The 288358-nt window shown below is 37.5% G+C and overlaps 2 protein-coding genes across 2 annotated transcripts; one reads left to right on the forward strand and one right to left on the reverse strand.

Moving 5' to 3' along the window:
- Positions 1-61952: 61952 nt before the first annotated feature.
- TBC1D22A (TBC1 domain family member 22A) lies at positions 61953-202945 on the reverse strand. Its single transcript, XM_058804668.1, has 13 exons — positions 202768-202945; positions 199967-200023; positions 197942-198282; positions 197082-197261; positions 182266-182336; positions 178022-178150; positions 176817-176879; positions 171109-171223; positions 151937-152046; positions 141838-141913; positions 129388-129515; positions 94717-94812; positions 61953-65224 (listed from the first exon to the last, which is right to left on the reverse strand). The coding sequence occupies exons 1-13, from the start codon at positions 202827-202829 to the stop codon at positions 65096-65098; spliced, it is 1557 nt and encodes a 518-aa protein (XP_058660651.1). The 5' UTR covers positions 202830-202945; the 3' UTR covers positions 61953-65095.
- Positions 202946-230744: 27799 nt separating this feature from the next.
- Positions 230745-272207, forward strand: CERK (ceramide kinase). Its single transcript, XM_058805006.1, has 13 exons — positions 230745-230980; positions 239824-239937; positions 241142-241264; positions 243185-243310; positions 243824-243887; positions 248037-248182; positions 256957-257031; positions 258512-258664; positions 259480-259585; positions 261367-261437; positions 266066-266271; positions 268335-268543; positions 269471-272207. The coding sequence occupies exons 1-13, from the start codon at positions 230842-230844 to the stop codon at positions 269568-269570; spliced, it is 1632 nt and encodes a 543-aa protein (XP_058660989.1). The 5' UTR covers positions 230745-230841; the 3' UTR covers positions 269571-272207.
- Positions 272208-288358: the final 16151 nt, after the last annotated feature.

Here is a 288358-nt window from a genome sequence, read left to right on the forward strand (position 1 = left end):
ATGGAGTGGAACAGAAAAGAAGAGAGCTGCTCCTGGCTGTAATATTGTTTCACTGCCACAGAGACACTGCCAAGAGGGTCTCCCTCCATTGCATTAATGTATGCATCCAATTACAGAGAGGCTTTTTGTTTGTTTGTTCCAGCTGTAGAATGCAATGCTATACTTGTGCTCACACTGTCATGTTCATGCCTACTGCAGAGGATAAAGTGCTTTTGGAAAGAGATCTCAAATCCAGCTAGAAGAAAATACTGCTCTCATATCTCAAGTAAGCATCTACATCGGGCAGTTAGAGTAATCTAATTTTTTTCTGTTGAATTTCAAATGAGAATCTCTACAATCTTATTTTGGACTGTTTTTCATGTTTTCTATTTTCTCTACTAGGAAAATAGATATTTATTTCTTGAAGTCCTTCGCAAACACCAGTGTGCAAAGGTTTAACATTGATTTTGATCAGAATTCATTCAGTAGTAGACCTTGGTAGATCAGTGCAAAAACTTTCTTGTTCTTGTAGCAAAGACAAAAACCTCTTTCAGAGGAAGATTAGCTAAATCTTCTTCTCCTTTATTTTGGAGAACTGGCTCTTTTGCACTGGGAAACAAAAGTGAATAAATGCATTTCCAGGATGTTGGCTTCTCTGCAATTTTTCATGGAAGGGAGCAGCATCCCAAGTTTATTTGATTTTCCTTGGCCTGTAATGAGATGTTTTCTAGACAAAATGTTTCACTTCACAAAAGGTATGCTTAGTTGAGAGATTTAGTGTTAAGAACCCTTTCTGCTCCTATGTTGGAGATGCAAGGTGCAGAAATTCCCAAAAATCGAACAATTAAGGGCAAGAGAGGCAAGGAAACCTTTTCACTTTCTTATCTAGAACTTGATCCAATGGCAAAAAGCTAAAAGTGAATTGAAAGGAAACAAAGAGAAAGTCCATGCTGTGGAATGCTGGAAGTCCTTCTCTCCATTCAGTTCCCAGAAGAAAAGGAAGCTCAGCAGCTTATACTTTTTTGATTTTCCAGCAGTTCATGTGTGGAAAATTTTAAAAAAGAGGATACCTTTTGCATACTGGTTGTATCAGCCCAGAACCTTTCCTGAGAATGAGATTCCCTCTGGAAAAACAATCACAACACCCACTGTTCAGTATCTCCTAGACACAGTGGGGTGGACTGAGAAGAGCATGTCAGCTTTATTTTTAAATGCGTCACATTTTATTTTCTTATATATATTTTCTTAGATATTTTTATAGGATTCTTTTGACTTTTCTTGGTTCATGCTCTAATTTTAATTTCTTTTATGCTCATTAGGCTACATGAGAAGTGATACAGTCACATCATGATGTCAAGCATTTGTAAATAAATATTTATGGACTTCAAAAAAGTGAATTATGTAAGTGAAGTTCAATAAATTGTGAAAATGTATCATATTCTCCACACTGTGTCATGTACACCTTCTTCAAAAAAATTCTTTACAAGTGATGTTATGAGCCGGACAGAGCACAACACTTCCACTGGAACCATCATGGTTTAATTACATGGCAGCATATGTACTCCAAATATTTCTAAAATGGGTAGAATTTGCAATGTGCATGCGAATCAAAATAGCTGCATAACCTGTGCAGTAGCCCGTTTTCAGAGCTGTATGGCAAACCCATTCAGAAAACATCCAAATATTCTAAAGGGGGAAAAAACCAAAAATCAAAACCAACAAAACAAAAAAACAAACTAAAAAAAACCAATAATTTTTAATCATTATGCTGAAAGACCAGGACGCAGCACAATCAGGGCCAAACATCACCAGCCCATACTTCTCATTTCCTCATTACTCTGAAGGGACTGGGCTCCCTGCAGTCTGCATTGCATCATGTCCCATAAGATCATCTGCTATTTTACAAGTCAAGAGGAATTTCAGCCATCAGGAACATGGATTTTAAAAATACAGGACATTTTAGAAAGAAGCGTGTACTGATTTCAACAGCAATGTTGAGATGTAATGATTTTGGGAAATATTCTGAGTAGAGCATATTTTTTAAATTAGAAAAAACAGTAAAGACTACAAAAGGTGAGGATTTTGCTATAAATATATGCATATTTCTCATACCCTCCAAAAGATAGAACAACCAGCATTTTTTAAACCAAGGCATGTGCCTGACTTCATCCTTAAAGTGTGTCTGTTTTTAGAAGGGATCTGAACACTCAGTTTTACCAACTTCAGCAAAGAAGCTGAGAATAAGCAAACTAACCTATTACGCTGCAAAATACAGGCCATTATACATCTTCTCTAAAATTTTAATTATATATAAAAGATCTTAGCTAATCAAACTCATACAGGAAGCATGTGCAGGGTGAGTCATGACTTCCTCTGCATTGTGCTGGCAGAAAATGGAGCTGGTGCCTGTGTCAGTGCACTGCACTCATCTGGCAGCTGTGGTGGACTCCAGCCACCCCAGATTCTGGCAGGGCAGCAGGCAGGGTGTGCCAGGACCGCGCTTCGTACAAGCCAGAGGAAGCACTGCAGCAAGAAGAGGTTGTCATTTTCCACAGGGCACAGATCCTGTTACCACCTCTCTAATCTTGGTACCCTTCTAGTTTGTTTTTCCTGGCACAAGTCAAATGCCTCATATAGCCGCGCTCATTTTGACACAGGTTCTAAAAGGCATACATTAGACTTGTATCTGTAATAGACCACAAAAGGACCTTCATAATCAGATTATGTTTGCTGTGATAATCATGGTCCTCAATTATACAACTGTATATAAAATACCTAATGTTTCAAGAAGTAACATTTTTCAACATTAAATTAAACTTGCTAAAAATACATTTTACTTCCTGCAACTTCTCTCTATATGTCAGAAGAGTAATGCTGTATTTATAGCAAAGATGATACTTCCATTTAATCTTTCAATCAGCTAGGGACTGAGATAATTGGCAAAATTCTCTTCACTGCTATTTAGTCAGCTGGCTTTAAACCACAGTTAAGCTTTACAACAGTGTTTCTCACCCGCTCTAGTTTTATTTGATGTTATTATATCTGTCAATCTTGAACAGGAAGATGCAGAGAGAATTGAAAAAGTTTTTGTTTGCCTGATCATTCTGAACCTCGTCAAGGTGGCAAGCATAAGGAATGGGGTAGGGTATCTAAGAAAGAAAATATTAGTTGTGACTGACAGAAAAATCTTCAGTTACTGTCACTGCACTATTTCCCATCTACCAAATAAAATACACCTAATAAAATACATCCCTGTGGCACAGGCACTCACAGTAAGGTCAGCTGCCTGTGGAGAAGAGTGCACCTGGAGATGCAGGACTACGAAAGGACATTGCCCAAAGAAGAAGCACTCTCAGTCCCAATCAGCTGTGCTTAGGACCAATGGCTGCCAAAGGGGTGATGCAGAAATTTTAGACTTGTGGTATGAGGTTTACCAGGATTTTCTCATGCCATATTTGCAGTGCAATCCATAGCAGTGTCAGCACCTGTTTATTGGTAAATACCTTGCAGGACAAAGGGTTTGGGTAGATTTTACACCTGTAAATCATAAAAGGTACAAAAACTGGTGCATAATTTTCCAGTGCTTATTTTTATGGGCTAAGGGACCTCCTGAAATGCAGCTGCTTGATCAGACATTTTTAGTCTAAACATTTCTGGAAATTATGTGGGAAAGCACTCCACATTTTCACATAGCTGTGATTGTAGGAAAAAAATATTAACTTTTTCCCTCCAATATGATATGCAGGATGGGAACCATCTTACCTGGTTTTAGCCATTTCAAATCTAGGCATTTAGTTAAGGTATAGATTCACCCTATAAACTACAGAAAGACTGAGGAACCTCCAGACAGAGATTCTCCATCCTAAGTAATTGGCAAAGATGACTAGTGCAGAGTGAGCTGATTTTCCCTATTAGGAGCACAAGTAGGAGGTAGTAGGATTTATATGCTGTTTAAGTATTTTCATAAGGTACAAATCTTCACCACAAAAACTATTAAAAGAGGCCAGCTGGAAACATTCCCATTTAATATTTTAATATGGATTTCCCCAAGAGGAAATGTTTCACCATCACTTAAGTAATTTGAAAACTGCTTGTTTGAAAAGAAACATGAGGAGGGAAAAAAGTGATTTTGCCATGCATTCCAATAATACAATTGTTAAGTAATGGGATAAAAAGCTTGACTGCACACTGCACACACAGAGAGGAGCACAGAGGCACAAAGGTAGGAGGGGGAGTTCAAATTACGCCCTGCCCCTTCTCATGCCAGCCCCATCCATGCAGGCCCATGTTTGCATCCATGAGGGAGCACAGGGGCTCAAGGCAGGAGGAGAAACCCCAAAATCCCATTCAGAGAAGCAGCCCCCACCCAGGACTGCCACAGGAGTGCCTCAGCAGCATGGACTGGGACATCCATCCCCATGAAGGTGTGGGAGCTGCTCCAGCTCACCCAGCACAGAGGGGTCACTGCCTAGGGCAGGGGAGGCACTGTGGGATGCAGAGGAAGAGCAGTCCAGGATTGCATAGGACTGATGATGGGATGTTCAGGGTGGGAACCAGAGGTGGAGGAAGAGAAGGATCAAGGTGATTTGGGAAGGAACACACACAGAAAGATAGAAGAGTAAGGGGATTAAAGGATGGGTTATGTATGAACAGGGGCTGGTCAGCACACTGTGCCCTGCACGCCATTAGTGAAATGTGTCTTGTCCTCTTGCTAAACCCCTCTCTAGCTCTTTTCCTGGGTGAGAGGTGGGTGGGCATTGGTGTGTGTGTGTCTCTGGGAGGGAGGTGGGAGGAAGGGCAGCCTCTGCATGTGCTGTGTGGCCAAGCCCAGCTCCAGCAGGGAGGCCCAGTGGCTCTGCTGTGTGTGTGTGCCAGTGCAGGGGTGTAAGAGCATCTGTCCCAGCAGCTGGAATGAAGCTACAGCTTTGGGGGCTGATATGTCCAAGTGCCAGAAACAGGGAGACTGGGACCCAGGGACAGCTGTTGGTGTAAGAGCCCAGCTGCAGGAGAGACCCCACTGTACATATGGGGACATCCATCTCCACCAGCACCCTGCTCAGACAGACAGGGAAGTAGGATGAGGGAACAGAATTAACATTTTCAATTTTATTCAAGGAGGATATTTCAACTGACTCAAACAAACTGTGGATTTTTGCTTTAAAGAATATCTTCACACTGTTTTAAATGGGTTTTTCCTCCTGTTTTGAAGCACAGTATTCCCTAGGATACTAAAGATATGCTGCTATTTATTGCCTTTAGAAAAACTTACTGGTACAGATTCTAAAAGTGTTCTCATCAAGAGCAGAAAATGTCTGAATGCCTTTCTGGAATTACAAGTTTCAGAAGTAATTCAAACATCACACAGAGGAAATTTTATGGCCTCAGTAACACAGTCGGACAGGTTAAACGATCATGATGTTCCCTTCTGGCCTTAAAATTTATTAAGTACCTCCCATTTTTCCTGTTGATAGGCTCAGTAATACTTTTCAACTGCACATCTCTCTGCAGATATTATATGGTAGCTGCATATAATTACTTCTACCTTAGAACACGAAAACTCTGATTCAGAGGAGTTAAGTGACACAATCATCATGCAAGAGTGCACTAGAACCTACATTAGACCTTAGATTTATTGAGTGGCCATTCTATGTGCAGTCCATCAGCCTCCCAGTTTCTCCCTAGCTAGTTAATTCCAGTGTTCCTTTTTCCTTCCCTTCAGAAAAATAAGAGCAGTATCACCTTCTTATTCCTATTGATGTATAAGCTGCTGTCAGCGGTGATTTCAGCTCAAGGAATTTCTTCAGCTATTTCTAAGCAAACTACCATGGGCAAAATTAGCTGTGTAGCAGCAGTAACAGGGAGTTAATTGCAAAATAATTACCTCAGCATTTAAAAGACAGATTTTGCATCCTCTGCTGCCATACCTGGTACAGAGGCACAAGACCTGTAGCAGGTACTGCACCAAAGCCAGCAGAGGCTCTCAGATGGCAATCAAGCTGCAAGCGCACACATTATTACAGTGTACAGGTACCCCAAGTACAGCTGTGAAGATCCACTGCAGGTTTTCATATTTCATGTGCACCTGACATATACAATGGGCAGTTTATGGATTCTCTTGGAGATAGAATCATAACTTGCAAGTGCACCAATCTTATCTTTGATTGTTATTCTGGGTAAAACTATTATATTTTATATTTATATTTTAAATGATGCATACCCATTCAACATAACAAAATAATTATGACAATACTCTTTGTAATAAATTGTAGTGAGCAAAAACTTAGATTTTGAAGTTTGAGATATAAAGTAAATTGGATATTAATACTTAATTAGGCTAATAAAAAATTGAAGAACAATTTTTACAGCACATTTAATAAATATATTTCATGTGTAAACTGTCTGGAGCAGCTTAAAAACACATTGAATGGAACTGCCCTGAGGTGGCTCAGGTTTCTCCTCTCTGGCTAAATTCAAGGGCTGATTACAATGACCTGTTTTTCATATCAGGTCTGCCCCTTTCTCCATTTTACTCCATACCTGCAGAAGTTTAAGGGAGAGATGATAGGATAATGTTTGAATTGATAGCACCACACAGGTGAGAGTGAGAACCATGTGCAGCTCCTTCAGTGAGCTCTCCCAGCAGCAGCCTGCTAGCAGTGCCTGAGTAAAGATGCAGAAATAAAAGAACTGAGAAAATACCCTAAAGAAGTTACCTCCTTGACAGCAATACCATATGTGAAGGGCATCCATCCCCAGGAAATGTCTTCATCACACACAGAACCATGGACTGTGTGACACACAACAGCTGTAAAAATGCCTTTCCATCCTGCACATAGGAGATTGTACATCACTGTTTTGTGCCGGCATAAACCTGGCGTGCTCTGCAGCCTGCCTCAGTCCTACCAGGCATCTCTGTCCTGCTAAGAGCCAGACAGCAAACCTAATTACCAACCTTCCTTCCTACCCAGGCCTTCACTCTTGTTAGATCCTTCTCTAGTTCCTATCAGTTGTGCATGCTCAAAAGTGCCTTTTTAGCAAAAACGAGTGTGTTATCTAATTAGGAACTTGTGTGTAGATGAACAGGCACTTGGCTTCTGTCTCAATCCTCCAGAGAAACAAAATGCTTAGAGATGGTCAGAGATGTGACTAACTTTACACAACTTTGCAATGACCACTGCTAGCCTAATAATCTATACAAAACGTCATTTACTAGATCCCTTCTCAGGTGTTTCTTTTCCAAGGTCAAAAGTGCTAGGTTACTTTTCTCTTCTTACATAGAAATCATTCCCTGCCTCTGTTTTGGTTTTTTTCCGAGGAGTTTTAGGAAATTCTTTTTTCTATGTGCTTCCTATTATATACCATCCTAACGTTATTCTGAGATCTTTTTAGTATGTCTATACATTTTTTCATGGACAGATAAAGGAACACATACTGATTTCAATATTCACAGCAAGTCCTTTATACTTTGCTTTTAGCTTTGCTCTTTTATTTTGATTTCTCTTATGTATTTGCTTTCCCTTTTTGTGCTATTGTTTTTCTTTTTAGTCCAGGATCATTAGCTTCCACTGAAGACTACTAATCTGTAAGGTGAACCTGTTTTGCCATTCTCAGGTATAAAACTCATTCCAGAAGAGACAAGGAGCTGTTTTCTTTCACCCAGAAGAGACAAAGTACAAAATACAACTGCTTAACTTCAGTTTTTCTATAAAAAATACCTTCACACACATCCTACATTGATTGGTCCTAGTTACTGGTTTTAAAAATTGAAGAAAGGAAAAGGATGACTTTTGCTATTATTTCCATTTTTAACTACATGATTGCTTAATTTATGGAGGTGTGGCACTCAGATATATGAGAGAAGAAGTAGATAAAATCCAGGTTAGAAGATAAGAGGATTCTCGGGTTTTATTGTAGTATTTAAATATTTTTATATATATTGCAAGTTTTTCCTTTTATTGAAGTAAGCTTTGGTTTTATAAATTAATGATTCTGTGAAGGATTAATGTGGAAGAATTTTGCATTTAAACTCAATTCTCATACCTGTACCAATATATGAGTTGATGGCAAATTAGACCAAAGAATTGCATTAAAGTGATTTAGTGGAAGCAGGGAGAGGAATGGCATAAAAAGGTTTTGGGCAAGCCCTAAATGTTTGGGAAGACAGATAGCATACCTGACAGAACCAGCATGTGTATCTTAGCATAGAAACTTTGGTTGCCTTTCGTGGCCAGGATTTTTTTACCCACAGGGAGGAAAAAAATCTTCAGTATTAACATATTTGTTGAATTAGGCACATAATTCTGTCTTTCACTGTACTCCATTTCTCATAAGGCACCTAATCTATTCTCAGATTTCCCAGCTGAATGCAGCTCTGAGCTTGTGGAAAGGATTACAGAATTTTATTTGAATACAAGCTAGCAGTTGTGTTTTGTGCCCAGTACAATTACTGAAATCACAATGTGTTCCTCTTTATGTATGGAGCAGGTTTATACCAGTGTATGCAGAACAGGCTTTCCCTGCCATTGGCAGTGAAGAATATCATCTGGAGCATCTCCTAAGGCCCTCAGTTGGGGTACACCTGCTATTACATGCTATAGTCTTTCTCCACTGCTATAAAACACAAGGTCTATATTTTCATGTGTGCTTAAACTAATGATAGATGAGTCACATTCCAAATTACTGTTCTGGAAAGCCAACCCTCAGGCACCAATCCATTGTCATGCGAGCATGCCAAAATGAGATTATATCTTTGAGCCAAACTGCGATTAAAAAGGCCCTTAAAAACACTAATAATTTTGACTTAATCAATGATTATTGCTCTTTTAAAATGGAGTTTAGAATTTGTGCACTGGCTTTGATTTTCACTTTTTGTTAAATCAAGCACTGTTTTTGCCAGAATGGAAAATCTGTCACATTGCAATAACACTTCAAGTGCATAACTACAGTCTAAAAATTGAGCAAGTGTAGCTTTAACACAAGGATGGGAATTAATTGTTCTTTTGCTGTAATATCTGGGGAAGCTGAAGGCAATTCACATTTCCGTGTGCCACCACAATAGTTTCACCCAAACTAATCATCCTTCCAGCCTCATTTCCAAGGCTGTATAAAACCCCTGAGCATGACACAAGTCATGCAGCAGAATTCAAGTGAAGTTAGTACTGAAAGATCAGATTCATGGAAGAATAATTTATTTCAGTAATTATAGTTTGGTAGGGCAGATTTAACTTAACAAGATATTCCACAAGAAGATATTTCTACAGAAATCTCTCTCTTTCTTTTTTCATGCCTTTTAATTAAGTTGAAATCTTGCATGACTCAAATTAATGTACACAAAATAAGTAAGCAGGCAGCTGCAAATACAATAGAGTGAAACAAAGGATGTTATATATTGCTAAACAAAGATGTGATATTTGCTGGATGGAGAAGAAAATAGAAAGAGCAGAAATATTACAGCCCAACAGGAATCTTGATTTTACATTCTTCTTCTCTTCTGCTTTCATTCTGGTAGCACATGGGATGGATGCCAGAGATGCATCAAACTGTCCAAGTATAATTTAAGTAGTCAGGGAACAGATGTTCACAACAGTTTCTGGTCAGTGCAGGGATTTTACTACCTGCCCACAAGCTTCTCCCCACTGTGAAAACTGTATTTCTGGAAGATGTACTGTATCAATTTATATCAAAATACATGTATCCTGTAAGGTTGAATGACCCTAATGGACTCCCAGTGTAATACAATATCTCCTCCTTTCCTCTCATCCTCCCCTTCTCCAAGACTGGATAGAAGTCACTTACACTGGCCAATATTATAATGCAGACTTCAAATGCTCAGATACTTTAGGAATTTGACTTTGAATGTTGGTGACTTCCTACAGCGTGAACAGGTGGGAGAATGCTGGAAACCATGAAGGGGAGCAACAGCTCTCCTTCCCTTCTCCCTTGTACCTGCAGCAGAGGTCACTACTTTAATCCACACTTTCAAAGAAGGAAGACTGTGCTAGCTCCAGAAATCTAACAAAACTTTTTCCTTTTTTCATTTTTCCACAAAAAGTAAGAAAAATGGTAATTTCTCTAAGCTGATCATAAAGCTGTATTGATTATTTTCATTTAAGAGGGAAAGGTAACCAAATACACTGATGGGATTGAACATATCAGGATTTATATACAGAAAGATATATATTGGCATGACTGGAACTAGAAACAGATAGCAAAAACAACTCAAACCTAGAAAAGGGTGACTGGAAAATGCCAGTTAATGAATCAAATCTATGATTTCAGCAACATAAAAGATTTAATGTTCATTTGGGTTCATCTCAAACAGCAACATCTGTAGCCCACATATACCTATTTTTGCTAATTTTTATGTAGGTCAGCACCAGTGGAATAGCTGTGTTAGTGGTTCTTTGTATCTGAAGTTTTTCCCAGCTTCCCTGGAGCCCACTACAAGAATGTGCTATGGTGGCAGCACTACCAACAGTATCCAAGAAAGGCAATTTTGCACTAGCTGTGGTTTTTCTAAGCATGCCACAGTATTGTTGTGGCCTTGGCCTTCACTACAGAAGGCAAAATTGAAATCTCCATCATCATAATATCCGTGGTGTGTTTGGGGGTATATTTGACTTGTTTTAAACATTTTCTTTAAGAAGAAAAATGGCTTTGTACTAATTGTGACAGAACTTCTAGAAGAAGACAAGATTTCACACTTTCTTCAGTAAGAAAAGGGTCAGGATGCATGCTACGATGCATGTAAGAATCACACCACAGACAGACCTCAGAGGCAATGAAAAGGAATACCCTGAGACCAAAGGGGACACAGCAGTTTTTTCTAAGCTACCATTACAATGTTAACTCCAGTAAAGCTCAGAAGCAAGAACTCATTGGCTGGGACACAGTGAGAAATGTAAGTGCTGCATATAAAATTATTATTTTTCTTTTATTTTAACTTCCAGTCTGTGATCCCTACTTGCTTAGAGCTTTATTTTCTTTAAGTAACATTCCATTCAAATAAAACATTACTGATTTTGAAGACTTCCTGGTCTCTTTGAAGAGCTGACTTGGACCCAGTCTGAGTATATTGACCTCACATTTGTGACCTGCTTTGTGGCACCATCTCAGCCAAGAAAATACAAACAAGCTAAGATTAAGAACCTACTTAGTTTAGGAACAGTATGCTTATCGAATTGCATACAAGTGAAAGATCTCTTTTATAAGTCCTCTGTTTTAAACAGAAACACAACCTAATGTTGCCTTATGTCATTAGATCTATGTGGTACATATGTTCCTTCATGTCTAGGAGATCCCTTAAAATCTTAAAATAGTCCTGAAACAAGTGGTCTGGTTGGATCTCCAAGCACTATCTTATCATACTCTGTGAGGAAACAAAATAATCATAGTAAATAAAGCTTTCACTATTTTTTCACTGTCATAAAAGCAACAATGAGAAACTTCTTTCTCTGTTTAAACCAAAGTTCCTGAAGTGACTTGGAAATGCAAAATAAAGTAACACTATGTAGGCTTAATTTTCTCCAGCACAAATATGCTGGCTAGGTAGTAAAGAATTAAAAAAAAAAAAAAAAAAAAAAAAAAAAAAAGAAAGAAAAGCAAAGCACTGAGCAGGATCCTTCATTCCCTGGTTAAAATGCACTAACACTCAGATGTTGTGTAAATGGTTCCACACCATCTGGCAGCTATTAAGGGAAAAACAAACCATCATTTGCAGGTTATGGTACTTCTCACATTTTTAATAATGTATCACAATGCACTCATTGTCATAACACCCAGCACAATGTACAAAATATTTAAAGTGCAGTATGCTCCCTCTCATTCATATTTATGCAACATAGCTCAGGAATGCACTTACATGGTGTGCCATTGCTATTCCTGTGTTGCCTGGCTGTGTAGATTACTGAGAGACAGTGCTTTGTACAGAAGGGATGTACTTTTCACAACACAGCCTTGCACTGCACCATGGATGATAATCACAGCAGCTCCTTCTCCCACCACACTGACACAGAGACCCTGCCACCACCTCACAGCCTGCTCCAGCACTCCCACAGACTGAAACCTACCCTGCAACTGTTCCCACAGAACAAAACTGCACAGACATCAACAGCCAGCTCCCTCAGCACTTGGCCAAACCCTGGTGCTAATAAGAATTAACAGATTAATTTAAGATGTGCCATTCTCTCTCTGAGAGAACCCTGCATCCATTCACCTGCTTCAGTGATGCTAAACATAGCCCCAGCATACCTGCACCTATATTTTTCTCCACTCCAGGCATGGTGAGACATGTTTCTCCATTTGTCTTGCTTGATTTTGGCTGTCACTGAAAGCACCAGTATCTAAGGGAAGGAGCCAGGAAGGATGCAATCACAGACTTTGCAGGTCTCATTTTTGCTACTCCCTATGTTATTTTTGAAGCCAGCCAGAATGGCAATGCAGTCCTCTATTTCTTTGCAAATACATGTCTGTCCCTACAGAGTTCCACTGACAGAAAGTTAGAGAGGGCAAAGAGAGGGGCATTGCTCATGGCCTAGAAACAGTGACAGGATCTTTCCAGGACTTGGTGCATACATAGTCTTAGAAATGAGATGGTAGGAAATAATTCCTCACAACCTCTTTCAGCAGCTCTCACATTTTTATAGATCACAGACTCTATCAGATGTAGCTAAACTGGGGGAAAACTCATGAAGATTTCTGTCTTCCTGGTTGACACCCAGTAGACCTGTTTTTTCCTAAGGAAGGCATCATTAAACTTACACAGCCAGACAACTTAGCATGTGTCATACAGTCTGGGATAGCTTTCCATACATATCTCCTCAGCCCACACCAAGGCAATTAGCTATTTTAACCTTCTTTCTCTGAAAGTTTACATTATGGAAATGTCTTGCTCTACCAATTGGAGAAATACACTTAGTATCATCTTCCCCAGCAGACTCTTATGCCTTCTGTTATTACAGTTTTATTCTCATCTTTCACTCCTGTACCAAATGCAAACTTCATGCCTACTCCTGCTCTTTCCTCATCCGCTATCCATCCTACGCCCCCTCCTTCAGTACAGGAGGGTTTTTCTTCATTATATGTGCATGCTACCCAGCAGGCTCAGCCACAGAGTTAAGCTGGCATCTCACAAGGTCCTGCCTCTGCCTTCTGTACATCTTCATTACATTGAGAAGTAAATTATCTTGTTAGTTACATTATTATATTAAAAGTTGACAAGTAAATCTTATTATAAAAGTGCAATGATACAATGAGATATTTTATTCAGGCGTTTAGCCCTCACTCTCTGACACTTAATTATAGCTACTGCTGCATGGTGATCTGAAACATTAATTCAAAAAATCAACTAAAATCCTCCATAATAGGCTGATTTCCTGCCCTGCTCTTAGGGTTCTCTTTTAACACATACTGAAATTACTTAAAACATGTCCAGGGAACCTTAGAAGAGCTTGATAGTAATGGGAGAAAAAAAAAAAAAAAAGACTATACCAGGGGCATTTTGTTAAGAACTGCAGAGAGGATCAAATCTGAACTTGTGTATAGGATGAAGTTTTGCAAGGACTGAAATGAGATCTTCCCTAATGAGAGCAACATAACACCCATGCATCTGCTCCACCACGGAACAGTGAGCACATAATCAAAGAGTGTTATGTTATTGCGCAGTGCAGCTGAGGCTGCTTCCCAGCTTTTCATGGTGCTTTTCATGGTGCTTTGGCCCAGGGACCTTGGTTACCATGAAGACATGCACAAATGTCCATACTGGCCAAGGAGGCTGTAGTGTGAGCTGGACACTGCACACCACGGGCACTCCTGGGATACAGCAGATCATCTATTTTTTTCCTTTAAGGCAACCAGCATTCAGCCTGTGTTTAGATTTCCTACAACTCCTCACCACCACAGGATGGATATCCCCAGAGCTGCCTGAGGTCTTGAAAGGAAAAGTAATAGGTTATTCCCCCTGCTCTGCAAGAGTACACTCCGAATCTCATAGTAAGAGCTTATGGGACAGCCAGTGACTGCAAAGAGAGTCAGGGCCAGACATCCTGCAGATAAATCAGCTCTGGAGTCCACTTGGGAAGTAGAAGACCCATTTGATCCCCAAGAACTCTAGCAGGCTGACTCCACCACAGCCCTGAAGATACTCCAGCTCAGAGAGTTTGATATATTCATTGGAGCACTATTTTAGGGATATTTTTTAGAAGCACCAAATTATTATTTGTTGATATTGTTTAGATGCACCAAAGCCCTGTTGCACAGCTGTCATCCAATGTGCCTCTTGCACCACTGAACCATCCCAGTCTGCATCCTAAAAGAGCACCAGAAGTGCTTGCAGGTGTAATGGCTACAGAGACACACCTGCATGGAGTTAGAGCTTGAAGAGGGAGGCAAGTCAGTTGGATCTGCAAATCTTAACATAAAAATATTCTGAAATCAAGAAAAAGAAATTATAGTTCCAAAACTACCTATAAGTTGTGTTCCTGACACAGGGATGATCTCCAAGCAAATAATCTTCTCTCATGATGAAAACTAGTCTGCCCCTGCACACTTTCAGTAAGGAGCCCACAGACAATAGAACAGGGACATTTTCATTTTCTTCATGTGAATGAAAAAAAGCATCTCATAAATGTGAACAACACCCACCCTTTTTAACTAAGCATACTGGCAAATTTTCACATCTAGTGTAAAGGAAATTGGAAGAAAAAAGGCTGAACCTCTCCTTGTGGTGGTAAAAAAATCTAAGAAAATTCCAGTAGAGTTGCAGCACAAAATGTAAAGGAGAGCTTAAGAAACTTTGGCACTCAGTTTTTGCTGAATATCAGCTGGAGGTAAATTACTAACTTTTCTGCACTCCTTCAAAAATCCTTCTGAAAACTATATTCACTTCATGACCTCAGTAAAACTTTGTCTTCTGCTTGCATATCACATATCCCATCAAACTTGGGACTTGCCACTTTAAACAGAAGACTTACTATCAGTAAACATGTCTTTTCCAGCCTTACTCTAGCATGATTCTATTCATCAGTAATAAACTCTGAGTATAAATCTTTTTTACTGCTGTGCTTCCCTCTGTGTCAAAAATTCACATATAGATTTGTTACAAGCAAGTCCAACTTCCTCTGAAAGTTTAGGAGGCAAACTCTGCAACGACAGAACATTGCAAGTTATGGGCAACTATAAAAACATTCGAGTGACAAAATAAGCCTGTTTGCAATTCAGGGGGAGTATCAAGACAGCAATTCATGCTACCATTTTCAGAATAACTAAACCTCAATAGCTGGGACAAAAGATTAAAAAAATTCAGATCTCACTAAGACACCAAAGGAAGTGACCAGGTTTTAATATAAAGTGAGTCCACAAGTTGTCTATTAGGGGCTCAGCATTTTCTCAAACTAACTCCAGCTCTAATTGTGATCAGCTCTACTGAAAATTTAGAAATTAGCACATGAATTATTTTCAAGGTCTGTTCCCTAAGGACATTTCAAGAAAATTCTGGAAAAGATGATATGAAGAGTAAAGCAGTTCAAAGTCATGACTTGACCCTCATGTCCATACTGCTTAACCATCAGCTTGGGTGCAAATTTACCATATGGTAGTTAATTCATCTGCAGAAGACACACTCTAAGTCACAAGTGTCTCTTTCAGCTAGTAATATTTAGGCAGTAAGCATAAAAATGTGCTGCAATGTTTTGAATCATTTGGGGTTCCTACATTGGTTTACCTCAGACTCTTTCTCAAAGTCAGCTATCTTCTGGCTGGGAATAGGTGTAAATTAATCTTTTCATCTAGGAATAAATAATTCCTTCTTAGTACAGTCTTCCTCTGATTTTCCAGTGATTCTTTCTTCTTTAATGATGTTTTAAGATGTATCTTCAATTAAGGAGTAAACAACCCATTCTGAACTTGTTATTTCAGCTCAAGAAAAATGATTAGATCAGTTCCTTGTAGTCAAAGTATTAACTTGGACAATTATTAAGGACCAATTAGTTACAATGCAGTTCTGAAAAAAGTTCTTAAATATATATATATGAATATAACCTAAATTCCACCAATTATATGCAAAAAGAATATTATACAGTAATCATGATTCTATTTTTGGAGAATTATATAAAACACATTTCGTTTTTAAATTGACAGGTCTGACAAGCATATGTATGAAAAACTTTTTTGTTTAGTAACCAAGAAACAAGTTTCAAGAATAATGTGACAACTCAAAAATATATGATATTATCCTCAGTAATTGGCAAAATCAATACCTTACTGCATGACCTACAGTAACTGTTCCTAGGGGAACAGTAAATTGAATCTACTTCAGCACGGGGAACAGTGGTAAACAGAACCCTAATATTTTCTAGAACTTCATTTGTCATGTATGATTTATCAGTATTTTTTCATTTCACAATGCAAGTGTCACTTGTTGGTTTCGTCTTCTGTAGAAAGCAAATTGTTTTGATGAAGGTCAACTGTATGAGTTGGGTAAAAAAGGCAGACCGGTCATGATAGTTCACTTAAATGGAAAACCATCCTACATGAGTGCCATTAACAGTATCCTTCCTGATGGCAGAGTATCTTAATGCAGTGACCCAAGAAGGGAAATGCTCAATCTCTGAGTTTTACCTCAGGCATATTAAAATGCAAGTCTGAGTGTAGAAGACTAAATACAAGGTATTTTTCAGCCTTCCTTGCACAGAAAAAAAATATAGACCCTAAAGAAGACATTTTAATTTGCATTGCCAATTTTATTATAACACCTAGAATTTTCCCTTCCCCTTAACCATGTCTTACCCTATTAAGCACTCATTTTGTTAAATACTGTTGATAGAGAGAGGGCCCCATGGACTGCAGCTCAATTGGAACAAAATTAGTGAGAAGGAATGGAGTAAGAAGGCTGAAAAAAATCCCATAGTTATTATGGTAGACTATTAACATTAAAGAATTTGTTATATGTACACAAGGAATGAGTAAAGGACCATGAATAAATAACGTTTCTTTGGGAACTTCTTTATGGGATTAATGATATGTAGCAAAGAGCACATTGTCTGTAGAAGTGATTGGACTAGTGGAAATCAGTGCTTTTGTCAAAAATGGGGTGCATGTTCAAGAAAAATTATGAAGGAGAAGCTATAAAACCCCTACAGGAAGAAGCTGTGTTGTACCTTGACTGCAGATTAAGGTTCAGTCTGATACTAACATGACCATTGTCTGTAGAGAACAAAACCACAAAATTTCTAGTTTTTGTATGAAAAAAGTAAATATTCCGTAAGAAGTTAGTGTCATGGAACCTCCTTGCTTTTGCAGAGTGCTCAGGGTGATTCACATTCCACCACAACTATCATAATTCCATAAAATCCCATTGAGTAGCATCAGTTTTTACATAGACTGTGTTCTGAGTGGAGCTAGCACAGATCTTCATTATTCAAATATGTCTGATATGTAGAGCAGCCACATTTGATGCAAATCATATTTAATAAAAACCTAAAGAACTCTGCTCCCTCTCAGCCCCAAAATTCTCTTGAATGGAAAAATTAGGTGATGTCTAAAATGTCAGTCTCTTGTTTTCACACAGTATTAAATCAATCTCCCTCTAATGCCTTGTGCTACTCAATTTGTTTTCAGTAATGTAGTTTTCCCCCCTCTTTTCCTACGTAAGTAAAAGTTATATCATTTAATCACTAGAAATCTTTGTCTGATATTAAACTGCTAGCAATTCAACCACACATCTTTAGACCTTTCACGTCTCCTTTAAAAGTGACCTGTCTCCTCTGAACAACAGAAATTGCAAGATGAATTTAAGAGTCCACATCAAAAAGAGGTAGCAGTAAAATGGAAGACTGATGCATATAAAAAATACTGAAGCAGCTACTGTTTTATATTTCATTTTAATACTTAAATATCTTCTGCACTAAAAGTTACTAAATCTTTTCCCTTGATCATGATTTGTGCACAATTCACTTATCAGTTGCACAGATATTTTTTCATAATTCCAGAGGAAACTGAACTGTCCATACACTATGGTTATGCTGCAGTCTTCTGAACTGCAATTAATTTTATATATATATTTTTAAGATATCGTTCTGGGTAACTGTAGGAGTAGCATGGGCCAGGTGCTCAGTCCTGAGGTGAGCTGAGACCCTGGAGCCCTGGGTAGGGCATTCCAGGACGGTCTGAGGTGAGGGGGGTCAGGGGTTCCTTGAGGATCTTTGATAGTCAAGGCTTCAAAGGCTCAATTTCAAAGGCTTTTCTCAAATCAGGACTAGCATATTATCTACCACAAATGTACACGTGAAACTTGCTCTGTATTGAGTCATCTTTCACCCTAAAAGGGTCATTCTCTGGGAAAACTGAAATTCATGAAGCTATCTAAGGCATTCTGTGAACAGTTTGGTCCTTCTCTTTTCCTTTCTCATGTCCTTCCCCTTGTTTTCCTCCCAACACACAACACCCAAACATGGAGTACTCTGCCAAGTGTGGAAGAAGCTGAAATATTAAATTCACTGTGAATTATTCAAAGAAACAGGAAAGATTAAATCCACTTCCACCTCCAGACCAATTGCTCAGCTGCTTAACCTGCATTTGCAAAAGGCAAGAGGAGACAGTGCTGAGACATAAAATGGTGCATGGAACCACGGTGACCCATTTCATCTTTCAGGAAACCTTTCGGGCCCTGGTTTCAGGGCTGGCAGAAGGGGGGACAAGAGCAAAGCATAAAATTGCTGAAGTGGTGTGACAAGCCTCTTTGGTAACAGTTAGAGACTGTCTGGCAGAATTAACAAGAATCAATCATGCAGTAAGTTCATCGGAAAAAGAAAATGAGAATAACAAGGGACAAGCTAAACAGTAGCTCAATAAGGTGGAAAGGCAGATTCTCAGCAGGCTGGTGAGAAGCAGTTGATGGAGGATATTACAGCCACTGAGGCAGAATTATGGCAAGTAATTAAGCATAGGGGCATTGTCAGGAGGTGGGAAAACACTGCTGTTCCAACGTGGGAATGGCTCTGGCCAATGCTTATTCCAGCAGAGCTCAGCAAGAGGATGATCAAAGCTGTCATTTGCAAGAAAGGGTCTGATTAACCCCTGGGTGGATAGATATATTTTTAACTACTGCGCCATGTATGGACTTGGTGCCTTGCAATAGAACATTACTCAATAGGGCTTATAACCTTTAACAGCAGAAGGACTTTCATATCCCTGTGTCTTGACATGAAAACTTATTTCATATTTCTGTGTCTTGACATGAAAACTTATTTTTACCTGCCCTATACATCATAATTACATGATCTTATGTCAATGTCTAATCTCATTTCATCCACAATAGTCTCACCTCTTTCAAGAAGGTAGTCATAAAACCCTTAAAGGCATATATCCAAAGGGTAACTTGGATATATACAGAAAAAAGGAAGATAGTATATAACCTAATAGCAAAATAAGGATCCAACTTCTGTTTACTTGCATTTAAAATGTTTGATTGTTTTAATAACAGCCTCACTGGCAAACTTCTAATTTGGATCTATTATCTTCCTCATTAGAATTCCTGTGGCAGGGTGAGCACATAGGCTGCTTATTATACAGGAGTTCATTATCAAAATCTACCAGAGATTGATTATCAATAAAGTGTTTTTCATTTCCTTAGAACTCTCATCACAGCACTCTTTTTATTTATTATCCTTCCACTCTCTTTTCTTTATCTAATCAGCTTGTGTTGAATCAGCTGCTAAGTATTCAAGAGCAAATGGTTTCTTCAGCCTCATAACCATTACAAGTCAGTAGGAGCTATCCTTCAGAGCAATCGTTCTGCTTAAGATCCAGCTCTCCTTTCATTTTTAAGTCCTTATCCATCAAGAGCATAATGATACCAAATGACGACCAAATGTTTTTCAGTTAGAGATAGAAAACACACTTCAAACAAAGAATTTACCTTTCCAATCTAAAAAGTCAGAGTGTGGACATGCACAATGGAACCCTCTTCCTTACCAGCTGGGGAGAACAAGTATTGCCCTCCCTGAATTTCTGCTGGGAGAGAGAGAGGGGCTCAAGAAGGAACCAGGCAAGCTGGAACCCAGCAGCTAAATCTCAGTTAAATGTCTGAGGTTGAGTTGCACACAGCTGGTCTCTGGGTGCCTCTCTGATTAACAAGGGTGGGTTAGGAAACAACACATGGCAGCTGAAATTCCTGCTCATCTGCAATCAGTGAAATGGAAATAAGCCTCCTCCAGGGCAGTGATTGGTAGGAAACAAGAGGAAATCAGGGCAATGTTTTGACAACATCTTTTGTACTTAGAAGTTATCAAAGGTCATATCAATAAGTTATAGAAAGAGGAAGTGCTGGGCACTCTTTTCAGTGGAAAAGAGGGAAGATAATTCAGGAGGCTTAAAGATCAGATCAGATCACCCTGTGATACTAAACCAGGGAAATACTACATTCATCACCTATTTGGGCTGAAAATAACAGAGGGAACTGAGATGGCTGGAAAATTTTACTAGCTCTAGTAAAGCTCATTTATATGGTAGTTACATTCTTTGAGTCTTAGTACTAGTAGGTGGAGATAAAATAAGAGATAACTACCTCCACCTACATGCTAGAGAGGGAAAAACCTAATTTCTGCTCTATGATTTCAATCCCAACTGTTCTTATTTACATGAAGTGTGGTGCAGAATGCAGTACATTACTCTGAACTAGTTACAACTCATGAGACTCAAAACTAATAATGACTCAGCTAACTTAACTGATAACGTTCCATGAACTGCTCCAAGCACACTCTCACAAACAGTCACTATGAACTGACTGTGGTCCCTCAGGCATTTGGGAAAGAGCATTTCAAGGGGCTTTGAGATGAACTCCCCAAAGTTTCCCAGCTGGCCCATGACAGGCTGTGATGCTGGTTTTGTGGGACCCTGCAGTGCTGGCCGGGCTATCCCTGGCTGGGGAAGGTGATGGCTCTGCTGGCTGCAGGCTGTGGCACTGGAGAGCCTTCTTTCTGCAGCTGAGGCGGATAATGCTCAGTTTCAACTCGGAGTGGAGTTTCTAAGTGGAATGGAGGACAACATCAGAGCACTGGCTCCAAACATGTCAACCACATCTAACTGGAGCAGCACTGCAGCACACGGCTGATTTCCTGCTGGAGTTTCACTCATCTGTTTGAAAAGAATACTTCATATGTTTTACCCACAAAAGGCACCTACATATCCCATTCTCAAGGATTTTTTCATTACTTAAGGGAAAGAAAAATCTGTAAAGACTGTAAAGCACCCAAAAACCAGTAAGTGACACTGTATCCATGGTATCCATGTAAGAGAAGTGGCAAGTTTTCCTCAGCAAGTGGCATCTTGGTGATTCTCTCATCCCAAAGGCAGAGGTTTTAAGGAAACAAAACTACTGTCTAGCTGAAGGCTACCCAAAACTTTCTATCTAAACCTGTCTTCTCAAGTCTATCTTTCTAAAGTTATTGTCTCAGTTCCCTGCCTCACCATTGAGCTTTACTAGAAATAACCCTGCAACCCTGTCCTGTGTGTTCTTCCTTTACATTTGGAAAGCTGTCTTTTTTCTTTTTGTGTCTTGGACCACAAGTCCAGACAGTGTGGGTGAAAGACTCAATTGAATGTTCTTAAGAAAACTTTAGGAGTCATATATAAACATAAAAGCTGAGAGAGGAAGGATCCTGCTCCAGAAAAGGTGCATAAAGCGAAACACCTTTTTGTTCAGTTGTTTTGTTTATGTGTAGGTAGATGAGGAAAGTTTTTTGTAAGCAGATGTTTTCTTAGCATTGAAAAAGGCTTCTCATTTAATATGCAAATAACCAACACAGTATTTACCCAAAATGTAAAAATGATAAAATTTTACCAGCATAAAGTACAGCTGCACAGAAAAAGGCCAAAGGTAGTTCATACTAGCTGAAATAAGAACAGTGAACTATTTAAACTTAAGCCTGAGGGCTCAAACTGATCAATGCTGGAAGCCAAAGAGGATTTATATCCTCTTACATAATATTTTATTCCTGTCTAGATATCCTGTGAGCTTTTTCTGCCCTCTTTGACAAGCTAGTAGGCTTGATGAATCATTGTTTGTTTTCTGATTTGGTAATTCCCATGTTCTTATAAAGAAAATAACGTATGACAAGGTCAAGAATATGAACACAATTGTAAAGGAAGCTTGACAGATCAGATAAAACTTCTGGGGTATAAAGTGAAAAAAGTAAATAAGGAGTTTGAGAACAGATATTAGGGAGCATAGTAGGAATACAAGCAAAAAAAGAGAGCTTAAGTCCTGGAAAAGCACAGCAGGAAGTTTTCTGTCAGTAACAGGAAAAAAGAGGGGAGATGTAAACATTGTTACCTATTTGCAAACCAAGCTAGGAATGGTAAGGTATACAATCATTGTTGAGATTTTTTTTAACTAGACCAAATTTAAATGAAAGAGAGAAAAAAAGAAAAAAAAAGGAGGAATGAAATTCTGAGCAAGCATAATTGCAAATAAATCAAAACTGATGTCAGCCCACTTACATGGCATGCTCCCTGTGAGGATCTGGTCTGTATACACTGCAATTGGTGTTCAAAAGTGTGTGCAAGCCAAGGGCACAGAGTTTGTCAGGAAATGAAAGACTGAGATGAGTAGATTCAGAATGAAGAAAAATAATCAGAAACTGCATATCAGGTTTCAGGTAAGCAAAGAAAATAAAGTCTTCTTGAATGAAAAGCAATTTACAAGTGAGCAGAAGAAAAAAACGATGATCTGAGGAACATCAAGTCTTTGGAACAAGAGGGGAAAGTTCAATAAAAATTAAATTCTTTTGATATATATTACAGGAAATATGAAAGGATTTGGGGTGACAGTGAGAGATGGGTATACAGGAAGAAGGTGTAGAGGAGAGAGAAGAGCTGAGGTAGAAAGAGGATGGTGTAGCAGTCCAGATGCTGAGGGTGGGACTGTCATGAATAGCATCTGTTTAATTTTCTGGTTTGCAGTTAGTGTTTTTTATGTTCCTTTTTAAAATCAGTGGCTGGTAGCAGGCAAGAAGACTGTTTGTCTGCCTTGCCTTGGCTACTTTGCCACTGGGCTTTGGCAATAGAGGAACCTTTACAGACAGGGCAGTTGCTTCTCTTCTGACAGCACTGAACTTGCTCAGTGGGGAAAAGGTGAAGGAGACCAGAGCTTAGCATCTGGGAAGGGACAGACTTGGCAGGCAGGGAAATGCTAAAGTGGGGAAACAGGTGGAGGAGAGCAGAAAACACTCATGTAGTCCAGAGCTAAAGAAAAGGGAATTTTCTGAGGTACTTGGTGGGATGGTAGAAGCTGATCCAAAGCAGCAGCTATTTAAATGTTTTAGACTGAAAACAGGGCTGGAAGGAAAGTCCTGTCCAGCCCAGTAGAGGAGATGAAGGTTTGTAGTCTCTTGTTTTCAGCCCCTTATGAGTTTGAAAAAAATATTTACTGTTCTGTTCTAATAAAAAAATAGTGTTAGATGTTCAATGTATTCTGATACATTTTGCAGTAGCCACTTTAAGAAACAGAGGCAGTCTATGGCTTTACTTCAGGGTGAGGATATATTCAGCTCAATTTCTAGTCCCAGCACAGACATTTTAGGGGATCTTGTATAATACCCTTTTTGTTTCTACTTCAGTCTAAGGTATCTGATATGTAGACAATATATAGTCAGTGAATGACAATAAACCCTTGCTTAATTCTGGAAATTGCACATACCCATATAAGTATAAAGAAACTTTATTTGTGTGTCCTTTGAGAATTTGTCCAGTTTCTCTCATTTGATACTTCTGCAAAAGCTTGTCCATTAACAAAAATACCCTAGGTTTTAGGTGTGGTATAATAGAATATTAGTGCTAGTGAAGGTATGTTCAAAACAGGACTATATGGAAAATGAAGTGCCTCAGAGAACAGGTTAAAGTTTAAGAAGGGAGAGGGAGCACTGAAGATGGAGTGATTGTAGATTTGTTGCTTCTGCCAGTTGGAAGTGATGATTCCTGCAGGCACACACTGTCAGCAGTGAAAACAGGGAGAAAACAGGATCTGTCATGAGCTTACCCAGACTTTGTGTCCTTCCATTCTGAAAATCCAAAGGAAGACCTGCTGCCTTCCCTAAGCTCCTGCCTAAGACCACTGAGCTTGGCTCTGAACTGTAGGTTGTCTGAGGACTCCATTATTTTCAGCAGAAAGAGATAAAAAAGGGTTAATTCCTTATCCTAATGAGAGCTACTGGCAGCATGCACATCCTGGCTAATGGACCTGCAGCAATGGAAGACGCCTTGTCAGTGAGAATGCCTCTGTGGTCAAATGCAAAGGGTACATGAACCATGATTTGCTTGCCTTATTATAGACTGCACTGTGAAATCTGAACTGCATTTGTGAGACTACAACAAAGTAATGCACTTTCTCAAAACCCAAGATATATATTCATGAGCTCACCATCACAACAGTGATGCCTACAGTTAAGCTGATAACTGCTACTGAGGCGAGCAAAAACACAGGATGCTGAAATAGTGTGCTGTGATTTAAATTTAAATTTATCTTTAACCATATAGGTGAAACACTAGAGGTACTTTGGTGTACTGAAACACAATGCAGGCACTTAACCTGTATCCTTGTAGTAGAGTTCAACCTGTTCAGTAGCAAAACTATTTAAGGAAGGAAAGCTGATATCTATTTCATGAGATCTTAGTGCAATCCCACTGCTTCAGTGCCTTTGGCTCTGTTTTGGTGTGGATGTTGTTTAGGAAAGAATTCTGATAAGTAGGCTGAAGAAATGCAGCATATTAATATGTTAAGAAAAGTGACATAATAAATTATGTGTACATTGCATTAGCTGACACTAGCTCCATATCACCAGGCAGTGTGTCAACACCTGCTTTGAGATTTTTTTAGTTGATCAGTTATAAACAAAGGGAGTAAAATTTTTAAAAGGTGAACCTGTATTGCACCTATAAAACAGGCAATTTTGTGCCTAACAGGCCATACAAATGCACTCTCATGTTCTTGAGGCTTTTCTGAGCACAAACATTATTATGGACCTAACTGAGATTGAAGTGAAAAATGGTACAGCCTGAAGCTATGTTATCTATTGATAATAATAATCTTTCCCTCTTGAAAGCTGTATCCAACACATTATAAGATTTCAAGGTAAAATTAAAGAAATGTGTTTCCTGAAATGGAGTTTGGGTCGATACAGCCAGAGTTGGCTGCATGAAAGATAGTTTCAATCCTTTATTGCAGTCTGAATTTGCAGGGACACACCAACCTTTGAACCCAAGACCTGTGCAACTGGAGAATGGAATAAAGAAGTGCTAATAAATTGTGTTACTCTATTAAGGGCTAAGAATCTTTCAAGAAGCTGCAGCTAGTGCCTTGCTTTTTAATTATGTAAGATAGCATCTTTAAACATAGAGAAAAGCTTTGTTCATTACTTGTCTTTCTGCCGCAAAAATGTGTATTATTGCTGAATTCAAAAGCATTATTTTTCATGACCCATTTCAGGCCAGAAGTTCACAAGTGCTTTAAGCTGGCATTTGCCAGCATCTACCCTAAGAAAATTGCCTTGCTGACTTCCTCCACTTCTCCTGCCTGCTGTGCATTTCTCCACCCTGGCACAAAGATATGTGAAGCTGAGTGGCAGACTGGGGCAAGGAGCTGAAGCCAGCTCAATTTAAAGTGGGAGAGGGGACAGAATGTTCATTACATTATTGCATGAGAAGTTTAAGCACAAGGATGAAGGCAATGAGCTAACAAGACCAGGCAGAAGCTGCTGGGGAAGGGTGTTCAGCAAGGTTGGCGCCTTAGCAGCAGTGCCAGCTCCTGGAATTACAGTGTGTGATCATCCTGCTCTTGCCAGTGACACTCAGCACCCTTATCCTTCCCTCCACTGAGAAATCTTCAAATGCTGAGAGGAGCAGGCTAGACATAGCCCTAATCATTTAAATGTGTGCCTCAAACATTTCTTAAATCAGATACTTCTAAAACTACAGGAAATCTGTAATTTACATCCTACAGAGTTTTCATCTGCACACTGAAAACAAATCTATTTGCTTTAGAGTTGTCAAAGCAAACTGTCAATTATTTGGTGTTAGATTCATGTTATCTCTGTCCTAGGACTTTCTTTTTTGCTCTTCTGCAAGAGTAATTGTGACATTATAATACAACTTTGGTTCAATCTAAGAGATGTGTGCAGTGTAAGCATGAGGTATGTTGTATCCCATGCTTCAAAACGGAAAGTAATTAAACATCCTGAATCACAATTTGTTCAGAAAAAGCATCACTTGAATTCTCTGTGGGCAATATTCCACATTCTGTCTCCCTTTCCAGCACACCAGAGGAACAGTTCTGCTAGAGAATTGCATGTCTAAGGAGGTAAAGCAGAATTGCTAATAACTATTTTAGTGAGTGTTCTATTTTACATGATTTTCTTTTTTTAATGGTTATGAGTTCAGAAAAGAACATCTCATATTTCCATGAGATAAATAGGAGTGGGAGCAAATACTCATCAAAAGCTGATAGGTCATGACGTGCCTGGTTTGGAGTAGATATTACCTAAGGAGAAAAGCTTTTGTTTCTGTAAGAGGGAAAGGGAAAAATATTCAGTGAAATAGAAAACCTGCATGATGATTTCATAATGTCAGGTCAGTGATCCTGTTTGATGGACTAGGACACTTAGTACCAGCAAATCTTCTGGCTAAACCTGCAAAGGAGGAGGTTATTCACCCTTCCAGGCTTATTTAAAAAGACTGCAGGCATCATGGAGCCTTTTAAGGACAGTTAAAGACGGTAGTTGTCTTTGCTGGTCACATATAGTTAGGTAACTTGTTGCCTGGAAACACAATCCCAGTGGCTGATACACTAAAAGAGTCAATTTAAAAGTTGTCTTTGTTCCAAATTTTAGGTATTCTCTTATTTTCAGCTCTTGCCTCCTATAAGGCAACTGCTCTATATTTTATAAATTAGCCATAGAAGACATTACACTGCTTAAAGCCTTTCATGAAAGTAACCCTCAGTAAAAATAACTCATGGCAGGAATGAGTACTTGAAAAAGCACAATTAACTTAGAAGTGGTGTAAAGGACTGAACATCCTTTTGTCCATCCTTTCTTGATTGACTGAGTAACAGAAAGGTGTGGGATAAAGTAAAAATCACTTTAAAGTGCCCAAGAGGTAAAAGTGAGGAAAATAAAATAGCAGTGGAAAGCTATTAAGGGAGCTGGCTGCAGGCAGCACACTTGTGTTTGCATAAGGGCTGTCCTTCAGACAGGCTCATCAGAGTGCTTGGCCCTTTATAGAACATCAGAGACTCTGAGGCTCAATTTAAAATAAAACCTGATCAAACACTGGATGTAATCTATGCCTACCCTGAAGTGAAGGGAAATACTCCTGAGGAATGAGCTATGTGCTGTTTCTGAATTACAAACACCTCAGCCCAGATTACAAAGAGACAAGGTGCTCAGTCTCATGGCCCCATTTTAGGAACTTGGCTCCCTATCTGAAGAGATGCCTCAAGAAAGGATCACAAAATAAACCTGCTGAAGGGGAAGCTGCTTATCTAGCCCAGAGGAGACAGAACAGGTTTTTCCTTTTTCTTTTTTTTCTGATCTCCTTCCTTTCCATCTCCTTCCATCTGGAGGAATCTGTCTGAGATACTAAGTGCCCAAGGGTAAATCTTTCCTCCCTGAAACTAGCAGGCTTTCATGCATGATATTTAACCCATGTAAGATGCAGGCTGTTTCATTCCCTTCATCTCTGCATATTTTGAAACTGGAATTTCAGAACTACCTCTCTGGAGGAGACTGAACTGCTGGCCAGGCTGTAAGGACTTAAAGAGCAAAGTAGCCCATCTCAAAACCCTGATCCACAGAAGGACCTTACCATAAGAACAGCCACCACAGCAGGTACTTGTAATAAGCACAGAGGGGAGGAATTTGCAATAGGAATGTGCTAATTCCCAGTCTGGCAAGGTGAGATCTGGTTTGCACATCCTGGTTAATGCATCCAGACAAAAATTCCCACTGTGGCAAACTGAGGAAGGAGGCAACTGCTCATACATATATCACCCTAGTTATAAGGACAGCATCTGCAACTACCCTGTGGATACCCAGGAGCTGGGCTGTGTAAAGGTGGAACCTGCAGAAGAACGACTCCAGGGCCCCCAGCACCCCTCTCTATTTCTTTCCATCTCTCTATCTCACTACTGAATGAACTCCATATTACTGACTTTGGCATATGGTCTCATTTGCACCTTACTTTGGACAGAAGCACCTCTCACTTACCAAATCACAGCACCAGCTCTCGCCTTTGTCAAAGTTACAGCACAGTCCTGGCTGAAAAACCAGCCAAGGCACAAAGAAATCTCCCAGCAATGAAACTGGATTGCTGCTACACCACGAGGGAACATGCTGGGGAGGGGATCTCTGGCATTTCACATGCCAGTGTAAGCATTTTACAACCTAGCTAGCATTTTACTCAGATACTGCACAATATATCAACAGTCCTCAGAAAAGGACTGCAACTCAGGATTTTCCTTTCCCTTCTTTCAAGTGAGGATCCAAATTTCTGATCCAAGAGCTAGGCTGAGAGCATGTTTAATACACCAAATATCCATGCTGAGACAGATGGCACAACATCCACTTTGTGAAACGTGAAAGCACTCAGGTGTAACACAGATGCCAAAATGCTCGATATTGTCAAATAGAAGGCATCTGTGAGCATGCACAGAGGCGAAGCTCGATGTTTCTATAGCACATAGGGTTATCCAGCAGCTGAGCAAAATGCTTTGGGATTTAGTCATCAAACAGTATTTACGTCTTTCAGAGCAATATAGGATTTGATCTTCAAACCCGTGAGTAGGATTATTGTTTGATACTTTGTCACTGGCCCATCTGGAGCCTGCCATTACAGCTTCCTCTGGGATGAGCCATTTGCAACATGTGGAATCTGCCACCGGAAAAGAATTAAGCTCATTTAATTTGCAGGATTAGAACTCATTCTACAGGACTGCGTTTTGTGAGGAATGGGTAGGTGTGGTACAGCTTCCAAAGGAGCAGACAAGTCTGAAGAATAATTGCAATACAGGGACATGAATTAGTAGCTATTATCTTATTATCTGGTTTATTATGCACTCCAGACCAAAGACACAAATGCATTTGCATATTCTCTCATACAGAACTGCCACATTTTATGTCCCTGACATGGATTCCCTTTTCTGCACACAGGAGGAAATGGGTACATTGGTCTGCCTGGAACTGCTGCAGCAGCATTGTGAGTGTGGAGAGAGGTCAACAAAAAAGAAATGCTGAACTGAAGCCTAAATCTGAAGTATTTTGTGCAAAGGGGATCTGAAAATATTTCCTAGGGTGAGGTACTCATATCAGTTTTGATATACAGACTTTTCATCTATTGGGGGGTGTGGGGGAGCAGTTTGTGTGCATGTTTGTATTTAATACAATAAATTCAGGTGGGAAGGGGCCTCAGGATGTCTCTAGGCAAACCTCCTCCTCAGAGCAGTGTCAGGTCTTAGATAAGGCCAGGTTACTGAGGGCTTTATCTAGCTGAGTCTTGAAAAACAAAAAATGATAAAGACCACACATATTCGGTGGGCAGCCCAGCACAAAGTTGCCCTGTTCCCACAGAGAAAAAGGTCTTCCTTTTTTTCCTTTCTTCCTTTCCTTTCCCATCTGAACATCCCTGTTTCAGCTCATGCCTGCATTCTCTAATCCTCCTTCCATTTTCCGCTGTGCAGGGCCTGGCTCCACCAGCTCAGTCGCTTCCTGCAGGCCCCTGGATGTCTCTGAAGCCCACCAGAAGCTATCCCTGCTCCAGGCCAGACAGCCCCAGCTCCCTCTGCCTCTCCTCACAGGGCAAGTGCTCCAGTTCCCCATCACCATGGTGGCCCTCAGCCGAACTCATTCATGGCTATGAGTTATGAGTCTCTGCTTGGGGCTGCTGACTAAAACTTTTTCCTCTCTTTTCTACACTTTCACTGGTTGATACGAATTCTCAGGAAATAGAAATCTCCTCTTCAGTGCCTTCTTCCCTTTGTGGAGTCAGCTTCCAAGCCACTTCTCTGTCCTCCTTAAGGCTTCTAGATGCCTGCTGCTCTAGGATAGGAAGGCACATGCTCTGCAGGTACACCAGGCCCTACAGCTCAGGATGGAAGGTGGATTGAGCCACTGTTCCAAATTTTTATCTCCAAGTTGTTTGGGAAAGGGGGAAGAAAGGTGAGCTTTTTTCCTTTTGCACATCTTTGTTTTAGCTTAACAGCTGCTTCATTCAGCTGAACTTTATAGTTTCTCAGCCAAAGTGATTTTGAAAGTCCCAGCTTCTCCAGCTGTTTTGCATGGCTGTAAGCCTTAAGTTTCCTTGTTAAGATGAACTTCATTTTCCAGCTATTGATCTTACCTTCTAAATTTTTCATTCTCTTTTTGAAGCTGCAGCCAAATATAAATGTTCCTGCCACTGACTGTGATTTTCTCACATGAAAATTAAGCTCAGTGTACAGTGATATGTGAAGGTAATGAAATCATCTGAGAAAAATCAAAGCCTTTACCAAGCAGCTTTTATGAAGTTTTTCTCTTTTTTGCCTGTACAATGGAGGGCCATAGTCTCTCTTGGCCTAAGTGGAGCACTGTTCAGAAGATAAAGGTATTCTGATTCCATATAAGATTCATAATGATTCTGTTTACTCTCATAGATTCACTTTCAGCAGATTAATGATTGTTTTCTTTCTAGAGAAGATGATTCAGTAATAATACTTTCAGGTAAGAAAGAAAAACTTACCAGATAGAATTGCTAATGTTTAGGTGAAATATTGTACAGGACGGAATTGTAAATTAATGCCACAAACACATACATGAAATGCCTAAAATTCAGCTGAATTTTTATATATTTACTCTTCTATGAATGTGAGGAAATTAGTTAGAGTAAGGTGGTGATCATTAGTCAATTTATGAGATTAAGAGGTAGGAAATGTTGAGTTCCTGGACCTGCAAGACTATACAATTAAATTTTCTCCTATTTTTAATCTGTGTAACCCTAATTATAAATTCATAAACCACCCTACTGACCAAACTACTCCATGTAAATTCTTTCTGTGCACAGCCCCTGATTTGCAGGAAGGGTATTTGTCAAAGAAATAGAGGGAGAAGTAAGAATTAGAAAAAAAAATCCCAGAGTTGCTCTGAGTTCTATTTTACCATATCTGGGAGAGCTCTTACTTATTGTAGGGAAGCCATGGTCAGACAGACTTTTTAGGCATCTAATCTAAGCTCTGAAGCCTGATCTGGTACCTCCTGGAGGCAGATGTTTCAGTGTCCCCAAGTCACCAAGTAGCCCCTGAGGTGTGAGTGCAGCTCAAACCAGCGGAGTCTGAGTGGTGACAAACAGCTCGGGCACAGCAATGGGATGCTCCTGAAGCCTGCCAGTGTCAGAGCATGGACACTGGGATGTCTGGAGAGTGTGGGGCCGCAGGACACACTCAGCACTGTGAAGCCTGGTCAACAGCTGTGGGTGGATGCAGTGGCACCTCAGGGCTTCCAGAGCCTGGCAAGGGGAGCAGCAGCTGCCAGCCCTGACAGGTGCCAGAGGGTGACACTGCTGGGTGTCCCCACCAGGGCCAGCTGTGCGGTGTGGGAGGGCCAGGCACTGCCCTGCAACTGCAGAGGGACAGTGTGGAACTGGGGCTGAGCAGCCCAGGGACTGGGGGACATGGTGGGCTGTAAATCAGGCTCTGTCCTCAAAGTCAGATGGGCGCAAGAGCCACAGGGATGGCACCAGATACAAAATTTCCCTGTGTACTCTCAAACTAGCAGGACTTCTGGCTACCCTGTGCTGCCCTCTGGATTTCAGTTTCAGCTCTCAGTTTTACATGGAAGTCACTCAGATATCCCAGGGATGGAAAACTGTTTAAAGCAAACAAGCAATTACACTTTCTTCACTCCTAAGCATGGTAATCACTGCAAATGTTAATACAGCTGTTAATTACCCATTTCATAATGAAAATGCCTGTCTCAAAACTGTCTGACTTTTATCTGTAAGCAATGATACTAGAATGCTTTGGCCATCCTTTGATCTTAGATACAATGAGACACTGAAAAGCAGCAGACTGTCCATTCCAGCCCCAGAAGTCTCTTCTCTGATCACAGTGTTTCTGTCAGAACAGCCCTACTTTAATGCTGCACTTGCAAACAAAGATCCTGCCTTCTTTCCTCACCTCTTCACATCTCTTGTGACCTATTTCCCAACAAAACTTTGTTCTTTTCAGAAAGTAGCTAAGAAAAATTTGCATTTCTCCTTCATTTCTGATTTTTTCTTTTCCTTTTGTTGCCATTGGTTACATGCTGGACTCAGGACTCCACTCTCAGCACTCCCTTCCTCCCTCTGGCTCTGTTTGTGCCACCCCTCCCCACCTTCCTGTGCTCCTTCCTCTTTATGCTATTTGGTTTATAAACTCAATGAATATACCTGTTCTGTTTAGTAAAAAAAAAGATCACATTTTCTTTTGATCCACTTCCAGTGCTCATTCTACTACCTCTTATTCCATTTCTTCTACAAAAGTCATTGTTAAGCCCTTTTTTTTGGAAGTATATGCCTTTTTTTGATTCAAAAATCACTACTTCAGTGCCTTTTGAAAACTCTTTTATCAGTGCCAATATCTTTTGTCAACTCCCACCACATTTTCGATCTCCATTTCCCTCAGTGTGATCCCTGAAGAATTGCTGTATTTTTCTTACCTCTCTCCTCCTCAGTGCTCATTTCACACAGGTTCCCATGATACAAACAGCACAGTTACTGTAATCCTTCATATTTTTTGACAAACTGTACATTTTACCTTCTGAACATTAGTACACTGAAATTAGTTTCATACCTGCCATTCCAATTCATTAAAGTCATACTTTTTTGCTCTGCAGAAACAAGTGATCCTGCAAGTAGTTACATTCACCCTCCACTAATCTTTGAACAGTTTACAGTTTTCCCTGTCTCAAAAATGCCCATGTTGTGATTTTCCTATATTTGTGGCTTATTTACTTTCTAAACTGAAGAATCAGCATCTTTCTGACCCATATCTTATTTTTGTCCCATTGTCCCAAGCCACTTAGAGGTCAGCTTTTGAGTGTACTAAGCCCAACAGTGCATTGCACCACTTAGACATTGACTGACTGTTCAGCACACATAATATGTGCCCCAGCTGGAAGCACCTGCTCACATATTTACATTTAAGTATGAAATGAAGTCCTCAGGTGGATCAGAGTTCATGGGTCAGTTGCAGAGCTGAGCCTCATGTTTTCCTCTGGCATCCTGGGATGCTGCTCAGTGCAGAACCACATCCATGCAGCACTGAGCTCTCCAGAGTCAGACCTAAACCACTACATTATTTTGTAATACTAATGTGGAGGAACTCTGTGCCTTCTGCATCCTCCAGTGCTGACATTTGATTCCAGTAAAACCAAATATAATGCTGGCAGGCACACCCACCTGCCAATCCCCACATTACCAAGCAGCTGTCTGTGGATGTACTAAGTCATTTTACCAGTTCTCTGTTGAGCAATTCCCCCATGCTCTTCAGCCACCACCCCAGACACTCCCCAAATTAAACTAGATTTCCTACACTACTGCTGCAATAACTTTAACATACATCCTAGATTGCTTTTCAACACAATGATCTGTTACTTGTAGCACAGGAGGAAATAGAGCCTGAAATATAAATTTGGAAATGAATAGAGTCCAAGTAATTATAAAACCTGATACTGGAATATATTACAGTTATGAAAAGCATACCAGAGAAAGTGGAATAAATTGAAAACTTATAGGAGAGAGGATATTAAAAGAACAGTACAGTGCAGGGATCAAATTTACTCGTGAATATCTGAACAAAATCAAAAGTGGTAGTGCTGCATATGCTAAATGGTTAAAAAAAATTAAACACAAACTAATTGTGTCTTTCCTACAAAGCTATCTCATTTTCTGCTTACAAAAGCAGATGATTAGTGTCCCTTGAATCAGTGTCCCTTGAATATCAACTTTTTCCCATGCAAACTTGACAAGGAGTGATTGAGTTTCAGTAAGAAAGCTGTAACCCAGGCTTTTTTGCACATTTGCCTTATGTAGCTGCTTTTCCTATCTAGATCATTTCTGCAAATTTCATGAGGAATTAATATTTTCACTCAGGGTCAAGATATTAATTTACATTCTAAAGTATTTTCTACTACTGAAAATGCAAAATATAAAAGCAAACCATACCAAAAAACCCACTAATCCTCTCTCTGTTTTTAAAAAGCCACTGTCTTGTAGAGAATAAGTACCAAATACTGAACCTAATCTTCAGAAGTATGTGTTCAGTTTTATAGCACCTTCAAAACAACTGGAAATTCAATAAGACATTTAGATTAAAAAATATTCTGGAAAAGGATTGCTTCAGAGCAAGTTTGGCTGGCATTATTTTTAATCCTTTATAGACTTCTAAAAGGAATGGAAGGTGAGACATGTTTTGCAGATTTAAATAATTTAAATAATAATAAAACACAGATTAGTTAAGGGGGCTGGATTATTACTGTCATTAGTGCCTGAAACTCCCAAGTGATCTGACCACTACAGCCACTCACAGTTGCTCTGTGTTACCCTGAAGTTACTCAGGTTTCCATCAGGGAAATATCCCAACATTTGGGGATATCAGGAAGTTAGAAGCTTGACTTGATCATCTGACTCCAGAAAAAATAAGGAGCAACTTCAGTATTGCAAGAGCCTGCATTGGCTCCCTCCAGGGCTGAGTCCCAAGCAGCAACAACAGTGACTGTGAGCTGCTTTAAAAGTTTCCTAAAATTCAACTGAGAGCTTGGGCACAGAGCTCACAACTGAGTTAGGAGAGATAAGGACCTGAAAAATCTCTTTTGTGGACTTTCTGGACATGCTCCAAACACATGTGGTGTGAGCAGGCTCACAGGTTTAAAGCTAAACAGATGCTGAGACATCCATGGGCCCGAGGACAGCAACAATCCCTTGGAAAGAGCTGTGATGTTCAATGAAACAGCCCTGGTGGCCCAGCACCTGCCTGGCTGCAGAGATTGCAAGGCAAGCTGAAGAAGCTTGTTAAGAAATGCTTCCAGCAAAGCAGAAAATATCATTGTAAGGGGAAAAAATGGGAACACTTCAAACAGAGCCAAAAATGATTATTCTGCAAGTAAGTGCTGCCTTCAATCTCAGTAAAAATACCTGTTAGCACGAAGCCAGCTGTGGAGGAAAACAGTGCACACTTTAATTTGTAAAGCAAGACAGGAGACACACACTTTGGGGTCACACAGCAGAGCAGCACAGCACAGCATGTGAGAAATCTGCTCCCCTGTCCCCTTTCCCCATGACATCCCCACAAATCCTTCCTCTGTGCCTCAGGGGACAGCTCAGCCTCACCAGGAGCAGCTATGGAGAGAAGGGCACTCAGTCTCTCCAGGCATTCCCTTGCCCTCATGCCCAGCTTTTCCTGGGCTGGCAACACCCACAGCACAGCAAGGCACAGTGTGGGGGCACCTGCCTGGCAGCACCTGCCTGGCACATCTCCCAGGTACTGCCCCAGGTAGCTTCCTCAGCACCCAACCTCAGAAACACAAAGGAGAACTCAGTTGTCCGTGGTAGAGACCCATTTGGGAATGCTTTGCCAACCTACTTTGAAAACAAAATTATGTAAATACAGACCAGCCAGCCTGTACAAGGAATTCCTTCTTCCCTTACAGCCTCAGTTCAGGGATCAGCAGGACTTAGAAACAGATGGGGTCCTCTGGAGAGAGCCAGGCTTTGGAGTTTGCAGTGTGTTTGAAACACTATGCTAGCTCCAGCACCTTCTTGCTGGCCCCTCTGAAAGCTCAGGAGAGGAGGATGCCATGGGCCTTCCCCTGTGTGCAGGCGATGCTGCTGCAGGGCTGGGACACCCCAGGCTGGCTCTGTCAGCCCTTCTCATGTCCAGAGGAACATGGACAGGCTTGGCAGCCTTCCCCAGTGGCTGTGTGGCGCTTCTCTCCTGCCATCACAAAGCAGCTCTGTCTTCTCCTGAATACTGCCCACCACAGGAGGAGTTTTAGTGCTGCTCAGCTTTCTAACGGGTTGGGATTGCACTGATGTTGTGCTTCCTCTCCTCAGATGGTTTCCTTTGTGAAACTGCCAGGAATGAAGATTGAACTTTGCTAAGTGTTGACAAATCCAGTAGCCTGGCAGAGGAAAGGCTGCCACTGCTCCTTGTTCGAGGCCACTCCAAAGGGACCTTGTCCTGGTTCAGGGCAAATTTGGGAGAGAACCCCTAAAGGGGCTCTGGTAGAAAAGCAGATTCAATCGGCCCCTCTCCCCAACCAGTCCAGGAGGAAATACCTCCTTGGAGAAAAGTAGATGAAACCTGTTTATTAAACAATAAAACCTAAACAATATTAAATGATAAAACCCCTTGCTGCTCCAAAAGAGATGACAAATTCAGAAAGTCCCCTCCCCGGGTTCAAGCAGCAGCTCACTCAGTCTCTGATCAGTCCCTCAGTGCTGGAAATGCCGCGGCCCAGGCCCGGCCTGGTGGGCCACAGCTGCAGCTGTTGGTGCTCCCCTGGGTGTTCAGTCCAGAGCAGGTTTAAACTGGTCCAAAGAAAAGGGAAAAAACCACAGTCCAGGGAACTTCTTTGCCTCAGCTAGCTAAAACTAACTAAAAGCAAAGGCGAGCTCTGTCCCGCTGTCTGTGCATCCGCAGACAACACAGTCCAGGAGCAGGAATGTGGAGGAGTGAGTGCAGTGTCTGAAAAAAACTTGCAGCTTCTTCTCTCCCTGCTTCACTCTCTGGAACAAGTCCTAAAGGTGCAACATTTATTATTCATAATAAATAGAACAAGATGATTGGGGCTAAAAGCATCATATATGCAACCTAGGACAGACCTGAAGGTCCATCTGCCTACTGGGAATCCATGGGGCTCCAGAGACCATTTACACCAGGCTTCCAGTCCCTCCAGTAGCCAACTCAGTCTCTGGACTCTCCAGTGCCCGTCCCAGAGTGGGAGCTCTCTGCCTGACTGGGATACTGGAGCTGACCCTCTTGCCTTCCCTTGTGCCCCTGTGTTCTTTACATGTGTGTGGAGATGATCTTTTAATCCCATCATTTAAACATTTATGTTAGTATCTCCACGTTGTGCTGAAATGAGAAGTTTTACTATAGAGACTATAATTTGGTGGCTATTAAAATATTACTGGAATTCATGTGATCAGTAAAAATATGTACCTTTTAAGAATATCTTCATATTTCCACACCATAATCATAACTTGCTTCAGATGGGCTGAGATTTGTCACACAGGACTAAGGAAAAGATCATGCTGTTTCTACAGCTGCTGCCTTATGTCTCTGTTTTCCTCTAATGCCTGGCCATGTACCCCCCCCAAACTAGAAAAACCTTCTTTTGTTGAGTGACTGAAAATCTTAAGAGTGAGATATAGAAAGACACTTGCACCTAGTTTTATAGTTGAGACATTTCCAGATGATTCTCATATTTCCATTTAGTAGGTCACTTACAAAGAAAAGAATATAAATTATTAATGGAAGAATGGATCTCTTATATTTTTCTTTTTTATCACTCCCACTGGGCCCTGATCAGTGGAGTCACACCAGAGATGAACTGTACCACAAGCAGTTTTTTTTTTTACAGTCTATTTTGTACTAATCAAAATGCATAAGCAACTTGTTAATCAAATTACTTCAGAATTGCATCCTAGTGTTCAGTGATTGTTCTAACTCATTACTGCCAGGGCAGAATCAGCTTTCAGATTCTTTCTTTTTTTGCTCTTCTGAAAGTGTATGCACTTCTACAACATAGAGGAAAAGAAGAATGTTTATGGATTCACAGTAGAGATTTTGTGTCATCAAATGTTACCTTTTCATGCTGGCATATATTATTGCTCTTAAATAATCAGACCTTCTATTTGTGCCAGCAAAAGTATTACCATGATTATTGGGGAAACATATTTTGGAGATAAAAACCCATTCTGAAAGACCAAACTGTAGCTCTCAACTTACTGAACTCAGTAGGGCTTAACTTAGGTTCAGTAACAAAATTTCTGGAAAATTCAGGTGAAAAAAGGGTCTGTCTTTTTGATATTACACATCTGCTTTTCCTTTCCATCTCTATAGTTAAAAATACTGAGTTTGTTTCCAATTATCTTCTATTAAGCTTGTATAATAAATTGGGCTTTTTAATTACAGAAATAAAAATATTAAAAGCAATTTGAAACACAGAATGATTCTTTCTGCCACCAGAGGTGGAAGATAATTACCACCAGAGTAAAGTATTATTTGTAAAAGACATCAGGGGAGGAACAGCTTTTCACAGTCACAAGTGGCAATTATACACTAACCTCTCCAGGAATCTCCATGGCCACTGAATGCTATCAATGCTTCTGTGAAAAATCCCCTTGTTAATGTATTTCAGCATCCCTTGCTAGCACTAAGATGGGTTATAACCTGTTTACAAAATAAAACACTAGAAAAACACTGGCAAATCTACATATGCCACAGCTGACATCCAGAGGTTTGTGAAAGTCTAATGACTGAAAAGCTCACTACTGCCCTTGCCAGGTGAGCAGTGAAGGAAGCATATTTGTACATAGGCAAATTTTATTTGACAGTTATGCAGTTCCTTCTGTGGAGTTTTTTATGACTAAAAATTTAGTTTTGCCTAAAATATTAGTTCATGTTTTTACACTACAACTTTCAGTGGAAGAAGATGATACTGGCAAAAGACAGTGTCAGTAAAAACCACTCTGGAGTAAATACAAATTTTAGATGCTACTCAGTGGGAAGACATGTGGTTCAGAAAGTGCAGGGAAATATATTACAAGAGTTAGTGCAGGCTAAGTAATGAAAAACATGCAGAAGCACGTTCTGCAGTTATGAATCATTTTTCTATCACAACTATCATTTTTATTAGCTGCAATACTAATTGAGTTTCTTTGTAGCTACTTCAGTTCATCTCATATAAGCAGAAGAGATATTGAATTGCAAATCAGAGCCTGTGGTGATCTCATGGAGGTAGGTTCATAATGAAGGAATAAAAGTACCCATTTCTGCAGCTATGCTTCATGAAGCTGCAGAGAGAATTTACTGAGATCTCACTCAATTTTCAGCTTCTGAAGCTGACAGGTAAATGTTTACATGCCACAGGAAAATCAGGGAGAGTGGGAGAAATATGATATAGAACAAGTTATGGTTCTCATCGTGCCCTGAGCTTCTTAGAGCCTCCTCAGAAGTGTTCTAGTGGAGCCCCAGCAGGAGCAGTGCCCGAGCCCCTGAGCTGCCTTTTTTCACTCAAAGCTCTGCTGGCTGCTGCAGCCTCTGCCCACAGGGCTTACAACCAGAGCTCCCTGCAAACCTGACATCACCCCACAGGGATGTCAAATCCTGCCCCTAGTCAGAATAACAGGGCAGCATCCAGTTTTCTTTTCCACATAGCACAAAGGGGATAGCTGCACATGAATTCTGAGCAAAACTGTGCCCTAACTGTGTTTTTTCCACACAAAAACCAGCCCAGCAGATATCCCTTGTGCCATGTAACAGATATCAGTTATTAGTTGGCAAGTTGATCAATTTTCAAATAACAAGTCAGCTGCATCAAAGTTCTGCAATAATGATCTGGTTTCTCTTTTTCTCTTTACTGTAAAATATTTTGTATGCATTTGTGTTTTCCTGATTGCTAAATTTCTGAAATGAAAAGGTTATGCTGTTGATAATTGACTTTGGGGCTAGAAAGTGGGAGTAGATATGAAATGTAAATACTGGAATGTCCCCTCTATCTGGAAGGGTTTTGCATGCAGTGAGCTGTAAGGTTTGGCATGTCTGATATCCAAGATCAAAGTTAGTTGCCGGCAGGTCTGTCCATTGTGGACACAGCCAAGTTAGTCACAAAGCTGGTTTATGGAGGTGAGGAAGAAAGGGGATTATAAGTTCCAGTAGCACAACGTTGTGAAGGAACCAAAGGTGACTTCAAGCTCTAAAATGCCATTGGTGCCACCAGGGGGACTGAACCAAATGGCTGCCAGAGAGAGGCTGGGCATGAACAATTCTGTAAGCAAAAGAGGAGCAAGAGACTTACAATGACTTTGTTCAGAACAGGAGAGTCTCTGTAAGTGAAGCAAAACAGCCAGAATCAATGAACCAAACTTATTCAGAAAGTGAGGAGAAAATTCATGTGCTTGCTTGTCCATCTTTGAGGTTTTAGCAGTTTTATTTTCTGCAGACTATATGTTCTGTGTTCTGCTGTAGGATATGTTCTTACACGTCAAAGTCACGACAGACCTTACCTCTTTCAGTCTGTGAAAGTTCACCTAACACACATTTGCATGGAGCAGTAACTGTTTTTGGCTAAAACTGTGTTCTAGATAAGCACTAGGAGCTGAAGCATTCAGCACTCACAGTTTGCTGTAACAGTTAATCCTTATGTGGAGGACCTGAGCTCTGTTTCCTCTCTGAAACAGGACAAGAGCTTTGCTCATGGCAGTGGTTGCTCAGAATGTTCCTGTTCTGTTTGAGAGATCTCTCTCACAACCATCCCATGCAGTGCTACAGGACAGAGTGGCTGCTTGGCAGAACAGGATCCGGGGGTGCTGGACTTGGGGGTGCTGAGCCTGTGTGTGCTCTGGTGGGCAAGAAGGAATCCTGGCTTGCATCAGAACCCGTGTGAGCAGCAGGAAGTGATTGTCCCTTGGTACTTGGCATTGGTGAGACCACACCTCAAACCCTGTACTCAGTTTTGAGTCCCTCACTATGAAAGAAAGATATCCAGGTGCTGGAGTGAGACTGGAGGTGTTCATGAAATGACTGGACATGGCACGTAGTGCCATGGTCTAGCTGACGAGGTGGTGATGTTTCAAACGTTGGACTCAATGATCTCAGAGGTCTTTTCCAACCTTAATGATTCTATGACTCCTAGATATCAAATATATTTTTCCTGGGAAGTACTTATATATTAGAGTAAATCATCTCTCTTTCCTTTTTGATAAACCAAACCATAGCAAGGTCTTTAAACTTGGTATTATTAAGTTTATTTTCCAGCCTCTAATCATATTTGAATTTTTTTTTTGACAGCTAGTTAAATTTTTTTCAGTGTTCGTTGTTTGTTCAGTGTTTGCTGACTGTTCACATGTATTTGATGAAGTTAGAGAGACAAAGCCCCTTCTCAGCTTCCCTTCTCTTAGATTGAAGCTGAACTTCTGCTTCTAAAGCAAACTTGCCACTCCTCCACCCTACCTTTTCCTGCAGCTAGTGAACACAGAAATCCCCTTTCTTGACCAGGACTGACCAGAAATACACACACACATTTTATTCATCATCTTACCCCCATGTCAGTGGTTTTCCTTACAGAAGTCTCTGTAGTTCTTTATGGGTTTTTTTTGTTTGTTTTGTTTTCTCAGGAGCTGCTAAATACCACTAACATTTGTGCCTCTGTGTCACACAATTATTTCCCAATCTTAATTTTACAGTGCTCCCTCTGTCTTTGGCAGTAAATAAGTTCTGGAATATTCAAGGAGTGTCTTTTCAGTCATTCCCTTGCTGTCCATATCTGCTACCTGGTGCTCAGTGATAACCAGCAATCCGAGTGTGCTGCCTGTGCCAGCGAGCCCTGCTGGCGCTTCAGATGGATGTGCTTGAGAGTGACTGGGACAGAACAGGTTCTGCAGGGACCTGAGAAACCCCTCCTCAGCTGTCATTTGTGGCTAAATAGAGACACATCCATACCTCCAAAAGAATACCTCATATTTATTCTCTCTCTCTCTCAGAAACCATAAACTAATTTTTGCTGTTTAACTCTGGTTATTCACTGAAAGAGAGATCATTTACTCAAGGACTGAAAACACCAAATCACCTTAGAAGTCTAAAGATCTGAGCCCAGTGCTCCTCTCAGACAAAAAAAAGAAACCTCTTTCTTAGACATCAGCACCTAAGAGCCCAAACCATGGAAAAATATATAGGAAATTTATTCCTTGCAATACTTTCTCCCATGCCTCTGCATTTGAAGGCAGTCAACTTGTTACTCAGGGAACCAGTGCCATGGGATGTGGCTGCTGGATAGCCAAGGTCATTTTGAAATGTGTGTTTCCTATTGAGGCACACTAAGGCACCCGTGGTGCATAGTTGAGAGCATTTAGAGTGTCTTCACAGAGTGCACACATAAAGGAATCAGTTTAGCTTTTGGGCTCCCTGTAACTCACTGGTAGTTACTTCCCCAAACAATAAAAGCATCAGCCATCAAATGATTGCTGCATTCAGCTGTATTTCATTGAAGTGAAATTGAAAGTCCTGACAAAGAAAGGGGAGAGACAAGATCTTGTTTTATCATTTTGTTGACTTTTGTCTTCTAAAGAAAATGAATAAATTGTAATTAATAAAATAAAACAGTTCTTCAAGTGAATATCTCTCTAGGTATTAACAGTAGACAAAATGTTATAAAGGCTGTCAGAATAATAGAAATCTTATTAAAGAAAGAGAAAAATGGCATCTTGTATGACTCAGAGTCTCAGACTTCTGTTGCAAATTGATGCCTAAAGTCATGCTCAGCAAGCAAAGGGCACAGTTCTGCACCTGTGTTTTCAAATATCCTGCAGTACAACTTCCAAAGAAGCCCTGCTGTGTAACATCTAGGCTCAGTGCAAGACCAGCCACTGAGATCAATACAGACACTCAGAACCCTACAATACTTATAGGCCATTACAGCAATTCTAAAATCAATGCAGTATTTAACAAGGTGCTAATGTAACTCCATTGAGACCAAGATAGTGAGCCAGCCATAACATGCTTGTGACAGATTTTTGCAGAAGCATTTTCAATTACTGTGTATTTTTGAAGACAGGATAAATAACAGTGCTCTTTGTGCCTGGCATCCTAAACAACACCTCCTCCCCAGCACGCCCCACTGTGCAGCTGACACGGGGCGGTGGTGAGGCTGCTGTGCTCAAACCAGCCCGGCTGCTGGGCCTGTCCTGGCCAGCAGCGTTCCTCCAGGAAGCTCACAGCCCACCCCCAGCATCCAGGGTCATCACTCTTCCAGTGCACTGCCAGGACATGCACCAGAGAGAAAAGAACAACCCTCAGAGCAGCCTCTTCAGCTGCAGCCAATTAAACTCCTCTAGGGTTTAAAGACCTGCACAGAGTATACCTCAAAGGTCACTTCTAACCTAATGCCCCTTCTTAATATCTAGTGCCCATAGCAGGGGCCATGGCAGCAACATTGATGGAAAATTCTCTCTTTGCATGGAAATGTGTATATAGACCTGGCATCTTAATTTGCAACTTTTTGATCCCAAAGTAGAAAAGGAAGAAACCTGAAATGATATTGCTGTGATCAGTCACCTGGTTCATCCAGTCTTAGGCAGTACCTAGACACCAGTTCTCTACAACAAAGGCAATATAAGAAGTTCCCATTCTGTCCATCGTCCCTCACTGCAATTTTTTGCACCCAGTTGTGCAAGCATCTGTTGGAAATATGTTCTAAACCAGACCAGTCAAATGACTGTGTTTTTATAAACAAAAGTAATTTTAAAAATGACAACAACTACCACTCATTTACCTTGATCCTACTGCACAAATGGTTTGGATCATGAGCAACAGGCAATTGCATTTGTGAGATCAGCTTCAGGCGGTGTGTGGAAAGATTTGCATCACAAGAGAAAATCAGCATGAAATCATGCAACCTGAAAAGCCACTTTTGTTGTCTTGGTCCCAGAGACCTTGCTTCTGGAGAGCTCGTAAATCTGTCCTCTTTCCCACTCTGTTCAGATGCTACAACAAGCTGCTGGAGGATGCCCCAATGGTACAAATTAGGATGCCAGCACTATACTGATGGACTTGGGAAACCTTTGGTTCACGTGCAAGAACCTTTATTGTTTCCTAACTTATAGAAACTGTTGCTCCAAAGTTTTTTCTATGATGTAGCATTTGCACACAGGAATTTGAGACTGCAGAGAGAAAAGAAAGGTTAATTAAAAAAAATTAAATTAGGGAGTCAGTCAAAAACGTAGATGAAACTTGCAGTTGTTACTTCACGCTTTTTATCTCAAGAGTCAGAGAATCATAAAATGGTTTGGGTTGAAAGGAACATAAAAACCTTCCAGTTCCACCCCCCGCCACTAAACCAAATTACTCAGAGCTCCATCCAATCTTGAACACCAACAGGGATGGGGCATCCTCAACCTCTCTGGGCAACCTGTTCCGAGGCCTCACCACCCTCACAGTAAATTTCCTCCTAATATCCAATCTAAACCTGCCCTCTTTCAGTTTAAGGCCATTCCCCCTTGTCCTATCACTACCTACCCTTGTGAAAGGCTGTTAAATGCACTTGGGTCCATGTCCCCCTTCCAGTCAATATCTGAAGCTGTGGGGTTGAACACAGCTTTCCTAAAGAGAGATTTTCACTCACCTGTCTTGCTTCCCTCCATTCTCCCTCATCCTTGTCACTTTTTATCTGCTCCCTGAATTCTGCTTTTATTTGACATCTTTTAAATTCACTAATCTAGTAATTTTTACAGTTCAGTCTTCTCCCAGAAACATTTAACTGGGTCAGAGCTTTGTCTCTGAATGCTAGATCCTGCAAAAAGCAAACTGTGCATTGCTAGGAACCACAGAAGAGTTGGTGGATACCATCACATTTAAACCATGAAGCTGCATGAAGCCATTCACTGGGTACCTAAACTCAGGGAGTTTTCAGGTGATGTTCTCAAGTTATTTTCATTGGGATATGATGCTGCAGTCAGTAATCATTCTGAATTACTGAATTCTGGTCAAATTCTTTGAGTCTTGATTTCAAGAATCTGTAATTATCTACTGCCTGGCGATAATTAGACACACTTTTGAAAAACAAGCTGTTTTTGCTTGGTTGCTAGTACTAAGTATTAGGATAGTCTTAGTTCCTGGTATAACATATTTTTCTAAGACTGTTTTTATAACATGTATCAAGCTACAATTATAAATCAAATAGCTTTAAAATTAAAAGACTTACTTAGCTTTTTTTATCTTGTGAACATTTGCGTGAAATTGGAGCCTTGCTGTGGGATGATTTTCTTACATAATTGAACCTTTTCACAAATCCCTCAAAATGTATAAGAGCTTTTTATTAAAAAAAGAGCACAAATTTATCAAAACAAATAACAGCCCAAATTGTCACTGAATTGTTGCATCTGTGCTTCCTTGTCACGTAGTTATAGATCTGCAAAGTAATGCAGAGGTGCAGATGACATTTCATTTTTCTTCACTGATGTCACTACAGACTCCCAGCACTCCTCCACCTATTCTCCTTCAGGACAGCAAAATCAGTAGTTCCTTTGGAGCATGACTGCTATTTGCAGCTCCTTGATAATATCTTTCTACTAAACTATTGTTTTACCTGGTCTTTACCATTAAAAGTGTTTATGTCTGCAATAATACAGCCCTTCTCTTATATATCATCTGTTAAAGGGATTTCTACTCAAATGGAAGAATACATAATCCACTTTCTAGGAGAAGAAGTTATGTTTTTCCTTCCTATCATAGTACTACCTAATTTCAGAGAAAATTCATTTTCATTCTGTCATAGGCCCCAGCCTTCTCATATTTGTCTCCACCATAGCATGGTGCAGTAAGCCTATGACAAAACATGAACTCATTTTTTGTGGCTGCAGGAAAAACCGTGTGTGCTGTAGGCTGCAGTAATTGGGTGATCCTACTGGGACACTCTGATTGTCACTGCAGGATTTGAAGTGGCAGGTGTTTAGTTGTGATGCAGATTCATCCTCTCATGCCTGCGCTGCCTAACAGCATGAAGGCAAATCCAAAGCTTCCAAAAGCCTGTAAAACTCTGATAATCCTGCTAAGATTTATTGCAACAGTTCAAGAAAGAGATACAAGCAAGTCCTATAGTCAGATAAGAAAAAAAAGAAACTTTTTTTTTCTAAAGATAAGCAAGTCCATTCTAAAGGAAGAAAGCCTGTAATTCACCTTAAGTACTATCCAAGGAGAAACTAATTCCTTTCAGATGCAGGGTCAAGGTTTATGTGGAGTCATCTTGACCTGTAATCAGTTTGGCTATGAATAAACATATGTACTCTAAGGACCCATAGAGAGAAGATAAAATATGATCACTAACACATCCAGTCCAACTCTCTTGGAGCTCTGTGGAAAGGCTGCCACTGATTTTGATGGGATTTGGATGTAATTCTGTCATTCAACACAGGTGCTTTCATTCAGGACATTTTGGTTCTCTCAGTGTCAGAAAAAAATGCAGCCCACATTATCATCAGGAGAAACCAGAAAAGCATGGCACTTGTCAAAATTAAGCTAGAAAATCTTTTAGAAAGAGTTGTGTTACCGCCAAATGAGTCCTTCTCCGCTGGTGGTGAACACTAGTTCAAGTGCTAGTTTAAATTGGAAAAGGTTTTTCAGCACAGCTGGAAAAAGTAGGGGGAGATTTTGTGAAGCTGGAGGTTTCTACTTTTGTCCTTCCATGAGTGGCACTTTGTTTAACATATGAATTCTGGGGCACTCATTGGTGACAATCATCACTAACCAGTGGTTCCACTTCCTAAAGTGTAGGGAATAAAAATACATAATTGCATTTTGCAATGGTCAGTGCATTAACAAAAGAGGTCCCTATTTCAGTGATTTCTATAACTACCAACAAAATGACCCAAATTGCTCTTTCTCAGACACGCCAGCTATAAAACTGAATTCACTTCACAATGCTGAGATCCATGGGCTAAGTTCATCTTGATGCATGACAAACAGGGCCATAAAATTTTTAAATCACATTTCTGATTGTTAGAGCCTTGGAAAAGACATAAAGAAAAATATCACTTTCCATGACTCAAAGTATTTGAATTTCAACTTCTGACTGGAACAGAAGCTGGGGAGGGAGGTTGTAGAACCTTTGAGGCAAGGCTAGAAGCAGCTGTTTAAATCAGATAGTCATACCAATCCACTCTGACCATAATGACATTAGACAGTAGATCAATGGCTGAGCATAACTTTGGCACTCTATGTAGCCTGTTGATAATATTTTGATTCACAAAGTTTGTGTCACAAAACAGTCTGAAAATGAAAGCAAAATTCTTTGTGGAGAAAAGTCAATATAATGATTCTTTCCACTAAGCAGAAGGAAGGACCCCACAGACTCTTGTCGGACAGGATTCAGCTGGAATATCTGTGCTTTTCAAGGGCTTGTCCTCAGCCCCCAGCAGGACAGATCCTTGTACCCCAGCCATCAGTCCCCACAGTCCATTGGGGCCTTACAGCCTGGGGAGTAAAGGGGGAATAAAGGGGATCCCTGGAGGAGCAGCTCTGGTGTCAGGGCTCACCTGGGCCACCCAGGACAGTCTGTCAGCCCAGTGCAATGCCAGCTCCTGTGGCACTGACACTGCCCGTTCCCTCATCCTCCCCCTTTCCAGCTGCATGCCAGACACTCCCTGACTCCGGCTGGCCACTGAGCCATTCTTTCTCTAGGAGTTCAGGTTGGCTGAGTGAAACCCAATCTCCTGTCCTCAGGATAAACACTGAAAAATTATGGAGCCTTGCAATTTTGCCAGTTACTCTGAAACTGCCCCTAGGAAAGGGTAGCAAAAGCCAAAAGCAAATCTGTATACCCAGTTCAAGGAGAGCAGCTCTGCTGTCTGTGGAAACAGTTGGACAGAAATGAAGGGAAGCGAAGCGTGCCTCACACGTGACCGCTCCGTTGGCATGGGCCAGCTGAGGAGGGGCCAGCCACTGCCAGCCCTTCTGTTGAGGACACTTCCATCCAACCTGGTGTCCTCCATTTGTACTCCTAGAAGAGGATGGGGTTGGAGGGCATCCTAGTTTCTTTCACAACCCAGCTCCACACCTGGGCATAGTCAAATTCTGAACTCTCCCTGCTTTTTTGTTTATTAACTCGAGCAGAAACATCTCTACCTCCCTCACATAAAGTCTTTGCCTGTTACACCTACTTTGCACAGGCAATTCCACTCTCAACTGGTCACTGCTGACCAGAAGCAACCATGCCCAGAATAAACCTTAGCAGAGTATTCATAATTACAGAGCTTATCATAATTACTTTTGCAGGGATGTTATGCAAGGGTAGGAATAAACTTTTTCACATGTAAAATTTTAGTTCTGCATTTACATCCACCTTGTTACTCATGTTTAATAGGATGCCACAACTGGACAGATACATGCAGTGTATTACCATCTGTCAGTTTAGATAGAATGGTAACCAGGTCTGAGAAGGGAATGAATTTGGGATCCTCACATCATCCTTTCTCCTACAAGCTTGACTTTAAAGGTTCACTTGGAAGATAATCAGCTGGATAGCAGGATGGCAGTTAAATTTTCTGGACTCTGAAAGCAGACACTCACAGGCTGGGTTTCCCTGGAAGCACCTGTCAGACTGCAAGAGATGCAGCTGACTCAAGGCACACAAGGCAGCAAATCTGCAGCCAAGCTGTCTGAAGCAGTTGAGGGAAGAAAAACTTTCAGTCATCCAGGCTGGAAAATTACAGTGTTTGGTTTTCACAAGGTACAGTAACACCTACATTGTTTGCCACTGAAAAATTATATTTACGGTCTGTTGAGATGAAATAATGTACTTTAATCCATGAAATTCAGAAAAGCTGAAATGTTACTTTTTAAATAGCATTCTCTGTTGCCTGAAAGTTTTTACTGCAGACTGTAAGATACAGCAGTAAATGTAGTCCCTCTTTGGAGCCGGAAAGCTGAAGTGGCAGTGCTGACATATGAAATAGTGAATAATACAATTAAAGAAGTCTGCTTTCCTTCTAATATGAGCTTGGAGATGCCAGTGCTAGTACTCTTCAGAGTAATAACATTGTGCATTATTAAAGACAAGATCTCAACAGCTGTTTAATGTTAATTTAAGAAACCTAAACACATTCTGAGAGGCTCCATGTCAGTCCAATATAGGCACTGCAATTTTAACTTACTAACTTCTCTTGCATTCTAAAAGTTTATTTCCTGTTTTGTCAGAAATCATTAATCTTTAAAAAAAAATCTGAATGTTCAGAAAAGAACTCCTAAAATCTACCCACAGTTCTCCATATCCCTATTTGAAGAAAGTTACTCCAGAGTCAGCCAAACCTCTGCCCCCTCCTAGGGCCTTGGTATTCATGCCTCGTCTCCATTTTGCCTTGAGTAGAATTCCACTGCTCCTCTTTTCCAAGACCGAGCAATACTGGCAGCAGCTGTGGTTCCTAAAGAGCCTCATGCAGGATCTGAGTTTAAATTCTAGCTGTTCACACACTGTGTGCTAGCATATGCTATAAGCAACTATAAATTGTGTACAGATGTGTTCCAGAGTTCCAGTGAAGCCAAGCTAACAACACTGAATAACAGCTCGTGTGCTTTGTAATTATACATAATGCATTTGCTGTCATATAACAGAGTCCATCTCTGTGTCAGGATTTATCCACTAGCTTAGGAAGCAAGGATTAAGAATTATAGTGTAAATTTTTAAGCAAGATTTTTAATGCAAGATATGCAAACCAAAGAGAGATGACCAATTTCTGGGGAACATTTCATGTAAGAGATTCTGATTAAATGAGCACACAAGCCAGGGCTTAAAAAAAATGTTTAGAACACTCTTGAAGGTCTAAAGACAAAAAACATTTACATATAAGTGAAAACAAAAAGGACGCAAACATTGGCCCAGCTGGAAAAGCAAAGTGACAAAAAGCAGGAAACAGAGGGAAGCACAGTAAAGGAATGGTGTGGGGCAGGGGAAGGAGGAGGGCAGGCTGCTGTCAGAAGATGACTAATGACCAGGAAGAGCAGGGCTGAAGGGAGATGAGCATCCTTAAAGCACCCTGTACATATTCTCTGCTGTACTCTCATGCAAAACTGATTCTTTTCTTAGAGAGAAGATTTTTCTCTGTAAATTAGAGTTTGAGCAATAAATGTTGGGAATATTGACCATCTTTGTTGCATGGAAAGGGAAGCCCATCATTGCTCACATACCAGATGCGCTCTTTCCATAAGTCCAACAGCAGCACTGCTTTTCTTCTCTTCTGACCAGTGGCAAACACCAAAATAATACACAAACCTGACTAGAATAATTCTTTTCATTAAGCTGTGTATTCAAATCAGTAGAGGGAAAAGAAAGGTCTGAACACAGTATCAAAATGTGAGCATAGGTTAGCTAGCAGCTGGCAGAAGATCAAACTTTTGTGGCCTGCCCCAGTTAGAGCCCTCAGGAAAAGCATCTCAGTATGTGTTTTAAGCTAATCTAGATCAAGCCCTGGTCCCACTGTCCTGCCCATTTCCAGCTTTTTATGCCCTTCCCTGTGACTTTAGCACAAGCACTTATTGGAGTACATAGTGAGGTGGTTCACAGGGCTGGAAAAACTGAAAGCTTATGAAATGTAATAATTAGCTTTCAGCAGGGTAAGTTCCCTGGATGGGATCCACATGAAATCAGAGATGCCAAGGCTAATGCAAGAGTGGGGATAGAGGCGTGCAGCTTTGGTCCACAGGGAATATGCAGGTTACAGTTACCCAGTCCTAGATTGCCTTGAGCTGCTGAGGGAGCACACCCTGATGCCTCTCAGAAAATATCACAAGCTTCTTTGCAACCCCATAGATAAAATTCTGCCTCTTTGGCTGATAGAGAGACACAACTTCTCTTACAAACTAAGATGTTTTGTGGTTCCTCTACCCCAGGTTGCTTTCCTGATTGAAAGAGGGCTTGTAGGTTTAATGAGAGTACTCTCCAATAGACAGTAGCAGGAATAATTAGTGAACAGCATCAGGTCTGACAGAGGCACAGCTTTCAAGATTCATCCTGTGTTTGAAGGTGATTTGCTACATCAAAGCTGAGAAAATATATTAATAAGGCAAAGGGAAAAACCTCTGGAACTTTGATTATATCTTGCTTTTTTGTTATTGAGCTTACCTTTTGGTATAGCTCTTTCTTCTTGTATTACACATTCCAGTGTATTTCTCCATATGCAGAGTATTTGCATCATTTGGCAAAGAACATGAAAAGCTAAATGATGATCAGACTGTGCTGGAAAGGGTCTGTTAACAGAAAACACAGGCAGTTAAATCACATCATATTAAATCAGCAACATTCTTATCCCTGAAGCATGGCATCTTATTATTTATGGACTATTTATTCTTGATTCCTTGGTCTCCTTATATCTCATGAGCCTGATTAGCTGCGTATTTGATGGTTTCATTTCCTCCTTTCTGAAATTCCTTGGATTAATCCATGGCAAGTCATTTTGCTAACCTACTTTGTCCACACTTGTGATACTGCTTGGTACCCTCAGAGTCTACCTTACAACGTTGATATAGCTTAACACTGGCTGGTCTCCAGCCCTTCTCTGCCACAAACAAAAGGATGAATACTCCTGTCCCTTATCTGGGAGGGACAGATGCAGCTCTACTTCCTAACTCAATTTTAACTGCATATTTCTGAAAGATTAAGTGCTATATACAAATTCAAAGTGAATCTTTTGAAAACATATCTATGGAAAACATGTAAAAGCACAGAACTGACACTAGAAAGGGCTGTGGCTCAAACAATCTCAGGTAACATTAGATTGTCTGCCTACAGACAGTCAATCACCAACATAGATTTCTGCTGTTTTATTGTCTTACTGTCTTTTATTGTGCTAGATGCTATATTATTTCTTTGAGTCTTCTCTTAAGGCAGACTATATTTGACCACTTCATAGAGCAATGGTTGCTGATTTTCTGGAAGAGCTGGTCTGAATTACATACATTATGTCACACATTGATGATGGTAGGAGGCAGCAAACCCTGATACCACTTTCTAGCCAGGATAAACTGCAATAGAAAACTTGGTGACAAGTTACACTGGAGGAATTTTTGCAAGGGATGACATTTCATCTGAGTCCTGAACTTACCTTAAAGCATGTCCCATGTTGGGCAGTGGAGCTCAGTGGAAATGGTGCAGGACTTCACAAAGGGCCTGCCACCAGCTGTCAGACCAGAGTCATTGTGGCAGACCTGGTGTCAAGTACACAGCACCCAGGGTGACTTGGTAAGAAAGAAAAATATAATAAGAAATAAAATATGAAGGTAGTGTTTTGTGCATGTAGATTAACCCTGGTCTCAACAACAACTAAACAGGTCTTGTTACTGACTCTAGGTGCTTTAATACTTTTTGTAGAATAGCAGCACAAGAGTTGTTCTATCCCAAAGGGTGTTTGTTGCTACATCAAAGAGCAGCTAACTACATTGTTAGGACTTCAGCTGTTTAGACTTAGCATGCTCCACTGCATTCCCAGCCCAGCATTCCCTACTTAACAGATAAGGAATTAGTTTGATGATTAAATTATTTCCATCAAATGCTCCCCCTTTCAGCTATGTTAGTTGTCCTTTGTTGCTTTATTGACCCCGTTTTCCAGGCCATTGAATTTCCAAACAGCAGTCCTCAGAATTATCCCATTGGGGAAACAGTTTTCAGATTTTAATTTATCTGGGGCCTTACTGGTATCTGGTTGCATTTCTTCACCTGTTAGCTTGCTTCAGGAGGTTTTACATGCCTTTGCTGCAGTTTTAATTGATTGCTTTTGTTTATTAGGAGAAGCCCAGATGCAAAGACCAGTGCCCAAGTACTCACCCACCATTGTGCTGCCTCACAATGTAGCAGCTCCAGAGCTCCCAGACTTCAGAGGCAGGGAGAGAACTGCTTGGAAATTTTGCTATAGGGGATAATTTTGTTGCCTAATGACAAGTGAGTTCAAACTGGAGAAGGTGAAATAAGTGCCATAGCTGAACTTTCAGAGGTCAGTCTTGTCTCAAGACATGGTCTCCCCATTGGAGCAGGAAAACAGAGTTGTCTTGTGCAAAAAAGGAGGCAGGAGCATAACTCTGTTTTTCTCCTTCACGATATCACAGGCCAATATCTGTCCTTGTAACAAAGAAACTATAGACACTTTAACTGAGATTCATCCCTACACGATGCATCTGCTCATTTTGTCTCCTTCCATTTCAATATTGAACCAAGTTGCAGAGACGAATTCTGGCCCCATGGTATTACTCAAGGTGAACAGCTGAAGCATTCAGATAGTCATCTTCTGAATTAGCTTGCAGAGGCTAAGTAGCTAGATTAAAAGAACACAGGTGGGAGAGCGATAAATCCCGTGATCAGAGGCATTCACAACGAGCTGTGAGACTCTGCTTTGTGCTGTTTGTTGCTTTAGGCAGGGGTTTTTAAATCCCAGTCTTTGTTGTTTTCCCAGCTTTGTTTGCTCAAGGCAAAGTGATTGTGGAATACCTCACACAGAGGCCCCTGGTTCTGACTGGGACAGCCTGTAATATAAAACTTTAATGACACAGTACCAGGATGGAGAGATATGTCATTCCAGCCTCACTGCTGCTGGTATTTCACCAATTTTACCATATGGTCCATGTCTGCAGTATGCTATTTTCCTATAGACTCAGCCTATATACCAAAGTATACCAAGACTTACACTAAAGATCACATTTTGCTAGATTTATTCCCCTGAAGATGTGTCCTGTCGGATCTGACCAGCCCCCCAAAAAGACACAGAAACCACACACATGATTTTCCTGGCTCCAAAGGCAGCATCATGGCCGGTTAAGCAAATTCCTTTTGACTGGCCTGACTGAAGGGAAACGAGTAATTTGCTTGTAATGTAGCTATCCCTGTCTGGCACAAGCTCCTGGACCACGGCTGTTTTTACAATTCCCGTGTTCTAGCTGGAGATGCGATTGCTAAAGCCGGCTGCTGTGTCTCAGAGAGAAAGGGTAACTGCTGCGGAGCCGAGCGCGGCTCAGGCGCTGCAATTGTAGGATTGATGCGCCCTCCCGTGTACCAGCGCTGAAGTGTTTGCTCAGCCACAGCCTTCGGACATCAAGGAAACCCTCTGGAGATTTGGGTTTGTTTGTTTTTTGGGTTTGTTTGTTTTTTTTTTTGTTTTTTGTTTTTTGTTTTTTTTTTTTTTTATTTCATCAAATAACAGCTCTGCAATACCTGTCATTCAATCTGCCAGATCTTATTGATAAAAAATTAGATTCGAAAAAACAGAGAAGGTTTGACTTGCTAAACAGCAATAATAATAATAGGGCTAAGTCCTTCCCACATAGCTTTTTTTTTGTTTATGCAGAGAACCGAAGTCAGAAAAATCAAGAATACATCCACCAAGAAATTTTGCTACTCCCAAAGAGGATCTAATAAGACTTCACATATCCACCTTTCATAAAATCAGTAAGATTTCTGTCAAATAGAGAAGGGTAAAGAAAGAAGTATTTCAAGGTGACAGTCCCTTTGCATGAACTTATTTGAAGGAGTGTAGCACCAGCTGTACATTTTAATTTCAGGGAACCACAGCAGAGCTTAGGTAGAACCACTGAGAAATCTTTAAGGTTTTACTTACTTTGATTTTGACACCATCATTGCTCCACTGATTCACCACAAAATATCAGATGAAAATAGCAGCCATCAATATCCATGGACAACAATGGAAATTATTGTGTTTTTCAAGAGTCTGTGTTTCTTCCTAAAGTATGAGAGCATATTATTAAATTGTAAGGTATCCACATTACAAAACTGTAATACAAGAATCCCCAACCTGCCCAAGAAATGTTCTTCATTAGCAAGGAAAAGGTCCTGCAGATAAATCTGTTTCAAGTAGCAGAAGAGTTATGTCAGATATTCTTTGTCACAGCATCTGCCACAGCATATATTGCAGTTGAGATGGCCACAATACACAGAGTACCACCATACCATTTCAGAAAGCTTCAACCCATGCAGAGTAACACCATATCACTTCAGAAGGCTGCAAGCATCTGCCCTTCTTGCTCTTTAGCCCAACATTTATTCCCCTCATGTTGATGCACTGCCCTGTGTGCCCTCTGTTCCCTTTGGTGTTGGTCAGTGCCCTGGGCACTCCCTGGCTCATTGCTGTCAGTGCTGCTCACCTGCTGCTCACAGCTGTGCCCGCTGGGGATGGGCTCAGCCCAGCCCCATCCCAATCACCACCAACTGTGTGCCTACAATTCTTTGTATTTTCCCTCAGCAATGGCATGGGGCAGGAAAGGGAGGCATTGCTATTGCCCATTTTCATGTAGCTGACTGATGCATCTCAGTTCTTGGCACATGCCCTCAGTGACTGGGGGCAGGACAGAGGTTGGAGGCTGTCTCCCTGTCTTTGTCTCTTTGTGGTCCCTGGAAGCAACTTAAAGGGATCCTCTGAGCAATGTAGGGCATTAAATTGGCATTTAAAGGTGGCACTGTGAATAATACCTGTTGGGTGACAACATAGCTGCTTCAAAAATATGCTTTGCCTTCCTTCTTTCTTTATCCTGCTATCCAAGACAATCAAATGGTCAGTATCTTTATTTGGTTAGAGATGTATTGGACTGCTTTCCTTTCAACAGATTATCCAGTCCGATTAAATCTCGTCTATTTTTTTTCCTTTTTTCTTCTACAGAAAATAGTGGTATTTCTGTCCTTGGATCTTTTTCAGGCCATTTCTTTTCATCTCCTATTGTAGTTAGGGAAATTCCAGATGCATTTTTCTTCTATTGATCTATTTTGCCCAGTCACCATAAATTTCAATGTTCTTCCTCTGCTGCATTTGTTCCATCAGTTGTCTTAACTGGCAGTTTCTTTAATAGTCCTTGTTCACATATGAGATTTTCATAGCTTTGAGCTACTTCATTTCTCTAGAGAGAAAATTAATTTGCACTTTAAACATAAGCAACACTTAGTCCCCATTCAGGCTGCTCTTACACTGTGGGCTGCCTCAGATCTATCAGGTTTGTTGTTGGTTTTTTGCCTGAATTTGTTTCTTTCCTTTAATAAAAAAGAATGTTGTAACTGGAACCTGGTTTCAGGTCCTGAAATGACACTCAGGCCAACCAAGAAAAGAAACCTACCAATTATTTCTGATGCTTAAATCACTTCCTTTTCAATAATCCAGAAGTTGATGCTGTATCATTTTCTCCTTCTGTAACTCCTGTTAGTGAGCCTTAAAAGACAGTTGGGGAAAAAAAAAGCTTGTAATGATTATAAAAAAGTGGAGATTGATGTTTGTGCCATTACTAAATTCTAAAATACATTTGATGCATACAATATAAAGTTACCACATAATATGACAGATTAGGAAGACTTTTTACAGTTCTAACACCTAAGGCCCAAAACTGGATTTGACAAAAAATTCAACAGTACACACAAATGTTTTGCAGAGTTGTTTGTTGAACTGAGTTTAAAACCCAGCTGGTAGCGTTTACTAGTCTCCAAGAGGTTGTCCAAAATACATGTTGGCCCTCAGGACCCCAAAACTGTCCTATATTGGTTTGAAACCAATTTCTATGTGTTGGGGCTGCATCAATCCATAGATATAATTTACAGGTAGCTTGCATGAGTTCCATGACATGGTACTAATTATGGCATCCGTGCCCTCTAACCACCATTTTCCTCCAACCATTTCTGATATCTCTGAAGTTAGAGGAAAGTTGGTTTGTCCTGCCAGTTAGAAAGAAGTCTAACAAAATCTACATCAAGAGCCCAGGGCAGTTTAAGGAACTGAAGCAATAATTCAGAATGAAAAGAGGCATCTTCACAATGTTCCTGCTCAATAAAACTTGATGTATTTTTCCCTAGCTCTGCTTGATAATTTGAAATTAGGAGAGTACCTGTGCTGTCTTACAGAAAATTTCAACATCAATACTTTACAAGAGCATCATATAAAATACAATCAGTGTATGCAAGTACCAAGACAGAAGATTGATGCTATTAATTTAAGTTGTTGTGGAACAACAACTTAAAGTGGACTGGTTGGGCTCTGATACAGAGATGGGTTTCTAAACTAAGGAGGGGACTACATGGAAACCTGACATTTCTGAAGCCCTCTGTATCAAAGCTTGCCTTTTCTCCTGGCATGGTTAAAAAACCCAACCCCACTCATAAAAATGAATGCAAGGTTTAAAAGAGCTCTGAGAACTAGCCTAATCTCTAATATGCAGACACTGTATGTCACCTCCCATCACATGCAGGTACTTCTCAGATTGCTGTTTGATTTATTCTAAACTTCAGCAATAGCCTCCAATTTTCCACTGCTAATACTGTTGCTTGATATCAGTGCACTTCAGCAATGGTTTCACAACACTGAAGTTACTTTATTTATCCCATGGGTTGATAATATGCTACAGGTGGGGAGGTTGTTTATTTTTGTTTTAATAAAGAACACAGGACACAATCAGGCCATTTTATTGCTAACATACTGTGTTCCCAAGAAACATGCAGGTATGTGAAGTGAATGCATTGCACACTAATTTGTGGATTGGAAATCTGGTCAGCTAAGCAGGGCCTCTGGACATTTGTCAAGTCCTTGGTCCCTGTCAGATATCACCATCCCAGCCAACACTCCCTGTAGTGCTCCACACATTCCATTCTCTGAGGTAGGATCTTTATCTTCCTTACTGTCTGGAAAACAGACTATACAGTTTGGATGCTACTTAAATGGGAAGAGTAAACCCGACCATTACTATTACTTTTGGTTAGACAGAATGGGAATTTGTGTCCTATACATTTTAGTTAGCAGCCTATAACATTTATTTACATAACAGGCGGTAGGAGGAAGATCACAGTGCAAAGATTCCATTTTAAAATGAAGTAATTTGTCAACATTTGTTTTTCCACTCATTTCAATTTGCATGCAAGGATACTAAGTTTTATCTCTGGTGGTGCTACAGGGCTATAGTTTATTCACAGCAGGAGAGAGAGCAAATATAAACAGCAAACTAATGGGCTGAGCCACCATCTAGCTGGAGCTGAAGCTTACCTTCAGCTGATGTCACAGTACAGTAGCTGCAGCAAACAAGTCAATGTGAGCTGCAGATTATAACTTATTTGGGCCATGAGAATGAATATAAGATTTGAAAATCAAGTGTGCATTTTAAGAATGTATCTGAGGCAGCTGGTGATTCTTTCTAATTTATGTACAGCAATGCTATTTCAAACTGCAATTGTAGCAGCCACTTCAAAATACCAAAGTGGCAATGTTGACATCTATCTATAGATGTCCACTATTTGTCCTCTGAGCTCCTTTAGAGCCAGTGGAGACAGAAATCTTTTTGGGTGACACTCATTTAGAATCACAGAATCACAGAATGGTTTGAGATGGAAGGGACCTTCAAGATCATCTAGTTCCAAGCTCTCTGCCATGGGCAGGGACACCTTCCACTAGACCGGCTTGTTCAGTGCCCCATTCCACCCAGCCTTGAGCACTTCCAAGGAGGAAACCTCCAGAGCTTCTGTGACCAAACTGTTCCAGTGCCTCACCAGCCTCACAGTAAAGAACTTCTTCCATATATCTAACCCAAATTTCCCCTCTTTCAGTTTGAACCCATTACTCCTTGTCCTGTCACACAGTTCCTGATGGAGAGTCCCTCTCCATTTTCCCCCTTCAGATACTGGAAGGTTGCTGTGAGGTCTCCACACAACCTTCTCCATGCTGAACAGCCCCAGCTCTCTTAGTCTGTCTTCACAGTGGAGGTGCTCTAGTCCCCCTATAAATTTCATGTTCCTGCTCTGGATTTGCTCCAAAAGTTCCATGTTCTTCATCTGCTGATGTTCTTCATCTTCATCAGTTCTCCCCAGGCTCTGGCACTTGGCCCAGGCAGGGCTGCACTCACAGGCAGGGGTGGGGGCACCTTGAAGGGCCTGAGCTCAGCTCAGCTGGGGCCTGGTGCAAATAACACCAAGGCTGGGGGGTCAGTCCTGAACAGGTAATTCATGTTAAGAGCAGGACTTCAAGAGCCTTGTGGGTCCCTTCCAAGTCAGAAGATTCTGTGGTTTGGAAATAAAGACCTGATTCTCTCTCCTGGCTATGAAAGGAATGTGACTGAAACTCAAATGTAGATGTCTCTCCATTTCTGACATACTGGGGAGAGAGTAACTTCCATAAATAAGCAAAGTTACTACTTATCCAACACTAAATCTTTTGTCCATTGACATACCCCTGTCAAGACAAATATTTTGTGATTACTTCATTTTGTGGGGAATGCTTGTTGGATTTGAGAATCCTTTGCTGGCTACAAGTATCAATTTAACTTAAATTGCTATGAAAATTGAATAATATTATATATGCATATGTATATAAAACATATTGTTTTCAGAGCATTTACATAATGAATACAACTTTCCAAAACTGAAGAGGTGTCCTTGGATGAAGAAAGATGGACTTTTCCTTATTCCTTTCACAGATAACAGAGACATTATTATCCAGTGTGATTTGCATTATCTGGATTAGCTATTATAGCCCAGAGGATGACTGCACATGCAACAGACTGGCCCTTACTATCAAAACATTCACATAAAGATTCTTTACTGAGAATGTGATGGCTGCTTCACCTGAATGTGAAGAAGTCTGATGCCCTTTATTTGATGACAGTGATGGAGAGAAAAGTACTCCTTTTTAAAATTTATAAAGAATTTTTCACTGATGCAATATAATAGTAAAATATCTGGGGAAAAATATAACTGAAAATTTTCTTTACTGATATGCCAACTTTATTCATTTCTGCATGCAAAGGCTGAATTATTTATTTGCATGAGGCAATTCATTCTATACAGTTGCAGCAAATACTTGCTGATGTCTTAGGAAAAGTTTTTACTTGATCACATAAGTATAGGACTAAATTTCTTTTTCCAGATATATAGTTTATTGTTAGCTACAGTCTGAAAGTGCTTCTACAAACACAGCTTTGAGCGGGAGCTACAGACTTCTTTTTTGATGACATGAGATGAAAAATTACCAAGTCTCTTTGCTGTTTGAATGGGATTTTATGAGTGAGATAGACATCTAACTATTGATAAGCCTGGGTATCTCATTGCCTCCTGTGAGCTGTCATGACAGATACATATTTTGTATTTCTGCTGCTGCTAAAAGAGTGAACAGAATTGATGAAATGGGCTGGTAGCAGGAACTGTTCACTGGAAATCTCAGATCTTTCTGGAGGAAGATGGAAATATATATGAAAATACATAAGCTGAATTTCAAAAAAAACTCTGTGTGAGAGATTGCATCCTTAATTTAAGGATGAAGTGGCCTAAATACCCCAAGAGGCACATTTTCTCCTTTCTGGAAATCAGAAATTATTGGGAATAAAACTCCTCTATTCTCCCTGAAGGTTTTGTTGTTTTTTTCTTCTACTGCTGTAAATTTCAGAATGTTCTTCCCATGAGGAGGATTTCTGAGAAGGCACAAATAAGGGATGGTTGGATAAGAAATTTCTGAAAAAAGTTCTGGAGTAAAGTACCCCCAAATCCAGATCTCACAGAAATGAAATCTTAGTTCTGAAGGATACATAACAGGAAAATTAGAGAAGTATACTAAATCTTGATTTATTTGATAACAAAGACTGAGCACTTCTGTCCATATTGGTTGCAATTTCAGACTTTAATTTTCTCTGATGTGGAAGCTTGATTACAAGAACAAACATGGAGCCCAGTTCAACCATTTACTGTGCACATTAATTCTCCTTTGGAGAAGCTTTGGAAGCTTGTAGGAAATTGTAGGAAATTCTTGTGGCCAGAAAAAGCCCAATTTTCAGAGCACCTGTCTCTGAGAGACTTTCTCTAGCATCACATCTCTTAGCCTCTCATTTCTGGCACAGGCATTGACTGTCCTGTGGGCTCCACACAGAAGAATTTGAAGCATTAAAAGAGTCTCTGATACAGTGCCACAGCAATTTAATTATTTTCTCTCATGCTGTCTCAGCTACACACTAAGCTTAAGGAATTAGATGGGATGCAAGATTTTAGCTTTAACTTATAAAAATGCAAATGATCTGGAATTAAATTGCTCAGGAACTTGACTCCCTATCACACAGTGATAAGAAGCACTCGAGCTGCAGTTCTTTCCCATGGCACAGAATTCTGCCTGAGTGATTGCTGGACTGGGAGCCTTTCCACCTCACATCCTCCTCCAATCTCCAAAGAATTTAATGTGTTACAAAGTACTTATCTCCACTCTGTTTTCAAGGAGGAACTGACCTGAAGTACAGATCAGATTTACAGAAAGTCCCTTCTGTTGTACTTCACATTTATATCCATGGAAAGTCCTCCATCTGCCCAGACACTTTTCCATGACTCCTTTTGCACAAGAAAAATCAACAAACAAATACCAGCACATACTTGTGACCCTCTGGGCCTTTACTCTACCTTCTTGATCTCTTCTGCTTTTGAAAAAGCAATTTGAAAGACCTCCCATTGCTGATTTTATGCAGGATCTTTAGAGGATTATAGCAGATAAAGAAACACAAGCTTTACTGAAGGTGAGAAACCAGCATAATTACAATCCATTGTCATTCAGGCCCATAACAGACAGACTGCCTCTGCATCCCTGTCTCCACACCCCTGAATGTGGTGGGGAGTTTGAAAGACAGAAGTTACTGTCCTTGCCTTCTCTGTATATTTTCTCACCAGATACACAGGATTATTGGAAGTCTCCCAGTAACTTTCTTGACATAAGGGACTTGAGCTACATATATGATATCTCTCTTTGATAGTTAATCTGCCTAAATCATCTTAATTTTCAGATCTTATTGACCCTATCAGGTGTTTATTGTTTCCTCACTATGAGCTGAAGTTTCCCCTTCTCCTTTACTCCCAGAGCCATACAGAATTCTGTGCTTCCTCTGTGTGCCTTGCCCTGATTTGCTTCACCTTCAGTTTAATTCTGCTGTGGTGTCAAATCCATCTTCCAGAAAATGCTCCATACCCTCTATGTACATGACCTATGCACAGACACACCCTTGGAACTTGCCTGTATGACCAACTTGCAGAACCTTCAAGGTACCTGGGCATAGAGTGGCAGAAATGTAACTGGGAACTGAGGTTCTGTTAACCCATCTCCTCTTGTGATAAAGGCTTTTGAGGCTGTAAAACAGAAACACACCAAACCCATGCTCTGGCGTAGGGTGCAATGTGTTCAAAAAAAAAAAAATAAACACAAGCTTTCCACTCTATGTAGCACTTCATAAATATGTGTTTATTTCCTCATCTTTCACCAGTTTTACAGTTTTAACCAGTGCCTCAGGGGTAATGTTCGTCAGAAGCATACAATGGAACTTCAGATAGTTCTATTCTGTAGTTAAGAAATGAAAAAAAATTAACTGGCCTTTCCATACGGAACTGCGCCAAATAATAATGAAACTAAATGTTTATAGCATATTACAGAGTTACCTAAGATTTCAACTTACATTTCTATCTTACTCATGTACTGTATTTACACAGTTAACTAATTTATTATTTACATTTTTCAAATTCTGTAGTCATAAATCTTTTTTATATTGTACATTCTAGTTTAAACTTTTATTACAGAAATTATTTAACACACATTTCAGACACTGCAATTTAAATATTTCACATGAGTTCTAGGAAATGACTGCCTGGTTTCACTAGTGACATGTCAAGATGCCTCCTTCATAAGAAAATACATACTACAAAGGAATTTTATCATATTCAGAATCTTGAATTTTGAGAAAACTAAGTACATGGGATGTAACCATGATAATGCTATTTCCTTTTCTATGCAATATTTTTTTTTGGAATGACATTTTACCTGAGATGTAAAATTGTTAAATGTGTGGGCTTTTGATAAAAATTTGAAATTTTACATAAATGTTGGCCTTCTATTTACTGAGAACTACTCCTATCTGCATAGATATATAAATGTTATTTATATATCTATATCATATTTTCCAAAAAATTCTATATCTACATAAATAAACATTGGTATTATATTAGGAAACTTCCCACTATCCTTAAAAAGCAATGTGCTCAAGTACAATATTCAACTTCTGACACAGACACAATAGTAAATGTGACCTCTAATGGTAATACTTCCTTCCAAGGGAAGTGAGAGGTACCTGTTGAATTTGGAAGACATGACAGACAACTAATGTGGACCCAATGAAGGGAATTTTATATATCCAGTCCCAAAAATGTTGTGCAGGAGCATCTGACGCAGCAGACAACTTTGGGTCACTTTTCCATGTTACATGTAACTACCTAAATAATGTCTTAATAGAAAAAAGTTAATTATAGAAAATCTTACACCAGTTAATGCTGTGTTGTCTTCTCTCGTTACAATAATATGCATTTCTATTACCAAATGATTGCAGATACCAAGTTTAAAGCAAATGGTCATGGATTTCATGTTTCTTTTATTCTGTTATTGGTAGACACTGTTAGGCACAATATGACATTCCTTGTAAACATAAATTCTGATACATTAGACCACAAACTGAGGTTACAGAAAGCAGTACACAGACATGTGAGAAGCGCAGATCCACTACACATTCCAGGCACAAATGCAGCCACCTGGGAGGCCTGACCCTGTATCCATCACACCTGAAACACCCAGCTGACACCAGTGGAAAACAAATGCATCCCAGTTGCCAAACCAGGTTTTTGAAATAATTCTCTTTTTATCTTCTACCAAAGATTTCATATACTTTTAAAATATAGATGGTCTCATAATAATGTGGTGGTAAAAATGTATTTTACTTTATTTACCCTGAAACACCTAATTATTATGAAGTCTGTGTAAAGAACTAAGGCCCCTAAAGCAAGTAATGTAACTAATACATTTAGAAAGCTCTCTTCAAAATATGTATCTACATATTTTTAAGAAGTTGAAAATAATCTTTCAATAACAAGTCATAAGAGAAAATCTCTCGAAGGTTTTTTATTTCCCAAACTTAAAAGTGCACTACACTTTCTGTGCAACGCTGTGCCACTCAAGAACCAAACTGAGGAATAGGAAGTCTGAACTTTTAAGTGTATTGCTTATTGCAACTCCCACCCTTCATAACCTGCATGCGTATGGTAGGCACAAATTAATATGAGTTATGAGTTATTTACATCCAACAGAGCAAACTTATATTTCTTACCAGAAAATATTTCTTGAAAGAAAACAGTGCACTTGAATTACGTAAGTTTTAAGAAATTATTCAGTATTCCATGGTTATATGAAGAAACATTAATTTTAGTCTATAAACTCATAGAGCATTTTTGTTCTGCTAATGACCCATGAGCAATCTGAGTATACAGTTACTGCTATTGTTGTTGGGAGCTAGCTCTCTTCCTCTGAATAATCAGGAAAAGGGTATTAAATTATTTAACAAAAAAGCTTTGGAAAGATATATTAATTTTCCTTTTCTAATCGCTAGAAATGGAGAATAAGGCAACAACTGAGATAAAAATATATCTTGCTTAGTAAACCAAGCTTCTTAATACATTTCTTAAAAGTGAAATTTCATGCTGAAAAATTGCAAGGCCTTAAAAGAGAAACTTTAATTACTTTGACAAGACCATGCCTTCTGTTTATTTCACTATTTTAAAGCACTCCAGAATATATTGAGAGGGACTTATTTCAGTGTAATAGATGAGTTTTCAGCTTTAAAACTGAAATAAATAAAACTGAAATAGATGAGTTACTTAAAGCTGAAAACTCCTTTTTATGGCTAAAAAGCTTCTATAGCATCCTTCAAGACTGAATAATGTTTAGAAAAATGCCACCAATTTCCATTACAACCTTCTATATTCTTATATTATAGAAGTAATCTAACCTAATTCCATGGGAAAACAACAGATGGTGTGCTAATATCAGTGTCTTTTGAGCTATAACCAGACCCCAAAACACAGGCCTTGCTGTCTCATGTGGTCTGTATGACCAAGGAGAAGTTCTTTTTCGCCACTCAAAGTAGATTTCACCAACCAAATCTGGCTGATAAATTCATGGCAGGTGACACCGAAGTAATGACAAAATAATTCCGTAAGTAGTTTTAAGTCTAAAGTACAATTGAAAAATTGCTCCATATAAATAAGAGAGACAACTATTCTATTTAGACAAGGGGAAAAAAGAAGAAAATAACAAGACTTCTGAACTCATTTTTCATCCTGAGCAAAAAAATTCACTTTTAAGTTCATTCGGTGCTCGATATCCTCCTTTGTCCACTTCTTTGGTATTCTGTTCTCATTCTGCAAATTCCAACAGAATTTTAATGGTCATCTTACTTCAAATGAAAGAGCAAGGAGCTGAAAGCATAACCAGAACAACAGATGCCATAATACTGCAGAACACGTTGCTTCTAATGATTTCTGTCTCTTTATATTCACTTCTTGTAATGATTGGGGGCGTCCGCAAATGCAAACTTCAGTCTGTAGGCCTCTGCTAGGAGCACACTGATGTCTTCATTTCCCCAATGTACTGTGGGCAAATTCTGTAAAAATATCAGTAACTCCTAATTGAAAAGGGAAAAAAAAAAAAAGAAGTAAATATATTTTTTCAAATAGCAGTGTAATAACTATATATTACTTATACAATGACCATTTATAAGCAACCACTCATGTACCACCTCTGCATCCTAAACAAATCTGAGATCCAATTAGGTTTAGGGATTTTTACATAGATATTTGCTATTCAACCTTTCAGTTCAGAAACCTGCTATTAATTGTAGCTGAAATATGGTCATTTGATAGATAATTTTTTTTGAGAAAAACAATCTGTGTTGCTGCCTACCAAATTATTTTTTGTGCTCCAGGGCATGAAGTTATACAACTGGATAAATTTTCAAAATTATGGATAATTGCTAAGCCTGGGATTCTCTCACATCAATGCAAAGATAAACTACTTCACTACTTATACATGAAGAATTACGAAATAAATTATTAATTCAGTCAGTTGCAGTCAATTCCCACCTCAATTCTTAGCCCAGGTTTCCCACTCCCTGCTGGTTTCTGATCCCAAAACATTTTCCTGTGGGTAGCTTTTCCTCTCTCTCATTTTAGGTTTAGGTGAAATTCACTTCCAAGAAGCCTAAGCCCAGGAACAGAGGTAACAAGAAGCTCACTGGCACACAGTGCCCCCCTGTTCAGTTCTGATGAAAATGCATCAGAATCCACCATGATCCTCAGCAGCACAAAGCCTCAAATCCTCATCTGTAGGCTGAGACCTGCCAGCTCTGAGAGGACTCTTTGGAGGATCAGCTACCACAAATTGTCTCCTGACAATTCACGCGAATGACAATTTTTATAAGGCTCCTAATTTGACTAAACTCTGGAAGTTAGTTTGCTCTTTAAAGAAAAAATTCTGGTGACCCCTAAGGTCAGAAACCCTCAAATGTGATGCAAAAGCCACCCTAGGCCAAATTTTAAGTTCATGTTTGAAAATTTTCATAGAGCAGATCACCTGTCTGCTTTAATTGTGTTGATAAACTGTGGCAAAACAGCAAAAGAGAAGTTTTGTATGAGTCACAACAAAATAAACACGGACTTTTACGATGGGAGGTATAAGGTAATCTTAGGAATAAGTGAAGTTGTTAAGCCTGCTTGTATCTTCTAGGTGCTCTAGTTTTGCAGAAAAAATGCAGACAATTTGTGCACATCTGTATACATGCATATGTATTTGTGAGGATGTGTATAAGTATATTTTTATGTGAGTACATCTGTTCAGGTTTATTCTGAAGATCAGGAATAAGTGAACTGGAATGCAATTAAAACCACAGCCATTATCTTGTTATAAATCAGAATCCTGCAGTAGCATGTATAAGTACCCAGGGAAATTATTCTTCTTCATAAGAATCATATTTTCCTTGCTCCCCCTGCTCCCTTTTAAGCACCTTCTTTCATAGAAGATGGCTGTAGAAGCCCTTAACAAGGATTCACTGATTTTAAGAAAAGTCAGGAGCAGAATTAACATTAAATTATTTCTTTGTGTTTGTGAGAAAATTATTTTGACTTCATCTATTTCACAGTCTTGCTATACTGGTTCTTGTAATATGAAAAGAGAAAGGATAGAAGTTGAGCAGTACTGTATATTTAATTATGAATACTAAGTAGTAATACAACAGAGTTAGCATGAGAATGTCTCTATTACACTTGAGAGAACACATTTTTAATAAAGTATTGTACAATTGTCAAAATCCCACTCTTCTAAAAAATTTCAATGTACTTATTTGACAGTTATGTTGATAATTGTAATTAATTAATTAGCAGTAGAGTGTAGGAAGGTTGTGTGGAGGGATCATAAATGCCTTCTTCCATGAAAGTTCTTTTCTCCTTTTAGAAAACTTTCAAGCAGCCCTAAGACACAGCAATTAATTCAGTGAGTTTTGTGAAATTACCTCTTTTACTCTTTGCAATCTCAAGACTTTTCTGGGTCAGACTACTGGTGCAAATGATTCACATTGCTGGAGCAGAGTTTTGGTTTTCTTTGGGCTTTGGAACATCCAAAGACTATATCAATATATATATACCACAACATCCATGCTATATGAAATCTAACCTATAGCTCAAATCTGAAATAGGACTGTTAGTGATGAACTAGTTTAATACTTCAACCATTAATTTCAAATTTGATAATAGTTTTCATCTGAATTAAATGACAGATTAATGCATTAACTGTCTCCAAGTCCACTTCTGTTTGAGTGGGGATTTTGCCACTGTTACCAGGGGAGAAACCAAAGTCTAAGACTGATACTGACTAGTGAATATTTGTTACAAATCCATGTAAAATAACTGGCCAAAGACATACTACTTGCATGATCATCTAAAGATAAAGCTTATCTTCCTGTGATCTATGACAGAGCTTCAAAACTTGCTCAGATAGAAATAAAGCTTACATATTTTTAAAAATAAAGTTGGCAAAAGCCTCACTAAAGAAAATGTTATTTTCTTTAAATTGGAAAATTTTATTTTTCTTTGACTGCTAAAGAAAATCATGCTGCCTTTATTGCTGCATATGGAGGATTCTTTGGAAATAAGGAAACTGCTATAAAGAAACTATCAAAAACCCCCAAACAAAGTCTTTGGATGTGAAGAAATGTACAAATACACTGCTTAATATTTAAAAGACCACAATGACAAGTTGGTCTAAAACTGCTCAATTCAGCATTTTACAGTTAAAAAAACCAAAAAAAGAGCAAGAATTACTACAAGTGACTCAAGCTTAATAATTTATTTTTAATTATCATTATTTTTTTGCCAACAGATAAACAGCTAAGCAGCATGTACAAATAAGGCATGCATACTAACTTCTTAGATTCATTTTCTTATCCACAACAGTATAAAACTACAAGGCACTCTTTGAAATATGATGACTCATAATGTGAATTAACATTTACCATTAAAAACTTGTAGATGATAAATTGCCTGGTCTATTTCGGATGAAAACTGAGTCTAAAAATCAATCTTTGTAAAATATTCCTGGAAGAGTTTTGTTTTCTGCTTAATTTAAATGGTATTGTGATGACACCTGGCTGAAGAATCAGGGCAGCCTGATCATCATCATCAGAGCTGGGGTTTCTAAAATCCCAGGCCAATGTTTGTTTATATTTTGGCTTTACCAACAAAAAATATGCTCAAAATTATGTCCTTTGAATTTGGCAAACAGAGTGCCCTGTTTTCCTGGACTCTTACTGAGAGGAGGAGCTGTATTAATGCCTTGAACTGGGGCCCATCTGCAAGGCCCAGCCTGCCAGCACAGCTTCAGCTCCGTCTGTGGTGTCTGCCCTCTCCTGCCACGCCAGGGAAAGGCATCTCCATCCTCCCTCCCTCCCTCCTTGCCAGCCAAGCAGAGGAGGATATCAAGGTACCACTTGCATTTGCTCCTGCCCCTCATCAAGCACAAAAAGGGAAGAGATTTTAGGCACAGTGTTACTCTTATATTTAGGGGCTGCAGCTGATGCTACCCAGGACAGTGTGAGGAAAATGGCATTTGTTAGCAGGGAGAAGAGAAGGCTAAGGCAGCAACTAAGAGCAGCTCCACACAGAGGGGGCTGGAAAGAAAAGAGGTGCCAAGAGGCAATAGGAACAAGCTGAAGCTAACTTGTCACAGGGAGCTGACTTGTCACACCAAAACAATCCTCTGCAATGAGGGTGCTTGAGCAGCTTGCCAGGGAAACTGCAAATCTGTCCACTGGGATTTTCACAGCTCTCCTGGCACACCCTGAGCAGGCTGCTCAAGCTCCAATGCTAGCCTGGCTTGCAGCAACAACATGCACTAAGGAGCTCCCTTCCACAGTGAAATTTGCCAGTGTTTTATTTTGTAAAGGACTTGGGCTTAAATAGAAAAGAAATTCCAAAGTGAAAAAAAAAAAAAAAAAAGCTAAACATTTACCCCTTTGGACCATTTCAAGAAACAAAGGTATGTTTCCTGACAAGTAGAAGCTTGTATTTTTCATTTGTAATTAAAGGATATAGGGGGCTGGTGCAGCAGAGTTGCTGGGTCAGACTATGAATAAATTAAAGACCTATAAATCAAACTGACTTTTAAGTATGGCAAAAGATCTGAATGAAAACTATATACTAGCCTTTGTAAGGGATTTCTGGTTTACAGTGACTTATTTAACCCACAATTCTGAAATAATTCTTCAGTACATTTGAAATTCAATATTTTTGTTACCAAACAAAAACCTTATTTTTTATAGAATTTCACTCATCATATTTCCACAACTTTAACTACATTTGGATTTACATGATACATTACAGATGTGCATTTGTAAAATATGCTACAACACTTTATACATAGCATGCTACTATATATAAGGTATTTTTAAACACTTAGAAGTTGATATATAGAGTGCAGTTTTAAGGTAAATGCACTTTTAAAATCTAATTTTTCTAAGATAATTACATTTTTCTAAGATAATTACATGTATTCTAGAACTACTGTCTTCACCTTTTAGTCAAGACAAGACAGTGATAAACGTGCTGGAAGTGCTGTGGTATAAAAGTCCCTCTGGATGTATGAAGAGTAAAAGTATGAGGTCTGTGTTTTACACACCACAACAGCAAGAGCAATACTCTTACCGTTAAGCAATGGCTGTTGTCAGACACAAAATTATTCTTGAGGGAAAAAAATGTTATCCCAGAAGATCCAATACACATATCTAAAATAAAATACCAGACTACCAGACAGACAGCTCAAAAAAGGTGATTTCCAAAGCTTCTATTCCTCAGTTTCCTCTAAAATCAAAAAGGTCAAGGTCTCCTCCTTGTAGACTAGATCAAAACTGAATATTAATAAAACTTCACAAAATACATTTACAATAATTATTACAAAGTTATCAGCCTCTTTCTCCTCATTGAGATTTTAACCCAATGAAAACTCAGCATATTAAAACAATTTTTAAAAATCCCAAACCCAGAGCAAAGAAAGCAAATTTTATCGTGTTTTGGAATCTGGTTCATTACCAAATCTCCTTACAGTATGATGTCCTCTATAATCCTGTTAGAAATAAAATTTTTAGCATAAGATTGGCCAATAATACTGGTTTTTTGGCAATGGCTATCTGTAGTTGTTACCCTATTTACTATCACCCCTACTCTGACTCCATATGAGGATCTTGAAGGAAGGAACATAAAAAGCAGTTCCAGGAAACATGTTGATAGTTTATAAAACATAAAAATGTTATTCTAATGAGTAGAACACTAAGGTATCTTCTGTGCTAATCAAAGCAGTATATTTAATTTGAAAATACAGAGGTTTTGTCTGTGTGAATTATTGACAAAGTTCAATTGCAAGGTTGTTTTGTTTGCTTGTTTGTTTGTTTTAAGAAACTTAACGGGACATAAAAACCAGCAATAGTGTTTTCATTTTAGATAATATAAAATGGCAGTAACTAAGGTTAAAATCAAACTTGAACATACTGAGGACATTACAGAGTTAGCTTTTAGTGTCAAAACTGAGAACCCATCTATTAATTTAACAAATAAAGGCACACCTAAAATGCAGTACTTTTCTATGAGAGTTGTTAATCCTTCCTGCTGTTAACTGCAATGCAATTACAGCCTGAGCACTCCTGGTCTGCCACACCTCTATTTTATACTCATAGGCAGAACCTACAGTCTTGCTATACTTTGTGATCATAAACTTTACAATATTCTGCTTTAGGTTTGTATATAAGTAACATAGAGATAAATTAAATTTATATATAATCTTCAATGATTTGATAAGAAAATGCTAACAATTATAATTTTAATAAGAGCTGTATGTTTTACACATTATGAACACATATAAAACACTGAAAAATTTATGATGGCAATTTGATTAAATGGCCCCTTCATTTGTACATTCCAAAGCTGTACTTGAAATCCCAGAATATGGCACCTACTTTTAAAGAACTAATGAAGTAAAATTCTACTAAAAATTTATTTAGAGTAATTATTGACACAACCTAAGGAGGAAACCAGTTATTGCCAGGGAAAAAAAAAGGCTCATTTATCTTTTTAGATAATTGTCACAGACATGTTTTATGAAGAATCCTTTCCTTAGGATTTTTTCTCCTGAGAAGCTGAGAGGCCTCAGGAACAAAATGTAAACAATGGTTATCTGCTGCTGTGGAATGCAACAGGTGCATCTGTGATTGGCCCATCTTGGTTGTTTCTGATTAATGGCCACTCACAGTGAGTGGGCTCAGACAGAGAGTCCAAGACACAAGCCTTTGTTATCATTCCTTTTTTTTCTATTCTTAGCTAGCCTTTTTTCTTCTATTCTTTCAGTATAGTTTTAATGTAATATATATAATAAAATAATAAATCAAGCCTTCTGAAACATGGAGTCAGATCGTCGTCTCTTCCCTCATCCTAAGACCCATGTGAACACAGTCACAGCTAATAGAAAAGAGAAATAAACCTTATGCATGTATTAAAATAAATCTAAATTTTTTTATGGTTTTATAGGAAATTGCATAATGTTGGACTAGAGATAGAGCTGATGATTCATACATGTGTTTGCAACCAGATGTAACCACTAAACAGGCAAAAAAAATCCTTAATATAGGGATTATTTAACTCCTGTTTTCTTTACAACATTCTTTTCCACTTGATTGCATTTGGGATTGCCAGTTGTGAAAGGAGAGGATGGCTAGTGCCAAGTGGGCATCCCCTGTGTGGGATCCCCTCAGCCCCCTTCCCTGCACTGGGAGCAGACAGACAGATGTGCCTCACACCCTGGAAGAGCTGCAGGAGCCAGGCTGGCACCGTGCTGTGCCATGTTAACCTCTAATCCTCTTCCCAGATCTTTAGGATGAGGGATACCTGCTGCTTTGGGACTCAGCCAGGCTCAGTACAAATCCTCCCCTGCCAGCCTGCTATCAAAGCAGTGACTGCAGTGCCCAGTGACACGCAAGCACAGGTCCAGCACACTCTGCAGAGCCTGGGTGACCTTGTTCAGCTGCCTCGGTGCCACTTTCCCTTCTCTCTGCCCCTTGCTGTTGATATGATAGTGCACCAAATTAATTCAGCTCTAGCTCTGAGACAAGTTCTCTTTTCTTTCTTGAGTGCTGTTTCTTGCAATATGCTCAGCAATATTCCCTATGCTGCTGCCACTTCTTCCTTCTCCAGATGTCCTAACCTGCTACACAGAGTTGCAAATAATGAGCTCTATTTCTGGAGTGCTGTGCTTCTTATTAATTACCTGTGTCTTGGACTCAGAGAAAACATTTCTTTCCTTTTGGGCCCAGCTGGAATTGAGAATGCTAAGATTTCAAAATCTAATATTAAAGAGATAGCAGGAATAGGTCACCTACTGCAGCTTTAGAAATATTTGCTGCAGATATGGGTTAAGAGGCATAAGCGGACCCGGATTGTCACAGACATCTTTTCATGAAAATCCTTTCTTTAGGATTTTTTCCTGCTGAGAAGCTGAGGCTTCAGGAACAAAATGTAAACAATGGTTATCTGCTGCTGTGGAATGCAACAGGTGCATCGGTGATTGGCCCATCTTGGATGTTTGTAATTAATGGTCTGAGGCAGCTGCCTTTGTTATCATTCTTTCTTTTCTATTCTTAGCCAGCCTTCTGAGGAGAACTTTTCCTTCTATTCTTTTAGTGCAGTTTTAATGTAATATATATATCATAAAATAATAAATCAAGCCTTCTGAACATGGAGTCAACATTCTCGTCTCTCCTTTCACCTGAAACCCCTGTGAACACCATCACACCAGATCCTTCAGTGGTACAGCTGAGTGCCTGTGCTGCTCCCTAAGCATGGAAAGCACACAGCAGCAATGGCTCAGGTAGCACAGAACAGTCCCTTTTGGATCCTGGATGCAAAAATGCCTTCCTGGTTCCTTCAAAGACTATGGATGAACCAAAACTTTGATAAGAACAAGATGGGGCAACACTGGTTTATCTATGCTAAGTGGTAGGAGCATTGAAGTCTGCACTTGACACAGTCTGAAATATTTAGGAGACATATTCTTGGCCAGTAATAAACCAGTCTCACTCAAAAACTTTCACCTGAAATATGAAAATTTAGATGAAAGAAACAAAAGTTAAAAAACCCCAACTCAAATATTTGCTGAAATACTGTAACATTGACCTTCCTAAATTCAATGCTAAATTTGATCTTTTCTTGTACATTCCTTTATTGTGCATTACTTACATTATGCTCCAAGAATTCCTTGAAATTAATATTAATTGTTTCAATCAGTCTTATACATCTTAATTGTGACCTTTTTTCACACACCATGACATGTCAATCAACAGACTGTGGCACACAGAACTCAAAACAGTAGGAATAATTTTTTTCTCTACAAAAATTATATTCAGAATTCCAACCAGACTTGTTGCATCTTAAAATGAATATTTTTTAAAAATATAAAAATGTTAAAGGTTAATTTCTTCTGCTATCAGCTTACATTCAGGATCTCAAGGACAGTGGCTCTCAACAAGGATATATTTTTTTAATCCTTTGATTCAAATACAGTATAAATATATATAGATAAATATATATATTCTTTGGTTCAAATATACATTTTAATTCTTCATTTCAACTGATCAGTCTGCCATTATCTTATTAAAACATAAAGAAGTATGCTATTCTCATAATTAATTTCATATTCCTAATAAGAATTTCACAGAAACACACCTTAACATCCTGAAAATGAAAGCTTATGAAAAGTTGATGGTTTTATCATTTCCTTTTCATCTTTTCCTTTTCATGACTACTGAAAAAGATTCCAGGACTCAGCACACTAAACTAGCAATTAAAATCCTGTTTCATCTGGTATGGATCTCTTACACAAGTCATTAGCAACCTTAATCACTAATCATGAAATACGTGGTTCTAAAGGACTCTGTCAGAGAAGCTGTGCTTAGCTTCAGCTCACTTAGCTGAAGAGATTTACATCTTCATTTCCAAGAGTATTGGTTTAAAAATACATTAAAGGACCACATCTCAGCTGGTATTACAGGTAGTCTTATAAAATAAAAACCAAACCCACAAGTAATCTCCATCCCTAAGACAAGAATAAAATTTGAATGCTAGACCTTTTTCTCAATTAAACTTACTATCCACACATTATCATCTCAAGTTTGTAAGACAAGGTTAAGGAGTTAGAATCAAAGCAGGCATTGGCACAGAACCTAAAGGATTTAAGGTCCCTTCCATCCCAAAACCTTCTATGATTCTATGATACTCGAAGACTGATTTAAATTCAAACTTAAATTGGACAGTCAAACAAAACCAGTCCTGGTTTCTTTCTCACATTTAAACTAGAGAAAACAGAACTTGTATTTTACATATCTCAAATGGAAACTGAGTATCTCAGGAAGCTTCACACTTGCCTCCAGGAAATAGAGCTGACAGTTCCAATTGCTAGAGCTCAGAACAGAACAGTCCTAAACCACTCTGATTATATTTTTTGCCATATTGTTTTAGAAAATACTGTTATATTGATGGTATTTGGAGATATGTGTACTTCTTATGTACCAAAATACAAATCATAACAAATAAATAATAACAAGCCCAAGTATGTCATTTACCACTAGTTCCATCCAAAACACAACAAATAAAGGAGAACAGATGCAAATATCCAGAATATAAAAAGTCATGAAGACCAGTGGTCATTCTATAAAAAGAACATCCAAAGAAAATCCCTCCAAACACAGAATGTACTGTACCAATTAAGGCTGCAGCAATTATGGCAGAATTTAATTTCTGAAATGACTTACCAATAAGTTACTACTCTCTATCTATTTTTTTCTGTAGTCAAGCAGGATCAAAATATTTCTATAGCAGATCCCAAGAGAAAATTTACAATTCTATCTTTCCGTAAAGTCCATATGCTAACCACTCTTCTTGGTTTGGTTTTCCTGACCATAATTTGGCAATGAATTTTAAGTAGAACAATTCTACAGCTACAAATTCACACATATTTCATTTCCTTCTCTACAATGACTTAGATTTTAACACTGTAGTATGTATAGCTAAAAGCTCAGCCAAAAATAAAGGAAAGAAAATCATAAAATACCAACTGAAGCACAGGAGAAAAGTGCATTAAAATTGTATGTATTTCTAACCAAAAGTAATGTTTATGTTTTGACAAAGTGCTGTAAATGGTTCTGAGTAAAATCTCATCTAGTCTTAGAGAAAACATATATTAAGGATGACTGATGCAAAATTACCTGTTTTATATAACTTCAGTAGTATTGCCTGAGATATGTAACTTTTACACCCAATAAATATGTCACAGTGCAGAGCCTACTTAAACCAGTGTAATTTTAGAAGTAAAACAAGTAGTCCTAAACACAGCTCAAATGGAATATTGTCAGTATCCATGGGGATATAGGGCTGAAAGGCCAGTCCAATTTCATTGCTCAATCACCACCAAATGAAGCCACATTTTGGTGTATTGTTCTGAATAACAATCATTCCCCACGTGCCATGACAAAGCCCATAAAGCATTTGTGCACCTCTAAGACAGCAGTACAGAGAACCAATGACTTGCCAGTGGAAGAGACCTTCATGAAGATATCACTGTTCAAGGAAACAACCTGCCCCATCTGATAACTGAAAATTTCCCAGTTAACTTGAGAAGCCTCACAAAAATCAATAAGAAGTAATCTGAAAATCCCTTCATCTCTGAGGAAAATGCCACTGTTCAAATTAAGAAATCAATTAAGCTTCCTTGGTGAGCATAGCACGCAGGCACAAGAACACAACACGGGATCACTCAAGCTGCACAGGTTTTCCCAATGTACAAAAAACAACAACATCTTCTCAAATTTCTATACATTCCTTGATGCCTTAAGAAAAAAAACATGAATGCTTCAATCAGAGAGAAATTCCAAAAGTGCATCCATAGACAACAGACTGAAGCATCAATTCAAATTCACACAATGGAATACAATTTTACACTATAAGCTAAAGAATTAAAATATACTAAACCAATAAATACCACATGAGAAACACAATTAATAACTGAGATTGTGTTCAAGACACCTTCAGTTTTTTTGGGGACAAGAAAAATCCCAAACCAGGATGAATCTTCCTGTACCACACAAGAACATAAATTTATCAAGCTTCGTTAGAAAATATATGCTGCTGTTTATGCCCTGATATTTCACAGAGCAGATGCTTCACTTTATCTAATAGTTTGTAAATCAAAGTGAAATAATTTATATACTTTTGATCTTTCAGCAAAGTTACATTATGACTTAAATCTTCATCCCTTATATAAAGCAATCTAAAGGCATTCTAGAAGATGATCATATTCTCTATCAAGGTTTGCTTCACAAGGTTAAACAAGCAACATTCTTCTAATACTCTCTGCTAAGGTCAGTTCTTCATTTCCCAGTCTACTGTTGTTTAACATAACTCTAAAGAAATTACATGAAACCCAAATAAATAATTCTCATGCAAGTGCCAGAGAAATGAAATTTTTAAAAACAATATATTACTGGAACCACGGAAAAATAATAACTCTAAATGGAGTACTTGGAAGCCCTAAGGTACATACAAATATCCTAAGGCCCTGGACTTCTAATACAATTAAAATACCATCACACTTTCTTTATATAATATTTAATTGCCTTTCTTACACATCACTATACTGATAAAAACAGATATCTACAACTCAACTTCAGCCAGCCAGAATTTGAGATTAAATTTCTATATAAGATTACAAATGCCTCAAGTTTCATGAAAAATATGTGTTTGTAAATCTAAAGCTGAATGAAGGGCTCCAATGCAAAACCAGCACATTTCTTTATTTATCTACAAAAGAACAGCCTCCAGACAAACATGAGAGAACTGAATGTCTTTTCAGTACAGTAGGTGACAATGGGCTGGGTTAATCTTTTCAGACTGCTCATTTTTAAGATTTCCAAGACGAAAGTCATAAAAACTCTGAGGCCATGACTTCCTCTTGGTAATCCTGGACCACACACATAAGGAAATAAACAAGTTTACACTCAAACTTTAAAAGAATCTGCACACTGAAAGCAGTGGCCTCTGTCATTGTCTCTTTGGGTATTGATACCCAAAGAGCAATTTGGCCAAGGAACTCTGAAAACCACCAATTGCACAGCAGCTCTAGAATGGTCATCAAAGATCAAATAGGTCAAAGCCCTTAATTTCCCATTATGTAAGGAGAAATATTACTAAAGCCAGAGAGAATCAAAATGGAGAGAAAAACACTGTTTTCACAGTAATTATTTCAGCATGTGACAACTACTATGGCATAAACTGAATATGAGTAATATTTTGCTGTATTTCTCCCAGGTGTTGGATTCTTACATCCATTTGGTTTTATAAAAATTCCAATTACATTAAGAAGAAAGTTATGGCCTTCAGAGATTAAAAGAAAAGCCTCCAAAAAACCTATCTGAAATGGTTATCCAAAGAATCAAAACCACACATAAACCAAATAGGTTTTAAGGCCAACATTATACCTAAATTCATTTTCTTTGGATAACTGGATTTGTGACAACATTATTTCTTTTACAAAACCATACCTTGTGAATAAAATGTCATTTTGTTTAAATAAATAAACATGACCAAGAAGTGTTTCAGGGTCTGGCAAATAACCATTCTAACAGCTCTAATGGATAAACATTTCAGTGATGCATTGTGTAGTATAACATGTTTGATGGGCTGGTCACCAACAGTAACGCATCTCTCATCTGTCTCTGCTTCTTTAGCAGGCAGATGAGAGGAGCAATTCCTCTATTTATCACAATAATCTCCTAGAAAGGACACTATAGCACAGCTTGGAAGATGTGACCTTTTCTCACACAAGAGAATAAAGGCATCAACTACACGAAATACAACTTTCAGGGGTGTATTGCAATTTCGGGCTGCTTTAATGGGCTTGCCCGCGAGCTGGCACTGCCACAGCAGTTCTGTGCCGTGCTCTGTCCTCTTTTTTCAGGGGTGGCAATATTTAAGAAAGGATGTGGTAGAGAACAACAGCTGTTAAGGATTTCAGATGCCCCTTTTTAACCTGCTGACCTATGGGGATCAGTGCCTGAAACTAAGCAAGATGTGTGAGAATTGCAAGGAAAAAAAATTAACACAAAGCCTTAGTGAACCAGCTCCCAAGGACTGGATGGAGCCACTGCTATTCATTCAGCTAACAGCAAGCAAATGCTACTGTGAAGAAAACAAATTAAGATGGGATAAATGAGAGCTCTTCATATATTTGAAAAGGGATGTCTAATGCAAAAAACACTACAGAGAGCAAAGAAGTTGTGCAAAGATTTTACTCTTTAAGGCAGCTGAAAGATCTAACCAGGAGGCTACAACAGTAAAAGTAAATCTGCCATAATGACATTTCTGGAAAAAATCTAATTCTGATTTGTTTACGAGGATGAAAAAACAATACGCATTTCAATTCTTGATATTTTTACTGTCTTGCAGTTGCAAAGAGACAATTTTCTTGTAAGACAGCAAAATCTACATGCACTAGCATTAAGGAAACCATAGGAGAGAACAGAAAATTGAAAGAAAGAAAATTAATCCTCTTCCATCTTCTTGTCTCAAAGAAAAGCATATGTGACTTCATCCTATTACTAAGCTCATACTCCAAAAGCTTCTGGTTTCTCTTTGTTCTCTTATCAGTAGTTTTGATTGAGTTTGGTTGTCAAGTGTACAGGCTCCTGTGATTTTAGTCTTCTCCAGGGTTACACACTGATAAGGCCAATAATTGACATTGTTATGCAGCAGGTTCTGCTGAACAAATAAACATGGAAAGAAAACAGTTTTCTTTGTAGAGAGATGTCTCCAGTGACAGCTGTGAATTACTAACTAAATGGAAGTCCTGCCAGTGCATTTAGTTTAGCAGGTCACTTAAATTGCTCAGGATGAACAGTTCTTCCTTTGTTCAAGAAAAATCCTTTTTATATTGAAATGGGGAAAATGCAGACATCCCTTTGTGGTATTTACTGAAAATAAATTTTAAAAAATAGGTTGGTGAGAGAAATATAGGATACAGGCATCAGAAATTGCTTTTTCTTGAAACTTACAGGACAGTAAAATCAGATTTTCATTCTGTGGAAGATTTGATTTAAAACTTGGACAGTAACAGCAGCACTCTGAAGTAGAAGCCATAAAGCAGGTTTACTGGAAATCCCTTCAGATTACACACAGCCAGCATCACATCTTTCCTTTCCTGCAGCAGGAATCAGACCAAACACAACTCTTGCCAACATGTACAGATGAAGGGGACCCCAGTTCTGCATCCCAGCCTCCAAACCACACTGCTCAATCCCTAAGGAGTTTAGTCCCAGCATCCTTAGAGGCACAGAGGTCTGAACAGAAAATATGCATCTATTTCTTTTTTCTTCATGTTGCCTTCCAGGACAAGGAAGGACACAACTTAGAGGCAGAACAAAATCAACTTACTTCTAGAGTTAAATAACGTTATTGGATACGATAACAAAAAATAAAAACAATAAGGAAAAAACAGTGATTACTCAACAATTGAACCTTTTTAAACCAAAATAGTGCTTTTCCTCTGCAACTAGGTTTTATGGAGAATCACAGTTTTAGACATATTCACCCCTGCAATGTGGTTCTAACACTGTGTGTTCTCAGTTGGTAATGATAACTAAAAATTACTAGAGTCCAAAATGTTTAAAGGTATTTGTAGACAAAAACATTATATATGTTTTAGACTGACAATTCAAAATTATATTCTAAGGCCAGTTCATTATCTAACTGTTTCAACAACTGTGAGAGCTTCAGAAGCTTTTTGTACCTACACATGCTAGCAACCATGTATGTCAGAGGGAGTATTACTTGACAGGTATAGAGCATAAATTTGGGGCTGGTTTCTAGAGTCATAGATGAGATCATTACTTATCCTGGTCTGACCTCCTGTGTGGATAACAGGAACTAAACCTAAACATATGGTTAGTGGTTGTTTTTTTTTTTTAATTTCAGGAAAAGAGTTATAGAAATTCATTATTAGTTCATGTCTTGGGGTTTTTTTCTATATCAAATTTCTCATATATGAATCAATTCACCTCTTGGTTTTCTTTTTGACAAATTAAGTATGTCAAATACTTCAGTTATGCTCTCTGAGCCCTCTCTATGAGAACTGGATGCAATATTGACAAAGAAAGAAAACCACCAAAAGGCAAAACAAGCTCTTAGGTTCATTAATTCAAGGATCCAGTCACTCCCATGTGCCACAGCATCATTCTGGGAGCTCATTAGGAGAGATGGTGGCATCGCCCACCCTTCTGAAGCCACATGTCACAGAGTACAGTCTCACACTCAGGAGGTATGACCTATTCTAATTTACTTTATTTGCAGATTTTTTTCATTTGACTGTATCAAAATACAGCTCACCTGAAGAGTTCAACTGAACAAGTGATTCAGGATTCGTTTATGTAACTGCTCTGTGCTCCCCACTTTGTCAGAATGGCGAACCTGTGTCATCTGCAGATTTCTATTATCAGCTATTTTGTTAGTGGAAATGCTGAATAGCCTCATACTGACTCCCACTAAAGAAGCCTCCACTTGAAGATGATTAACAAAAAAAATTATTTAGGACATTGTATTATATTTTTGTTGATTCTGTTAAATGCTATTTAAGTGTACAGAATAAAGCAGACCACAGAATAAAGTAGACCAAATTATTATGTTGCACTTTTGCATCATCAATGTAGATTCACTTTTCAGAATTAAAGACAGAAATGAAGCTGTTAAGAATTACATGGGGGAAAAAAATGTTTAATTTGTTCTTCTTAACTGATAGTAAGAAAACTGGCTAAGTAAATATGGACAAATAATAATTATTAGAGATAATAAGTAAAGATGACAGTATTTAATACTTGTAATCAAAACTATATCTTTATTATTTTCCTGATCACAGTATTTTCTTCCCACTGTGCCTTCTGAGATAGATAAAAATTGCCGCACATAAAGGAAGCACTTACATGTTACAAGATTTCCATTAAAATCCATAAAGAAAAATGAACTTCTAGCTCTTTTTGCAGACAATATTAGTAACTCATTACTATTGTTAGCTGGACACACTGTGGTCACTAGAAAACCACTCATTACAACATTATCCTCTGATATGTTGGAGTTTCACTATTTACAGTCTTCCTGAAAATTAGGAAAAGCTTTGGTTAGCCTTCTGTAAAATGAACAAGCCCATCAACTGGAAGAGCTCTGACACCTGTGTAGATATATTAACAAAAACTGCTGAGTATTCAAAATCTACATGAAGGCAAAAATAAATATCCAAAACTATCCAAACAGCTAAAAATATCCAAAATAATTGTAATTTCTTTCTAAAAAGTAAATGTAAATAAAGGTAATAAAATGGCAAATTATTTCATTGCAGTTCCACATTCATGACCTAGAGTGTATTGCTTATTGGTGAGTGATCATGTTGCCACAAGGGAAATGATAACACACTCGGCAAGACTGAAATAGGACTGAAGTATGAAATAGCATCCTTGCAGCCCCAGCAAAGCACAAAGTCAGACTACTTATGGTGACTGGAACCATTCCAAGCCTAAAGCTACCCCATTTATTTTCTAACACTGTGTTGAGAGAGCAAAATTGCAGTACGGATTTGGAAAGCCCCAACAGTCCACTGCTGACTCATGCAGTTAAATCATGCTGTTCCTACATTACACTCGTGCTGTTATCACACCACTTCATGATGGGAGACTTCACTATGGCCAGAGCCAGAGCAGATGATGAACTACATGTCAAGAGGAAACATCAGCTCCTTACCTGTATTAAAATACACAATCTGAATATCAGGTGGAATTAATTCCAGTGATTAAGAACCATTCCCAGTTAAAGATACAGTCACACAGAACCCTACTCCAATGATTATACAAACAGCCGTGTCTTGCCAAACGAAAGATTTAGCTGTTTAATTACATGAGAACAGCTTATTTACACTGAGGCTTTAACAAGAGTTTTTGTTTTTCTTTGATTCAAAGAGTCCTTCTTTAGCTGTGTGTGTTCTTTATATCTTCAGGAATAGTGTGGTTTGGATTTTTCTAAGGTTTCTTATAGGGCATCTTCACCAACTATAACAAATAACCTGAACAAAATTCCTGAGAACCCAAACAGCAAGAAAATGCCCTGGCTTACTGACAAGATTTTATCTGAAAAGTCAGATTTGGAAAGTGCTATAGAAATACTGTCTATTGATCACCTCCAACCTCCAATCAAAAATTCACCTTTTAATTTCTAATTTCTTTGATCAAATCTTCAAATAAGCTCAATCATTCCTCTGGAGTATAATTTTGGGTACTGAGTTTCTTTTGCTGAATACCTGAACTTTGGCTGCTCTGAATTTTCAAATTTTTTTTTCAATTTTATGATATTCAATTAATTACTTAAAATACTTTTAGATATTTTCATCTTTCTGTAAGTAAAATCTAAATTTATTCTGTTTCTAATTCTCTCCCCACTAAGATTGTAGAAATGGGCATTATATAAAATAAATGTTAATCCACCTTCCAATTTTATGTTTCCAGCATAAATCATTTTGTTTTGGTCAACTTTTTTAATTCTGTTGATCTTCACCACAGCAAATTTTAGCTGAATTAGCTTCAGTATAATTTGTTGACACACTTGACAGTCTGGCATTGCTTTTCTACAGCAAATATCCACTGTTATGTAACTATTTTTATCCTAAGGCTCAAATTGTTAAGACAGGCAACTTTACTGAAGTTAAAATATGATAATTCTGCAATTAAGACTAACCTAATGTTTCGTATGAGAAAGAATAAGTAATTATGATTAAACCATTCAAGATACAGCATGACTAATGTAGCAAAAATGAAATCTGGACTGACAAGAACAACCAATATAATTTAGAAGAAATTTAGAAAAAAAGATCCCCTCCAATGCCCAGAAGTGTACTATTCTATCAGGTGAAAATTCAAACATCATGGAAAGTTACACATTATGTGCTGTTCCAATGCACAAATCATAGCTGGAGTGTATATAAATGAGCCCATGAAAAAGCTCAAACAGTTGGTTTTTTACCAGGTAGCACAGACAGATTCTTCTGGTTTGGATGGCTTTGGCTGGGCCTGTGGGGGCTTCTTTCCTCATTTGCTTGTTTTTTTAACATAAAGGGACATCCAATACCTTTGATGCTTTGCCAGACTGAGAATTTCTGGTGATAATTTTATTTTCTATTGGTAGAATGCCTTCTCTGGTTTTGGTACCAAGACTGGCTAAGAAGAGCATGTCCAGAACAAAACAGCACTTTTTAAAAACACCAGAATATGGATGCAAAAGCCTCAGCTCAGCTTTTCCATATGATTTTCTGTCAGGATTTTATGCAGTATTAACAATGATACATGTAAGTCTTAAATATAAAACAGAAAGACTAAAACCTTTGCATCTTGGTAAAATGCTCTGCAAATTATATTTGAATTGCTCTGCATATTTGCAAAACACTTTTTGTTTTGAAGCCTATTTGTTGAACTTATATTCTATTGATTCTCAGTGTGCCCCAGTGAATATGCTTTGAAAAGAGGTATGATTGTATTTATGTAGCAGCAACGTGCCTCTGGATCCCTGAGAGCCCACTCAAAATATTCAAAATCCTATGCTTTTTTTTTAGCTCTGTGATCAATTTAACTCTTCAACAGCAGCATTTACTAAAAATGGTGAATTCAATTTGTCAAATAACTCAACTGAAGCCAAAATCAAATTATTATTCTGGTTCACTTAAAGCCATCCAAAGACCTAGAGGGTTATCAAGAAAGTACTTTATGGATAAGAGAACAAAAATCAATCTGTATTCTTGCATCCTTCCCAAAGGGTTATTAGCCCAGCAATATTCATTGTCCATTCATTCTGTGTGAATACTTGTAACCATATTCTTTTTTTCTTGAATAAGTAAAATAGAGTCCTATTTCAATTATGGCATGCACAATGTGATTTTTGGATGTAATCACAATCACTTGACCTAAAGGTTATTAGAAAATTGTGCCGAAGCCATAAAGATTTAGAAAAAGTTATTTATATAAACTTACTGAAAAAAGGCCAGATCTGTTAGAAACTGTCAAGAGTCCTCGGACCCTAAATAGGTATTTTCCCTCTTCATATGTAATTGTCTTTTAAAGAGTTGGAGGAGAAAAAAGTTTCCTTCCAACTTCATTTTAACCTACAGATTTATGAATTCTAGGTTAACATTACATTTTCATAAATTTGAATTCATTGTGCTCTTTGCACATTAGAAGATTAATGCTAAGTGTCCTTCTGAACACTATAGGTTTGCTACAGACCTCTATAGGTATAGGTTTGATAGACCTCTATCTTCTGCAGTTAAATATAACAAAACTGTGGTTCCCCTGTATCACAGGAAAAAAAATTGTACTAAGGTTAAGGTTTTTTTTGGACAGTTTATTTGTTTGGGGGTTTTTTTTCCTAAAAAACCTATCCTCACCCTGTGCAATACTCTGTTAATGTGAAGAAACATAAAAACCATATGGGTGCCATCAGTTGTAAGACTACATTACAGGTCTGTTTAAAGAAAAAAAAAAAAAACGACCAAAAATAAAATATATAATCCACATTATACACAGCATTATAAAATCATTTTCTGATCTTGCAATGTCCAAGTACTGTTTAAGTACTTGCACAGTAAATCCACAGTAGAAAATCCAAACCACAGTATTCCTGAAGATACAAAGAACACACAAAGCTAAAGAACTCTTTGGATCAAAGAAAAATAGAAACTCTTATTAAAGTCTCAATGTAAATAAGCTGTTCTCATGTAATTAACAGCTAAATCTTTCATTTGGAAAAACATGGCTGTATAATTCTATAATCACTGAAATATGGTTCTGCGTGACTATATCTGAAACTTGTAATGGTTCTTAATCACTGGAATTAATTTCATCTGATATTTATTTTCTTCATGTATTTTAATGCAGGCAAGCAAGTGTGAAACTCCAAGTGCTGCTCTTCAGCTCAGGAAAAAGTTGTTATCCATCCTTACATATCTTATGCATGAATGCTTTATGACCTCATCAGAATATCTGAATCCAAACACTGGCTTCTGTAACACTGTTTATAAAAAAACCTCCCTTAAAATAGCAATGATATAGCAATGATTGCACTACATTCTGTCCAGACCAGTCTCATTCACTCTAAAAGCTGCATTTGCTGTTCATTCTTGTTGCTACATCTGGGCCTTTTTATTAGGTGGCAGTTAATTCTGCAAGGACAACCTTCAAGAAAAACAATCTCATAAGAGACATAAAGCCATATTAACATTATCCTACAATCAAAAACATCATTAACAAAACAATAAAGAAAAAACATTTAATCTAGCACAAATTTCACTAAGCAATTTTCATTAAAAATTGAGAATTAATTCCTGGGAAAACAGGAAAAGCTGACCAATTACATTATAAGGTTAATGGGATCAGTCTAATCACATTCAAAATATGCAATTTTCAGGGAGCAAAATGAAATAAAGATTTTGGTAAACTGCAGAGCTTTGAAGACACTATGTATTCAGCTTCACAAGATTAAAGAACTGAGATCCTAGAGCTTTTATGGTACCCAGAGTTCAAGACAGAAATTATTACTATGCCATTGTTACTGCAATGATCTCTGAAGTTCTACATCCAGGAAAATCTCCATGTCTCCTATTTGTTTTAATCCTTTACATTTCCTTCTTCAAGAAACTCTGATTCTGAAGAGACTGGCAGATAGGGACCAAGTGATATGTTGGTAATACTCTTTTTTAGGTTGCTCTGCTAATCAGTCACTATGCAAAATGGGTAGTAATGGAAAGGTTTAAACCCAATCAATAAAACACATTAAAACAATTATTGGCAAGAATATACAGAAAATACAGTGTGATTTTACAGAATAACTATAAAATAAAGTAAAAATTCATTCTAGAGCTCACTCAGTGACAGTAAAAAGTAGGATCCATTACTAAACAAGAAGTAAAGTTATTTTCCTATTATAATCACAAGAATGCATTTCCCACAAAAAAAGCCCAAATCATATTCAAATCCGTAACACTAAAATCCTTAAATTCAAATAATAAGAATAGAGGTGCACACAAAGGCAAGGGCTCAGGCGTCTCTAAGAGTCAGGTAATTCTGTCTGAAGAAGGAATGCCTGCTAAAGAAACAGATACTTCTTCCATGAAAATATACAGAATGTAAAGGGATCTTCCGAGCAATATGAATTGTATAAACACTATGTCCTAAGTTTTTCTCCACACAACAGCAAGTTTTAGAGCAATTATGTTCAATAGTCTTTTCCTCTATTGAGCAGTCTCCACTGGAGCTTCCGTCCCTCTTCTTTACTGGCAACACCTCTGGTAAAAATCAGTACAGAAAATAACATTTGGGCTTGCAAAGAGACATTCACATCCTCAAGCAAATCTTCACAGAGTATTTAATATTCAGACCATTAAATGTAGGATTTGACAGATGAATTCTAATTTCTGTCAATGCCATATTCCTTCATAAATAATACAGTGACATAAATATTTGCACAGGATAGGGTGAGATCAGAAGTGACTAACACATACATGTCTTTCCACAGACTACAAATGTAATTTAAAAGTGACTTTATTTCTAATTTAGATCTGAGTTAGAGGATTCACTTTATTTCACTAAACCTTAAGCCAAAGTACATTTTGTAACACATTTTCAATCTAACTGGTCTCTGAAACATGAATCATATCTTCATATAATATTTGTACTGAACTATGCAGCTGGTTAGCATCTTTGTTACTTAACAAATTAATATTTGAAAAATAAGGAAGACATTACCTAATATCACACATATTGATTTATAAAATAGAAATAACTGCTGACTTTGTCATATAGTTGCTTAGAGTTTTTTTGAAGAACACAGACAAACACTAGAGTAAGAACTCATACTAATATATGATATATTGAACTGAGCTCTCAAATACACTACATCTGTTGTTAAAGATTTTGCTCTGTATGAAAGAAGGGTTAGAAGTTAATGAATTGCAGTATGTCACACACGAAATCCAAGCACAAATCTGCACTTTCAGTGCTTACATCTGAACTTTTTAATTTGATGCATTATCTAAAATTGCATCCCCTGACTATCAGAAAAGCAAACTATTCAAATAACAACTTAATTTGAAACTAACTGTAGAACAAAACCTGATGAAATGCAATTTTTCAAATGGCGTGAACCTTTACATAGAAGAAAATACAGACTATTCAGGACTATAAATTATTATATCCCTTTTGGTTTGTATTTTTTTTTAAATAGTCGGCAAATGTGAAAGCATTACAAACTGACACTTGTGTGCAATGAGTCAAAATATATCTCCAAACTGCTCTGGCAAGAAACATACGTTCTTAAGACCTTGGCTCTTTAAGCATGCTCCCCATCTACTTTCAAGAAAAAGTAGCTGGCCATCACTTCAAAACAATTCTCTGTACTCTTCTTACATCTTACACATTTCCTCTAGAAAGAGCCACTGCAGCTTTCACAGTGAGGTACCTCATTCCCTTTTAGATGCTCTCAACTGGTGGGCTGGAGAAGGAAGCAGTTGCTATCTCCCAGTACCTTGATTTTCAGATTTTTTTAAACTCCTGAGAAATAAGTGACTTCATAAAAGCCATGTGCCTTGGAATTACACTTAAAACAGGTGAGGCTAAAAATTAAGTTACTAAATCTCAACACTTGTTGAGTAATCTCAAAATAAAGATTTAGTAATTTTTGTTACTCTAACTGTAACAAAGATTACAGTTAGAAATATTTATAAAGTATTAATACCTTTAAAAATTTTTTAAATATTATTCTACTTAATATCAAATGCTGAAGATCCTTGTCCTGTTCCTTATAAGCATGGTTTCAGTTTTCCACTATTCATGCTGCATCCCAAATAAAATTTCTACCAATAGAGTCTGCTGGCCCTGTGGAACTGGTCTCCTTCAGCAGGGATTTTGAAAATTTCTTCCTGTTTTGACCAACCTATTTCAGTGGAAAAAAAGAAAAAAAAACACCAAAAAAACAACTGGACAGATTTCCCAAGATAAGTCATGGCTGCAGTGATTAGGTATTCAAGGACTCCTGTTTTTCCTAAGAGCTTTGGAGAGCCGGGCTTAGTCTCACTGACTGCTGTGATTTATTAGAATACATCATATCACAGAATAACTTCTGAGTTTCAGTAGCAAACACATATATTTAAGCTACTTGTAATTCAAAATCATTGTACTATAGCTAGTAATTTTACTATGTGCCACTGTTCCAAATATCTTGAGGAGGAAGGAGGACTTCTGGGAGAAAGCTAGATGGAAAAAGGGCAACAGAAACAGGGGCAGATTTCAAATTCAGATATTACAAAATTTACCTGTATTACTGGTAGTATATTAAATATTACTTTTAACATGCCAGGCATGATAATATATTATTCCTATAGGCTCTTGGCCCAGAAACTCAAGCAAAACAAAGAAAAAGAGGTAAATTTAGGAGTGAAAATACACACATTCCTAGCTATATAAGATATAAATCAACACTGGGGTTGGTTTGTTTGTTTGTTTTTTAAACTGCTTTGCACATTTGAAGCCAAACTTAGAGGAAAAACAATGTATAACTTAGGAAAAATAGGCCTACATTATAATCAAAAGAAAATGGAAAGCCATATAGCAAAAGATAAGTAAGGTTAAAGTTACTTTTTTTCTTTTTCATGCTTCTTAAGCCATTTTTAGTGTACCATTTAAACTGGTCAGAATTTTCCAATAGCTTTCCAGACAGAGGGCAAGTTCTCCTCCTAGTACTAGATATAAGTACCAGTATTAAAAGAAGGATGACCTACAGTCTATCTGTTACAGATCAGTATTAAAATTTTGCAATAATAATTTCTGTGGGACAAAACCTGTCCTTCTGACTGAATGTTAAAACATCTTTGCACCATTCTGTTTAATTTGCAATACCCTCACATGTGGAGGCCAAGTCAAGATATCCATGACAATCAAAATATGCAGAAGCTTTTGACAAAGTTGAGTAGGGTTGATAACAGAGCAGTTAAACTATTACCACTCACATCATTCTCTGTTCATTAAGCCCTGCGTGCAAAAATGAAGCCAGCAATGTTATTATTGCAAATTGGCTCTTCTGAACATGAATGATCCAAGAGTGTTGAATCCCAGCTGTCTGCCATCAGTACGCAGAGATTCGGAAGTGATCTCACGTTCGGTTGCCAGCTATGACTTTCGAAGTCTAAAGCAGCAGAGCGTCCAGATTCTTGCAACACAGTACAATATACTGAACATCTTCCAAAAGTGCTCTCAGCAGGGAATTAAATCACAGCAGTGGTAGTAGTCAGGCTCTTTACAGTTAGGAAGATTTTCATGTTCACAGTTTTTAGTGCTTTACAAGTTTTGGAACATCCACCGAAAAGACCCTATTAGCTTCCATACCCAAAAGAATGAGGGCACAAAATCATCTAATCATAGAGCTTAGAGAGAAGGAGGGCAAACATTCCTCTGTTCAAAAAACTAATCCTTTCAGAAACATAATTTTTTTTTCTTTAATTGAAAAATATTTCTTTTTACTGCAGGAGCAATGGAAAATAATTTTTTAGCACAATAAATACCAGGAAGCTAAATCAAAATAGATTTATTAGCTACACCTCATATGATATGAAGTAAGCACTCCTATACTTCCAGGCAGAAAAAGTAAAATCTAAAAATTTGCATCATAAACTATGTAAAGACTAATGAAGTCTATATTACTGTGGTTAAGTGTAAAAAGATAGTACAAAATTACATTTCTGATATCTGACATGTTTCTAAAGTAGATAATTTCTAGGAAAGATATTAATATAAAACTTTTTAAAATAAAGCCCATTACTTATATAGGCAGCAGACATTAATTTGTCTTCTATGTATCTTGTTATTCAGCATTTATCGAATTTCTAATAAGACATACAATTGTGTGTGCATTCATTTTGAAAAGCAAGTCAATAAAACTTACTTCCTATATCCAAAATAATAATTGAATAATCATTACTTAAAATATGATATAAACAAGAATAAAGCACAGTCACTATTCTGAAGATTTTAAGGCTCAAGCGCAAAGCAAGAAACAGTAAATTCACAGAAAAATAAAAAGAAACAACACAAAACTCATCAATATGACTCTAAGTGCTACTAACAGACTCAACCCAACCTGTCAAATCTATTCTGGGCATAGCAAAAAACCAGAACTTAGCATGGCTTAGAGCAAAGTAGCTGAATATCTGCATTACGTGCTCCATTTAAGTAAGGTGGCAAAGTGGGAGACAGCACTGCTCTTTCTGTGAGTGCAGGTGGGTGATGGAGCTGTCATCACGGGCTGACAGACTGCAGCCAGCATCTCACTGCTGAATCTCAGGTGCCATGTAAGGTGTCAGTATTAGTCCATTAAAGGCCTCAAAAGAGAAAGTGCCTAAATTTTCCTTGGTGCTCTAAAAAAGAGGGAGCTAAGGGAGATGCAGAGCAAGGAAGCAAGAAAAAATGATGGACTGAAAAATTATCTTTACAGCTTCTTTGCAGTCTGGGTGAATATAATTGGAGCAAAAATGCATTTGTCAATGACAAAGAAAAGGACAATGCAGTAATAAAGACTGAGTTGGTGACACCATGGGTGAAAATGTCTTTTAGACAGACAGAAAGGCCTATACCTTAAAATCATGAATAAGAAAAGATCTGCAAGAGAGATTCCTTACTACAACATACTGAATATATTTTTGTAGCTCAGCTATGTCAACAAAGTGATAACTACCTTAAAGTACAAATCTAACAGATAAGCCAGTATGAATTCAACTATTACTAACTTAATTATAATTACCATTAGCTTATATTTAGTTCAACAGTTGAATCTAGTCCCTGAAGTCTAGTTTCTGTAAAAATCTTTCAGATCTCTTGTACATTCCAACTCAGTAGCCATATTTTCTACTAATATTTTAATTCCAAATATGTTCAAAATCATTAATATTTTATCACTTAACAGCATCAGCTATCCACACCTCTCAAGAATTCTGGAGAATTTTGGATTTATGGCTGTAGTTAGGAAAATTAATAACAGCAAGCCAAAGTCTGAGACATGTTGATGAGTAGAAAGGTTTTCATTACTTGCACACTTAGATACTTAAGCTAAATGTATTGCACATTTTGTATTCAAAAGGTACAGTGTATCACATTTTTAAAAAGTATTTCTATTTATATTAAGCTTACTGCTTTTTTCTTTTTTTTTTTTGTCTGACACTAGTATGGAACCAGGAAATTAACACAGAATATTCCTATCATGAACAGAAATGTCAGAAACCAAGAATGACCTGTTTGAGTCCATAAAACATCACACTGGTTACAAGGGAAAAGTTAAAGCAGGATTAAAATTTCTGCCATTTACTGCCTAGCCATTGTGCTCCCCCACATGTGAAGTATAAACTGCTGATCTGAACTATGAACAGAGTAACAGAGCCATCCAAACTTCCTCTCTGTACCTGGGTTTGTGGGGCACCTATCTACTCTAGAAGTGAGAACCAAGAGAGATAACAAGCTGTAATGAAAACTAAAAGACCTCTTTTCCATAATGTTAAACTTTGTATTATACATGGGCATAAAATATTTAAAACATCTCCCTGAAAACATGTCAGTTTAATTTCACTGGTATCAAAAAGTGACTCTGGGGAATTTAAAAATTGCTGAATGGACTAATTTTTGTCCTCATTACACAGCATTGCATCACACAGCTCGTTGCATTAAATAGCAAATTTCAAAATGGGATTGTAGCTTACTAGAAAGATTACTGAATAAGTAGGACAAAATCTAAGCAGCTTTAAACTCCTAGGAAAATAAAACCATCTGATATTTTGTACTTAACCAAATAAATGGCAGTGAGAGCAATGACTTATTCAAATGATTCAAAAGAGGACAACTATCATCACTTGACTATCATCTTACAATGAAAAAAACCAGTTTTATCTGCCTGTGTTCCAAGTCTATACATACACCTGTTTAGGTATATACATGTACATCTACAATCCATACATATAATACATACACAAGAACATTTGAACATATGGAGACCTGAATTGAAACATTTATTTCTTCCAACCTTCTCTTATCAAAACTTACTTCCCTTAATATCTTAATATTTAATTCTACAGATATAAACCAAATACAAAGCAATTTTCAGATTGTATCACTCTATAGTGAGTCTAGCCTAACTTCTTTCATTTCAAAATTATTTCTCTGCTACCTGACAATATACAAAAGAAGTCCCCAAAACTACAGTCATACACATTGTGTGTCTATAATGAGGAAATATTAAATCAAAGTCAATTAATCTGTTCATATTAGAAAGAATAAAAATCATACTTTTACTGATTGCTTGGTTTCAGACATACTTAAAAGAATGAAAACAAGTATCTCAAGAGCAAAGAGTATTTTCTATCATCATCATGTCTGTGATGTTACTGATAATATACTTCATCAAATAATAAGAATAAAAGTATTGCATAACCAATTCCTTTAAAATTGGTCTTTCATTCAAAATCTGTTCAGTGTCTCCTCTGATGCACAGTGCCACATCTGATGTTCTTGGAAAATTATTCCAACTCAAAATTCCTGTGAGGTCTGTATTTCTCTACTGAAAGAGGTCAAGCAGACACGTAACAGAAGAGCAGGAGTTTTCACAGCCAGTAGCAAAGAACCAGGCCCTCTGGCTGACAGCTAGGAGAAACTTCCCTTATTCCTGTCACATGCAGGAAAACAGACACAGACCACGCTATGTGCAAGAGAAATGACTGAATGCATGTGGTTCTTGATACAGTTTACAGAACAAAAATCTTCTGCACAGAATGTGCTATAGCTGCGACTTCTCAATAATGTGAATTCAATGCACTCAGAGTGCTCCAGACAGCACATACTGAACTCCCCAATTTTCCAATGTAGTTTAAGTGCTTATTACTTTGAAGACTAGGCACTGATCTACAGCTATTATTAACAAAGCAGAAGAATAATGGATATTCTTGCCGGTGGGACAGAAGTATCATTTAGAGAATTGATAACACTTTAGTTTAGCCATTTTAAAAGGTCATGTTGTACAATAAAGAAGGCCAAGGCTTTTAGTGATAACATATGATGGTGATAAAACTAGCATGGATCTACAGACTCTCAAAATTACCAATTGCATTTCCATGTTGTAAGCAATCCAAAGCAGTGTGATAAATGCATTCCAGTGTATTCCTGATTTCTGTACTTTATATTCTAGTTCACATGGCCTATAAAGAAATTAAACCATACAGAAATGCCTTAGCTATTAAATAAGTAAACAAATCTGAATGTGTGTAAGGAGAACAAAACAAGTCTTCATGGTACTATACCATGGCATTATTCACTTGAAGCATAGTTGTAATAGATTTGGTAGAGAGAGGAAAATTATGGCCTTTGGTGTGGGAAATCAACATTAACAATTTAATAGGGAGGATTAACAGTGAACAATTGTAATCGAGAGGTATGGATACCAACATTAGAGATGATTTTGACAAAGTACCATAAATTGAGAAAATCTGACAGCGTTAGCAGGTAGTAGAAATTAAAGCTGTTATGTTGTGCCCTTAGGGATTTATTCATTTCAAAGACAGGCCACGACAGCTCTGAATAAATCCTTTCATGAAGATAAAATAGATTGAAGTGATACACAAATTTGCACAATGGTTCATTTGTAGAGGGCCACAGAGTTCAGTCAGCTGGAGAGAAAATAAGCTGGTAATGGGCCATTTCCCCTGGGTAGGCAATGGTGGGGGCTTTGCAGCACAGGCTATTCACATTCAGCCTTCAAACAAGACTTTAAAGCCTTTTAGGCATTCAGTGTGTATCATAGGGTAAAATTCAATATAAATATTTCTATGAAAGTGAACTGTCACCAGTTCACAAAAATAATTGGACTTCTATGGATGTATGCAAATGATCTGCCTATCTACCATATTCACATCTTCTCACAAACAATGTCCTGATATGCTTTTTGCTGAAAAGGTTTTGAAACATAGAGGCCTGAAGTCCTTTTAATTCCTAATGAAAGATAGGCTCCTTATTTTAAAAGACTGTTTGTCCAGCTTTTTTGAAAAAATGAACATGACCTTGTTAGAGAATGTTATATTACACCGATGAGAAATTACAAATAAATTCTTCAGTGACGTATTTAAGATTAACAAACTTTACCTTTTCAACAATCTCTGTGAAATACCAAGGTTACAACATCCCCAGAAATCATCTTTTCAAAGTCTGCCTCAGTTAAAACAGCATTATTTTTCCAGAGTGGACAAAGAAAAGACATCTCCTACTGCTTGTAGTCCATCACTTCAGGTCAAACAGTTTTGATACAACTCTAACAGTAAGATATCGTCAGTCTTGGTGCTCCTGTTTTGTCCTAAATTCATCCCCAGAGTAATGTTAGGAAGGTAAATCTAAGAAATGGCACCCTGTGCTTGAAAAATATCCTTTTCACTTACTTGAAAATCTTTCTCCTCCAGGATCTCTTTCCTCCACCTGACAAGGAAGGCAGCGCAGACGTACAAGTGGAAGTGAGAAAAACCCTCTGGTTCAGACTAGAAAAAATAAAAATAGATCATCCTTTCAATACACAAATAATAATACTTTTGATCACCATACACCCCAAGTGTATTTTATGACATTTACTTCTAACTGCAAATGTCAGCCACATCTGTCTCTCTTTGTATCACAAACATGCTTGCATTTAATCCATGCCAAACCTATTCATTGCTATTATCTGTAACAGGGACAGAGATGAGGCAGCTTCCATTTCTCATATTTAAATCCATTCTTTACTGATGTGTTTTCCATTTCTGGTGTTATCCATTAGCTTATATCTGGTATGAAATACTGTACTGTCCAGCTCAACACTGTGGTGTGAACATATGTTTCATCTCCATTATTAAGTCAACTCCTCTACTAGCAGTAGCTTTTGAAGTATAAATTTTGATATAGGAAATTATTAAGCATTGTAAAAATAAAAATACCTTGTATTATACTGAACTGAATTAGATGTTTTCACTATAGGAAGAAAACATACTCATAAGATGAACCATGTACAGCCCAGTTTTGTATTCAGATCTGCAGCTTTCTGTTCTGGTGTGAGTTAGCAGATTCCATCCCTTTATAAAACTCCCCTTGGAAATTAGTATTTTATAATTTCACACAAGAGTTGAGAAAATTTTGTGATGAGGGCATTAAAAGACATCACTAAGTTTGCTCATATTATCAAGTTAATCTCAGATTTTATTTTCTATACCACTAAGACTGAAAAAATAATTATGATATTAAATTATCAATGTTATGACTGTGAAATAATGCTATGTAAAATCTCATTAAAATAAAATCTGAAAATAATAATTATGAAATTCAACTACATAATCTGACAAATGGAGGTGAATTTAATTGCTGATACCTATATAATTTACAAGATCTAATTATAGTGCTTTAAAAATGTAGCAATTTTTTTCATATTCTTTGCTGGTCATTTCAAAGTTTACTCTTTAGAAAAATACAGTGTTCTGCTCAAGTATAGTAAACTGAAACAATTTCTTACATAAAGAATAACATGATAAAATACCTATTTTATTGCTATTTAACCTAAAACAACATGGTATTTAATATTTGTGCAATAAATAAACCTCTAAGCTATAACAAATGACAAAGGAAAAATATTCTCCTACTACTACTTTTGTTTCTCCTCTATCCTTGACTGATAAAAGAGCAGAGTGCTACAAGAGGTTTGTAGAACACCTTGTAAACAGCTACAGAAACCACAGACCATCTGGTCCACCAAACCAGTAAGGTTCCAGAAAAGAGACAATGCCAACTACTTAGAGGGAAGCTTTTAAGTTTAAAAGTGCACTTGGAACTGAAAATAAGAATTAGCAACTTTTGAAAATACTTTTAAGGAATTGTAGAAGAATTATCTGGATGTATATAAAAATCTGTACTTTGTCTTGTGATTTTTCTGGTTTTTTTCACCAATAAAAGTTTCTTCAAAATGAAGCTCTTTTAAATGAAACAAAATAGGCTTAAAAATGCAATTCATTAGAGAAAAAATGCATATCCCCTACAGATTGAAAAATTCATCATGCTTCAGAGATAAGTCTAGGTACAAAGTATTTCCAATGGATAGTTTTAGACAGTTTTAGAAATTGAGTAAAACAGCTAATGCATAATTGCCTTTTCTAACACCTGATACCTATTACACTTTTCCATTTGCAGCTTTTGAAGTTACAAACAGTTTGATCTCTAAATGTACAGAAATGCAGACTACCAGCTAAAAGCTATTTAAAATCAAGTATAAACAATGACCTTGATTTAAATATTTCAGGAAAAAAAATCTCAAGGCAGATGTACAACCTTCCAGAGGACTTATTCTGAACATATTACAGATGACTCTGAGCACATTATCTAAGAACCATCTGTCATTATCAATAAAAATCATTTAGATTGTTAACATCACAAGTATCTCATTGCCCTGCAAATGCTGGATCTCTTCTGCAGCTGAAAAAAAGGCATTCTTTGGACTGTACTCCCTAAACTTCTTGAATTTGACAACCACCAAAAGAATGCAAATTTTGTTGTTTGACTAGACTGATTATTGACTTGACAGTGATTAGTCTAAGCAGCCTTCCACCCTGGATACTTCAACATTTAGGAAGTGTAATACCTCATGCTATTATATTTATATTTATATACAAATTTCATTGCATATTTGTATTTATATACAACACAAGATTATTGTTTAAGTACTCAGAATAATTAAAGCTATGAAATTTTGTCAGGATTAGGTATTAAAACCACATTTCATTACTCAAGTAATAGCTCAGACACAAGGACTTCCAAACACTCAATAATTACACATGAATAAAGCAACCTTAAGCAACTCCATTTCTACCACATTACAAAGAGCAGATAGTTTAGGTGAAAAAAGATTTAAATAATTTTTGCCAAAATATCCAAGCAATCTATGGCAGGAAAACAGAAAGAAGCCAACACACGAACATCATGAAAAGTGGAATATGTTGGCTGCTCCTCCAACTTTTACATTTTTGATCAACCAGGAGCCTTGACTTCCTAGGCTCAGACTCAACTCACTGTCAAAAGAGACTCAGGAGTTCCTGTCTGAGAAGAAACAAGCAGGAGCACACCAGAGAGGCCCATGACAGTAGTGAGCCTCTCACCAGCACTGACCAACAGCAGATGACTGAGTACAGGAGTGCAGGATATAGCAGTACCTCCCCAGAATACTCCAGGTTTCAAAGGTTTCATGTTCAGAGATCTCCTAGGAGAAGATGCAGAATATGTCCATTTTATAGGAGTTAATGGATTTGTCTTAACTTCCATAAGCTGGACCATTATCCGTTTTAATACTCTTTGGAACTCCCATAACAGCGAAACAACTTAACAGGTGTCTGATAACATGTATAGCTTTTTCTCCTGCCTGAGCCATAGCCCATATGTAATGACTATATGTATCTATGGTGACGTGCACATGCTTGACTTTACCAATTGTAAATAATCTTTTTGCCACTGTAAGCTTTTGGTAAATCACCAAGTCCTGGAACAAAGAATTCCAAAACACGAGTGCATGCCATAAAGCATGTCTGGTTTAAACCTGGTAGTTTCAGTCAAAGTAGTTTAGATATTTGAAGTGAAAGAGTATGAATCACTTCCTGTTCACTTTCCACAATTCGTTCATATTTCTTTCTCTTCTGCAGAGTAGAACTGTTTTGCTTATCCCACTGTTCCTCATGTACCAGTTCCACCTCCTTTGCTCAGCCTTCTTAACCATCCTTTCCTGGAGTTTTCTCATTTTGAAATAGGGTCTGACCTGTGTGCAGCATGTAAATTGCAGAAAGAATATAACTACCATAGTGTTCAAAATGATATTTTGTTCTTCTTACCTTTTCCAGTAATTCTGAACCTTTGGGGGTTTTTTTTATTATTTTTCTATTCTTGACTGCTACTGAGCTTTATTTTTCTCTGATGTTTGACTGTAGGAAGCTACCTTGAAGCCCATAGTTATACCACTAAAGCTAGGATTGGTCCAAACACACAATATCACTTTATTTCACTTTATTCAGTCCACACCAAATTCCATGTTATTTATGCCAGGCTAACACATTTAACAGAAACATGAAGTCCTGTGACTCTTTGCTGTCCACCTCTCACCTTTACTACCCTTAGTAGCATGGTGTTGTCAGCAAACTTTGCTGTCTCAGTTGCTCTTCTATCTTTTTTTTATCTCTTCAGCAGAAAGAGCTTAAGCCTCATGACAAATTTCAAAAGAATGACATGTTATTTCCTTTAATTTTGAAACTTGCCTACTTGTTCTTAACATTTGTTTTCTATCTTTCAGGCAGTTATTAATATTCATACAAGGGCATTCCCTTGAATTTCACAGCTGTGTCTCTTCTTTAATAACCTTTAGGGAAGAACCCTCTTCACTGTTTTCAATACTCTACATCAGCCTGGTACATGTGTTCACTGGCTCTCAAGCTTTGTGAGGTCTGATTTTCCTCTACAAAACTCATGTCAACACTTTCTTAAAATGACATAATTAGTCATGGTGAAAGAATATTACAATCAAGTTTAGAGAACACTGAATTGAAGTTGCCTTAATCTTGGCATTCTAAAAGACATTGAAATACTCTGCAGACTGCAACTATTTTTATTGTACACAGCAGCCTAGCAGCTCATGTCGGATCACAACCTCTGCACTTGAGAGTTTTCCAGTCAGTCATAAAATGAAATTTCAATTATTCCAAAAGTGCTAAAAAATTTAATTTTATTCATTATACAGGTTAAAAAGTTTTTTCACAGTTATACGCAAAAATACCTATTAACAACACTTTGCTGAGTTTGCACTTTTTGGATTCTCTTGTATCATTGGTTTTGCTTCACTGTGTCTATTCCCAAGAGGATGATTCTAAAAGCAGTAAGTGACCAAGAGCACTTGTCTAAGCTGAATCCATTCTTACCATAAATGCAGCAACAAAGTTGGATCTTTTATGCTTAAAAAAACCAAAAGAAACAAACCAAACATAACCTACAGGTAAGGTCTACAAGCAGCTGTTTCTAATGTGAACATCCATCAATTAACATGAAAATTTATGGGCAGGTTTGATCTTTGCATAAAAGAAAATCTGATCCAAACATATTTCATACCATTTCAAAATCTTTAATGGAAAGTAACATTTCCAGGTCATAACATCAAGCTAGAAATATCTGTCACAGCCAAAAAAATATGCAAATACCTCAACCCTTAGAGTTCACTAAATCCCTTATAGAAGAGCTATTTTTAAATAAAATGTTACAAGAACTGTGTACACATTCCCTATTTCTGCTAGGCATATTCAAAAAAATTACTTATCATAAAATCTTCCATTAGATTTGGCAAATTTATGCTGAAAACAAGATGAAGATCAGTTTTCACAACAATTTAGTCATTGGCCTCTCTGATCTAGTCACCAACAACATGGCAACAATTCTTAAAATACGACTTCTGATATAAACCTCTGCTGTGAAATCCCAGCCACAAAGAACACAGACCACTGCTGGAACTTTTTTGGATCAATACCTTGCCCTGTTGGAATGCTCCATGTGGCATGCAAAATTCATGCTAAGACTATGAATCAATGTCAAATATAAATGCATGCTAGTGATAATTACTATTTACCCGATTTATGCACTCTTCAACTAATAATTTAGTTTTATGAAGCGTCTTTCATATAAATTTCCACATGACCTTGCATGTTCAGAATGGAGTTTAAATTACTGCCCTCTTCACTTGCTAACATGCTCAATTCAAATAGATTAAAAAAATAACTAAGTGTGTATTTGACTTTTCTGTCCTAGCTTTTCCAGAATACACTGTGGTGGAAAGCAAAAATCAATGTTTCTCATTTGGTTCTTTTAAAGAATTCACCAAGAAGTCTTTAAAGAGTTCAGTCATGACTAGGATGTCAAGGGGATTCTCACTCAATCAAACACTTTCATATCCAACACTGAACTGCCATCTTTTACAGCTATTTTTCCTCCTCTTGGGTGGAGGTTTATTACCTTTGCACACAGGAAAGAAATGGAGCTTCTTATGCAGCTCCCTTAAAGCCTTTTGTTGCTGAATTGCATATTGACAGAAGAAAGTGGAGGAAAGCAGTTTTCTTGAAAAATGCCTTGGATACAAATGCAAGAGGATGCTGAACTCTACACAAGGGAAACACTTTGCAACACTCATTCTATCATTATTTTGAAAAGAACCTAGATAGACACAGAAGCATTAGGGATGGTGAGACTATCAGAAAATACAATTTCTTTTCTCTAATTTCCCATGTTAATAAGCCTCTTGTTATCTGTAGTGAAGAGTGACCATGAGCTGTTCTTTGTACTCGCTGCAAACACTATTACTAATCTGCTGCTTTGAATTTCTACAATTTGAAAAGGCAGACAACTTTCATTTTACCTAGCAGTTATAACTACATAGAACATAGCAAAACAGGGATGTGGCAATGTGAGCATGAATTCTGCCAGCAATAGTCCAACCACTGTGATTTTACATAACAATAGTGAGGGCTGTATATAAAACCCCAATCTAATATATGTTCCTCTAGTAGGAACAAAAAATTACTTTCTGCAAGTAATTTGTTTGTCAATGAGAATGGAAGAACCAGCAGCAAGAACTAATGAAGCTCTCTCAGGTTGATTTCAGTGCATTAACAAATAGGAGCCACACAGTATTATAAGCGCACATTAATAACAATAGATAATTTACACTGTTTAGGTTTTAGAGAGCAGTTGATTACTTACAGCTGTATTTTCTTTGTTCATATAGCTGATGTGTTAAAAAACAAACTATTTAGGTTAGAGCCATTAATATGGCTCCTAATTATCTTCCCAAACCATGACATAGTGTAATGACTCAAAATAGCGAATCTCTGCCTCATTAACACCGAACACCATTATGCCATTTACTTCTTCTAACAGCATGAAATACAAGCATACACTAATTCTGTTTCTCATGTATATAAAGGTGAAGCATTTCCCCTACACACCTTAGTCCTGAGTCTTTTCCTCAGAAAAGGCTTGGGCAGACAGATCACAGAAGCTGTAAGAGCATATGAGAAGGCAACACTACCAACAGCCTTTTCAAAAACTTCCACTGCTTGAAAAGTTTAATTCTCTAGCTATTTCCCAGAAAATTCACTTTGCATCTTAAATTTGCAGAGATTGCCCCGCCCAAATTTAAAATCCCTCCTGCAGGTGTGAAGTTATGGAAGCACTGAGTTATGGAAAGTCTGAGGAGCAATAAAATAGGGATAAACCCAGAAGTGACCAACTATCTGCCTCCCCAGCATAGGTGAAGTCACATAAAAAACTTTCTAAAACCTGTGGGATATTTCTTTTTTAATGGGTTACCTGGCAGATTTGACTGAAAATATCCAGACAAAATATTTTCAAAGGCATGCACATCTGGGATACCAAAACTTAGATTTCATCTTTGTTTCACCATTCAATGATAGAAAGAATATGTATCGCAAAAACTTCTTATATTTTAAGCTAGGCCGAAAGCTGGGCTTCATTTATTCAGACATGACTGTCCGGCTGGAAAGAAATTTGTTTTGAAGTTTCCTTCTAATTAAAACCCCATTCGTTCTCTCTGAAATCACTAATTTAATTTGTTCTTAAACATTCAAATTCTGTCTCAAGACTTGACAGCAATTAGTCGACCAAAAATGTGGTGGGAAAAAAAGCAAAGCTATGTCACACTAAAATCAACACTGCTTTTAGTCACAGAATTCCATTTAAAAGTATGATTTAACTTAAAAAGCACAAACTTAATCCAGATCATTAATAAATATGATCAGCTGCAACTGATTTAATTCTGAAGTACTTTGCGGCAAGGCAAAATATCTTTACACAAATGCAAATCTGCTTTAAGCAAACTACTGATTGGATATAGGGACAAGCACAATTGCACAAGCACAATCAAAAAAGAACATGATAACTTTTCCACCTGTGAGAACTTCAGCAGATCACAGGAACCAAAACCACACCACACTTCCTCACCAACCTGCTTTTAAAAGGCAAATGAGCACAAATAAGCAGTATGACTAATATTTACTAAACTAATTCCCTATTTCACCTTTTGAATTTCAGAATTATTTACCTCATGTATCATTTTAATTATTTTTACAGTTCGTTCCCAGAGAACAGCGATACTGGGAAATTAATTAATGGGCACAATAGAAGAACTGTCAGCATTGTTTAAATATAATTTCTGCACTAGCCTCATTTACATGTAGCCCTTTATTCTAAACAGAGGTACTGCTGAATATTTGGTATGAAATTGTTAGTTCATTAAAAAGAGTACAATGACATCCTTTTCTGCAGATATTCATGGGTTATCAAATATACTGAAATACAAAGCTTGAGACAATCATTAGAGCTTTTAGTCCACGGACTTCAAATATCTGAAAAAGCTGTATAATAGTTGTGTCATTGTTTAATTAATTTGCTTTAGCTTTATCATATTATTAGCTTTCATGAAAGTTATCAAATTAATTCTTCAAGGCAGACCTACAGAAAGCAGTAAGTGCTAGTCTACCATTTCACAACTGAAAAAAGTAGTGAGAATACCTCTACACATATATATCAGATATTTATACTGAAGGATTAAAGCAAAATCTAAGTATGAACAATATTAAAAAATAATGGTTGCTTATTCCAACTTCTCAAATAACAAGAAAGTGCTTACTGACACACTGCCAATACATAATTCAAAGAAATGCTCTCATGAAGTATGTTTTAGGCTACATATGTCACTTCCAGATAGAGAGAGGTTCTCACGTGCCTTTTGGGACAAAGCTGGTGGTCAGATTACAATGAACTCTAAAATTAAATACAATAGGTGATTTGAGAAAAGCATATTAAACCATCCAATAAAGATATTGCTGAACTTTTTTTTCAGTACATAAAAACTCTACAATCCCCAAATTCCTACTTCTGTAAATTAGGGGATGATTACAGCAATATAATATAAAAGTTTTGTGAAGATTTCTGATTAGATTGAATTTATACCAGAGCCTTGTCTGTTCTAAGAAAAACCTACTTTCTTCTTAATAATAACAACAAATAAATTTTCAAGCAAACTATTTCCAAAACCTTTTCTTTCCCTCAAGGAACACACCATAAGAGCTGAGAATGAACAAATATGTCACATGTTCAGTCACATGTTTTCTAATAGGTGGTCTTGTTGACTAAGATGATAAGTAGAAATACCAAAAATACATTTAGTAATAAGCATGAGATATTACCTTCCTTGTTCTCCAAGCTAACAGGTTTAGGCATGACAGAGTTAAATCATAACACAGAGTCAAGAACATCATCCAACTTTCTAGCACAACCATTATCAAGATACTCAAGACACATCACTGTCTGCTTCCCCTTCTCCCATCATTAAACCACATTAAATCACATTCTACAAAACAAGAAACAAGCAACAAAATGCTTAATTTTTGATCACAATTATTCCTATTAGAGGCTAGGAAATAGCTGGGACTGTTATTTTCCTTCATTTGTTGTCCTGCAAAAATCTTATTCATGAAAACACTTTCATTGCACAGCAACACTATCTGAATCAGTCACTACTCAGGGATGGCAATTTGCCTGAATGTTCAATCTTGCTTTGTGATGATGACTTAATTATACCAAGTTTTTTGTGACCATGTGACTGCTTACAGCATTTTGGTCTGCATGCTTCACATTTCACTCAACTTCCATTAAAACAAACTAATAATGCCACTGAAACTAAAGTAGGCAGTTGCTGAATGCAGCAACATCTTGTCTGAGTAAAGCACAACATCTGAAAACAATACTCAACAGCTCTTCAGCTCCATCCAGCACAGAGGCTCTATAGTCATGATGGTGCTAAACTGCAGGTTTATAAAGGGGTTTGTATCAAAAGCAACTGAAAAGCCAACACCATTAATCATTCCAAGTATCTGAAAATTGCTAGTCACTCAATATCACAGCTGGAAATGTTAATAATGCAAGAATTTTAATTAAATACATTAAATACTTGATAGCTATCACCAGGAGTTTGATCTTGTTGGGATGAATAAAACTAGCTGCTTCTTTTGTTAATACAAAAGACTCACCAAGCTAATCCAAAAACACTCTTCAGACCACTTCTATTCACATCCACCAACTGCTTAGCACACAAAGAATTAATAGTGATGATCAGGTGCAGCTTTGGTGAACTCTGATCAGAATGAGAGACTACATCTACTACATCTACATCTACTAAACATGACTGCCTTCATTACATTTAGCAAAAATATTTCCTGTGAGTAACACTACGGTTCTGAGAATGCTAAATGACTCCATAGATGCCACAGCCTGCTCAGAACTTAAGTATCTTTCAGGACACTGAATCAAGGCAAGATCTTTGACATAAATCTTCTTAAGATGCCGACAATCAACTGCAGATCAAGACAAAGTCTGCTTTAATAATAAGTCTTCACACCAGACCACTGACTGAAGACAGCAGCATAAAGCAAAAGACTCACTGGGAATGGCAACACCTGTAGAGTTGTTGCAATCTGCTTTATCAAGGTTCTCTGGAGGTTACCTCTGATGCTGCTATTCTTACCTCTGAAAAACAAAATATTTATGTTGACCCTAAAGAGCCTTGAGCAATCATGAGATATTACAACAGTAACATTTTTATACTTTTCTCCATCTCAGGCGTATCAGACACTAACCATCAAGGATTTCCTAGCAGCCACTTCCTTAGAAAAGCTCCTACAAGAATATCCAGTAGCAATGCAAATGAAGCAAAAAATGGCAGAAAGTAAGGCAAATTTTAAGGTATTACCACCTACATGCAACTTTATTAATTCTAATATTCCCAATAATGCATTGGGGGTTTTTCTAGAAAACCCTACTCTATCACAAATACAGCACAAGGGCTTAAAAAGCTCTTGCTCTTCAGCAGCTTTGCCCATCCCGAAAGCCTGATGCAACCTGCACAGCTTCGTGTTTTTCCTGTGTGACATGACATCACCAGACTGAAGTTTGAGCTGCTCAAATCTCTTACTGCTGTCAATAAACATGACTTGCTGTTTTCCTTCCAGCTTTTGTGAGCAACGCTGCACTAATCCATGCTGACACTGGAAGGACTGAGTCTGCAGTACCAGGAGCTTGAGACATTTCCAACAGAAGACAAAGCAAACAAGAGTGCCCTCATCACTACCCCTACCCTTAAGCAGATCAAAATAGGACAGCTTTGATCCAAAGAAAAGCCTGCCGCCTGGTTTTTTTGACTGAACCCAAAATCTTCAGTTGAAATTCACAGTATAACATCTAATATAGTACTCTGCAAATTCCTTTATCAAAAATATTGACCAAATACATTGAAAGGACAGTGGGACTAGTCCCACTGCAACAGCCTGGACACTGCATTAGATTCCCAAGCATCTCTCCAAATTTTCAGAAGCATTTTACTCATTTATTTTATTCAAGACTTTAAAAGAGTACATAGTGACGTTATAAATGGCACTTTCTGGATTCATTTTTTACTATTATAAAAGAAAAAATATTACATACAATTTTCTTTAAATCTCTCTTATTAAGTTGTAACAGGCAACAAAAAAGCAATCATAAAAAAATTATGCCGCCAAGCTTCAAGACGAATTTTATCAACAAAATGAATGTGAAAAAAACAAATATGCTCCACAGTAACAACTCAGCCTCTAGAAAATTAAAACAGAAAGCAAACAAAGTATTATCTACACAAGGTGTGAACTTAAATATTTACTTATTAAAGGATGTAGCATCAAAATGTAATTGCTAACGGTACCTGTCCTTCAGCTTTGTAATATTTTTCTCCCATGATTTTGCTTATAGCAATGAAGGCTTTGAATTTTTAGACTTTAAAATCTGACCAACATATCCCAAAATGCTGGAAAGAAGGATGTAAAGCTGTATGTTCATCAAGCATAAGTTTAAGTTAATGTCAATGTTTAATCTCACAAATAATTTAAACTGCAAATATAACTTATTTTGCTACATAGATACAAGATTTTTAATACTGTTTACTCTGTTACTTTGTGTACATAGTGATTTCTTGATTCCAAAACACTCTAAATCAATATCAAAATAGCAAAGGATATTAAAAAAATTAAATAAAAAATAAACTACATTTAATGCAATTACATACGTTGCAAAAAAAAAAAAAAAAAAAAAACAGAAATTTTATGATAATCAATACCAATTATCAAATACCATTCTGGAAAACTGTTTAACTTACTGGTATAAAAAATCTCTGCCATCACAGAATGGCTCTATGGAAGGATGAAGCTCACCACACACTGACAACATCTGTAGCTCATTCCAGCCAAAACAAAAGCAGCACAGTGTGCATAGCTGGAAGAAACATGTTTGAAACAAGCGACGTGCAAAATGAGCTGCAAAACAAAGCATCAGCTCACACAAAGTTATACTGAGAATTTATACACTGAAGAGACTCCCAGAGCCAGGCACAGTGGCAGAAACAGAGGTGGCAAACTACTGACTGATTCCAGAAGTTTTACAATTTATAGGACTAGTGATGAGCCACTGAAGATGGGTCCTGGCCACCTTTCAAGAATCTGCATTTGACACATGACTTTCAGACAGCGAGGACTGTGTCAGGAACATTCCAAGGGCTGTTAATTTTCCATGTTATCCCATTAAAGCTTGGCCAGCCTTTGAAGGCTGTGAAAATTCACTGCATCCCTGGGCACCTAAACAATAAACCAAATTAATAATCACTTCTCTAAAACAACAAGGTGCTGCAACTATGGAAACAGGTGGGAAGCAAAGGTTGTGAGCCCTGCTCAGTGGGAGCCTACAGGGAACCAAGCAGCAGAGTTCTGTTTCTGTAACGGGTACCGAACCCGAGAGAAAGAGAATTTAAAACAAAAAGAAAAATGAGAAAAAAAGAAATCATAGCCCAGACAGAATAAAAGCCATGAAGAGTGCATGTGTACTGAAATGGGACTCAATACCAATGAGGAAGAGAAACTACAAGTCAGAAAACCAAAAGTATCTTTACCATAGACCTAATTTACATAGCAGATATTCAGAGATTATATTAATAATCACACTTGAAAAAAAATACACTGCAATCATACAAACATTTAGTCTGAATTTAAATATTTAACTGCAAAAGTCATACAGTATCATGAAGCAAAATGCTTCACATTGCATCTTACAGAAAACTGAACACAATTGGTATTTTTAACTATGAAAATGCTTTACTAAAAAGCAGGTGTTGGCTTGTTTCAAGACAAACCAAAAGCACATAATCGCCAGAAAAAGATTTTTTTCTGAAATATTAAAATAAAGTTATAAAATACTTAAGAGACAACTTTTCTCTGTCTGCAACCTAAGGTTTAAAAAAGTATCACCAATGAAAGTTGTTTACACTTCTCAGAAAGGACAGATTGATGTGCTCTCCCATTAAGACACTGATTTTCCACAGTCTTGATAAATTACTACTAACAAGGAAAGAATCCCATTAGAAAGAAAACCTGTTTATTAACAAACAGGAAGATCATTAGAATTTAAAGGCTCAATCATGACAATGCTACTATTAGTTTTGTGGACTGTTATGAGCACAAATGTGTAAGACTTTTTTCAGCAACAAGAGAATCTATTAAAGGATAATCAGAAGATGCAGTTTTTGTTGAGCTGATTGGTATTTAATAATTTATATAAAACTTCCACAAAGTCTGTTCTTTTACAGAAAGGAGACAGTAGGTGATGTTATCTGGAAATTTTCATCCATAACTTATTGCAAGAAAGAAAGAAAAACTGACTGTATTTAAATGAAAAAGCAAGAAAGCATAGATGTTTCAACTGTAATCTCTATTGTCCTATCTACTAGACCATGTTTCCTGTCCAAAATGTTAATTTCTGCCTAGAATGCAAAACACATGCTGTATGCCTATTTGTATCTATTTAGCTTATTCAAGGTATTATTTTATTTCCTAAGTCACCACATAAAACTTGCATTTTCAATACTATTTACTGTGTTTCATAAGTTTCATTAGAAACAAATTCAGAGCAAATAGAAGTTGGAGGCATAATTTCCATTTATTACTTTTCATAATTTGTTTCATTAGAAACAAATTCAGAGCAAATAGAAGTTGGAGGCATAATTTCCATTTATTACTTTTCATAATATCTTTTCTATTCAGACATATCAACACAATCTAAGGAATTTCTGCCATTGTTCTCAAAGATGACAAAAAATAATCTCAACATGCAATTGTTCTAATCTACCAAAACCAATGGAAAATGTGTTAAAGGTTATGTGATCCAAAGTACAGCAATCCCATGGATATTTACCATGACTCAACTGAAGAGATTAAAAAAGATTATTATTTGCTTTCAGTTTGTGGGAGCTGTATTCATTTTCAGAAACAGACACAGGAGGTCAGGATGATGTCCCCAGAGGAAAAGTGAGATTCCTTAGGAGCTTCCCTTCAGACAAACTGAAAATTCCAGGGATCACAGTGAACACCTGGAGAAAAATTACAGCAAAGAACACCAGCCAGAGCCAGAAAGACTGATGGGAGGATCAGGAGGTAAACAGAGTTTGATGAAAAGAATCTTGTAGAGGCCAGAGAAGGCTCTGAGGAGTTTTCTAGGATTCAGAAAGTAATTTCTGAATGGCACAGCTACTGTGGTTTGGTTTGGATTGCAGACATCCTTTTGAAACACATTCTCACATATAGTCATGTACTGAACCACGGCCAAGGCCAACCTGAGGTTTCATGGAGCATCCAGGGTCTTCACAGAGCTAGTATATGTAGTTATGTAGTTATTACATGAACTATTCTCTGGCACATGAAAGTCTTCTTGCAAAGTTTTATTTATCTCCTATTCCTTCATTACTTAAAAACATAACAGAAAAAATAAGTCAGGCTGGGAATTTCATGTAATGTTTTCCAATACACTCCCTCTCTGCAGGAAAAAACAATCAGATACAAACTATATTAGTTTCAAAAACACTCAGCCAAACTAAACCACAGAAGAGCCTTTGATTTTATCTCAGTCACCTGTTTCATTTATAAGCAAAGACTGCTCCATATACTGCAATAAATTCAAAGTCTTCAATCCGTCTCTTGTCATAAGAAAAATGAGAACGTTGCAGTGTGAAAGATGGGGAAAACTATGCATTTCCATTAATACCTGAAGTGGCCAAACACCTTTGGACTCCAGACTAAAGCAGAATATCATGCCCAATTTCCTTAATTCTGGTGTTCAAAAATAGAGAACTAACAGCCACAGCTCCAATTACCACTTAAAAATGAAGATTTCTCAGAGCTTGGTAAACATTTATGACACAGTTCTTAGTACTCTTAAGTCAAATGGACACCCCTATCTCCCCTCAAGGCAAGGACAGCACAGATAATTCAGAATTATTATCACATGCTCTCTTTCATTATTTGATCTCTTTAAGAAAGCATGGACATGCACAATTGCCAGTCCAACCTCCAGCAGTAATGGTATTCATCAGTAATCTTCTTGTGAGCCTTTACAATGGCTCTACTACTTGACTTCAATCAGCTGTAAAGCTCTTTTATTCTGTTATCACATCAGTGCCAGGGAATGAATGCCAAGGATTGAGTGCCCTCCTAAAGGAGCACAGTTATGCTCCTGGAATAGCAATGAGCTCCATCTGACACTGCTCAACACCTCCTTTCACACTCCCTCACTCTCGCAGAGAAACACAGGCATGACAAAAATAAATGTCTGGTGAGTGGGAATGCTAGGAAACAAATCTACAGAATCATATACTAAATAGAGCATATCACAGTTTAATAGAAAGAGTTGGAAGTTGATAAAAAGGATGCAATTAATAGACAACTGGCAGCAGTTGGGTTCCATTTGTCAGACAAAAAGGATGAGTGGAATAATTATGCTAGTAGTGGAATAATTATGCTACTAGTGAGAAAAACTCAGAATTTTCTACAGAGAATGTCTCATCTATTAATACTCAGCTCTTCTTAAGCACATTTTATTTTTGCTGATGTAAGGACTTAAGCAAAAAATTGTTCTTAATAATTTTAATAAAGTGACAAAAACTAGAGGTCAGATCAAAAAATGTATGACAGTTGATATTCTAAGTAGAATCTTTTGGTAGCTCAGCCTGTCTCCTCCGTGCACTGTCTGGTGCTGTGTACATGGCTTTAGCCAAAAGGAGCAGATAAGCCTGATATGAAACCTCTGCAAATATGCCCCCAGAATCTAGACTGCCATATTGACAAAGCTATCAGACAACGCAGGAAAGCAAATAAATTGCCATTTATAACTTAATATTGCTTTTTGAACAAAACCAGTGGTTTTTTATTTTTATTTTTATAATTTGAAATACATCATCAAAATTCCATCATGAAAGTAAGCTATGCTTTTTTGGTCAGGAAAAATAAAAAGTGCAGTAAAAATAAAAAGTGCATTTTTCTAGCTCACGTACATCAGTGATATTCAGTAATAAATACATTATAAAGTGCTTTTCAAAAATTTATATCTCAATAGTTAATTATGATAAAATCCACTTTCTGACCAGCTATAAAGCAGTGTCTTTCCTCAAGAAAGCTTATTTCTACTAAATATTTTTTAAATATATAAATCAAAATTTGTTTTCACAATGATAGGGAAAAATCTAGGCAGTCTGTAAGATGGAATGGCTGAAAGGAGGAAAGACATCAGAAAGCTGGCGAGAAAACGAATCAACTAAGCTAAGAAAACTTAATTCTTTTTGTAGGACATTCTCTTTTAAATCAACACTAAGTTGCAAGTCCATTAATTCTCTAAAACTTACACTTCATAATCACAAACCCAATGGGTTTATGCTCCTACTTCCTGACATCCATTAAGATATTCTGACTTTCTCCCTTCATTTAAAATGTTTATACCAAAAAGAAATAATCTTCCTTGCATGAGAGCTTATTTAAATTCCAGTGCTGCTCCATAAAGGATGAAGGATGGTGCTGTAGACTGTGAAATGCCTTTGTGTTTGACCAGAAGCAGATTATTTCAATAGCGCACCACGCTCTGCAGTCCATTTTAGAGTGAACAGGAACACAGTGAAATCTCTCTGCTGTGAAGTGTGCCAGCATCAACTCCAGCTTGGAGAACCAGAGAATGACTTTTGTGCCTCTTCTCAGGAATAAGGCATTGATGTGGCAAGAGAATGAGGCTTCTGAACACTGTTTTCAGAACACAAACTGACATCTCAGCACACCAGAGATGCAATAAAACTTAATGAGTGACTCAACTGATCACATTTCCTTGAGAAACTACACTGCTCCAGTGACATAAACAGCAACTTTTCCAGTAGGAATGTGTTAAATAGTTTCCTGCACCTCTCAATCAAGCTTGTAAAAAGATCAAAACTCAGGATGAAGCTCTACAAAACACCTGCCCCAGTGAAAGTATATAGCCAAAATTGTATCTGCAATGGTGCTAGACTTTAGTATATAGTATTTTGGTGGCAACCTTTCCTAGCAATGTAAGGAAGAGAAGTCATCAACAGAAATCAGTAAAGGATAGATATTTTTCTCTGGTTTTTTTAGTGTAGGTGAGCAACAAAAATTTATAATAACATAGTCAGGCAGTTGGACTAGATGATCACTGCAGGTCCCTTTCAAATGAACTATTCTATCCAATTCTACTAATTACATCACTAATTACATCATATCAAACAGTTATTAGCACATGCAGTCAGTAAAACTGACTCACATCTCATGTAGAAATGGGCCAGAAATGACTGCTTCTAACATGGTCAGCCATCCCCTGCCTCCTCTCACAAAAGCATGATACAGAACTGCTCAGATTGTTATAGCACAAGTATGCTTGATTCCTCATGTGCTCATCTTCACACTTCCAAGAACTCCTTCTAAATATGAAGAGTTTTCTGATTCAGGATTTATTTGCACTTCTAAAAGCAATGAAGCAGAATAAGGGCAAGAAGAAAACAAAACAAACTGCCCTGGTGAGTAAACACATTTAATGAAGATGTAACTCTACAAAGTCTACTTTTCTATTGATACTAGCAGAATTTTTGGAAATGACACTAGGGAAAAATATTTATAGCAACAAGCTGATTAATCTGAAAAAAAGCTAAGGGGATAAAATGCACAGAGTAACAAATCATAAATTCAAATGCACCTAAAAGAAAACAGACAGTCATTACATTTAAATACCAAAATGAATAATTGTTAAATTCTCCATTTAAAAGTACTTTACAAGACTTATTTACTACAATAAAACTACCTGCAACATTACTCTCACTTTGCATAATTTTCTGTTAATTACTTATGCTTAGCAATATGATGGAAAACCTAATAATGTTTATTACTTATATAAAGGGACAACCTGGAAGAGAACCAAATTCCAAATGATTTTAAATTACTGAAAGGATGAAAGAAAGTTTTATCTTCCCTTCAGTTTCCAAGGGAAGATAAAAACTTGGAAACTTATTTGAGGGATCAAAGCAGGTTAACACAACTGCTTTATTTAGAAATATTAAAAACAAGATGACTCATCTCTCCCACACTTTGTTCTCCCCACTTCATCCCCGATCCCCTGCTAAAAGAAAAACATTAGGTTTTGTTAGTGCTGTTAAAAAATATGTGTTATCTGTAGAGGAAAACTATCATGATTAAAATTAAGAAATATTTATTTCCAAATGTATTTGCTTCTGACATTTAAACACATATAAAAGCAAAATGCTTCTGATATGAATAATGTGGTACTAAGTAAGATACAAATTATTTAAAAAGGGATTACTGGAAACAGTGAAGGTCAAAATGGAAGTTTGCTTGAGAACAGGAAAAGGAAGCAGTAAAGAGAGGACACAAACAAAAACCAGGTCTTAACTCTATGAGCAATATTAACGCCTAAAGGAAACCTTGAGTAAGTTTATTAACACAAAAAGGTCAACCTATCATAATCCTATTAAAAGTAAGAACTTTGATGAATAATTATTTAAAGGCTTTCTTAATTAGAAGCAAAGACACAATTTTCCTATACTATAAATAATATTTTATGTAAAATATTTGTATCCATGTTTTTCTTGACACTTTCTTCTGCTTATTTATTTGTCAGCAAATCAAGCAACCTGCTGACCTGGACTGAGTGAAGAAGCCAGCTCTCCTCACAGCTCTCTTCATATATTTGAAAACCAAACAAGGAAGTTAAATTTTACTACTGTGTTATATTGCCAAGTGCTCAAATAAAATATGTGTGGAAGGAAGAGCAGAAAATATATTTGAAAAGTAAAAGAGGACACATTTAAGAATATATTGCTTTTAAACAAAACAAATTTATATAGAAAATATAGATTTCAATATTTTGCAAAGCAAAATGTTGCATTTTTCTATTTAAATATTTAAATTAGTAGAAAAATTCAATATCAATATTATAAGCTAAAAAATACTGTAGACAAAGAAATGCTGCCTAATTTTGCATATCAACTTTGCATTCCTCAGACCCTAGAGATAACACAAAACATTCCAACCATTATGTGGTTATGAAAAACACAGTGCCTTGTGGAAGAAAAAAGAGTCTTGAATCACACGGAGTTTGTAAAAAAATTGTAAAAAATAGCATCTTCTTCAACCTTTCTAACCTGAAGATGTTTTTTTATGTGGAATATAGGCACAGAGTTTCAAATATCAACAGGGTTTCAGAATATATCAACAGAGTTTCAGAGTCCAGTATGGCTACTCTAAAAGAATCTAGGTTGAGCACCTTGTCTTTGAGTAAGGGAAAATCCAAATAAGTGCAAGTTTTACGTAACTCCTTCCCGTCCACCAGCATCACAGCACAGAGGTATCTTGATCCAGATATTGGAATCTACTTCAATTCCTAATGATAGATTTTTCTCTCACAAGTTTTCTCAGTCCCTTTTTGAATCCACATAACATTCAGGACCCACAGAGTGTTGTGGTAAAGAGTTCAACAATTGAACTGTTAAGAACTATCTTTGGCTTGGACCTGGCAGTTTTTAAATGTGACTAAACTTTCCCCTATACCACATGTACTTTGTAACCCGTTCTACATTCTCCTCTCAATCATTTCTTCCCCTCCAGGCTCAAGAATCTTGAAGGTGCAATTCTTCACTTTGACTTATTCTTGACTTGCTCCAACCTGTTCCATAGGAACACTGTAGACTTATATAATGGCAAAATTTGGGTCTCTTTCATTTTTAGTTCTATCATTTTCCTAAAAGTATTCTGACCTCCAGTTCTTGTTCCTGATTGGCAACACACAGTTCGTGGCCAAAACTATGTACAAGAATATAATTTCCTTTTTCAACTCACATTTTTCCATGTCCCTTTACACTTACCTGAATGGGAATTTTAAGGGCCATTGTATTTTTGTCACTCTGTCTCAGACAGTCTTTCTGCTTTTTTTGGTTTGTAAGTTCAGTTCTATGCTTATTCAGAATGAGTTTTTACCAGCTGCAGGCTTTCCTATTCTGTTACTCACTTTTCTTTTCTGATGACTTGTGATGATACTGCCTAACACATGTACAACCAGCACACATATGAAAAATACAGACATCTGCAGTACTTTCTGTTCATCAACTTAAAAATGTATTTTCATCTGAAAACTTTCAACTTGTTACGCTACCAGATACTATTCTTTTGTTCAGATATGAAATAACTGAATATCTGTTTTGTTTCAACTTCATCTACTGAGCATTTCAAAGTAATTGAAATTGGCCTTTTTTTTAATTTCTAATCAACTAAGTTCTCTCACAGTGAATAAAGGAGAAATAGTGATACATCAAAATACCTTTCCAGTAGTACTTCCCAGAGGCTCACAGTGTCTTCTCTGAATTTATAACTACTCAGCAACTTTATTATGTTTAAACTGATGACAAGAAAAGGCTCACCAATGATACTTTAATTTCAAATTGTCCTGAAATGTGTTTAGTGCGGTTTTTTTATCTGTTCCCCAACAGTAATATTTCTGTGCACCTTTTCTCCAATTCGACATTTTTATAATACATCAACACAGCTATTAATATTTCCTCTGTGTTCAGTCTCTGAAATAATGTGATACAAAAGAAAGCAATAACAGAGTTAAAATAATTAAGTATATCTAAAGTACACTAGGATAAAATGACATGTAGACATATCTTCTTAATCAGTAGGAAAAAACATCACATCAAATTTAGAAATAAATCTCTTATAATGAATCTCTGTTTTAAAATATGACAAACTGCAGGTTGAAAAATTATCACACAGGAAGATAATGTGAGTTTTGTATGAATCACTACTAATCAGCTTTCCTCAAAAAAGAAAGTATCTTTGATTGAAATGCTATATTAAAAAGTATAGAAAATATATACCTTAGTTCTTTTTAAAGTATCAGCTGTAAGTGTACAAACCATATTTTAATTACTGTTGATGAGCATGACATAGGTTTTCTTGTTCATTACTCACAGTTGCATACCAGCTTGCCAGTTAAATCTTTGTTAATATTCTCATTTCTAAATGCTTTGAGTATGATCACTGCTTACTTTCTGCTAGGAAAAAGGCATAAAACACAAGCTCAGATGCTTACTGGGTTTATGAAGAAGAATATTGTCAGAAGGATTGCTTTGACAGTTTGATTAGATTAACACAATCCATCAGCTTGCACAACATACGTTGCTCTTCAAAATGCAGGTATTGCAACTTCCTTAGTGGATGCTAATGCATTTAAATTGAAAAGCACTGGTATCAAATCTTTCCAATGCAAATTTCCATGGAAAATAAATTGAAATACACTGAATGGCATCTGATAATGGTATTTCCAAACACAGGCTTCTCACAAAAGAATAAGCTAAAAAGAAATGAAGCACAACTACCTGTATGTTTTCTCATGAAGATGCAACTATATTTTAAAAATTTACATGGAATTTGTAACTATTTTACATATATGGAAAACTACATGACAATTTCTGGAATTGTTGAGCTGTATAGGTAAAAAATACTACAGCAGAAATTGAAAAATTTGCAAGATAGTCAGCATGGGTTTATGAAAAGCAGGTCCTGCTTGACTAACCAGAGCTCTTTCTATGACAAGGTGACCTGCTGTGCTAGGTTCTGATTTATGGTTGCAAAAATAAATTATTAATTTTATCATGTATTTTATCACGTAATCATGATACAGCAATGTCATCAAATCTAAATATATGTGAATTTTTGTTAACCAAGCACAAGTACTCTGAAATGACTACTGTAAAATGTGCACAGCTTTTCAATTTTTTTCAGCAGATGTTGAAGATGCACTGAGTAACATTAGATACTGACTAAGAGCCATTTAATAGACTGCACTGACTTCCTAATAATAACAAAATGCACCACTGGCCTTGACATAATATCTAATTAACCCAGGATTATGTAACATGGATTGAATCGGGTTATCTCAAAGCTGATGTCAGCATTCACACTAGCAAGTAACTGAAGGAAAGAGATGACAGGAAGATGAGAGCAGCCTGGGTGGAGGTTCTTACAGGATATTGACTACAAACATCTACAAGTACAAACCTCAGAATAAGCAACATGGATATTGGCACCACACTGTTCAAAAACCAGGAAATTTTCCTTTCCATGACTGTAAAAAATACATCTTTAAAACAACAACTTAGGGGTACTGGAGAGAGAGAACATTTTTAATTTCAAAAAATGAAGGAAAATGCAAAAGCTGCAGTTGAAGGACTTGGAAACAAAGGTAGAAAGGTTGGTGAATTGTCAGTGCTGCTTAAAACAGTGGAGAAATAAAAGCTAGCCTGTGTGAAATTAAAGCATTGTGAACCCCTGCAAATTAAAGCATTGTGAACCCTGCAAATGGAATGAACAGAAATCAGAGTAATCAACTAAATACAACTGTGCTTTATTGTCCTGATAAAGTGGGATGAAGTATTCTTAGTGTAATAATATTCAACATTTCAAAATAATAGTGGCTAAATTCAGTATATAACCCACTATAAACATTAGAGAAAAGGGTATTGTTCAACTTAACAAATTGCCAGAGGCACTTTAAAAAAAGAGAGTATTGCTTTTTAAATTCATTTCATAAGTTACCTTCAAATGAAGTTTCCAAATCAATTTTTTGCAACTTCTGCCAGCACACACGATTGAGAAACTTGTGCCATTTGCAACATACAATTCAACTTCTATGTGATTGCATGAATTCGGTATTTCTCAAACATCAGGGTCAATACAAACTGAGAAAGCCATATAAAGTACACTGTTCCTTCTTACGATTAACTTCTTCATTAAACAAAAATCAAGTCCTATTTTTCCCTCCCTACTGTGGAAAAATACAGTTCCACAATTTAATCCACATATCTCCAGCTTGAATCAAAACTTATCTTTCTTCAATTACCACCAGTCACAAATTTCAAAAACTACAACAGCTGATGTGGAGTCAGCATCTCTGAAAGATGTTTCCCACAACAGCTATTTTCACTTTGTAAACTCTTTCTTTCATTGTTTACAAAGTCGTGACAGTACTGCAACACAGCAATGATGCTGAAGGTGTGATTCAGACATTATACTTAGTCTTGAGTGACTGTTTTAAGGACATGAATTTTAGCCTCATTGAAAGATATCATTACTCTATGGAACATTATTGAAGACAACTGAGTTGTGTGAAATGAATCTTCCCCACCAAATCCCATGTACAAGTTTGTTTATGGTTCATTGTACACACAGTGAAAATGGATTATGGTGTAGCCAAAAGGGTTGAACAGAGAAATAAATGAATGCTCATTCACAGACATATATTTTCAAGAAGGTAAATAGACTAGGCAAAATTTAAAACAAAACAGAAGATGGCAGCGTCAAATTAATTCACTAATTTAAAATATGCAGTAATTATTAGTAATAAATTATTTGTATAGTTAATAACCAGTATATTAGCTACATATTTCACCCTTTGTACTTTCACAGTATATACTCTGTTCAAAGATCTGAATAATCAGGACAACTTTATTTCTGAACTAGTGCTCAACTGATAATTTCCATGTTGAAGTTTTTTGTTGTGTAGAAATGTATCTTTACAGATAAAGGTGGCAAAGACTTAGTGGAATAATGCTTACTAAAGACAGCCCAGAGGAGTGCTAAAATCAGATTTCACTTGAAAACCATTTCTGATGCCATATTAGGCATCATTTTAGAACTTCTTCATATTCACTTACAGACTCTAGCATTATTAGCATTATTTCTGTTTCATACTACAAAAAAAAAAAATTCCAACTAAGCACAGAACAGCCAAAACTCATCAGATTTATATACACTCTGAAATAGTAGGAGTTTTTTGAACAGTAGGTTCTGACCTACCGCCTGGAGAACAGAATCTAAATTGGGATAACCATACGAATACTTACAGAGAAAAATGTCAAGAAAATGAATGAACTGAATGATGGAACATCTGAGTAATGACAGAAGAAGAAAATTACATATTCTATTTGATTTAAAGAGATTAATATTATTTGTATTAGATGAAAAATTAAAAAAAAAAGAATAGGAATTGGGCTTTTGGAAATTCTGTGAGAGAAAAGTACAGCACAGACTGTCTGGAAAATGTAAGAGAAAAATATGTTGAACAAAAAAATCCTATGCAGAATCTACTAGAAAAAGTTATGAAATGAGAGAAGCAAGAGCTCTATTGAGGAAAAGAGGAATTCTTGATATCAGTAACTGTTGCCAGCTATCTCAGGAGAACTGTCATGCAGATGCTCTGAAATGTGTGTCTTAACTAAGGAAGATAGGTCAGGGAAAAAAAGCAGATATGCAAATCATCAGCATAAGCTGACAGTGAAGTTGTAAGAAAGCCTCAGATCACCCACGAGCAGGATGGAGAAGGAAGAGTGAAAAAGAACCAAGAACCCCTGTGAGACAGGAAGAAAGGGCAGAATAGCTCTCAAAACAGACAACCAAGGACAATGCAAGTGGCAGAGCAAAGCACAAGACTGTCACGTATCAGGAATACAACAAAGGCCAGAATTTTAAAGAAGTAGTGAACACTACTAGGAGCCAAAGCACTGGAGAGACAAAAGAAGATAAGATTTTTATGATTTCATGTAGTTCTAATGAGGTTGTGCATTCCAGAAACAAACAGTAATTATACCAATTTCATAAGCCCTTCCCAAGGATCTATGCTGCTATAGAGAAGTTATTTTTACTGAATTTTACTGGATTTGTCAAATATTAGTTTGTCCTTACTTCCCCACCCGCCCCCCCAAAGTTGTGTTTGAATCTAGGTATTATGTCTTACACAGTGGAAAAGAGTTAAAATTATCTTTAATATTTAATCGATTTTCTGTGCAGGCTGTGTTAGCTATGGATGTCTTAATAAATTTGAAACAAGGAACCAGAGAACTGTACAACATGTTAGGACCTTTGAACATTTGTTTTTAACAAATGTTTTAACAAACAGGTTTTAACAACAACAAAACATCAGAACAAAAAAGGGAAAGTCAAATGGCAGTAATGGTTTAGTTGCTAGTGCTCACTTCTACGAACAATAATAACTAACACAACTAACTGGAGCTTCAGAAAAGAAAACTAAGTAGATTTAAAATATTAAAGTAAACAGCTTGAAATTGTAGTGTAATCTTAAATGTAATGTAGTCCTAAACCATCAGTGAAGCTCAGTGAGGAGAGGCTCTGTGGGAGGAAGGAGCATAACATTAAAGAGCACATGGATGTAAGAAAGGAAATTTTGCTTGTTTTCTTCTTGTACAGCAACACAATTCTCTTCCAGACTTTGGGCTTTGAGAACAATATTAATTTTAATAAAGCCTTCTTCTAGAAACATTGGCTACTTCAAAGTAGCCAAGGAGCAAAACAAACTGTTTTCAAGACTGTATCTAACATTCTACAAGTATTCTATACTCATTCATCAAGATCCTGATCAATAAAGCACTTGAGATTACATGCTTAAATAAAACAATTCATGAGTCATTCTATTGAAGTCAATGGGATTATTCACATTCTTCAAGCTAAACTAAGCTAAACATAAGAAAAGTACTTTCTCTCTGCATTCACAATCAACTTTCATTTAACCACAGAAAAATTAACATCTATTTCAACAGTACTGGAAGCTGCCTAAAGAACTTGAACTTAGAAAAACCTATGCTTTGTTTTGAAGTGATATGCTTCCTATGCATATCACTGAGTTTTGATTTGCTGGTTTTTTTAATGTCTAAATATTTTCCTCATAAAAAAGCATGGGTTCTTATCTTTTTCCTTCCCACCCTAAATCTTCCCTGATGTCGATGAATGCCTCCAAAGAAAAATGGACAAAAATTAGCAATACACAAACATATTTCTAATTCACACTTACTGACATTAAAACAGTGGTCAAGAATTTGACATCATTAGTCCTTTTGAATATTATGAAAAGAATTTTAAGTCCCTTTTTGCAAAAAATGCAGAGAACTTCCATTTTGAGATGAAGATTTTTAAATTTGTGTGGCTACCAGCATGCTGTGTACTTATGCTACAAAGCTAATGAAGATGGAGTCAATATGTTCAATGGAGCCTAAAAAGGCATTCAGCTGATAAGCCACTTTAAACCATACATCTCATCAATCACTCTAAATCCCTCTCTAGGCTCCTGAGTTTATTTACTGGGTGAAGTTTAGAAACACAACACAGCAACGAACACAAACTTACAGAAACACACCCCTCTTCTTGCATTTATTTCTCAAACTGAGCCCCACCTCTGCTGCTCACAGCGAGCCCACTGGTAGGAAGGACTGACCAGGAACTTCAGAGTTCTAGATCTGACAGACCTCTAAACATAGAAATTCCCGTGAATTGGCAAGAAATAGGCAAACCCATTCAAAGGCATGCATTTGTGCCAGTTAACAACTTCAGCTGTGAGGGGGAGTCACACACAGAGGCTGCCACGGTCAGTTTTATATCTGCCAGTGCCAGTGAAACTGCAGATCACAGCTGGGAAGCTGAATGTGCACACTGCTCTGGGCTAGAATGTGGTCCTGCAGAAAATCAGGACCCACTTAGTCTGCTTTCACTGAGAATTTGGGAACCCTGTCTCTCCACAAGAAACCACAAAATAAATAGGAAAAAGTAACAAACTAGACTTGGATGATCAACAAAAGATACACATACATCATTATAATTCTACAAACACCATCTAGCTTTTTTCTATTATAGGAGAAAACCTGTGAGCTATATTTGTATATAAAACACTGTCATATATGAATGAGAGTATTCTAAATTCACACTGAAAAGCTAAATTATTGTTCAAGAAATTTGTTTTTTCTCTCTTGTGCACATAATCCTTAGGCATGTCAAAGACTGTCCATAATGTTGTATATATATATGGTTAAAGCAGTGTGGCTCTTTTTTTAACTAACACTCTTACCTTCTTTTCTTTGTGTTTTCCATTATTTCAGATTGCACTTAACACAAGACAAACAATAACAGGTTAGTGACTTCAGTAGTGCTGCACTACTGAAATATAATTGCCTGCCACAATAAATTCCTAATGAGCACAACTCTTGCCAGTGGAAGGTTGCCCTGGCAACAAAATTATTCCAGAAGGTAACTACCCATTTGGTAGAAGGCAATGACACTCAGTTGTCTGACAAAGATTTGAAAACTATAAAAACTTTTTAACTGCTTAAGTTCAACAGAAACTTGATGTACCAGGACTCTCTTGACACAAGAAAATACTGAATACAAAGGGATCGAGAAACTTCCAAATGAATGCAGAGTCAAAACAAGGGCATTATGTTAAAACAGGTAAACGTTTGGATTGCCAGTCTTACAATAAAAAGTTCTTCTCTCACTTGTTCATGTCTTTCTATAGTTCCAAATAACTAAATATGATTTAAACCACACTTTTACATTTACTTTTAAAGAGTGAAATGTGAAAATGTTTTCCTGAATTATAATGGAAGTTGGCAAGATCAAGGCTGGGCTCAGTAGACAGTAGGATGGTGAATTTCACCTCTGAGGTAGGGAGCTAAAAACATTCCCAAGAGAAACCAAGAAATGGCAGAATCAAAAGTAGAGGCATGACCTGAGTACAGCCTCCTGAGGACACTGATGCTTTTTAACCCAGGAGCTGTTTTCTCTTACAGTCTAGGGCAGATAGTAACAAGAAGAGTCACTACCAAGACACACAGTATTTTTTACCTTTATTTCCTAAGAAAATTAAACTTTCATGCTCACATTTTACATCTGGCAGGAAAAGTTATATCCCACTATGTCTGTCTCCCGTACTCCAGAGCATTTAAACTTACTAGCCAGTTTCAAATTGACAAATGCTTAAAAATTTGAAAGACGATCCTACCCACATGTTAGTAATTGGATATTAAATATTCATATGTCCAGACACTTCTTACAAGGTAACTAAGTCAGATTCTAAAATTAGGTTATTGTCAAATGAGAAAGTGTTCATAAATTAAAAGGAAAAAAATAACAGAATAGAATCTGTGTTGTTCAATAAAATACTAAGGGGTCTTGAAAAATATTAGCTTAGTAGAAATGCAAAATTATTCCAAATAGCTTTTACTGGTAAAAAATAAAGTTGGCTTCAAAAAGTTTCAAAAAGCTATTGTGCCACTGAATAATAAAATGACAAATGAAATGCAGTCTGGATATATAAACACAGAGGTAAAAACACTGCAAAGCAGAAACATCTGATGTCATCCATGACATGAACCACTGAGACAGTCAAGTTGGACTAACCATGAACAAATACCTGATGTACTCACCTTTGAGAGGGGAAATGGATTCTCAGCACTTCTGTAAAATTGTACACATATTATTTCTTAAAACTTAACATTAAATGCCTACTTTTAAACAAAATCCCCTTAATCAAAATCTAGTAATGAGTTACATAAATGATATCAAGTAATAAATGGGAAACAAATATGTCTGTTACCATATTGGTCAATAAAGCATGAAGTCCATTATGAGACAGTGTTCATTTTTATTTTCATGTAAGTCAAAGAAATGAAAAGTACACTTCAGCCTTCCTTGAAGAAAGGAAGATATAAATAGTAGTCAATACATCTACATTTTCCAGAAAAAAATAGTGTTTATTTTGGGCAAAGAAAGCATTGGTCTCCTCAATTACGAAAAAAGAATAAAATTCAAGAAGGAAAAAAATGTATTTTTCTAGACTCACTGGCAGGATTTCAGGAAGAAAGATAAAGCTGGCAGACTCCACCAGGAACAGGTGCTCCCTATTGAAGTTTGTCTAAGGGATGCAACCTGAGACATGTACTACCTACCAAGAAAGAAAATGCACTTTGGAAAGATGGCAAATAAGGACAAGCAATCATTCTGATCTAACACTAGGGCTGAAATCACAGCTCTTCTCTCTCATCCTCTCTCCCTTGCACTGGCTGTGGTTCTCATCAGCCTCCTCACTTCCCCAGTGTGAAGAAAACTAATAGATACTGTCAAGGAGCTGAGGGGAACAGAAACTAGAAGAAAAACCTATTTTAGCAGTGAGACAGTAAATCAACTCACCAGTACTGTCAAATTCTGTCCATGTTATTATTTGCCTTTTTCTGTGTCTTTTGTTAATCTTTGTTACTGTTTTGCATTTTAAATGGTAGGATTTTATAAATTCTTTCATTTGTGCCTAATTTTACACAGTAAGCTTTAAGTACCTTGGTAACAGTTAAGTTTTCCTCACATAAGAACAGGGCAATGCTGCTAAGTAGGACAGCAGGGCACTGTAAACAGTACCTACCCCACCTCCATGGTTTTGTGTTTCCAATGAGTCTGAGTGCATTATTCATGTCAACTGCATCAGCTACTTACTGGGGAGCTGGCAATACAGCAGTCAGCTAAATAATATGAAAAAAAAATGCCTCCTGGCAGGTGAAAATATTAGGCTATGCACTTCAACTCTAAACATTCACATAGCATATGACAGCATGTATTTAGAACTGAAAACTAACATACATTGCTATTACTTTATTTTCCTTTTTCCTTTTCTGAGCAAGTTTTTAGCTATGAAACTTGTATTGGTGTCTCTTCTGTGAATTACGTACTACTGCTATGGTGAGTTAGAGTAATCACAGCACAAAAGAGAGCACAAAAAGGTAATTTATGTGAGAATATCCGATCAGAAGGTAAACACTTTAATGAAAAATACACCCACTCCATTCTACATGAAAAATAAATTAAGTACTTTTATGTCTATGAAAATGCCTATCCTATTTAAAACACCAGTCAGTATAACACCTTGTTATCTTGCATCCAGATAATTCAATGGCATTGTTAGAGACTTTCTTCCAGCTGCAAACTGCCTACAAGTCAAATGCAGTTTGAAATCCATATTAAGCAGTTAAATATACTGATTCTCAAAACTAAACACTGTTCTGCTCTGAGTATTGGTATGCAAGCACTGACATTCAAGTCCTGTATTGCCATTTCTAGTCAGGGATGAAGAACTGGGAATGGCTGCCACCACTGAAATGGCATCGCTTCCTACCCCAACACAGGAGCACACAGCTACATAACCACAGAGTATCTTACGAGTGCCTGAAGAACAACACACATTTTAAGAATTTAAATAAATGAAAATAAAAACTTCAATGGAAACTGACATCAAATGTCTTAGTCTGAAGAAAGGATACTTTCTGAGATTTTATGGTAAGCATACAAAATACTTATCTAGAGTAAGACAGCACAGATGCTGAGCATTGAGGCATCTCTACCTTTTCTAATACAGTATGTTAAATCTTGAGTTAAACTTAGAAGCCCACAGAAGTCACTTTCAAATAGCAAAGAAATCTTTAAAATAGTGTCAAAGCATCCTTCTGTCAAGGACCAAATATAAAACTAATTTGTTTTTTGTAAGTCCATGGAAATGCGTTAAACACTTATATAGACTGAATAATTCAGCCATCACACCACTTTGTTTTACCAATCCTTTGTGCCAAAAAAGATGATAACATATAAGATAAAAAGGCAAGATATAATAAAAGATAAAACTCAGGTCTTATGTTACACTATTTTGGTTTGTGGACATGAACATTCATATTTATCAGTTTCAGTTCTATGGATTTAAATTTTAAATGTCTTGGGTATAACTTAACAAGCAATTGGTATTTTGAAAAAATTTACAAGATATTTACTGCATTAAAAAAAAAAAAAAAAACACCACCAAGGCCTGAAACAAGTGAAGAAGTAGGATAATTCACTCATCAAAATGCAAGTCAGGTTAAAGAATAAATCAAACTAAATACTTACAGCTAAAAAGCTTTCTCAACATATCTTTTGTAAGCAAAATTCATAATGTCTTTACTTTTTCTACTTTACACAGTTCTTCAGAAGACAGTGATGTATTTCAGTGGATTTCATAGATCCAGCTACAGAATAACAGAGCATTTACTGATGTGAGGATTTGGGAGCCTTTCCAAATTTCTCTTCCCCTCTACTCTAACTAGCTCAAGTACAGGTATTTTGGCTATGTTCAATGATTTACTCCACAGACCCTAACAACTGACTGATGAATCCTAAATTAAACTAGACAGAGAATATGACTCCAGCCAGAGGACTCTTACTACCATACATTCCACCACAGAGGTGGGCATCATTAAAGTGTCCAATTCTATTCTCACAAAAGTCACTGGAAGAACAGTAACAAATACCAAGAGACAGAACGCAGTTCCAACACCTCCAGCCAACAGCAGTTATCTCTCACACTAGGAAATACACAACAGCAGACGATTTAAGCGTGTTGTTATTCCCCTGAAAACCCTCTGCTGCAGTTCATGAGAAACTGGGGCCTGCTGTGAGAATCACCAATCTAGAATTTAAGCTGGAAACAGCACAGTATTTATTTTTTCCACTGAAACAGATGAAAACAGGCAGCTTGGCGAAACAAGGCATGGTTTCAGCTTTAATGGGGAAAGAGGAAGACAAAAGAGAGAAAAATGTTATTTTCCATGAAAGCAGCAGCAGCAGCAGATCCTCTCTTTCAAAAGGTGCCACTGGTCTCTTCTCATGGATTTCTGCAGGAAACAGAGCCAGAATGCACTCGGGGTGCAGACATGAAGGGATCTGAAAATTCCATCTGCCTTCCTGTTCCTTCCACATGAAGGAATGTGACTGTCCCACCCCTCCTGAACGCCTCATCTGACACTGCTTCTATGCCATTCCCACATCATGACACACACTGGGACTAGGGATGTCTATAAACAGGGCCTTCAAAATGCCCCGTCCCTTCCCAAGAGCCACAAGGCAGGCAGATCTGAACAAAAGCCTGACATAAACAGTGCAGGGATGAATGCCTGTAGTCCCTGCTGATGTTCCATAACAACATGATCAGTTCACCTTTCTGAACTTAAAGCGCAGGTAAAGCTAATCCTGTTTACAGTAGTTCAAGATTATCAGGGGGTAAAAGTCAGTACAGGCATATCCTAAGTACTCACAAATAGCAGACAGTAAAACGGTGTAAATCTAAACAGAACTCCTATGTGTTCTTAATTTACTGCTTTAGGACACATGAGGTAGCAAAAGCAAGACTGATGATAGGATCATCAGCCTTTGAGTTAAGAAAAGTAGTTAAACATCTATCCAGCCCTTACAATTATTAGTAGGATTGCTCCTCCCATCTGTATCTGGAAAGTTAATTATATTTCTTGCCTTTACTCATTTTACGTGTCTCTTTCAAATCCAACGTCATAGGTCCCTCCATAGCTAAACCCTTGAAGAACTTCTTTAACAATATATCTCTAAATGAGAGAGATATTTTGGCCTATAGCAGGCTTTACAGTTAAAAATATGACAAATATTCAGTTGGTTTTCTTGTTAAATAAAAATATTTAACAAGAAAACCAACTGAACAAACTCCATCTCTGAAGTGTTTTCCATTCAGAAAGCAGCACTGCTAGTACACTGCTAGCTGTAAACAATTAATTCAGAAATCCCAGGCAACAGAATGGCTTAATGACAAGTTGGGTAAAAATCTGTAACATTATTGCTTAACACCTTAGCAAAAACTTTGCATGAACTTTACTGGCCCTTGCAGGTTCATTGCACTTATTATCCATAGTATCAAGGTGAAAAGATCCATATTATAGGTTGCTAATCAGTGTAATACAAGCACGACTGAAATCTGATTAGCAGCTTGAAGAATTGCTTGAAGTTGTTTCAGAAAAAGGTGTCTAAGAAATCCTTATTGGTTTTAAAAACAATATTAGACAAGACATGCATACAGAGCAGTCTACTAAATAATGAAACCTAGAAAATAGCACAAATCTGCTGTACCTGCTGAGTCAAAACACAGAATTACTCCTTAAGCTTGTTTAATACACAAAAATAGTCCCCACTCTGCATATAAGTATTCCATTTAGGTATTTGGATAAAAATACATTGAAGAAACCTTGATTTAAAAGATACCCTTGGAAATCTCATGCAAAGACTTAAGTATTAAGCTTTTAAATACTACTTTAAATACTCAGATTTTTTTAAAAATTATAATTAAATAATCAGAATTATTATGGATAAAGATCCCATTGAAGTGCAACTTGAGAGGTGCCTATGGAATAGTAATGAGAAAGGGCTCCTTTCAGCACAGCAATAGTTTGAGAAATTAACCCCAGACTTCCTTTTCAAAGGAAAATTCTCAACATTATCATAAAATCATAGCTCAGAGATGAACTTAAATTGAAATTCTGTCAAAAACATATATTTTTTGGGGCATGTATCAGCAGTTAGCTGGATTAAAGAGGCTAAGATAGATAAGGCTAATTATCACGTACCAAGAGCAGTGCTAGAGGTAGCATGGTAAAAAACCTTCAGGTGCTGGAAATAATGCAGCAACAGCAACAACAATTATTCAAATGGGGATAAATTAGTTACAATAAAACATTTAAATAGCTCAGTCTTTCAAATTACCAGAAAGTTTTTATAAATAATACATTTTTTACTCTGGAATAAAATGCCAGTGAATAACAGATATCACAATGAGTAATAGATATTATAATGAAACAAAGGAAGCAAAAGAACCTCAGATGAAACCAGTAGCCATGTTCAATTCAGATATTTGTTGAAGATAAACTCTGCAAGGATACCACCTCTTAGAACAGATTAACAGTAGAACTGATAGATTCCTCATTTCCTAACATGTTCTTATCAGATCTGGATATCATCAGACTTCACTGAAACAACATACTGGACTCATTAAATGAAGAGCAAGCAGTTCTTCACCCTCTGTTACAGGTCTGGATAAATGATCTATTAGACATTCTGACATTAAAGTGTATGAAACCAATAGGACATTTCTACACAATGAGTAGATATAAAGACAATGCTATTTAAAGATATTACATCTCTTTGCAAGGCATAAATTTTGAGTTAATCTCTTATTTACTGACTAATACAATTGAAAATTCTTAAGGAATTTTAAATATTGTTACTTTTCCCTCCCCCACTAACTTCAACAAGGAAGTTGTTAGATAAGGATATATAGTTTAAACATATAGTCAAGAATTGCAACCAAAAGCTACTGAAACATCAAGTAATAGAACTAAGAATGCATAAACCACTTTTCTCAAACATCAATTCTTTCTCTTGACAATAAGAAAAGAAATTATTGAGGAAAAATAATTACCACACCAAGAGGTCAGCAACATGGAGTTTTATCCGAACAAACTGATAGATGACATGACAAAGGACAAAGGCTGAGAACTGAAGACTGAAAGCTAATATTGGATTGAGTAGCTAAGCAGATGGACAACAAGAAGCCTAGAACTCAGAATTGATGCAGGGCATTGATTAGGCACAATTCAATGTTTCACTTCTCTGAAGAGACAGAAGGGAGTATTGAGTGAGTGTTCAATTTAATACTACAAACTATCATGACATCAAATGCTTGGCTTTGAAGGGAAGAAGACTGAAGACATTAAATGTTTCTAAGTAGTGATGATCATTGAAGGTTTTTTCTTTTATTATGATGATACTCAGACAACACTAAAGCAAAAGGTTCAAGAAAAACCACTCACAAAGATACTGGCATGTCCAAAACACTTTACTAGAGTTATAGAGGTTTAAAAAAGTACTTACTTGGTATGTGTCCCATAACCTGATGGTACACCGTAAAGGGACTTCTCTCATCAACAAGTTATTCATCCAACGGAAAGCAAATTGCAAGTATTTCACCTCATGCTGATCCAAGTGCCTATGAACTTGTTCTGAAGACAAAATAAATAGGTATTTTACTGCAGCTTTTCTGAAATCTTGAAGTATCAAGTTCTCTGTCTAAAACAATCAAATACTCCTCCAATCTCAAGGAAAAAACTTGTGGTGGTGCATGCAAATTCTGACAACCAAATGAGAACACTCAAAATATAAATTAGTTAAACATTACAATGGACTGATTTTTCTGCCACTTCATAGATTAAATAACTGGTCTGAGTTGCACTATCTTAATAAAATATTGAGATCAGAGTTTTAAAATATACCACAAAAATATACAAAGTTCTAATGTGAAATCATTAGGTACATATATCCTCACTAATTTCTCAAGCTACAAATTTTTTGGGACAATACAACAAGAAATATGGTTTCCAAATAACATAAAGGCCTCCAAAAATAAAATTTTGGCAGTCAAAAAAGAAAATTATTAAATTAAGAAGGTAAAGAAATATAAGGAAAGGACATGTAAAGGTTGCATTCATTTGAGACAAGAAAAAGTGAGATTAATGTGTAGGAAATACAGTGAGAAAACTTAACTAACAGCTTAAATAATTTCTTGGTATTACAAATAAATGCAAATAAAACCAATACAAATCAGTGGTTTCTAAACCAGTACTCTCACACACTGTGTTTTTTGTAGAACACATACCATTTGAAAGCTGTGATAATCACTTGCATGGATAATTGCTAGAGCTAATAGAACTAATCTACTACATGGCTTGTCTATACTGAGAGAATTTTCTGCAAAAAGGATCACAGACATTCTGTTAACAGGCTTTAGTTAACAGGCTCAAATATGACATTAGCATGGTGTAGATGACAAATACTGAAGAAATGCTCATGTCTTATTTTGAACAAATTTATAGCAAGAAGTCTTTGTTAAAGCCTTAGTAAAATATTCCCACTGTCCTTCTGTATACAAATGCATTCTTTGGAGATTTTGCTGCCCAGATTACCCCTTTATCCAAATTCACAGAGGTGTATTACCAGCTAAAACAATGAGTAAATGCTCATCTTCCAAAGTTTACAAATTTAAGAAATACTTAAAAAGGTATTAAACCACTAAATTAATTAAAAGAATAATCCCAAGAGTATGGAAGCACTATTATAGGAAACATTACCTAGAGATTAAGGGAACAGAAGTTAAGTGATGCTAAATTACGATAAAGACTAAAGCTGCTCAATTTTTTTCCCCTCAGGATGTATTTTTTGGCTATATGAAAGTCTCGGCCAATATAAAACAGTTTTTCAATATGGAAGCTGGAAGTACAAACCTTTTAGATTTTAAAAGCAATCAAAAATGAGGGCTTTAAAAAAAACTAAGACACAACAACACATTACTCCAAAGGTTCACTTAACACATCTTGTGTCCAAAGATAACTAAAAACAAATATCAATGAAAATGTATTAAGCCCTGGTATTTCCCCATAGCACTTGTCAGCCTCCCATCTATGGCTAAAGCAGTCTTCACCAGACCTGGTATTTATGTTCCTAAAGTCACACCCTTCCACAATATAAATATAAACAAATATAGACAAATTCTTAAATTGTAAGGCCCAGAACTGCACACCATGCTCAAGGTGATGCTACAGCAACACTGAACACAGTGGGATAATAAACAGTGGGATAATCAAGTCTTTTGGGCAGCTGGCAATGCTGTGTTTGGTGCACCCCAGGATGGGATTTGCCCTCCCAGCCAGGACAAACCAGATCCCTTTTTTCAGAGCTGTTCCCAATCTACACCTGTGCTCAGAATTACTTCATCAAGGTGCAGAACTTGTAACTTGTTTTTGTTAAATTTTTAAATCTTAAATAAATCATTGATGATTGCCCAATGCTCCAATCTAGCAAGATCCTTCTCCAAGGCATCTTGCTCCTCAAGAGTCAACAGTGAACCCCAGTATAGCATCATCCGCAGATTTGGTAATACTGCCTTCAACTCCTGCATCCACATCACTGATAAAAATATTGAAGAGAGCTGGCCTTAGACTTGAACACTTAAGGACATCACTGGTGAATGCTCCCCTGCCAAATGCAGCCTCACTCACTGCAACCCTTTGAGCCCTGCCCTCTGCCAGCTCTCCACCCACTGCACCATTATTACATCATTTAGATCATTAGACTCATGCCAAACGCTGAATTACTATTGTGTGGCTTTGCTTTGGAAAAATTTAGCTTCAAGCTAAATATACTGAAGTGAGATACTGGGTTAAATTTACTATTTGAATGTCACATGTGGATACATACATTACAGCTATGATTTGATAATCTAGTACATCAAGAGGGACACAAAAAAAAAAAGGCAGTTTTATTTCTAAGCAGAGTTACTAACTCACAAAATTTTGTTCTTCACATAGCAGAAACAATTTTCATTTGGTAGTTTGTAGCCATTAAAAGTAAATAATGAAGAACAATAAATTGTGCCAGTTGTGATATTTCAACTATGGTAGTTAATGGGCCTAATGAATTTCTTGAAAGTTGCTTTCTAGTCTAAACAAGTTGAAAAATGGATTACTAAACTCTGTGCTTTATACCTAATTGATGCAAGGCTGGAATAGAAGATGCATTGAGTAAAGAAGCTAATTCTTCCTACTTTGCAAGTAATTGTAAGCAGAAGCTAATTTGCTGATAAAGGTAATTTGGACTGGCATAATCTAAATCTAAATTTTCCATTTCAATGAAAATAAGTATGTATGTGCAATGAACAAGAAGTTATATAATTACTGTCAGCTTTAGGACATGAAGTATTTTATAAAAACTACTTCTACTGCAGTTTCTGATAACATAATTATTTTACAGTTTAAAAACAACCAATTCTTTTATCAAAATTCAAAAGAAACAAAAATTACATTTAGTAAGCTTCCCAACATTTTCAATAAATCTATTTATAAAGTTTGGGTGAAGGAAGTCTTCTGATTAATGACCAAAATACATTACAGTGATGCATTCCAAAGGAGCATACTGTCAAAAATAGGTAACCTGTAGACAAACAGGTTTATTTATAACTATTAATATTTTTATTAATTACACTATTGGTACATTAATTTGATCACATTTAGCCACCTTAAACAGATGCTTCTCAAAGCAGATGGGCCTACACACATAAAATATTTATTCTTCATGTTCAGTGTCAGCATCTCATGCTGTTTCACCAAAGTCAAAATTTAAATCTCTATGATTACAAAATCATGAGCTAAACAGTTAAGGACAGAAACAACCTGTCAAAACAACTCAACTGCTCTCCTGACAGGAAGATGGTGTTAGAACTAGTCCCTAGGCAAGTTTACACATAAGCAAAGAAAAACAGCAAAATAATCTAAGATTATGCCTGAACCGCCAAATTACTGTGGCACAGCATGGTGTTACCACATCTATCTGTACAATTCAACATTTCAGAACATTAGTCTTTTGGCACTCACCTTTATTCCAAGATTCCTACAAATCCTATAGTTTCTGATGTTTGACCTAGTTTTGAAATTTTGAGTATTACTTAAAGTCTATTTTTCAGTCATATTTCATACCCTGAACACTTTGTTGTTAGCTCTATTGTATCAATATTTTATACTTATTCCATTGTAAATATAAAAAGCACTAAGCGTTAAAAATTATCTGAAATGCATGTAAGCTAACAGTCTCTCATAAAGAGGCATTTTAGTTCAACAAAAGAAAGTGTATATTTCTCATGAAACCCACACAATTTTTCTTAAAAAGTGCAAGAGTAACTGCTCTGATACCAAAGAAAAAGGAAATAATGAGCCAATCTTTGCCACAGGAGCTTATTGGCATTGCCCTTTGCATGCACAATGACTTTTTTGCATTGATCCTTAACGTACGAAAACATGCTATAGAAACACATCAGCACTCCTGTCTTCCATGGAATCATATAATCATTTCAGCTGGAAAAGACCTGTAAGATCTTGATCCTACACCATTAACCTAACACTGCAAAGCCCACCAATAAACCACGTCCCTAAGGGCTCACATCTTTTAAAAACCTGCAGGGACAGTGACCCAAACACTTCCCTGGAAAGCCTGTTTCACTCCTTGATAATCCTTCTGGTGAGGAAATGTTTCCTGATATCCAACCTAAACCTCTCGTGCCACAACTTCCTCTTGTCGTTTCCTCCTGTCCTGTCACTAGTTATTTGGGAGAACTGACTGACCCCCACCTGGCCACAGCCTCCTTTCAGGCAGCTGTAGACAACAAGGTCTGCCTTGACTCCCTTTTCCAGGCTGAACAGCCCCAGGTCCCCCAGCTGCTCCTCATCAGACTTGTGCTCCAGACCCTCCACCAGCTCCATTGCCCTTCTCTGGACACACTCAGCACCTCAATGTCCTTCTTATTGAGAGGGGCCCACAGGATCTGAGGTATGGCCTCACCAGTGTTGAGAAAGGATAATCACTGCCCTGGTCCTGCTGGCCATGCTGTTTCTGATGTGAGCCAGGATTACATGGGCGCTCTCGGCCACCTGGGCACACACTGACTGATGTTCATCCAGCTGCTGCCAGCACCCCCAGGCCCTTCTCTGCAGGGCAGCTCTCCAGCCGCTCTGCCCCAGCCCGTAGTGCTGCAGTGGCTGTTTGTGACCCAAGAGCAGGACCTGGCACTTGGCCTTGCTGAACCTCACACAACTGGCCTTAACCCACTGATCCAGCCTGTCCAGATCCCTCTCCAGAATCTTCCTACCTCCAGCAGATAAACACTCCCACCTGACTTGGTGCAAACTCGCTGAGGGTGCAATCCATCCCTATCTTACAGCTCCCACATACAGAACCTTGCAGTCCAAAACAAAGCACCTTGCCACCAGCCAATGATTGCTTTCTTTTGCAGTGCTCTATTTGTTGAAAGCTAATTTTTAATCTAACTTTCTCTCCTAAATAATTTCTACATTGCTTAAAGCCAGGATATTTGTGGGATACAAAGGTTTGGAGTAAAATCTCAACAGCAGATGTTACCAGAAAAGGGCTTACAACCCCCAATATAAAATTCTGAGAAAAAGTAATTCTGTCAAGACCACAGCTTAGCAGTGAGTTATTAGTAGTTATGTATATTAACTTATATTAATATACATTAATTGCAAAAGGAGCTCCTGATGATTGAAGAAGACATTCTAAAGATCATAAATGTGCACCTCAAGAAAAGACCTCATCACAATACATAGTTCTACTTCAAGTAATAGCAGAGATCCAAGTCAAATATTTACATGCTGATTATATCTTGTTCCACAAGTTTATTTTTTATAACTGGTTAAAACTGTCCACTGTAAAAAATTACAACAAAAGCATTAAAAAATACACTGGAAAGTCCTAAAAATGAAAATATGACTGGCAGAAACACAGAAGTATGGCCAATTACATTCTCCTCATGACCTACAATTTAAAGACAATGGTCTATTTAAATTGAGCTCACTAAACATATAGCTCATAGCTATGACTGAGAAGCATCTTCATCATAACAAAATATATGGTCCATATGCTGATAGTGAAAAGCACAAGAAACTGATAACAAAGCAAAAGAAGAAAATACTAGAGGAGGGAAGGAGGGAAGGGAAGGCCTGGTTCACTCATGGAATCAAATGAAAGTAACAATTCTGCGGTATGTAACACCAAATGGAGGAAAATATTAGGAAAAACACTTAGTAGTAATCCAAAAAGATCTACCCTTCTAGCTAAAAGTTAAGAAAAACTCTCATGTTTGCAGGTGGTCCTCAACATTCCAAGTGCAACAAACAACAGGGAAAAATATATGTTTGATGGGACACCTCTGGGTACCATCACTGGACTTCTCTAGCCTCTTCTTCTAAATCATAACTGTACGAATTCATAAAAGTGTTTATGCCTGACACTTTTTAAATCCCCCATCAAGTGAAACATCTCTTTTCTTCCCTTTTTTCTTTTTTTATTTTTTAATTTGCCATGAAAATAGTAAGGTTTGGCAATTTAAAAGTTTAAGTACTTACAAGTACTCAGGAACTTACAAATTACTTTACAGTCAGGCTCAACTCTTGGTAAGGTTTCTGAACTCTGTAATAGCATACAAATATAATCTCCACAGTAAAACATAAAAAATATTATTTTAAAGATATATCAATTAATTATAATGCCCAGTGAACAGCACTTACAAGTGGATTAAAGTATAATACAGTAATTACAACCATAAAATCAGATATAAAATAACTACTAGTGAGCTAAATAAAGTAGCTTTATTAAAATGAGAAAGAGCTTTGGAGTGCAAATTAATTAAAACAATTATGAAATGCTTACAAGATTTTCTATCACTTCAGCACCAAGCTGACATAGAAAGATGGACCAAGAAACAAGGTCCTTATTAATCACACATTCTCAACAGCAGCAGTAAGGTCTAAATAAATTCTAATAAAATTCTATGTCCATTTCCAATTCAAAATGCTTTCATAAGGCTAAGAATACCCATTTTGCAACTCTTGCAATTAGAGCTCTTTTTTCCAGATACTTCAACACAATCCTAATTCAAAGTTATTGGTGTCTGTAAAATGTTTTACAGTATAATTAAACATGAACATAATTTTGCACATATAATTATGCATTCTTCAACCATCAACCAAAAAATCATTAGCATGATTAAATACCTAACAAAGATAGATCAAATGTAATATATTACCACAGTCTCATTATCAGTTCATTGTATGAACACCCAAGATTCAAATTAAAAACCAAATTAATTAATCTATATCTATCACATATATTGAACAGATAACTTGTTCTGTGAGTTCTGATTAAACAACAGTAAGTGGATTAATAAGAAAAAGTATTAGTCTTGGTTGATATTTTGTCTTTCCGAGAGTCAGATTTTCCAAAAGAAAAAAGCAAAACTATTTTCCCTGCAGTTTAACTGAATGTCCTTCAGAAACTGTGGAAGCATTAAAACTACTCATGAGGTATCTCTAAATACTTTCTGCCTTAACTCGTCATATGAAATGAAGTTCTGAGCAGAATTGTGAAACGTTTGTGTTTAGAGCATTGGACAGCTCTATGGGAATAGGCACCTTTATCTCCTGGGACAAGAACCTGCTGAACATCCACACAATACTCAGAGAAGAAACTGCAAGAATCCCAAGTGAAGTCTGGACATTTAAAACTTTGGCAGCCCATTAAAGAAACACAGCTCTTAAATAAATTCAGACTTTTGAAAGGATAATCCTACAAGTACTAATCCTGTTCTAAGGAAGGATGTTTTATAGACTTCTCCAATTAAATAAGAAAACGTATTAGATATAATTTTAAGAGCTTTATTAACCAACCTTTTAGACATTTCTACAGTAAATATTTCAAAGCATGAGAAGTACACAGAATGGTACAATAAAATAAGCCTTTCCACTGTGGTTAACAAAAATGCACACAAAAATGAAAAAATTTCAACTGAATACATTTCACTAAGAACTTGATCTGCGCATATTTACACACAACACATAACTATGTGCAAGAGAGTTATATTTTAAAATTTTATGTGAATAGTAAAATTATGCAAAATATGAATTTAAGGCCACAACATGAAGGTACTTTATTACAAGTCCTTAGTTCTGGCATCATCTACAGAACTTAAGATAATGAGCCAACCAAGACATTTGTAACCTACGAGAGAAATAAGTAAAGAAAGTATGATTAGTGAAGTCAAGATTTATTTGCTCAGAACATTAGGACAAGAGGCATTATCTAATTTATCTGTCATTTCGTGTGAATGAAAACACATATAAAACATGGCAGCAAAAAGAAAAATAGGACTTGTAAAATTTTTTAAAAGAAGATGGTTTTAAAAGGTGAGATAGCAATTTAACTGCACTTAGGAATAACTAACAATATTTCTCCAAGCAATACTATTCAGTATTTATTAAAAGTCATTCTTTTAAGCAATCCAAATATAATAACCTAAACTTTGCACTAAAACACCTCTTTAAAAATTTTTAACTTTTTTTATAACAATAAAATGTAAATAAACTAGAAATTGTCCCGATGAAAACATCCTATATAGGAATAGCTGTGGTAACTCTCCAAAACAGATGATGAGAAGATGCATTCACAGTGGAAACAGCAGAAATTCTGAAATTTTATTGAACCTTTGAAAAATGCAGCTGAATTCCAGAGAAATCGAAGTCTTCCTTACGAGCAAGTTAAAATGCAGCACTCTTTTTATGTTCCTAGGTATTTTTCCATTACCTCAATTTTGAAGAGAAGGGGGAAAGTATATACAGCAGTTGTAAGCTTTTTAACTATTATTTTCAATAATTTTCTGCATTTTTCCATCTCTTGTTACTAAAATTCAAGGGAAAGTTCTACAAAATGATTGGTGATTTATCTACAAATGCTCAGACTTCTCCAAATGGCTACCTCAAACTCTCATGTAATTACCAGCTGTCTTACAGTAAATTGAAGAAGCTGAGACTCTTCCAGCCAAGTGCTAAGCACCTGTAAATTCTGGAAACACAAATCCTGAATAAGTTTGGGCATTCCTATACTGTGTCTGTTTGATTTCAACCCTAAATGAAGTAAAAGTGGAAGATAGTATGACCTTTTGCATGAGTATGACCTTTTACAAACCATGAGAAATGGTTCATCATTTAGAGCAGAGAAGCTCTGCTGGCATTACAGGAAACAGAAAAGATAATAAGAGATTCTTTGTATTATTGAGCTATCTATTGATTCTCCCTCTCAATTTTTTCGTATAATTCTGAGAAAAATCTGAATGATGATGACAAGTAGACTAATGAGATTGAATAATGTTTTATCTTCAAACTCCATCTCATCTATAACAACATTCCATTAGCAGACCAAAAAATTCCATTAAACACAATTTGTCAAAATTATTTTCTGGAGTTTAAGCAGAGAGATTATGATTCAATTAAGAGAGTATTTTGGCTGTTTGAAGTCCTCTGCAATATTCTGGAGTGTACACACAAGGACAGTTACTTTGAGGGGAGTTGTGATCCATAAGGCTGGGTTAATGAAGGTTGCTTGAATCACTGACATAATGCATTAGCACTCTCCAAAGCACAAGCATCACCTTTCATATACTGGTAATCCATTACTATTAGCAAAAAGGCAGTACAGGCTCCATCCACTCACACAGCTACTTACTACATCAAGATTTGCTTCACTGTGCAGTTACCCAGCATCAAGAAATAATGTGACACAGTACCAACAGGAATATTATTTTCTTGCACAGTAACCTTAATAAGCACTTAGAGTAAGTACAGCAAAAACAGATCATGAGGAGCTTTTCTAAAACGCAAAGTCACTGAATTTATATCAGCCATACATTTCCCTTTAACTGAAGTACAGCAAACCCAGAATAAAAAGACAAAAGCAAAAAAGAAATGAAGAGTAAACCACAATATTCAATCAAACTATGTCACGATTCCACCAAAAACCCAATAAATTCAGGATCCCTTAGCTGAGGCATCCAAAAGGTTATGACTGCAATACACAACCACCATTGCCTAATTAACAACCAAAACTTTATTTTAATCTTAGACATACTTTGGCGTGCTTTCCTTGAGAAAGAAAGTAATTGAGTGGACAGTCTTCAATACAAAAAGAAACAGCCCAAAGAATAACGAAAAATGTGTATCTTTATGACACAAAACTTTTAACTGGACCCTTGTATTAAAAGGTTGTGATCAGCAATACAAAGTCCAGCTGAGAACAAATTACTAATGATATCCCTCCAGAGTCAGCACTAGGGCCAGTATCTTTGTTAAAAACTAATGATAGCATAGAATATACTCTGTGTTTGCAAATGATATGAGATTGGGAAGGGTGCTTGACACACTGAAAAAGAGGGCTACTATTTAAGGAACATTGGCAAGCTAAAGGAATGGCCGAGAGGAATCTCAGAGATCCAGGAGAGGCAAGTGTCCTCTGTTTGGGATGGAAGTCTCATTCAACAAGCACTGACTGGGCACAGCTTGATGGAAAGCAGCTCTGCCAAGAGGGACGTGGGGTTCCTGATGGACAACAGGCTGTACCCAAGTCAGGAATGCCCTTGCAGCAAGAAAGGCCACGCATTTGTTGGGCTTTCTAAGCAAGAAAGACAACAACAGGTCAGGGGAAGGGATTCTTCCTCTGCATCTACCACTTGGGAAACCATGTCTGGCACACATGAGCAAGCCCAGTGGGAGGCAGAGGAAGCTGGAGCACTTCACACATGAAAGGAGGCTGACAGAACTGGGTTGATCCAGCCTTAAAAAGAAGCCTATGAAAAGCTGCAACTACCTAAAGGGAGCATGCAGAGAATGTGGAGCCAAATTCTTCTCAGAGGTACACTGAGATAAAATAAAAGGTAGTGGACATAAGCTCCATTTTTAAAAACAATTATTTATATAAAAAATAAAATGACAGTGGAAGTAGTCAAACTTCTCAAACAGTTCTACCCAAAGAAGCTGCAGAATCTCCATCCCTGGAATCACTCAAAACTCAACAGGACAAGACTCCACAGAGCCTGCTCTAAATTGGTCCTGTCCCATTAGACAGAGTCATCCAGGCAAGGAAAAAGGCTTGGAACACTGACTTCCAGAGGCCCCATGTAACCTAAGCAGTTGTAAATGTCCATCAATATTTACTAGCAAACACTCATGATATCTACTAAAAACTACAAAAAAATTATAAAGACCTCACAGCTCTATTTCAAATTAGATAAAAAAAACAGGAACTCACACTTTACTCTCAGTTGCAAAGGATAATCAAAGAACAGGATAAGATGACACAGCTATTTGTTACAACTGACTTATTTTTTTAAAGTGTGAAGCTTTAAAAATAATGCTTCCTAAACCTAATAATTGAGAGAAATTATTTAACTATATCCCTAAAGCACTGAAGGCATAAATAAGACTTCAGCATTTCTTTTTTCCTTAAACTAAAAAATAATATATTGTATTATGCTTAATATTTTTATTCAATTGAACAACAAAGCTGACTATCAGAATGCTATTTCTAATTTTAAAAACTTGGTTAAACAATTTGTTTATATAAACATTCATTGACCAAGTTAAGGAAGTCTATTTATAGGAATTTGAATTATATACTTCATTTAATGTATAATAATTTGCTTCTGAAATGAAAACATCAATTGATGCAAGACTAAAACTACATATAAAAATCACATCACAAGAAGTTAGAATATTTTTTAAGCAACAAAATACACTGATTTAACTATATTTTAATATAAATATTTAGCTACCCAATATACAGAAATATGCCCTTACATTTTTCATATTTACTGGCATTTAAAAAAAATATATCAATAACAAAAATTTTTACATACATTTAAGTTTATAGTGAAGTTTTACACAAACCTTTTTCTCCTGCCATTGGTTTGTGATCATTAAAAATACCTTAATATCCTAGAAAGCACAGAGACCATTATAAAATATTAAGGATGTACACACAAGGAGGCAAAATCTCCTATGAGAAGCACGGGCACAAAAAAACCCTTCACTATATGTAACAGAACCAGGGAATTAATGTTTCCAAGAAGATTATCAAATATAAAGCTACACAAGAAATATTTTTCTAAGTCATCACTGCCATGCTAGTGTTGCAAATATATGCCCGGTTCTGCTTCACAACATTTTGTTAATACTCTGTTCATTAATTTAACAAACTATCAAGAGATTATGTTTAGAATGGGCAAGCATTATCTCTTGCATTTCATTTAATTAAACTCTGTCCTAGCTATATGACAGTCAGCATTTCATAAAGGAATTACTTTAAGGATGAAGGTAAAATATTTCAAAGTGCGCTGCTTAAACATGAAAGAATAATCTAAAATTACCCCTGCACATACTGTAATTTATCTATAAAATTAAAGATGTTATTTCCAGAGTTCATAATTAATTGGATTCCACAGAGAAATTATGCAGGCATTCCAGATAGCAAAATGATGCACAAAGGCACAAAACATAGTGCCGAAGGACAACCATAAACAACCACTGTGACTTGCTGCATTACAACAACCATTGAGGCTTAATGGGAAATGAATACTGGCTGCCTTTTGTGTGTGGTCATTACTCTGCTGCAAAGAAATTGCCATTGAATTTTGATTATATTGCCTTAATAAAAAGTAATGAAAGAGGCTCATGCTCTAGTGGCTTTCTTTTAAATGATACACGACATGATCCGCAAAGGCCAGCGCGCCACAAGCCAGCGATGACACCTCACCTGAGGAAGGTGATGTTACTGCACCACTGCAGGTGACTGCAGTGATGTTGGCTTTTCCTGCAAGCATTTTAACCAAACACTTTCAGTGTAACATCAGTTAGAAATCAGTTTGCCTTTGAGACTTACCATCAATCCGACTAACAAGTTCTTCCAACATCTTCACTTTCCTTTGGATTCCTGGCTGTGCAAACGTGTAGTTATCCTAAAGAAGAGACCACATACAAGTATTAGCTGCAGAAAAGCAAAAAAGGTTTCTTTTCTTTCAATTACTTTTCTTAATCCATGTATTTTTCTCTGTTTTCTGATGGTGTTTCTGTTTTGTGACTACATTTCCTAGGTCTGCTTCTACAGTAAAATAGTAAATCATCACACTGTACGGTTCTGTGAGTCCCCACCTCTAACAGCATATTCTGTATAGCTATTCCTACATCAACTGATCTCTACTTGCTAATCTAATGAAGTTACTTTATTGCAGAAATTCAAGTAGCTTTAAAAGGCCCTCATCTTACATGCCAAAATGTGCCATGTTAGATATTTTTAAGGTGATTTTTTTTCTCAGAAATTTACAATTCTACAAATAATGTAGGAAACATGAAAATTTAGCCTATAATCAGAGGCTGGGAAATAATTTGATCTTTTGAAGTACAGAGTAATAACTTCAAGCAGCATAAGAAATCAAAAGTCTGTTTTAATGTACTTATAACTGTTCTGAACCCAAGATTGCAGTTAATATCATGAATCAAAATCTAACACACAAGCAATGTAGCTAAAAGGGCATTATATTTGCATATATTTCTTTGAATGAATTAACTCTAAATGGATTTTTAATTTGTGGATTGCAGCTCTATAAAATAGACTTGAGTTTGAAATAATGAGAGCAAGAAAGATATCTCTGCTTGAAACCAAAAGTGATCAATCTTTTAAAATAATGACATTATTCAAATATACAGCAATGTTTCTGAATATTTAATTGGCAATCCCTCCATTCAGCTCTTTTTGTTACAGCTGTCTTCCTGTGGTTCTTGAGAGATTCAAGAAAAGAAAATAATACATACATATTTTAAAAGAAAGTTGCTATGTAGAAGGTTTTTTTGTGTAACCACCACAAGCACAAAAATTAGAGTATTGGATGTTTTGCCTCAACTGCTATTGTTTGAGTAATTCCTTTATCAACTGGAGGTAAGTAATCCCAAAATATTAATTTTTCTTGACTTCATTTCAACTTTTAACTTGGTCTTAGAGTAGAAGAGATGATTATCTGTTCATATGTCTTATGTGTCAGTTAATTTTTATTTTTTCTATTTAAAACCAAAAAAAGTTCTCATTGACTCTCTTGACTTTATTTACATGGATGTTTTAAGGTTTTATTTGACTTATGAAAGTAAACCACAATTTAATCTTCAAATTCTGTAAAACTGCTATAAAGTGTGAAGTCTAAAAGTTCACAAGGCAAAATGATACACTAATAATCCTGTAAATTAAAGTAGTTCAGTCTATAAGCAATTTACAGTATCAAAAAGTCTACTGTATGCTCTGATCACTTGTAACTGACCACAATAACAGCCATTTTAAAAATTATAGCAAATTTTTCTACTAGTTTAGCAGTGGCCCTTTCACAATAATTAATATTAGAACTCCGTGTATAAACTAAAACAGTATGGATAAGGAAGCAAGAATAATTCCCTGAATTTTTCAATTTTTTACAATCACCAAGTAAAATGTGCAACACCTTCAACTTGTTGACATTATTTCACAAACAGAACGTGAGCATCCTTTTTAACCTTTTTAATGCAATAAAGCACCAAAATGGAAAGAATGGAAAGACACACAGAATTCAGATCTATTATACTCTCATTTCAGGAAGACAGAAACTATCCCATGCACTAGAACACTGCCTTCTACACAAGTCTGACAGACACCTGTATTAGTCATGGATAATATCCAAGGCACAGAATCTTTAGGAAATAATAATCACTTTCTTTACAGAATGTACTCTAACAACAGAAACTGTATTCATTTTTTTTTGGTCGCAAAATGTTTGTTTACTGTTCTATTTATTTATTTAAACAAAGTTATCTGGTATTTCTAGAAGTAGTACTGCACTCAAAGTACAGCAACATGGTATTTAATTATTTCCTCTGTAGAAGAATTCTCCTGTATGTAATACTGAAAGTCGACACAGAGTTAAAACACTGGTGCTTCGATCATTAGTTTCTCCCCAGGTAGTGCAACTCTTGACTGTGATCTATGAATCTGAAACTACTTTATTTCTCAAAGCCTAATTTAATCCATACAAACCGGGAAATGCAACCCAAAACTGCCATCTTGGTTTGAAAACAGGTAAATTTGCTTTTCACTACATTTGATCTTTTGCTTATTTATTTTTCTGTTCATTATTTCAGCCGCAAATGAACACAGCTGGGGGTCACTCTTCTACTTGTGTTAACTCACCTAAACTGGAAAGATCTTTATTGGATTCCCCAGCACTCTCTTCTAATTAAACTGTGTTGTACATATGCCCTCCTATGACACTTGTAGTTGACTTCCTAGAGTTTGTGAAACTGTGAGAAAGACTTTGTAAATGTAAAAGGTATTCTGTTACCCACTATTCTTGCTCCTTTTGTGCTTATCAATGAAGGAAAAATAGTAAAACAGAAAAGAAAAGACATGCTAAAGTCACAAAATCCATTAATTACTGCTCAGGGCTGAGTCAAGACAATTATTTTCTCAATTACTTACCACTATTTCAGAGATTGTCTTTTGCTCATTATGGATGGTCAACATTTCAAATGAGGAAATATTAAAAAAATCAGGATGAAAACTAGGAGTTCACATAAAATATATCTTATTTCCAAACACTGTTCTTGACAGTGAGCATTCACATATGACAAAGTATGTATTTACACCAGAACCCTTATAAACATAAAAATTCATGCACTGGTGTGCAATAAATATCTAAATTCCTTGATGTTCTACTCAGATAGGTTCCAACACACTTTCAGTGAACTGTGCTAACCTACTTCACAGCTGAATGGGCATAATATCTAGTTCAGACTGACACATAATTAGTTTCACCTTACAATACAGAAGGTTAGGACTTTATGTCACAAGAGATCTAAACTTGCATCAGCTTCAAATCTTTGTGTTAAGTCTGTACTTATTCTGTAGAAACTGGTATAACACCCTACTTCCCTGCAACTACAACTAGGTCTGGATTTCTCAAAAACTGGTTGCTATCATTTAAAATAAAATAATAAAATTATAGGCTTCACAGAATATTTTAAAAACTAGTAAGCAATTCCTTACTTTTTTAAGGGTAGAGAAATGTTAAATGGAAGAAACTTGGAAAAATGCTCAAAACAGATTTAATTAGGACTGTCCTCCCAGAGAGGGCAAGGGGGAGAGAGAGAGAGAGAGAGAGAGACTTCATAGGCACTAGCTGAAGAAAATCCCTCATCTTTTTCTACGTGATGATGGGATCATTTTAGAAGAAGAAGCAGCAAGCTGAAGAGGAATGGAAAACAATCTTTCATGACATCACGAAAAAGAAACAGAGCCAGCCAAAGTAAAAGAAAAAAGCACTGTCAGTAATTTGACATTATGACTGCAGCCAAGCAGAGGTGCAGGTACAATGCTTCTCATCTTTTCAGGTCATACACCAACAGTTCACCAACAGTGCACTGAAGAAAATATCAGAAACATTTCTAGAACCAAATGGAAAGTTTTGACACGAGGTGTTCATTTGTTGTTTGCTCATGTTTCATCAATGAGATCAGAGCTTTTAAATATAGAGGATACACTAAGCAATCCATACAAATCATACAGACTTGGATGGCTATTTTCTCTACCAATGCATATTTAAGAACTGCTATGCATCAATTTAGTATGTTCAAGTATAGTATCACATGAACAAATGACAACTGAAAGAAAAAGGTTTTCTTATCATTATGTCACAAAGAGATCTCCTGAATTCTTCTTTTTTACACATTTAAGTACTTCATTCACATATTACTGAATTCTCTAAGCAAACTTCTATTAAAAATCTTGGTTCATCTTGCTCAGAAAGTTATGCAAAGAGATAGGGGCAGGAGGGAGGGAAACATGACACCAGATAATGATAGCCACGATGTATATTTACACTATCCATGGAACCACACTTCACCCAAAATTTTTCTAAAAGATTGAGATTATAATGTAAATTCAGTCCTGAATATAGCTCAGGAGAGAGTGTGCACACACAAGAACAAACACACAAGTGTGCTGAACTATGCTGTTAGCACAGTCCATAGCATGTTCCATTATTACTCCAAGACACCTTCTTTAGAAGAAAGGGTCTGTCAACTGAGGTGTTCTCATTCTCTGAAAAAAATCCCTTCACCCAGGATTTTTCTCCTGGGAAGCTGAGAAGTCTCAGAGAAAAAGAAAACAATTCTTATCTCATTTTCTTCTCCTGTGTTTTGCTTCTCTGGAATGTGTTTGGCGAATTTTTACCCCCAGGTGGTTGTTTCATTGGATTTTGGTGTGAGTTTTTTTGACTCTCTAGCCAATCAGGGCCAAGCTGTGTTGAGACTCTAGAAAGAATCATGAGTTTTCATTATTATCTTTTTAGCACTAGGTATCCTTTCTGCATTCTTTAGTATAATATAGTATTCTTTAATATAATGTAGTATTACAAAGTAATAAATTAGCCTTCTGAGAGCATGGAGTCAGATTCATCATTCCTGCCTTCATTGGGACACTCCCAGCAAATACAATCATCAACCATTACAACTATTAAGCCTGACTTTTCAAAATGCAACATTTCCTAAGTAGTAGGAAAAATATTTACAAAGCATCACAACCCAAAATTTTGCATAAGAATGCAAAACAGTATCTTACTTATTCCTACATAACGGGACAAAAAAACCAACAGTTTATTAAAATGTAGGTACTGTTTCTCCTGTTGGAGTAGCATCCACAGAGTCAGAACAAATGATCCAACCTTCTACTGGTGTAGTCAAACCTCAGTTTTGCTCAAGTGGATGTATTATAAATTACAGAAACTGTTAAAGTGGCAATGACAAAAGTGCTCAGAGTACATTTTTGAATTACAGCATAGGCCAGGCAACAGTTCAAATCTGGATAAGAGCTAGAAATCATAAATACAGACTTGTACAATTCCAAAAGCTGATGCTGCAAATTTTAGGTAGAGGATAAAATATTTTTATGCTGAAGTATACTGATAGTGCAGTATATTTCATCTACTGATTACAAATAGATTTGTTGTCTTCCTGAAAATTTTACTCACAGTGACAGGCCAGAAAACTGCACTATTATGCAGAAACTTGTGCAGGAGTTCAATCAAAAGGTACAAAGAAAGCTATATTTGACCTATTCTTCCTTTCAAATAAACCAGGAAGGTCCTATGAAGAATTTTTAGAAGTCTTACTTCTGCACATTCTTCTCAACAATCGAAATGCATGTTCATGTTATTTATTTGATCCAGCTTTCCAAGCACCATTCCTTCCATCCATCCATGCATATATAAGTAACAACTTTCCATAACCCAGGAGTGAGAAAGAACTCTGCAGGATTCCCCTTAAAGGTCATAAATCTTGCCATTTTATCAGACATAGAAATAGCTAATATGTACCTCAGCATACTCTAGTCCCTGGATATGAATTATCTCACTTTTGTTCTAAAAATTACCAGGCCCTGATAAATGATTATGTTAATATTTTAGTGTTATTTTTAATACATCTGGTTAGATCATTATGCATTGCACGTATTTCCCCTTTGGTTATTTTATTACCAGTATACTCGAACTTAAAATGAAAAGTTATACTCTATTTTATACATGAACATTACATTTTCAGGTGGCACAGATCAATGTGAACTTTTTACTGGAATGTTAATGAGACACTGTTGAAGAAAGTGTTATAAAGGACAATTTAATAATAAAAAAAAGAAGTTAATAATCTGGATATATGGGAATGTCTACTTAATTACATGAGAAAAATACTCATGGGATAATTCTTGTTTTCCCATATGAACAGCCACAGATGAAAATACAAGAATGTTCATGCATCATCTACAGTTTAGAAGTGTTGCAAAGACAACCAGCTTTATCACACACATGGAAGATATATTTTGCATATGGCCACACACAGCCTCAGAACCAGGTTTTCATAAATCAGCATAAATCAGCACATCTTGCAAGAATACAGGCTGGAGACGAGTTCTGTGCCAAAGGACCTGAAATCTCAGCAGACAGAGAGCTCAGACTGAGTCACTGGTGAGCCCTAACAAAGCCAGCCAGCAGACTGCTGGCCCATGGAGGGAAGTGCTTGGCTGCCCAAAGCCAAATCACCCGGAGCAAGCTGCTCAAGGCTATGTGGACTCTGGGTTTGAACTTCCAGAATGAGGATTATACAACCTCTCTGACCAAACAGTTCCACAGTTCAATCTTTACTGTGCAGATTTTCCTTCCAATGTTTAAAAATAATTTGTATTTCAAGACTGTATCAAAAATACCATGTCCAGTTTTAAGGACCCTGATACAAGAGAAAGGTAATAAGTTTCAGAACAAAATGAAGCAAGAGCAAAAGGTCACCAAGATGCTAAGAGATATGGAGCACATGCTCTTTGAGGGCCTGGGGAAACTGGGCTTGCTCAGCCTGAAGTAAAGACAGCTCCAGAAGCACCTAATCACAGCCTAATAAAACCCAAGTTATCAAGAGAACAAATCTCCATTTTCCATAGTGGTGCCCAGCGGGAAGATAAGAGACAAGCAGCATAAACAAAAAATATTCCATCTGCCCACTGGGGAGAAATTTCAATACAAGGATGAGGAAGCACTGAAATAGGTTAAACCCCAGAGACTGTGAAGTCTCTGTCCTTGGAGGGTTCAAACCCAGCTGGAAAAAGCCCTGAGAAACTCAGTCTGACCTCAGAACTGGTCCTATATTGCACAGAATTATCCTATTTTCTTATGATTTCAGAAGATCTCATGTGTACTCCTGAAATAAATAAAAAGCAATTGCAGTGAAGCATAGTCTTTCTGGGACAAAAACTAAAATTCAGAGCACAGACTCAGGAAGCACTGAAAAGGAAAACAATTACATACGTCATCATTCAAAATTGACTGCTATAAGACAGCTACAGATTTCAAGATTAAATTATATTTATATTTAAATACTCCTAGTATTTGTTGGATCAATTTTTAAAACTTTCATCAAACTGTGATATGACACATGTGCATTCAAACTTAGAGACAACCAACAAAGAAGATGCAAAGTAATCTAAGAATAAAAAATAGATTAAATTATCATGCAAGATTAAACATTAACTGTTGGAAAAGTTCTGCAAATTCTCTAGCTGGAGCCAAAAACATACTTGCATAGGAACCTCCAGATGACAAAAAAACCAGCACAGAGGAATCTGCTAAAGTGACAGATTATTTGAACAAGTTTTTATTTATTCTCTCAGCTGAGAACTGTATGCATGTCAGGAAGTGACTGTCCTGCTGCCAACCCCTGTTCTTGGGTCTTGTTCTATTGCACAGGTCTCTGTGGTTCAAAGATGCTTTCTTATATTAAAAATACACAGTCCATTAGATACGTAAGTGAGGGAGGTAGATGAGTGAGGAATGAAGAAATAATAGATACTATGTGTGGTAAAACTCCAGCAAGAAATGCATATGTCTTAATAACACCTTTGACAACTCTAGAATCAAGAAAATGAGACCATCTGGATGGTTTGGAAAAATAAATGAGTTTTGTGTTAAGAATAATAAAGGGGTACAAATACAATCATACAATCATTCTTCCATTACACCTTTCTGCAGTGAAAAGACAAAACAGACAAAAAAACGTATCTAGTTCATATTAGCCAAAAATTTCACAAGATGACCATATGAGTTATCAAAGTGCACTCTTTAAACTTATCCAATACTGGTAGGGCAACATGAAATGGAAATTTATATTGACAAATAAATTAATGGAAACACTGTGCAGAGATTCTTTGATTGTAGTTACATGTCACATATCCCTGTACAGTTTATTCAGACATCTCAGGCAAAATCATCACATCCATCACACAGGAGTCTTCTATGCCATATTTTCAGAGAGAAATGATTGTGTATCCAGAATGCAAGTCATCCAGAACTATAGCATCACACAATGAATCCACTGGGAATCTTTAAAGTTCATCTAGTCCAAACCTCCTGCTGTGGGCAGGGACAGCTTCAGCTCGATCACGCTGTTTAAAGCCACATCAGTCCTGACCTTGTACACTTCCAGGAAGAGAACATCCACAACATCTTTGAGCTCCCTCATCATAGAAAATGCACTCCTAATGCCCAATTTAAGTCTCTTCTGTTTGAAATGTTGCCCCTTGTCCTATTACTACAGACCCTGGCAAAAAGTCTCTCTCCAGCTTTATTAAAAGTCCCCTTGAAGTACTGAAAGGTTACGGTAACATCTCCCCAGAGCCTTCTCTTCTCCAGGCTCAAAAACCTCAATATTCTCAGCCTTTCCCTCGTGGGAGAGATGCTCCAGCCCTCTGATCACCTTCATGGCCTTTCTCTGGACCCACTCCAGCAGGTCCATGTGTGCCCCGTGCTGGGGATCCCTGAAATGGCTGCAGCACTCCAGGTGGGCACTCACAATGCAGGGTAGAGGGACAAATCCCCTCCCTCACCTTGCTGCCCACCTGCCTTGCACACACCCCAGGACACAGCTGGCTTGCTGGGCTGCAAGTGCACATTGCCAGCCCTGTCCACCAGCATCTGAGTCCTTCTCTACAGGGTAACTTCTTCCAACCAACCCTACCTGCAACTACAGGACTGTTTTATCTGCTATGTGGTATCATCACAGAAAGGAAACAAAGCAGGAGAATGGGAGAAGAAAAACAAGAAACCCTTTTATTTCAGCAGCACTGCAATTGCACTGAATTAACTGTAACATCATTAGTCACACCACTAGCATAATCTTTCAAGCCTTCTTTTGATGGATGAGTGCATCCTTTAATACATCCAACACTATTCCATTTATATAACAGCTTAAATTTTCATTAATGCAGTTTAATTCCATTGCAATTGGTTTCCATATTTTGCTTCTTAGTACTTGATAGTTTTGTATGAAAACAGAATTTTAGGAGAAATTGACTAATCTGTGAACTTCCTTTCCAAGAAAAAAAGTAAAGCAACAGGCTAGTAACAGTAATGTCCCAGAAGCAGGTAAAACAGTTGGAGGAGAGTTATCATTTCCTACCTGGCTTTCTTCCTTCCCAGTAGATTGCAAGCTCTCACTTTTTTCTTTATAACTTTTCACATAATTTTGCTATGTGGTCAAATAGTTTAAAATTTAGGAGGTCTGAGACATTGAAATAAGCAAACCAGCATTTGTTACAGGAACTGATGTGGGAAAATGACTGAGCATTTCAAAAATGCTACAGAAACACTGAGCTTTAACCAGGAAAAATACACTTAAAACACCTTCAAAAAAGTTAAAGCCTTTTGTTGCTGATTCAATCCTAGAACCATTTTGTCAAAAATGAATTCTGTTACAAGGTTCAATTCACAATGTGCCTTAGCCAATGAAACATTCATATTAAAATAAGTCATAGGAAAGAATGTTGTAGATACTTGTAATCTTTATAAACTTTTAAGCCCATGAACATTTACACAAAAATCTACCATTATTAGATTCCAACTTGCTGCCTGTAACAGGAAAATTGTGCCTTCATTTATAGCGTTTCCACATAGAAAAAATCAAACTCTCAGTGAAGCAGCGTAAGTACCAAGTTTTAAATGGGTATTTTAAAAATATGAAGATAATTTCAGGAACTATTAAGACAGCAATCACTTATAGGTTGCTATAATAACAACTGAAAAATTAATAAATAAGCCAGGTTTTTACCACCTCAGTGAAATTCTGAGCCACTATTCCTCATGCTTGGTAACAGATTTGTAAAACATGCATCTAGAACTGGAAGTTTCTGTTCTGCTCTAGAACATCACACACAATGGAACATGCAGACATTTTCATTAAGAGAAGTTGAACGGGTTTGTTTTTTCCTTTCCCTTCTTTCTTTTCTATGCCAAACTCAGAGCGGATTTCTCCAATGGGAAATTCAGAAAACCCCTGTTTTTCATAGATATACTCTTTTTCAGCCTTAAAGTAGTTGAAAGCCATGACATTAATCAGTTAACTCCACTACTCACAGAGAGGAAAAATCAATTTACCTGAATGCCATCAAGCAACTTGCTCATGCACCAGTAACTGTCAGCTTCTATGTTCTGCAGCACTTCTTCAGGCAGACTGGAAACATCAAAATTTTCCACTTCTTCTTCTTCTGTTTCAGGAAAAGAAAGAGAAAGACAAGTCAACGAAGTGCACAGAATAAATAAAGCAAGAATGAGGAAAATAATTGAAAACAAAGACAGCCACCACTTATCTTTGAGTCAGAAACAAATGCACATTTACTTTAACAGGGCCTAAATGAATCATTTATTGCTTAACTGTGTCATCTAATGGCTTTAAATGTTAATGAATACTTAATTTCTTGCAGACTGTGAAAATCTCAAATCATGCCTGGTTAACCAGAATTAATATATAATAAATCACTTTATTCTAAACATTTCACACCTGAAGGAGGATCAGAAGCACTTTGAGAGCCCTCAAGCTATATATGAACAATTCCTGAAGAAGATGACTATGTTTGCACCATGCACAGAATGTGCAAATATGTTGCCAGTATTCACAGAACAAAAAGCACTGAAAAATACTTCTCAGAAAAGCACTGAACTTTATGTAAAAAAGCAGACTGCAGCTTGAATTTAGAAAATAAAAACCTTTCCAAATAGAAAAGAAAATTAATGATGTATCCACTACAGCAGGGAACAAAGCTTTGGCATATCTAACACATATTAACTCACAAAAAAGTATTACAGTTATACAGTTTATTATATTTTCATAAATCAGTGCCCCACTGTAAAAAAAAATCTAGTTAATATTTACAACTTTCAGTTTAATATTTCAAATGGCAAAAAAAGAAGCAACCCATTCTCACTCTGCCTCACTATGTCTACAGAAAAAACCAGTAAATGTACAGAGTTCCTTGTATTGATATAAAACACAAACATATACTGAAGTGCCTTCCCTTTGAATGAAGTCTTCAGGCCCTCCTCCACCCAACATTTGCTGAAAGAATGAGATTACAACTACTTTGACCACATGCTCCTTTGCAAATTTTCTGCCTTGGAGCACCTTTTCTTTACATGACACTGGTATCACATTTCTAAAAGAAAAGGCAGCTATAAACCATGGCACAACACATGTGGGTATGAAAAGATAACAAATGAAAAAGACTTGTTATGTTCTCTTTCTCATCTTTCTTATCTTACCTCATTTTTGTCTCTTTCTTTCAAAATCTACCATTTTGCACTATATTCTCACATCAGGTTTTAAACCAACAAAAAAGCTGAAGATCCATATAAACATCAGAGGTGAGCATCTTCACCTCCCTTCACAGCCAACAAAGAACACCAAGAAGTGACAGAGTACTACCTGACTTGTTCTAAACTAGAAAGACAAATCAGATGAATCACATTTTTAAAAAATCTTGCTTCTCAGTATTAAGTATAATTTGCTTTTAAAAGGATTGCCTCAGAATGCAGACCTTTAAACTGTGGAAGTGTAAACTAAGCTGAATAAAAGCTTTAAACACCCACCAAATGATCTGCTGTCCTGTGACTGAACTACCTGCAAGTTGTAGGAAAACCAGGGCAGTTTGTAGGTAGGCTAAATGATGCAACCTGGACAGCAACAACAATTCAGCAGTAATATTTTGGAAAAACTAGATTCTTATTGTTCTAATAAAGATGGATTATGAAATTAGAATGACCAATTTTTATTCCCTCCAGAAAACACACTACAGCTTTTAAGAAATATCTTTCAATGGCTCCAATTACTGTTCATCAGAGGTATGTCCCTCAAGAACGAAGAGGAAGTCAGGCCAGGCCTTTCTGAAAAGAACACAGGTCTGACACAAATTTACTACTCTGAGTAAAATTCTCATTATTCCACAGGGAACAACAACCTAGAAAAGGATATAGATAAGATATAAAATAGCTTTTAGGAATCTTTCTTCACTGAAAGAATTGGCAGTCTCCAGTTATAATGTCACAGAACCACATGCTCTGCCATTACTGACTTTAAAAAAGCAGTTTTATGAAGTACTTGTCCAGCTGTTTTGTCTCCCCTCTGAAGAGCTATCCAAGAACATTTTGCTTTTCTGTGGCTTAAAAAGACTGATCTTTAGCATTTCCATAAGCCTCTTAAACACAAAATAATTATTCAGTATCTTTTATATGGTCTTTAAATATATAAGCTACTTCTAGACCAATTTTGAATCCCATTGTGCTTCCAATTCATCACACTAAGTCATCTCTTCTAAAGTCAGATAATAAAGTTTTGAAATTAAAAAAATCTAATTAAGTGTTTCAGAATACTCAGTTGTATTTCTATTGTACCCTAGCAGTATTTCCCCTGTGTAAAGCAACTGTGTCAAACTTTGGCTTAAAATTCTTCAACCAAGTATTTCAATAAATAAACCTAATTACTTGCACCTATAACACAATACAGTTTCATTAAATCAGCTAAGATGTATATTTTTGGATATGTTACGTTAACTGGTACTTTTTGATTCAAATGTGGACTATGATGAACAAGGAGAAGCACTGAGGATGCACCCAAGAACTCTTCTAATAAAGATGGCACAGCATCCCAAAAGTGAAGTCTCAAACAAGCAAGTGCTCAGTGATGTCAATGGTTTCTGCTGCACCAATCCACCCTACCTTGCTACACTTTACTGAGGAAGTTCAAAACTGACACTGAATATCCAAAGGACCCTTTCCCAAATTACAAAGGAAATTAAAAAAAGGCCATCCCTTTTGACAAGCTCCAGAATTACAGAACATTTGATTGGCAAAATGCTATGCAAAATCGTAATTTACATATTTAGCATTTAATCATTTATTTGGGTATGCACATAGTGCAAAATGCTTCATTTTCCCTGCAATTTTAAGGAGAAAAGCAGTCAAGCTCCATGTTGCTCTCTCTCTCTCTCTCTCTCTCATTTTTTTTTCTTATTTGGATGAAGAAATAAACACACTAGAAAAGTTTTGAAAGCAAGACCACATGGGATTTCAGAAAAAACAGAAGCAAAAATAACAAAATAACCATCCCAAAAGTACCTAAGATATTATTTGTGCTTGAAAACATAATTGCAATTTCTGGTTTTAAATAACTTTAAATTTATTTTCAATGAGTGAAATATGAATGGACAGTAACATAAAGACTGAATAAAAGAATGCAGACAGAAACAGCAGGCCAGCATGTGCAATATCTGGGGGAGAAAAGATCACTGCCTAAAACTTCCCAATTACAAAGTCCTACAGTCTCCTGTGGAGATCATTATCAAATTATCTATAAAAGTGTAAAAGACAGGAAAATGCCTGGTTGCCTGGAGGAGAACTGCTGTAGCATGGAGTCTGTGACATGCTGATCTGAATACATGCATTGCTGTAAGCATGGGATTAGCTCTTCTTTACTCCCTCCCAGGGTATGCTTCTAAAACTTCCCACCCTGCAGAAAGACTAACTTTTTCTAAACAGTTCTAACTGGATCCACTCACGAAAGCAGAGACAGAAGGATAAAATCAAAATTTAAAAAAATACTGCTTACAGCTATTTACAGATTTAGTTTCCCAATGACAACAGAAAGTAAACATGCTAAACAGCTTGCCTCCATTAAAAGTAGGTTTTAATTCAAGATTAAGCCTAATGGATGATTTTGATTGAAGTTGTACAGAACGTTAAAATTAAGTTCACAATCTTAAGATCTTTGTCTTTTAGCTGTAACAGACTTCTTCTGGAGAGTGCTGGAATTTTACCTTCTCAGTACAGATCAGGGGTAAAAACACATGCAACCAACACAAAGGTCGTTTGCATTCAGAACTTCTCTAAACCTGCTACTGACACCAAAACTCAATCTTTATAAAGTGTGAACAAAATTATTGTAACTTGATAGTTTTCATACTTCATTACACCAAGCAAGTTCCTACAAAAGATACCTACTTTAAATGAAGCACACGTTCTCTCAAAGGTTTTTTTTAAATGAAACAAACATTTAATTGTGTTACTAATGTTTTAACTGTAGCTTTTTATCTTGAAATTGTTTCTCAACACAGAATCAGCAAATCTCAGATGAATTCACTGGGGTGCGAGGTAGGGGATAAAATGGATGGCAGGGTAAAAAAGACTTAGTGCTGAAGCCCAAAACAGACTGCAATATCCCCAATAAATTATGATTGCTCATTACATACACTCAATATACAAAATAATACATAAAGACATTAGATCAATTAATGAGCTGAACAATTTAAAATTGGGGATTTTTTAGCTCTATTTTGTGCAAATGTAGACAAGGCATTACCATATACCTGAAGTCCCAATTACATATCCCTCGCAGCAGTGCAAGGAAACCATTCTGACCACCGAATGCACAGGTATTTCTCTGTATAAAGCTTACTGTGCTGCAATCTATTTCAGATGTTACATCTTCAGGCAGATCTAACATAAAGGTTACCACCCAAGTATGCAAGTACAAAAAAATCACACACACATGATTGCATGCAGAGGTGCACAGCAATATTTTCACAGCTAGATCTTACATATTCCACTCCAAACTTAGTTTTCAAAAAGCCTTATGAAACACCTATTCAATCACTGCTGCACTAAATCACACACACATGATTGCATGCAGAGGTGCACAGCAATATTTTCACAGCTAGATCTTACATATTCCACTCCAAACTTAGTTTTCAAAAAGCCTTATGAAACACCTATTCAATCACTGCTGCACTAAGGCAATGTTTTTCTAAGATCAGGACATAATAGAGCATTTAAATGTAAATTCTTTCAGTAACAATTGCCTAATTAAATATGTATATTACCATATCAATATCTCCCATTGAAAAAGTCCTAGTTACATATTAATCTTGATAGAAATAGCTCTTGAGCTGTTAAGGATGAATCACCAAAATAAAACTTTCCCTTTTCTTTGTGGTACTGCAGTCACAAAGGTAAAATTTTTTAAAAACCTTAATCATCTCATCAGTTCAAGCTTAGGTAAATATGGCCTTACTGTATTTCAAATATCTCCCTATAAACAGTCATGTTCTCACATACATGATATATTGACAACTCGTCTATTTTAATACTGTTAATAATCTTACATTGTTTTCAACTGATCTTCCACAATATCCTTCAAATGCAATAGGAAGCAAGATGAATATCTTTATGCATCCGTGTAAGAACAGTGTTTCAAACATTAATCATTATATTCTATTCATATGAATTCTCATAATTTGCTGCACATGTTGACTGTTACAATCTTGTGTGACCTGGCAAGGTAAAACATCCTGTCCAAAAACACTGGAAACTTGATCACATGGACTGGACATCCATGCTCATCAAAATTAATGTATGACCCTGCAAGTACTCTCAATTTGTTCTGTCACATGAGTGTAGATACTTCATATACTTTTCCTCTAATTCCAGATTCTGTATGAAAGTAATCAGTAAATCATTCAGAGACTTCCTTTAGTGGGTCTACATTGCTTGCCAGTAAGATCTTTTCTACCCAGGTTTTTTCTAGGTTAGATTTTAATTATCTTTTTTTCATCCACACTAAATAATCCAGAATTTGCCTTTATTTAATATTCATACCCCACTGCACATATATACACAAAAACAGACCTGTTTTTAAGGATGCTAAATTTATTTGAAAAATGGAAACTCTCAGGTCACGTTGCAAATTAAACAAAAGACATCAGTTCCTCATAGGCTGCAGACTGAGATTACTGCTTCATGTGTCAGACAAGAGGAAGATTAGAAGTTCTATGACCAAAACAGGGTACAAAGGAGAATTAAGTAAAACTGCTGGCACCAACATATCTTTGACTCACAGAACTTGCATAATGCCAAATACAGGACTGAGAACCTCTTCCACACAGGTGAGAAATCAGCCAGTAAAGTGCAGTTTGGAATTAGAAGAGTGTAAGCTACATCCTTGGGCATGACATCATTATGAAATAGAAGCCTTCAAGGCTTTTAAGATGGCAGCTCTTCTTAAAAATGGATTTCAGCAACAATGAACACAATGATCACAACAAATTCTTCTCACAGTACTCACTTCAAAAGGTTTGCTATTGTCAACCAAAACAGCCTGCCAGGGAGAAGCTGTGCATGTGGCACCAAATTAAGGGACTCATAATTAGCAACCAGTATGCCTGGTGAGCACAGGATGCTGATGAATATTTTCTTAGAATGCCACATAAGGGAATTCCCTGAGAAGTCCAAAAGGTGCTCAGAGAATAGGAAATGAAAGATTAAAGGTTGAACATGTCTCCCACATTGCATTTTTAATTAACTAGTTTGTGCTTGATCATTTAATTTTTTAAAGCATCAACACACATATCCACAAACACACAGGAGACAAAACACCAAGTGTGAGACAAGAGCAAACTGTAGTATGGTCAAAAAAGTTTAAAGCAAACCTCAAGACCACAGGTGTTCCCTGTGTTCAGGTATGGGACTGATTAGAGACTTAGTTCAGAACTATCACCCTAGGACTGGAAAAGCCTTCAAAGAGAATCCATAAATTAATGTAGTTTTGAAAAAGAACTATTTATTGGAGATGGAAAAAATAAACTGTACTAAAAGCTACAATGTATATAAAAGATAAAGAAACCAGTACATGTATCTGCACATGCAAGGGTGAACTTTACTGAAAATTAATACTTCTTTATTGAAAATATTTTTTAAAAAAGTAAAAAAAAAAAATTGGATTGCATGTAATTACTTAATAATAGAAGGCTGGCAAAGAGAACTCAGTTGAAAAATTTCATAAACAGCAATATGTTTAACACATCTCCTGGATAACTTAAAAAACACAAAGGTTCAACTCTAACTTGGGTAAATATAAAAACAGTACAAATTATCCAAGAACTTATACGTGAATATAAAAACTCAGAAATGTAATTTTTTGTGTGACTGAAGACTGAAAAATTTGCCACTGTCACATAAGCTCACCAACCATTTCCCTATGACCATAATTCTCTTTAAGTATAACTTCACTCACCCATGAAGCAATTTTTATTTTAACCTATTAATGTAATTTGAATGGCATAACAAAATAAGTTCTCAAAGAAAAATGGATGGCAGAGGAAACAACTGTCCTTCAGTGACAACATGCCCACATGCCTCTGATGGTGGCAGTTTCCTGCAACCTACATTGTGCAATATCCAATTTTCAATTGGATATATATCAATTTTCTTAACCAAAATTACATGCTTCTGTGTTTTGTAATCTCCCATATGATTCACAGCCAATAAGAAATCCACCTAATAGATTTCTTGCCTTATTTACAACAGAAATTAAGTGACATCCATTATTTCTGCTTTTTAGCAAAAACTGCAGATGCTGAATTTGAAGAGAATGCACTCTGCAGGAAAAACTACTTCTTCTATTTTTTAACTGCTGAATGCATTCCTTAACTACCTTAATCTGCTGTGACTTACACTTTCCTAATGAAACTGCTATGTATGCTTCTGAAGCAAAAAAGCCACAAGGCTTGCTCTTTTCATAAATTTCAAACATATTCTTACTGATTGTATAGGTATTTATTGTCAAGATAAAGAAATAATCAAACCTCTAGGAAAAAAAAAAGCCTGCTCTGTCTGTTCAAAAATAATAGTATGATCTCTAATTTTGTTCAACAATGTTATTGCAAGAAAGGTAGCTCTTCTTAAATTTCAGTCATACCACAGTAAATTTCTGTCATAATTAATTCAAGATGGAACACAAAATGAATTCACAAATGTTTTTGATGAGAACACAATTGATAAGCCAATTTTTTTTAAGTACTGGGATTTGTCAAAGTGAATGTCCCATAAAAGTACAAAGTATTTCCTGCTTCTATGAAATAATGCAATGAAAGCCTAAAGAAGAAAAACTGTTTTGCAAGAACTTTTTTCTCCCTTTTTTTCATTATTGTGCTCAAGTACATAATTTTTCACTTCTTCTTTAAAAAACTTTTTACACAGCTTAAAGTAAAAATTTAAAATATCATATTTCTCAAATAAGAAACCAGCAAAATATCCCCATGCTAATGAAAAACCCAATGACTTCCATTACTATTATTAAAAAAGGTTTGCATTTAAATTACAAGCAAAGCCACCTCAAATTGAAGTTTCAGCACACAAACTTATCTGTATTGGTTTGACATCTATAAATTATTAACTAACCATGTATCTCATTGAAAATAAGGAAAAAAATTGCTTACAGTTCTTTTTAAAGCACTGATCCACCAAATTTGAAAATCTTTTCTTAGATCTTCAGCTCCTACTGATCTGTGCAACAGGACTGGAATGTTACACTTCTGGCATTTGTAAAGCATGTTGTCATTGCTTAAGCATTGCTCTTTCTCTTTTAGCTTTTTTTCCCACAAGTTACTTCATAATAAACACACAAAGCTGTGATATTTGGATGCCAAGAGCCACTTTTAATGGCATAAAAGCCATTAATTTCCCAGTCTGTTGGAAAGCATTCTTGAGAAGTCTTAGATCTGGAAGTATAAGCACTTCTGTGCCGCTTCAGTAAAAAGAAATGATCACTAATTATAACTGTATGGAGACCATGGGGAGAGGAGAAATAGGAATGCAGAAGCCAAAACTAAAATATGCTGCTCCCTTTAGAATACATGTCTCTCCCATAGCTATATTTATTGCAATTAACTTCCTTCTTCGCAATTCTTCCATTTTTATACCTGAAGAAATTTTTTGGTTTCTCTTCAATTTTAGATTACTGCTTCTACCAGTATTCAAGATTTTTTTCTATGTATTCCCATGACCCAACATTTCCAGTCTGTAGTTTCAAACAGAACACCCTTCACTAATGTCTCATTACTTTCTCATAGTATGAGTCTATTAGTTTAATTGCCTTCAAAAATGAGACAATATAAACCACAAAATGTATTTCAAACCTGAAAAATGCACTGTTTTTACATTAGTATTCAAATTATAAAATTATTTCATTTTTAAAATACTAGGAATGTGCACTAAGCACCATGAAATAGCACATCTTCTTTAGACAGATATATCTGAAAATTTAGAATTACACATATAGATGCAAAACAAACTTTAAAAGCAGGTCATTTAAACCCACATCATCCTATGCAGTAAAAGAGGACTTTCACTGACAGATTTGATTTAATATATACATGGGGAGCTAAAAATCTTTTTTCTCAAGTTCTTTTTAGTATACATCAGAGAAGAAAAAAAAGCAAACTTGAATGAGACAAAAAGTGATTTAAAAGACAAATTTGAGTTAGCTGAAAATATCAAACAATTCAAATCAATAGTTAGTCTAGACCTGACTTATTTATTCTGATTACTTACAGCAGAAGTTTGAGTAGTCCCTTTTGACCTAAGAATTTTTTTTTATTAATTCAGATTTCTTCTATACATCTCTTGTAGCAAAGATTGAAATGAACACCTCTTATTTTGCCCACAAAACAGGATTTGGAAAGTTTCCTCACAAGAAATATTTAAGCAAAAAATCCACACAATCTCCTGCTATGAGGTGGTGTTTTATAGGTTCCATCAGAACTCTTTCAGACTTTTTGCCTCTTTGATAGACTTCTAGGCACTGATATGATTGAAGGAAATTTTATTAGTAACTTTCAAGTTCCTACTTAGCTTTTCCTCTGAAGTGTAAAAACTATGAAAGTCATCTCAAAGATGGGCTTTACAAAGGCTTGAACTCCCCAGTTACTTTTCAAAAAAGTATTCCCTTTAAATCACAGCTTTACCACAAAAAATAAATGGAGGGTGGGCCATACACTGCAGTATGCTGATCAGTATTCCCAAGACACACTTCTTTGCTATGACATGGAAGCATGCAATAAATATTTAAAACAAACAAATTAAAATAAAGGCTAACCCAAAACACTGAATTCCACCTGCAGATGCCTCCACTCACAAGAATGGGGAGAGCAGTACAACAAATAACAAGAAGCTATACGTTTAAGGAACTATAATCCAATTATTTTTGCTTTAACATTAATAAGAAAACTTTGTAATGTTAAGAAGAGTAGGAAGATGATTGTAATCTCACACCTACAGATGTAGTCAAAAACATTTTTATGAAATGGCAATTGTCAATTTTTCCATTCCCAAGTTATGCCACTAAAGATTAAAAATTTTCATTTAATTCCGTACTTCACAGGACAGCCAGTCATATACATTTTTAAGAAAAGAATATTTAATTTAAACTGTGGTACACTGAAGCTATTAGTACCAGCCATCAAAAATCATTAGGTCTGAAAAATCCTCTGTCAAACACCGATTTTAATCTTTGAGAAAGTAAGGGTTTGCTGCTCTTTAAGCTGTGCTCCACAGCCAACCTTTCTTAATCAATTTAGAAACATTTTTTAAAGCTTCTAAGTCATAACACAAATCAAAAACGCACCAACTGTTGCTACACTTTCAATGAAAATAGGATAATTAGGTATGAGTCTCTTTTGAAACATTTATTTATGTAGGGTAAAGTGACAGGTTTCAGACTTGGAGCACAGCAACTTCATATGCAGATGCTATTCTGAAAAAAAAGTTATATAGATTATCCTTTTTTGAAGATCACTTAAAAAAATTAAAAAATTTGGAAGACTAATAGACCTTAAAATTTCCGGTGTTAAGGGAGTTTGGGGTTTTTTTCTTCCTTGTTTTAAACAGACACTCATAAGAGACTATGAGCAATTAATATCATTACTCAAAATACTGATTTTCCCTCACATAGAAAGCTAAAAATAACAGGCAATTAAGCAGTTGGATATACTTGAGATAATCCTAATGTCTCTTTTTCACTTCTGACAGCTATTATTAACAACAGCCAGAGAATTCTAACTTTAATTAGGCTTACTCCACTGCAAATAGATAGAAGCCTTTTTTAAAATTATCCACAAAAACAATTTTAGTTGAATTACATTAATTTTTTCCTGAAAGACAGTGAAGCTGAGGTACATCCTACTTTGTCAACTAATATATCCTGATGATTTAAGTATACAGGACTACTACTACTCTAATCTGTAATCAAACTGAAGAAGATATTTTATCACAGCCCATACTTTATTCAAGCTAGAATATGTGCCACTTCATAAGTACAAGAATTTTCATTTTACAGTTTGTTTGGTTAACTGAACAAATTTTCAAGGAATTAATTTTGTTTCAGTGGAGGTAATGAAGATTTACTACAATGGAGTTACTTTCTCCATTGCATCAATATGATATGACTTTAAACACTTTGATTACTAAGAACTACAAATGTACTTTAAAAAAAAAGGCAAAATTATAGAAAATGTGACAAAAAGTCTACATATGAAAAGCAAAGGAAGGGGATAAAGCCCAAGTCTACTGGATGGAACAACGCAACCAACATTTCAGATGAACTATTCTAATTAGCTCAGAAATCTAACAGTATATTAGAGAGAAGAACTGATTTTGTAAAACTGCACTGTCTATAATAAATCAAGGTCATTCAAGACAGTACTAGGAAGCAAAATAATAGAAAAGCATGTTGCCATATCCCATATCTGTCTATGATCCCTGCTAAGCAAAAAGTAAGTGTAATTCACAAATCTTTATGATGAGCATGTGTTACTAAACAGCTAAAGCAGTCTCAGTGCTACCTGGCACTAAACAGACCTTTGCTTCTTCCTTCTTCCCTGACCTGCTCTTATCCCCCACATCAGCACTCATATTCTTCTCTCATTCTCAAGATGAGTGCAGAAAGTTAAATAATTCAGTTTATCATGGGTGTAGTTTCCAGCCAGTTTAACTGTGCCCAAGGAAAGCCAATGTGGACCAAAAAGAGAAGACAGGAATGTACAGTTTGGGTTGGAAAAGAAAAAGCAAAGGCACTTATTTTGACAGCAGAAAGCCCTGCTTCAGCTGTGCCATATAAGTACACAGCAAGCAAACCCTTTTCTGACCAACTAAAACTAATCTGGAAATACTCAAATATGTGACTCCAGTGTGAAGTTTAAGGAATAGAGAAATGAAGCTACAACAGGCAGGGTACACTGATCTCTTGAAAGAACAAAAGGGAGCTGGAAGATTCTACAGCACATAAGAACCCATCCACACTGTCCCAAGCCCTCACAGGGAATCAAATACATTGATGAGTGAAACATATGCAGCAATATACTACTACCCAACTACACTACACAGTTACTTGTAGATCTACATTCAGCTGCTCATTGTTGACACCTTGTCTCAAGGTTACTATGTTCTAAAATAAGCCAAAATTAAGTTGGTGTAATTAGTCAAAATTCCACTAACTAAAGAAGTAAATCACCTCATTTTATCAAAGCAAATAGAGAGCACTTAGGCCAACAGATCCACTCATACAGTTGATACTAATGCCACCACAAACTTCCAGTAGGTTAAGCAACCAGAGAAAAACAGCAGGGAATAAACTCTACCACTTGCAAGTCACATACAAACTGTGTATCTGAGTAAAGCTTAACTATGTTCATTAGGACTTGTATACTATTGTAATTATATTGAAACATATTCCTTAAATTTAATAGTTTTATAACTCTAAGCCAGAACAAAATGCCCACTACAGAATGAGTCCACTGCAGCTAAAAAAGTAATATTAGAAGAAGTCATGCTAAACAATAAAGATTAATTTGTCCAGGTAAATAACTAAAATAAAGATTCAAACACAAAAGGATCAAAAGATAAATAGGAATGTATCATTCACTGGTTCCTATCAATCAATTCTCTCCATGATACAAGTTCTGCCAACATATTCGCCCTTCTTCATGCTCCCTTATTCCCTAACCCCTCACAAACTAAGCATGAGATGCTCTCTTAATACTGTCCCTGTTTTCCTTAGTTCTGTTTGGAAAGCCTCCAAACACCTTGCTTTATGAACCAGCCCTAGACAGAACAGTTTATCATGGCAAGCACTGCTAGCTGGCAAACAATTCAAAGAATTCAGTACTAGTTATTTTCACATGGATTCTCTTACTTGTTTAAAGTGAATAAAAGGATGTAAAATAGTAAGGTTTCTTTACCCAATTAGGCCTGAAAAACAACATTATATATTAATAAAGACAATTGCTCAGAGATTGTGAATAATTCATTTGTGTTTAAGTGAGACATACATAAAAACAAATTAACAATTTAAAAGTATAATCTGTCCAAGTGCTTCAAAAGCATGTTTTTTAAAGCACTAAAATTCAGGTCTATATTTTTATAGTCTTTGTTTCCAGGTAATTCACCTGAAGGAACTTAGAATTTTTTTCAAAAACTACAACTCAAAAAAATTTAAATTAATGGAAAAAATTTCTAACTGCTTTCCCACTGCAGTCAAAATCAGTCCTGCTTCACAGCACAGAAGTAACCAAGTCCTCTGTGTGCGGGCTCAAGAAAGGTTTGTGCTTACTTCTGAACCTTTGCCATGGTGCAAACCAGGAGTCATCAATTTGTAAAACCAAACTCAAGTACTGCCTACCTTACTCACTACAGGTCTCTCTCTCTTCAGCTATCCTGCAGCAAGTACAAAATACTTTCACTGACAACAGATTGGCCCAGCAGTAGGGGGAGAGCGGGGCAACATATTCCTAGAAATTGGAAAGGTGAACAGTGGATACCTCAAAGCCAGCTAAGACAATGCTGAACAACTTCTATGCCATGTTACAGCTATAAATATGTATGTACACATATACATGTAATCCAGGTGTACATATACTAAGTGTTCAATAATATATGAAAGCAAAGAGTGCAGCAAAGAAAACTGATGGAAAGGAAAAAGATTCAGGTCACTGAGTGGCTTGTGTGTACTGCAGCTTTTTCAGAGGAATGCTTCTGATGTTTTCTGGACTTACATAGAAAATGTAATTGGCTTTTCAGTACTTTCAAGTCTTGAATTCAACAGTTCTATGTAAAACTTCTTCATTGTTTGCTCACCAAAATCCCACAGATAACAATACACCATTTAATTACCAAAGAGTGTTTCATGGAATATTGCTCATGTTTATGATAACTTGAGTAAATTTTCCTGATGTCATTAGTATTACTATAAAATTATGGAAAGATTAAGAAAGAGCACTGAAACGTACTTTTGTATATGGAAACTACATTACTAGCAATTTGTATTAAGGAGAAAAAAATCAATGTGATTAAATGGAACTTGTGCTATGGAATTTTCATTTGACAGATAAGTGATTTTAATTATTTTGAATAGTTTTTCATAAAATTTTACAAGGGTTTAAAAAAACCCTTATTTTCTTAATACTTTCACAACTTGCAGGAAAACATTAAAATATAAATTATACTTCATGTCCATGCTTTTATGCAAATTCATTTTGTGTTTCATAAATCATTTCAGGAAATGTGTAAATAAAAACATTTTAACACAATATTGTGCAAAACCTTTTATTTATTTAAGCAAAGAAAAGCCTAAAAACAGTAGAAGTTTATTACAAAGTTTAATGACAAAATTAAAAGAGAAGTTGAAGAGCCTACTACAATTGCAAGTAAAACGTTTGCAACTCTCTCAAACTGAAGAAATCTCTTATATTCCTGAACCTCAGTCCTGGGAAGTCTTCCAGAATTTCTCTCGTGATAAATCAGAAGATGGAGAAACTTGGAAGGCCCTGGGAGAAGAAGCATCCAGTTAATCCAGTTATAACTCCTTATTCTAGTTTATAAAAACAATTTGTCATCCTTCATTTTCAGCCATCTCTTCTAAATAACTACCAATATGTTACATCTTTTCTGCCTTCTTTCCTCAAAACTTCAATGTACAAGTCCTATTCATAATTCTGCAAGGACTAGTGAATTGGTGGAACTGAATAATAAAGGTCTAAATATTTAGACAGCAGGATAAATTATCTCAAATTAATTTATACACTGTAGCAATCAAGGCTTCAGCTTGGTCTTGTAAAGCAAACAATGCGCGTTTAACAAAATTTTACCTTATAACCCTGTAAAGTATGAAGAAAAGCAGTTCCCTAAATTCAGTGGGTTAATATCCTCTGCTCTCTGGCTTGCTTTCTCATCATTCAGAAATTCAGTTTTATGTACCTTCCAAACAGATCTATTCATTCTGCAAAAATTACAACTCTCCTGAAAAAAAAAAATTCTGCTTAGCTAACAAATTTACATATTTTATAAACAAACACTGAGGAATTACCTCAGATACAGCCATGATAAAATGCTCCAAAACTGTACTCCAATTATACAATGAAAATACCCATTTTTGATACAGTATTCAAACTTTGGGGGAAAAAAACCCCTAAATTAATAGTTTTAAATACAATTATTCACTGTTGAAAAGGGCAAACAGAAGACAAAAGTGAAACTGCATACCAGTTATAAGAGTAGGAAGACTTCCTGCAACATATGAGAGGGAAGGGAAAAAGCAGTAAACAAGGGAGTTATAGACAGATGAAGGCATTTTCAGGATGAAAGAACATTTCTTCACTCAAAGGAAAAGTAGTCTGGGAATAAATCCTATCCCATTTCTAGGATTTGGGCCTAGATTAATTATCCCATAAAGTCATAGCAGTATCAATTCAAAAAACACTAGGTAACAGAAGTTTCATTTAATGCCATCTACAAAAGGATTTAAGATGACAAGAAAAAATACTTACAAGGGTAAGATCTCTCTTCTTGAAGTTTTCAGTTCATGAGTTCTTGTAAGCATCATCAACTTGTCTTGAGCTCCTCTATTTCAAGAAGATTGCAGACAATATCTCAATCGCCATTCCAGTCTTCAGCAGCCTCATTTTTCTTGTCATTCTTTATTTGGCATAAAATGACCAAGTGCTACAATAGTGTTCACTTCCTGCCTTGACTTCCTACTGACTGCTAATTTTCCCTTGAGCCAGTGCTCCTAGGCATCTTAAAATTATTTCATACAGCTATTCCACTCAGCAACAATCTGACATACATCCTTATCATGGTGGTACTTTGAAACTTTCATCTCTCTGGATGGTGAATAAATCCAGGTCCTCTTTGGGGTTTTAGATACACACACAAGCCCAGAGAACGATGATGGACTGCAATGTCAGATAAAGTGAAGTGTAGGTGAGCCAGAGACCACAAGTAATTGCACAGCACAACTTAACACTAGGAAACAATGTAGCTCTACAGGAACCCAGGGCAAGAGGAAGGCGCACAAAGAGCACATCTGTGGCAAATTGGAATAAATAGCACTTGCAATCCAGTGCAAAATCTCCTTGTCCACATTAAGTCTACAAACAGTGAGCAGTCACATGGTATATCTTATCTCATTAACAAAAACCCCTCTGGTGCATCTGCAGGGATGAGATACATTTTGACACAACCTAATATGCTATAAACACAGAGGGCTTTCAGGAAAACTGCCCTGACAGTAATTAGCATTTGTTCTGACAGCACATATTACAACACTACTATGTCATGCAGGAGGTTAGAAGTAAGCCCAGAATACTTTTCTTGCAACTCCACTGTTTGTATTTCTGAAGAGGCTGTTATAGTAAGACAAAATAAGATTAAATACCTTCAGCATTTTTCATGAGGATGAAAATCTTTTTTTAAATGTTCAGAATAACATACACACAACCATCTAGTATAAGAAACCTAAGGTTTAAAATCATCCTCCTCCTAATTTTGACCAGAAAATCAAACCTGAAACTACTGTATTCCAGTAGGGGCCAGTATCTACCCCATCTGAAATTTTCTTTAATTATGGTTTTCCCCTCTCCTGGCTTCATTTGACAATTACATTTCATCTTGCTGAAAATGTTACAGCATTATAGTTTTATTGCAAACTGGAAACTAATGAGACATCACCAGATTACACCTTCATCATACTGGTGGAAAGTTTGAAAGAATGTCCTGAACATTTAGCACACCCAATTCCTATATTCAATAACTCAATATAGTCTGGATGTGTGAATCCATGTGCTAAAACTAGGTACTTCAATCTGTACTAAACCATCAAAACATCTATGACTTCAGCAGTTGTATACACACCCAAAAATCTACTTTATGGCATTTGGATTTCAATGAGAAGTAAATTAGCATTTTCATCTGTGTCATTTTCATCTTCAGAAGTTCCTTAACAACACTTTTCCAGTTTGCTGATGTCTTTAGCAAAGCAAAAAGACTCCCATCACTAGGATAGCTATGTCACACACTTGTTATGCAAGATTAAGGATTAATTAAGGGCTCTCTCAGTTGTCTTAAAGCTAAAATAAACATCATGGCTTTCCTCCCACCAAAATATCTGACAAAACTGCAAATGTTTTGTCAATTACCAGGATGTACCATCTGATGACCTACTCAGCACAGATTTATTATTAATGGCATTCTCAATCATAATAATTTATTATTAATATTCAATAATTCTTTAGGACTTTTTTAACTACAGAAAGAAAATAAAAGTATTCTTACTTTCAACTGTATAAATTAGGATCCAAGTGACTTAGAATTGCAGCAAAAAAGTTTCAGTTAAATTAAGAAAATACAAAAATTCATAGTGAAAAGATTGCAATAAATAAAGCTGTTTAATGTACAAACCAATATTAGAAAGTTTCAAATCAAAAAGCTATTTAAAGAAAAATCTTTGAAAGTTTTTGTATGTCTCTGGGGAAATAACTGCTGTTAGCACTTAGCCATGACCACCATTATACTGAAAGAAAAACAAACCTTGATTTTGCTTTTTTTCTTATGATATAGATACTAGTTTTTAAATGAGCTTTCAGAATACAGTTTTCTGAGCTTCATACATTTCCCCCAACTATCTTTTAAGGTTGAACATTTTCACATTTTGTCTTTCTTCACCAAACACTCACAGGAACAGCTATGCTCTCCAATATGACAATCCTCACAAAGTGGAAATACATTAACAATCATGAGTCTCCAAATGTAGGTTGGTGGTAAAGACAAACTTATTTACCATATTAATTAAATGGCCTATTTAACATGGAATATCAATTCTCTAATCACATCTCATTTGAACTTCTTATTTCAATTAGCAACCCTAAAGTCTGTTAGAGACCCTACTGTTCTAGGATCATTAAGAACATTTTCATGATCTGTCAAATGAGAGAGTAAAAGGCAGAAACTGCAAATACTCTCAGGAGTAGGCCTCTACCCTGCTTAGGAGATGATTAGGGAGAAAGCAGCAGTAGTTCTCATTAGTTGCTTAGCAATGAAACATCCTCCTATGAAACAAGAAATGAACAGAGCAACAGAGGTGTTGCCATGCAAATGAGTAAATGGATAGTCTATCATCCACTCAAGGATAAACTGTCCTTCATTAAAACTAATCAATCTGGATTAATACACCTATGGATAGCTGGCACAGACAAGGTAGGAAGAATCCACTGCAGGTAGCCCCACTGAAGTAGCAAGACAATACATTGCTCAAGTTTACATATACCACACTTAAATTCTCACTGTATGTGTGTATGATAAACACAAGTACAAGGAAAACAATTTCAATTCAAAGCAGATTAACATTATCATTTTTACTGTTAAACCTTACCTTTTATACCCATAGTTATACCCAAGTTACTAATGACTTATTGTTAATAGTCCATCATTCTCATAATGCTTATAACAACTTAAACATAAACCTGTAAATTTAAGATTTAACCCATGTCTAAGTTGCTTATTTTTTCAAAAGTATATTCACACATAAAGCAAAAATCTCAGCACAAATGGAGTTGTTGACACTACCATTGTTACCAATGCTGTAAGTCTCAGAAGAGCAGAGTTCTTAACCAGAGAAATTTGATTACTGTCGTCTTACTTTTCAGACCTTAATTCCAGGATGCCATTATTTCAGTCACAGATGCAGTTTAATAGGTTCCCTTGATTTCAATTTCCCCACAACTGATTTTAAAATATCCATGTTTCATGTGTGACTTTTTTTGCTTTAGTGTGTTTTTTTTTTCTGCAGGGTAGGCGTTTTTTGTTTTGTTGCTGTTGTACAGTTCACATGTAGAAAATAAAGTTTTCAAAAAAACCATGACTGAGAAGAGAAAATAAAACAGTGAAGACTTCTTGAGTAGAAATCAAGATGGCTCCTGAACATCACTGACTACTCAAAATCTGGTTGCTTCTCAGTATATATTTAAAGCAATACAGATTTATAATTACAAACATTTATGATAAAATTCATGTATCAAATTATGCTTTGATTAGCTCATCCAAACTGTTAGATAAAAACAAAAATGATGCTTCAAAACCGATACTAATTCATAATTCAGTATTAAGACAAATCTTACCTATGTATTCACAAACGAAGACTACAAAAAAAGGAGTAACAAGGTCATTTATGCCCTGAACATATCCACTGGCTGGATGACGTATTGCCCAGATAAACAAAATTCTTTCAAAGATCTGAAAAAGAGTTAAAGAAACCAGCAATTTAATTTAACAAGTGATAAGCACATTTTAAACATAACACTTGTAAATTATCATAACATCACAGAATTACAGAGTTGAAAAGGACCCATCATGACCACCAAGTCCAACTCCTGGCCCTGTACAGGACACCCCAGGAATCACCCCATGTGCCTGAGAGCACTGGCAAATACTTTTTGAACTCTGTCAGGCTGGTGCTGTGACCATTTCCCTGGGGAGCCTGCTCCAGGGTTCAACCACTCTTGGAGTGAAAAGCCTGTTCCTGATATCCAACCCAAACCTCCCCAACTCAGCTTTGTGCCATTTCTTTGAGTCTTGTCACTGGTCCTGGGAGTGAAGAGATTGGTACCTGCCCATCTGCCTCCCCTCATGAGGATGTTGAAAATATCCTTGCAGATAAACTTCGTATCATGGAGTTAAGTAGCATAAAAACCATGCATACAAAAGCATAAATGAACACTGGTATTCATAACCAACTCCCAATGCTATGTAAGTTTCTCAGTTCTTCAAAAGGAAGCATCTTCAAGGTATTAGCACATGTTAAAACCAGCCTAGTGTATAATTCAGTTAGAGTAGTTAATACAAAGTGGCTCTTATTCACTGGAGCTTTTCCAGGAATACAAAATTCCTCTTTTCTCAAGGGAAAGAAATATGAAATTATCTTCCCATAATTTTTCATCTCTTTGAAAAAAGTATCCTACTAAATATTCTATTTATCCGTAAGTAACAGAAAGAAAGACTTGATATAGTTTAGATTTTTTTAATAACATGCCCATGAAAAGAGGTTCCATGAAAGTTAAGCTTGCCTAATACTCCAGTGTGAAATTTTACATTCCAGGCATCTGCATACTAGTCAATAAAAAACCTGAAACAATCAGGAAATGTTTCTACAGGCAACTGCCTGCTGTATCACAGAACTTCACCCTCTCAATTCCATAAACTGAAGCTTAGGTATCTGTAACTGAAGTTTAGGATCTGCAAAAGCTCATGAGGCCAAATTATATCTCAGTGTGAGAAGAGAAGAGAGCACAGAAATTAGAGAACTTTTTTCTGACTCCATTTAGGTCTGTAACAGGCTGTATCTTGGCTCAACTATTTGCTTCTGAAGATATTATGTGCCTTTGAAAGACTGCAAATAAGCAGCAGAGTGAAAGCTGCTACATGCTTTGTCCTAACTACAGCCATGCAATCAGGGATATATAATCTTCTGCAACAAAAGAATATTTGCTCATTCATGAGAGCACAAACTATACTGCTCTTCAGATCCAGCCTCAGTAATAAAAGGAGGAGACATTTTGGAAGGAACCAAAGGATTCTGTGGTTTGCCTCATCTCCAGAAGTCAATGAACACTCAGGCTTCAAGAAAGCCAGTGAAGGACCTGCCCTGAAAGGATGTAATAGGTGGAAGAAGTTTATTTGTGAAGTCAGGATTATTCATATTCAATCTCACTTTAAGTTTTTTTTAGATTAATAAGCTGATTGTTTTAATTCAATTTTAAATAAAGACTCATTATTTTAAAAATCCTCTTGGAGTTGTTTTTACGTAAGGAAAGGTCTTAGCATAAAGGACTCACATCCTGGTGCTTGAAATTCCCATCACAGGCTTCCACATAAGTTACCTGAAGCTGAAAAATATTTGCATCTTTTGCTTTGAAAACAAGTCTCAATATCAACATCTATCCTTCTCCTACAGGCTTTCTTTCAGGAGTCAACTGTTCTCCAGATTTTGTTTCCCTGGCTGAAAATTCACAGAACAGGAGAGACAGTCAACAACAGTAAATACAAAAAAGTTTTGGTGGGCACTGAAAAACAAATCTTAAGACAGCTCACATCTGATCCATTACAACCCCAATTGAGAGTCAGTTTTTGTGCAGTGTGATTTTAGAGATTAGGCAAAAAGGGAAGTATTTATTAGCAAATCCTCTATAAAAGCCTCTTGTTTCCGTTAGCCAAGATGCTCTTTCCTTTAGCTACAAATTCTTGGTACTAGTTCTGTCACCTCATGCATTTTAACAACAGCTGCATATTAAACCAAAAAAAAACAAAACACCAACCTCTGCCCCTTAGGGAATAGCCAGTGGTGTTTCACTGTCTGTCAATAACTGTATAAAGATTTTACACTCAGTCATTTACAACATGCTTTTACATTTCATGTAATCATACCCTGATGAAATTAAAGCTGTTTATGTAATATTTTTAGTATTACTGGAAAACTGCCAATCTAGCAAGGTTAGTTAGCTCACAGCTACTCTGCTGCCTCTGTCCATTGCCACTTCTACTTTCAGCAACAGTAGTTTCTCAGTATTATGAGAGTTATCATTCTGTGTTTCACTTCTGAAAAAGGACATGTTTAACATACTGCAAATTCAAACAACTTTCTAAATGAGCTGACTAGAGAAACCTATTAAAGTAGCAATTGCAGAATGCAGAACAGGGTTATGCACTAGGCTAAATAAAAAACTCATGGTGTGATGGGGCTACAAAATATGCACAGTCAACAACCAACCAAACTCAGTAAGAACAATCCATCAAAATACCCACTGCAGAAACTATAAACATGGTGTTTTTTCATGAAGGCATGTCTGAAGTCAAACCATTCACAAATTTGTACCACCAACCTTTCATTTACTCAGAACCTGACAAGATACAGTTTACACTGCAAGTTCAGAAGCCTATGCATTTTAAAATGTTTTTAAAATCCAGGTATGAGGCGGTGGTATTTGCCTTTGTTTGGGGTGGTGAGGGGGCAGGGGAGGTGTTATATTTTTGAGCAGGAAGCACCACTTCGTGAAGGCACATCAGCTTTAATATCCCCAAATACTTCCAATCAAAAATGCTGAAATACACACTGAATAGCATTTTCAGTTTCCTATCCATTTTCATAAAGTTTCACTTACTGTTTTGAATCAATAAAATGAACACTGAAAACCTGAACAGCAGGCTGGTTTAAGTTTCTATACAACACTCATGACTGTATTCAAATGGGACTCATCAAAAAGGTCACTTTCCCAAAAGGATCCCTTCTTGATTTCCAAACCAGCAACAAAAACTGGAATTATTTTCCTACTATGAGACACTACATCTCATGAGATGTCATTACCAATCTATTATTCTCTTTTGAATTTGATTCTCATTCATAATTACAGCAAGAATTATATTCATATACATAAAGAAAAGAATCCATCAGCTTAAATGAAGGTTTGAATTACTTGTGGGTTTTCCCACCTCAGAGGAACTTTAAAACCTCCAAAGCCTTAATTCAAAAGCTTTTGAAAATTTGCTTTTTGTTTTCTAAGTAGAGGAGGGAAAGGAAAAAAAAAAAAGAGAGGGAGGACAAAATTTAAACTATTTTAAATTGTGCAGTTTTCTTGAAACTATTATGCATAATATGCAAGCATAGATGGGAAGTACACAGCCATGTGCTTTCCATTTCAACAAAATACAGTTAAAGTAAGAAAAGATAATAAATTAGACCAGTCTATTAGCTACTTATTATTTAGTTGCAACAAAATTGATTAATCTTTAAAATAACTTGACCGCACTATATGAAAGATCACCTCCCACTCTTTAATTCTCCTTTTCCAGGAACACTACTAAGTCATTTTTAGTCCTTTAAATCCTTGCTCCAACACTGCCTTCTCCTCACCCAGGATCCATTCAACTCCCATAAAAAAGAAACACTTTAAACTGATTTTAAAAGAAACACATAATAACTAGTTATTTCAGCACATCAGATTCAAAATATCTTGTTCTAAACTGCAACATTTTATTACAGAAACCAAACTCTGAGATCAGATAAGAAATTAAAACAGCCTTATTAACTCTAATTAAAAGCTCTTTGGCAACAGAGACTGATAGCACCAAGAAGAGCAAAAGTCTTGGAATAGCAGCATTTGAAAATTTAAGTCAGGAGATTGTGAGGTTTATAGATGTACTGAGTTTCTGAAGCTTTAACCAGTGCTTTTATCCAGTTCTGTCAACTACAGTCTCTACATCTTATTCTATGGGACATTCTTACCAGTAGTGGTATCATTGCCCTAAACCTTTGCAGCATCAGAAGTATGTACAAAACTCACCGTAATATCCACAACAATGGTTTTGCACATAGTGTTATCCTTTAAAACCTGTCTTTGACCTTCACTCTGATTCCCCTCTCCTCTTTATAACCCTTGCAGTCTCACCTTAAAAAGGTGGGAGTGACTGTTGCTCACCAGAGACCAGCATCATCTTCTCTCTCTCTAGTAAAATTAGCTCTGGGAACAACACATCCTATCTGCAAGAGCCCTTGGGAGGAAGAAAGGATCCCTGTGGGGCCTGAGGGATTTAATGGTGCTATGGTAGGTCTCCAGAAACTCAGAAAGCAAGAGAAAGAAACATTGGAGAAATTGGGTGGTATGACCCTTTTTTACAATGGCATTAAGTAAGTAGAGTTTGGTTAAGATCACAGAGAGAGTAAAAGACAGATGCAAGCCCATTCTCTCAGTAGCCCTGATCTAATTAATTTATTTAATAATTTCTTGCCAGTATTGCTTTGTTACTGTCCCTTGATTGTATTTATCCTACTCCTCGATCCATCCCTAGAACAGCCCAGGTAAAACACCACTGTGCAGAAAGCAGGGGGACAGCCCTATATTTATAGGCTTTTCTTTTGAAACACTGTACTAGGCTATTTCTTCAAACCAATTCTCCAAAGTGTGGAAGAGCACTGCCATTAAACAAATAATTGTTTAAACAATGGAAAACCAAATGAAAGCTAGTTCTGCATTTAAGTTCTCATAATGAACAACCAGATTATGTTCTATTTGGATCTGTAATTGTATGAACAGAAGCTTCATGGCAATACATTTGAAGGTCTAACTAGAACCATTAGAAAAGAGAGTAAGTTGGAGAGTTAAATTAAATAATTGAAAAAGGTTAATCCACACCATCAATGCTATTTATGATCTATATACATCAAAATGAAAAGTCCCTATGAGATTCAATTCCCCAACAATATAGGCCAATTTGATTAATACATTTACCATTAATCACATTATTATATATTTACATTAATTTTTTATAGTTATAATATTAGTAAAACAATTTAAATTGTGTACTCAACATACAAAACTTCCAAGGATGCAAAATCAGATAAGGCACTCAAACCAGCCCTGCTACAAATTCAAAAAGGAGAACTTCCCAACTGGAACACTCTAAGAACTTCAGACCTTAAATGATTTTGACAAATACATGGAACCAAAGGACTGTGCTCTGGATTACTTAAGAAACACAATATTAACAAAATACATAAAAAGGAAAAAAAGGGGGGAAAAACCCTCAAGGGCACAAGACCACAATAAAAACCTGACAGATTCAATACAGGAAATTAATGAGCTGCCTTTGCTTTTATGACTCATACTTGCACTGCTATTCTTAACCTCTACTTATATGTCCTTTTTTTTTTTACGTCTTTAAGCATGTTCTGAAGTCAAAATAGCAAGTGTAATGAAATCAATTAATAATCAAACTGTGATATCAGATTCATTAAAAAAATGTTTCCTCTAAAAAAAAGAAAATATATCATTCTTACCTCTGTTACTTTGGGCTGAAGTCTTAAAACTTCAGGACTCATGCGTGGTATATCTATGTGGATCTAATTAGACAAAGAAGAATACTGTAAAAGGAACCAACAGCACACTTTCTAAGCAACATGATACTTAAAACAATTCCATTGGTTTACACTATTAGTTGTAATTCCATTGTTTCATTACATTTGGGATAACATGGATTTTTACTGTATTTCCAAATGTACAGCCAAATCTTTACGTTAATCTTTCAATTAAGCAAAATTTAAAAACACATATTTGTATTCACATTCTAGGATCCTTACATCACATTTTAATTATTTGCAAATTATTATCATATTGGCAATACTCATGACCTTAGGGTAATTATGAGTAAAACAATACTACTACTTCTCCAAAGTCACATTCAACTGCCACTATTATAGAATCATTAAGAATGGAAAAGGCCTGTAATATCATCAAGTCCAAATGTCCAAAGGTGAAAGAAGGGTTTAGACCTATTTAACATACTTGACAATCAAGAAGAGAGCACAAAAATACCAGTATTCCTAAAGTTTTTTTCCAAACTTCACAAAGGACTTTTATGCAACAGAGTGCTCAAGTGATGATTTTGTCTTCTACTCACAAGCCTTGTATTAGTGATGCTACATACTTCTTCTTAGTAAAGATTAGTCTTGAAGCTGAAAGAAACATCGTAGCTTCTTCTGTCCCAAGGAAGGCTAAAGTATCATTGTTCAGTGTTACAAACTACTCATTTCAATACAAAACTTGAAGAAAAGTTATCTCCTTATCTGGGTGACTGTGAAAGTTTGACACCCTATGTTTATTTATGTTGCACATCATATCCAGTCTCAGCTTCTTATGCAGAAGTTTGGAGCCATTAAGAAACAGTCACCATTGTACCTTCCCTGTCCATCTTCACTTATTTGAAAGAGGGTTTGAGCAGGAGATGAAAGATTTGAAAATGCAACTATTTTTAAACAGAAAACCATGGCAACACTAATGCTAACATTAAAAGAAATCCACTATTTTGAATTTCAGATGAAAACTACTTCATATTTTTCTTCTAAAATTTAGGAAAATTATTAGAGGGCTGTCTATCTGATAAGATTAAAGAAACAGAGAAAAACAACACCAAAGTTCAAAAAGAATCTTTAAGTCCTTTAGAAGGTGTTCTGTAGATAAAGGTCAATTCAATCAGGTGCTCTACCTGTCTGTAGGTATCTTGGTGGTTTTCATCATTTCTGGAATCATAGTATTGTTCAACAAATGCAAAATACTCTTTGCGTTTTCTTTGTAAAGTGCTTTCTCTTCGGTCCACGTTTGCAGGAAGATAGCCCTGAAAAAACAGTGAAATTATAAAGACATTATTCTTTGCCTTACAAAAAGCACTGCTGGCATTTGATTACATGTGATAAGAGTTCTAACAAACTGATGCAGTGCCAAGTACTCCCACACAAATCTAAATAATCCTTTACTAAACTATTTTTTCTAATCCCTCCAACTCCTATAAAAGTTCAGATACAAACATCTCATAAAAACAGCTGCTTTTTTTTTTCTTTTTTTTTTTCTTTTTTTTTTTCTTTTTTTTTTCTTTCTGCAAAATGCAATTTCTCATCAAAAACACTAAAATGGTATTGATTTTGGAGGAGAAAAGCTTAAATAAATAAGTTTAGGTAACTTTAATAACATGAAAGTTCCTTAATTTCTATGTGGCCAGTACTGGAGCAATTTTATTAAATTTTTAAACACTGTGTATTAACTCAATTGCCTTTAAGTAGGCATTATATACATTAGCAAGGGAGGCCTAGATTTAATACTAGGAAAAACTTCTTCATGGAAAGGATTATCAAGCACTGGAACAGGCTGCCCAAGGAAGTGGCTGAGTCACCATCCCTGAGGCAGTAAAAGACACACAGATTGGCCCTAGGGACATGGTTTAGTGGTGGACTTGGCAGGGCTGAGCTTATGGTTGGACTACACAGCCTTAAAGGTCCTTCCCAACCCATACAATTCTATTATACTATATTAAAAGTATTAAAAATGTTATTCCTGTACACTTTAATTACTTCATTTATAATGACAGGAGAATAAGTATACAAGCCATATTACATTTCAAATACCTTAAGAGGTACTTTCTTTGGCGAAAAGAATTTCTTTAAGATATACAGACTTGTGTTTGACTCCAAGTACTTCAAACCTCACCAGCTTCACTTTTTCCTAAAGACTTTGTCTGACATTTAATATCCTATCCCAGTGTTTTGTGTTAAATATTGAATTTATTCAATAATTTTACTGAATAAAATTTATTTCTTCTCAACAGTAGTGTTCCCATTTATTCTCAACAGTAGTGGTTTCATCCCTGTAGGATATCTTATTTGGTTGCTTTAGAAAATAATTCATTTTTTAAATCAAATGTGACTGTTTGAAGCACACCGATACTTTCTCAGCAAGTCTTTTTGCCATTATTCTGTTTCAAAGACTGAACTAATCTTTCAATTCCACATGTCATGTTTCCTGTTCCCTTTACAAATTAGGTTTTATTTTTAAAAGTTGGGAAGGCTTGCAACGTATCAGCAGAGAATAAATTGGTGGAGAGTTTAATCTGTTTATTCATTAATTTCCTCCAAAGGCTTTTGTAAACATATCTTTGGTTTTGTTGTTCAAAAGAGAAGAGAGCCTCTACAGCTCTTGCTGTTTAGGTACAGTGTGCTTAACACTTTAGCTATATATTAAAAATAAATCATGCCTTTTTTTACTATATGTTGTTACCAGTAGACATGCATAACATCAACAGAGTATTATAGTGAAAAACAGTCTTCATCAAACACTTGTTAACATTATTACCATCCTGGCTATGTAACAAATAACTGATCCATTTCTTAAGTTATATTTTTAGAATTCCAATTTCTATGCTGGTTTTACAAACAAAACAATCATCATCTGCCTCAGTTAGCACCAAGTATACTCTGTTACCTGAGAAAAAATTAAGTCTGGGCTTTTTAAATAAGACTTTTAATAACTGTGAAACAAACATAAAACCATAACATGCTTTGGTTTCTTCAGTTGTCTGGGTTTTTTTTTCAGTATTGCAACAAATCTTTAACCAAAATGTCACTTGATTTTTATGAACACTTATTTCCCCAGGAGCTCCTGGTGACTGTATAGAATCATAAAATGGTTTGTGTTGGAAAGGACCTTAAAGATCACCTAGCTGCAACCCCCCTCCCACTAGACCAGGTTGCTCCGAGCTCCACTCAGCCTGGCTTTAAACACGCCCTGGGATTATCCTTATTAGTCCCCCTTACCTGGGACATTAACAGTAGGTCACCACCAGAAAAGCATGGTGGAGCTTATGATCAAAAAACTGAAAGCACTTTTCTTTCCCACTTGGGAAAGAAGATGAAAGAAAATGCTGCCTTACATTATAGAAAAGTAATGATTACTAAAAGACTTGTCTTTGAGTTTCCAAAACGTACTAAATGAGGGCCACATAATAGATAAGAAATCACAGCAGGACTTACTTACCTGAGAAAAGCTAAGAATTTTCAAAATATTGCCATTTGGAGGTAGAAAAAAACAAACAAAAAAGCCAGTTTCATAAAACCCTTACTCAAAAAAAAAAATCCAATTAATTGATAAACTACAAAAAATGTAACCTGAAAGCAGGTTTTTGCAGAGATAAGGCAAGATGAATTTGCAAATTGAACTGAAATAGATTCTGGAATTGTTAAGGCAACAGAACAAGAGAACTCTACACTTAGGCATTCTCTGAACCAGGAATGCTAAATTAAAATCAACTTCTGGATTTAAGTTAAAGCACCAGGAAAGCCTATGCTCTTACAAGAAAGCAAGAGGAGTCAGCTCATTTTATATTTTTATAATTTGCATAACTCCAACTCTCTAAACCCTACTGTCAGTCTTCTGATTCAGAACTTAAAATGCTTATGCTTTAGCTTACTACATTTCAAAGTCAACTTTGAGTTAGTCATAATTTTTCTTACTTTTTAAAATTTTTAAACAGACATCCTAAACTTCAAGAGAAAAAAAAATGCCTTTTTTACAAGCAAAATCACATATAGCTTTGGAAACAGAACTAAAATAAATTGTAAGCTCCATGTTTAATTTCAATTACAGCAGGATATTTGAATATCCACCATTAAACTGCATCTTCATTTAGCATTAGAAGGAACTAAGCTGCAAATTTAGTAGAACTCATCAACAAGAAAGACTCTTTCAGTCACTGGAAATCAGTGTCAATCTGAAGTAAATACTTTGCATTCCCTACAGAATTATTCTATAAAAAGCAAAGCTATTTAAGTCTACTCTCTGAGAAATTCGATAGTGCTAAACTGGTGTGTGTGTATAATTCAGAATTTTAAACAGTTCTTAAATGCACAAAGATTTGTTGAGAAAGTGTCTTTCACAGTCTCTGGAGAGCAGACATCATGAGAATTCTGCTTCTTTTTTATACAAACATCCTCATAAACTTTCTCCCAACCACAGGCAGACAAATAACAGCTAAAATGCTTAACTAGTTGTCATCACAAGCATTATAGCTGAAAAGATAGACATGAAAAATACCTTTATGAAGAACTGCATTTTTGCAGAAGAACCTTTTTAAACATAGTGCAAACACCAAGATGAAAAAAATCCTATTCTATAACACCAAACCCAGTGAATCACATATTTCCACAAGCTTCTCCCACATGCCCAACTGAAACACCTCCATGGCACTTCAGCCAACCTACTCCCAAGCTACAGCCATTGCAATACCCTCTGGCCATAGGGAAGGAGAAGAGTGCTCAGCCAGCCAAACACTCACACCACAAAAAAGGGATTAGGCTTTTATTGAGGTTGTCTCTGAACTGCCTCACAGGTCTGACATCAGGAGAGCCAATGCCACAACGCAATTGACACAGTGGTTCAGAATTGTTCATCATAAAGCACTACAGAAGAATCAGCCAAAAACACCTATAGATGCTATCACTGCTTTTCCTCACTACAGTGTTAATCCTTTCTTGCAGTTACTTTAATGTGAAGTCAGAATGAAGCCCTTCGTAGGACGCTGATAGTCTTTGCTTTCCCTACTGTGTGTCTGTTTTCCAGAAAACTGTCAAGAATGTACTTGTCTTTGAACTCTCCAACATTCCATCAAAACTGGTTGAAAGAAGCCACTGTTATCACGAGCCCTTCTTTCACAGACAGCCAGGCTGAAAAATAAAGATATACAGCTGGCATGATTTACTACTACTTCTCATCCCCCTCCTTTCAATTTGATAGATTAATCCTGAAACTGAGTAAAAGAACATAGCTTCCATTACAATTCAGCACAAGACACATTTCCAGCCATCACTGATGGATTACAATTCATACAAAATCATTTGCAATGCCTGAAAAAACTATTAGTACTAAATGCAAAGGAAGAATAAAATAAAAAAAACCACAACTTACTGAAAGAAGCTTCCATGCAATTGGACGAACCCGTTTGGGAATGCCAGACCAACTCAATTTTCTCAATTCATCTATTAAAACACAATGGTTTCATGAGAAGCAAGGAAATTACTACCAATTTACATACACAGATACATTCAAATTAGCATAAAGGCGTTCACAACAATGGTCTTCTTAGAAAATCCAGTGATTACAGAAATATAGGGCAATCCTAATGAATTAATAAAATACTGGATAATTGCTATCCATAGGGACACCTATGGTAGTAGGTACTGAGTGTGATAAGGTAACTCTCTGGAGTATTTCTCAGCATTACTGTTTAGTATACATGCCTTATATAGTCACAGTTGGCAACCTACTACATAAATGTATTATTCTTCCAAATATTTTTGAGATACATGTGAAAGAAATATATTGTATCAAAGCAGGTAAAACAGTTGTAATATTATTAAAGTCTGCACAAAATAAGGGGCAGCAGTATATGCTTTCAAAAAACATTAAGAAGTTCACAGTACTTCTGCACACTAAATATGCATGGATGGAGGAAGCATGAAAGCATGCTTATACACATAACCCCAAGAAATTTCACAGTTCACAATAAATTTCCCCCTTATCCTTCCTCTCAAGGAGTTGAGAGGCATTGGAAGAATAAAAAAAATTACCTAAGGATCAGTAACATTAGAAAAATATGACACTGCTAGAGTCCAGTGTGAACCAAAGTTGCAAAAAAAAACAAAAACAGAAAGTAGAACTTGTCAGACAAAACAGACAGATTAAGAGATAAATTCAAGAAGTCACAGGCTGGCACAACAAATACACTTTGTTATGAGTATGCCATCACTGCAAACACAAGGATTCAATGAGAAAAGGTGCAATAAGCAACTGAAAGAATTTTAATTTATTGTCATACTCCAGCTGTGATCATCATGCACAAGCTGCCCAACACGAACCCCAGACAGCAGCTGGTAACATCCCTTAACCCCGTTTCCCATTTTTTGATCTTCTTTTTCCAGCATGCTTCTACTTCCTTTTCTCTGCCCCATTTAACAAATCACTCCAATTATTTCTTCCCTTCCTGGTCCCAGTTTTGCTACTGCTATACCTAAATATGGAATTTCTGAAATGATTATCAGGCACCATTGGACTTGTAACACTGCACTTCCCTAAGTGACCTCTCAGTGCTTCTCTCCATACAATGGCACTGTTTGGGCACCTCTCACACAATTCCTCCTTGTGAAATTCCTACTTGTGAAATCCAGGCATACCATAGGGTGCCATCTACAGCTTGTGTCAGCTTCTCACACTGTGGTTTGTTACATACAGCAATTTCTCACATCACCTACAGTAGCTCTCCACAGCCCAGGGAGTTTGCCCAGCCTCCAAGCAGCTTTAGCATTGGCTTGCAGCCCCCACCACTTCTGCAATTCCACCCATGATCTGATTCCAAGTAAATCCACACCATACCAAGCACTACAGCATAAGTCACAGTACCACTGGTTATATTCCTCTAAAAGCCAGAAAGGCAGGAACTGGTCAGAATAAACATATAATAGGAACAAGAGTAGAAAACCAGTATTTCGTATAGTTTATGAACAAAAACAACAAAAAAGAGATATCTACCTTAATGAAACAATCTACAAATTATACATATATGTATTTCCCTTCCACCCCAAAGCATGACAGTTAGCTCCAGTTGTTTTAATACCAATGAAAGCTCAAGTCTTCAAAAGCAAAACCTCCAGCTGTGCATATTCTTGCTCTACTTGTCCTTGTGCAGTATTTATGAACAAATATGCTTTACTGGGTCTAATCTATTTGTGTCCGGGCTGAATGAAAACTTATCTTGTGCATTAGTTTATTATTTCCCTACACAATCATTTTGCTCAAGTTTCAAGTTTTGGCTACCTTTATGCACAATCATACCATTTACAAACTATGTAGTTAGTATATGAAGAAAATAGAAAATAAATTGTAACTCAGCAACACAGTTGTCAATTCTCAACTCTATACCCACCGAACCCACTCTAATCTTTCACCTTTCCATATTTTTGCTCCACCCTTAACTCACCTGAATAGAAATCCATGCACAAACACGGATCCCAACCTCTGAAAACAGCACATGTAAAGTAAGTATAAAAAAGGAAAACATGCAGATCTGCTGTCACAATCAGAAATGTGAAGCATATGATTGAGTGACAGATCATCCCAAATCACCCAGTATAAAAATTCCACTTACTTTTAAGTAACTCATTTAAGACCAAAGATAGAAAATGCAAAAGCAAATTGGAACACAGCTGATTTTCCCTCCCTCCCCTCCTGATGCTATTCTGCAATGAACATACACTTCCTTTGATTAGGGATAGCTTGGGCTATCATGTAATTTCAAACAGAAACACACATGATGGGAGTGGGCTCAAAAGGACTGCTCTTTCTGGAAGGAAATCTCAGCACTGGTCATGGAAATGAAAACCAGGGACAAATGATGTGGTTTTTTACAACATAACACTTATTTGAAACAGATTCTCTATTTATCCATCATGTAAGATTTGGGAGTGAATACATCCCTACATTCTTCCATGCTGAACACAATTATTTACATTGCTTTGCCACTGCCTTATCCTCTCTGGGAGCTCTTTTTACACCTAGATTGTCTGCTGGGCCCACAAAATCTTCAGCAATGCTCCTTCTCCCAACATATCTGAGAAAAACATTTAAAGCTAGTTTTTATATGTTTCCAAGTTGTTTCTCAAACTCTCATTTAGAAATGCTTCCATTCATTTGGCCTGACAGGATTTATATTCTGCTCTGCTCTCCTTATTTGACACAGAACTTTACCTTTTGGATTGTATTTAATAACCTTCTATTGCATTTAATAACCTACTCTGCTCTGTTGTCATGCCATCCTTCTGAACTTTCTCAAGGCTTTTGTTTCTGGTTTTGCTTTCATAAGTGGTACAGTAATTGCTTTCAGGACAGAGGACTGTAAGACAGATGATTGCACAACTGAGAGTTAAGTCAATTCCATCACAAACCATTAGCCCTGGGTATGTGATAGTTCTATTTCTTCACACTGACTGCTGTCCTATATCATAGCCTTCTGAATTTCCAGGATCCCAGACTAATCCAAAAAACACAGAGAATTCCAGCCTAACTTCTCACCTCAGTGACCTCAACTACTATTTTGCCAGTGACAAAGAGCACACAGTAAAACTCAAAGGGGCCAGAATTCTTATCAGGTAGAGTAGCAAACCCCAAAAGCACACAGTCTGACCCCTGCATGACACTACTGCTAAAGCATCAAATCACATTATGCTTTCCTCTGATGGTTCATCACCAAAACAAGAGGAAAGAAAACAAAGGACCCTGCCCTATCCAACAGCAATTACAACAGCAGGACCAAAGTTATTCCTGGAAGGCTTAGACTAATGTTAATATAACATAAAATAAAAATGCTTCTGGTGAAGAGGAAAAAAAATTAAAGCATATACACAAGAGTACCATTTTAGACATACATAAAAGACTGACAGTGAAGCTAAATTCTAATACTGCTGTTAAAATACATTAATTACATGTGCATTTTATTAGACATACATAACTAAATTTTACAGCGTCTCTATTACAGTCTTTAAGATGGGCTTTATTCTTACAAATTACTCAACAGGTGAGTTCCTAAAAATCAAATAACCACATGTAATTGAAATACTCACATTCCAGTTCTCAGGTTACCTTAGAGACTTAATTTTTTAAAAAAAGAGGGCCCTGGAAACTACTGATTGGTCAGCCTCACTTTTGTGCCTGGGAAGATTATGGAACAGACCTTCCTAGAAGCTCTGTGAAGGCAGGACAGTGATGTGATTTGGACAGCCAGCACAGCTGACCAGAACAAGTCCTGCCTGAGCAGCACTTAGGCCTTCTACAATGGAGTGACTAATCAGTGGACAAGGAAAGGCTTTACAGGTGTCATCTATTTAGACTTCTGTAAAGCCTTTGACATGGTCCCCCACAAAATCCTTCTCTATATTGGAGACAGAAGTGGATTTGATGGATGGACTCTTTGGTGAATGAAGAATTGCTTGAATGAGCACATCCAGGGAGTAATGGTCGAGCTGGAAATCAGGGAAGAGTGGTGCCCCTCAGGAGCCCAGACTGAGCCCAGTATCATTCTGTGTTGGTGACACATACTGTGGGATCAAGTGCACCCTGAGCAAATTTACAGTGACCCTGAGCTGAGTGGTGTGGCTGACACAGCTGAGAGCTGGGATGCCATTCCAGAGGGACTTGGACAAGTTGAAGTGGGATCATGGGAATGTCATCAGGTTTAACAAGAACAACTGAAAAGTCCTGCATGTGGGCTGGGGCAACCAACCAGTATCACTACAGGCCAGGGGATAAGGGATTAGGGCAATACACATGGGAGAAGGACTGGTGGGTACTGGTGGACGAGAGGCTGGACAGGTGAAAAAGCCAAACGTGTCATCAAAAAGCAGCATGGCCAGCAGGTCAAGGGTGGTAATTCTGCCCCCTCTACTACTCTTTGGTGAGACCTCCAGGTGGGCATGGAGTGCTGCATCCAGCTCTACATTCATCAGTAAGAGAAAGATATTTTTAGAGTGGACCTTTTAGAGTGAGTCCAGAGGGCCATGAAGATGATCAGGGGCTGTAATGCTAAACAGATTTTTGGGTTTTTTATATTTTCCATATAGTTGTAGCTCTGTAGACTACTACTATATAGTTATATAGCTCCTCAACTAACTATAGTTACTTTTCCTACCCCATTAACTAAATTATGGAACAATAAGCTAACCTTCCTGGAATCTTATTTAGTCTTCCCTCTATAGTGTGAACCACTACTTTGTCACTATGTATTATATCCATAAAAATGGGGGTTTAGAAGCTAGGGGCAGCTTCAGTGGGGGGCAGAAACAAAAGGGAGATTACTTAACTGTTCTTCTAATTGGATGATTTCTCGTATGCTAATTTGTTAGACTAATAAAATTGTCACCCTGTATTATGTGTGTATCTAGCTGTATTTGCACCATGAAGAACTTTCATTAAAGGAAACTGTTTAGCTTGTGGCATCAGCTGGATCACCTCTCCTATAAAGACAGGCTGAGAGAGTTGGAGTTGTTCAGCCTGGAAAAGAAAAAGCTCTGGGCAGCATTGTTGTGGCCTTTCAATACTTAAAGGGAGCTTATAAGAAAAATGGGGACAGACTTTTTGTCAGCATCTGTTTTGATGTGACAAGGGGTAATGATTTTAATCTGAAAGACAGTAGCTTCAGACTAGATGTAAGGAAGAAATTTTTTACAGTGAAGATGGTGAAACACAGGCACAGGTTGCCCAGAGGAGTTGTGAATATCCCATGTCTGGGTGAGGGTCTCAGAGCAACCTGATCTAGTTGAATTTGTCCCTGCTAATTGCATGGGTATTGAACTAGATGTCTTAAGGGTCCCTTCCAACCCAAACTATTTTATGAACTTTGTAATATTTCAGCCAATGACAAATAGTTTCATAATTAATTAAATTACTTTCTCCCTAGTCAAAGCGTAACATCAATGCATTGTCATTAGAGCAACTCCTTCCCCTGGTAGATTTCCCAAGGAATTAGACATCCTAGTTTTGAGTCACTGAGCATGTTCCCAAGCACAGACCTTCTACAAAAGAGTATTAATAGCACCTACAAATCAGACACACATTTTCAATCAAGAAAGTACTGCAAAAATATTCTTGTTTCAATACAAATAATGTTTTCCTAAACTTCCAGAACAATTATTTTGAAAATGAGCACTTGTAAACATTCTAATTACAGACACAATCACTTTTTAAAAGAATGAGCAAAGAACGAGCTGAAATAAGCCAGATCAAAAACAGTACCTGTAAAACCCTGTCTGTGAACTCTTTCTCAAACTAAAAGGATACTTTCTGAAAAACAGTTTAAACCCCAATTGTTAGTCTGTTTTTCAGCTGCCTCATTACTTGACATAATTCTGTAACCAATTCTGTGACCAATGTATGAAAGACTTTATAAATCCCCATAGATTTTAGACAAAAAGTATCTCAATTTGCTCCTCCTAGCCAACTATCACTTCTGCTTAGGAGACAGCAGTTACTCTTCACAGAAACATTGCTTTAGGATATTTTATTATGAAGGTATAATGTGGTATGAAAATGCTTCAAATTAATATGATTAATTTAATTTAGGAAAAAATTTGATCTGGCTTACTACAGTACATTTCCAGATACATTTCCTCTTTTTGAGAAAGAAAAAGTTTAAAGCAATTGTTCTAACAAATCTTAGGACTATCCTTTAACTGCATTTAGATTTAAAGACTTCTTATATTCCATAAATATTTCATGGAGAATTTTACAAAGAAAACATGCCATTAGTTTGCCAGCTTTTAACTGTACAAGCAATTACTGGAGTTATTATCCACTACACCTAAAACACGAGGCCAAACAACCAAGTTGACAAGTATTTTTCTTGAAACTACAAGCTAATCATTCTACCCATTACAAATATATAAGAAATAAGAAATATTAAAGGAGTTCAAATTTCTCTGTATGTATTATTCATTTTTGATACAGCTGTTATTTCATTGATATTACTATACATGGCTACATGAAGTCATGGCCTGCATGAGCAACTCCATGATAGATATGATAAACTAGATTTACAAGTTTTATGTTCCTACAACATAAATTCATTGGATATTTTAACTATAAAAAGCTGGAAAATTCTTTCAAAAACAGAGATGCACAGAACTGCAGCTCCCCCAACAGCACGTTATAATACAGGCAGTACATATAGAAAATAACTTTAATACAGAGCTTGTTATTACTATGGCAACCACAGCAACTGGTTTTCAAAATGAATAATAGCTCTGTTAGGCACTTCATTAATTTTTTTTTTTTTTAATCAAACACTGCCCTTAATCTTCTCAATGGAACAAAAAATTATTCTGAATGCTGCAGAAACAGGAAATAAAGTCCAATCCACCTTTGTAAATACAGGGTAAGATCCTTTTCAGAGCCTTTGCTAGAAAAGAGTAGGAAAGTACATCCTGTCTGCTACTTTACATAAGAAGTCAGAAACAGAAGCAGATGAGGTTGGTTTTACAAGGTACAAGAAAGCAAGTGATTAGGAAAACTAAGGCAAAAAGAAGAATATTGAAATTGCCAAGACCTGCAACATACGAAGCCAGTGATCCAGTGATGTAAATGAAAAGTAATGGAGAACAACTGTGGCAGCAGCAGATGTTGTTTCTCATAGTTCTCCCAAAACATCCAAATTCTGTGCAATATCAACTGTTTTTATTTTTACACTAATGCCATTGAAACAGTTTCTAACTTTTCATGTACAACTAAGGGAAAACTTTTTATACCCTATTCTGAATGTTAAAAAAAAGGCAGCTCTTAAAGATTTGATTATGAGTCTTCACTTCAGTGGTTGCACTGGAAGTATTATTTAGTTTAGCTTTACTATAGGTTCTATTATATCAAATTCCTGTATAAGGCCAGCCCTTAACCTCTAATCCATGTAAGTTTTTCTCAGTTAACTGCAAATATACATCACATCCAGAGTAATTGTCCATTGTGGCTAAAACACACATGAGGGCAAACCTAACCAATAATATGCAACAGGGAGGTAGCACAGCACAGACATACACAGTGAAACTTGCTCCACTGTGTTTACCATCCCAGACAAGTTTTATGTACTTCTTCCAGTTCTGGGCATGCTGCTAATGAAGTAACAATGACTTATGTTCCAACATTATTAATAGTGAAAGAGATGTTGGCAAGAAAACCTAAAGGATTAATTATACTTCCTTGAGCCTTTGTAAACTGATTTACAAGCTGTGCCACTCATGACAACATGCACATTGCTGATCTTGATGCTCAAAAGCTTCAGGACACACAGCATGTTCACAGTTCTCAGTAGTCTTGTTGGTGACATTCCTGCTAAAGTCCCACCCATGCCACCAAGTCTGCAAAACATCATGCGAAGAGGCAAAGCTGCTCCCTCAGTCTATGACTTCAAGAGGGAACACTGACCTTCTCACCCATGTATTTTACTGGATAATACAGGTTTCACAAAGTGTTAAGTTCAGCTTTCACGATGCTCTCAGGTAAGGAAGGGAGATGGCACACCAAAAACAAACCAATAAACAGCCATACAAACACAAAAACTACAAGAACACTTCATCATGTAATACTTCTCTTCCTCCCAGTTCATCCAGACTAAAATACCCCTCTTCACGGTATTGTTCACCACATGGCTAAGACTCACAGACTGTTTTTGAACACCTGATCAGAACTCAGTGCAATGATCTCCTAAAAATTCTGCTAAAACTTTAACAGACACAAAAAACCCCTTTTAATTAACCAGTCTTGTAATCAGGAGTAGAATGCTAACTCTTTTCTTTTATGATGATCAGTTAGTTGTAACTACCATGGCAATTTTTCTATGTACACAGAAATTTGAATGAGAATTTAGTGTTTGGGGTTTTTTTAACAGTAACCCCTTCACATCAACTGAACTTAGGGGTCCCACTGTAGTTCTCTACATCCAAATCCACTTGGGAAAAGACACAGTACAGAACTCCACTCTTCATTAATGGAGCCATGAGTATAACATAGGAGTTTTAAGGACTGTGCTAAGAGCACACTTCTTTTTGAACAGATCAATAGTTTTAACCTGAAATGTTCCCTGTGGACATCCATACAAAAAGAAACAGCTTAGCCTCTAAGCTATTCTGATACTAACAAAAATCCCATAGATCTCCTATTTATAGACAAGAAGTCCAGAACCTCAGAACTAGGCTCACCTGTGTAGTTCACAATGCCTCTTACCCATTTATTAATTTGAGTCATACTTGAATACCAAAACTCTTGACAAAAAAAAAAAAAGGTAAAGCTTTAGGTGACAGGCTCCTTTTTCAGAACTGAGAAAAGAGAACGATTATCTTGCTTGTTAACAGGAGCTGCAGCTGGTCTTACTCTCTTTTTTTCCCCTCAATAAAAACTTAAATCAATGATAGGTGGTGTTTGGAACACATAAGAGTAAGGAGTCTTCCCTCAAGTCAAAATTAACAAGTCCTTGTTAAAAAACAATATTAATCTAAAACTAAACTACAGTTCTTCTGCAAGCCTTTGATACAGTCCCCCACAACATCCTTGCCACTAAAACTGGAGATATTTGTTGTCAGTTCCTTATCCAAAGAGTTGCTCCAAGAGGAAGCCAGCTCCAAGTGGAAGCCAGTAACAAGTGGTGTCCCACAAAGGCCCACAGTGGGGCCAATGCCATTTAGTGTCTTCCTCGATGACACTGACAGAGGGACTGAGTGCACACTCAGCAAGCTGGCAGATGACACCAAGCTGTGACACAGTGGATTTGTTGGAAGGAGCACATCCCATCCAGGGAGACTTGGACAGGCTGGAGAGGAGGGCCAAGGCAAACCCCATGAAATTCTACAAGGGCAAGTGTAAGGTCCTGCACCCAAACTGGAGCAATCGCCAGAATCAGCACAGGTCTGGAACTACTATGTCAATCTTAACAAAGGAAGAGAAATGCATCCTGAAGAAACAAACTATGCAAAATCTTCTCAAAATTGTTTCAAGAATCTATTATCATCTAGTTACAATGAAAAATCATAAATTAATATCTTTAGATTGAAATATTCCACCAGAGCAGTAATCAGAATAAATGCTTACTATTAAAGGAAAATACAAGTTATGAGACCAACCCACAGAAAACGGGAAGACAAAATACTAATCCTGCAACAAGTAACTAAAAAGGGAATAAATAATGGATATTTAACATTCATTTCTTTCAGGAGACTCTGAATTAATAAAAAAAGATATTACAAAATCTATTGGTACAATACTGCCTGGTTAATAATCTTTTTTATTAGCTAAATAGGAAAGCACATTTTGTAGATAAAAAGCTAACTAGAACAGAACAAGCATTAGAGAGGACACCTTTTGGTGATAATAATTTGAAAAGACAGATATGACTAACAGCACATCACATGAAGCAGCAGTAGGACACATGTTAACTTTATACTATATATCAACAAACTGAAAGAAGAATAGGTGCTCACAGGATCAACTACAAGTAATTCACAGCTGTAGGGGGCATTAAAATTCTAAATTACATGGATGTACCAGGAGCACAGAGATAAATCACTGTGTAGCTTAGTGCAGATAAATTAATGAAGCTGGGAACAAAATTAATCAAGCTCATTTCAATTAATGCATTTTGTAAAGTTATTGAAACTCTTCAATAGCACCAGTTTGGCAAGCAATTTTATAGGACATAACAGACTGGTTACAGAATACTAGATTTATGAGCCATGTTAGATCAGGTTTAATATAAATCTACAATGGATGTGACCATGAATAGGAAAATCCTATTTCAAGTTGCTGCAACAATACAGAAGACTGCTGTGATGGGGAAAAGAGATATCTAACATGATATCTAACATGTTTTCTTTCTGAATTTAATCTCCAGAGAACCACTCTTGAATTCTTTTATTATAGCACAAAGAGACAACCACCTATTGTTACAAAATAATCTGAGATTACAGCATTTTAAATCCTGTAAAATTATGTAATTAGTTTTTGCCACCATTGGATAAATCCAAAGTTCAGCTATTCTTTACAAGTTCTGTAAGACTTCATAACATTATCCACCACTTCCATAGCAAAAGGCTAGCTAAAGACAGCACCCAACTCAGCAGCCTCCAGTACTCTCTGAAAAGGTTTCCTTTTTGAGATCTGGTCAAAAGGAGGAAGAAAAATAGATGAGTTTTTAAAAAAGTACCATGGAAAGTGCTCTTGAATGTGTACAGCAGCTGGAGTAAAATTAAGATGGGAATACTTCACAATTCTCATGGGCGCTTTTACAGGGCCTTCTATTATTTTTATCAAGGTAGTATGCTAAAATTTCAACATATTTTATTCAGCTTGGGATTTGTCATGACTAAGTAGGAAAAAAAGTGACTCTAACATGCAAAACAATTTTACAACTTTAGAAATTATTTGGTTTGACTCTGAAATAGTACATGTGTTATGCTGCATAACGGTAGCAATACAATGTTTTGAAGCTTTATTAAATGAAGAGAACAGAGCACACCAGGTTTAGCACTGGTTCTTATTTTACTTAAACACATTTCTCACATCCAATTACATACTAATTAGCCATATATGTGTAAAAAACCAGAAAAATAGTTCATCTGAAGATTAAAGCACTTCCTTAATGCCTTTATCAGCTAATTTTTTAATTTATATTAGTAACCCATCATACATCAGCTGTGCTGAAGTTGCAAGTATGCAATAACTTGTTTGTTGCTTTGTCAGATTTTATCAACATTGCTTACATTGTGTTTGCACAGTAAACATCTCCCTAAAACATTTTACAAGATAACTAAAAAACACAAGTTTGACAAAAAGAATTAAACTTTAATTGGAAACCTGATAGACACAGCAGTATTGTTCCTCTAATATGTACAAATGGTCTGTGAAGGAAAGAAAAATTTCTTCTCAGAAATACTACCCCCAAACTGCTTTGTTAAATTTCTGTTCCCCCCACCGTTAAAGCAAGCAACTGTTTGCAAAAATTCTGCAAGCCAATCTTCACTTAGTAATGCAAGGTCCATTACAAGGAAAGACAAGACCTGAAATTCAGCAAATCTGCAGCAAACTGACTGCAAGTCAAGCATAAACACAGGATGATTGCATAAAACCGCCGTGAATTATTCCTGCTGAATAAGCTGGCATGCACTAGCAGGAGTGGGCAGCTATGCAGACAAACAGACCCTACAGCTACCCCACAGCTGTCTCCTGAGCTCAGCCATCCTACCAGCTGCCCCACTCTGCTTCCTGACCTGCACCCACACATCTCACTACCAGCTAAATGACAGGGGTCACTCCTCGAGTCCCCATCCAACCAAACTGCTTCTTACAACAGGCTCCTTCTACCAGCCCACATTTCTTGCAGTAACTGCCTATTTCCACGAGCTCAAAGTAGCCAGCCTGTGGACCAAACCCAACTCCAAAATCTACTAGTGGTTTCCAATTACTAAAATAACCTTCACTTCCAAATTTATACACATAATTCATCTTACTGAGATTTTTCTTGTGAAAGAACACACTCTTTCACACCTCTAGTTAGCATACACAACTAGAATTGCATTTTACACTATCTTTATAGGATAATTATTCAAGTGTGACTCAACGGATTTCAAGGTCATTTGCATTACTTTGCATTCACAGTCAATGTTGATTTCTCTTGTTATGATAAGAGAATATGTGCATGACGTAGCTACAAGTTCCATAAATTAACTTACTTCTATTTTGTTTTGAAAGGACTTGTTACATAATCTATTTCAACAAAATGTGAAACTATACCAAGAAAACAAACACAATAGAAATACTTGACTTCGGTTTACTTCTACTTCCAAGCAAAACCAAGCCTAATACTTGCAGAAATTAAGAGAAATATTTACAAAAATGTCTCCATGTCCTACTAACTTAATTCACTGTGACAAACAAAGCCCAACTATTTGTGGGTCTAACACAAAACATATACATACCACATGACCCCCCACACACACAGACAGAATAAGCCATCTGCACCAGAAAAGCCACCTATTCCTATATTACCCACCACAAATTTTAGCTTGTAGCCTACTGCCTAGCTTCTACCTTAGTACATTTCCAGTATTGCTCTGAAGAAAACAGGGAAAAAAAAAAAAAAAAAAAAAAAAAAACAAACAGCACAAAATCACCCCAACAAAAAAGTCCACCACACCACCACACACAACCTGTAACACTTTCCCAGGCTACTGATGTCATTATAAATCAAGAATACTTTTTAAACATAACCTTCACTGTAGCACAGAGCTAAACCGAACATCTTCCAAAAATGCATACATAAAAATGTATATATACATGCACCCACCAGATTCTGATGAACTGTGCATACAGCAATAAGCATATGTATATTTGCATATATGTGCACACACACTTTCCCTAACAGATACCAGGAATTCAGTCCAAGCACTACTATCATACATGATCTACTCCTGAGAGCTTCATGACCATCAAGAGCTGGCATGTCATGAATAACGAGTCCATTTCTTTCACTAAAACTATAATGTATTACCTGTAAATAGATATATGTGCTATTGGACATATTCCAGATACAAAAGTCAAAATATTTGCATTAAAAAAAATTATAACTGGGTATAAAATTCTATTCACACAACTTCAAACTGTACTTATCAGTTTGTACAGCAAGAGAAAGAACAAGCTTCCTACATCTACAGATGTAGAAAAGGCATTATTTAGTGGTTTGTACAAGAAATAATATTGAGAGCTTACTAGATATTTTTCACACTTTGATATCAAAGAAGCATATTCATATTTCACTTTCTTACATATATTTCAGGGTGAGATTCATAAAGTTCAATAGCAAAAAAATATATATCATTTGTTTTATATTGACTAAGTTCACCACAGACAGGGTGACTGCATTCCTAGTAGGACTGGAAATTTTCTTCTAAAATTATTTCACTTTAATCCATAAATCTGATTTACTGGTAAAGTACTCTAAACTAAATAGACAGCAAAAGTGAAATGGATAGGTTTAAACTGAATTCTGTCTTTCCTCTGATTTTTCAACCTGATATAACCAAGATTTCCACTATCACAACATTCTTAAGCTACGAGTTCCCATGTCAGTCACAATCACAAAGGTCACAACATCTGATAGATCAAAGGGCTAAAAAGCAATATTTGATTACCACTTTCCAGTTTATGTAAAATATGTTTTAACATTTCCCTTTATTCACAGTTGCATTTCATAAGAATGTCCTATAACTCACTGAAATGCTCAGTCTCATGCAGTTATTATAGTTACCAAAATTGTACTTCCCCAGCATCAATCTGACAATAAGACACAGCATGGGAAAAAAAGAAATAAAAGCTACAACTTGGACTGTATTACATTGAAGAAGCCTCATGACAATGACCAGGCAGGAGAGCATCAATTCAAGAACTGTAAACATGCAATTTCTACTTCTTTCTCTAAGCTTCCTGGAATGGTCTACCTTAAAGACATTTTCCTTATCCATTATTTTGCCCTCAACTCCTAATCACCAAGTTCTCCAAATGGAGTGTACTAATCCTGCTTCAGATTCTCACTTGGGATACAAAGCCATTTGATTCTGTGATACCCTCTTGGCACTTGTATTGACTATTCAGCAGCTAAAATCCAGTAAACAAAGGGAACAGTCAAGTTATCTGACAATACATTTGTTTTGCCATTGACTTGTTGTCAGCATTCACAGATGAGACACAGAACCACTGTATCAGCCTGTGAACATGAAGGCTCAGAGCAGACAAGCAGCAATACTTACACGCCTCATCGTTTGTCACTCCTACTTATTTCCAGGCATGAAAATCACACTTCCATACAAAGCTGTTCCATTATTAGGCATTAACAATAAACACAGCTAATTATACTGAGGGGCTTTTTTCTACAGAGATTAGTCTGCTAGGAAGAAATAATGTGAGAAAGAACAAGAACCCATCAAACACCCTATATATATCAGTAGGATGTATGCAAATCACTTATTAAAAGCAGGAGTGCTACAAACTTTCAATTTCATTCTTTCCTTTGTAAGATCAATTTTCAATGTTGAAAGGATGACATCCTAACCAAACCATATGGCAGGAGAGTACATTAAACAGGAAAAGTCCACAGTTTAGGAATAGTTTAGATGTAATTCATAGGTCCTATGAGAAACACTCACCAAGATCTGTATTTGGGCCAGCAAGGAGCTGCTTAAATTTGTCCAGCCGAGACGCTTCTCTCTCAGTTAATGCAGGAGTAACTGAGGTACTGCAGTCTGCCATTCCACTTGCCAAGGGAGGTATGCAAGTTTGTGGAAGTGACTGTGACCTCTGCATGGAAGAATTTTCACTAGCATTATCTGAAGGGAAAAAGAAGTATGGCAGTTAGCCTTGGCTAGTGAGAAGATTACTAATCAGTTGAATTTAATTTGTAAATTTAAAACAGAATTATGTTTTTGGAAAATGCAAACTCAAGTACAGCAGATGTTTGGACTTCAAATTACTTGGATTTAGCAGAAGGAGCATTTCTCTTTGAAGCAGCATTCCACAATTAAAATACATTAGAGATCATATTAATAGGAAGGCGTATGGATTTCTAAAATCTGTGCTACAAAAAGCTGTTTCCATTCTCCCTTACATTCTTAATAAAAAATAAAAAAACAACCACTGAGGAACCTCAAAATTATTGCAATTGAAAGCATATATAAAACCATGGAAAAGAGGGTGAATATCCCAGTCCACCTGCACGATTTTCTCCTGCTTTTCAATATATTTTAATTACAATTTAATTATAATTTTTCACAATAGTGAAAAACAAAAACAAATAGTGAAAACAAAAAAAGTTTCGTTATTCTTCCCTCACAAACATGCATTACAATTTCATAAGGCATGCAGTCTTCCTCTCAAATAAATCACTAGTGATAAACAGTATTTTCCTGCAATATTAATAAAGGGTTGGGAAGGGTTTACTGTCTTACAGGGGCAAATATGGTAGCTCTCATCCTTTAACTCCAAAGATCTTTTTCACTTCTCAACATACCTAATGAACTTGATGTATGGCCTTCACTGACTGATTTAACAAGCCTATTATCACCACATGCAACTGGAGTCAGCTGTGCAAATTCCTCTTGTTTTTCTTCCTGTAGATGTTCTTCCTGAAATTTATGCTGTTCTTGTAGCTTGCTGTGATTCTGAATTACTTTGTGAGCTGTTTCCATGACCACTTCTGTATTTAAGTTCTCAGCAGCTATTGCTAAGAGTTCATCATCATCATCTCCAAGATCCCAAGCATCACTTGTGTTACTTTCAAATTCTTGGAAGGTGCTGACTTTCTTCAATTTCACTGGAGTTGTAGGTGGCTTTGAACCTGGTTTTATCAAGCTGTTCAAAAACAAATAAACACTATTTAGAAAACTAGTAAAGAAGCAAAACACTCTGGGTAGGACCAAACCCTGAAAGTTCATAGCTGATACTACATAGGTAACAAATATTTATCTCTCTCCATGCATGTTGCCACTACATCCACCCACAGTGACATACAGCTAAAGAAATCTGAAAAAAGGGGCTGTAAAAACTGACACTTTGTTGCTTTGAATAGAAGCGAAACAAATCTTTCCTTCCCTTTTCTTAACAAAACAAAACCCAAATAAAAAAAAGGACTACCCCCAAAATCACATGAAAGGATTACTACTAGAATAGCTTATAAATAGGGCACACTGCACTGCTCTTGCTTCATCCATGTCTGCAGATTTCAGCCCTTGCAATGCAATTGCTGCATAACAGCACAGGAGCTGAAATCAAGCCATGGTCTACTCCTAAGTCATCATAAGCAATCATGCAATACAATCACTGTCATAAACAAACCAAGTCTCACCTTAAAACTCATTAAATCTATCATTCCTTTTCATCTTGGCATGCCAGCATGGATTTCCTTCAGAACTTTGCTCTTCTCAGAGGAAAGATATTTCTTCCAGTTACTGGTCTAAGTGGACCCTGATCAGCTCCCAACCTTTTGCCCCTCTGTCAGCATCAGTGTGAGATATGAACCAAGTACCCCTCCCTAGCCTGGAACTTGCTCTCACTTACAGTAATGCAGAGCAATCACATCTCCATTCAGAAGTGAGCTAAATAAGGTATAAAGATGAGAGGGTTTCTTAGTCTGTTCTCAAGAAATAAAGAAGTTACTGCCATTAATTTAATTGTGCTTTCACAGAATGGGTAAGATGGGAAGGGATCACAGAGGGTCATCGGGCCCAAACTCCCTGCTTAAGCAGGGTCTTCTGGCACAGAATCACATCAAGATCATTCTTGGGTTTGTTTCTGACCTCCCCCTCTCTCCACCTGGGCTAGTTTTTCTTTTTTTCTGTTAAGACAAGGAAGGCAGGACTGCAAACCAGAAAAAGTTCTTACCCAGTTTTCACAGAGTATCAGTTATAATGTTGCTGTTATGTCCTACAGGGAGTATCTTCCCTAACAGGTGCTACAACACACTTTCACCTGACTTGTCATCACTGTCTAGAACAGCAAGGTCTTTCTCTAGTTCTGTCACTTCAAGCTATAAACTTCCAGTTTTTGTTACTGGGTCTCTATACCTCAGTATTTTGAGCCAATTAATCTCATTTCTTTTAATTTCACCCTCAGGATCACACATTTTAACTGCCTCAACTCTGTATCATATGAAAATTAACCAGAATGTTTATTTCTGGTACTATCTGAAACCAGCCCTTGAAAAAATTTAGTAGAAGTATGATGTCCTTCCAACCAAATACTTGTCTTTGTAACGCTATTTTTTTTACTTAACCACAATTTCCTATGTATAAAGAATTAAACATAAGTAATAACAGTTGGCAATCTATGTTAGCTAAGATCTGAAAGATCTGATTTGTTCCTGCAAATATGGTAACCATCAGGAAGTCACAAAGGAGAAGTTAAAAGAGGGAAGTCAAGATTATGACAAAAATTGAAAAAGGAAGATGAACAGTAAACTTTACAGCCAACAGGAAAAAAAAGAGAAGACAGATGAGACACAAAACACTTGGAATATTTAAATATTAGGTTAACTCACGTTCCATGCAATAATGGGTCGAAAGGTGGATGCTGAGCTCCATACACATGTTGGATACTAAAGGAAAACAAAGAGAGTTACCACAAAAATAATATTGTAAAAGTTTCTGTGTATTAAATAGTCAATAATAAATAGAACTGAAATGTTCCAACAGTTGTCTGTTTCAAAAACTAAAAATAATGAACCTGCAATTGATGTGCATACTAAGAAGTAATTTAATAAAAATCATAGATTTGCTAAACAGGAACTCTGTGAGACCTAAGCTAAGGCTATTTTATTTTTCTAACCAGGAATTAAAATAATAAATAAGTTAGACTCTGCAGTAAGAATCTACAAGAATTCTCTACTCAGATTTATCATTTCTTCATCTTTTGCAAAAAGTTAAAAATTCTCAAAGCAATATCTATAGAGATTTAATCTTCTACGTACCCTTGTCACCCAAAATCCAGCCAGACAGTTCTTAACCATTACTAAAGTACAAGGATGACAAAGCTACAGAAAAATGCAGAAGGTGACAGCTTAGAGAATAAAAGCCATAGGAGTACTGAAAGAATGCTTTGAAACAAGCTGCCAAGGACAGATTTACTCACTAGCCTCTAACACTACAAAATAGCATGTTATTGGGTGGAAACCAAAACTAGATAGTTTGTTTTTTTTTTTTGTAGTTTGTAGATACAAACTACAAGTTCATTACCTCCCAGTTATTGGTTATAAAACTATTCTGTAAATAAAAAAAAAAAAAATGCCACAGAAGACACATCAAGACTTACATGTGGCTTCATATCAGAAATTATTACAACAGAACTCTCTAATTGTAAGAGAAATAAATCATATTTCATTATGATTATAAATCTTATGCAACATTAACAACTACCCAAACCTGTAATAAAAATCACATAGAACAAACATGCCCTCCTGACACACCAAAAACTATTTCCAGACCATAAGGATAATTCCAACCTTAGTAAACCTGATCCACCTGATTTATCTGATATAGAACCAAGCCAAAATGACCACAGTCAAAACAGATTTTAAGAGAGGCTTAGATTTCCACAAGAGCTGCAGCATTAACACCAGTGAAATTAGCCCTAGGAGTGACTGAAAATGGTGGTTTACCAAAACTCTTAATGATTTTTATGTGATTCCATGGAAATCAATTCCCCACCAGCCTTTCCACAGAACCACATGCCATCCTCTCCACAGGCACATCCCTGCTCTAGGCCCACATGAGGGTCAGGTGTCACTGCCCATTTCCATACACATCACCTTTGCCTTTTCCTTACATCACTCTGAATACCTGCAATGCAAATCCACTCAAACAGAAAGCAACAGTCCTCTCCATATCATGAAAAAAACGAATTGAAATCAAAAGCACATTCTCCACAGTGTCCTTGTTCCTCCACAAGCCTGCAGTTGCCTGCAAATTAACTGCAACCATTTATAGATCCTGTGCAAGGGAGGAAGGCCAGAAGTGTTTCACCCTCAAGAGATTCAGCAAAGTTACAAAGAAAACATAGTAGAAGAAGGACAACAGGTGGACTGAAAAAGTTAGTTTGTAACCAAAGAAACAAAACCACTCCCAGTTAGTGCTTATGGGTAACTGCAAATGTAAGAAGGTAAATGATGAGCAAGACCACGTTGCTGAATTCACATAAAGGGTATAAAATACAGAGTTACTGTCCTCTGAGAGCCACAAGTACACATAAAATACAGAGTTACTGTCCTCTAAGAGCCACAAGTACACATTATTCTTACAAAAAGAATACAGAAAACTATACTGTGAGAACAATTTAAGGATAAGACCAGAGAATGTTATTGTTAAATAATAATCTGAACATGTATTTCCATGCTGATGTAACAGTCAAAAGAGTTAACACGACTTTGGGGATCTATTCCCTGGAAAATCTTGAATGGGACAATGTGCTCGTAGCTCTTTACACTACAACAACGACTGCTCTGCTGCTCACACTTCAGATGAAAGCTGAGAAATTGACAATGTTTTGAAATACACAGCAGAAACCAAAACACGTCTCTATGCCTAGAAAATACAGCTTCCTACAAAGCATTTCAAAAATCTCACAACTAGTATCAAGTTTCAAAACATCCTAACTCGGCCCTGCTGAGAGCTACATTCTCCCACTCAGCATTTCCTGGCGAACACGTTCTCACCATCACGTTAACTCCTTTAACCGCGGTGGCAGCCTGGGAGCGCACATTCGGACAATTACTGAACCTTTCTGACACAGCTGGAACCAACACATTCGGACAATTACTGAACCTTTCTGACACAGCTAGAACCAACACATTCGGACAATTACTGAACCTTTCTGACACAGCTAGAACCAACACATTCGGACAATTACTGAACCTTTCTGACACAGCTAGAACCAACACATTCGGACAATTACTGAACCTTTCTGACACAGCTAGAACCAACACATTCGGACAATTACTGAACCTTTCTGACACAGCTAGAACCAACACATTCGGACAATTACCGAAAAACCTTTCTGACACAGCTAGAACCAACACATTCGGACAATTACTGAACAACCTTTCTGACACAAATTACAACCAGCGCTGACCACCACCCATCTCCAGAGCGCTGAGCCAACAAGGGACCCGCGGCCGAGCAGCGACAGACCGGACCCGGCCCCTGCGGGGAGACTCAAGGGCCCGCGGGGTCCGGCGGGGCAGGAACGCGGTGTTGGGGTCACAGTGGAGCGGGGCGGGCACGGACGCCTCCCCGGCCCGGCACCATACAGGGGCCGGCCACGCCGACCTTCCGCGGCTCCTCTCACCTGCCCGGCACCTTCGCGCCGCTCCGCTTCCAGAACTGCTTTCGGCCCCCGTCGCTCGCCATAGCGGCGTCACCTCATCCCCCTCCGCTCTCCCGGCCCGCTCCCTCAGGCTTCACTCCCCGCCATTCCCTTCCACAGAAGCACCACTGAGCGCCGCCATCTTGGGACGGGAAAACAACCCCGCGCCTTATTGGCCCCCCGAAGGGGCCCGGAAGTTTGAGCCAACCAGAAGTGAGATTGCTGCCGGGTGGGCCCGCTAGGGCCAATCGCAGCGAGGGGATGCTGCGGGCGGGTGGTGGGGCCCCGGCCCGGTGCCCCGTCAGGGCTGTGCCCGGGGTGTGCCCGGGGTGTGCCCCGGGCAAAGCTTTCCTGTAAATCCGGAATTGGTTCTCGGCTTTCCGAGTGGGACGTTTTCAGACTTTAGTCCTCTCTGACTGAGCCGTACAGAGCAATTCCTCAGAGTACTCCTCAGAATGCAAAACTTGCCTTGTAAATGGATGGTGGTACTAACTGAAGATCGGTGGGCATCGGTTTATAACAAAATCCATCACATTTTTTCTACTTTTATATTTTTACATTTATATCCAGTTATTAACACAGTGAGGACGGGGGGAGCAGGGGGCCTTGAAGCTTCCTCTGTTTGAAAGTCCTCCCATCATTGTACCCATTTCATTTAAGGCTTTGGGATGATACAACACTGAGGGGTTTTACACGTATCTATCTGTACATTTCCCAGCAATACATCACTTCATAGGGATACATCACTTCTGCCAAGAAAATAAGTCTGGTTTATGTTATGCTTTCAACCATGGCTTCTGAGAAACAAGTGCTGAATTACAGGATTTTTTGCTGCCTCTCAATGCAATTTATCATCTAATTTAACATATAAACAACTGTTCAGGGAACATCCTGCCACAATTAAGCCAAAAAAAAACTGGCACATAGTACAAGACCTGATCTGCAGTGCAACCTTTGTTCTTTAGTATGTAATTCATGTGTAAGTCATTTCTTAAGAATTGAAAAAAAAGGTTTCCTTCTGCTTTGGGATTTACTTTAGCAGTTGCCTTCTAAAAAGTGACAAAAATGAAATGTTTCACAGATCTTGCTAGATCACTGTCCACAGGTGAAAGCTGTAATTTCAATGCCTTTTATAGATATGTATGCTGTAGAAGTATCACCTTCTCCATTTGTGTCCTTTAAGTAGGATTCATCTTAAACATTCTGGACTTTGAGTATCATTAATGGAAAACATAAGAAAAGCAATATGATTTATGTCTGCTAGCTAAAGGGAGATGAAACCTGCAAAGTCATGACTGGAACTTTGTTTCATCGTAGCTAGATAAATTTCAATTATACTTGTTGCTGCTACAATACAAACATGAAGTGCTTTTCTCTTGTGACAGTCAAAAAAGTGATAAATCCATAAAACATACACTCCATTGTTACCATTAAGATGGATGTTAAAACTGTGTTTCAGTTCTTTTTATTTGTTCATTGTTGATATTTATCAAAGAGAAACACAGATTCAGCCTAGCTAGCCCAAGCCATCTGTGATCCTTATGACAGTAGACCTGAGTCCTGAAGTGACACCGTTTAATTTTTGTGTCAGTCTGATGCAGCCATGTGGAACTTCTGGTTGATTTTAGCAGTGGAGGTTTTGCTGAGATAATCAAGTCAGAACAAGGGTAACTGTATTATTAATATTTTGTTACATTAAGTATATGTTACCTTGTGCCTAGGTTTTTAATTTTTCAGAACTTTGTGCTGGAAAAATTGGCTGTTGCACGGATTGTTCCCTGAATAAATCTGACTTGCAAATGGGACTACATTTGTATCAAGAACTGCAAGTGCCCTCCTCTGCTACTCTGAAGGGCTGCTGCCAGTTTGAGACCTGTGGGCCGAAGTCCTACAGAGCTGGCTGCTGTTGACTTTCAAGAAGGCAAGGGTACTGTTTGTATTCCCTTCCCATCCATTTTTATATTTTCTCCTTAACCCGAGTCTCGTTTTATCCCTGGAACAAACCTGTGTTGCCAAGGTTCTGGAGATGCAAGGGATTTGGAAGGAGGAACCTTTCAAGACCTCACCAGGTAAGTTAGGTGCAGTTCTCCATGCCCACCACTCGAGCTGATCTGGCCACAAAGAGTGTGTCCTTGAAGAGAACTTATCACATGGTAATAACTGAGTGTCACAAGAAGGTCAGTTCGCAGCTATGGAAGGAGGATTTGGTCTGAACATGTGTTTCAGCAGTGTCATTGCTTAGCTTTACAGAAATGTGACATGGGCAGCTGAGGGTGTGCATGGGTTCCACTGCCAGTCTCTTTGTGTTTGAGGAGAATTGCCAGTGTCCAGGTGCTGACATTCAAAGAGTGCAGCAACACTGCAGTCACTGCTGGGACTCACTGCTGCTCAGCACAGTCCTCAAGAGCATCCCAACAGCCAAACCAGCTATTTCAGTCCTCAAGAGCATCCCAACAGCCAAACCAGCCATTTCAGTCCTCAAGAGCATCCCAACAGCCAAACCAGCCATTTCAGTCCTCAAGAGCATCCCAACAGCCAAACCAGCCATTTCAAATCTGCACATCTGTATTAACTAGGCTTTGCCTCATGTATTACTCAATACAGGAATATTTCAGTACCATTTCTATAGGAATTTCTGTTGTTTCAGAATAATAAAAATATTAAAATATCTACTGGAGTATTTGTTTTGTTTCATGAAAAGTTGTATGTAAGAATTTATAGTTAGGAAATGGTCTGTTGCCAGTATGGTCAAATAATGTCTTGAGCTACAGGGTGTTTGGTAGACTTCTTCTTTTCCTTTTCTCCCCTTTTTTCCCCTTTGAATTTTTTTTCCTGATTTGTATTCCTCTTAACTTGAGCATTTTTCAAAATCAGGTAACTGCATAGAGTAAGTGATTGTTACTGAGGGTGCTCAGGAAGTTTCTGTACATTCTAGAATCTACATGTGTAGGCATTCTCTTGGCTGACCAAAATTAGGAGTGTTGTAGCTTGCACCAGCAGTGCTTTGAACAAAGTAGTCACTGAGATGTTTATTTAGTGTGTAGCTCCTGAGCTGTGCATCCAGGTGGACATTCAGGTTAGGTTTTAGAAGTTTTCCAGAACTCATGTTCTGGAAAGCTTCTGCTGTGCTGGTGTGGTTACACAGCTTTCTCTGTGGAGGGGCAGTGGTGTCTTGGGAAAATTAAGCTTTTCTGACAACAGATGTATAGTATAGATTGGTGCTAAACATAGTTAGCTAAGCTGACAACAGCACTCCTCTGCTAACTTAGCTGCACTCAGAGCAGGAGGATTTGCAGATAAAGTTGCATAAGCTGGGGAGTGCTTTTTCGTGCTGATCCTTACGCTGCTGTGTCAGCAACTGCGAGGTGTGGCCTAAACGCACTCTGCAAGCTGACAAAGCCATGTCTCTACGTGTGGTGTTTTCTGTTTGCTTTAGTCAATAAGGACTTAAGTTGACTAAGTCAACAAAAATTAATGAAAAGTGAATTCAAATGAGACACTTCCATGCTGAAGCATTATTTTATGCACTTTTTTACTGTTCCAACAAACTAGTGGAAGTTCATCTGAAGAACATAAGGCTTTTTATGGTTGCTGGTCGCTCTTTTGTCTGGTCCGTGGGCTTGCCTTTCTACCAAGACATTGTCTGCATGTACTTTATTGTGAATATCATGGAAGAAACAGTTGTTGAAAGTAAAACTGAGCAAGTGGAGTGAAGTTACCAAGCAAAATCAGAATTCAGGTAGAATCAGAGAGAGCAGTTATTCTTGGGTAGAAAACAATCCCAGAGAGTATAGTACTTGGTACTTGATCCAAAAGATATGAGGCAAAGTAAGATAAAAGGAACAAGCAATCATGCAGAGACAAGGAAGAAAGAAAACAGGGATGTTAAAAAAGAGGGATAAGCAATAGCTGCATTCAAAGAGGTTGGACGTGGTCCAGCAAATCACACAGGCACAAGACCTCTGTCAGGGCAGTGCAATTTTTCTCCAGAAAACTGGAGAGGAAAAGAGAGAAGGAATCAACATGGGAGAGTAATGGCCAGAAGGAGTTCATCATTGAAGACAAGCCATCACTGTAGTATTTTGTAACTTTTACTCTGCAAGTGCCTTTCCTATTACACATTAATTGAAAAAGATTTTGAAAATAATAGCAAATTTGTGAAAATACGTTTACATTGGTAATGCAGATGTATAGAATCATGAACACTCATACTCTATATCAGTGAAAGAAGATTGTGAGACAGAAAAATAAATAAATAAATAAATATGTGCTGGTTTGGGGTAAATGTCTTTGTCTTGTTTCTCCATCTAGAAGAGTGATTGATGTGGGTAGTTTTCAAAAGTTGTCATTCACTAAAATATTAGTGGCAATGCTCATGTTGACATGTCATGCATTTTAGGTGAAGGTTTTTTGCTTTATTTTTGTTTGTGTCCACACATCAACTGACACAGCCTGCTGGGTGTAGCCTGGCACTGCACTCTGTGCCCAAGGACTGCTGCTCATGGGCAGCCCAGTGGATGGAAATTCTCTTTGCTGAAGTCTCACACAATATGTAGTTAAGACTTAAACAACTCAGAGAAAGAAGGACACTTTGTAAGTGGATGTTCTGGGTAGAAGACAGACAAGTTTGCAAAAAACAAAAGATCCTCTTTAAAATGTATTTCTAGTTCCTTGACATTCCACCTAATTTTGCCTCCTCTGCATACAGGGGTATTTAAACATAACATTACAGCATGACAGAACTTCACACCCAGAGTAATAAATCAATGTATATTTGTCTCTGAGCCATGATAATTGTCTTACATTCATTGTTGAGAGAAACTTATTTTCTTTAAACTGTTTGGTTCACATCAGTTTCTGAATTTCATGTTCAACTTACTATCAGAACAAGGTGAAAAGCAAAATCATTGGAGCATTAGTTTATGTTTCTTGAAGTTAAAAGGTCTCAAGCTATTGGGAGAGCTTTAGAGATGGCAGGTGACCTGCTTAGTACTGTGGTTTGATGAGGAGATAGTTAATACCGTTTCTCTAAGATCAGTAGCAGAAGGCAGCTCCTTGGAACAGACACAGAAGCTCTTTTGTTTTTGCCTTTTTTTAATGCCCAATCATAACAAATAACAAAGCTATTGCTTTAGGCTAAAAACTGGGCACGTATACAATGTAAAAGATGTGTGTCTGGAGCTTTTCTGAATCTAAAAATTGGTTTGTTTTTTTTCATTAAGAATCATCCATAATGTACTTGAGTGCAAAACTAGATTTGGGCATGGAATATGAGAGTGAGCAAGGCTGTCAGACCCCTTGGGTTTCTGTTTTAAACAGCCATACTCATCTTACTTACTATGTGCCTCACTTTTTTCTTCTTTTTGTATTATAGAAGTTTGTATTATAGAAATTTTTTGAGAAAGTACCTGAAAAAAAGTGTCTTGTAACTTTAAGAAGAAATTCAATAACAAGCTTAGGTGCTTTGGTTCAACCACTGTATTTTGGTTGTTTTTCTTCTAATGGACAACTTAATCTCAAATTTCAGGAAAAACACCGGACACAGACAGAAGTATTTATCAGCATTATTTACTTTTTTGTTATTTCAGTTCATTCTCTGGACAGTCTGTCTTTCTTTTTGTATTTGGTCCATCATTCCCAGATGTATTTAGCATGGAGGCGTTGCATTTGGCATGCCAGTAGCATCAATCATGTCCTTGGTCCCTTCCTTGTTTTGGTCAAGAAAAGCTCTTTAGAAGTAAATCTTTAACTCCTCACACATATCTAAGAGTGGAGACATGATGATACACAGAAATTTCAATGGATTATCTACAGCAGATGTTTTCAGATGTTAGAGCGCATTAAACTGTGTGTTAATTGACATCTACCATTTATCTTGAGAGCACACATTTGTTATCTCACAATATTTATGACTGACAGCAGCAGGATCTGGGATTTGGAGATTTTTTTCGCTTGTCTTGTCTTTGACTATCCAGCTTCATCACCAGTGCTTTTATGGCTTTTTCTTGGATCTCTGCATCTAAGTCTTCCACTGACATGTCTTTTCATGTCTCAAAGCCCCTGTTAGTGCATTTTTCATATCATTTGTGTCTATGGGAGGGATTAATTTTTGTTGGTGTTTCTTGAAGATAGCAAAGCCTTTACCATGCTATTTGACCCTATTTATCTCTCAATTAATTTCTCATTGATCCAAATGTGTATTAGAAGGTAATTAAGTTTCACAGTTTGCTTTTTAATCCCATTTCAGGGTTTCTCTGCCTAGCAGTTGAAATGTACACTTGAACTGAAAAGAGTCTTATTCCTGTCTTTCTTAGTGTTCCACACATTTTCAGCATTAAAATCCTATTAATGCAATTTCTGTAAAAAAGGATTAGTGGTAGAGTAAGTTCAGGTAGTGTAAGGTGAATGAAAAATCCCAGATAAAATTAAAAAAAATACAGCTGGCCTTAGAGTGTATTGCATAGATATTTTCCGGAAGTATCTTCACTGTAATACATTATAGTTGTTATTCAATTCAAGTAAGTTGCATCAAAGCCATGTTTTTTTCTTCTGAAAGAGGAATGGACTTTGCTACTTAAGAGATAAGTCTGTATCAGGTCTCATGAACTGACTGTTATTGAATATTTATTGTTGGTTTTGTGGCTTGTGTATGCTTTTGTTGGAGAGCAAATATAAACATGAGCAATGAGTGTAATGAAGATAATGCAGTTGGAGTCCCAGGAACAGAGTCTTTCCAGCGTAACTTTCAGCAGAAAAGAGCTACTGAGTGCTCCTGGGGTAATGCTGTTGGCCGAGCTGCCCATTTTACTGGTGAGAGTGTTGGCAAGGCTTAGGATTTAGTAGCAGAGAGGTTGAGAGCTTGGTGAAGAGACATAAGCAAAATTGTAATGCAAAGAAAATGGGGGTAGCTACAGATTTTTGGGTGAAAATATATGATAAATGTAACAAAGTATTTTATACATTTTCTTTTAGATGTGCTGCTCCTTATCCAAGAGGTATGTCCTGTTAGTGAGTTGGATTTGCAAAGCAGTCTTTAGCTGAAGATGATAAATGCTCTCCCATATTTAATACTGTTGGGGGAAAAAAATCAAAACTTGCAATGTTTTTCTTTTTAGATCTTGTTACTTTTGAGAAGTGGATAGGAATAGTAGACAGTTTTCAGCTAAGTGAAAAAAAGAAAACTCAAGACTAAAACGCAAGATTTAAGCATTTTTCTATTCTTATCACTTTCTGGTATAACACAGCATGTAGCATCATGTTGTAAAAGTAATAAAAGAGAACAGCTTAGCTTCTAAACCTTGAAATGAAAATTTGCAATTTTCTTGAATGGTCTTGACAGTTGTGTCAGGACTGGCGATCTTAGTGCAAGAAATGAACTGAAAATACTGATGTAAAACCACCAGAGAGTCCCTAAGTTTTGAAGAGAAATTGATAAGGTAATCACAGAAAGCTCTCAGAAGTTAAAGCCATTTTAAATTGAAAGAGCTCAAAGGTTTAATCTCTTCTACTGAAATCCTGAAGTATAGTGGTAGTTAATTCTAGTACAGGCATAGTCATTAAAATAAGATTTCTCAAGTAACCAGAGCAAATAAATACATTAAATGTAATTTTTCAAAGATCTTTCCAACACTGAAACTCAGCCACAGCCCATGGAACAGAAAAAATATTGAAATACTAATGAAGTCTGAAAGCTTCTGTGTTTTTTCCTTCTTGGTTTTGTTTTGTGAGAAGAAAGACTTGCTTAAGGAGATTGTGTCTTACACTGTACTAGTTAATGCAGCAAAGGGAAGAACAAAGAGATTTCTACCAGACAAAACTTAGTCTATTCTTTTACAAACCTTAAAAAAAAAAAGCTCATGTCATACTATATTTTTGTTCCCCTATTAATAACACTGCAATTTTTATGACTATCTGTATGAACCCATGCCACCTTTGTTGTCTGTGACTTACATAAATCTCTATGTGATGCTCTTCTGTTTGTACCAGTTCTCAGTCAATGCTAGCCAACATTTTTACTAATGCTCTAAAAATTCAAAATCACTTGTGGCAAAAATTAAAAGTTTCAGGTAACGATAATGGCAATCACTACTCCAGAATGTAGCAGAGCCATAACATCAATTAGTTGTTGGGAAGTAATTCTGGAGAAAGTGTTATTAATTTTAGATATATTGCTGAAAACTTTGCTATGGTTTAGCTATAATTCATTGGTCCTGACTGAGGTTTTTACTGTCTGAAAAATCAATGTTCTTTATGCAGAATATCAGAGAAGATGATCATAACCATCCCTTGGGATGCAGAACCTATGAATTGCCCTCTAAGCTATTCTGTTTTTAATTTCTTGGTATTATTCAACTCTTTTTGGCTGAATTATACTCTCAACAGTATTATATTGTTTTAGATATGGCATATCTAAAACAATATATGAATATATATGAATGCATATGAGATACAGATGCTTGCTTTTATTTAGAAATCAAATTAAAATGTGGTTTTGTTAGAATATCACCAAGAATAATGGACTTTTCATCTTTTTGGCAGAAGGAAATTTAATGGAACAAACTTATTGAAATTACTGTGTCTAAAGCCTCAAAATGAACTTTCCTGTGTTTGTGTACTGAAGAAAGGAGTTTACATGGTATTGCATAGGTTTTAATCCAACTAAAATTGAAACATCTGTCTGGAAATTTGCTCTGTCTCTCCTCACTGAGAAGTCAGGAGAGTTGGCACCTTCTCTAATACAGCTTATGGGAGGGGGGTCTGTCTTGGAACCTTTTCCTTTGGAAACAGTAACAGGCAATTTTTTCGTAGTTCTTAAATAATTACCCAGTTGAAGCGTGAATATATGGGAACTGCAAAGGAATAAATCACCCCAGCAGCAGCTATATGCATTTTTAATAGCATCCCAATTTTCTCTCTTTCACACTGCACAATAGAAGAAAATGTCCACTTTATTTCATTGCTAATAGTTTCAGTATGCTGAAAACTAGTAAAGTTAATGAGAAAATTATTATGGCAGAGAAATACTGGTCAGTTTTCATCTAGTTTTTGGAAATGATGGATCTAGGATAAAACTGCTATTAGTAGGCTTTGAATTTGGTCATTTTCCCTAACACCCTTGCTGTTCTGTAACCTTTCAGTATCTAACTTAGCTTTGGAAATTTTCTTTTATATTTATGAAGTTGAAGCTTTTGTTTTTACTTTTGTTTTCACCCATGTCAAAATGGGAAACAAACATATATGTGAATAAATCCTTGTTTGCATTCAAGTTCTCCTTTCTTGAAGGCAAAGAGCTATTCATCACTGCATCTCTGATGGTGATGCAATCTGAGCAATGAGATGCATCACTGCATCTCATTGCTCTTTTCAGTGCGCTCAGGCATCTCTGTAGAGGGGCTGAGGTGCCCTTGGCTCTACTGGAAACATTATGTCATCATCCAAACAAGATGTCGTTATGCCAGGAAAGGATCAATACTTTGATGAGTAGTTGCTGGCTCAAAACTGCATTGTTATTTTATAAAGGACCACCTGGAATACATTCCAAAGCATTTCTCGTGGTATGAAGCTCTAGGGATTTGATTTGTCTCTCTGCCCAGGAAAATGAGTTGATTCATCTGTAAATACATGTCTGCCAACCTCAGATAATAAGAAAACATGCATCTTGTGCCCACATCAGGCTTCAGCCTTTCAGCCATTTAAATAGTTTACTCTCTTTGGGAAGGAAGTACTTCACATACCAAGAATTAATTCAGTGGGGAAGAGAAAAAAAGCTTTTAGCCTTTTTCCTGCTGCTGAGACCAGGTGAGCATACCCTTGGGTCTGTGTGAGCACACAGCCCTGGCAGTGCTTCCCTGGGTGGGGTGCAAGGGCTGGCAGCCCCCAGAGGCTTCACTTGGAAATGGTGCAGTGCTGCAGTCCTGGAGAGGGTGCAGTGCTGCAGGCCTGGAGAGGGTGCAGGGCTGCAATCCCTGAGACGGAGCAGTGCTGTAATCCTGGAGAGGGTGCAGTGCTGTAATCCTGGAGTGGGTGCAGTGCTGCAGTCCTGGAGAGGGTGCAGTGCTGCACTCCTGGAGTGGGTGCAGTGCTGCAGTCCTGGAGTGGGTGCAGTGCTGCAGTCCTGGAGAGGGTGCAGTGCTGCAATCCCTGAGAGGGTGCAGTGCTGCACTCCTGGAGTGGGTGCAGTGCTGCAGTCCTGGAGAGGGTGCAGTGCTGCAGGCCTGGAGAGGGTGCAGTGCTGCAGGCCTGGAGAGGGTGCAGTGCTGCAGACCTTCCCCCTGCCCCCTCAGCTGGCTCCCCAGCCAGGCTGCAGTGCCTGTGCTGGCATCTGTGTCTGCCTGGGGACCTGCAGCTGAGACAAACCAGAGCCACAAGCCTCTGGCCAATGTGTTGGGAAAGGCAGGACAGATACAGCTGAAGGGCTCTCTGCTGGAACAAGCTCAGCTCTCCGCTGAGAAACAAGTCTTGGAAGAGATTAGTGTTGTTCAGAGTACTAAACTAGCATTGCTTTGGATAATATCACAAGTATGCAACAACCAAGGGTTATATAACTGGTTAGCAAAATGGTTGAAAAACTTTTTGGGGTCTTCTTGTATCCTTTTCATGCAGTTGGCAGTGGCTTTAGCAAAAAGGCTGTATGGAAGTCCTATAGCTCCTTATGAACAGCTGATATCTGAGGGGAAAACATGACCTTGCTAGATATCAAAGCATCATTTGACCCTCCCATGGACTCCTTTAATTCTTGTGTTGGCTCAAGAATCAAGTAATCCAATTTGAGGATTTAAATGTATAAAGACATGGAATTATTTTTTCCTTTTTCCTTTTATACTGATGAGGAAAAAAAGGAGTTCAAAATCTTTCCATGATATTTGAATTTTCCTTATTCTTTTTAGATTAATTGTCTGTTTATACTAAGCTTGATAGAGACTCAGTCCCTAGTACAGTTTTGAATGAATTTGACTTGTCTAATAGAGAGAAGTTGGTCATGGTTGTTACCAGAGTAAACAGATATATTTACCTTGACAGAAGGCATTCTTACCTCACCTCTATTAGGTTCAGACCTAATTTGTCAAAAATGCTCCCAGGTTCTACTTCATGTTCTGGGGTGCTGAAAATATTGAAGAATTCCTTTTCATTCTAGCTCAATTTAACTATTACAACCCACCATCAAAACACTGATTATAACATTAGGCTTGTAAGAGCATCTGAATTATTGACAAAAATGATGGTTATTTTCTGGAAACATAACCAATGCAGAACCTGCTTTTCATACAGAAACAATGTGATTCACTGCATCTGGAGGACAAGGTCAGCCTGAATACTTATTTTGCCTTAAAAGAATTCCTCAGTGTTTGTTTGCTGTTTTGTTTCTTTCAACAGCAAAGCCATATGATATTTCAGCTGAAGAAACATCCAAGGAATTTTATCAGTGCTCTTGTGAAAAGCCTTTCATAGCATCCATCAGCTCCTGAAAACTTCAGTGGGATTGTTCATCTCTTTGATACCAAGGAGATAGGATCAATATCTGAGAGATCTATTGTAAGTTTAGGAGTCCTGAAGAAATCAGCCAGCAATAGGCATCTGTGGTTCTTTGAATGTTTATTCTTTCATGCAGTCTTTTTTTCTTTTGCCACCTGCACATCTAACCTGCATTGTTATTGATTTTTATCTGGCAGACAGGCCTCAATATACACATATACGATGTCTGGGAGAAACTGAACCTAGGTGGGAAGGTTTCACACTGCCCTGAGAAGCACTGATTTTTCTAAAAAGCTCAGATACGGATATTATGAATTCTAAGAACAGTAACCTTGAACAAAGACTTTTTTTCCTAGAAAATATATGAGAACTTTTTAACAGACGCAAGAAAGAAGAGCCTTGTGTGCTTTTGAGAGGACTGAGCTTTATAACTTTGCCCCTTCTGTTAGAATTAGTCCACTTCATTTGTTCTGTATTATGCAACAAACTGAAAGCATCACTGTATAAGTAGCTCTCACAATCCCTTCACACAGTGTTTTTTTCTCATTTAAGCAGGCAAAAATAAAAAATTGTCTTATTATTCCTCCTATAAAAGTATCATCAAAGCCCATTGTCTTAGTTTCAGTTCTCTGTTGACCAAGTATTGGACTTTTAATGTTCAATTTTTCTTATTGAAAGAAGGACATAGCTCAGGAGCATCTTCCCCCTTGCAGAGGAGGAGCTGGGGAACACCTACCTTGCCACCAGCATTTCCATCCTGTACTCTACTGTAAATGGAGTTTCACATTTACTGATGATTCCTCCCTGAGAAAAAGCAAGCAGTTTTCTCTGAGGTTGCTATTAATACCTCATTATGAGATTATGATAAGAGCTCTCCCTGGAGTCTGCCAGCAAAACAGCTGTTGGAGTAGATGTGTCAATACTGCTCAGGGCTGTAATGTTTTGGTAATCTCAGACTTGAAGGTAAAGTCAGGCATCATTTGCAGCATGTCCAGGTGTCAGTCAGCTGCAGACCAAGGAGCTCTGGAATGGTGTCTGAACCTGGCCTTTCTCATGTCAGCATGACCACAGGGCCATTAATCTGCATTTTTGGAACCTACCTACTTTGACAATTAGTGTATTAGGAAACAAAGTGTCTTTCTTAGAGTAACTACAACGTTGACAACATTGTGATGGAAATATGTTAATACAGGAAAGGAGAAAAAGAGTAATTCCTGAATTTCGAAGAGCACATCTACTTTATCCCACACTTGGAAGTGTTGTCCTTCTATACAGAAGAATGATTGGAGGGTGATCTCTGCTTGAGATGAGTAAAAATTCCTTCATGTTTCTTGATCTATTTTTAAGGTGGGTTTTCAGTCAATTCATACTTTCCCTATACAAACTTCCACAAGATCTGGCAAAAAATTATTGACTTAGAAAAGAATTCTTCTTAATCCCAGTGCTATGATAGCTGTGCAAACTCATACAAAAGCTGCTTGAGCAGCAGTAGTAAAAACAGTGCCAAATACATTTAGCTGTTTACTTTCAAGCTAGGAAGTGCTGCAGGGATCTTGGCATATGGCCCCCACTATTTGAAATCTGAGGAAATTCCCACTGGGTCTGAGACCAAACACTTTCTTGCAGCCATTTAGTGGGCTTTTACTACTGTGGTGTTTTAAAAGCTGTGATGGCTAGCAGCCTCTCACTGCTCAGGAACCCAGCTGAGCTGCCCCACAGAGTGCTGTTCAGCTTGCCATGGTTGCAAGCACAATTCAGCCACTCCCAGCTGTGTTCTGCCTACTTACAGCAATGATTAATTTCTTCCCAAGACTTCAATATAAAAGTCATCTGAACTGAGTGATGTGCAGTGCTTCATTCTTCTTTGCTATGTTTTTTAATATTAAAGCTGTGAATGATTGTTTTTTCACATTAGAATTTTCAGAAAAAATGTCCCTTACAGTCCTGTTTTTATTCTAGTGGACCTACATAAGCAGGCTGAAAACAAATCAGTAACTGAAAATCAGGGTGGTTTTTTATGTAAGAGGCAGGATTAAATCTCTTTAAACAGTACTTACTATTTATTGATTAATGTAGAATTCATGCATATTAATAAAAATAGTGTTGGTAAAATCTGAGGCAAACTCTCTTTCCTTTCTCATCATTCATTCATTTTTCACCAGTTTGTTGTTTCTGTTTGTTTGTTCTGTTTGTTCTGTTCTGGATTTTTTGTGTTTTATGCTGAGCAGGAATCAGGACATTATGGGGGTTAACTTATGATAATGACAGTAAAGGGTAGAAAAGTTGATTGTAGACTGCAAGGTTAGTAGGCCCAACATTTCCCACATTTGATCAAAGTAATTCTGGTTCCAAAGCATCCCCATGGCTTCTTGTCACAGCTTCACTGCTGCAATTCAGACTGGTGCCCAGCTATGGCAGGTCAGCTGCACTGCAGCCTGAGAAAAGGAGGGTAACCATTAAAATCAACTTGTGTTGATTGTCCTAGAACATTGTAATAAAGTTTTTGTAATGGAAATAGTTTCCAACAAGCCTTGAAACTATTCTTAAAATTGCCTCATTTTGCATCAAAGAGAAAAATGTTATAATTTGTTGAACAACCACTGATTTGATGAAAGTTTTTGCCCACTCAAAAATGAATTTTAAAGCACAATGGAAGAACCTGACTGTCTGAGAGAGCTTCCCATGGGCATTGTAAAGGTCAACCAAATTCCAAGCCAACCATTTCCCCCACAACAAATGTTACCAAGAGATTGCATCTTAGGGACGGCAATGCTTATGTTATTCTGTGCATTTGTGCTATGACCTTCCCTCAAATGATGAAGAACATTTACTCCTGAGCTATTCCATACTACAAAATCTCATTCAGAATTTGATCATTCACTAGCAGCTTGCTGTAAACAAGATCATTAGCTTATAGGCTGATTTTCTGCTTCTACTATGAATTTTCAAATATTGGTGTCTCCAAGGAAAACAAAAGATTGTTTACTAAAGAGGAAAATGCATTATGCCTTCCAAATTAATTGGTAGGAATAAACTTGAAACTTGACTGCTTGTGTGGTTTAGTTATTACATCAGCTTGAAGTAGCTTCTTCACCAAATTAAAGAGACACAGCCCTTCTGTGCTCACCATGCTCCTGTATGAGTCAGAGATTTCCATAGAAAACGCATCCACCTGTGGATTTCTGATCTATGGAGCGTTCTGTGTACATGTTCTTAAGAAAATTATACTATGCCTTTTTGCGTTTAGCTGGATTGATTGGATTTTTGAGTCATTTATAAAAAGTCCCAGCAGCGCTGGGTAATATATGGGGTTTGGGTAGACTTTATGAAAAGTAACAAAGTTAATTCTATGCAGTCAGCTGGAATACATGAAAAGGAGGATGGATGCTGTGATAATACCCCAAAGATACTCCCGAAGCAGGTTTGACTGAGCATACCCTGCCAGCTAGTGCTTCTGGACTCCTAAACCAAAACCAGGAGTCTTCTACAAGGGGTTAGACGTAGCTACAAATGTGTTAGCACTTGCACCCTTACAGCAACAGCATCTTTGAGACCATGATAATGATGAACATGGTTGTGAGTTCACAGAGTTGCCATTTCACTAGCTGTCCATTACATCTTTCAATAAAAATAGATATTAAAGGACACAGACATTCTATACTATTTATTTAAGGTGTGATAGATCACTTGTAGCAGCAGACAATGTGTTGTATTATTGGTAGATTGGAGAAGAGAAGATAATGAGGTGAGCTACTCAGCCAAATACTGATTTTGTAGAGGGTGTCTCTTTAGATTCAGTTCCAGATGGGTGAATACAAGATTCATTTGAGCCTGATGATAACTTCACCCTTACAAAACTGTTTAAAACCAGGCTATTTTAGTCTGGTGGTTGCCAAAATATTTCTACATTAGCAGCTGTCTCTTGAAGTTACTGAGATATCAGCTTGATCAACCATCACTTTCCTTGAAACCTGTTTGGCTTTTTGAGTACTTGAACTATAGCTGGACTTTGAAATGCATGAAACTATGGAAGATCGGGTAGTGGCCATCAACTCTGAGTTGTACGAACTCATTTTTTGCCAGGTGCCCACGACAATTTGGAGCCTTGGGTGACATACAAAGGCCAGTAAAGGCAAAAGAGGTGCATTTTAAAAAAAAGATTCTGTTTTCTAAACCATGGAAACTACTACCAAAAAATGAAGCTGATAAAACCATATAAAAGGTCTGGTCTTGTGGCCCTGGGATCAATCTAAGTTTTGAATGAACATTGTAACCATACCCAGCTTAGCAATATGGTTCAGAGCAATAATGCAGTTTCGAAGCACTATTGGTAGAAGCAGATACCTTGGTAAACTTCATTTACTGTCTGTTCATTAAGTTCTAAGGACAGTTGTGGTACCCATGAAAGATTCTGTTTGGAAGAAAACCAAATCAGGTGCTGCAATGCTTTTCAGTAACATTCCTGATTTGGTTGTGGAATATGCCACCAAAAGGTGCTCCAGTTTGTGCCTATCATTTTTCCTTGAGCATTGGATGTAATGGAGATATCATAACTGGGAAATCAGCTCACATCTAAACAAGGGGGAGCCTCCCAACACTCCTATAATGGATATGTAAGGAGTCTTAGCATGCATACTTTCATCTGACTGCACCTCCAGTAGAGGACAAAATTAGTATATTTAGAAGTTCCTTTGGCTAAGACACTAATCCTGGGATTTAGGATAAAACTCTTGAGGTCTCCCTGATAGGGAGTGTCATCAGCCATGAGGCACAATATTCTGCTGCTCAAACCTAGGCATTTAGTGCTGTTCTAGACGTTGAGTAACTCTAGGGTAGCCCCCCACCACTGGCTACTGCTACAGAGCATGTGGTTGTGACGGTGTTCACAGGGGTCTGAGGTTGAGGGAAGAGATGAGGATCTGACTCCATGCTTCAGAAGGCTCGATTTATTATTTTATTATATATATTACATTAAAACTATACTAAAAGAATAGAAGAAAAGATTTCATCAGAAGGCTAGCTAAGAATAGAATAGGAAAGAATGATAACAAAGGTTTGTGGCTCAGCTCTCTGTCCGAGCCAGCTGGGCTGTGACTGGCCATTAATTACAAACATCCAACATGGGCCAATCACAGATGCAACTGTTGCATTCCACAGCAGCAGATAATCAATGTTTACATTTTGTTCCTGAGGCCTCTCAGCTTCTCAGGAGGAAAAATCCAAAGGAAAGGATTTTTCATAAAAGATATCTGCGACATGTGGGTCTTTTTTGAGACCCTGTGTCATACTCTGCCTGTTCCAGACAGGCATCTTGGCTATCCAGAGCCTCTCAATTAGCATTGGGCACTTTGCTTTAGGCAAGCTGGATCACAGTTGGGTTCAGCTCCCAAGTACGTACTAAACAAAACCAAAAAAATCTGAAAATTTTTTCTGTGAACAATGTCTGAAGAGATTAGCAATCCAAGGCTTCCGTGGCTTGCGTCCAAACTCAGAGTTTTGGTGTCTGTCCAGGAAGTGGAAGAGAGATAGGAAGTGAGGTTGAGGACTTGCATTTTAAGTCTGCTTTATCCACATATGTTTATGCCTTTCCATAATTCAAACCTTCAAAAGTAATTTAGGAGACAGCACTCTAACACTCATTAGGCTGTATCTCACTTTCTGGAAAGAAAGCATGATTTATTCTCATATATCACACTCTGAACAGCTAAGTAGATTACCAGAGAGTTGAACACAGAAAGGAGAAACTTTTAGGATTTTCAGAATTAGCAAATTAAATTTCAGAGATAAAGAAGTCTAGATGCATTATATTTTCATCACTCTGAAGTGTTAAATAGTGGGTGAGGTGTTAACATCATTATCATCCAGTGAATTTGGAAGTTCAGGTAAATGTTTTTCCAACTGGCTGTACATGCACACCTGCACCCATACCCACCCACATGTTTTGCAGCATCTTCAGAGAGTGGAAGGAATTAACATCTTTCTTCAGTTTTGTCATTACTCGTGTTGCTTTTTATCTGATAGTTTTTAGAGAGCCACGTTGTCATTGATTCAGATAAGTAGGAGCAGTTTGTCTGTTTTAACCCAACCTCATGCTGTGCTGCTGTCGACACTGCTATGCATGTTTCCCTAATCAGCCACATGAAACATTCATGGTTTGTCTTCTGAAACACTGAGTACAGGGGTTTGTGCTGCTTACAAAGGGAAGATGTGGGGATTTATCTCCTTCTGCTTGTCCTGTTTGTTGTTGGGTACCACCAGCTTCTGGTAAGTCTAGAGCTGCATTTCTGGTTTCTGCTGAGGCAATCTGTAGGACACGTCTCCATTTCTCTCTCCCCACTTCATGTTCTGTCCCACAGTGTCCATGGCACTTCCATGCATGACCAGGATGGTTTGTGATGTTGAGATTATTAACCATGTGATACAGGCAGTAAGTCACACATGCTTTCTCAGCAGACAGTGATTGCTGGCTGTGAAAGATACATTAAAAAAAAAAAAAAAAAAAAAAAAAAAAGCAAGAGGAATAGAGGAATGAAATGTTGTACAAGTTTAATTAGACTGAATATTTATTTTAACTCAATACTACTTCCCTGATTTCTATTATAGTTGCTGTTCTGTCCCTTTGTGGGTTCATGCCCATCCTACTGTGACAGAAGAGGAAGTTTTTTGCAGCTAAATCCAGTACAAATGTTTTATTAGTTCAAGTGTCATTATTGCATTTTCTTTTCTAATCAAGACAAATAATATGCCATTAAGAATATAATCTTTTTTCCCACTTATAGCTACAACCATAAAAGCAATTGGTTTGAATCGTTTCTTTGCACTCAAGGTTCTTTTTTGAAACATTGATTACTCCTAATTGCCATTTCTCATCCATAATGATTTAAAATTGTGTCTTTCAGAGTCATGATTTTTGCAAAACAGTTCACATTACAGTGTCTGGACATAGTTTTGAGATGATTTATTTTTCAAAGCATTGCACTGAAATCTGATTCATTGTTCTGACTAAATTAGCTGATTGACTAAAACCCTGTGCAATATTTTAAAAACATAAAACTTTCATCAAAAGCTACAATTTGTATAAATTGTATTTCAAATTATATGTAGACTAATCAGCTCTAAATATGTTTCCCATAAAATAGGGTGCTCCAAATTAGTTAGCCATTGCCACCTGGTAAAACAAACAGCTTACAAATGTGTATTACATTACTGTTCAGTCTTTGAATTTTCTTTTCAGTATACTCATAACTATCCCCAAAATTACAGTCATCCCTTTGAACAACTATAAAGTTGGGTACAGCAAAGTTCCTTAAATATATTTGTTTACTAGAAAGAAATTTTTAACTTCAGTTATGAGCTGAACCTCTTTCCTCACCATTGCCCTCTTTTTTACTGTGCCTTCTGTTCTTAGCTTTTCATTTAAATATAATACCAGAAAATCAAAAAGAGTATGTCATTTCAAGTCAACATGCATGCTGAGATGTCAAAAGGCATATGCATAAATAACTCTGCTTTGGGGATTTTATGCAAAGTATTGGCATGTATTTGCATTCTAGTACCACTGATTCAGACAACTTCATACCAGCTGTCATCATCTCTACTACAGTAGCGATCTGACAAACAATCAAAGTGAAAATTACTCTATTCAGACAAACTGCTGCAATCCATCTTTGATCTTACCATTCAGAACCTTGGTCTGAAAAAAAATTTCACCTACATTTCTAAGCATTTACTTTAGGTTTGTATTCTATTTTTGAAATATTGGACTAACCACAGAAAGCAATGTTGTTAATTAAATCACATGAATTAACTAAACTTGTGCCTAGGAGAAAATTCATGCTTATTCAAAGAAAAAAACCTTTCCCTCATTTACCTTAAATCTGAAAATGCAACTCTGAAAGAATCTACAAACAGGATCTGTATCTTTACAAAGGTAGGTAGTTATGAAAAAATAAATTTATGCACCTGTGAACTTTCCAGTTATATAATGAATCAATAACACAACTGATGAAACTGTGTCCCAAAACTAATAAGATGGAGAAAAGAAATAATACTTTTTATTTCTTACATTCCTATCTTTTAGGAATGACTTTATTCTGCTAAAGGTATTGTGTAGGTTCACTTTTTTTCTGATGAAATCAAAATGGTGGAATAATTTAAATGAAAATATGAAAATAGAAATCTTGGTTACAAATAATTAATTTTTCAAAGTGGACTTTCAGCAAAGTTAACTCTCTGCTAGTCAATTTAAAAATTACAGTACTCATAAGAAAGAGTCAAATCCGTCAAATAATTTTATTTTAGGCAAATAATACCTTTGCCCTTCTGAGCATCCTTCCTCCTCATATAGTAACTCTGCTGTCTTGTAAATAGTGTCTGTGTCTTTGAACCTCTTTTGCTCCTGTAAGAAGATGGAATTCAAGATCCATCTTTAACCAATTATTCACAGTCATGTAGATGTCATGAATGACACATGAGCCTGTGAATATCGGTCAAAATGTCTTCCAAGAAGGCTGGTGTGGATATTTGTGTTTCATAGTATATTTGATAGGTGATAAGTTCAAAAGAGAAAAGTTGATGAAAGTGTTGAAGAACCTTCCGAATGTCAAATAGGAAGTAGGAGGATTTTTTGGTAACTGGTCATTAGGGGTTTCACTAGCTCCTGAATGAGCTCAATCTACCTATGTTCACAGGAATGATTACAGCTTTAGTCAGAAATGATACATCAGTGTCATTTCCTTGGTGATGAGGAAAAAAAGGAAAAAAATTTAACATAATAATATGATTAGGTTTATGTTTCATCTGATTCAGTCTGTATCAGGTTGATTTGTAATCTTGGCAGCTATACGGAATCAAGAACATTTTTAAGAATGTAGATTCTTTGCATAAATATACTGATGTCTTTGTTGCTTATGTTTTTTTGATTTATTAACATTGGGTGGCTACAGATATTTCCACTGATATTTGGAAATGAATAATTGATTTGACTGCCATGGATGACATTGCTGTTCATATGGTTTTTATAAATTTTATTTTTATTTTATTTTATTTTATTTATTTATTTTATTATAGTAAGATGATCATGGGCATTTATATAGTATTTATATATTATTATAGTAAGACCATGGGTGGTGCCTACAGAGATGCTTCTGTGGTTGCCTAAGTACTAGATACTTTATCTGGTTTTATCTGCTAGACTGATTAGTCCAACTAAGTATATCTTAGGTAATATTTGGTCTGAAGTGTCACAATAAATAATAGGGAAGTGCTTATTTGCTAGTGCTGATAATCTGATTATCTGTATTTCTATTTAGTACCTGTGTTGTTAATGAGGCTATCCAGAACTGAAGGAAGTAAATAATATTTTTCATTGTGAGATTGTTTTATTTTAAAAATATTTCACTAGTAGGTTATTTTAAGTCTTATAAATATACTCCCCATATTTTTCTTTTCTGCTTCAGAGAAACAGCAACTGGTTTGGTTTATATCCTCCTTGGAAAGGGGCTGTTTCTACTGCCTCCACAGTCTGTGTGATTTTTTTTTTTTCTCCCCTGTGCTTTCCTATTATTTTACTTGCAGTGTTGATTAGTAGTTTTACAGTGTGTTCTTCTAAAAGCAGCATAAAAATAAGTCGTCTCCCCATCTTAAGTGTAAGAATAATTTTCTTTCATTTTTTAGTTTATGGAGGCCATGATGCCTGGTGCAAGTTGGAAGAGCCCTGATATGGATTAGTGCCCTGCCTGATGAAGCAAAGCAATTAGCGAAGTACTCTGGGAATAAAAGATCCAGTTAATATGGCTCCACTTAAAGGTCTAAAAATGAGTTGGGAGAAAAATTATTGCTTTGGTGATGTTGGGAATATTTATGTTAACAATACTTTCATCCTGAAGTTATTTTATTGCATAGATTGGAGCCTGCACTTGAAATTTGTCAATCGTATCATGCTGGTGGCACACACATGTCCTGCAATAGTGTAAAAACCCTTTAGGCAGTTACAAACCATAAAAAAACCCTACTGTTGTTATACTCAGAATGTACAAAAGTTAGTACATACAAGGGAGGTTGCTATTGAACATGATACATAGTTTGATAATACTTCAATATTATAACTATAAAAATTTATCTTCCTGCCCAGAGTTACAGCTTCTTAGAGCTCTGCTCAAGAACTGGTCCCTACACGTGGTTCTGTAAAAAAGCACCTGGACATGTTCCAGGCAAGGTCTGCGTGGGCCTGGTTTTGAGGGACTGGAAGTATCAGCAAAGCACACCTCACAGAGAAAAATACACTCTTATTATAGAGTTGAGGGCTGGACAGAAGACAGAAACTTTCTGATGTCACCAGCACTTTCTTCATGGACTGGCAGAACCATAGAGTAATTTGGGTTAGAAGGGACCTCAAATGTCTCATTCCACCCCCCCTGCCTTGGGCAGGGACACCTTTCACTAGACCAGGTTGCTCAGGGCCCCATCCAACCTGGCCTTGCACACTTCCAGGGAAGGGACATCCACAGCTCCTCTGGGCAACCCATGCCAGTGCCTCACCACCCTCACAGCAGGGAATTTCTTCCCAGTATCCAATCTAAACCTACCACTTTTCATTTTAACACCATTCCCCATTGCCATATCACTCCATGCCACTGTAAAAAGTCCCTACCCAGCCTTCTTGTAGGACTCCTCCAGGTACTGGAAGGTTGGTCTGGCACTGCCAAAGAACAGAATCATTCTGGCAGACAGGGACCTTTAGATTTCATTGTTTTTAAAAGGATGCACTTAGTTGAGAGGGGGGGGCAGGGGTCTTACATCTCCTCTGGGACTTTGGTTGAGACTAATAATTAAAATAGAAATAAAGGACTTAACAAAGAATAACAAATCAATATTTCTGTGTATATCTGTAGGTGGGAGCTACAGCTACAGCAGCTTGAAACAAATAATTAGTATTTTTCACAGATAGGCAGTTTTTGCAGAGAATATACAGGGAGGTTGGAGCTTTGGAAGAAAGGAAGGATTCTGTAAATTTCCATGATTCAGGAACAGCATGTAACATTTCCCTCCATAAGAAAACAAAGTACCTTCTGGATCTCTTCCCACATCCTGCTGTATATCAACAACTTTCTCTCAATTACCTTTTGGCTCAAGCAAATAAAGGACTGCAATCATCCTTTTTAACAAGCCTTTAAAATTACTCTTTTCTTTTTTTTTTTCCAGATCCTCTCCAACAATAAAAGCAATTTAATCTTTTATGACAAAAGTGTGGAAGAGCTTTAAAATAGCTCAGGTATTTTTCTAGAGAAGGTGATGTCATTCTTTCCATCAGCAGAAATGCAGAACTCATGCTTTAGTCTTTGTTTGCTGATAAGTAGAAAAGGAATTAGAATATTAGTCAGGATTTTGATATTTAAAATTATTTATTTCCCTCTGTTATATCATCTTTGTCAGCTAGTTTTCATTTTCCAAGAGTATTTCAATTGCCAAACTTGACCTCTTGGTGTATTTACACTTTTCTAATGTGACTTATGTGTATAACTGAGAACAGAATTTGATTTATATGTAAGTACTTCAAGTTGCCTGACATGAACTGAGATAAAAAATTTTTATGACTCCCAAGCAGCCTTTTAAAAACTTTCTTGGGGTATTTTTCTTTGGAAGAAAAGAAATATTTCATAGTTACTTGTGGACAGTAAAAAAAAAAAAAAAAAAAGAAAAAGACAAAAAAAAAAAAAGAAAAAGAAAGAAAAAGTAAAACCCTTACTGATTTTGGTTCCAGTTTTAAATTCTTGAGCAATGAGATTAAAGTTTCACTTCTGCACTAGTTGTCATTTGGACAAGACCACAGCTGACTCTCACATACATATTCAAGGAACAATATTAGGAACAACTTCACTGATGTTGAACTTCCTTCTCTTCCCTCAGCAGGACTGAGCATAGTTGCAGACATTCCTTGGGGCATGGAGGAGTCCTTGAGCCTGCTACCCTCCCCCTGGAAGCACTGGGCATAGCAGCTGAGGGCTCCCTTACATGTCTGTCACCAGCTGTGCTTTTCAGAATTCCTGCTACAAATCTGTGGTTCCCCCTAGAATTCCAGCACATAACTGAGTAGAGTGGCCAGTTATGGTGGAATATGATTGTTCTTTGTTCTTCAGCATATTTATGTGAGCATTATCCAGCTTTCACTGTAACTAAGATCTTTTTCACTCTAGACTCACACTCTCAGATAAGACTGGAGACACAGTACTTTCTACCTCTGCCAAAATAATACAAGGGCATGCTTGATTTTTCACTATGGAAAATAAATTAGTTGCAGGATCCTAATGAAGAAGTACACATGCAAGAGATTTGGAAGAGTGATTGCTGGACTTTATAATTGTTTAAATCAATACGTTGGTAATGCAGGTCATGCTGAAGAATATGTCTCTGCTGCTGTTGATTACATAGATGTACCTGCTTAGAAGAGTTCCTTAATTGACTGCCTGCATTATCATGTAATGATCCTGTTGAGTATAACAGAGTTGCTGGAGTTAAGTACTTTTTATAGAGATCTCAGAGTCATAGAATGATTTCCTGCTATGGGAGGGACACTTTCCACCACACCAGGCTGCTCAAAGCCCATCCAACCTGGCCTCAAACACTTCTAGGGATGGGGCATCTCAGGTTGGTCTCTGAGCAACCTGTTCCAGTGTCTCACCACTCCAGGTGGGTCTCACAGGAGCAGAGTAAAGGGGGAGAAATGTCTCCCAGGGTGAGGCAGGCTGGCCACACCTCTTTTGATTCAGCCCAGGATACAATTGGCATTCTGGGCTGCAAGAACACATTGCCAGGTCATGTTCAATTTTTCATCCACCAGCACCCCCAAATCCTTCTCCTTAGGGCTGCTTCCCATGCCTTCATCCTTATCCTGTACTGATACTGGTGATTACCCTCACCCAGGTGTGGGACCTTGCACCTTCCCATATTGAACTTGCTGAGGTTTGCAAGGGCCTGCTCTGCAAGGCTGTCAAGATCCCTCTGGATGGCATCCCTTCCCTCAGGAGTAACAGCTGCACCACTTAACTTGGTGTCATTTGAGATGAATGACCTACTCTAAACTCAGACACTGAGGAGAGAAATTTGGCTTTAAACACTGTGTTGTTTTTTAGATAGGTAGTAAATGGATCATAGCAATAAACTTTGTAAGTTGTGTCACCTTCCTGCATTCTTCCCATTTGACATTGTGAATTGTACTCGTTACATAATGTGTTATTGTTCCCAAGTTAACTACAATTGCAACCTTTCCTGTGGCCTCTCTAGACCTGTGAATAAAGTGAGGTGTTTTTACAACTATGCCATTTCTCAGGATGTAGCCCTGTGATGGGACATCTTTACCACCAAGGCAATAAATCCTGCAATTTACTGGCATCACTGCATCCACAGTAATGTCCCCTCAGTGGTAATTACAGGCTTAGGTAATAAGTAGTAAAACAATAATTGATGTGTGTGCTTTAGTCCACTAAATCAGTCGTCCTTTAGAAATTATTTCTCTGTTACCACCAGGGAAGAAAAACATAAAGTAGTAAAACTGACTGAAAATAAAAATATGTTGGCTCAAATTTGACCTTTACTTTTTAGAGACAGATGCACCTGTTGATATTCAGGGATCTACCAAAGAGTACCAGAGAAGACCCAACAAAGCAAAGGTAAGAATTCCTGCAAGACATTCCTGTAGCAGCATGGAGTACCCCAAATCTTGGGCTCCTCAACACAAGACAGACATGTTGCTCCTGGAGCAGGCCAAGTGGAGGGCAACAAAGATGATGAAGGGCCTGGAGAATCTCTCTTATGAGGAAAGGCTGAAGAAGAGGGGCCTTTTCAGTCTTGAGAAGACAAGAATAAGAGCATCAATGTATATAAATATCTGAAGGGTGGGTGTCAAGAAGATGGAGGCAGGCTCTGCTCAGTAATGCCAAGCAATGGGACAAGAGGCAACAGGCAGAAACTGATGCAGAGGAAGTTCCACCTGAACATGAGGAAGAACTTCTTTACTGTCAAGCTGACCATGGACTGGAACAGGCTGCCCAGAGAGGTTGTGGAGCTTCCTTCACCAGAGATTTTCAAGAGCCATCTTGATGCAATTCTACGTAATGTACTCTAGGATGGCCCTGACTCAATAGGAAGGTTGAACTCGATGACCACCGTCATCCCTTCCAATCTTAACCATTCTGTGATTCTGTAAACAAAACACTAAAACAGTGTGCAAGGAAGAAAGAAGTGGCTTTTTCTTATCTAAATAAGTAAGAAATGTGGATGCTATTCCTGGTAGCGGTGCTGGTACACTTTAGTAGGCATCTAACAAACCAGAGAATATTTTATCAGTTCTGTATTTTACAGTTCAAGACTTCAGCCTTAAGTAAGGAAAATGATTTTTTTAAATTAATAAGAACAAAAGGAAACCATCATAGGCAGGAATGGTAAAAGGAATGAACTTTTTACTTCTTCAGCTAACATGGATCACAGTTCAAGAATATTGATTTTGGTGACTGTAGGCTATAAAAGATTAGATCTACTTTGCCCATTGGAGAAATGATAAATAAGTACCCCTGTGTAATATCTTTAAGATAACAGCTTTGTATTAGTGATCCATTCAGTCTTGGACCAGGTCTGAAGGGTTCAACAGGAAAAGCTTTCTGTGGTAGGGAGCCTATGTTGGAGGAGGGGAAAGACTCTCCCTGCAGTGGCAGAAGCAATGTGTGATGGACTGAGTTACCCCATGCCCCATTTCCCTGCCTCTGCAGGGGAAGGAGGTAAAACTGGGAAGGAGGGAGGGGTGGAGGAAGGTGTTTTTAAGGTCTTACTTTATTTCACATTATCCTGCTCTAATTTTCTTAGTAATAAATTCAATTATTATCTCTAATTTGAGTGTGTTTTGCCTGTGACAGTATTTGGTGAGTGATCTCTCTCTGTCCTTGTCTCAATCATGAACACTTTGTTACATTTTCTCTCCCTTTCCAGCTACAGAGGGGAGCAATAGGCTTTGGTGGATGCCTGGCATCCAAATGGGGTCAACCCACTATGCCACCCAAGAGCAAGATGGATGATAAGAGATGACGCAGGTGGCAAAATACAAGGAACCAGTGAGATATTAATGACTGCTCAGAACTGTACTTGGCAGACTATTGTTCACAATGGACTTTTGCAACAAACTTTAACTCTTAGTATAAAGAGCTCTACAGGTGTTTGTGGAGGGACAGATTAAAATATGTAAAGAACAAATCAGCTGACAAAGTATTCCTCGAAATTGTGGAAGTGAGACAATTTAGGTTTGTTCACCAATAAAGGTAATATCATGTCTTTTAAGGCCAGAGGAAAGACTATTGGAATGGCTGTGATAGATGACAGCTAGTATTTGTTGTACAGGAAGACTATCTTCAACATAAATTGGATGACAGTGCCTAGCTCATTTGTTTTCAGAAAATGAAATCACAGAATCACAGAATAGAATAGATTGGATGGGACATTAAAGATCACTTATTTCCAACCCCCCTGCCAATGGGCAGGGACACCTTCCACAAGATGGGCTTATTCAGAGCCCCATCCAACATGGCCTTGAACACTTCCAGGAATGGGGCATCCACAGCTTCTCTGGGCAACCTGTTTCAATGTCTCACCACCTCCTCAGTAAAGAATTTCTTCCTAATATCTAATCTAAACCTACCCTCTTTCAATTCAAAGTTATTCCCCCTTGCAAATGTGTAAGTCATTCCCTCTTGTAAAATGTGAGTGAAATATATATATATTGATATATATATACGGTTCAGAGTAGAGCTGAAGTGCAGAAGCTTTTTCAGCCTGAACAAAGGAAGCTGGAGTGCTATCCCTGGGCTGGACCCAGGTGAGAACAGACCAGAGATGTTTTCTACTAAACTCTGTAGGAAGGACTCAGATTTGGAGGAAGGCTGGAGGCCAGTACTGCTGCTCACTCTGGTCTGTATTTTGATATGATGCTGATGGTTTTACGCTTCAGCAACACCAAGCGGGGAAGGCAGCAAAGACTTAAGAACTTAATTATAGTGAGTTACTCTCCCTATATTTAAGGCAAACCCAAAACGTTTTTATGTAAAGGGAGTTGAAGTTAGATGGAGAGATTTGCATCACCAGACATTTGTATGCACTCATTGCACTTTAACTGTCTAAAGGGAAAGAGGGAAGAGTCCATCCTCACTGACACAGGTGCTTCGCCGCCCAGCAAAAAAACCCACGAAAGCAATCCAAGCCCGTACACCGGGGTGTCAGCCCCGGTGTCTCTGCCCGGAGCTGGGGGCTTGGCGTGGGCCGTAGGGCACGTGTCTCTCCAGCGGGCCGAGAAGCCAAGCCGGGCCCGCCGCCGCTGTCCCGGCCCCGGCCCCGGCCCCGACCCGGGAGCCGCCGCCGCCCCGGAGCCGCGGCCCCGCCCCGCGGCGCTGGCGTAGCGCTGACGCCGGGCCCGCCCCGCCCGGGCCAGCCGGGGTAGCGGCGGGCCAGGGGCGCCGTTAGCAGCTGCTGGGCTCGCCCCGCGGCGCCCGCCCGCTCTGCCGGGCCATGCGGTAGCGGCTGCGGCGGGCCGGGCTCTCGGCGGCCATGGAGCGGCTCCCCGGCGGCCGCCGGCCCCGGCTCGTGTCCTCGCTGGGGCTGGGGCGGCGCTCCTGGGAGGTCACCTTAGACGAGGAGCGGGGGCGGCTGGCCTGGCGCGACCCCCGCCCGCCGCGCCGCGCTGGCGGTGAGTGGGGCGGGCGGGGGCCGGGGCGCACCTGCCGCGGCCTGGGGCGGGCCGGGGCCCCCGGGAGGCGCCTGCCCTCGGCGGCGGGGGAAGGAAGGGCGTCCGCCGCGTCCCCGGTGCCGCGGCGCGGGTGCCGGCGGGGGCGGCCTGCGGCCAGCGCTGCCCCGGCGCCCGCGGCGGAGTCTCCGCGCCCGGGCCTCGCTGAGCGTCCGGAGAGCTCTGCCGGCGTGAGCGCTTCCTGCCCTCGGGCGCCTGTGCGGCGCCTCCGGGTTCGGAATCCGACCCAGGGCGGAGGGTGGCCCGGTCCCACACGGGGCCGGGCAGGGCGCTCGGAGCGGGGAGATGCAGGCGGGACCGTGCTCGGCAGGGCACAGACAGACCGCCGGCTGTGCTGGGCGCTGATCGGGCTGTGCCTTCCCAGACAAAGCCGAGAGCAGCTCTCGCTGAGCCGCAGCCCCTGTGAGAGAGCGCAGCCCGTCCCGCGTGTCGCGGAGCAGCCCGGCCGAGCATCCGTGCCCAGCGTGCCGCCGGTGGCACCGGGAACACACTTGTCCGGGCACAACACACATCTGTTCGGCTGAAACACGTTGTTTCTTGGCGCCGCGAGTACGGAGAAGCATATAGTTTGTAATGTATTTAAAGTAGCCCTAGAAGTACTTAAGAGACTTAAAAAACCTTAAAAGCAATTTTGGTTTTTTTTTAGTTACAACAAGGCTTGTGGTTAAAAACACTTTCATACTGGGTCAGTGTCTCAGGCAATGACTACTTTTGTTATTTGGGTTGGGGTTGTTTTGAGCTTTTTTGAAAACTCTTAGCTTTCTCAGGGGTTTAGTGGAAATTTTACAAAGCAAGTTTAACTTTTGAGATTTACGGGTTTGGAAATATTTAATACAGGCTACTAGTTTGCAGTGTGTTAACAAAGATTTCTATAGTTCCCCTTTTGTGCAGTTTGCGTAGTGTGAATGAGCAAAACTGCCAGTCTGAGAGGTCACTGATGAAAATACCTGAAAAAAATCAGATTAACTTGTGTGGATGTTTGCATATCAGACTTTCTACTGTACTTTTGACAGGTATTTTTTCAGGGTCTTTGACTTCAGTGGTTTTATATAGTAATTATTCCCATTGTTAATGTAGCCATATTAAAAAGGCCTGGGAACATTTGAAAATGTGTAATGTCGTTTTTTTCACAGCAGCTGCTCTAGAGTTGAAAACTGCTGTCATCCCCACTTTAGAGGTTGCAGGATCTGAGACAGACACTAATAATAGAAAGGCTGACTAGAAGCTTTATCTAAAAAAGGTTTGAATATAGATGTTTCTAATCCCTGGCAAGTCCCCAAACTTAAATAGTTAAATGGTACTTCCATTCTTACCATGTAGCTTCGTTAAATATTTTCAGATTTTGTCATAATATCCTATTGGCCTGAGGCTTTTTTCAGGAAGGTGAGGGAAAAAGGAGAAAGAGAACCAAGAATTGTAAGAATTTGGTGCGACAATTTACATAACTGAGATTTGATTATGTTTTAAGTACAACCGTTCTTATTCATAATACAAAAATAGAGTTTGTTATCCTTCCCTTGCTATTGTGCAAGTAGTTTGACATAATCTAATGTTCATCAATAATACTGATGAAAAAAGTAATCAAAAATTCCTAAACTTTTCTCAGTTAAAGGAACTTTAGACTTTAAGGACAAATTGATTCTTTGATTCTGCTGAACTTAAAACATTGTTGTGAAAAATAGGCTGTATACTTTTCAAAATGATATAAAATTAGTCTAGATAAAGGTACCTGGATCTTAAATTTAAAATAGAAAGTTTCAAGGCCTTTTGGGATAATTGCTCCCACTAGGTAACCTAGCCCTTACTTTGGGGATAATTTGGTGGAATTGTGTGCAATCCTTCTAAAAATGCCTTTGCAAAGTCACTAGGAGACTGATGTGTTGGCTAGAGCAAGTTCAAGGGCAGTGCCATTCTCCTGTCTGATGAATTCCTTTAGACCAAGCACGAGTGCCACAGATTCACACCAGCTCTCTCATGAGCACTCTAAAGTTTACAGCTGCTTGCACTTGTGAATTCTTACTACTTTTTAAGTTGTAAGTTTTCTTGACTTGCTCCTGGTAGACCAAACAGTGTATGCACCTGCTCTGAAGCATGTTCCCAATGTCAGAATTCTGGGAGTGGTGGAAGGACAGTGGGACACAGTAAATTAGAGTTAAATATGAGTTAGAGATGAGGCAGTTTCTGGAGCAGTACCCAGCTGGAGATGCTGTAAGAGGCAAGTGTGGTTAGAGTGCAGCCTCTGTCTTGTAGCACAGCTATTCACAATATTTTGGAAAACATCATGTGAAATTACAAGAGAAAAGAGAAGAAAAAGAAATGCCTAGGTGTTCTGGAGGCACAGGTATAATTTATGTAGGGCTCAATGCAATAGATAATGTACCTTCCCTTCTTTACACACTCATTAATTCATGTGTTCCCTGCATTTGAGCTTTAATTTCCTCATATTTCTGTATTATTGCTGCCCTGTTGTCTCCAAGCTCTTTTTAAGACCAATGATGATTCATTGTGCTCTCTACAATTATTTTGGAAATATGAGCAGCATACATGACAATATATAAATAAACTTAATAATATGGAAGGTGGTTAGTTAGAAGCCTATAATTTCAGAAGAGTTGCTTGACCAAGATTGGTATCTTTCTACCATTTAGCCTTTGACTACATGACTACATTGTGTCTAAATACAGACTAAATTATGGAGTATAAAAGTGCTATATTTCTTGTTTAGTAGGTAGCTATTACAGTGAACCAGTTGTCTTTAAACTGTAAAAACTAAGCCTGCTTATTTTCAGAGCATTTATTACTGTCTTGAATTTTGGTATATAAATGAAAATTGTTTCGTATATGTTTTTTCAAGGTTTTCAGACCCTGACATGTACAGAACTAGAACTATAGCTAGGTGTAGAAGTGTTAAAATGTTCACCTTTCCCTGTTGCATCCAAAATCAGGAACAGATAGGAAACAACACACACTTTGTCCTGTTTTCCAGGAAAATACATGTAGTTTTAGAGACTATGGGGAGATTCTTCTATTTTCTCATCTCTGTACAGTGATATTTATATGCATACATATATATGTGTATATATATATATATATGTGTGTGTGTATTTAAATCCTATTCTGTCAAAATGCAGAAGTATTAATTCAGGACAATTCTTTTTAATGCCGTTATTTGGAAGATACCAACAACAACAAAAACATCAAATGTTTGTTCAACTCATGGTGTATTTTTAAATTCTGAAATACAATTTCCTACTGTTAGACTTTGTTTAACAGCATCATAGTTTAAAGTTCTCTCTTCAGCGTAATCAGGTTCCTGTTTCCTGTTCTTTGATGGTTAGACATGTTTGAACTTACATGGAAAACCTTGACCTGTAAATTTTCATGTGTTTCTCTGTTACTTTCAGCTGTGCATCTTTTTTTCCTAGGGATGCCTTCATCTTTAATTTTTTTGGATGAGCTATATTTTTCAACCTTGTTCCATTTTTCCACGAGATTCAGTCATGAATCATAAATAGCATATGCAAAGCTGGTCAGCTAAATTGTTTTATTATTTCCCTCATGTTGATGGCTGAGTCAGGTTTTTCTCAAGTAACACATGATAAAACTTTTTGTACCAAATTCATAGCAGAGTGTATACTGTACATATATACTTAGAGGTATTTCAGAAGCATTGGCTAAAGTTTTATTGTACCTGGTACTAAAAGCATTACAAATGCAGAATGAGATTCTCCTATCATTTTTCTAGGATTTTTTTTTTTTTTTTGCTAAAGTACAAACATGAAGGGGCTGACCAAACTAGACCCTCAGCTCTATGCATTCACTTACAGTGTGTGCTTTCTTTTAGCCTTTGTATTTCAGAATTCTCTTCCATGTGTCCTTTCCAAAACAACCGCCTGAGGAAACCTCAGTACTGGTGTTCACAGCACTGCTGTCATTCTGGTGGATTCTAAAGAAAGCTCAGTTTGATGAACAGGATACTTAGCAGAGGGTGGGCCAGCTTGGCAGCAAGGTCTGTCCAGCACCTGGTGCCTGCAGAGGGTTGGCACATCCGTGGTCAAGGTCATTTGTCATCAGTCATTCCCAGCTGGCAGCGGGCGTGTGCAGAAATGTGAACCACGTTTCTCTGTAGGCAATGCCACAACTGCATCGCACAGGGAGGATGTGGGGAGCAGTTGCTGCAGCTGGCATTGCCTCTTTGGAATGTGTTGTTTTCTGGGAGATACATTATTCAAACATACTCCATTAAACAATACATGTTCTTTAGCATACACCTTTCTGCTGGGTTGTTCCCCCTCCTTAAGGTGAATAAGTGCATCTTACTCCCTGCTTTATAATTGAAATATTCGTAGTTGAGCAGGAAAGATTTTATTTGGAAATGTGGAAGAAACAGTGGGAAGACATTCAATAGTATGATTTAAATATTCAAGTTGACCCAAGTTCAAATTGCTGTGCTTTGATTCAGATTTATGTGATGTGAAGTAGCTGTGTGATCATAGTAGAAACTGGTCTGTTGGTTTACAAAGTACTTGAAGATTTACTTTAAAATAAAATAGGGAAATTTCCTTGTACATGGCTGTACATGGTGAAATCATGGTCTTTGGATGTTTGTGACTCCTCCACAGGATTTAAATCAATTGTGATACCTTTTTTCTTCCCCCTCCTTTAGGATGTGAATTGTCAGTAATTCTGCTCAATATCCTACCTTCTCTTACTCTGGTGTTTATTAAACACAGCTTTCTATAGTGCATGATTGGTCTAATACCATGTACCTTCTGATAGAAAGTATTCCTGTTCTCTTGCTTTTAGGTGAAGGCAAATCTTAAATCTGAAATCTTAAAGCTTGACCCTTCATGTGGGCTCTAACAGCAAGTTAGTTTTCAAAGTGACTGAAACTACACTTTTTCTTTAAACCTATATCCCAGCTTTTTCATTGTTGATATTTTTAAGTCATGAGAATATGCTAATAGTTTAAATTAATTCTAAATGCTGCTGCATCTGTGGGCCTCAGCTGAGTTTTAAGAATTAACCAAATGCTGTGATCAGCAACATTTTTGTGCTTGTGCGTGGATCTAGGTTGCCTTGAGCTGACACATTTGTGAGGGGGAAGTTTGGTCTGTAGGATATGTAGCTGGCAATGATGAATGAACAAGTCTTGACTGGAGTTGTGAGTGAGTGCTCATAGACTCAGGAAGTGTTCTGTGGGAGTGGCAGACAGCCATGACACACCAAAAATCTTTTCTTAACGCAGAAAAACACACTTCCCAACTGCTGGCTGCATTTTACACAGAGAAAGCCCACTGTTAATGTGCTTACCTTGGTTTTGTTTCTGTGAGGTGTTTTTTTCCCCCTCTCCCACTTGCTTAATGTGGGAAAAGTAGTGTGCGTCTAATCCAGCGTTCCGCTGATTTATCAGTTTGCTTTTAGGAAGAATGTTAAGATTAAGAGCACTGTGACCCAGAATGAGTAATGACTGGCCCAGCCAGAGTGCTGAGAAGACTGTCACCTGTTTACTGTGTATTTTGTTCGGCTTTTTAACTTTTTACTCCTTTTTTTGCCATACCCTTTTGTCCACCTTCTGTGGATGGTCAGCTCTCTGTCTCTAATATGCTAACCATTGACAATGGTGAAAATTTTGTCTAGAAGCTGTTCTGTGCTGCTTGGTTGAATAGATTGGACTGAGCCAAGTAAAGTTCTTCATTTGATATTGTCTGAGCCCGTATTTCAACCTTTTTTCATTAATGTTGATCTTGTAGTACTGAAGTAACTTTTTGTGTGTGTGTTTTGTTAATGTGGCAATAAGATTTTCCATGTTTTGGGAGAAACACATCAAGGTGAAGACCTTTGAGTGAACACCTTTACGCTATGTCAGTGAAATAAACGTCTCATTCTACTTGATAATAGGGTAAATGCTCCAAAAGTAGCTGTGGGAAAGGACTATAATTAGTGAAGCTGTGTAATATGTGAAGCTTCAAGAGAGGCTGGGTTAGTACTATATTTTGTGGGGCAGGTTTTGGTGACTAAATGGCAGATGAGGGCATTGTGTTCCTGGGAACTGGACTGTTGTGCTCGTACTGAAGGTCTCTGCTTCACATTGAAAGCTTCCTCCTTTCAGGGAAAAGGGGGTGGGGGGTGGGACTAAGTAGTTGGTTTGCAATGTGATGAAACAATATTCTGTGTAGCACTAAGCCAAACAGTGATAGAGATATTTGGACTGATGGAAATTCTTGAGTTCTATTCAAGCACGTTAGAATTTGTTGTTACAAGCAGTAGGGAATGTTCTGAATACACATGTTATTTGAGACAGCTCTGCATCTTTCTGACCATCTGCAATTACTGGGTTCAGTAGTGTGTGATTTCTGACTGCTCAAGATTGGAGCGTGCTGTCAGGACAGTGGAGTTGTTTGGTGCTTTTATGGTGCTGTGTAGTACTGAGGGGTATAATCGACAGAGCTGGTATACCCAGAACAGAAACTCCTCAGACTTTCACCGAAGCCAAAGGTTTACAGATGGAGAGTGGGATCTGTTCTTCACTTTTGTTCCTTTGGTTTTTCCCCTTCTGTTTTTCAGATTTGTAACTCCGGTGCCATAAGATTAAAAAAATACATATAAATTAAGAATATTTACTTTTTGCTTTTTTTTGCCATGTCTCTGAAGAGATTTGCTGGAAAATAAATACAGTCATGCAACTATCAGAGGGGGAACACCAAATTAGGAGAGCTTATAAGTAGTTTCAAGGTTAATACAAGCTGTGTAATGTGTGCTGAGGTATACACTCCAAAGAAATGCTTTCAGTGATACAGATTTGGAAGTACTTTAAAATCGATTAGCTATCTGTTCAGTTGGACAGCTTTATTATATAAAAATGCCTAATAAGATAATTACTTCACTTGCTGCTCCCAGCATACATACTAATAAGTATGCACTATGTACAGCTATTTCCAAAAATGTTATTTAGAGCACTGTCATTTAAATTGTGATCTATATATAGTTTCTAAGTTTTATAGCATATCTTTGAGGAGTAACAAAACAAATTACCATTTGAATGCAATCTTCATAGATGCAACAAGCTTTTTTTCATATTTTGACATATGGATCAGTGGCAGAGCCAGTAGAAAAATAAGTAGAAGCAGTTTTGGAAAAGGAAGATTAAAGAATGTACTTCCTTTCCTTTATTGTTCCATCTCTGTTCTGTATTTCTTTTCTTTGGATAAATGTGTAGGTTAATCATATTAGCAGATCTTGTATCTGTTAGGAAGACAAAATAACTATTACTGTCCAGTACTAGATATAGTCTTAGTATGTACTTACTGTATATACTGTGTATATACAGTAAGTACATACAGAATCATACATCTCAGAGTTTATCTCAGCTCTTGGATCTTTATAACAACATTATGTGACTGCTGCACTTCCCTGTTGTGCCTTGAGTACAGTAAATATAATTATTATAAGCTGTGAAATACAGCCAGATTCCTAAATGACCTCAGAGTAAAGTTTGAAGGCTACATTTCTTTTGAATCATGCTAAAAAATTCAGGGAAGATAAAATGACAAAATGGGTATAAATCATGTCAAATACCAAAACCCCTTAAGTGGGTAGTCACAAATTGTCAGTACATGTGATGATATGTAAAGACTCTTTTGACTAAACCAATTAAATAGGATGGGAAAAAATAATCAAAGTGAATTAGTGGCAAATGAATTGCAGTCATGACTGTGAAGAGGTCAGGGAAACTTTTCACTCATTTCACATTCCTCACCACTTCCACTGTACTGCTGCAGGACAGTGAGGAAAATGAAATGTAGAATAAACCCTGGTAACAATGGTATCATTGTCTGTATTTTATGTGTCAAATATCTTGATATCACTCCCTTTGTACGTGAGAGAAGCAAGTATATTATAGTTCTTATTATATAAGAGATTATTTACATAAGACTATATTATTATAATAATATAAATCTTTTATACAGGTGTATGCATACAGAGGGTACTTGCTTGTACATAAATACAAAGCATACGTTATAAGTTTCACTTTTTTGAGATGAAGTAACAACAGAACTGTGTTGAAATCAGTAATGAAAATGAGACAAAAGTGTTCAATTTGAGAGGAGTTAAGAAGTCTGAGATGATGTTTAGGAACTATAGGAGAAAAGAGAATGAGGTTGGAGGAAATTATTTCATAGTCTGAGAACAAGAGGCCTTTAATTCTGAAAAACAGTAGGTTTGAAATTGATGCGAGGAAAATATTTCACAGCACATAAACATAACATCTGGAATTCTCTTCTTAAGAGATACTAAACTTTAAAAGCTTAGTGGGATTTAAAATCTTAAGAATTCATATGAATGCCCTTCTTTCATAAGCCAGATACTTACTTGACAATAACAAATAGCCTTTGTAGTCTGTGCTCTGGATTTAGTTGCACATTCTTTGAAATAGCTTGTGCTGTTCACTGTCAAGTATCTGGACTAGACCTCACAGAAGGGGCAGTTTAATTACTCTGAAATCAATGTTGCTGGATTTTGGCTTCATGCAAAAATATTTTTATACATGAAATACCTTATTTTCTGAGAAGTCGTAGGCATTTAAAATACTGTTTTGGGTAGTTGGTAGGTGGTAATGGATTATGTGCTTTGACTAAAGACAATTCAGAAAATTTCTAGTTATGCTCTTGGTTGTGCTTATTGAACAAGTGCTCTAATCATATGTCTGTATCATATTAGGTATAGAAATAATCATTCAGGTGATGTTTGAAGATTCTAACATGTAAGATCTTGTGTTCATACAGAAAACTGTGTTGTACCCATCTCTGAGATCATTGCTGTAGAGGAAGCTGAGTTTAACAAGAAACGACGTAACATTGGCAGATGGCAAAAAATGGCAAAGCTACATGCTTTCACAGGTAAGGCAGATAAGTCTCTGGATGCTTGTGCTTGCCATTCTGTGAAGATAGTTTAAGGCAGACTCAAAAGGAATTGTCAAAGTTTTGGAGGTTTTTTAACAGAAATGGAGTGTTGAAAAAAACTCCATATCCAAAAAACAAAAAAACCCCAAAGAAAACAAAAACAACACCCAAAAAAACCACCATAAAAGACCCCCCCCCCCAAAAAAAAAAAAATTTACAAAAATCCCCAGGAAAATACCAAACTGAAATAAACCAAAGCAAAAGTCCCACAAAAAACAAACAAAAGAAACCCCACCAAAAATCTGTTGGTTTATATTTAAAGATCCTTATTTGGAAAATAAAACTCTTCCTTTAAGATCACATGCTGTGTTTAGCTATTTTTTAGTGAATTTAAAACTAATGTCTGAATGTTCACCCTGGAGTCTTTTTGCTGCTGAATGACTGCTTCAGGACACCTGCTTTCTACTTCTTGACCAGAAAATCGAGAGAGGGTGAAAGAATGAGTCCTAAATGTTTTTAAATTACCCCTAACCATCAGGATGTGTGCATGAAAGTTACTTTGTATTATTGACTGCATTCTTAAAACAAAGTGCCAGGAATATGTGTCTGATTTAGGAAAAGAGTGATGACTTCTATGCTAAAAAGATGTCATGCCAGAATTTTATGCTGTACTTTCCTCACCTTTAGTTATCTAGTAAGAGTGATTTGAGATACTGTATATGAAGTGTAAGTATAAGGTCTTAATCCATAAGAAAACAAAATATTTTTTTCTCAAATTTCAGCTTTATAGAATAAATTCACCCTGTTGGTTACATGAGAGTTGATGTCTGCATGGCTTATCTTCTTAAGCTTGTGGCTTTTTATGTAGATATTGCAGACTTTAATACAGATAATATGTAAGCTCAGTGAACTTCTGAACAAGTATGTCTATAATAAGTTGATGAGATGTGGCTTCTTTAAAAAGAAGTCTTTGTTTGGGTGTCTGCTTGTTAGCAAGTGTTTTCATTTATGTTATCATTTGGACTCTACAAATATGTTGGTCATACTCTGAATGCTTCTGTCATTTGTAGAAGTGTGTAGTGGAGGTTAATTACAGGTCAGTATTTTGGAGATCTTTCTGAAATGCAGTTTTCGTTTCACAGAACCATCTCATTATGTTGGGGTTTTTTTGTTTGTTTGCTGTTTTTTTGAATTTAAATAGTGCATTTTGTGAAGAAAGCCCGAAATCACCGCTGGCGGTGCAGTGCTGCGACGTTCTGGTGTGTTGATGAGCACTTATGTAATCAGTGGACACAGGCACTGAAGGAACTACTTGAAATGCAGAGTAAGTTGGAATAAACTATGAACATTTGCACCATCATTTTGGAGGCTTGTACATCAATCAATGTTATTTTGAAATATCTGCTTTTTTTAACTCTTAAGAGCAGCTTATGCGCAAAAATTGAGGAAGCCAAGAGTTGAAGTGTTTCCTTATCACTACTTTATCTTATGTGTTCACTAAGTTTTACTGAGTGCTTTAATCAGTCAAGACTGTTTGTGTCATACAATTTTGCCCAGATATAAATTATTTTCACAAAATAAAGTCACATTGGAAGCTTGAAATCATTGAAATTATTGTAGCTTTGGAAGAAGTAATGGGCAGATGTGAGCTCAGGGATTTAAGGTACTCTAGAGATTTGAGGTCAAGGACTGTAGCAATTGGAAGATTTATGGGTGTGTTTCACCTTTCTAGACTCTGTCATCAAGAAAATGTGTTCTATGTAATAAGAGTTACCATTAGTAATTTCTGAGACTCTTGGACATCTACTTCATGGGAGGTTAAAAGTAATTTTGAAGGCATTAACCTTGAAAGATGTCAAGAAGCAGCAGGAGCAGAGTAACTGACAGAAAGGAGGTCAAGGGTGATCATAGCAGAGGCAGTGCCTTGCTGACCAGGGTCCCACTGTATCTGAGCAGGGATAGGGATGGATACAGGTCCAATTTACAGGTGAGATATAGCAATTGCATCCATGCAGGGAGGCTGGAGTGGAACAGCTGGAGCTGGGATTAGGGATGAGCTCCCTACAGGGTAGGTCTGAGGCCCATCTGAGATACAGAGCTGGAGAATGGGTTGGATACAAGTACACCTACACTGAGACTTGAGCAAATACTTAAAGCTTACAGAATAAAAAGGAGTATTTTAGAAAAACTGTTCTGAACGGGCAATGGAAGCATTCTTAAAGTTTTTGTTTTGTATACATTACACAAAGTACATCTGTTTTTTTCAAAAAATGGCGTTTGTGCACCTATTCAGTACACCTGTGAGAAATGTGGCCTGAGCAGTCAATTCATTTGAATGCAGTTGTTCATTTTATTGGTAACAAATTCTTTCAGGAAAGGGAGTATTTTCTCAGATGGGCAGAAGAGTGCTTTGAGTGTACAGCAGATTTAAACCACTCAGTCTATCTATCTTGGGTGGATTTGTTGTAAAAGTATGCTGATGTAATAATCTGATATTTTTTCCTTTTAAACTAATAATCTTGAATGCCATTTGAGGAAATATGTTAATGTTTTTGTCTGCTCTATGAAAAAGGAGGTCTCTCAGGTGCACCAAGCATTACTGTTTTGTATCTCTGTTAATACAGAGGTATAATAGTTGTTTTAATTGTTATAGTGTAAATCCATAACTGTTTGGACAAGTTTGAGATAGTAATATCAAAGGTGCTTTTGGAGGGGGGAAGGGGTAACACTTTAGGGCAACTGACACTGTAGGACAAGCACTTACTGTGCAGCATGTAGTTTTGTGAGGCATTCTTAGTGTGACTTGATCACAGAAAGGAAATGGATTTTAACCATGTTATTAAAAAAAAAAATTAAATAAATTTATGTAAAAGTATTTTTATGTATGCTTCACTTACAAGTGGCTTTGTTGTTGCTGCCCTTTTTGTCTTCTGTGCCCATAATACTCATGTAATTAAAGTAACTTGTGTAGTGGGAAAGTACTGCAAGAATGGCAAGTAACAATGTGAGATAGGAAGTAGAAATGATTCTGAATTTCATCTGCTGTCTTACTAACAATTTGTTCAATACTGTTGATGCCAGTATAATAAAGAGAGCAGATGAAGCAGGTTTTTATAGCTCTTTGTTAAAGAGTTACAGGTCTATTAGGCTGTGTTTGCTCTGTTAATAGGTTGGGTTTGTATGGCTTGATGGATTTTTTCGGTTTGTGTACAAAAGCAGTGCACTATGGTTTTCCTTACTGCAGAGTCTAGACCAAAGCAGCTGCTTGTGTATATTAATCCCTTTGGAGGAAAAAGACAAGGCAAGAGGATTTATGAACAGAAAGTTGCTCCACTCTTCAGTCTTGCTTCTATATCCACTGATGTTGTTGGTGAGTAATGAGTACTTTAATTTCTTAATAAGCACAGCATGAACTCTAAAACAATCCTGAGTAGCTGAAGTTCTTTCTGTTAGTTACCTTTTCTCACTAAGGAAATGAAAGAAAATGGTAGAGAATGCCATTTATCTGGCTACCTATGCTTTACTTAGAAAACAACCTTCTATCAGCTTCCTGATTACTAAAATAAAACTTCTTGTGGTCTTGAGCTATTTGAGCTCTAAATAAAAGATTCTGCCTTTCTTCTCTTTTTCAGTTTCACTGTTAAAACTAATAGATCATTTGCACAGTTTTCACTGAAATATTTTTTCCATATGCACTATGTATGTCTCCTTAATTTTTTCCCTGGCAAAAATCTTTTGAGACACATCTTATGGACAGGCTGTTTTATAGTCACATTGGTAATACAATCATGGTTATTAATGAATTTATTTTTATAATTCTATATTATATATACCTTTATAGTAGTTTTTAATAATAAATTTTCATGTGTTTATTTCTTCACAGTAACTGAACATGCTAACCATGCTAAGGACAACTTATTTGAAGTTAATATTTATAAATATGATGGGTAAGTACATTTGCTTGCCTTTTTTTATTATTTTTGAGCCAATAATTATGTAATTGGTCTGTTCCTGTCTCTAATTTAAAAGGGTAGCCTTCATTACTAATACATTTATTGCAACAGCTGAAAGTCCTGGGGCATGTTCCTTTTTGTAGGAGATCCACATTTAGGAGTATAAAAAGAAAAGTAAACTGTTTCAGTAAACTTGTTCAACACAATATATTCAAGCATAGTGTAACAATGTTTGCATGAGATTTGTGTTCAAAAGATGAATGTTAGATTAATTCTGCTCAGTTGAGCATTCTGTTATAGCTCAAGAGCTACCCAGAAATGTTTAGTGGTCTTGACATACATGAGTTCAGAACACTGCACCAGTAGCATTCAGCCTGTGTGTAAAAACATGGACTGTTCAGAAATGTTTCAGGTGGTTCCTCTTGCTGTATATGACTGTTCAATAGTGCCTACAGTGTGGATACATTTATTTGCATTTCTTCTGTTTCAAAGTTATTGCTTTAAAAGAAGATCTGACTGAATGGTGATCTTACATTCCATTATTGAGTCTGCTGTAGAAGCAGAATATTTTAATGAAAATGCCATGGTAATTTCGGTTTCCAATCCATGACATGAAAGTTACATGTCTGAAAAAACATGAAAATGTATGCAGATAAGCTCTCATAACTACAGTATGTTAGAATTCTTTTTTGTGCCTGTTGACAGGTACATTTAAACTGGTAAGTTGCAAAAAGAAAACACATTGAGTCTTTTCAGAGTACTTTTGCTGTGGTACTTTGCTATATACATTGTGTCTGTTAGGAAAGAGTGTTAGTATGAAATGACATTCATAGGCTGAGTTCCCAGACTTCACCTGCTTTAAAATGACTTGCCTTCAAATAAACAGTTTTGTCTATAACTCTGATTTTTCTTAGTTTTTCAGAAGTTCAAGGAAGGGAAGCATTGATCCTAGATAAACCTAGTTAGTTGTTATTCTTCCTTTTCATTTGATCTGTGATTTGAAATAACTGTACTTATGGTTGGTGAAATTTCAATACAGAGCAGAAAGGGAGGCAAATGAGCCCATGTCCACTCCTAGCAAATTGTTTTTTACAGGAAGTGGCAGTGACCAGTTGTGGTAGTGTCTGAAGTGGTTTTGGCAGATTCAGTCTCATGTTGTAGAATTTTTTTTCCTTTGGGTTTTTTGTTTGTTTGTTTTGGGGGTTTTTTGGGTGTTTTCTTTTTTTTTTTTTTTTTTTTTTTGTCTCTCTAACATTCCAAGATGCTCAATAGGCCAGAACACTGCATCTTTTTAGACTCTTAGGATTCTTCTATTCCTGGGTTAGGCCTGAGTGGCAGTTTGCTTGGGATCTGCAGCCTGTCTTTCCAAGCCTAACTTTTGTCCATCTTATACAACTCTTTTTCTTGGTCAACAGTGATTTTAGGAAGGACTTCCTGAATTAAAACTACTTTTTAAATAGCTGATTAAGTGGTTATCTTGAAAATTTAAAAAATGGTTGAACCACATAAATATGTGTTTCTTCAGGTTTGACTTTCCTCACACAGAGTAAAAGGTTCTTTGGATTCCTGCATCTAACTGATGTTCAGCTGTCCTGTAGACTGGTTCTGATGTGTGGCTTTTCCTTCATGTGGTGATGAATTTCTTAATTTCATCTCCAGATTCCCTATTTGGCAAAGCCATACATGGAATTCTGCAAGTAGATACAGGAATCTTAATGATAATTGCTTTGCTTCTTTTCAAATGTTTCACTTTAGACAGCTGATTTAAATATCTTATGTGTGTTTCCTGTTTTTTCTTCCTATTTTACTTTATAGGAATAAGGTATTCATATTTTGCCTTATAGGAATTTCTTACAGTGAATGTAGTCACCTAATAGCTCAATGACAGAACAGCTTTTCTATAAGCAGTTACTTAAAGTACTCATTTGGTTACAACAAAGCAGGGTTTTGTGCATCACTGTACAGAACAATTAGAACATGTTGTAATATCATGCAGGTAATAGCCATGTTTGGAAGCTGTGACACATAGCCCTGTGCTTTCTTATACATATATTTGTTCCACAGGCCTTTGTAAAATTGTTTCTGGTTGGGGTTTTTTCCCTGCTTTTTGAGTTAGTTCATAGAATGGCTGAGATAAGAAGGGACTGTAGTTCTTAAAAACTCAATTTACTTGTGGGTTACCTTCTGAAGTCCTCTAGCAGATGTGGTTTGCTGTTGTCATCTATCTAAAAAGTGAAATGCTCTCCCTCTAGTAAAATAAAGCCAACAAGAAACAATCACTCTAAGATGCTTCTTTCAGACATTCTTCACCAGGGGCCTTCACATGTGCAGTATATGTCTGACTTGTACATTGGTCTTCTGATATTTCCTGTGAATTTGGTTGTGCTGTTACTGCATATGTGAAGTTTTTATCAAATTTACCTTTGATAGATACAGACATTGATATAACTGTCCCCTCTGAGTCTGGATATAGTGTTTGTTATAGATGACCAAAGGGCTGGAGCACCTCTCCTATGAAGACAGGCTGGGAGAGCTGAGCTTGTTGAGCCTGAAGAAGGGAATGCTCCAGGGAGACTTTAGAGCACATTTCAGTACCTCAAGGGGATTTCAAAGGGGGCTGGAGAGGGACATTTTACAAGGGCATATAACAACAGGACAAGAGGGAAGTTTTAAACTAAATGAGGGAAGGTTTAGATTAGATTTAAGTAAGAAACTCCTTGCTGTGAGAGTGGAGAGGCACTGGAACAGACTGCCCAGAGAAGTCATGGATTCCCCATCCCTGGAAGTGTTAAAGGCCAGGCTGGATGGAGCTTTGAGCTAACTACTACTGAGACAACACTGACCTTGAACTGACATGGAAATTTTTGTTTCTTTAGCCCATTTTTTTGAGTCTGCGGAGCAAGATAAGGCTAAAATTCAGGAATAGTATAGTTAAACTATTCAAAGAGAAAAAAATTAGAAAAATTGAAAACAGATATCCTTTTATTCCTTTTCTCTCAGTCTCCTAGGTCTTAACTTAGAGTTGGAGAGTTCACGTTTTTAAGACCGTACTCACTGTTAATGGAAAAAAAATTACTGGTTTTGTTTCTATTGTTTAATGGAAAAAAATGACAGCTTTCCATCTGCTGAAAGTGCAATAATAACTAGCATTGAAGTCAACTATACTTAAAAATTAGATTAATTTGTCTTGCTCATTCTGCAATATCTGTTGCTGATGATGTGAAAGAGTGTTATTTTATGAGTTGGAAATGATTGCTATATAGATAACAGTACACATTCCTAGACTTGTGTGCTAGGAACTACATATGTAACTCTGGATTTCTCATGTGTTCCTTTAAAGTGTATTTGAATTAGTTTGTTTAGTTAAAGAATGTTTATGCTTGCTGGATGCATTTGATTGTTGTTCATAAAATGTATACTGCTGTAAAAGAGTCTTTTTACTTCCTAGTTTTTGCTTGGCTGTGGGCTCTCTGCTGAGCTTTAACATATTCAGGATCCGTGCAGCTGCTGTACCAGCTCTGACCTGAATTAAACTTGTGAAACAAAGTTTTGCCTCTGGTAACATTTAGAACTCTGTCTCCTTATGAATGGTTATGTAGATATAAATGACTTCTGTCAATTTGATGGGATCTGAGCATATTCAAAAGAAGATGCAGGCATTCACTTTTCTAGATTTTCGCTTTCATCTAATGTATATTCCTATTAAATAGTGTAAACTACACTTCTGCCTGAGGTGGCAAACATTAACTTTTCCCTTTTTAGTAAAGGTACCCTATTTCCATTCTGTGTACTTCAAAAGCTGTATGTACAGTCCTGTTCAGTGTTTTACTTGTATAGTGAATTTCCACTAATATTTGTTTGTCTGCACACAGTGGTAGAGGATAAAGATTTTTGCAGGTTGCATTTCAACATTTTTTCCTAATGTTACAGATATATCTAGGTGCATTTGCAGTTTTGTAGCTTGAATTTTTTTTCTTGCTTTTTCTTAATTGCCTAGTTGACTGTGGGCTACTATATCCTGTACAAATGAAGGAAGATAATAGAACAACTATTTTTGGTGTGCCCAGTGCATGCCCTAAGTAGAACACTTGCCGTGTTGTTTATTGACTGTTAGTGTGCATTCTAATTTGTGTTTCCTGGCAGTGTTGTTTGTGTTGGTGGGGACGGCATGTTCAGTGAAGTGATGCATGGTCTCATTGGAAGAATGCAGAAGGACTCTGGCATAGACCAAAATAATCCCAAAGCATCGTTAGTCCAGTGCAATATAAGGATTGGCATAATTCCTGCTGGTAAGAAAGGGCTAACTTTCAGTTTAATTTATTCATTCATTCTTTAATTTTTTTCCTTATTCATAGCTTGATGAATTTAGGCCTAAGTGTAAGATCTGAGCAATGATATTCTATCAAGACATTAACTAAAGCTGTTTGTATCCATATAACATTTTTGATCACATGCAATTTTTTTAGGAAGAATATTTTGTAAAGGAAATCAAATCTTAATGTAACTTCAGAATTTAGTAACTATCTTTTTTAGTGTCTTACTGTGTGTTAATATGAGATAAGATGTTGACAGTAATACCCTTCTAAACACATTAAGGAGTAGAATTTACTAAACAGAAATTTACCTGATAAATATTTTTCCAGTTCCAAATCCACTAATTTAGTTAGAATTATAATGAGAACTTTCTGCTGGTCTGGCAAACTCCAAACAAATGCTAAGATTCCTGGACTCTCTTTTCTTCCATTTGTTCTCACAACAAGTACAGGGCATCTACAAATGAGGAACAGTTCTCATTTTCCAGACCAAGTTGCAGTTTCTGCTCCTTGTTAGAGGTGCTACACATTCATAGTTGTCAGTTTTAGCCACTTTTTCAGACAGTCTTGACTGCTGTCATTTGAGAGAATTCATTCTTCAAACTGAGGTCTTTCTTGATATGATTATTGTTATTATTATTTACCATAAAGGCATTCTTTGGATCAGTCTTACTGTTTTCAATCTGGTGTCCCAGCTGTTACCTCATCCTTTCCCTTTGGTCCTCAAAGATTCTTTCAACAGCAGATTAACATATTTGCTTTCTCTTACAGGACTGAATTAATTGTTTTAACTCTTTAACAGGGGACAGTCCAGTATCTTTACTATGCTGTTCACTTTTCTTGTCTGATGCTTGAGCTTTGAATTAAAAAGCTGGGCGTGAAATAAACATTGTAAGCTTCTGGTTAGAATTAAAATAAAGGCTTCTGAGAAAATTTAGTTCAGGTTGTAAAACTATACCAAGTGAAGTACAACATTTGTACTCTCAAGCTATGGGTGACTAATTTTATGTTCCTTTCATCTTTGAGAAAAATGTATCCAGACCCAAACGTTCTGAATTGTTACTTGCAAGAAGCTTAACCTTTTCTGCCTGCAGTATAATAAATGTTTGGTATCTAAAAGTTACAATGTGAATATCCCCTTATGGTTTTTCACCCTCCTATTATATTTAAGTATATTCTGATTTTATTTGTTACAGCTTTGTATTAAAGTCAGTATGTATAAAGTCAGAACTTCACAAGAAAAGAATTCAAAGTGGTGTTCTTCTCATCTTTTTTCTTACTTGAGCAAATTTCTTGAACTAAAGGTATTTTGCTTACATGACTGGTTTTAGGAGATTTTGCTTACTGGAGATATGTGACCATAAGAAGATACAATTGAAAAACCAGAACCTCAATATTAAGAGCTATTTCTTTGTCCTCAGGAAAGATTAATCTTGCTTTTCCAACATTATCTTAAAGCATTTTTTCATTGGGTGCATTACTTTTGCACCCAAAAAGTATGAACTTCATTGACATTTTAATTTTGTTAGCATGTATCAAGTCACTTCTCTCACATTTTTTAATGTTTTGTTTTGTCCACTGTATCCTTTTGCTATTTGAATGTGTACTTTATGTTCTATTCCTAGAACTGACATGAGGCCTTGTAATCAATGCTATAGTTCAAATATTTTCTCCAAGTTATTATTCAAATCCCTCAGAAGTTTTTATAATGATGTGTAAGGAAGCTGACCTTAAAGTTCTATTAATTAAGTGTTTGGAAATAGAGAGGATAATATATATCTTGATCTGTTTGTTTATTGTATGGTATTTGTATATGATATTTAAAATGATCCATTTCTGTGTATATGGGAAAGTGCTTATTTATTGAAAAGGGTTGTCAAGTCACTGAACAAATCTTGACACATCTAGTCATTATAGTGACTGTAAATTGAATATGAGACAGCATAACCCTCCCTCAAGGCAGCAAGGTTTGGGGGTTTTTTTCTGGTTTGTATTTTTCCAGCCCATGGTGAAGCTGTTCTGTATTCATCTTTGTTTGATACAGTGGAGTTCTGACCATGTATTGACCCCAAAAGATTCTCTAGCTCTATCACTAGTGCAAGAAGTCTGTTCCAAAAATAAGTGAAATTCTTAAGAAGACCTTTTTTGTTTTTTTAAAAACGAAACCAATAGTCCTGAAATACTAGTCAAAAGTAATAATTAAATACTAATAATGCATCTAATAAAACTTCATCCATTGTGTTCTACTTCTTTATAACCAACCTTTTCAAAATATCCTCGGAACTCATTAATAGATATTGAAAACAAAGACTACCCATAGTTTAAAGATGAAGATCTAAAGCTCTGTTTGTCTTCTGATACATAGAGATGGTTTACTCAGTGATGACAGGAGCCTGGGGTAAGGAGACAGTGGATCAGTGTTTTCACCTTTTTTATCACTTAGTTTCTGATATCATTGTGCTAAGAGAAACATGGCAGGTTGTGGTTTGTGGTTGTGATTAAACAGTTTCTGTATTCAAACAAAACTAAATTCAGCAGATGGCCTTTGCTCAGAGACTGACAATTGAATTGTACAGAGGTTTGAAATTACAAATGAAAGAGATTTAATGCTAAAACACTCATCTGAATGACTGGGTTTCAGTGATAAGCTTTATTTCATAGCAGAATTCCATCGTCCAGGCTCTTTTTTTTTTGAATGTTGAATACTATTTGTGTATCATGATTCTAACTTTCTGCAGCAAATCCCTGCTTGGCTCTTTTTTTTTTTTTTTCTTGAACAGTTATGTCAGTTTCCCAACAGCCTCTTTCTTTAGTATATCTTATTGTTGAAAAATATAATTTATTCTTATGCATTATGGAACATTTCTATAAAATAACTTGTGGTTTTGTTGACCTGGATAAAAGACTTCTACTCAAATGGCAGTTTTAACTTCTGAATTTCTCTTAGTTGCAACCATTCTTCAAATCTGTCAGTGGAAATTGTTTGCCATTGTAAGTGGACTTACTGTTAAGAGTGCTTAGAAGCTGTAGTGTATCTCTGAAAACTTCTGTTTAGTTTTTTTTTCCTCTAGGCCTTAAAAGCTAGGTATTTCTTACTAGCCTTAAAAGCACTTTCAGCCATGTGCTCTCACTGCATTCAGACTAATAATATGTGTCCATAGAACTTCAGTGCAGAGAATGATTCCTGATACAGCTTGGACACTGATGTTTCATCCACATGTTTTAGTATTAAAATTGCACCCTCTGGAGTAAGCCAAAGTAATTTGCTGTTCTTATTACATAGAATATAATGCTGTTCTTGGCACAGAATAGAAGGACAAAGCTGGCAACTGCTGTTCTTTTTTTTAGTTTAAAAGAACTTACTAGATTAAATATTTTTCATAATCTTAGCAGATAGGAAAAAACAAACCCACTTCTCTCTGTTGTTATACTCTGTTGTTTCTGCGTTCATTGCAATAATCAAGTCTGCAACCCACTGTGGGGGAAAATCTAAGCCCTTGGGAATGCTGAGTAAAGTATAGACACAAAGTTAATAGCTATAGTGATTTTAGGCTTCTGGTGTATCCAGATTGGGTTCTGGTGGTCAGCTCTGTACTGTTTAGATTGAAGGATGCAGTATGATTATAATCAGAATGTTGATGTGTCACTGTAGAAGTTAAGAATGTCAAAGGCAGTACATGCTTCCTGTATGAACGTAATACAGGAAAAAGATAGAGGATTCATTCACAAGCTTAAAAAATAGATTCAAGTCAAGTTGTGAAGTGTGACTGGACTCATACTGCTGTCATTTAGAATGTAAAATTATCTTTAAAATGTGTTAAAGCATAGCAATAAAAGCTATCTTTCTTGTTTAATTACTCCAAGTGGTCTGTTCTCAGCCTTCTCAGCTACAAAGCTTGTAATATTTAATGATCTTTGCCATTTAGTTTCAAAGCTCACTATATCCACTTTGAAATCTGAAGTGCATGTTTTATGCTTCTCCTTCAGTACTTTAAATCCAGTAAACTTCTTGAAATGACAGTCTTAGGGCTAAATACTGCACTTAATATAGTGGGCCTGTCATGGAGACAAGTAAGTTAATATTACTTACTCCTATAATGTTAATTTCATCTCTAAAATCTGCCATTATTAGATTAAACATTTTTTGTTGTCTTGTGTTACTCAGCTATGCTGAAGTAATTATCTACCAAAAAAATCCTACACCAAAGTCTTTCTGGACTGTTTCTCTTTAAGCCAGTCTGTTGTTATGCAGATGAAACTTGACTTCTTGGTTTCTGTATGTGTAAAGGAAGACATACAAAACTTTGAGTAGGCACATGGGTGTAAGCCCAGAGCCTTCATCTCTCCCTGTAGCAGTAGCTTCTCCCCTTATTTTGAATGTGCCAGCTCCTTCTCATTTAAGAAGTACTTCTCAGAAAAGTAGTTTTGTAGAGTTTTTCAAGATATTAAATGCTGCTTGATCCAAAATCATGCAGTTACACTGTCATTAGGGTAGCTTACCTTAGGGCAGACATTTCATCTGTATGATGACTGCATGGATTATGGATTCACAAAACTCTGCACAAATATGAGACCCCCCACTGAAGTTGCAATTCTACCTTTTTTTCACTGCAAATATTGTTCTTATACTGATTTGTCTGAGGATTCTCTAGGTGCCCTGGGAGCATCTGTTTCTATCAAGAGTATCTCACATAGAGCAATGCTCATAAGCTCTAAAAGTATTTCTATTTCTTTATTAAATTCATGGTTTTCCATAGGATCAGCATCTAGCTGACTTGCTTCTGTCACCTGCTTATTTTCGTACTTCAATTGTTTGTAATTTTTGTTTTCCATCAATAAAAGCACAAAAATAAATACATGTACCTCACACTATGTGCGTGTTTTGGTTTAAGAAACCTTAGTTGTAAGTTAGTAGTCTAATCATGATTCAGATTATTAAGTCTAGCACTTTGTCTGTCGTTGGTCCACCAATCAATGGTATGAACTCTTCCATACAACCAGCAAATTATCTGATTTTTGCTTCACTACTTTGGTAGTTCTATTATCAATTTAAACTTGTGACGTGGTGTCTGAGTGTACCTGTCTGCATGACTTGTCTACTCACAAATATCTAGCAATGTTCACATGCAAAGGGGAAGTCAGTGATTTGGCTGTAGTTCATTCTGTGTAATGCAGTCCCTCACTTTGCTTTCTTTTATATTGCTTTGACAAAATTTATGCAGAGTGCATGCTCATTCATACTTCTATAAATATCTTGATTGTTCTTCCTTGTGATTGATTAACTAAAAGGAAGGATTTCCTGAATTTTTATATCATTAAATGTATTTATATAAACCATTTCATTTTTCATACTTGCGGAGGAAAAAACCAGAGAACTTGCCTGTGTAACAACCATGTGGCTGTATGAGACCTCCTAATAAAAAACAACTTAAAGGAAAATGAGTGATGTGTGGTAAAGATTCAAAGTAATTATACCTACCTTATCAAACACAAAATGTTGTGCCTTCTACATATTTCATGTTCTCAGTGAGTTCTTAACATCAAAGTCTCTGGGATGAAAGCTTTCTTTAGCTGGGAGAATTCAGACATTCAGCATCTGCCTATGGTATGGTGGTGTGGTGCCACCATTGTTGAAATGTACTGGCCCTATGCAAGATGATTGTAGTGCTAGAGTAGGAGTTGGAGGACAAGCAGAATAATCTGCAGCACTGGTGGTTGGTGGCATTTTAGGTAAAGGAATTAATATCCTTAAGGTAAGTTTCAGTTTGAAACTGGCACTCAAATTTTCATGCTTACATTTGATGTCTGCATTGAGATGGGCGTCTAAATTTATAGCAGAGAGCATCTGGTCAATAGGATTAGCAGAGCCTGTTCATCTTCTGTAGTATCTGTTTGTCACATGCAGATGTCTTGCTTCCCAAGGCCTTCCCCTGAGGCCTGTGCGTGAGTACCTTGACTCAAGCTGAAGCTGCCATCAGCTATTCCTGGCATTATGTCCTTGACCAGGGCAGAAGCTTTGGCATATTGTCTGCAGTGTAACGTGCACACATATAGCTGTGTGTGTCTTAAGCTGAAACTTAATCATTGCTTTGCATGCTGATTTTCTTCTCTACTAATAAACCAACGCAATAATTAGTTTCTATACTGAATGGGTTTGTCTTTTTTAAAGTGAATTAGGACCCAGTTAGCAAGTAGTCCAACTACTTCCTTCACATTTCCATGTAGTTCTCTGCAATCCATAAAAACCTCTTTTATGTTCCTTCACTCAGGCTGTTGCCTTTAAAAATCCCCAAAGAAAATCTGGCAGAGTATGTACATAATTTTTCTGTTGGTTTAGTCAGAGTGTACAATACCGACCACTTAACATTAGTCATGCTCTATGGGAAGCTTCTTGCCTGAACTGAGTGCTCTGGTAATCCCAAGATATTAATCATGGGATATTATTCAAGATATATTTACATTCTAATCCTGCTTTTCATATCAGGCTTATACTGATGAAATAACCCAGATTTTGGTGGGTTTGTGTGTCCATCTGTTCAAAATGGTGTGGCAGCAGTTGTAGATTCCACATCTAGTGAAGATTCCCCCTAAAGATCTAGAAGTCTTGTTTAGTTAGGTATTCAAAAGAATTCAAACCCTTTGTCATCACGAACATTTTTGTGACCTTTAAACAAGTATTGTTTAATGTTAGGTTCATGCCTGGTGTGGTATTATGGCAAGTTACATTCTCTTTTCATGTGTATGGAATGCTATAGTAGTTACATCCATTGTAAATAGGTCACTGGTTTTGTTGCTCCATACTACCAGCTCCAAGAGGAAAAAAAAATAGGTCACTGGTTTTGTTGCTCCTTACTACCAGCTCCAAGAGGAAAAAACCAACAGTATTTTGCTGTTGATATGTCTCCCATTTTGGAATCTCAGAATTAATTTCAGACTTCAGTTTTAATTTTAGACCTTCCTTACTAGTTAATGAATAGAAATGTAAATAAGTTCTGTGTAATTGCCAAACAGATGAATCAGCTTTTAATTGAATATAGAAGATCACAGGGAGATGGGCCTCTGGTGTTGAAAAGTAGTTTGCACAAATTCCCCTCTTCTCCTCCCATCTGTGTGTAAAACCACTTGGAAGCTCTGTTTGCGTCAAGACAAATGTAATTGAGGTAATTGTAGGAGCAGAACGCACACAGATGTGGAAGAAATGAGAAATGCTGGATTAAGTGTTAAGCTTGTACATTCAGCAGTAGAAGTTTAGGCCAAATCTCTCAGTGATTGTTTGTTTGTTTTTCTTTTCAAAATAGTCAGAATTTTCTGTTAATGAGCATAGGAGACAATATGAAACTTGGCAGTAAAGTATAGCTTCACCTTCAGAAGTCCACTTAATATTTTCTTTTATAGAACCTTAAATTAACACAAGATCATCATCTGAGTACTCCATCTGTTGTGATATTGAGGGAAATTGGAGTCCTCTCCTGCAATGGCATATGCCTGTAATGGTACACTGGCACTGTCTTGTACGTCAGCCTTGTAGTGAGAGGTCTGTTTAGTCACCCTAATTCTTTTGTCCTGCAGTTCTGTTGTATTCTCTTTAACTGGCTCCTGGAGCTGCTGCTTGTTCACTGTGGTAGATTTCTGCATAACATTTACGTGGTGAAAGCTTCTGTCCTGCCATTCACAGGCAGGGGAAGGGAAGTCTTCTGAAAAGGAAAGGATTTTCTTTGCTCCCATTATTAATTGCTAATGCCCTGGCTATTTCCAAAATGAAAAAGAATTTAAAAGTGGTTTCTAAAGAATGGTTGCTCATTCCTCCATTTTTAGTTTCTATTTCAATTTGATAAGGCCTCAGAAATCAAGTACACTGTATTTGAGCTGCTCTTCCACCTAATGCAGTGGTAGGAAATCTGAGAACATGTGTGTGGACAAAGTTTCTCTTTTCAGACATCTACCTTTGACTTTAAAGGAATTCAGTTTCGTGGAAGGGATGGGAGAAACTGTAAGATAAATTCAGAGTTAGGTGCTGCACCAAATACACTTCTGTCTGTCTGGATCTGAGTTCCAAGTTCCTGCTGCAGAGCAGAAACCAGATCCCTATGTTAGGCTCTTGTTTTCTATAGGAAACAGGGAGAGTTGTCCATTTCTGAACAGCATATAGGTGAAACCTAAAGCTTCCCCACTTTCTTCTTGTAGGTATTTTGCATCAAGTCTGTAAAGGTACACCTCTGTCCATTTTGTTACCGTATCTAGAAACTAATTCCTGAAAGCAAGTATTTTTACTAATTTTCAAATAATAGAACAGAGCAGAAATTTCTGGTATAAGATGACATCCTGAAATTTAGATCAGTACCACAAAAAACAGCAGACCAGTCAATTTCCCTTCCTTTCATGAGATCTCAATGAGCAAGAAATCCTAAACAGAGGAGAATCAATGTATGCCTGCTTCATTTGATATAAAAGCTATAATGTAATAGTGAAATTTTCCATGTAAATTAACTCCCTTCACAACTGCTACATGTTTATTGCTTATATTGTGAAATTTTTGTACTTTATATGGAGAGCAATAACTTGTATTCATTGAGGGGTGGGATGTTATAGTTTAAATAATAAAAATAATAATACAGTATTCCTGTATTTACTTTGTTCCATAAAATGGAAAGGAGCAAACCAAAGGAACATAATGCTTTTTTTTGGAGGACTGCACAAATAATACTTCTTTTGCAAGGATACAAATTGATGCCTAGTTTTTTATTTTTCAGGATCAACAGATTGCATATGCTATTCAACTGTTGGCATTTCTGATCCAGTAACTTCAGCTCTTCATATTATTGTAGGTGGGTGGTCACAGTTTGCTGTGTTGTTACAAAAACAATGGAAGTAGCCCAAAATACATTTTCATTTAGTTCTTTCTTTATGTCTGTGAAATGTAATTTGAACATAATGGCTGAGTTGAAATACAAAGTTTTTTTTCTGGGATTTAAGTCTCTAATTTGAAATATAGGAGGTTAAAAACTGATTGCTTTCTCTACAGTAATTCATTGTTTTCAAGGGAACATTATTTCAAAAAAGTTGTGCTGAAGTTTTCATGAATTCTGTCATTCTTTTGAAATAAACATTCTTTTGAAATAAAGTAAATAGCAATAAGCATCAGTTGTTGGACTATCTCTACATATATGTATATCTATCTTAGAGAAAAATAAAAGCTTTGAGAAATGCATGTACACTTTAATGGTACTATTTTGTGCTAGTTGTCCAATTGTCCTGGGCAATTCAATATTCCCTTGCCAAGTTAGAGTTACAATGCCTTCCAATATCATTACTGAGTAACAGCTGCAGTTTTAGGATCTGGTATTGCAAAGATTTACACATGTGTTTCTGTTACTAACCTATGGTTTACTCTGTTCAGCATCTGTGGAGTTAAAGCCTTTGGACTAGGATTGGAAAGATGTGGCTTTACTATATAATAGTATAGTTTGAGCTGTGTTAAGTCCCAGCATCACAGAATGGGTCAGGTTGGAGGGGACCACAGTGAATCATCTGGTCCAACCTCCCTGTGAAATAGAAAAACCCCAAACACCAAAATACCAAACAAAGCAAAAAAACCCACCCCAACTCGCACCATCACTCCAAAGTTTGCATGAGGAAGACATCAGAGAAGTGGTGTATTCATTGTTCTTGGGGATTTCCAGGACTTGACTGGATATGCCCTGAGTAACCGAACCTGGTCTGAGTGGAAGGTTTGATGAGAAACCCCCAAAGGCTCCTTGCAGCTTGAATTATCCTCTGATAGTATGCCATAGAGGTTAAAGTAGTACCCAGGAGAAGTACAGGAGATACTGCATCAGTCTGCTTAGGGAAAGGGGCTGTCAAACATTGACACAGGGTACCAGTACTTGGAAGACAAGATGTGGCACTTAGGGACATGGTTCAGCAGTGACCTTGAGGAGGCTGGGTTAGCATTTGGACTTGATGATCCCAAAGGCCTTTTCCAATCTAAATGGTTCTTCAACTCTATCCCCCCCTACTGCTGCAGGGTAAAGGACTGTAAATTCTTCATTACCTGCTTTTAGCGTGCTGAGCCCTTCTTCTCACTTAGTGTTTAAAGCTTTTGAAGTATGAAATTAAATTAGTATTAAAAATTATATTTCCTTTTCTTTATGTGTAAGAAGTATATGCATTTATTACATATATATTGACATAAATGCAATATGTATTTTTTATTTTTAATGACTTTGCAGTGTTAAAGTTACTATCACGCTTGCAGCTGCAAATGAAATAAGGCATGACAAACCCTTGTACTTCTGATCTTCATAGGTGACTGTCAGCCTCTGGATGTCTCTTCTGTACATCACAACAACACATTTTTGAAATACTCTGTGTCATTGCTGGGTTATGGGTTTTATGGAGATATATTAAAAGATAGTGAGAAGAAGCGGTGGATGGGTCCAATGAGATATGACTACTCAGGTAATTTTTTTAATTACTACATTATTTTGTCAGCATGTAAGCATATTGAAGCAATTGGTTTATTCTCTCCAAACCAACCTTCTTTCAAGCTTGTAAACATCAGAAACATACTGAGCCTGATTTTAAACTCCTTGTAGTACCAAAGATATTGAATTACATTATATAAAGCTCTGTAACTTTGGGGTTAACATTGAGAGTGGGCTCAAAAAATTTGTGTTGAATATGTGCCACCTATTGAAAATGGCCTGAAAAGTAATAACTATATAACTTAGTAATAAAATGTCTTAATCATTTTGACTTTCTTTCTAGTCACTTAAAGAGAGATAGGTACTCCTCTGTCTTGAACATTCAGTTGATGGAATGAATTGTTAATTTTGCCCTTATAGAGAGAGAGGAGTGATTTAGTCTTGTTACCTAATATTTGGATAAACCCTATGCTAGTGGAAAGCTGCTTTTGCCTTGTTTGATTTATCTTTTGTTAGGGAAAGAAGATGCATGAGGAAAGTTTTAGTACAGGCAAATTTTAAGATTCAGCAGTGATATATAAGTAAATATTTTAGTTGGTTTTTAAAGCTGTCAAGTGAAATAATGGCACTTCTGACAAATGTTAAAACATTGGAGCGCTGCTGTGGTATTTTCTTGTTCCTTACAGTCTAAAACATCATAAGAAAAGAACTTCTCAGCTTGAGGAGGGCTACTATTGTTTTGCAGTCCTTAGAGAAGGAAAGAGATGAAAAATCAAGGAATGTATGCAGAGATATTTGCCATGTGGATTTATAATGACTTCATGCTGCATAATGCCTTTTTTTATGTAGGCTTCAAGACTTTTCTTTCTCATCACTATTATGAAGGAACAATTGCTTATCAACCAGCAAAGCACACACATGGATCTCCACGAGATAAAGTGAGCTGCAGAACAGGGTAGGCTAATGTTTATCTCTGGATATTTGGTATGAACTATTTAAAAAGGCCTGTACATAAGTAGAGGTTACAGAACTGCTGGTTTTAATATCAAAACACTTACTCTGAAAGAGATAAGCTTGTAAAAACAATTATTGACTCATTAAAAAGAACTCCTCATTTTATCAGATCATTAAACAAAAATCTAATAAAATTTTGTTAGCTGGTTCGCCTCCTTCCTCAGTTTTAAGTAAAGCAAAATATAATAGCACAGGACTCAGTTACAAGATGCTGAGGATACTCTGCTGTGTTCCTACTAAGAAATCAAAAATCTGGATGGGTTGTAGCTTCTAGAAATGGAAATAATAATTCAGAAATTCTCAACTGTTCACATCCTAACTGCATCTAGAAATGTTAGTGGTTGTTTTAGTGCCATAACAGTTGGCATGGCTTGTCCTGAGGACAAGTCCTCTCAGGAATCAGCCTATTTAGCCTGTTTCTTTGTTTACTACTATGATGCTGTATGAATTCTTTCTGATATGCTTCACTTGTTTCTTTAGTCAGGGGACCTGCCTTAATCTCCCAGTGCTCCTTCCTTTCTCTTTGCTTTCACCTGCTTGAAATTATGCACTAGTATTAATTATTCCTCTTTATTTAGCTCTGATTTAGCTATCAGACATAAAGTACTTGTCACAGCACCAAACAGCATAGCAGGATACAGAGAAGTCACAAACTTTGTCCAGAAACAATAAGACTGCTGTGCCAGTGCTGTGACACACTGGGGATCAGATGCCAGTATCAGCTGGAGCAGCTATCCTGACCCATCAGGTGCCTTCATGCACCAGAGGGAGGGGAGGCTCCAGAGGGAGAGAGCTGTCATCCAGGTTTCCATCCAGGTTTCAGGAATGGAGTAAGGAATGCCTGGTGCCTCACAGGCATTCTTTATCAGTTATCAGCTATCCTTCCTGATAACTGCTAGAAAGGCAGTAGGGCCGGGCACAAGAAATTTAGGAGAATCCTGGGGTGTGGTAATGAGATTGATCATGCAGGTGTTTGACAGGCTGGCTAGAACAACTACTCTGCCAGTCTTGATACAGAAGATAAAAAGTGGGGATGTGATGGTTGAGGTCAGTTTTAGCAGTGGGGACTGTGAGATTATAGAGTTTAAACTTCTGAGAGAAGTAAATGAGAAAAAAAGTAGAATTGCAGCCTTGGACTTTGGTTTATTTGCATATCTTGGCAAGATTACATGGGAGACTGTCCTAGAATATAAAGAGGCATAGGAGAGTTAGTTGGTACCTCCTCAGAGTTCAAGAATAATCCATTCTGATACTCAGAAACTTGATAACCAGGATAGAAAAGCAATTTGGATGAGCAAGGACACTTGTGAGATGGAGTGTCAGTGTTGGAGCAGTCAGATGTTGGAACAAGGTGCCCAGAGGTCTGTGGGCTTGACCCTCACAGGTCCTCAAAACCTGACTGAATAAGACACTGAGCATCCTGATCCTGTAAGACCAACTTTGAGCTCTCCTGTGAGACCAGCTTTGATCACATCAGAGATTCCTTCCAGCCTGTGTGGTCTTCTGGCTCTCTGCTGCTGTTACCTCTGACATCCAGTAATCTTTAGAACTGTACTTAAATAACTGCACTGCCTGCAGGGCTATGATCATTCATGCCACATGAGGATTGTCAGTGCATCTTGTGGTGGGGGAAGATCTTGTAATGGCTGGGAAAAAAAAAAAAAAGTTGAAATGAACAATAGTGGAGGTCTTTCAGGAATTGAATGGTATTTTTGTTTTCAGATGTTACATTTGCAAGCAAAGTGAGAAACAGCTGGCAGAACAGAACAAGGAACATGGATTGAAGAATGAAGGTAATTTATCAAAAGAAAGTAAAATGTGATAGTATTACACAAATTATTCCTTTTCAGAAGATAGCAGTTCAAGTGTGCATGTATTTTGTTTTTTTAAACATTGAGTTACTTGATAATCCCATTTTTTTTTTCCAGTTTCTACAAAACACCTGTAAGTGTCATCGCCCCCCTGTACTCATCACTAGTGAGGCCACACCTTGATTCCTGTGTTCACTTTTGGGCCCCTCATTTTAAGGATGACATTGAGGTGCTGAAAGATGTCCAGAGAAGGACAACAGAGCTGGTGAAGGGTCTGGAGCACAAGTCCTGTGAGGAGCAGCTGAGGGAGCTGGGGATGTTTAACCTGGAGAAAAGGAGGCTCAGGGGAGACCTCATCACACTCTACAACTGCCTGCAAGGAGGCTGTAGGCTTGTGGGGTTCTTGTGACCTCAAATTATGCCAGGGAAGGTTTAGTGTGGATATTAGGAAAAATCTCTTCATGGAAAGGGCTGTCAAGCATTGGCAAAGGCTGACCATGGAAGTGGTGTCTTGGAATTGTCAGATGTGGGAACATCAGTTGGACTCTGATTTTAGAGGTCTTTTCCAAACAAAATGATTCTACAACACCAATTCTAAGTATGTGAAAAACATGTAAGGTGTCTTCTCTACCCAAACCTCAGAAAATTCTGATAAAATTATACTAATTGTATATTTCAGTGTGTTTAGTTTCCTTTCTTTAAGAAAAATAATATTCTGTGAGCTAGGACAATGGGTTTTTGTGAAAAGGACTGAATGGATGAACTGTGAGGTGTCATAGAAGGAAGCAGTTTATTAAGATAACTTTTAGAAAAGATCAGGATTAAAAATTTGTGTTTGTTAGCACAAATGTCATCCTACTATGAGGCTGTGAACTTGGACACCTAGTAACTGATCTAGTGGACTTGAGTATTTCTGTATAACATCCCACCAACACTCACTATAAATGATAAATGAGATTTCTGTCCTCTTTCTGTAGTTATGCTGTCCTTACTCTCTCTTTTATCCCCATTCTAACCCCTGTGCACACTTGTGTAGGGTTTTTTTCTAATGAGTGTCACTTTTCTTTCCTCTTGTTTAAACAAGTGTTAATAAATTCTCTTCAGTCATTCCCCCAGTTGTATCTCTTTGTCTGGCTGCTACATCCTAATGGGAAGAAGAACTGATACTGCTACACCTGGGGCCTTGCTAGAGGAAGATAATGTCGATTCACTTGAGTTTTGCCTTCAGCTTTGGTTCATCATTTTGGATAAGCCCCTCTTAAAGAGCAGGCAGGCTTCCTGTGGGTGCTTCTTTCTGCCTTTACTTTGTTTTTATTTCTTATTATAGAGCCCAGTGCATACAATTATAATTTTCTTGACAAGCATTTGGTCCTTATGACCTATATTACTTACAATTGCTGGTTTTTTGCACTGTGACTGTGCCAGGTTCTAGGCATTTGTTATCATACTTTGATTATCATACTGTGGAGATTCACTGGTAGCATAAAGATTTCTGTGCAACTTGAATTCCCATTACACTTGTTCAGTGCTTTCATCCTAGCTGATGCTTTCAGATCTTTGATATAGTCAAGAGATGGTCAAATCAGAATATTTCTTGGGTTATTTTAATCTATACCCAGATTCAACTAAAAAAATTTTAGAGTATAAATAATGCATAGAAATAATAATATAAATATGACAATAGGTTCTTTGGTAAGAAAAAAATTTGTCTTTTTGAGAAATGATTGTATTTATAAATTGCCAACCTTTTTTCTTTTGTTTGTCTGGGGGTTTATGTGCATTTTTTAATGTTCCTGTGCATTGTTTGGTTGGTTTGGTTTTTAAATTTGCCTTTTTTGTTCCCTTTCATCTAGCAAAGGAGCTACTAGAAAGCTACAGGTTAGTTAGCAATCAAGACAGTTTTAGCCAGCATTGCAGGTGACATTAAGCAGCTGATTATGTAGGATATTGTTTACTTTTTTCCATTCTACTTCTGGTAGCTGGCTTTCTTTGCAGTCTATTCTCGTATCCATGCAGTACTGGTGAGGAAATAATACAATCAGCTACTTTTGATTCACTGTAGAAAGGATTTTAAATCTCCACTTCAGAGAAGCTTTTCACTCAGCAGTGTGTCTTGGCTGACTCTTTCATTGTGCCTACCAGGTTTGTGTGTAATTCAGATCAGTTTAGAAGGATGCTTGATTGGCTGTTGCTGAACATATTTCTTTGTATTGTGCAGGAGTCTCTGTGCATGTGCTGAGTAAATGTTGACTGTTAGCACTTTGTGCTGATTTCAGCAACTTGCAGTGTGTGTACACAATAGGCCACTGATGAGTGTCACTTATGCACTCCCTGCTTATGACTGCCCTACTGTGGGATATTTTGAGCAAATAATTTGTGCTGTTACAGTGATACACACTGCAAAATCATTATAAAAAGAGTTGCTTATTTAAAATGTGATTGATACCCTGACTTCCTTCTTACTTTGAACAGTGAAGGTGTTCTTGGGTAACATGCTGAGATTTATACCAGATGAAAACCATCTATTACAGTAACATAAAGAAGCATTTTACCTTAAGCATACTTAAAATGTTAATACATATCTAGACACACTGATGACTAAATTACTAGTGCTTCTCAGAGAAACAGCAAAAGAATTTATCAGTGAAGGGAGATGTTTGCATTTTGTTGTTTGTGTATTTTACTAACATCTCAGAAAATGTCTTGTTTCCAGTTCCAGTAGTTCATGTTCGGTTCAGTTACCTTCATCTCAGAGCAGGGTCTTGTGATTTGCCTGCAGCCTGAACTGTCATTCTATAGTCTGACATTTAGATATGTCTCAGCTCTCTTAAGATGCACATTTTGAATCTGATTTAAATTATTTCTTTTGGTAATGTCATGTTTGAAAGCAACATAAAAAGATCAGCAGTAAAGCAAGCAATACTAAAAAGCACTGTGGCAAATTAAGCAAAAATGTTGAATTTAAAAGCCATGTTTTTTTCTTGCTATTTCTGATTCGTTTCTCAGAATGTAGAGGGGATAGTCTAGATGGAAAAATTATGATAAAGTTTTTTGTTTTCCTTAAGTCTTTTGTCACATGGTTTTACATGGTTTTTCCTGGAAAATTGTTTTTCTTGTTCTGTTACTAGAGAGTGTATAGTAAGAAGTTTCAATGAATTCCAGAAAACAAGAGAAGTTCAAAGAGTGAACAACTGCAAAATACTTCGGAAACTTTTTTTTTCTTTTTATTTTTCCTGATGCATAGAGCCTGGAACATGTTGATTCAAAATGAATGCATCACAGACTTCAGGTTCAAAATGACCTAGACAATTTTAATAATGATTCTCTAAAGTAAATGTGAAGTTCCTAGAACTGAGACAGTAAGGAATATCAGAATTTCAGGACATACAATATAGAGCATGAACATCATCTGTAATCTCATCAGAAAAGCACCTTGAAAATCACTATAAGTTAACCAAAATGTGGGGAACTGAATCATGTTAGATGTTGGAGTCTATACCAGTTAACATTCCTCAAAATCTCTACCTTGTATACATAAACAAACTTAAGCATTTTTTGTTCACTCCTTAATTTTACCCCTAATGGCACTTCACTCATCCTAGTCTTAGAACAGCGTGCATGTCCATTGTCTCTTCTCCACTCATTGCTTCTGTGGAATTGTTCATTTGAAATGAGTCCACTTATATTGGTAGGAGAAAAACAGTGTTATGACTGCTTTTTGGCTTTTTCTTATTGTGATAAGGAAGACAAATATGCTTAATCTAAAATAAAAAAGGCATTTTTAATATATTTTATCCATATTCAAGAAAAAACAGTTTTGGCAACAACAACTCTGCATTGCCTGCCAATGCTTCTTTGTTCTAGAAAATTTCTCTGCTTCCTGGTAGTATCAATGCCAGCACACATTCAGTTTTCATGTAGTCTCCAACAGAGTTTCAAGGTATTGAAAAGAGGCTTTGTGTTGTTTTCCAGAAATCTCTGAGGATTTGCACACAGGAACGTTTAACTCTGTTAATAGTTTTAATTTTGGGGCATTTGGAGCTAGAGTGGAAGCAGACTCCTGGTGTGCTGCCTGCTGGTCCTTGCTGCGCCCTGAGTCATCCCTTCCCTTTGACTTTTTAAAAATATTAAGTTACTGCATTGAGGCAGAAGAGGAATATTACTTCAGAAACCAAATACTAAACTACAATCCTTGCATCATTGTTTATTGAAGATTAACAAGTTGAAGAGCAGAAATAGAATTTTAAAAAGTTAATCCCTCTGAACTTTGACACTACAAGAGTTGTCACTTGCCTGTCTTTTCTTTTCTTATGGCTTTGCAGGTTTCCCCAGATAGCACTGGTCCTGAATTTGACATGCATATGCCAGAGCAGGCAAGCAAGTTATGGGAGGTAGTCACAGTCAGAAGGGAGAAAACAACTTTCTCTGTTAGTGTATGAAAAACAGATACCTAAAAATATTATTTTTAAATGTAGTTTATTTTAGATATTTATTGACAGTACATGAATATGGCCAGGGAAGAATTTTAAGTTGCCATTGATTGCTTTTTAGTGTTCTTGTGAATAGATCAAATGATTACCTGTCTCCATGTCTTTATTGATGTGTTTCAGAAGGTGAAGAAGAATGGAAGGTTATAAAAGGGAAATTTCTAGCCATCAATGTGGTAAATATGAGCTGTGCCTGTCCACGAAGTCCCAAAGGTCTTTCACCAGCAGCTCATTTGGCAGATGGTTCAGCAGACCTCATCCTAGTTCGGAAATGCTCCAGATTCGATTTTCTGCGGTATCTTGTCAGGCACACAAACCAAGATGATCAGGTGTGTATTCCTTTTGACAGTATCCATCAAAGGTGTAAATATTGGTATTATTATAGGATAGAAATAATATCTATAAAGCAGGTGTGTTTTTTTTTTAATTATGCATTTTGCATGATGCAATCTCAGCATGTGTATCATGGGGAAAAAAAGCAGCTCAAAACATTTTACCGAAGTCAACTCCTTGGCCACAGTATTTTAACAAAATTCCACTTTTGCCATCTGAATTCAGTTTTGTAACATTTTCCATGTATTTGCTGTTTGAACGATATTTAAAGTTATTTTATCACAACTGTGCCCTTATGTAGTTGTCATAAAAAACTGCTCACAGCATGAGAAACTACTCAGAGCATGAATAGTTGAGGTAGATGTGGTGAAGAATAATAAATCACTTTTGAGAACTGTATAAAAATGTGTTTTAGAATTAAGTTACCAGAACTGCAATTTGATTGTAGACTGCAGGCTTTTAGCAGTATTTTACTACATATTAGTGACCAGGATGAGCTTTATGCATTCAGCTTGAAAATTATTTCTTACATGTGTTGTAGCTGTCAGACAGGAAGATTCATCACTGCTTTGGATTCTAATATCTCTTGAAACCAAGTTATGACTGTGACTACACATATTTAATATTTGTCACAACCTGATTTTATTAACATCTCTGGAAATTACCTGAACAACGGACTAATGTCATATTTAGTGCATAAAAGCAATAAAAAATTGCTTTTATCCCATTTTTCTCTGGTATATGCTGGTTTTGCTGTGGAGATTAAATGCAAGGTTGTACATATGTCCCAGGTTAGTGTCCACCATAAAAACCCTTCTTGGGAAACCCTTCTTGAAAACTTAAGAAAATGTGGAAGAAAAACCAAAAATAAAAGGATGACTATACATTACTACAGATTGGTTTTCACATTTGCTTCCCTGTCATTCCCTTCCTGTAGTCACACACAGACATACTCCATGGCCTTTGCTAAATGACCTGTCTGTATTCCATACAGCTTGCTGAATAGTTAGCTCTGTATCTGTTAAGTTGCTTTTAGGGCTGAAGGAGGCATCCTCTAATGTATTGTTGCTTCAATTGATGATTCCTGTATTAAAGCATTTGTTCAATATTGTAGTGTAAATCTGCAGCCTCGGTTTTAAGAGCAGCGTTCTAAGTGACCTGCTTTTCCTAGCTGAATTAACTAGTTAAAATTATTCCTAATTTTTTGGAATGTAATGGGAATGGCAGGTGGGAACATCCAGGTGTGTCCCCTGAAGGGGGCAGGTGTGACACTGCCCCCTGTAAGACTGTGGATCATTTTGCATCATATGCAGGGTCTGGGACCCCTTTGAGGCAGCCTTTGATGGGCCACGACACCCCCTCTGCTGTCCCTCATGTGAATGTCCCTTGGATGTGCCTTTCCAGGGTGAAGGCCCCTGGAGCTCCTCTGCACAGCAGAGGATGGGCATTCACTGATTCTGACCAGAGGCTTTTTCAGCACACACCCAGATCCTCTCCCCCTCTCTGCTTTGATGTGGGTCTGGTGAGCCTGGCAAGTGATAGCCCGGGGTTGTGGTCTCCACCCCAAAGATGCTGGGCATAATCCTCCTGTGCATGTATTCTGCTACCCCAGCCCAGACCTGAGTCTCTTATCTCCATCAGCTTGCAGTCCAGGGCCTCAGTCAGGAGGCAAATCCAGGGTGGGATGGTCTTCCATGCAGCTTTTCTTACACCATTTTGCTATAAAAGGCATTATACAGTGACTGTTGAGAAGTAAGTATTGGAAAAAGGCTCCCAATATTACCAGTTGGATTGTGCCTGGGCCGGTCTGACCCTCGCTGCCGGGCCAAAGGCAGCAACTGCGGTGTATCACCCCAGAGATACCTTGACAACAGTAAGGTTTCATTTTGGCTTTGTATTTTTTTTGACTTTGCAGTTTTTCAAAAGCAAGTATCACTTTATACTCAGGTAAGCTTCTCTAGAAAATGGGAGTGGACAGACTTTCCTGGAATACAAAATGCTGACTGGCATAATGTATTTAATTATAATTGCCTGATTTGCTTTTTTCTTTTCCTTGTAGTTTGACTTTCCATTTGTAGACGTTTATCGGGTTAAGTGTTTTCAATTTACATCAAAGCTTTCAGAAGACAATGAAAGCAATGTCATAGACATTGGAAAGAAACGTTTTGGCCAGTTCTGCAGAGATCATCCAGCCTGTTGCTGTAATATTGTTAATAGCACCTGGAATTGTGATGGAGAAACTCTGGATAGTTCAGCAATTGAAGTGAGGTGAGCATTGATTTTTCTGTCTATATAGCAGAACACATTGAGCCTTCTCATTGATTTTAAAGATGCTTATAAAGGCATCCCAAAAAGATGCCTGTGCATAGCAAGTTTGAGTCTTCTGATAATAAACCTAAATATTTTTGTTACTATTTTGAATCCTTTCCAGAGAATACTGCAGCCATGTATGTTGTAAATGATCGCTCTGAGTGAGATGGATGGCCCTACCTTTGAAGTCATACTTACTTCTTAGGAACTGTTATTACGTGTTTAAAGTGCTGAAAGTGAAGATGGTGTTGGAAGGATCCTTTTTAAATGTGTGGAATGCCTCATTGCTCTGAGCAATCGCTTTTCCTATTTGCTTAAGTAAACATCTTTGCCTGACAGAAATACTGTGTCGCATACTTTGTGGGTTTTTTTGCACACAGCACAATCTTATCTCCAGTCTTCACATGTGGAGAAGGAATTTTGCAGTTGTGCAAATAATCAAATTAGAAAATAAGTTTGTGAAATTTGAAAGGTTTTTTTGGTTAGTTTTTGTTCTTGTTTTTGTTTGGATTAGTTTTGGTTCCTTGTTTTGTTTGTTGTTTTAGAACAAAGGGAGCCAAACCCATAATACTTACATACAAGTGTTAAAATATAATCCCTTAGCAGTCCAAAGGGGAGTTTTATAAATGCTGTATATTGTACAAGATTTACTCATCTAGGTGCCCATAGAACTTCTTGTGTGGACAAGGGAAATAAAAGAGGACACATGAAAGCATCCAGCCCTCTTAGCAGGGAAGGATTGTAACTAAAATGAGGGCATGGTTTCTGTAGTCAGCAGTAAGAAACTTTGTCCAGCTGTTTGAAATTAATGGACTATTAGAATTAAATTACTATAATTTAAAATGTTGTACCCATTTATTTCTTACTATTTTCTGTATTTTTCAGGGTTCACTGCCAGTTAATGAGACTGTTTGCAAGGGGAATTGAGGAAGACTGTAAAGATGAAGCTGCCCACAGCCAGAGTAGCATTGAACAATTACTATAGACATTGTTCCTCCAATGAGGAGAAGAAAAAAATAAAAGCTCAAGGAAATTGAGTAAATAGGCATTTTAGTCAAATTGACAAGTGTTTTAAACTTCTAGATTTTTTTTATGGCTTCACTATAATTTTAGACATCTTACTATATTGTGTCTTTTTTTTAAAAAACATTGTAATCATTAAAATATATATTGGAGCAATGTAATCTGTTATGTTAGAAAAGATGAGATTGGCTTATATCTGTGTATTCATGATGATTGATAAATTCTCTTTGCTTTTCTAGAGAGCTGATTTAGTAGTTGTGTTGCAATAATATCTAAATGTTATGAAACATTGGACTTCCCACTGGCACCAAGATAAGACATTTTCAGTGTCTGAGAAGATGTTTTCTGCTGGGAGTGTTATGTAATTTGTGTGGCTTAAATGCTGGACAACATTGTTGTCATTTGCTTTTTTTTTTTAGTTAAAATATTTCATTTTGTAAGTCTGACAATACCTTGCAACTTATCAATGCAATTCAAACACACATTCCTGGCTTTAAGTAATAACAATAGTAGTATACAGATATTTGAAAAATAAAAGCACAATTATATACAGGTCACACCTCATCCTATATATTCTGTCTTTGAAGGTTTCCTTGCATCATGCTTTTTGGGATTATAAAAGGTTTTATGACTGTTTGGATGATACCAAATACCACACAGTGCAACTGAAAAGTCTTGCAAGCAAATTGCAGGAGTACTTCTATAATATCAAGAAGGCACAGGAAAGGAAAATAGAAATAAGTTCTCAAACACCAGCAAGTTTTAGGTTTTAATAATATCTGATATTAACATATTAAAAGCTTCCCTCTTGACAATTCTCTGGACATTCTACTCCATGTGTTAAAATGTCTTTGCAAAATAAGATGGTAAAGTGTTAAGTTTAGAAATATGATTTGATGATTGAAAATCCTTAAAATAATTTAACTAAATGTGAAACAAAATAATCTGCTTTGTGAAGCCAAGTGAAGAAACTGGCATCTGACAAATCATGAATTCACTGTGCTGATTTGTTTTTATAACAAAAAACATGAGACTGTCATATAGAGCTATGGAGTGATTATTTAAGTTGTATATAGTTTTGTGTATTGTGGCACATATATGTTTTGTGTCCAGGGTTGGGGCTAAATTTTGCTCTTCTTGTACAGGCTTATTTCTGTGTGAGGACAGAAGTCAGCCCCTGTTCTATTTTATCTTTTTAAAAGTGTTTCTTTAAGTTTAAAGTTCTCTTTAAAACTGACTTCATCTGAATTTTTTTTGCATCCAAACAGCTGATGATTCTGTATTCATATATATTTATTGGTACTTCTGTCATCCAGTTTGTGTTAGTTTCATGTCTCTCATATATGTGATTAATGTAAGCCATGGTGATTGGTCATTTCAATACTGAAGCACTTGAATATTATTATAAATGGCAGGTTATTTTTTTCCTATTGAAGTTATTTACATTCCAGTTTTGTGTATTGTCACAATTGTGTTCTATATCTTTGCTACAAAGTATTATTCATATTGCTTTATATGAAAAAAGCACTTGCAAATTATATTTGCCTCAAGTACAATCATACAAAGTTTAGGATCTTTATTTTGTTATATAGTATTTCAGGAAAATACTTGAATACTTTTCCCCAACTACTGCTCTTTGCTTTCGTTATTACTGCAATGAGTTGAAATGTTGATCCATCCAATGTTTTTCTGACACTTCTAACACAGCTGTTACATATACTGTATTTTTAAAGCCATGTTTAATAAGCGAAATAGTACTTTTGAACTAACATCCCACTGAAAATGAAATTATGCAGTTCTACAAATGTGAATATTTTTTGAAAGTGTCATTTGTTAAAAAATGTCTATGGTTATTGTGGATAATCCATGAATATTGTGAGAGTACCCAGACTTTGAAGTTACAGTAATTCTTGTTCAGGAGGTAATGGTGCACACTCAGCTTACCAACAGTGAGGGAGCTGTAGGCATTGCAGCTATCCAGAGCACATTCTCATCAATGAGAACTGGAATAAATACTAACCAGCTTTTTCCATTAGTTTACTAGCAAGTCATGAGACCCCTTCTTGAAAAATGGAGACTTAATCTCATAGTGAATGTCTATTGAAATGCTTTGAATATTTGAGTATCTGCAATGGAGTGCTTGGTGTTTCCAAAGAAAGCCACAGTGAAGGTCTCCTTTCTGAGAAAAAGCCACCAGAGAAGGATGAAAGATCATTGTGTAGTATGGTAAGGAACTGTGAAGTAAATAATAAAGGTATTGCAACATAATAAAATTTAAAGGCCATAGGTAATAGAAAAGCTGCATAGTTGCATTTAAATAATTGTATTTGTAGCATATTAAAGTAGCAAAGCACCATATGTGAGTTGTATGACATGTCCGGTTTATTTTTAAGAGAGTTGTGTAAGTAATTTTCTTACATTTTAATTCTAGGGATTTTTTTTCTCCGAATGTAATCTTAGTATGGAAATTATATATAGGAAAACCAGCTTTGATTTTTCTTTTTTCCCAATCTTGCTGGCTTCAAGATTAGAAAATGTGTTCTGTTTTATGACACTAGGGCATTTCATTAAAGAAATAAAACTGCGTTGTACGACAGCACATTGGTGTTCTTCTTTTCACAACTTAATTTGAAAAAAAATCTCACTTTGACAGAAATCTGGCAGTAGCATGCTTAATGTAACCACTGTGAGCAGATCAAACAAAGTGAAGATCAGACAGAGGGAAGCAATTCATAACCTTCCAGTTGGGTTGATGACAGTTTTGTGGCAAGTGTGAGTGAACAAACATTGAGAATGGAGGAAAGCAACTAGTGAAGCTGGACTGAGGCTAATACTAAGCAACTCTACAAGGGCAAACTGAATATGAAACTTACTATAATGCAGGTATTTAGAGTTGTAATTGTTGTAGAAATAAAAGAAACTGGTGTTCTAAGATGCATAAATATGTATTATACTATAAATAGTTGATAAATAGAGGGGGGATCTAGAGTTTTGTTGCAATTACTGCTACACATGAAGTATGTTTTCCAAGTAAAATATGTTCATTGTAGATAAACAGTAGACACAGAAGGAGAACATGCTTTTCAGCACTGCAGACACTTCTGCTTTTGAAATGTAGTGTTTTTGTGTGGCAAGGCTTTGGGGGATGCAGGGGGAACTTATGGCTGAAGGCCGCAGATGTCCCCATGTCAGACAATCATGTCTCCAGCCAGCTCCAAGATGGACCTGCCACTGGCCAAAGCTGAGCTCATGGGATGGCATTGCTAAGAACTTCTGTGATAAATGAGAAAGGGTAAAAAGTGCTGCTTAACAGCTGTGAAAGGAGTGAATGGAAAATAAACATCCTGCAGACATTTAAGGTCAGTGAAGAAGGGGAAGGAGGTGCTCCAGGCACCAGATGAGATTGCCCTGCAGCCTGTGGAGCACCTCACACTGGAGCCAGGTGGATGTGCCCCCAGGAAAGCTGCAACCTATGGAGAGCCTATGCTGGAGCAAGTTTCCTGGCAGGGGCTGTAGCCATGGAGAGGAGCACATACGTGAGCAGGTATTTTTCACATGAACTGTGGACCATGGGGGATGCTTTCCCCCTCAGAAAGGAGAAAGAAGTAAAGTGTTGAACTCACTAAAACCCCCACTTCTCCATCTCCTTGCACTGTTCAAGGCAGAGGGATGAGGTAGACGAGTCAGATGTAAAGTTGAGCATAGGAATGAAGCAGAGAGGGAGGAGAGGAGGTGTTGCATTTAGGTTTGGGTATATTCGTCTTACTCCAGTATTAATTGGCAGTAAATTATATTAATTTTCCCCAAGATGACTTTGTTTTGCCCCTGACTGTAATTGCTGAGGGGCCTCCCAGTAGTCCTTAGCTTGACCCCTAAGCTATTCAATCATTCTTTACCCTGTCCTGAGGAGGATGATCTAGACTCAGAAATTTCTCTTGCAAGAAACACGTCTTGCAATTCCAGTATTAGAATAATAGGACCTTAGAACCTTTTAGGTTGGAAAAGACCTTTAATATCTTAAAGCCCAATCCTTAAACCAGCGCTGCCAAGTCCACCATTAAACCATGTCCCTAAGGGCCACATCTATGTGTCTTTAAATTACCTCCAGGGATGTCTCAGCCGCTTCCCTGGACAGCCTTTTCCAATTCTTGATAAACCTTTCCATGAAAAAGTTTTTCCTAATACTGAGTCTAAACCTCCTCTGACACAACTTCATAGGAACTTGGATTGGAAGAGACTTCAAAGATCAACTTGACTCTACAGCTCATACTGGTCTCAACTTGAGGCCATTTCCTCTATTTCCTCTTGTTCTATTGCTTTTTTACAAAAAAGGAGACTGACCCCCACCTGGCTACAAGCTCTTTTCCGGTAGTTGTAGAGTGTAATAAGGTCTCCCCTGAGCCTCCTTTTCTCCAGAATAAACACTCCCAGCTCCCTCAGCAGCTCCTCACCAGACTTGCACTCCAGACGTGTCCCCCAGCTCTCTGGACATGATCCAGCACTTCTAATGAGGGGCCAAGAACTGAACACAAATTCCTTTCCCTAGAATTCCTGCCTCAATCTCTGTGAAGTAAATGAGTAATAGGAGTTCATTTTTATTCTCATTAGTGACTTTGTTCTTATTTCAACTTTTCAACAGGAGAGTGAAGTAATTTAATAGATTCTAACTGGTGTTTAAGTTGCAGTAAATGAGTTCTGTCCATAATGAAGGAGCAGTCTTCCCAGGCTTTTCTTACCCACGTGATCTACATCTCACAAAGGCTTATGCATGTTCTTAATTAATACATGACTAGTCCAATTAATTAGAAGGGGGTGGGATATTCATTCTTCAGTCATGCCTTTCAAACACTCTGCAATGAGAGGATTAACTATTTTTTTAGTCAACTTCCTGCTGTTGAGAAATGATTCCTAATATGTACCTACCAAAATTACCAATGAGGTTGTCTACAAAAAATGTTAGCTCCTTTATGACTCTTGCATGTCTGAAAAGATTATTTGCTCTTGTTGGTAGCTATTTTGTCTAAGGTGCAATCTTCTGGCTTATCTTATAAAAATCCTCCAACAACAAATAAAATTAACAGGTTTTTATGTTGTCATCTTATTGCAAAAGTCCCATACGTTCTTGGTGATTTCTCATGGGCAACTCCTTACAGCACTGACTCCTTCTTCTTCACAGTACAGCCAACAAACTTTATCTAGCCCACTCTTTTATAGCACTCATCCTCATTGGACACAGCTGTGGCCTGTTAAGGGCAGGCCCGTTCCTAATCTTTGGTAATTAATACAGCTGCAACTCCTCAGGTGTGAGACTACCTTCTACACTATTTTCTTACATTCTATCCTTCCACATTTTTAATCTTTTTTTTTCAATATTTCAATAGTATAGGACAGGAAAAATAAAAGTGGAAAAATAGTTATTCATAAAGGAAAAACACTGAACAAATAACAGAAGTGATGCAAATTTAAAAATCCATGACAACTTAATTCTGGAAAGGATGAAAGAGATCAACTGCAAAATAAATATAAAAAAAAAAAAAAAGAAAAATAAAAGAAGAAATAAAACAAAATACAAATATTTTTCCCATTTTTTTCTGCTGGAAAGCTTTGCCTGGGTACATGTATCGTAACTGCACAGTAAAGCTAGCTGTAAAGGTTTGAGTAGATTGCTAGAAGTTTGACTATTTACAACTGGTAGAGAGAATAAAAGCTTCATCACTGTTATGAAGACATATTTCTAAAAAAATGCTGTGTCACCCTCTGTATTTCCACTCACAAACTTTACCATAACAGCAGCACAGCTAAAAGAGCTGCTAAAGGAGAACTGTAAAAGCAGCTTCATAGTTTCCTGAAGCAATGTGAAACATTCTGAAATAACTGTTCAATTTAATCTCCCAAATACTGTTTTTCATGTTAATATTTAGCAGCTGTATTTTAGGAAAGGGGAGTTTGGACAAGAAGAAATGCTAGGTTAGTGTTTCAGTGCTGCTGAGGTCAAGGTGGTGGGATAGCAACTCACCCCAGCCAAGGATCTGTCCCATAGGTCTTGTAACATTAGGGGAAGTCCCCACAGAAAATTCTTCCCTATGAAATACCTGTACAGTTCCTAGAACATGTTTGTGTAATCTGTTCTTCTGAGCTTTCAGTGGTGGATGTTCAGCAAACCCAATTAGCTTATCAAAAGAAATTTCTTAAAGACTGTGAGTTAGAAATTCTTGGTCACTCACTTAGCTGAGTCTCCCTTACTGTATTTACACGTGGGCACAGAGAGCAGCTTGTTGCCTTTGGGAAATTCACTCCCTGGGCTATTCTGTTGGCTCTCAGTCTCCTGTTCTTTGCCTAGACAGTATTACTATTCAGACAGAAGGAAAAACCCTACAATATCCAACTACTTATTGATAAGAAAAACCACTTGAAGCTGATTTTTGTTTACCACCAAAGAAGGGGCTCTGTAAAAGAGAGGTGGTACTGACAGGGCTGCTCTAGAATGAGCAGCTGCATAAAGTCTTCAATCAAATCAATTTCTGTTTAGTACCTAGATACCATGCTTTCACAGAATGCTGTTTAAAGCTCTGATGGATGCATTTAAGGTAGACATTTCCCCTCAGCAATGCCTATCAGATCAACAACTGCTCTCAGGATTACTCTGCTGGTAGATGCTGCCCTGCCCCTAGACCAAAGAGCAATCCAGTAGGTAGCTCTCAGATAGTTGGAGCCTCTCATTTCTGTTGTGTCTCACAGTGTTTGAATTTTCTATGGAAAACAGGCAAAACCTGAACACCTGGATGTTGCTGTGGTTGTAATTTTCTAGTAAGGACTTTCAGAAAATCCTCAACACGTTGGTAGTAGGGTTGGGAAAGAGTAAACATAGGCGTATTCTTTCACCAGAGCACCAGATAATATTATTTGTTCTCCTCTGTTTTCAGGCAAAGCTTTGAGCCAACAGAATTTCTATTTTTTGCTGCATTAAATACTTTACAGACTTAGTGGAAGAAAGTGAGGCGAGGAAGAAGCACAAGGTTGCTGCTTCCTGTGCTCAGGGAGTCCATCCTGAAGCTTTTGTGGTAGGAATAGCAGGCACTAATGCATGGACCAGTGCAGAAGAGGGATGCAGAGAGCAGGAATATCCAAAGATCACTGGCTATGCAGACTTGGCAGTCCAAACTCACCCACACAGTCAATAAAGCATTGCACTGTACCTGTGTCAATTGCTCAGGTTTGGGACTGAAGGCCATTGCTGTCTGCCCTGCCTTCATTTGTTGGAGGAAATGTCACTGGTTTGGGATAAATCTATCCTGTAACACTGCTATAAGAAAGGACAGCAGGAATTCATTAGCAAAAGTGACTCAGTTCAGTGTTTTCACTGAAGCTGAAATAGAGGGAAAAGGAGGCCAAAAAAGAGTTGTTGATTCACACTGCCCTTACTGAAGTAACCCAACACAATGCACCTCATATTGCACATGCAAGGGGAGTGGGGGACTGTGGCTGCTTGCATTGGTTTTTACCAGGAGTTATGGTTTCTACCTTCCAACAAAGCTACTGAGATACCAGAATTCTGTTCTCCATTTGGCATGGGCAGTGGTAAAGGGAGTGAATGTTATTCCGATTTAAAGGCACAAATTCTCTTTCTGAATCTGAATTCTCTTCAGTTCCAGGACACTGCATACATCCTGCAGTAGTGACAGCCAGAGCTTCCTGTGGAGGGGAAAATGCCTTCCTATACTGTTAATGCAAGGTATCAGTGGAAAGAACTACAGTTACTGTGATTTTTGTGTTTTTCATGAAAAAATGATGTATTTTTCATGATGCATCCCCACTCAGGTGGGAATACATCTCTGCTGTATTCAGAAAGATTGAACAACTCACATTGGGCCATAATGACCCCTGCTGTGCCCTTCTTTCTGACATCCACTGATGCCTTAGACAATACCAACAGGCTGTAGGCCATGTGAACGTGTAATCAGCTGACATCTATCAGGAAATGAGGTGGGTATTACCTTTGAGTTGGGGCCTCAGACATTTTAGCAGAAGAGTTCATATTGTTGATGACTATGCAGCTGTTGTCTTTCATGCACATTGAAATGTGTGCTGGGAACCCAGGAGGAAGAGGTGGGTATCTCCATGGGTGGGCAGCTGCTGTGGGTGAGCAGGGGTGACCTGTGGCCCTCAGGAGCACCAACGTGGAGCATTGGTGGCAAAGGAGCTCGTGCTAGGATGTGCACAGCTTTGGTGGCTCTGACACGAGCCATGCTCTGCCTCTACAATGCAGATGTGACACTGGGAGAAACAACCAACAGGGACAGACAGAACAGATCCTAGAAAACAAAATAGAGGGCAGAGATGGTGTTAATGGATTGGTGACTGTGCACTGGAGTGCAACAGAGACATTGCAGTGTCTGTCATGGACTGGTGACTGTGCACTGCAGAGCAACAGAGACATTACAGTGTCTGTAATGGACTGGTGACTGTGCAGTGCAGTGCAGCAGAGCTGCAGGGGCTGAGCACAGCCAGCTCACTGAAAGCAGTGAGGCCTAGAAGCCAGTGCACTGGCAAATAAGGACTTGATCTACAAATAAAGCATTTGTAGGTGGGTATGTTGTACTAGAAAGCCTGAAAGGTCCTGAAGCAAGTCCTAGATCACATAGTAAGCCTGATCTCATGAGTGGTGGCCTACAGCAAGTTACTGATGCTCCATTGTTTAGGTAATGGCTTGGGCAGCATGGCTTCTGAGAAGATCTGGGGCACAGCATGGAGGCTTTTTTACTTACCCACAGCCCTCTCCCAGCTCCTGTTTGCTAATTTGCCCTTCTCTTCTCACAGCCAGCTAGGCCTTGAGGAGAAGCCACATGAGGAGTGGCTGAGATCACTTGGTCTGTCCAGCCTGGAGGAGACTGAGGGGAGACCTCACTGCAGTTACAACTCCCTCATGAGGGCAGGAGGAGGGACAGACCCTGATCTCTGCTCTGTGGTGACAGTGACACTGAGGGAGTGGCCTGAAGTTGTGTTGGGAGAGGTTTAGGTTGAATGTTAGAAAGAGGTTCTTCACCCAGAGGTTATTTGGGCACTGGAACAGGCTCCCAGGGCAGTGGTCACAGCACCAGCCTTACAGAGCTCAATGTTCTTGGGCACATGGGGTGACTTGCAGAGATGGTGCTGTGCAGGGCCAGGAGTTGGACTTGATGATCCTTGTGAGTCCCTTCCAATCCAGCATATTCTGTGATTCTGTGAGTACCAGCCTGTTAAAACCTCCCAATGAGCAGGAAGAATACTGACACTGAAATGTTGTTGCATCATGACCTTTTTCACAGGGCAGCAGGGCCTATGGGGTGCATAAGAATTCAGGTGGAAGAGCATAGCCTTGTCATTTGTGTTTGTGTCGCATGCCAGGTGACACGGATGTGTCATGGAGAGGACTGGTACAGTGAATCGAGTGACTGAAGAGCAGCCCTACTGCTGCCACTCCTGTGGTACAGCATATTTTTGACTGTGAATATTTGGGAGCAATTTGACATGCTGAAATAATTGTGACAAAGTGTATTTATTTTTGAGGCCTCTTCATGCCAGTCCACTGGAAGACATGCCTGCATTCTTGGATGTAGTCTGAGGCTTGTAAATAACATCAAATATTTTGCTGTAACCCCATTTTTCTCTGTTCAAGGACCTGTCAAGATCTTGTTTTTCCATCCTGGCTGACACTGCCGACACAGTGGTGTCAGCACAGAGAAGGCTCTTGCCAGCCTGAGCAATGCTAAACATCTGTGAACAGCACAGAGCTCAGATGTCACTGCCTGGCCTGCCTTGGTACAGACGTGTCAGGGGAAAAAGGCTCAGTGCGTGCGGAGGCTAAAGGATAACCCTTGGTAATGACACAGCCGCAGAAAACTGCACACACTCGAGTTTTGCCTTTGGGTAGGAGCAGATTATTTTGCATGCAAATATGAGCGGATGGAGACAGCACAGAGAACTCTGCCTATGGCTCTCCCATGTGCACTGATTGAATCTCTGAATGTGCAGTCTGCAGTTACCATATCGGAAATATTGCCACTATCTATCAATAAGGGAAGAAATATAGCTTTGTTTTGCTTTTGGAGTCTTTGTATTACAAATCAGTGCCTATAATCCAGGAAAACAGAAGATTGTTTTTCAGTAAAGCATCGAACAATGCCATTACATGCAGTTATATACGTCACTTGTTTTTCCACACCTAAGATGCAGTGAGCGTTCTAAAGTTTAAATAATTTTATGATAAGAAGCCTTCTGGTACTGTTTAATAATTCTGCATGTTAGCATAAATACTTTTAAATCTACCTTGCTGCAGTGACTGCTATTCAGAGTTTTAAGTCTGACCTTATCCTGCAGCTCCCTCTACTGAAAATTAGTTCTCTTGAAAATAACTCCACATTTCAAAATACAGCACTCATTTTTAAGGTCATCTGGCAACTCCATTTCCTATGGCTCCCTACAGATGAGATTTGCAGTAACGTTATTTCAGTTCAAATTGCACGTCACTTCACACCAGTGATTTCTGCTTTTCATTTTCTTTACAGGATTCAATGTGATCAAATAATGATAGATGCTGTGTAGTTGCTTTTCTTCTCAAAGAACTGAACAATTTGAACTATGTATTTCTTAATAAGGGACAGAAACACCTCAAGCAGGGGAAAGGTACAGTCATAAATTTTAGCATCTGGGACCCTTGTTCATATAGCAACTTTCTCAGCTGAATTTGCCTGTGTTGCAAGTGTCTTGGGCACACTATTAAAGATGGCTTAAATATTTGTTTCCACCAGGTCCCAGGTAGTTCTAGTTCTCACTTTGCTCTGCCCTAAGCAAGTGTCATAAATAGAGAAAATCAGGAGCAATATCTGCTAGGCAGAGAGCCTGCAAGGACAGACAAGATATTGTCATTTACCATCAGCACCATGTGGTGTATGGGAGGTGGGAACAAACCTGACTGGATCTGTTGTGGTTTTTCTTTCCTTGCCAGTTCCTGACTCAGCTCTGTTTGCTCCTTTTATGGCCACAGCAGTATTTCTGAGCACTCCTGGTCTCCTCCAGCTTTTCCATTTCCTCATTGCTGTCCTGACTTTTCACCATTCCCATTTCTTTGTTTCACTTTCTGGAGTTCAAGTATGGTACCTGTATTACTGGCCTGATAATCCTGCTCTCTGTTCCTTTGGTCTCCTTTTCTCCACCTTTGCACTCCCTCAATCTGACTGCCTGCTACTCCAGCTCACAGGCAATCAAGCTCTTCTCTATGTTGTTTCTTTTCTAGAACTCTTCTGTTTGATTTTGTGATGCAGACATATATCTGAAATGAGGGACTAATTTACTTGTACATCTCTGAGAAAAGATGTTTGACATCTGGGCATGTCTTTGGGCACCCGAGGGTTTTTCACGTTATGATATATCCAAGCCACACTGATCAGCTTTGGGTTTGTGGCTTTGTGAGTGTTTTTCTGTCTGAGCATTTGAAAATTCTCCAAAACTCCTTTTATCAAGGGGAAATGCTGATGTATAATAAATGAGTAGCAATAGCAAATTATTATTTGTTATGTATAGTTCAATTGCAAATAAGTGCATGTTCCCCAAGGGAGCATTTAAAAACGAAGTACCACTGATATGAGGCTACATAACGTCACCACTGGGGTAAGGCACTGTCATGTTCACACTTCTTTTCTGTCTAAAACACTAGGTAAAAGGAGCACATTGCTGTGAACTGTGAGCTTTTCTTATTTATTTCTACATTAAAACATATCTCCAAGGAAACAGAACTGCTGTGAGGCACTGCTAAGGTGTTTGTTCCCTCTCTTAACTTTCCAACGACCATCTTTATTGAAAGCCTTAAAAAAATAATGATTTCTTTAGCATGTACAAGTATGAACAGTATGAATGTCAATATTTATGCTCTACATATTTTCTCCTCTATAGCAGAGCAATGATATATGCGTAAGAGCAATTTTGCAGAAAATAAGGTGGAGTGATTTCAGGGCAAATGTTCCTTGCATTTCTTACTATGAGCTGGCTTGTTTACAGTGGGATCCATAATCCACACAACACTGGATTGGAGTGCATCCATCCTAATGCTTGTAACTGGCTTTCATCAGAAGCCATAAGCTGGAAAATGGCTGTTCCCATGGCTGAAAAGGCTGTGTAGTCTGTGTTCCTGTGGGCACCTTTTAATTCAGGAGCATTAAGATCTCTGGGGCCTGTAGTGGAAAATGATAAAACAGAACACAAATCTACTGAAAAGGTAGCAGAAGAAGTACCAATCCCTGGAAGGAGCAGAGGAGGAATACAGAGCAGAGCAAACTACAAGCTGAAGCCAGACCTCTGCCAGTTGAGGTATCCCAGGTTAGGTTACTGCCTGAGCCCAAGTCTCAGCCAGTAGCATGCTGATTACAAAATGCAAACTGACTGGGCTTTGGAGCCTTTGGCATGTGGCCATTCCTCCTCAACAGCCCTACAGAAATGTTTTGAAATCAGCTGTCCCTCAACAGAGCCTTTGGCTGTCAATACCTTGCTGAATGCCAGAGGGTTTCCTCCTCTTCTGAAGGGCAAAGGGACAAGACATGAATGGCAGGTCAGCAATGTCCTCAGCTGATGGAAATCATCTCCTTTGACCTTTAACAGAGCCACATCAGTTTACCACAGATGAAAACCTGCTGTTCTGCCTAGCTGATATGTATGTTAAATCCAAGCACATAGCAGGAAGTATTGCACTGAAAATCTGAACAGACTTTGCACCCAAGGGATGACCTCTGAAATTGTGCTCTGTCAGCTCTAGTAATGAAGTAACTTTTTATTCTAATTCAATGTACTCTGAACCAGAGGAACTAGACTAATAAGAGTGTTAGGTTTATTTCCAGCTGAGTTTTGAGTAAGGCAAATTTGCATTTTCTATTGGATACACAAGGCCATCTAAACAGAGGAGAGGAGAAGACAGTCTATTGACATTATGTAAAGGCGGCATATCAGTTTAAAGGGTTCTGTTTGCCTAGAAGAGTGTGAAGGAGACTTTTTAATTACCTGTCTAGGGTTGACAAAGATAAGCAGCCTGTTATTATTCTATGTATTTGCTTGTAACTCAATTAAGGATGTGTACTTAATTGTATCACCAATATAAAGAAATAAGTGTTAAGGTGTTTGAAAGCTAGAGGAAATGAGATGTCCCTCAAGAAACATGAAAGGTCAGGGAGTAGAGAAGGCAAGGAAGCATAAAATTATGGCATTGGTATTCTGCTAAGATCAGAAGTGAAGGGCTGTGTTATCTGAATTCCCAATTGTAAGGTTGAATTGTGGAGTTAGCAGAAAAAGCAGAACAACACGGCACAGCAGAATGAACTAAATCAAACACGTCTAGCTATTCTGACAGTGGAAAGGAGAGCTTATGTTCTCAAGTTATTTCAGTAACATTGAATCATCCCTGACATATCTACAATATTTGCTGTCTTCTGTGTACAACACTCTTGAATGATAACATTTAACACATGGCACTGAGTGATCAGCTTGTTTCATTTTTCTGTTTCCCCATATTAATTTTCCCATTAAAAATACAGAAACAACCAAGGAGATGAGTTTAGGTGTTTTTTTCTCAAATTTAAGATTAATACACAGAGCTGTCTAATCATTTTCATATGTGTCCCTTCTAACATGCTTACTCTTTAGCATGGATTACGACAGCATATACCACATAAACAAAACTGGTTCAGCCCCACCTTCACCTGATGACCTTATCATTTTGCACAGCGAGCAGAGAGGAGCAGGATGAATTTCCCCACAGAGGTGCATTCTCTGGAATTGTGGCTCTCAGGAACATGCTGTTCCTGCCAGCCCCAGCACAGAGGGGTGGTTCTGGCCAGCCATGACCAAGGCAGTGAGAGGAGGGCTGACGCAACACCGCAGCAAAGCACAGCCACAGGCTGGCCCTGTTGTGTGGCCCCCAGCAGGACAGGCAGTGCCAGACCAGGACCCATCACTGCACCCCAAGCTGTTGTTTTAGGAGCAGGCTCAGAAGAATAAGTCATTGGGTGGCTTCTCACTGTTCCTGACTCTTTCTGTGGAGTCAAGTGTTCTCATTGGTGCCAGTCTGAGAAGGGCAGGCAGCAGTCAGGGGACACCATTTGGCCGTGTTGGGTGGGATAAGGCCCTTCTGGGATGCTCCAACAGCAGAGAACTGAGAGAAACAACTTTCCCTTCTTCTCCCCTGTCAGTAAAATATCTCTGTCTAATCTTCCTTGTGACACACCTGACAATATAAACACATTCTTTGTAACCCCAGGAGGCTTTTCCAGCTGCAATTTATCATTGAAATAGTTTGATTAAACTAATTTTGCTCTTTACAATTTTTTTTTCCCAAATTACCTCAGCACTTTCAGAGGAAAATGTGTGGGTTTTTAATCAATCTGACAGCTGATTGTTTTGAGGTTTTTTTTACAGCATCTGACACAGCTGACACCACTGTTTTTATCATAAATATCTGCCACATTAGTTTAAAATGGTGATTAAAGCTGCTCCACATGCTGCTGGCAAGGCAGCTGGACCTGCACGAATTACAATAATAACCACAGAAGCTCCTTCCTGAGAAGAGTGCTGTTTCTGTAGTCGTGTCAGACAAGTGCTGCCTTTTAAGAATGATTGCTCTGCACTAAATGACATTTTTGGCTTTCTCTTAGAAAAGTAAGTTATTTATTTTCCTGTGATTTTAACTAAAGAACACTATCATCCCTAGAGAACAATTTTGTTTTTCAGCACTGAAGCAATTACTTTCAGCTGTATCAAGTGCCTGAAGTATAAAAGTCTGTGGTTTCATGGGTTTGAAAAATGCCTGCTCTTAAGGACTCCTAAGCTGGATTCTCCATGGCCCTTCCCAGACCCACAGTCTCAGAGGAAGAGAGCTGCTTACCACGCGGCCAGTGCTCCCCTACCACTTGCCATTTGTGAGGAAGTGCATTCATAACTGGGACATGGTTTTACTCAGAGCTGGAACAGGAGAAGGATGTACAGGCTTTATGATGCCATCATTAAGATAGCAGAACTCTGACTGGAAAAACTGTTTTCATACAGGGCGATAAGCACAGAGTCATAGAACTGCCCAGGTTTACAGGGACTTCAAAAGATCATCTGGTTCACCTTTTGTGGGAGAATGAGCCTGGATGACACGACCTGGCATCCTACCCAACTGCATCTTGAAAACCTCTGACAGCAGGGACTTCACCACATCTTTGGGGGTTTTTTCCCAGTGAATGAGTGTTCTCACTGTAAAAATTTCTTTCTTATGTTGAGATAAAAGCTCTCCAGCTCTCCTGGTGCAGCTTGTACCTGTTACCTCTGGTCTACTCCACGAGCTGCCTTGTAAAGAGAAGGGGACATCCATCCTCTTTGTAGCCACCCTTTTAGTACTGGAATGCTTAATGAGGTCCACACTGAGCCTTCTTTTGCCTGGGGATTAAAAACATAATTCCTTCAGTCATTCCCCAAAGGGCAGGTTCTCCAGTTCTTTGCTCATCTTCATAGCCTTGCTTGGGACCCTCTTTCTGTGTCTCTCTTGAATTATTGGGACAGAAGTGAACATGGTACTTCAGGCATGGCTGACACGTGCTTATGGCATTCACAGACATGACAGGAAAGCAGCACATGGGGAAATTACCAACTCAAAAGGAGCTGGAGAGCTTCTGCTGTGTACAGGGGTGAGACACCACTGACTGCCAGCAGCTTGCATCTCCCAGAGACCACATCTCCCATCTCCCCCCTCTGCCAAATTTCCACCAGCCAGCTTCCCATGCACTTGGGTAGGCTCCACCTGTAACAATGCTGGCAGGACTCCCAGCAGCTGGCATGGAGCATGAGCTACAGTGCTGCCCTGCCCAGAGCAAGGAGGTCAGTAAGGTCAGTAACTTTCAGTAACTCTGGTGACCAATTATGTACAGCCATGGCCACTGCCAAGGTATCACATATGTGTATATATATATATATATATATATATATATATATATATATATATATATATATAATGAGTATAGTCCCTGATGTTGGAGCAAGGAGAACAGAACCACAGAGCTGAAGGGTGTACTCCTGTGCTGATAGCTGATTGCTGGCATGAATCAGGATCATATTGATGCATGATTCACTGAGGGAAAGTCTTAAAAATGCAACTCATAAGAGCAAAACATGTATAAACACAGATCAATCTATAGTTCGGGATTACCAGAGGCATTTTTACATTCAATTCTTGCCCTGTTAAATAATTAATATATTGTTTGTGCTAGAATCCAGAAAATTGTATTAAATGCATAAGACCATGCTATTGCCATCTACTCATGCCAGCATCTGCGGGGGGGAAAAAAGCAACAACTCCCAAATCCAGTAAACAATAACAAAACAAAAAATGATACTTGTAGTAATCTGGGTCTTTCTTCAGTTCTTACAGGTTTAAGACAAAACACATGGTCACCAGCTAGTGTGAACATTCAAGGCTTGTGTTCTGCTAAAAATCCATTTGTTGTTGTGTCATCCCATCCTTTAATGGCATCACTCTCCAGCATGAGCCTCCCAGTGTCACAGAGCCCACTCAGACCCTGATGAGAGCAACAGCACTGGGGATCACAGCTTCTTGCAGAGCAGCTGCTTTGCTTGAGTCTTGTACTCAGCTAAAATCTCAGTCAGCATTGTCTCAGTTTGTTTATGTCACCTGGGTTAGAAAGTATTTGAGATAGAAATAACAGCAAATATTTTTGATAAATAAAATAAATTGGATTGGTGTAAATAAGCAGGTTGGCTGTGCTGCCAGGGATCCATTGCACTGGAGACAGCACTGTGGCTGTGGGGCAGGATGATGGTTTATGGGCTGGTGGGGCTGGCCAGGAAAGGGTGGAGACCTGGGCTGGGGAGCAGCAGAGATTGTACCTGGAGACACACAGAGCCAGAGACAGAAGACAGGTCCTGAATGCAAGCTACCATGCTTGGCCTGCTGCATTCACCACTAGTTCCTGCTCAGAGGACCTAGAGGAGCAGACTTGGCCATGGCAGGAGGCTCTTTGGTTGTTAAATCCTGTGACTTTCATCTACAATCTAGTTTTCAGGTCTCATGGACAAGGTCTGCATCAAAAATCGTAGGTCAAGCAAGGCATGTGCATTATGCAGCGCCTTTGCAATGGCCTTTAGACAGGCTGTCAGCAGAATTGCTGTCACCACCTCTCCTGAGATGTCTGTGAAACCTTCTGGAGCTATTCTGGCCTCTGGCTCTTTTCTGTGCCTGCCCAGGCTGATGACTAGTACTGGTTAGTGCGTGCTCTCTGAGGGAATTTGTGAACGTGCCCTGCAAGAACATCAACAAACTAATTTGTTAGCACACCCTCTAGTATGAGACCAAAATTAGACCTTGAGTTCCTTCCCATCCCATTAACCCGAGGCTGAGGGGTGAAAAGGATTGGTGAGCCAGCCCGTGGTGCTGTTTCCACATTTGGACACTGTGACAGCATTGGCCAGCTGCAGTGGCTGGTGGTAGGGCACCCACACCCCAAATTTCTGCTCATGGCTCCTGTCCTGGGGCAGTCACAGCCCACTGTCACTGATTCAGTCTGAGTGACAGCTGTGACTGCTTCTCCTCCATCAGCCCCCTCCACATAAACCTTCTCTGTCCTTGTCTCCTCACCTCCTCCAAACTCTCTGCATGGCTCTCACTGCTTGTCTGACAAGACAAGCCAGCCATCTCCCAGCTTCTGTCCTGGAGGGATCTCCTGTCTGCGTGAGTGGCTTGTTTGTGTGTCTTGGAAGGTGAATGCATGGGGACTTCTCCCAAATGGGGAAAAGGCCCAGTGTGGTCTGTAATGGCAGAACATTTCATGATATAGCATAGTGGGGGAAGGCTTGTGAGTCATGCATGTGGGTTGGGTTATGAAGCTCCTGTGTGACTCTGATACATCTGAGGATGCTTCCAAGGAGGATTTCTGCCTCTCTGGGCTCTTCTGTGGTGAGTATGTGTGAGGAGTGGGAAGCTGAGTATGGGAAACTCTTTATTTCCTTCATAATCACCAAATATCCTCCATATTTTTCTCCTTGTCTTCTCCCCAAGAGATTTAAAGGGACAGTTCTTCCCTTATACCTCTCCTTATTCCAGGAGAGTTAAAGTTCACAGTGCACACATGTCCTCATCAAAAAATATGGGAAGCCTGAAAACATGGAAATGATAGCATGGATAATGGACAGGATGCCAGTAACCCAGGCTGGTTTGTGCACTAGGGACTGCTCATCTCTCCAGAGACCTGTGCTGGGGCAGCACTTGTGGCTGGGGAAGGCAGCTTGTGGATGGGGAAGGCTGGGAAGTCAGGCAGCCCCATCCCTTGATCAGGCTTTGCAAGAGATGGATAGCTGTGACAAGGCTCTCAGGTGTGTGCCCAGCCCCATCCCTTGTCAGGCAGCCCCATCCCTTGTCAGGCTTTCCAGGAGATGGATAGCTGTGACACAGCTCTCAGGTGTGTGCCCAGCCCCATCCCTTGACCAGGCTTTCCAGGAGATGGATAGCTGTGACACAGCTCTCAGGTGTGTGCCCAGCCCCATCCCTTGACCAGGCTTTCCAGGAGATGGATAGCTGTGACACAGCTCTCAGGTGTGTGCCCAGCCCCTGTCCCCCCTGAGCTGGGCACCGTCAGTGCCCTTGCAGCATCAGGAGCAGGGCTGTGCATCCCTCTGGGAAAGGCAGCGGGCGGGAGTGCTGCTGATGGATGGCACATCTTGCAGACACCTCTCGGGCAT

Source organism: Ammospiza caudacuta, chromosome 5 (genome assembly GCF_027887145.1).
Source record: "Ammospiza caudacuta isolate bAmmCau1 chromosome 5, bAmmCau1.pri, whole genome shotgun sequence".
NCBI classification, from domain to species: domain Eukaryota; kingdom Metazoa; phylum Chordata; class Aves; order Passeriformes; family Passerellidae; genus Ammospiza; species Ammospiza caudacuta.

Excerpts from the sequence above, each read along its gene's own strand:
- TBC1D22A (XM_058804668.1), bottom strand. The coding sequence starts at position 202,829 with ATGGCGAGCGACGGGGGCCGAAAGCAGTTCTGGAAGCGGAGCGGCGCG. Across the intron at positions 200,024-202,767 it reads GGCGCGAAGGTGCCGGGCAG|TATCCAACATGTGTATGGAG; the intron begins GTGAGAGGAGCC and ends GTTTTCCTTTAG. Across the intron at positions 171,224-176,816 it reads TTCAGCCCAAAGTAACAGAG|ATCTTTGAAAGAATTTTGTT; the intron begins GTAAGAATGATA and ends ACTCTTTTTCAG.
- CERK (XM_058805006.1), top strand. The coding sequence starts at position 230,842 with ATGGAGCGGCTCCCCGGCGGCCGCCGGCCCCGGCTCGTGTCCTCGCTG. Across the intron at positions 259,586-261,366 it reads AAAGTGAGCTGCAGAACAGG|ATGTTACATTTGCAAGCAAA; the intron begins GTAGGCTAATGT and ends TTTTGTTTTCAG. Across the intron at positions 266,272-268,334 it reads ACACAAACCAAGATGATCAG|TTTGACTTTCCATTTGTAGA; the intron begins GTGTGTATTCCT and ends TTTTCCTTGTAG.